A 288358-nucleotide genomic window follows, 5' to 3' on the forward strand; every position below is an offset into this window, starting at 1 on the left:
CAAGAATCACAATGTCGTCTTTATTTACTTTCCTATAAACAAAGAGAAAGAAGTACAAAGAAAAATGATTTCAATCAAAAGTAGCTCACTGTACTCTAATGCAAGTGCATAATTACAATTATTATACAATTATAATTATATAAATGTATTATTAAAAGAATTATAGCCTTTTATATAACAAATATAATCACTGGTGTAAAATGATTCCCAGCAGGACCTGTAACATCACGTTTTGTCTTCATTTTTCTGTAACACGTGGCATTCCAACTTTATATTTGCGCATGAACCTTAAAAATTATTTTCTTGGAATCCATAATGTTAAAAATGTAAATAAGATTAGACATACTTCCTTTCTTTATAACAGAGCTGGTGCTTTTAAGTGCAAAATCAGTTCAAATCAATAATAATAATTAGAAAAAGGAATATTTTGTTCTGGACAAATGCAGTAATTCATAAATCCTCAACTCAATACATCATGATACAACAGCATAAATGTTTTTTTTTTGTTTGTTTTTTTTAAAACATGAATAAATGTTGCACATACAATTATAAGACTTTAGCACATATGATTTAAATTAGATCGTCTTTTTATCATCTTGAACATCCTTATTTGTCATTTGACCATTATCATTCTTATGTTTGAGTTTGACTCTTTTACATCTTTAAATAACAGCAGAGACATTTTAAGAGAAACAATCACCTCTCCACTTCAGCTCTCAGTGCTCCTCTCAGATTCTTCTCTTTCTGTGAATCTGTAGTCAAATATCATTGTTGTTGCAGATAGATTCAGATCAGTTACAACCAGTGTTGGGGTAACGCATTACAAGTAACGCGAGTTACGTAATCAGATTACTTTTTTCAAGTAACTAGTAAAGTAACGCATTACTTTTTAATTTACAAGAGAATATCTGAGTTAATTTTTCAAATAAGTAATGCAAATTACTTTTATTTTCCAATTTATTGATTGACAGCTCTCATGTCCCCATGTTGAGAGAAATCAGATGATGTTACTGTAGTTCTAAAATAAATATGAATATGCATTAATTCATCTCAATTACAAAAACAACAACAAAAAACACAGATTCGGTATTCCTCAAAAATGAATAAATATATTGAAACTAAGAATATGACGCAAACCTGCTATAATAAAATGTTAAACAACACAAATATCCTTTATGTATTTAATCCCATTCAATTAACCAATGTGTTTTCTTCTGACCTTTGATGGCCCAGTTCAAACATACTAATAAGCAAAAATTACTCTAGACAAACATTTGTTGAAATTTCTTCTTCTGCAATTTACTGTACAGACGTAAATTTCCTTTCCCTTCAGCCTGAGGCTTATTAATTTCATTTTTGGTGTGAAAATGCTTTTATATTTGCCAAAAATAGAACTTTTTTTATTTCAAAAACAAACAAGCAAGCCCTGTCCAGATTTTAAAAGTAACGCAAAAGTAACGTAACGCATTACTTTCCATAAAAAGTAACTAAGTAACGTAATTAGTTACTTTTTATGGAGTGATGAAATATTGTAACGCATCACTTGTAAAAGTAACTTTCTCCAACACTGCAATGAACTGGAAGTATACATTTTTTTTTTTTAAATGTAAAATGTAAAAGTTTGACAAACCAGCTTATAATATATACAGGTAAGTAAGACCAACAACCATCTCATCTCAGGCAGGTTTAAGAGCTTTGTTTTTCAATCAGGATAGCTAGCGCACATGTGTAATACTGTGTTTAAACTAGGGACATGTTTCTCAGGAAGATGGATCTAGGCTTCATTATTGTCCTGACACACACTTATATCAGTACATATCTTTAAACCGCGATGCATCATAAACTTCCAGCAGCTTCTTACCTGAATATACAGAGTTCTTGTCAAGCCCTTGATCTTCATCTCCGACTATATGAACCTTTCTTTCTGTATTTTGCGTGAAATATTCTTTCAGTTCATGTGCTCGTCGGGTTTTACCACTGCACGGGTAACCACACATTATTATTAAAGGCATTTTAACACTTCAGTCTGGATGACGGGCGGAGATTCATCCTTTTCTACAGAGCTGCGTGCGAGATTTTCTTCTTCGCGCTCATGTAGTGTGCTGTTTGCTCCGTGCATTGCTGCCCTCTACGGGTCAGTGGTCAGAAGGTAAAATAAACACAGATAAACACAGTTCCCATAATACTTGACTTCTTGTTGTAATTAAACTGTTTTGAGTGGTTTGAGTTTCCAAAGGTGGGTAAAAATCATTTAACAGAGATGGATAAACATATGATCTGCTACTATGTTTTCAGGTTTATTATTGAACATCTAAATGCGTTATTACAGATTGACTGTCTCTCTAAGACAAAATGATGACATTTGCAAAATAAAAAAAGAGCATTTTCTATATCCTACATCAGCTGAAAGGAAAAAAAACTTTCTGAATTGCCTTTTTAGAGATATTTTAATTAATAGCTTTGTTGTTCATTAAAACAGTATATTAAATAAGAATTGTTTTTCAAGTTGCAGTTTGCTTGTATGTCTTATTTATACTGCATGTATGCAGAATGCTGAATGTGCAAGTACCCACAAAACCACCACACACACACATACACACACACACACACACACACACACACACACACACACACACACACACATACACACACACACACACACACACACTTATTTTATTACAGCTATAATCAATAAAAACATACAATTGGACATTATTTACAATTTTAAATAGCCCTTATTTTTAAATCAATTTTATTTGTCAAGACTGTTTTCAAGGATCTCTCCTTACACACACACGCACACACACACACACACACACACACACACACACACACACACACACACATACACATGAGGCTGAATGACAATGTTTTAGTAAGCTAAGTTGCTTTTAATGTATATCCATGTTAATGCAACATTAATATTCCATTTTCTAATTCTAAAAAGTCAAAATCTCGATAATTGTAATACGTAGGCTTATATTAGAAATAATTGTAACAATAATAATATTATAATAAATAAACATTTTGTTCATAGTGTGCAGAGACATTTTAATGGTGCTCTATATTTAACCAAAAAGTGTCCATTGTAACCAATCTCACATAACTATTCAATAACAATTTTAAAGGTAAAAAAAAAAAAAAAAAAAAAAAAAAAAAAAAAATCCTTACCTCAGTGTACAAATGCTCCAAAGCCCTGCATGAATCAGGGAAAGGGAGGATAAGCTGCTCTCAGTGGGAGCTTTTTACCATAATTAGTGTATGATCCTTCCAGTGTTGTTCATTAGTTTCTATGAGATGTCTGCTTAGTCATAGTTGCTCATTTGAAAGAAAAAATAAGTACAATCTTAGGTGCAACTAGCATAATGCTAATTTAATAGAGTAAAATAAGACTGATTTGCAGTTTCATATGCTTTTTTAAAATACAGGTTTTATTTTAATAACTTACCCAATGCATTCATTCATCCATCAATCCATCCACCCATTCATTATATTCTTTCAGATATCCAGCCACGGTTACAGCAGTTGAATAATTAATAAATATTTAGTTGTCTAATAAGCCATTAAAAGCACACACACACACACACACACACACACACACACACGGATTTTCTACACAATTGTAAGGGTTGTCAAAATATCATTTTATTACAATTATATCAACAGCAATGTCACTATAGGTTCCTTTTTTCAATGTAGCTTTTCAAAAGCTTTACCATGAAGTCTGTCTCCTGAAAAAAAAAAAGAATGAATAAAATGTGTAATCACAAAGCATCAATGCACAGTTTTTACTTTTTTAACTTCATACATTTAGTTGACCAATTCTGTAAATAGCTCTAATCACCTGATTATAAACATCTTGTGTCCTCTTTAGATCTTGAAGCTGAGCCTGAAGAGCAGCTCTGAGCACCTCCTGAGTGATCAGCTCCCTCAAATCCTCTGCACTCCCTGATTCTCTCAAAGTATTCCTGGGAGGCTTTGAGGAGAATGGAGAGTCCTGGAACTGGCTGTTTGAGATGCTCTTCTTGCCCATGAAATGACCTGCAAGAAGACCAACAATTATAACGGGAAACTGATTTAGTAGTTTTATTCTAATTGCATGACGATTAAATGAAAACATACCTGTCGCCCAGAGATTCCCACGTGGATGCACTTTTATTTTGGAAACTTTATTTCGCAGCTCAGTTAAATCGAGACTGACCGCGGCGCTTAACGAGACGTTAAAAAGCATAATGAAAGCAAATAGTCTATATCTGCAATGTCCGTCTTCAGAACTCACAGCCATCTTCTCAAGTAACTGTTCAGAAGTGGTCGCGAACGCTCTTCGTTCTTCTACCGGCGTACGGTATTTATATCAACAGAGTGGGGTGGGATGCCAAACGCCTCTGAGGTCACAGTTTTAGTCACTGAACTCACATAACGACAGAGAACGCTTAGTCTGGTTGAATGAAGATGGGAAACGCTATGTGACGTGCGTTGGCTGTGCGCATGCAATTTAATTGAATTCATAGAATGGAAAAACGTTTTGAGGCGTTGCGAATTCATAAAGCTTACATTTCTATAGTTATGAATCGCATTTATGACTATGTAATAAAGACAGGATAGTTCTGAGGAACTATGACTATAATTTTTTAATAGACTATCTAGTTCATATGAATCATAGGATAAAGATGAATTTAAAGATACTAATCTGTACTTACATGAAGTGCTTGAATAAAACAAGCTGCACATTTTCAAAGCATACTTGTAGGAAATATATTATGCGTTTTTTAATACATTTGATATACATCTGGCTGCAGTATGAAGACTATATACACTGTAAAACATGATTTTTTTCGGTAGTTGTAAATAAAACAAAGCCTGTGTAATCTGTTAGCAATAAAATACTATTTCAGTTTTCCTACTTAAAAATGTCATATTTAATTCATTGTTTTACCTGCCTTTTCTTCGTAATCACTGGCGGAATTTTTTTTTTACACCATTGTGTGACTCCTAATATAATTAAATTCAAGTTTATTTGTATAGCGCTTTTTACGATACTTATCGTTGCAAAGCAGCTTTACAGAAAATGTTACGTTTCTACATTATATTTAGGAGTTGGTTATTACTGGTTATGATGGCAGAAATCTACAGTAAGAGTCATGCAGTTAGTTACAAACTACACATAATCAAACAGATGGTGAACACTATTATTAGCAATGATTATATGTTGCGATTAAGCAAAATTTGGTAGTTTATACAAACATTTTACATAAGAAATTAAGAGAAAAAACAAGAATGAATTAATTTATAAAGCAACACACCTTTAAATTTGGCTCAACATTTTTATTCAATACAAAATTTAGCCTTTAAGAAAGTTAAATCTTGACATATGGTGCAGCTGTTAAGTCAGATCAACCAAAAACTGAATTTGGTATGACATGGAAAATGAACAAATACAAATTCTTCCTGTAGTTCTTGTGTATGCACGGTCATTAAACAGAGAAAATGAAATATGACATGTCTCTAAGAGCAAGTGCAGGATGTTCACAAAAAAACCACCATAAAAACTGGTCACAAGAGGGACGCGTGTTCCCTGACGGCGTTACTCTTGAAATTCTTCATTCTCTGTGTACCAAAACAAACAGCCCGAGCAAACACAGTACAGCATACTGTCAGGAAACAAAGAACAAGTGTTAGGACAAGTGCAGTTTAACAACAACTCATCAATTAAACGTGATACATTACATACCTTAAATTTGGGGTAGTCATTCATCAAAATTGTGACAATTCCGATGTAAGGCACAAACCTGTCATAGAGGAAGCGTGATTAGAAATACGGTGATTTCCAAAGCAATGTATGACACGCATTAACTTGCCCAGCCCTACTTATTTTTAATAGTGAAATTCTTAATGAAAGACTACATTGCCCATGATGCTGTGCAGAAAATCCCACCAATCAGAGAGTTGTGGGGAACTGCCACTTCCATAAAGCACCATGAATGACCTCCCTACACTCCCAAAACTCTCAAGTTAAACTATATCTTATTTATAGATATAATCAACAAATTTAAGTGAATAGTTTAATATTTCACCATCGTTTTTAAATCGATTGTCATTATTAGCCCTCACTATAGCTTGCTTTTTATCCAATTTTCAAATACATTTTTGCTAGTTGGTAATGTTGTGTTTTTTTTTAAATCTCTATGGGAAATATTTAAGAAAAAAAAAAAATTCCAGAACCAACACTGGCGACTAGGGATTCTTACCCTCTTGCTCTTCCCACCACGTCTTTCTTCTCCAACCAGTGCTGTCCCTGCTTGTAAAGGCCTCTGTCATCCACAGAATTATTGTCACCTTTCGTCAAGAACTTGATATCACCGTTTTCTCTGAAATTAGTAGGGATCAATGTTATTGGAAGGAACAAAGACAGACAGTATAATCAGAAAAATCACAAACGGCGCTTTATACTAATACACACTGCTCTAACCTCGTTAAAAACAAGCACGCCGTCTTAATTACTGGTGCAGTAGGCAACTGATATTGATATATTGATTGAAACACTGCTTATATTTGAAATCAGCAAAACAAACATGCTCCTACCCAACAGTATTACACTTCTGTCTTGATAGCTCCGCCCCACAAATTCATAAACATGCTATGCAGCACAGGCAACTCCCCTATCATGATTGGACACACCCCTTACTGGTGACTGGCTAGAAGTGTGTTTCGATGCTCAGTCCGATCCACTTTCAACAGTGTCTCTCAGAAATTGCTTACTGTACCTTTAATATTTTCAGCCCAAGCTACGGTAAAAAAGAATTGCATGAACACTCTCTTTAGGAAAACGTGCATTGTAAGCATACTGTACTTACTTTTCATGGATTTTTAGGACTCTGTGTACAATGGGAATTTCTCTTCCCTCAATCCTGAACACAACAATCTCTCCCACTCTGATTGGATCTTCAACACGATTTGTGAGAAAGAGAAGGTCTCCTCTGTGAAATGCAGGCTCCATGCTTCCACTACAATAATAATGACATTAATATCAGTGCTGGGCAACAATTAACTGCGATTAATCACATCCAAATTAAAAGTTTTTGTTATGTGTCTACTGTATATGTATATATATTATGTATACACACGCATACAGTATATATTTTGAAAATACTTACATGTACATATATTTATATTCATATAATTTATATTATATATAAATATTATTATTATATAAACATAACATATTTTTATTAAATATATACATGCATGCATGTGTATTTATATATATACACATAATAAATATACACAGTACACAATTCTTTTATTTTGGATGTGAAATTTGCATTGTCTTGTGCAGTATTTAAATTATATCCGTCTTTGATTATATGCCTCAGTTAACTTTCAAATATCCCAGAGGGTTTTATATTTGGCTTCCTAACAAAAAGCTGGTTTTAAGAAATATTTTTTAAAAAGAAGATTCATAAACCAATTCCAAAATCAAAAGTCACTCAAACATTTTAAGGACGTCTATGAAAATAGGGCCCATTGTTAAAATGATAGAATTATTCAAAGGTGTTTAACCTGTATTTTGAATTAATTATGCATGGCATTTATCTTGTATTTAAATTTAAGGAAATATCTACAAATTTAACAGATAATGTCCTGGAAGAAACCAGTACTTTTTCTGCATTTTTTTTTTCTCACAGTGAGTGCACCAATCCATATAACATCTTTAGGGTTTCCATACATTTGCATTCACGTTTCAAGTTTGTTTTGTGATTACTGGATAAGAAGTGAGTGACTTCTACATTCTGACATGCCCAGTTCCTACAGTTAAAAATGAGCTTTAATGGTTCTGTAAATAAAAGTACAGTGCACTACAACAGTCCAGGAAATCACTCATATTTTAACAATTTATTTCATCAACGGGAACAAAGCATCCTGTAAAAGATAACAAAGCATGCTGCAAAAATATGACCATATTACCTGAGAACAACCACAATCGGACTTTCACTCCCAGTTACAACCATCAAGCCTTTCCAGATCATCAAAGCCGAAGATACAATCATGCCAAAATTCAGCACCTGATAGTAAAGCTGAAAAACACGAGGTGCAAAACATCAGATGGCTTTTTCTTTGGCTCCCAGTTTGATTAAATTTCCTGGCCAAAGTATGTTGCTAGTAAAGATAATGATGACTGATGGAGATTTAAGGTCTCTTGTAGTGCAACGGCTTAAAGTAAAAGACGTGTTACTGTAACATATAAATTAAGAGCAGCCTTCATTTTACACACCTACTTAACAACAAAGTATGTAACCATTTAAAGCATATTTCATCTCTAACGTTACTCAAGCCACTGCCATTCAAGCTGACGTGTAGTAAGCAGAGGAAGCGCCGAGCTAACTGGCTAAATAAATACACACCTGCCGCTTATTCATTCGCCGGACATCGTCGAGGAAGTCAAACGATAGCATTTTGTCTGTAGATCAAATCTGTATGACAAAAGTCAATTAAAATAATTGCAAAATTGAGATTTTGTTGCAAATGTTTCGCCGCCACTGCTGTTAGCGGATACGCGGCGACTCTTCTGGTTTTGTTACTTCCGGTAAGAAGAGGAAGAAAAACCCTATGAAAGGTGATAGGTTGTCGTTTATTTTTAAAAATGTTAAGAGCTGCGTGTATGGAATAGATGGCTCTTGAATTATAATAATTTCGATAATCCTGTTCAACAAACTAAAATTACAAAATTTCTTACCTTTAGGTGAACACAATAAAACATTCCCTGGCTGCTAGTGAGGCATGCTGTCACAAAAGGTCAGTCAGTGTGTGTTAAATGAACTGTATCTTTCCTAGGCAATAGCAGCCTATTGTAGACAAGACTTTAAGGTATGTACCTTACAGCACAAAATAAAAATAATAACCTATCCAGAGAAAGATTCGATTAAGTAAATAAGTGTGAGGAGTTTTTCCACACTAAGAAAATCGTCTCATTGCAGATTTAAACTTATCAGACATAAAGGTTTAATCTGAAACATTACCGGTGAAATAACGAAGAAATGACAAAAACAATAGTAATCTTTGTATTTTAGATTTTTAAAGGCCCCCAAAACATAAAACCTCTGCTGATAGCACACACTGTAAAGTTGAGACTCTGATGTCTTTAATATGTAAATTTTCCATACAAGCATTTACAAAAGTGCTAAATTTGATTGTAAGAATGGCTCATTGAATATAAATGTAATTGAAACTAATAATCTACATGGAATGAATATGAAAATATATTTTCTCTGAGTGCAGATACCTGGGTTTAAGGGAATACCTTTTAGAATAATGTAATCTCCATAGTAGCAATACAGTTACAGATGTTTAGCTTTGTAATACAAGCACGCTACCTAATAAATATAAACTTAACATCAGACATGCCCTTCCTTCAAGACCAGCACAGCGTAAGCACCACCAAAGATTGACCATCAAAGGTACTAAATTCTTCAGCATTTTTGGTGACCCTGAAAACAGCCAAAATATTACATGACTGTCTCACTTATGGCTACATTAAGTAACATACACAAAATTTTCCTGCGTTGTAATGTACTCAAGACAGGTTTGACATGGTACATGAACAAAAACATACACTTGTTCTGAAGCAAAACATTGTAACACTGACATGATGCTTTTGCAATTACACAAAAATAAATTATGATTATCCACATACATAGGATGGACAAGTAAGCAGTAAAAAAAGTGACAATTAATTGCATGAATTAACAGTTATGTTAATCCAAATAATGCAATAAAACTCTGAATGAGTGTCTGTTTTAAACATTATTTCATATATGTGATAAATGACATGAGATATTGTATTTCACTGTAAGGCAACATGTTTGCAGTACCACATTTATCAGCTGCATATTCAGCAACCTTTTGCTTGCAATTAACTTGATTAGCAGCTTTCCATTAGGAGTCCTTTCTTCTGTTCAGGCCTTTTCTTCCTCAAATCCGCTTGTTTCTGACGCCTGTGTGTCTGTGAGCTCACTGTGGAGTTTGCTTTGCACCTCGTCTGTGGACAGGCCAGTCTTTTTTGCTGAAAGAGGTGTGGTTTCATCGCTCAAGTCTGTTGAGTGTTCTTGTCCTTTCCCTGTGTCCTCATCGATAAAGTCGTCACGCTTCTCCGGTTCTTTGACCTTATGTACAATAATGAGGTGTCTGCTGAGTGCTAACTGAGAGGTGAAACAAAGGCCGCAGTGCTGGCACTGGGGTGCGTCACTGTCGGTTCTGTGTTGAGGTATGTGCTCCTGAAACTGGGCCTGCTCTTCAGAGGTAAAGCCACATTTGGCACAGTGATAAAGTGGCTTAAGTCGCTTGCCAGGTACGCTGCAAGATGTTTCCCCATTTCCTGCTGCTCCATGAGCCCCCTCTGCTCTTCTTTTCCGTTTCTGAAAGAGAAAAATTCAGTTGCATATGCTGTACTTGAAGAACAAAATAAATAAAATAAGCATTTGTGATTACCTCGCTTGTGGGTTTGACCACCTCCTGAGATGCTAGCTTTGTCATCTGGTTGAAATCTGGGTTCTTGATTCCATGCATTAAGCTGATGTGGTTCTTTAGCATAGAGTGTTTAGTGAATGACATCCTCTCAGTTGTGCAGTACCTTCAGGAGTTTTAAAGAAACAGCACAAAGTTGATGGAACTTCTTTGAATATCAAATTTATTTTTTAATTATATAGTATAGTGATTTTACCAGCAGGTGTACACTTTCTTTCTCCCATCATGATCACTGCGAAGGTGTCGTTTAAGACTCAAGGGTGAATTAAAGGACATTTCACATAGTCGACATGGATGCCTTTTTACCAACTGCAAAACACAGGCATGTTCAAATGTGAAGATTTTGGATCATAGATTCAAAATCCTACATGCACTGCAAAGGATCTCACCTTGCCATGGCTGGTCTTCATGTGATTGACGTAGGTCTCTCTGTCAGGGACCCACAGGAGGCACTCTCCACAGGTCCAACCAGATTTCTTCATACTAACTCCAGCACTTGACTTCTGTGCAGCAGATCTCTCTCTTCCCTTCATGCAGGCCTCATCAACTGGTTTGGGTCAACCTTGGTTGGAGGTTTTGGGGTGACATTATGTCAGACTGATGTGTCCGTCTTTTTCTGCTTCACCTCTGAAAAACCCAATGACCAGTCCACAGAAATGTCACTCTCCACACTTTGTTCAAACATGATTTTTTCATACAACTGCCACATGCCGTTTAAATGTGAAATTTTGGATCATAGTCAAAATCCTACATGCACTTTTCACCTTTTCATGTGATTGACGTAGGTCTCTCTGTCAGGGACCCACAGGAGGCACTCTCCACAGGTCCAACCAGATTTCTTCATACTAACTCCAGCACCTGACTTCTGTGCAGCAGATCTCTCTCTTCCCTTCATGCAGGCCTCATCAACTGGTTTGGTCAACCTTGGTTGGAGGTTTTGGGGTGACATTATGTCAGACAAAGTTGATGTGTCCGTCTTTTTGGGGCTTTTTTCTGCTTCACCTCTGAAAACTCCACCATGAACAGTCTGCAGATGAAAAAGACGATTTATTTCACTTTTTAAATATGAATAATTTTTTTCAATATCCGAGTAATACAATACAACACTTGTTTTTTAGGTCAGCACTGATGAGATGAGACATCTCTATTGCTGTGGTAGTACAATGGCATAGCTAATAGCGATGGCAGATTCAAAAATAAATGACCTGCTCTTTGTTTCCAGAATGCAACCACAAGAAGATAACAAAAATCTCTTCTAGCACTTTCATTGTGCCACAGTATTATACTACAAAATTCCTTTTCAATTTATTTTGTGTTTACCCTGCTATCTAAACAGACCACATCCAATGTTAATGGACAGTTTTGTATGCTTTTGTTAAAAGTTATTGTAATTACAAATCAAACACGTCTGCCCCCCCCCCCCCCCCCCCAAAAAAAAACCTAAGAACCTTGGTGTCACACTGAACAACCATCTGTCATTTGCAAGCACCTCACCACAAGTGACACTCTCATCTTTACTACGTGCCTCCCAGCATGCTATCAAACTCACGCAGCTCATGCAGAAAACATATTTGGGTTAACTTAAAAAAGAATCTTGCATGGGCTTGTTTATTTCTACTAGGTTTTGCTGTAGTGTTTTCCAGAAAAAAAGTAACTTCTGACAATGTCGCAACAGGTCAAATTTGAAAATTCAATGAAATGAAATAAAAATTAATGAAAAATGTAAGTATAAAACATTATAGTGGCATTTCAATATAAGCACGATTTTATTATAAATTTATTTAAAGTGAAACTAAAACTACCAGCATGTGGGAAATGTGCTATACAAAAGCATTTGGGCTACAAATATGTGCTTTGTACGTTTTGCATATTTGACGCTAATTGCATTATATAAGATGCTTTGAAATAAACGTTGCAGCACATTTCAGATGATGAAAAAAACATGACATATTCTGGAAAATACAGTATATTATGTACATTATTAGATTTATCCAGACAGCACTTACTTGCTTACGTACAGGAAGTACCTAATTTAATAATCTCATATGAAGCATTTTTTGTAAGCTGGTAAGAAGCATCTGCTAAATGTCTTAAATGTAAATGACTTCTAGTGCCAGACAGAAGCATTATGTATAAAATATGTATGGAGTGATCTCACACCTAAACATACTAAATACATTATTCAATGAAGTTTTCCTTTAATAAATTTACATGAACAGTTACAATCCAGCCAGAAAGTTTTTGCAGGTCTTTAGGCGCGTTTCCATTACCCTTCAAATTGCGCAAATTGAAAATGCGTCAATTTCGCAAAAACTCCCAAATATTGCAAAAAGTTTTTACGCTCACATGAGAAGCTTTTTCAGGCAATGCGAAAAAGGAATAATTCACAAAACTGCAATGGAAACGTTTTTTTCACATTTACAGGTCACATGGCATATGTAAAAACTCATATGATCATTCTTCAATGTACTATAACCTCCAAGAAACACTTCATATGTGGCCGCTCTCCAGTATAAGGATGTCATTAATACCATTAATGCTTAGATAATTTACACTGCACACGTCTGTGGTGCAGTGTGGCTCTGATACGGTCACTGAAGCTGATCGTGGCCACTTTAGTCAATGCTTGTGTTTATTCCAGCCGTGCCACGCATGTTTCTGAAGCGGCTTTCTGTGCTGCTTCTGTAAAGATACACACATACGCCTCCTTTGAATAAATATAGCCAAAATCCGTTGCCATGACTTATCGCGAGAGGCGAAATATTACGTTTTAGTCGCATAACATTGGTTAATGCAAATGCCGTCATTTCGCATACTTTTTTAAATCGACATATCGCAAAAGTTTTGGGCGAATTTGTAATGGAAAAGCACCTGAAGTATACATGACGACAATGCATAATTAAATATATAATATCACACATTACACACCACCTCTGACTTTTGGAGTAAGTGCACAATGCCAAGGCCAGCTGTAGTCTGATTAACATGTAAACAAGCTGGACAAAGGCGAGCTACAATAGCATTCTGTTAGAATTTAGGTCTGTTCATCTGACTTCACAGAAATCAGGCTAACAAAATCATTTACATGACATCTTAAAAAAAGGACTAGATTTTTGCTTTAGCCCGATTGAAATCAGGTTTTTAAAGTGCATGTAAACATTTTATTAGTCTAAACTAAACTTAAGCTAAAGGCAGTTTGATAAGACAATATATGTGCAATCATTTTCCCAGTTACACTAGATGACAGAAACTGTGTCAGTTACACACTGCAATGACCAACAGCACTACAAGCAGTTACAAACCTTGAAATGTTGCACCAAAAGTAGCTTCTCTGGGAAGAATGAAGTGCATTCTGGACACTTGAACACACATATACGATGATGAAAATGTTGATACAACAACTGCTTCCTCTTAAAGACTGTTTCACAGGAACACTTGTAGATCACCCTGCACAGAATGAACCAGAAGTAACTCCTCAGCACAGTTCTAGGAACATTTTTTAAGACTGAAATTACGGCGTAACAGATCAATAGATGCACTTACTGATGGTTGGATTCACTGCCACCATGCTTGTTTTTTACATGCATCAGACAGCCATCAGAAGATCTGAAGGCTACAGGACAGATAGTGCACTTATAGAAGACCTCACAATGCTTCTCCTCAATGTGACTCTTCAAGAGGGACAGGGACATGAAAAGCATTTCACAATGCAGACACCTGAAAGAAATTTGAGCACATTAGAAAGAGGGCGAGGGAGTGGAAAAGAGCGAAAACAACACAAAAGACATTCGTGGTCTCAGAGAGGACATTCATTTGTCTAGAGGTCACAGTTCAAGGTACTTACGAGTACCCAATTTTACGGGCATAGTGGAGACAATTCTCTTTCACATGCTTCTGGATGTCCACTGAGCGACTGAGTGCCCCACATTCAGGACAGCAATAAGGAGATTTGTGTGAGTGAATGCGCTGGTGGGCCCTGTAGCTGCACTTGTTGGGTAGAAGCACTGAGCAAACCTTGCACATCTGCATTTCAAGAAAGCAAACACAAGAAATATATTTCTTCATCAAAGGAAAACATGTGTCACATGTTCATATAGAACACGTGCCAAGTTTTTAGAAATGTACTCTTTGTATTCACATCGATTTCATAGGTTTTTGAAAAACACTTTTTTTCTCTATTCAGTAGAATGACCCATCAACTAAAAGATAGTAACATTTCTTTCTGACACCTTCAAAATAGGTTTACTGTACCATTACCATTATTTTAAAACACACACACACACACACACACACATACTCTTTTTTTAAGGTTTATAGTATTTTTATTTATTCACACACACACACACACACACATACTCTTTTTTTAAGGTTTATAGTATTTTTATTTATTCTTTTTATATAAAATATTTTATTATATTTCAGAAAGTATTATGTTTCTACAAAGTTTTTAAAATAATACTGAATTCAGAATGTTTGATACTTATAATCAAAATAACACATACCCCATCGGAACTAATCTTGCCTTGTATAAAAATGAAAAATGTCTGATATTTTCATAGACCTATTTACCTTATCAATCATGGGGGTCCTTTCTGTGCTTTTTTCTGCATAAAATTTGTTGCACAGAGGTTTTTCGAATAATATGACAGTGAAGCAGTTAATTAAAACACACATACACACACACATCAACAAAAGAATTGGTAATAAAAGATTTTGCCAAAATACAAAAAGTGTTTTTCGCTTTATGTATCCACAAAAAAAATCTTAATTTAATACAAAAATTGAAAGTATCACAAGTGGCATAGTCATTGTACGTGTGAATTGCATTTTTAATGTACTCAAAAAGAACATGTCACTGACTTGACTTCTATAAAAACAATAATTTGTTGCTTTTGTAATAATTTTACATGACACGTTATGCTTTGTGATTCCAGCAGTTCATTGATCGGACTCACCAGACCTTCAGCCTCCGTTGATCTCTGATAGTGACCCGCAAGTGCTGTGTAGTCTGACATTTGTTTATTACAGTCCAGACATTTGAATCCATGTTTAATAACTTTGTCAGGATAAAGTGGCAAGACCACTTGGCTTTTGGCTGACTCTGAGGTGGTGCTCCCGCAATGTATCTGATTTACAGACTGCTTAGGCTTGGTGGGCGCCAACATCTGGTCAACAGCAATGGGCTTCATAAACAACTGAGTGCACTGCATCACCATGCCTTTGTTCTTGTGATCTCGAGCGTGTGCCAGGAGAGCACATTTGTTGAAAAACACCAATGTTTTGGAGCAGTGGGTGCACGCGACTTCAATATGCACACTCCTACGGCTGTAATGGTAACTAAGACTCTTTTCCAGCCCGAACGAATCTCCGCATTCTAGGCAGCAATAGCCTTGCGGTGGGAGCTTGATATTGGTGCCTGGTGGTGGATTCAGGTCAGGAACATATGTTGGCACTGGGTTTGAGTAATTCAACAGTCTGTTTAAGGTTCCAGCTGCTGTATTTGGAACAACAGCTCGTGTGTTTGGAGACACTTTTTTAACTTGATGCACCAATGGTACAGAACTGCAAACCATTGACGATGATAACTGAGAGGGCTCCTGTCTATTAGTGGAAGACCTTGCTGTAACCGAGGCAGCTACGCTATGTGGCACAAGATTTAAGCTTGCCAAGTGTAATGCCTTCGGTAGGTAGTTTGTATTCGCAAAAGAACCAGTCTGAGCAGAAGCAGCCTTCTTTTGCTTGTTGCCACCATGTGTTGTCTTTAGAGCATGACCATTATTTTGAGTTTGAAGTTTCTTTGAGTTCCTCACTGATTTCATGCTGGATTTGCTCCCCAGTAAAGGTGTCTTTGAGGCTTCCTGCTTTCCATCTTCAAAAATGACCTCTGAAATAGTATTATTTGAATGATACAAAGGCAATGTTTTCGAGAAGGCATCTTCAACTGAGGACTGTGATGGCGATGACCCAAACGGTGATGTAAGATCTTCTGTTTCAGAGTCTGGCAATATGCTTGTGACGGTGCGTTTGATTTCTCCAGATGAGGTTTTGATTGTCTTTATTCTGACTCGTGGGATGGCTGGAGGGGAGCCAGTAGCGACAGCTGGAGATGCTTTACCACTGCTGTCACTGCATATACTCATTGGGCTGTCAGGCTGTTTCGCGAAACGTTTCACCACCTCCAGAGGACTTCTTGGGCTCCTTGGCGATATTGGTATTTTTGGACTAATTTTCATGCTCTCTTTTGGGGTAACTGGGAAGTCCTTTGAATTAGTTTGCCCACCTGGATCCTTTTTTGCATTCAGGGCTGCTAATGCATCAAGGCAAGATGACAATCTGGAGCTGTGAGCTTTGACGCATGGACGGGAAGAAGAAATGTTTGTCTCGGGAGTTGGATACACATTTGTTCCACAATCTTGGATGCGGTCACTTTTAGTCTCAGAAATTTGTTCAACTGTATCATCTTTGAAAGATGAGCCATCACACCCAAGATCATCCAAACCTTTTGAACCAGGATGTCTTTCATTGCATGTCAAGCTGGATGCATTTGGCTTTCCATGATTGTCTAAAACAGGAAAAGGCGAAGATGTAAAGAGTGAATCAGATGGGAAGTATGAGGCCTCTGCAGATTTTGGATGGTCATCGATTCCATTGCTATGAATGTCTTCAGATTCTGGGCTGGATATAGGGCTGAACTGAGGCATAGGTGCTGACAGAGAGGGAACTTTTTCACTCTTGTAGAGGACAGGAATCTTTTCCATGGAACGTCTTGAGCAGTCTCCATTGACAGAAGAGCTATCCAGTCTTGGATAGCTGGATGGTTGCATCTCCAGTGAGCCCGCTGAACTCTTGAACCCATTTTGTAAAAGGTGCCCCAAATGAGAACCCTCCTTCTCCACAAGATTTTCATAGGAGTTCTGGCGGCTAGTGTTCTTTACTATAACACTGACAACAGGGGCATCGGTTGTAGGCACTGGGTCAGGGATCAAAACCGTGGCATCCATACACATATCCGGGTGCTTAAGGTGTCCCTCTCCCTCATCTTGATTCCCGTGAATGGCCTCTTTAGCATCCAGACTGGTCGCATCAGGGATGTCAAAGGCAGCCAAGAGATCATCAAAATCAGGGGTCTTCATATCACCCATGATTGGAGGCTTTCAAAACCTGAAGCCAAAATATGTAAAGAGAAATAAATGTAAATATATGCAGGCCACATATATGTAAATACAAAAAATACTAGAATTAACAGGCATAAAACCATATCACAGCGTAAGTTAACATTTAGGATCTACAATATATATTAATTTAACTGTAATCACCATTTGATTCCTGGTTAATTCATCTCAGCAGTTTTTTGTATCCATCAGTTTGTATCCGGCTGTTGTGCTCGTTCATCTGTATTGCACTGACATTTCCAGGAACTTCCATAGTACTGGTCCAGCCAGCTCAAAGACTCATGTAAACCTTGACTCCATTCTAAGTATTTTAACATTACAACACTGTATATGGCAACTACACTCCTGTTTATTTTTTAGCCAGTCAAATTTACCATAGTATATTAAGATAGCCTGTCACCCTCGTCTAAATTAGTTTAACATGAAAATTTTTGGAGAATTAGTTTAAGACCGATAGAACACATTTTTACAGGCGTTACGTAAATAAAAAATAACATTTATCAAAAGTTACGAGCCTTTTCGTACGACGTTAAAGAGCTAGCGTTAGCTCAAATGCTAACTGAGAAAACAAACCTTCGCCGAACTAACAAACCCCTTTAAAAACATCGCTCACGGTCAAATTAGTACTACTTCACCCCGTTACACATGACCTGTCATTTTATATATGTTTTATAATGTTAATACAGATGAGAGAGCATTTATGAAGAGAGTAAAGCGGTTCGTACTGACAGAAGCGTTAGCTGTACAGTCGGGTGCGCGCTTCTCTAGCTGCTTGCATCTCAGCTCTGTAAATAACGCAAACCTGCGGTAATAATAGAACAGTCTGCGGGTATACAGCCAAACACGGTTTTAAAGCAACCTTTCAAAAGCCATGCAAATGGACGAGCAAGTCAGCGTAAGGTATAATTGATTTGTGAGGGTTATAAAAGTGAGTTGTTTACAGTTGCCCGCTGTCTGCTAGCTAACAGCTCTCTCCCCTTCCTGTGTGCGCGAGGACCCCGATCAACGCCACACACGGGCCGTGGCTCAAATCCCGAGAAGCTGCCTACATAGACAGCATTTTGGACGGCATCCATATACATTTAGAAGACGCAAAAGCACCCACGATGCGCACGAATGCTGTATAGGCTCAACCACAGACAAATAGCGATGTCTCTACAAAACAACAAGAGCAACTAGCCTATTTCATAAAGCGTGTTTAAGGGAGTTTATTTTTATGGATGGGACGATTACATACTGGAAAATTTTTTTTTTTTTTTTTTTTTTTTGTCCTTTGCACATTACAAAGTAATTCGTCACGGCCATCGTCTTTTTGTATTAGGCTCTTTTTTTTTTTTTTTTAAAGGATTGTTATAAACCTTAACCTTACATTTGAATTTTTTCAAAATTTATAATTTTTGGATAACGCTGGTGGTCTTATTTCAAATTCGCTATAGATTAGATAGAAGGTTAAACTGGTGTAGACTTTGACAGAGTGGAAACGCATTCTATCCACTGAAAACATATCTTTCTGAAGAAACTGCCAAGATAAAGGTATGTGGGTCCTTCCTATTCGGTATTTGAACTTGGAATATAGCCTACATGTTTTTCAAGTACATGTGATTAAACTTATAAATACCCACATCAATAGACACATCAAACCAACAACAACAACAAAAAAAAACAAACAAACAAATAAATAAAAAAACCCTCAGGCATTAAAGACCTTAATTTTTTTAACCTCAGTTTTTTTTTCAGCTTTAAACTGTTTTTTTTTTTTTTTTTGTTCTCAGCCCCATATCGGAAAAAATGGGATTGGTTTTTAAAAGGATTTTACACAGAAATTGTTATGAAACAAACATGTCCCTACTGCTCATGTGTTCTTGATAACAATTTAATGATATCAAATGTAACATTTATCATAATTGTGACATTTTTATAGGACTGAAGCTAAAAATATACAAATTGTGTGTCTATCTCTTTATTTTTGTAAAAAATATTTTTAGTTTAAAATTTTAACTAAAACCACAATTTTACAGTTTTAACATTTAACATGTCAGATAATAATCAGCAAGAAATACTTTTGTTCTTAATTGTCTTCCCTGTATTTTTCTAAAGATATTAACGTGACAACGGGTGAAGGGGTTGAAGGCTGTAACACATTTGAAGGGATATATTGCCTTAAATTTACATTTTTGGTTTTGTTTCTGATATTGTCCCCTTGTTTCTGGGTCAAAATATCTGCATTGCCAACATTATCTTTCTGCTGCAGAATTCAATGGGTGCAATATTTTGATGTATGATGCTTGTCAATGTTTAAGTGGACATATTACATAAACTTTTTTTTTTTTAAAGAGTTGTCATGATTTTGGAGTATATATATATTTACTGAAACCATGACTATTTTATGTTTTTTTTCATTAGATTTATTAATAAATAAAGCAAATAAATCAACCCTGTCACAAGTTTACAACCCTGTAACAATGAGAAATACATATATTTGTGACAGGGTTGTGGTTTTACACTCTAAATGGCCACTGTTCCTCATGTAGTGTAGGAGAGTAGATCATATATGGCAGCAATAAAATAAGTACATTGTATATACTTATGGATTAAAATAAAATGTTGAGAAAGTATTAATTTTCCATCTTAATTTTATGTGACAAGTTGTTAACCTTGAAAGTACCCTCCCTGACTATAACATGCCTCAAAAATATGAATAAAAAGTATGATACTACTAACCATCTTCTGCAACAGTATTAAAGAGACCTGAATGATGTCCTTTCTGGGAAATTATGTCACATATGAGTGGAGTCAAAATTATTATGGGCATAGAATGGTTAGTGTGACAGGGTTGAGTTCAGACTGAGGGACATAACTTCAAAGTCTGTTTTTATCAAATATTTAGCATTAATTTATTTTTTTAAATATATTTTTAGAAGAAATGAACACACATATGCTTACATTGTTGCCAAAAATTACAGACTCTATGCACATTTTGTTAATAATTTTTCTAAGTACGAAATCAGTGAAGTGCCTCAGGGACATGACAAAATGCTTGGTATAAGATTGATATAAGACATTGGGGTTAACTTGTGCTGATTACGTGTGTATTTATTTTCCTATATAATCACTGGAATTATCAAAAACAGGAATTCCTTTGAGAATACGTAGCCTAATTGACGATGAAAGCTTGAACAGTCAAATTCAGCAATTAATTGATTTCAGAAATAGTTTCAAGTTATCAATTTATATAAATGTCCAAATACAGTTGGACTCTTCTAGTTCATCAAATACTTCTTGATTCTTCATGACTGTTCCACTGTTAAATATAGTCTCCACAAAATGTAAATAAACTCCTAACACTGACCTTAACTTTTCACATACTATTTCTTATAAAACATTTTCATAAAACAGTCTTTTCAACCTGATCAAATAGGCCTACATATTGTGCAATTACATGCATAGAGAGAGAGAGAGAGAGAACTAGCTGAATTCCCTTGCCTTTGAGAAAGTAGAAACAGAGGAGAAATTTCAAATACACTAACTTCGTATTATAACTATAAGATAATAAACATTTTGATACAAGTATACAATATACTTTTTTATGTTTGGGTTTTTTTTTTTTATGTGTATTATGTTTTGTGGAAATTTAAATTTAATTGACATAGATGGCAAAAAAGGAAAAAAAAAAATTTTTTACTTTGACGATATGTCCAGGAATGATTATGCACAAAGTTAAATAACAACATTCAGGTTGTGAAGTGGACACATAAAATGTTCAGGAAAAGGCTTGGTTTATATTAGTAAATTATGACTGTTTGCTCTAACAAAGCACATAAAATGTCTTAATGAATATCTGTTAATGTGTTTTGTACACACTAGACCTTCAATAAAATGCAGTGATGCACACTGCGGTCTATTAAGTTGCGAGTCTGCGTCATCTTGTGTTAACTAAAAGGTATTAGGCACCATTTAATTTTATGAGTCATCAGTCATAGATTCCACATACTGTGGAGATACCATCATAAAACTACAGTTTAGGGTCAGACAGGCTCAACATTTTACATCATTTTGAAAATGAAATCAAATCAGATTTATCTAAAGCTGGATATTGTGCATTGTCATATAGAAGCCTGTACAAGGACAAGACCATAACTTACAGTAAAATCATGCATTCAAGTATACTAGTAAGTTCTGAAAAAAAAGGTTATATAGGATTAATAGATTAAGTGGAGATTGATAATTCTCCATATATTAATAAGAGTAGCATATTCTCAGATTGCTGCCAGTGTTTTATTAGTGATGTGTTCTGAATTCAGATATAAAACTGAATCAATCTCTACAATGTGCAACAGTGTCATCTAGTGTCTTATTTTTGTAAGGCACTGCTGCTAACTCTGAGACAAATAAGCAACCTGCAGCTTCAAAAACAAGCCCAAAATAAGCCCAATATTTTCTGATAATTTATTATCATCAATATAATTTATTATCAATTATTTATTATCAATAAATCAGCCTGCAACATATTAAACTGAAACTACCCTTTTATCGGTAAAGCAAAACATAAGTTATTTTACAAAAATCAATAAACTGCAACAAAGCAGGAACAAAACTCATCTCTAATCAACCGTGCGCAGAATAGTTCTGGAGAGATGGAAAAGGAGAAAAACACAAGAGCTTCAAAGGGGAGCTGCCACATATTTATAGCCTACTAAAATTCGAACCAAATATACTCTTAGTATTAGTAGGCTATAGGCCAACTTTTTTTATTACAGCCCGTGATAGTTAATACATTGCAAAAACATTGTAAAAATTAAAAATTAGGCTACCTTATAAAGGAAAAAAGAATCCCACTCCTCTACGTCTTCTAGTATCATTGGTTAGCATCACGCATGACAGCCAGGGCCAGTTTTACCTCTTTTCGTGACATAGGCAAAACAAATATTCGGGTCCCCCTTCCCTATTAATATAATAGGCCTAATATTACCACCCAAGAAAACCAAAATATTTCTTAATCAGTGGAAACGCAGAAAGACCATTCTATTAAAATGCACAGCCTACCACTTTTTGTGTTAATTTGTATAGTAATTTTACTTTGGGAGTTATTTCTCTAATAATTTTAATGGCCAGGAGTCACAACCTTTCAAGAACTCTGACATCTTTCCGTCCTGAAATGTGTTGAACCATTTTTTACGCACCTCATCCCATTGCAAATTCCAAAACGTCATTTTAGAGCTAATAACAGAGACTAGAGCCATTGATGTGCAGGATAATGCAGTTATTGCAGAGAGAGAGAGAGAAAGAGAGAGAGAGAGAGAGAGAGAGATTAAAGGGATACTCCAACCCAAAATAAAAATTTTGTCATTAATCACTTACCCCAATGTCGTTCCAAACCCGTAAAAGCTTAGTTCGTCTTCAGAACACACTGTAAGAAATTTTGGATGAAAACCAGGAGGCTTGTGACTGTCCCATTGACTGCCAAGTAAATTACACTGTCAGGGTCCAGAAAATTATGAAAGACATCGTCAGAATAGTCCATCTGCCATCCGTGGTTCAACCGTAATGTTATGAAGCAACGAGAATAGTTTTTGTACACAAAGAAAACAAAAAGAATGACTTATTCAACAATTTGTCTCCTCTGTGTCTCTCCCCATCACAGTAGCGCCATTTTGGAGAATATCCGCTGAACACAAGCAGCGTATGCTCTTCTGTGCCAGCCGGTGTGTCAGGGGTGTGCGATACAGCATCGTCTGTGGTAATATGTTAAGTGTTGTTGTAATGATGTGCGATCTAACATTATCAAGTATCACCAAATCACACAGAGTGCATGCATGTGTGATTTATTAATCCATTAAAACTCTAAATTCCAGGCATTCTAAATTGTAGACGACAAAAATTCTTCTGTATGCTTTTTTATGTTTATATAATTTAATATAGTTAACTTAATCTATATCACACAAAAAGTACAGTTTTTCTGCAAATATCAGAATGAGCACATTTAATAATAATTTTATACAAGGTCAGTTAAGCAATTTGACTTACGTTTTCGACATAATATTGCTTGTTTTTGCTCAATTTTACCAACGAAAATAGTTCCAAACAAAGATCACAGCACTGTTTTGCGTCTCTAAGCAATGGACTGTGTTACTTATTGAATGAATCATCTTTTTGAAGGAATCGGTTGAATAAATGATTCAGTGATTCACTCATTAACACAGTTTCTGTTTCTGTTTCTTTGTTTCTGAATAAATCAGTTTTTTTGATTAGTTTGTTTATTATTGATTAATTACTGTAGTATGTTGTTGCCTACTGGCGGTTTTAATTTCACATTTTGACTATTTTTTTTTCATGTTTTAAATTATTTCAAATGTCAGTATTCAACGTTTTATGTTAAAAACAAAACATTTTTTATCCAGCTGTAATTGCAGGTTAAATGCATCCATGTCCCCTCTGAGAAGAAGATTTACAGTTGACAACCGCCTCGTATGGGAATGAACAAGGTGTGGACAATCCAGCATTTGTGAAGGTAGGCTTGAGGAAGAACTCTATAAAATGTTAACAAGTTTAAAATCTTGTTTTTTTTTTCTGTTCTTAGGAGGATAAATTAACAGTTGACCTGAGTGACCGTGACAAAGAGGAGTCAGAGAAGGAGTCAAAATCATGCCTAAGGTGTGGTTGGAGATTTCATTGTCACATTATTTGGAAATGAGATTCCTTTGAAATGACAATATCGTCCTAATTAAGAAATATAGACAAAAATGTAAATGTTTCGATTCTGTTAATCATAATTCTGTCAATCATGCTGTAGGACTTCACACGTGCAAGATCTTTAGCTATGTATTCATTGTTCACCATAGCAAAGCATGCATACCCATCATGGCCACAGAGACCTTCTGCAAGACACACTCCAAAATAATCAAATACATTGCTTTGGGAATACTTGCTGTAGGTAACATATCTTCCCAGTTTTATATCTATAATTGTATTTTATTTAATGTGTTGGTATGGTGAGTCGCTTCTCAAGTAAACAATGTTCAGTATGTTTTTGTGTTTTAAACTGTAGGTTATTTGCCATTGCTGCATGTTATTTAAACTTCCAGAGGGCAATTGCTTTGGTTGTCCTCACTTGTCTGTGCATGTTTATCATTGTGTGTGAATTGATAAATGTTCACTTGTTTTTGTGTTTTTTTCTTTTTGTGTGTGAATTGATAAATAAGTTCAAGGGTGACAGGACATATGGTGTTCAGTAATAACAATGCAATGCAGATAGGTATACAAAACGACTGTAGTACACTAATAAATATGGATACATACTATTTGTAATAAATAAATGTATACATACGTAGATGTGTAACCTACTAGCTATTTACATATTTATTATTTAATATTTTTTCCTTACATAGAACCTTTTTGGCATAAAAGGTCCTTTAAAAGTGAGTAAAGAACCCCTGGGTGTATAGAATCCACTGTACTTTTTTAATTATTTTATATTTTGTATTTTTATTGAATGTTTTTTGCCTTTGTTTTAATGGTGTCTTTTTGTTGATGATATAAAGTAAAGCCTATAAAGCCATTCTAATAACTATATATTAAATCCTTGCAAGACAACATTTTTTTAATTGAGTTTTGTTTCAGTATTTAGGTGATTGTTAAGGTTTTGAAGTTGTTTAAGTATTTTTTAATTTCAGAATAACACTGGTAAAGATAAGATCAGAACACGTAAATGTAGTACAATCAAAGTAACCGTGGAGCAGGATGACTGCATGAGATCTCACAGGTATTTAGCACAAACATAACCCAGTGTGGTTAAACAGTCTGCATCGTTCCAACGGTTATCTATGGGGTTAAAAAATTAAATATGTAATTCTCATCATTATTGTCATGTTAGAATTAAAAAACAATAGAATGTTTAAGGCATTGAAAAAATGGTTTGACAAATGAACCATTTCATGTTACTGGTTGATGTGAAATTATACTATTGCAAATAATTGTAAATAAAAAAACACAATGCATTCTTACTCTGGAAGTTGAACTCCCCACAGTTCTCAATCTGCAGACCGTCAGGTTGTCCAGGGGCCCAGTGGGTGTAGTCAAACGGAGTTCCATCAGTCCACAACCACTCTCCTTCCTAAAGAGCAAAGACAGTTATTATAAGAGTGCTCTACTGGACTTAGACTCCATTTAGAAGGTCATTTAGTTTGGCTTTGAAGAAGTCAAACCACCCATCATTCATATACAAACTTTGAGATTTTCAGTCATAAACAAACAAACTAGACAAAGCAAAACAAAAAATGCCACACAACTTTACTTACTTGTTCACCATCATGAAGACCAAACCAACAACGTGCGGCAGAAGAAGGCAACAGACTCAGGAGAAAATCGTGTTCTATTTTACTATGTACAGATGCGAGATTTGCATCCAGACTTTGGCATTTCCTCTAAAGACAGATTTTTTATTGTCAACAGTCTTTTTTTAGCATAAAGCATTTTTTAAACAACATTTTTAGCCATTTTTAAACAAAATAAGGTCTGACTGATTATTTGCTCAGTATTCGTTTTCTGTCAAATTTATTTACAAAAAGGAAGTTTTATTTTAAAAATAATAAAAATCACCTTGCAACTAACACTTTACCTCTGCTGTGACCCAGTTGACCTCCTGAGAGAACAACTTGAAGCATCGAACTCCAAAATTTGTCCATCCATAAGGGCATTTTTTAACTAAATTAACTATCCAGAAAATAAACATAAGAAATATTATAATAATATTATGATAAATTTTAGTTGGTTGAATATCATATATTTCCTGCTATCCTTCTCCATAAAGCTACAAAACATCAAAGGTTTGGCAGAAAAGCTTTTAAAATTAATTAATGAGGAGTTTTTACAAATAAATATATTTGTTACCTTCTGCGTTCCCCATGGAGAACACAATGAAAAAAAGCAAAAGACTTCTCAGCATTGCCATGATGAAACTGAAAAATAAAAGGTAAGCATTTAAAATTAAAAGTATGTATTATACTGCACATTGTGGATTGTCAGTGTATTTTAAAGACAAAGATACGTTTAAGTCAAAAGGTTATTCAGTAGGTCTCTGTGCCAAAACTCACCTTGGTTTTCAGATTGCTGTCTTTAGAATCTCAGAGGAAGATTTTGTGATGTTCCGGAAAGAGCCTTGCTTTTATACTTTACTTGAAGTCAAGGCTGTATAAGTAGGAAGGATTTGTGGGCTAAGTTTTCTTTGAATAGTGTTTTTAGAAGATTACAAAAGACAAAATAACACAAAATGTGATCTTTGAATAGAGCTTCCAAAAGACAACACAACATAAAATGTGACCTTAATTCACACTTGATATATATATATATATATATATATATATATATATACACACACACACACACACACATAAGATACATAAATAATCATGAAAAATAATACTGTAAATATCAAAAAGATATCATCTAAAAGCATCTCTCTCTTCGGAGGTGTGGTCTGTTTGAACAATAGAAAGAAACAGATCTGAAAATGTGTTCACAGGAAAACCAGCAAGACCAACAAAACTTTATTTATGCTAGCAGTGATCAATGACAATCATTGATAATGGAGATAATATTATTTGTTCAAGTCAACATTTAAAGACTATTTTAATTATTTAAATAATTATTTAAATATTTGCAAAACAAATGCAAAAAAAAAGGAAAAAAATGGGTTAATTTCTGCAGAGCTGATTTTGACAAGGTAAAAAGGGTCTTTTTTACACTACCATTGAGAAACTTTAACCAAAGTATGTTATAGACTTTTCATTACGACCCAAAAGAATCACATCAACTTGTGGAAAATGGGTATCCGTTGACCACTTTAAACTAAGGATTAACACTTTCATTCATTTAAAACACTAAACCACATAGAAAAAAACAGAAATACTAGCTAGTTACTGACCTGATGCAGACACATATAGCTGAATCTGACTGAAAACGTCCTGGTTTGGAGCGAGACAATGTAACGTGAAGATAAGCAGGGCAGTCTCAAAACTGGCCAAATGGCTCCCAATTAGAGCCTGCTGCAGTTCCACTTTTTACCACAGATTTACATTGTAAAATGTTTGTGGCGCTGTTGAGTTCAGGAGGGCACAGGCGTGACTCCCCAACTTATTATCATTTTACGTGCCTGCAGAAGCTTGTGATGAATTTTAATATATCCTGCGCATTTTATGACTTAAATTTACCAAGAAAACCCCAAAAATATTTGTTGCACAATGCTGAACATATTTAGAGTTTCTTATTTATTCAGTTTATATAGAGATCTATGTTTTGGGTGAATATTTTGCCCTTACAGTCGAGCCGCGCCTGGTAAAGACACATGGAAGGTGGGATCCATTTTTAGTGATGTAGACAAGAACAATGGTTGGTAACTGGATTTACTTTCCTTGAAATATGGAAAGGACTGAAGAAACGTTGAGTTAGCTTTGAGTTACCAATTAACTCCACATGTAGGCAGATTCTTAGTAGAGAGCAACGATGAGAGCGATGATAATTGGTCTGGCATTGATAATGCTGAGAGGCCTGCAGAAGCTTGAGCCTAGTCTTCCTCTAGTTTAGGCGGCAGCATCGAACAATGTGTAGAGCTGATGGAACCCCAACCTCTGCCTCTTGGTCAGGGAACAATGGGGGTTTAAACCCAAACTGGCACTCAAAGGGAGACATGCTGATTGCTGAGGAATGCAAAGTGTTATGAGCATACTCTGCCAAATTACAAAAGATGCCCCGGATATCAGGTTGTTAGCTGTCATGAACCTCAGAGTGGTTTCTAGGTCTTGGTCAAGTCTTTCATTTTATCCATTAGACTCTGGGTGGAAACTGGAGGACGGACTCGCCGTTGTCCCCAGCAGTCAACGGAAGCGAGATGAAAATTGTGGTCCTCCATCAGTGACGATGTCCTGTGGAAATTCCGAAGACCCGAAACACATGCTCAATGACAATTTCAGCAGTTTCCTTGGCAGAAGGGATAAATGTGCATGCCTTTGATAATCAGTCGATTATTACTAGAATAGTGATTTTACCTTGGGAAGGTGTAGTCCAGTAATGAAGTCCATTGAGAGGTGCAAACAGGGCTGTTGGGGAATGGGGAGGGGCTGTAGCAATCATTAAGGGGATTGATGGAGTACTTTCCCCTGGTTGCAAGCTGGGCATGCAGCCACAATTGCCTGAGCATCTTCTTTAATTGTAGACCACCACTTTCTTAGAAGGAAATCAAGGGTTCGAGTAGCACCGGGATGGCAGGTAAGGCGAGAGCTGTGACCCCACTGGAGAGCCTGGGAATGGAAAGTGCTCGGGACAAACAGACAATTAGCTGGCCCCCCTCCAGGGTCAGGTTCTTGAACTTGTGCCCTCCTTACTGTGGCTTTAATTTCCCATCTAACTGGAGCCACCACCTTGTTTGCTTGTTTGTGTTTAACACCAGTCCAGCTTCTGTGGCTGTTTTCATGGCGAGAAATATGGCTTAATTTTCATGGCTTAATTTTGTTCAAAATAAATTTCAAAAGGGTTAACTGAATAAAGTATTAAAAACTTGTGTGGAGCCACCACCTTAGAGCTAGGAATGATAAGACCTACTGGCTCCTCTTGACCAGTGGGTGAGAAAACTCGAGACAGGGAGTCTGCTTTCAAATTCTTGGATCCTGGATGATAGGACAAAGTGAAATAAACAGTTGAAAAACTGAGGTGCTTAGCCTGTTGGATGTATTCCAAATTCTTGTGATCTGTGAGGACTAAGAACTGGTGTTGTGACCCTTCAAGCCAGTGCCTCTACACTTCTAGTGCTAGTTTGACCGCCAACAGTTCTCAATCCCCCACATCATAATTTCCTTCAGCAGGTGTTAATCGATGTGACAGGAAGGCACAAGGGTGAAGCTTGTTGTCCACTCCTCACTGTGAGAGAATGGCTCCCACTCCTACATGCGAGGCATCAACCTCAACTACAAACGGCTTTTCAGGATCAGGGAGAGTCAGAATAGGAACAGTGGTCAAATGGCGCTTTAGTTCCTTGAAGACCTCCTTGGGCTCAGAGCTCCACAGGAATTTAGAGGTTTTCCCTTTGAAGAGGGCTGAGAGAGGAGCTGCTACTTTTGAATATGGTTTGTGTGTTCTTGCAAGGATCCCAAGAAAATCAGAATGTCATCTAGATAGACGATCACAAACTGGCTTAACATGTCATGAAGGACATCAATGATTAGGGCCTGAAAAACAGCTGGAGAATTAGTGAGTCCAAAGGGCATAACTTGATACTCAGGGGTGTTCAATTTTCCACTCATCCCCTTGCCTTATGTGCACCAGATGATATGCGTTGCACAGGTCAAGTTTGGTAAAACTTGAGGCTAGGGGTGGGCGATATGAGCTAAAATTCATATTCATATATTATATTGTGATATGAAAAGAAAAAAATTACAGGCAAAATATTTTTACCTTATATAACTAGAAAAAGTGAGGGATTGGACAAAGACCTGCAAAGTATTTTTTTTATTGTGCAATTGTTTTTCTCAAAAATTACAAACGTGCAACAGGAGGTAGGCCTGTATGAATGAAATTAAAATAAATATTGTGTGTTTGAGTAGGCCAGTGGTTCCCAAAAATTTTTTGCCAGGCCCCCCTTTTGTAGAGAAATATATTTTGAAGGCCACCTCCCCACTCTTTTTTTTTTTTTTTTTTTTGGAAAGTCTCTTATGCTCACCAAGGCTACATTTATTTATAAAAAATACATTAAACACAATAATATTGTGAAATATTGTCAATTTAAATTATCTGTTTGAATGTTTTAATATATAGGCTACTGTATTCCTGTGATCATGAATTTTCAGCATCATTACTCCAGTCTTCAGTGTCACATGATCCTTCAGAAATCATTCTAATATGCTGATTTGCTGCTCAGTAACCATTTCTGATTATTGTCAATGTTGTTAACATTTGTGCTGCTTAATATTTTTGAGGAATCTATTTTTTCACGATTCTCTTATGAATATTTGAAGTGGTCCTTTGTGTCAGAGCATTGGAGTTCGTCAGAAATAGAACGAGGCATCAGTTTAATGTCATGGATTTGTCGTATTGCGTCGCACCGCATCAACAGCAGAGAACATCACTGGGTTCTGTTTGCTTTTGTCAAATTGCGCCGCTCGGGTCAGGTGTAGACACCTTGTTTTGGTATTTGCGAATCATAAGTATATTCATAATCTGCTTTACATTTACCTGGCACTGGAAGTCCTTTCTCAAACTTGTAACTTTCATGCTTAGAGCAGAACCATGCATCATTCATTTATATTTCTACATGGCTACCTGCAATACAACTCTGATTCTTCAATTCGCGCCATCTACTGGTCTGTTGCTGATACAACCACAACTTCTACAACTGATAATGAAGCACACAAGTGGGTACTGCGAGTCATGTTGAGGTCATTAAAATATGTAAAATTAATATTTTGTGCTCAATTATTTACTTATCATGCAAGTGGCAGCATGATAAGCGGGAAAATTACGCAGTGTAGTCTTTATCACCCTGCAGAGGTTTCTTTTGCAAAATAATCTGCTGACTGTACACTATCCCTCAGCATTGCCGCGCCCCCCTTGTTATAGCTCAGCGCCCCACAGTTTGGGAACCACTGGAGTAGGCGATTTGTGCCTCTATTAACTTGGTGTGGTGTCACCAACTGTGGGTGGCATTAGTGGGATGTTTTAGTAATCTAAAGCCCGGGACACACCAAGCCGACGATCAATGTTACTGATATTCAAAATAGTTAACAAGCGCTGATTGTTTACATTTCATATATCTGCGTTTATCTCGTATATCTTTGTTTCGGTTTCTCCGTTTGAATGATGAATATATACAGTACTATTAATAGCTGCTGATATGAACAGCTCGTTCCTCTCACGCATGCACAGAATGCACGTGTTAGTTTGCCGTCAGCTGTAGTCTGTGCGGTGTGTTTAAGCGCAGATTTTTGGTCCGACGCTGCTGAGGCGAGGCGACATCACAGTCGGCTTTCGTCGACGCTAGTTCTTTGAAGTCGGCTTGGTGAGTCCCGGCCTTAAGGGCTGACAAGAAGTAGAACAGTTTTGGAAGTAAAGAGGATGTGTTCATAAGTTACCCGTGTTTTGCGTTTGTCTATACTAAAACATAACATATTGGCGACGAGGATGCCATGGAATTTAACTCAACTGAGAGCCACTGATGCTATTTAAGGCATGGATTCGTGTTTTTGAAAATTATGTCTTGGCCACGGTCGAAGAGCTCTCAGATGCCGAAAACGTGCTCTGCTATCCATTTTTCGAGCCAAAAGGGAATGTGGTAGCTGAACAGATTTCACCAGCGAGGACAATGTCATGGTGAAACTACTGATCAATATGTTGTGACGCTTAAGGAGCTAGCGGCTACATTTGAAATCGGGACCATAGAGGAAGAAATTACCCGTGATCAACTCCCTGAAAAACTAATTCAACCCACATACGGAAACATTTACTACTAGAACCTTACTTTAAAAAAGGCTGTCACAATCACAGGCCAAATAGAAAAACTGCAGTGGCCAAGGCCAAAGTGATGAGCAAACCAGCAGACGACACATAGTACTAGTTATCCAACAATCGCTATATCAGCACAGCAAACTCAGCCACGAAACAGGGCGGAATCAGAATCAGATCCAGAATCAGAATCAGAAAGAGCTTTAATGCCAAGTAAGCTTGTGCATACAAGGAATTTGTTTTAGTGACATAAGCTTCCAGTACACAGAGACAACAACACACACAGACAAAAAAAAGACAAATATTACACAATAAATCAAAAAATAAATAAATTGTATTAACAGTTGTTCTATAGATGATAATGGAATAGAATAGAGTGAGATGCAGGGATGTACTAGTATGGAGGGGTATCAAATAAATATAAGGATATTGCACATTTTTATTGCATAAGTGAGGAACATTTAACTGTTCATGAGGTAGATTGCCTGGGGGAAGAAACTGTTCTTGCGCCTGGCTGTCCTGGTATTTGCAGCTCTGAAGCACCGGCCAGATGGCAAAAGTTCAGAAAGGGGGTAACTTGGATGTGAGGGATCCAGAGTGATTTTCTGAGCCCTTTTCCTTACTCTGGATGTATACAGTTCTTAAAGGGTGGGCAGGGGAGCATCAATAATCCTTTCAGCAGTCCGAATCATTCTCTGTAGTCTTCTGCTGTCTGATTTTGTAGCTGAACCAAACCAGAGAGTTAAGAAGAACACAGGACAGACTCAATGACGGCTGAGTAGAACTGTTTCAGCAGCTCCTGTGGCAGGTTAAACTTCCTCAGCTGGCAAAGGAAGTACAACCTTTGTTGGGCCATTTTTAACAATGAAGTCAATGCGATTGACCCACTTCAGGTCCTGAGAGATGGTGGTTCCCAGGAATCTGAATGACTCCACTGCAGTGCTGTCTATGATGGTGAGTGGGGGGAGTGCAGGGGGGTTTCTCCTGGAGTCCACGATCATCTCCACTGTTTTGAGCATGTTCAGCTCCAGGTTGTTAAGACTGCACCAGACAGCCAGCTGCTCAACCTCTTGTCTGTAAGCAGACTCGTCGCCATCGTGGATGAGGCCTGGATTTTGTCCAGATGTTGCAGGATGAAGTGCAATCCCATGTTGATTGCATCATCCATGGACCTGTTTGCTTGGTAAGCAAACTGCAGGGGGTCCAGTAAGGGTCCAGTGATGTCCTTCAGATGAGCCAGAACCAGTTTTTCAAACAACTTTATGATGACAGACATTAGAGCCACAGGTCTGTAGTCATTAAGTCCTTTTATCTTGGGTTTCTTTGGAACGGGGATGATGGTGGAGTGTTTGAAGCAGGAGGGCACTTCACACAACTCCAGAGATCTGTTGAAGATCTGTGAAAAGATGGGGGCCAGCTGGTCAGCACAGGTTTTCAGACAGGCTGGTGTAACGCCATCTGGACCTGGTGCCTTTCTTCTCTGTGCACCGCCGCAAGCACCCACATCACAAGGGAAAACATGCTACAGGTTTGGTTCCAAACAGCATACTGCTAACTTCCAAAAATGCCCTGCTAAAGAAGCTATCTGTAATGCATGTAAGAAGAGAGGGCATTTCATTAAAGTGTGCTGTGGACACAAACACGTAAGTGAGATTTCAATTCCTGACGTGACTGTGCTAACTGTAGAAGGTCCTCCTTGCGACGCAAGCAAGATAATGTGTATGGTTCAAATCAGCGCATGTGGAATCACACAGAATGTAAATTTAATGCTGGATACAGGCTCAGCAATTATTCCAATGCCATTGTGCGTTCAGTATTTTCCTACTGTTACTCTCACGGAAGCAAAGCTGAATTTAGTGAGTTATGGTGGACATACCATACCAGTAACAGGCTGCTTTGAAGCTGAGCTCATGTACAATGATCGGCATGCTAAAGCAGAACTGTTCGTTGTAAAACACTGGCACTGCGGTGTTAGGATGAGACTTGTTCGCGGCCTTAGAACTGCAGCTGTAGACAGCCATATTGTTACATCGCCATATTGCACCATAAATTGAGCTGACACTAATAGGAAACCTGAGAAACTGGGTTGCGCACAAGGATTCACTCATCTAGTCAGAGTCTCTGCTGATGTGAAACCAGTACAGCAGAAATTGTGCTGGCTTCCATTTGCAATCCGGAAGGCTGTATCACAGGAATTTAAGCATCTCATTCAGCAGGATGTGACTGAACCCATCGAATCATCAGAATGGGTCTCGCCACTCGTGGCAACTAGAAAAAAAGATGGGAAAATCTGACTTTGTGTGGATTTGCGAGAACCAAATAGAGCCATAGTGGTGGACAGTTTTCCACTTCCTCACATGGAGGTAATGTTTGTGGAACTGAGGGATCAACTGTCTTTTCAACATTGGTTCTGCAGAGTGCTTATCACCAAGTCCTACTCCATGAGGATAGCCGTGTCCTCACTTCATTCATTACACATGAAGGCTTATTTTACTACAAGAGAGCACCATATGGACTGGCATCAGGGCTAAACTGTTTTCAGAGACTGATGTCGACTGTACTAAAGGGACTTGCAGGTGTTCAGTGCTATCTGGATGACTTTATTGTTTCGGGAAAGACCTCTGAGGAACACGACAGGAACTTGGATGCAACACTTCAGGATCTGGAAGTAGCTGGACTTTAGTTGAATTTTGACAAATGCCAGATCAGACAGATGGAGCTGCCATTCTCAGGACACACAATATCAGCTAAAGGACTCCAGCCAGATGTATCTCATGTCCAGGCAGTTTCACATGCACCACCACCAGTCAAGTCAAGTCAAGTCACCTTTATTTATATAGCGCTTTAAACAAAAAAGATTGCGTCAAAGCAACTGAACAACATTAATTAGGAAAACAGTGTGTCAATAATGCAAAATGACAGTTTAAAGGCAGTTCATCATTGAATTCAGTGATGTCATCATGCAGCTCAGTTCAGTTTAAATAGTATCTGTGCAATAATTTGCAATCAAGTCAAATATATCGTTGTAAATGAAGTGTCCCCAACTAACCAAGCCAGAGGTGACAGCAGCAAGGAACCAAAACTCCATCGGGGACAGAATGGAGAAAAAACCTTGGGAGAAACCAGGCTCAGTTGGGGGGCCAGTTCTCCTCTGACCAGACGAAACCAGCAGTTCAATTCCAGGCTGCAGCAAAGTCAGATTGTGCAGAAGAATCATCTGTTTCTGTGGTCTTGTCCCGGTGGTCGTCTGAGACAAGTTCTTTACAGGGGATCTGTCTCTGGGGCTCTAGTTGTCCTGGTCTCCACTGTCTTTCAGGGCTGTAGAGGTCCTTTCTAGGTGCTGATCCACCATCTGAGCTGGATACGTACTGGATCCAGGTGACTGCAGTGACCCTCTGACTTGGATACAGACTGGATCTGGTGGCTACAGTGACCTCGGAATAAGAGAGAAACAGACTAATATTAGCGTAGATGCCATTCTTCTAATGATGTAGCAAGTACATCAGGTGTTATGGGAAGTGTTCCCGGTTTCGGTTTACCTAATTAATGCAGCCTAAAAATCCTTTAATGGATTTGGATATTAGAAGCATATTAGTGTGTTATGTGTAAGTCAGTTTAAAGAGATAGGTCTTTAATCTAGATTTAAACTGCAAGAGTGTGTCTGCCTCCCGAACAATGTTAGGTAGGTTATTCCAGAGTTTAGGCGCTAAATATGAAAATGATCTGCCGCCCGCAGTTGACTTTGATATTCTAGGTATTATCAAATTGCCAGAGTTTTGAGAACACAGTGGACATGGAGGACTATAATGTAACAAGAGCTCGTTCAAATACTGAGGTGCTAAACCATTCAGGGCTTTATAAGTAATAAGCAAGATATTAAAATCTATACGATATTTGATAGGGTGCCAGTGCAGTGTTGACAGGACCGGGCTAATATGGTCATACTTCCTGGTTCTAGTAAGAACTCTAGCTGCTGCATTTTGCACTAACTGGAGTTTGTTTACTAAGTGTGCAGAACAACCACCCAATAAAGCATTACAATAATCTAACCTTGAGGTCATAAACGCATGGATTAACATTTCTGCATTTGACATTGAGAGCATAGGCCGTAATTTAGATATATTTTTGAGATGGAAAAATGCAGTTTTACAAATGCTAGAAACGTGGCTTTCTAAGGAAAGGATGCTATCAAATAGCACACCTAAGTTCCTAACTGATGATGAAGAATTGACAGAGCAGCCTTCAAGTCTTAGACAGCGTTCTAGGTTATAACATGCAGAGCTTTTAGGTCCTATAATTAACACCTCTGTTTTTTCAGAATTTAGCAGTAAGAAATTACTCGTCATCCAGTTTTTTATATCGACTATGCATTCCGTTAGTTTTTAAAATTGGTATGTTTCGCCAGGCTGCAAAGAAATATAGAGCTGAGTATCATCAGCATAACAGTGAAAGCTAACACCGTGTTTCCTGATGATATTTTCCCAAGGGTAACATGTAAAGTGTGAAGAGTAATGGCCCTAGTACTGAACCTTGAGGTACTCCATACTGCACTTGTGATCGATATGATACCTCTTCATTCACTGCTACAAATTGATGGCGGTCATATAAGTATGATTTAAACCATGCTAATGCACTTCCATTAATGCCAACAAAGTGTTCTAGTCTATGCAAAGTGTTCTAGTCTATGTATCACCAGCTTACATTCTTTCCTTGGGATCACAGCTTGGTATTCAAAGTTCATACCTTATTACTCCGCAGTGGTTGAGCCCCTCAGAGTGCTGAGTCATGGGTCTTCTTTGTTCACTTGGACACCTGAAGCGCAGACAAGTTTTGAACAGGTAAAAGATTTCATAATTAATAGCCCTGCACTGGCACTCTTTGACCCTGAGGTACACACTATTGTCACTACGGATTCTTCTTATCATGGCCTGGGTGCCGTTCTAACCCAAATACACCCTGATGGGTCTGAAAAGACTGTTGCTTTTGTGTCGCGTACATTGACACAAGCAGAACGCACGTACTCCACAATAGAGAAGGAAGCATTAGGATGTGTGTGGGCAATGGAAAAACAGAGAACTTACTTGTGGGGGTGACGTTTTACGTTACGCACAGACAACAGTCCACTTACAACACTGCTCACCTCGAAGGGACATGGACAAGCAGGACTTCGGATTGCTCGGTGGTCAGCTAGATTGGTGGTCAACCTGGACGTAAGAATGTTGCAGCTGATTGCTTGTCTCACTTGCGGTTACAGAGCAGTGGTCCTGTGCTGGAAGATGATGTGAAAGTGGTTGCGCTTACTTCAACCCTTACGGCCATATCAGCTGATGAATTCAGGGCGCCTGGAGGTGCCTGTGCAATATATTGTGAACTTCGTGACCTACTGATGACAAAATGGCCAAAATCCCTAAAGACCTAGGCCCTGACCTTTTGCCATATTAAAGAATCCTATATGAACTTTCTCTCCAAGACGATTGTGTAGTAAGAAGGAACACACATAGACTTGTAATACCAGAGATCCTACATGCGCAGTTCATTGCCTTGGCTCACGATACTCACCAAGGTATAGTGCGAACCAAGCAAAGACTCAGAGAACTGTACTGGTGGCTGGGTATGGATGCCCAAGTTAAGATGGCTATCAAATCGTGCATTACATGTCAATCTCATGACAAGACAGCAGTTGTTCGCACACCGCCACTCAAGCCTGTACCCCTTCCTGATGGTGCGTGGGAGAAACTTGCTATCGATATTGTGGGGCCTTTTGACATGGCTCCAGCAGATTGCCGTTTTGCTGTGACTTTAGTGGACTAGTTTAGTAAGTGGCCAGAGATCGATTTCATGCCTCAGGTAACGTCTTCAGCGGTCATTCATTTTCTGTCGACGGTTTTCAGCTAATATCTGTCTACAGTTTTCAGTCACTCGGACCATGGCCCACAATTCATGTCATGTGAGTTTGAGATGTTTCTGCGAAACCGAGGGATTGAGCATCGAACTTCTTCAGTGTACTATCCTCATGCCAATGGAGAAGTTGAACATTTTAACCGTACTCTGAAGCACACATTGCTAACTGCTTTCCTGGAGGGCAAGGGATGGAAAGAATTCACCAGGGAATTCTTACAAGAATACCGCTCTACACCTCATTCTACCACTCAACGTGCACCTGCTAAACTGCTACATGCAAAACAAATGCATACTAAACTTCACATCTCAGGATTACAGATACCACAACATCTTCATCCACCAAGAATGCAGAAAATTGTGGATCGATTGAAACATGTGCAGCAAAGATCCCAAACTTACACTGATTGCAAATGTGGAGCAAAGGAAGTGTCATTCCAGCAAGGAACTTTTGTTAGAGTGAAGTGGCCAGGTATCCTTCTTAAGCTGAAATCTGCATTTTCCAAACCATTGAAAGTTCTGGGAAAAACAGGCCCTTACACTTACAAACTGTCTGATAGACAAACTTGGAATGCTTTGCATCTCATGCCTGTCTCTTGTGGAAAAGAGGAGAGTGGAATGCAGGAGCTGGCCAACTTTGAATATGACTATACAATGCAATCAGGGCATCTGTCTAGAGCATTTTAAATGGGAGGGCCAGTCTGGGGTACTGGCTCAAAAGAGGGTGGCCAGGGGTGAGGGTTTACGACTGTATACACTCACTAAACAACAAAAAATGACAGCTTTTTAATGGTTATGAGCACTATTTGCAAGCTTTCTAGTCTATAATCCATTTAAAATGTAGAACTTTCGGCCACACACGTTGCAAAATTTCGGGAATGACATCTGCATATTTATGCAGGATTTGCTCTCGAAGTAGCAGTGACTGACACAGTAATAACCATAGCGATAGACGGGACAAAATATGTGAAAATGTGCATTAAGACTAGAGCACCCTCACTAATTTCAGAAGCACCCTCAGTGATTATTTCTGGAACATGGCTGATATGCTTTTATTTCATAAGTATATACAAAAACAACTAAATACAAATGCACTAAATAAAATAATTGAATAAATGCATATTTACAATTTAAGCACTTAATAAAAATAAGTAGGCTATTAAAAAATAAATAATTAGAGAAGGCTTACTATAATCAGCTTGCTTTCATTTAGTGAGATAAGCCTACTCCTCACCTGAATTAGAAAAAAAAGCTCTTCTGGTCTTAGACAACGTTTGAGTGTGTACACACAATATCTGAGTGAGAGCAGAGCCGATTCATAAAAGAACAATGTATATTTAAAAGCACAAGTCCAGTTTTGTGTGAGTGAAGGAAATCCGCTCGCGAGTGGAGAGACTTGTCCTCACGCATTAGGCTACATGGATCACGTAACATTATGTGCTCTCAATATTTGTCATATATCAAGCTATAGAAACCGCCTAAAATGAAGTATAAAGAGGAGAAGAAAGTGGCCCTAGGCAGCTGCCTACACATGCCAGGATCCGCCACTGCCAGATGCAGTTAGAAATTTACTAAAAACTAGCCTATAGCAAGACATCTGGTGGAGGGGCACCTGGGGTGGCCAGGCAAATTTTAGGGTGGGGGGAGATGGTGCCACCCCTGACCACCGCGTAGACGCCCCTGAAGGCAACCTGTGTCAGTGGCTCAGCTTGAAAGACAGTTTAGGGTGAGACCAGCGTGGACTTGGGACTATGTGATGAACTAAACATTGTTCATTGATTTCACGTGAATAGTATTTTATGTGGGCGAGTTATAAAGTAACAAAGATGTATAGTGTAAAGTGATGTTCTATAATAAATGTTATGCATTTGTTGAATTGAGGGGAGACGTTAAGTCAAGTTTGACATGTTGGTACTATTCTGTTGAAACATTGGTACTATTATGCAATGTGTTGTGTTCCCTGGAAAATGTTGTTGTACAGAACATAAGGGGAAGTATAATTGTTTAAAAGAGAGCGAGATGTGGTGTCGCCAACTGTCCTGTGGGTGGCACTAGTGGGATGTTTTAGTAATCTAAGGGGTGACAAGAAGTAAAGCAGTTTTGGAAGTAAAGAGGATGTGTTCATAAGTTACCTGTGACTTGCGTTTGTCTATAATAAGACTTAACACTTGGTCTGTTACGATGCTCTGTGTGTTTGATTACTAATGCCTGTGTAGTACGGCATTGCACTCAGAGGACAAAAATGTTAAGCCCAAAACTTTATCATCATTTGTGTTAAAATTTGCAAAGTGTACCAAAATGAACAAAACAATATAAATGCAAAATTTGAATTCATGAATATATAACGGTGTCCACGGTATAGCAAAATCCATATCATGGAACAACATAATACCAGTAGTCACGTTCATACTGGTGTAGCGCCCACCCCTAATTGAGGCTCCTTGAAGCAACTCAAAGGCAGAGGAAGTGAGGGGTAGAGGGTAGTGGTTTTGAACCTTGATTTTGTTTAGGCCTCTGCAATAAATGCATGGGCGAAGGCCACCATCTTTTTTTGCCCACAAAGAAAACCCCCGCCCCAGCAGGGGATGTTGAGAGCCGGATGAACCCTGTAGCGAGGGCTTTCTCAATATAACTGTCCGTAGCTGCCCGCTCTGGAGGAGACAATGAAAAAATACGGCCTCTTGGGGGAATAGTGCCTGGAAGAAGATCAATGACACAATTGTATGGCCAATGAGGTGGTAATGTGGTGGCCTTGTGCTTGCTGCAGACCTCCTGGTAAGGATGATACACGGGGGGCACTCGAGAGAGGCCGAGGAGAAGCCATGGGAAGCCCAAGATTACAGGGAATGCAGGAGACTGGATGAGATGGAAAGATATCTCCTCTTTGTGCTGAATAATGGAGAGACGTAGTGGAAGATTTTGGTGAATGATTTCTCCATGGCCCAAAGGTCTCATGTTGGGTTAAGGTGGCCTCCTGATAAGCAACTACCCCACGAAGGTCTTGGGCATGGGATGAATCTGCTAGGTCTATGTCTGGCTCAGTGTTTCTGTCAGAAATGTGTGGACAGGACTAGTGTGAAAAACAATAGAAATGTGTGGACTAGTGTGAAAACTTGAAGTCAAAAAAGGTGAACCCAAATGCAGATAACCAGATCACAGTTCTGAGGGGATGTCTTTAAATTTATCCAGAAAGTCAGCTCAAAAATGTTCCAATAGTGCAAAAGGTTTAACAACATTTTCTAAAAGTAAATCTCAAGAGTCTACAAAGTCAATCCAGAAGGCATACAAAAAGTTCTCAGAAGTCAATTCAAAATCCAAAGAAAATGTAAATACTTCCAAAAAGTAATTCCTGTAGGTCCACAAAGTAAATCCATAAGGCATTTAAAAAGTTCACAAAGAAAAGCTGTGAGTGACTCCAAACAGTTTCAAAGAGCACAAAAAAAAAAAAAAAAAAAAAAATTCCAGAAACTATACCAGATGCACAAAGTGGTTTAAGAATAAATCCATTACACAGGGCATGAGTCTGACCTAGACTTGGTCATGGTACAGGAAACACTGAGCAAAGTACTCAGGAGAAGTATGGCTTAAATACACAACCAGAAACAAGGCACAGGTGACAACTATTAGACATAATACTAACAGAGACTGAAACCCAACAAAAAGGCAGTGGGGGCCTTAAATGGCCAGAAGTAAGTCCACAACCCTGACAATGTATCTCTGTATATTGCAGGGTGTTCATAGTAGTTGTGGTGGGACTGCTAGTGGCATGGCTGGCAATCGACACACGCAAGCGCCCAGAGCAGCTCATCTCTTTCGGTGGTGTCTGTCTGTTCATTATTTCCATATTGCTCTTCTCTGCACTCAGAACCGCAGTGGGTAATAAAACACACATTCTTGCACACATGCTTTATTGAACATGCTTATCTCAAAAAGTATTTTTTAGACTTTGGATTTCATACAAACCTTATCAGATTGTTGAGGATACACCTATCATTTCCCAGTAATGAGACAGTGGTAGGAACATTGTTTAAATTAGTGTGGTTGTTAACGAAAATGTTGTTTGCATTGAATTCTGATTAGGTGAGGGCAGTCTTCTGGGGACTCGGTTTACAGTTTGCCATTGGTCTGTTTGTCATTAGGACAGAGCCTGGTCTTGTAGAATTCAAATGGCTTGGAAAGCAAGTTCAGGTATAATATAAAACATTATTATGATTTTTATTAAATTAGAAAAAATGCAAAACAGGACCATTTTCACAGACATTTGAACATTCCTGTATTATGTAAACTTAATATAATGTCCATCATACTTGAAAGATATCTCTCTAAATTAAGTTAAAGGGATAGTTCACCCAAAAATAAAAATTCTGTCATTAACTACTCACCCTCATGTCATTCCAAACCAGTAAGACCTCCATTCATCTTCAGAACACAAATTAAGATATTTTTGATGGAATCTGACAGCTCTCAGACCCTCCCATAGACAGCAATGTAATCACCACGATCAATGTCCATAATCGTAGCAGGGGGATCGGTAAAATAATCCATGTGACATCAGGGATTCAACTGTAATATTATGAAGCTACGATAATAATTTTTGTGCCGAAAAAAAACCAAACGACTTTATTCAACAATTCATCTTCTCCGCGTCACCCTAGTGCCATTTTGGAGAGTATCCACTGAACGCAAACAGCGTACGCTATTCTGTGTCAGCTGCGTCAAACGGATATGTTGTTTTCGTTCAAATCAAAGCACAAACAACGTAGAAAACGTATCCGTGTGACATACGCTGTTTGCATTCAGTGGATTCTCTCCAAAATGGCACCAGGGTGATGGGGAGGAGACGAATGGTTGAATAAAGTCATTATTTTTTTTTCCCTTTTGTTTTAAAAGAGTTGTTACCTTCAACTCCTCAGTTGATCTGCTCCTACGTGTTTATGCCGGTGGCCTTCATCATGGGAATTCCATATGAGTAGTCTTTTACAGTGGCTTAATTTATTGGCACTAAACTCTTCCTCAGTGAGTTTATAGCTTATGAGAAGCTGTCATTGCTCAAAAACAACAGACTTAATGGCATTTTAGATGGCAAGATGATGTAGATAAAAATAAAAATAAAAATTAGCTCTCAGTAAGTATTTATGTAATGTCTCATTAAATTGTGTATAAATACAATTTCACTAATTATTGTTTTATTTTTTTTTCAGATTTTTTTAATTATTAAAATCCGTTTTAACTTTTTATCAACACAAGCATTTATAAATAATCAATAATTTAGCAGACATTTTTATTCAAAGCAGCTTACATTACACATTAAATGGATAGTCTCTATGAAGCCTTGCTCAGAAACAGAACAGTTATGGGTTATGAATTGCCCCTTACCAGGTTCAAACCTTTAACCTAATATGAGTAACCAGCACAGATTAACTACTATGCCACAGCCCCCCATCTGGTGGTTTTGATTAAGTACAATCTGATATTGAGTTAAGTTTAGCATACAGCGCATACAGCAATGCAGAAAACACTTCTGAACTAAATATAATGACATTATTAAATTCACACATTTTGAAATGTATGTTAAGTTAATATATGAATGTGCAGAGTATGTTTGATTTTATTTGGTCATGTAGCTATTCATACATAATTTTTTATAGATGTAACAGTGCGTTAGCACAATGAATGTTCAAGTATTTTTATGTTCTGTAAATGCTGTAAATTTAATTCAGTTGGTGTTGTTCCGTCTTATGTAAATGTTCTAATCATTTTTGTAATTTACATCCAGTGATGTGATTGATATCAAGACATTGTGCTCTGCAGTGTTTCATTCTGACAGTTATGCTGGAAGTGCTGTTAAAATATTGCATTACAGGAGTAAAGCTTAACCAATAAGGACCAAAGGGCTGTTCGGTAAGGCAAGCAGTTTTTAAAGGGGTCATATGATGCTGCTAAAAAGAACATTATTTTGTGTATTTGGTGTAATGAAATGTGTTTATGCGGTTAAAGGTTAAAAAACACATTATTTTCCATATAATATACATTATTGTTTCTCCTCTATGTCCCGCCTTTCTGAAACGCGTCGATTTTTACAAAGCTCATCGGACTGAAAAGCGAGGTGTGGTCTGATTGGGCAGCTATCCAGTGTGTTGTGATTGGCCGAATGCCTCAAGCGTGTGACGGAAATTTTACACCTCTTAACATACTATTATGCCATTTCCCAGGCCAGCAGCATGAGACTCAGTCCAGCTGCTCTGCTCGTGCTCATCCCATCATCGGTTCTCTTTTAGCAGTTCAGTCAATGTACTATTAGGAGTAACTGAATAACTCGGGATATTGGTTTATTTCGTGTCAGAGGGAGTGTAAAGCACATTTATAAACCAAATAACTTAAGTATTTTTGTGGATTAGTGGGTACTGGAGACGCAAACCATTTCAAACGATTCAGTTCTATTTGATGAACTGGTTCGACTGATTCACTAAGAAGATCCGGTTAAATAGAAGGATTTGTTTGTGATCCGGACATCACTTGACAAGTCAAAACCAATAAAAAATAAAAATAAAAACCAATAAAAACCCATTACAAACAAGGCATTTGTTGCATCCAGTGGGGACATAATTACTAATTATAATGACTTATACTGTCTTTTTAGAGGTTGGTTTGTGTATAGCTCTTCTGCATTTGTGATCTGTGAAACAACAAACAACAAGCCTACTCTACTGCTCAAAACTCGCATTTGAATCATCAGTGGCAAATTATTCAAATATAAAAAAACGTACTTACAGGCTGTGAGTTAGAAGCACCAGACTGTCCTTGCAAAGTTTGAACTACCCAACTTTATGGAGACAGCCATTGTGCCACAGACGCATTGCAGGCTACTGATTCAGGAAACAGTCCTCATTCTCCATTAAATGCGCAGCACACATCTGAATATTTTGGTTGAACTGTTCTGGACGGGTGTTGAAATACAACTTAACCAATGATTTCTAGTCGTGTCCTCTTTTGGAAGACCAAACAAAGTAGTTTCGCTTTCACAACGAAACACACAGCGTCTCCACAACATGGCGGCGGAGGCAACAGAGAGAATAAAAGTTACGCCTTCTTTCTTGGTATGAACATTTGGGTGGCGTTATGCAAATCTTCCCACATAGTGATGTAGAGATGTGGGGGCGTGTTAGAACAAGCCGTTTTAGTGGTGTGTGGTTGACTCTTAAATTTTATAAAGAATATCTCTTTGGATTTGAGACTTGTAACACTCCAAAGAGAAAGGAAAAATTTAAATTGCATCATATGATCCCTTTAAGATATGAAGCAATGGACTCTAGTTTTGGATGGTAAAATGAGTCAAAGAAGTTGCTGCTATTTACACATTTATTTTAGAAAAAAAAGTAACATAACAACAAAAACACCTAAAATGCTCATCCCTACAAACATACTGTATACCACTAATCTTCTCTTTCTAATCTACACTACAATCCATATAGTTTTTTATAATATAAACCACTACACAGGCCATAGTATGCCCTGTCTTATCATGTCTGACCATTATCTGTGGTAACCTTTCATATACATCTAAACAAGTACTCCATGTATATTTTTATCAGTTAGTTTAGCATGAGCCTTTTTTTTTTGCTAAATAATGGTTTCTAAATCTTGTGAATGGGGTAAAAGGTTTAGATAGCTACATTTATTTATTTATTTTGGTTATTTTCAATAAACATAAATTTCAAAATATCAAAACCTGTAAACACTAAGCATTCAAACGTTTGGGGTAAGTCAGATTTCTGAATGTTTTGAAAGTAGTCTCATATGCTCACAAAGGCGTTATTTCATCAAAAATACAGTAAAAACAGTAATATGGTGAAAAAAATTAGCTGTTTTTGATATTTTTAAATGTTTTAATGTGTTTTCATGTGTTGGTTATCTTTTTGTGTTGCTTAATATTTTTGTGTAAACTGTGGTAGTTTTTATCAGAATTCTTTGATAAATTGAAATGTGCTGCTTAATATTTTTGTGTAAACTGTGGTAGTTTTAACAGAGTTTTTTGTTTAATTGATAAATAAAACTATAAATATCTGACTCCAAACTTTTGGATGTTAGTATAATATATATATATATATATATATATATATATATATATATATATATATATATATATATATATATATATATATATATATATATATATATATATATATATATATAGTCCATTTTGTGCGAAGTTGGAGGGTTCCAGAGATGACGCATGAACAGTCTGAAAGGTCAGTAGTAAATGGCTTTACTGTGACAATAAAGCACATGATTTTCCCTCTTCTAGGAGACACATTTAAGATAAAAACACATCTGCATTGATTATGACACTAATACTTTGCCCATATACAACCAGTATCGGTGTGCTGGTGTTGCAGATTAACGGCCATTTCCTTAAAAGCAGAACAATCCACTATAAAAAGCACCTCAGCGACAGCTACGAAAAAAGCTGCATTTCTGCACAGCTGAGACACATACATCATAGATGTTTGAGGAATCCTTGAATTCCTCAGTCATATAAACTTGACATAGAAACATTTGAATAAATTTTGACTCTAAACTTCCAGAGTCTATCAGAAAACATTGTTCATCTGTCTACAGGCAGCCAGGTTTAGTATTTTCCTTCAGTCTTAAAAAGGGGATTGCCTCAATTCAGCTCTTAAAAATAAAACGAAGGTTCTCTCAGGAGGTATTGATGGTGACTTATAGCTGCAAAGCAGTTCACAGTAATATTAAAATGGCCAAACACCCTTTTACTATCCTTGTTTCTAAATAGCCATTTCTTCCTTATTTGTTGCATTTTAGACATTATGTGCAAAGACAATTGACAGAATCCATTTACAGGAAGCCATTTGTCCTGTACAAAAGTAGCTATAGATAATTACACAGGCTCCAAACTAAAGTTTGGTAAGAAAATCAAAAAAGTATGCCGTAGTTGCTTTGCATGTTTTTTTTCCAAGAGCTCTAGTCATTCTTTCTACCTCATCCTGACAGTTTTTGGGACCTCCACAGCATTGTGTTTGGTGGTGGAATTGTTCTCCCCAGCTTCACCTGTCTTTTTAACCACTTTGGGGCTAGACGTGCCTTTCCTGGTGGACTGTGGGCTTGTTCCTTTCTTCTGAAGCTGAGGGCTGGATGAGCCTGTTACGCCCCTCTTGGCCAGTAGAGGGCTCCTGGAGGTCTTTATTTTAGGCTGTTGTAGCGATTCCATTGGCTTTAATGGTCTTAGGCTCAAAAGTCCACAGTAGTAATTACATTGATGTTGAGTAATGAACTGCTCGATTATCTTTGGAGATCCTTTATCTGTGAGGCCTTGATACCTGCAGCAGACATAAAAATATTAGTCTCTCCAAGAAAAAAAAAACAACTGAAGAAGAAGTGGAAATATCAGAAAAATGGGTAAACAATATAATCTTGTAGTAAAATGTACTAACCCTTTAGACTTAGTAACAATTTCAATGCTTGTAATCTTTGTATCGACACCTGAAACACACAAGAGTTTATTTTATACTATTATATTTATACATATTTAGGAATATTTTAAAATATAGTAATTAGCAACTTACTCAAAAGTACAAGTGAAGTAAAATATCTCTTTACCTTCTAACCGGGTAACTAGGAGGTTTCCATTGGTCCATTGATGGATCCAGTGCTGGAAAGTGCAACACTTCTGCTCCACCTCAGAGGAGGCTCTGGCGATCAGTCTTCCTGTGCTGTCCATCAGACAGTATTTCACATACACACCATTCAGATCAGTCTCTACTGTAGCATATGGAATTGTATTGGCAGGTCGATACATCAGGTGAAGGGGGATGACTCTGAATTTATTTAGAGAAGCAAAGAAGTCTGAAATTAGATCATTTTGACATAATCTCTTATTTGTAGCCACATGCATTGCATAGAAATGTCTTTTAGTCAATATTACTTCATAGACCTACTCTAATGAGGATCCGAAGTTCTCAATCACTCTGGCCTCGGCTGCAAATATTTTGCAGTACTCCCGAACAGTATTTTGGATTTTACAGTCCTGAGGATAAGAAGAAGAAGAAGAAGAAAAAAACTTGAAACATATGGTCCTTTTTTGAGCTTAGCAATATAAATAACCACTTTCGCCAATGTTTTGTTTTTATAGTTTTTGCTGTGTCAGTATAAATTGTAAATTGTTATCCACTAAGACTCTAACCTGTTTGGCGATCTCTAGATTTCTCTCGGCCAGGTTGCTCTCCTCCTTGGCCCCATATGCAATGGGATTTCTTACTTTAGTGATGCATGTGCTGCCTGACTCAAAGACAGGGTCCAAACCATAGATGACCTTTGCCCTGCAGGTCTTGTGTACACATCCCTCTCCAATCTGAACCTCTGCTGTCATGATGCGACCAAAGAATCTATCACCCCAGTAACCCGAGTCTGCCAGGCCTTTGGTGAACATCATTGGTGTCATCTCAATCTCTTCTCCAACTGAGAAGACAGAAATACAGCACAGAAAATTCAATGTAGGTAAACAACAAAAATCTTGTGTAATTTGTAAAGTGTAATTTGTAGCAATAAACACACTATATTTACACCAGAAGTCTTACCTTCTAAATCTTCCCTTAAGAAAAATTCTGCCAGGACTGCCCAAAAAAGAAACAATGTCAAAGTGAACATAATAAATAATACATTAGCAGATTTCTGTTTATTAATGGACCAATGAGTTATAAATTACTGTCTGCGCTGAGTAAGTAATCTGTGATATCAGTCCCATATTCATTCTTGATAGAGCAGCCATATACTCCACAGTCTCTGCTGGAAGCCTGGACTATGGCCAGGGCCACTGGACTCTCATCCCCAGCACTGAGAGAGAGAGAGAGAGAGAGAGAGGAAGAGGTGTAAATTAAATGTAATCAAAGGCACTTTACAATAAAATCATAGAGTAAAAGCATAGTAAATGAACCAAGCCTAAAAGGTTGAAGAAGTTATTAGTCTTATATACATATACACATACGTACATACATATATACATACTGTACGGTTTTGACTTTTCTGACTTATGCTCTATTTATGGAAAGTGGCAAAAACTTACAGCCACTTGAGGGCAGTGTGTTACAAACACAAGCACAGATGACGCATTTCAGGGTGTATGCGTGCGAGTAAGGCGTCATTGTGCTGATACAGCACTGTGAGAAACAAATTTAGATTTTAATATCCCCTGATGGTGCAATTGAGCAGTGTTGGGTTACAGTACATACTCTCTGACTAGAGCCTCACCAGTAACAGCTGTGGTGTTCATGGTCAAATACAAAAAAGTGAATGACAAGTCCACAAAGCAGTTAACCATATTGCTAATAACATTTCAGGTTTACAGCATTAAACGCCTCTTAGGGTATAATAAGCAGTAAAATATGCACACTGTCATAGCGAAATATTTGTTATATGTCAGCATTTCAGGCATTTGTTAAAATATGTAGAAAAATGCAGGTAAGGTACTGTATCAATAAACTTTTCCAAGTTGTGTTGGTCTTTTTATGTTTTCCCATATATTTACTGCATTAGAATTTTTCTATCAACAGTAACTTTTAACCTGAAGTCTTTTTTACCCTGTTGTTTTAAGCTTGGTTTAGGTTTTTTGGCTGTGTTGAAAGATTACAGGGGAATTTACCATCTTTCCATCTCCAAAATTTCCTCTTCGTCTCTGTACCACTTGATGATGGAGTCACTAAGAATGTTAAAAAACTGGCACCACAGCTTCAAGTGGCCCGAGGCATCTGAAAAGGGCTCTCCCCTAATCTTGCGGATAACCTGAGGAGCTGAATGGAAAGAGGATCGGGGTAACATGACAGAGGCAACAAGGTAAAGATATGTAGTGTTTACTCTTCCCTCATATCAAACGTCCCCCTATGTCTTGGTGTCACCATGATAATGTCTGAACAGTGCAAAATTAGAATACTTGCTTAGAAAGAAGGAGAATAACTATAATATTTTAATGGCTTATGTTAGTGCCAAACTTTAGTGCTATCAGAAATTGGGGGTTTGTCCGGGATCTGAACCTGTCACCTCTCATTTTCTACGTTTTGATATTATCAGTATTGTTCAATACAGATTGACCAGCTAACAGAATTGTTATTTAATTCTTGTGCAGTTTTGACAACCATTTTTTAATAGATATGAAAGATTTCAATAGGTTCCTGCTGGAAAAACTGCAATTTACAGCAATCAACCAGTATAAAAATACATGTGTTACCTTTGAAGGGGTCCAGCTTCTCCTTTTCTGCTGGTTTGCTTTCTGTCTTTGTACTGTCTGTCACCTCTGCCATCTCCTCCTTAGGTTTCGGCACGTCGAGCGTGGCCTTGCGTCGGGCCATCAGTGGCGAACGTCTTTCTGTGGGTGGTGTTTGCTGCCCACTTTGAAGTTGCAGGAAAGCCGCCCTGCGAGCCTGACTGGGCGACATATACGGACTATCCCTCTTACCCTGCGTGTCAGATCCCTCATCCTCAGACTTGGTTTTGGCAAGGTAGATTTTGCGGCGAGCACCAGAAGCCAGCTCCTCAGGGGTGGCTGAGGGTATTAGGGTGAGACTGTCTCGTCGCTTCATCTTTGGGCTACTCTCACAGGACAGAGTGGATGTGGGTGTACTTCCTCCACTCTCTTCCCCTTTCTTCTCACTTCCATCCACTGATGCAGCTGAGATGGACCCCTGATTCTCTAAGTTTGGGTTATTCTTTGCCATTAGCCTTCGCAAACTGGCAGGACTTAGTGGAGGGAGTGTAGGTCCCACAGGGGTTGTTAGGCTAAGTTTCTCTATGGAAGGCTTGTCTTTTTGAAGCCTGTCAGATTCAGGTTCTACCTTTGTGTCTTTCAGCTGGGGAAACTTATCTGGGTCTTGGTTAGTAATACTAGGCAGAGTTTTTGTAGACATATCAGGCATGAGCTGCTCTTTTGGTTTCTCAGAAATAGCAACTGGACCATGTTGATTGCTTTCACTTTTTAGCATAGTAACTGAAGTCTCAGAGTCATCTTTTTTGTTATCGGTGTGCCTTTCTGCATTTGTGACAGAAATGGGAGGAATATCTTGAGGGATATCTTGTGAAATTACTATGCCAGGAAGTGAGGGGTGGCTTTGAACAAGAGTTTGCTCTTGTTCAAGAGTGGTTGTGTCGTCATCAGCACATGCTATGTTGATTATAGGGATATTACTGTCATCTTCCCTGCCCCGCCCAGTATTGATGCTTCCTTGTTCTACTCCACCTTTCACTCTTGCTTCTAGATTTTGTGGTTTAATTTCCTGTGTTCTCTCCACAGAAGGTGATGATTGAGTGTTCCTGGCCACACCCAAAAGATCTGGAATAACTAAGGCGCTGTTGGAGGTTGATGCACTTGATGCACTAGTGGCATCATCCATTTGTCTTTTCTTTTCTCGAAATATCTGTGCCACCTCTTGTCTTAAAGGTTGCATAACTCTCTCAGGCTCTAATTTCAGAATTTCACTTCTAGGTGCAATAACAGGTTCTTCATGTTTGACTCTTTCTGGCAATGTGACCTTGATTTCTGGGATGAGTGGCGTAGATCTCTTTTTTGCCACATTCTTGATGACGGTTTCTCTTGTATCAGGGAGTATTATGATTGGTTGGACTGCTGGTTGGTCCTTCTCGGTCAAACGTCTCTCTGCTTGTGCTTTTGTAAGTAGTTTTGGTTTGTCTACTTTGTATGGCCTCGGTTGAGTTTCTATAACCTCAGTTTCACCTTGTCTTGGACTTTTGGGGATCTCCATCTCCGGAATTACAACAGATGCTTCTGTCTCTGGAACAACATTATTGTTTCTCTTAACAGCATCTTTCTTCGGTTGACTGGAGTCATCCTTTAGTTTTTCAGCATTAGCATTGTCTTTTCCCTCAGTGCTTTCCTCAATCTTTTCTTCATCTCTATCTTTTCCCTTTTCTTCAGCACTCCTACCCTGACTTGGAATGCTTTTATTATGCTCCATATTAAAATCATTCACTTTAGTAGAGTCAGCTGCAACTTCTTTATTCTCTGTGAAACTAAAATTTATTGCCTGCATTGATTTCTCATCTGGTTTAAAATCAATTTCCATTGCACTCTCAGACACAAGAGTGACGGAATCCCCTTCTTGACTTAGCCCCAATGCTGGCGACAATGAATTCTGATCATTCATTTCATATTCTCTGTCATTCACTACAACTACAGGAAGGACTGACTCTTTTATGACAAAGTCACTCACCGACTCATTTTCCCCTGCAGTGTAAGATTTCCCTTCTATTGCATCATTCATCTCCTCTTCATTTTTCCCTGTCAGGGAACCTCCCTCTAGCGTTTTCATAACACCTTCCTCCTCCATATCAGGAATTACTTTCTCGTTTGGCTCTTTGCTCACTTCTACTCTCAGCTCCGCTGACTGGGACTCAGTGTGCACTTCGATAGGGACAAAGTCGGCAAGTGGTGAAAGCTGAGACTCCGGCTGGCTCTCACAACACTGCATGCTTTCCAGGTCTGCCATGATGAGGTCTGTCAGGGGGGCAGCTGAGCCCCTCTGTTCCTCTAAAATATGCATTTCCTCAGCACCTCGCATGACCTCATCTACAGGATAGGTAAATTCCAGCCTTTCAGTCTCGAATGGAGGATTGGCCAAGCCCACAGAGCCAGGAACATCAGTGTCACTAGGTTTAGTATGGTTACCTGTAGCTAAGACATAAACAGTTGCTTGTTAAATAGGTAACTTGTGGCTTCACAACACTGAATTCACTGCACAGATTGTACAGTTTTAAATTGCCCTCTTGGCATGCACTGGATCTTAATGTTTACAGAATAAGATATTAATTACGGGATGTTAATAATAAAGTAAAAAAGCGTAATTAATCACTTTTATGCTTGGATTGATTTGCACCTAAGATCATAAAATCAATAACTGAGGCTGAATTTTTTTTTTTTTTTTTTTTTTTTTATAAAAGCTTACAACGATCACTGATGTGTAGTATGTCATGTTTTTGATATAAAATGTATTTATTGAATAAGCGTACATTAACTTTTTTTTTGGTCATTTGGTTTGTTTACTTGTTTTTTAAGCTGTTATATTTGAAACTATATACAAATTTGTACATTCAGACTACCAATCTTGCGCAACTTTCCATGTACATAGAAGGAAAACAACATAATATTTATGAGCTGTCAGTTCAACTTGACAACACCCCTGTATGACTAGTTACATATGATATAACTCACACCACAGAAATCACATTAGTGAAACACTTAATATTACTGAAGTTTAAGTTAATGATCAGTGTACACCTAATGCCAAAGTTTTTAATTTTCTAATAAAATGGGTAACATTGTAGCTTAGGAAAAAATTTTGCCTCAATTCTTTGTTTCATTGTGGAAGGTGATATGTACTATAGTGACGTGAATTGTTTACAATATTTTGAAAACAGGGTGAATTTTCATTTCATGAACTACATATATATAGTTGTAACTATGTAAATAACTTTAAACTATATATATATATATATATATGTATATATATATATATATATATAACTATATATATATATATATATATATATATATATATATATATATATATATATATATATATATATATATATATAATGTATTTAGTCCCTTTCACTTCGCTTTTGTAATCATATTACATTGTATATTACATATTTCAGCATAATCAGTTCACAGTGTTATCATGTTACGATTATTGAAACATCTAATTGTAAAAAAAAAAAAAAAAAAAAAAAAAAAAAAAAAAACACTGCAAATGGAGTGGCATTTCAATAGTGACAGAAGTAGCTTGTCACATTTATAGACCGTTCCTACAAGAGTTTTCTGTTAACAGACGTTCCTCTGTTGTGATTCAACACGCAGAGTTCAGAAGAATGTGCAGGGTTCCTCTAACTGACACACCACAACAACTAACATTAACTTCCCACGAGACGCTATGGGTGGTTGCACTTCCACATTACATAGGAAATAAAACAGCTGAATATGTTACATGCCAGGTGCAACCCTATCACATGTTTGTTCTGTCTGAGACTGTAGAGCACATGTGAATCAATTAAAGGTGACATTCACCCTGTTGGCTAACAAACGTGAATTCATTACTAGCATTTAGCCGTGTCTGGTTTTAAGCGATGATGCAATCACTGTGTTTCCACATGCCTTTCTAACAGCCTCATTTCTCTCTAATCTTCAGCCATGGCATTTTAAAAATCATGTGAGTGCTAACAGAGCCTCTGCCATGTGCACATTCTTGCCAAGAAAGAAGCTCAACTACTGTCTACAGTTGCATACACAGTAAGTAAACATGTTTGTAATAAAATCTAAAACCAAAATGAATATTAGGGCATCTTGGGCACATAGTCATCCATTATACATAGAGAGACAAAGGTTTTACATGCAAGTGGAAATTTTATGTAACAGTGAATTGTCAGCTGACTTTGGTTTCTCTGACATAACGTATACAAGTTTAGCAGTCAGTAAACTCTCTTTGTATGGTATGGCTTCTCTCAGCACAGATTAGAAACAGGTTTATTTTAAGACACGGGGAACCAAAGAATCTGGAAAATGTGAAGAGGTTTTGTCTTCTTGTCTTAGTGTCCAGCAACTGTACTTCATCATGTCCTGACCTGCACTATCATTAAAACACGTCCATTTAAAGTCAACACGATTTTGACAATGGATGGAAAATCCAATTTCAGTTTGAATACTAGTTGATCCCAATGAGTAAATACAATTTCTTGAAAGTGAATTTGTCATGTTTCCTTATGGCATTCTGTTGTTCTTAAGGTCTGCTGATGCATTAAAACACATTCTCTAACTATTCTAGATAAGCTAAAAATCCAGCTAGTCTGACTCAAGCTCACTCTGCACATTATTGATTGCCTTTTTAAAGGGCCAGTGGCCCTTATCCAAGGTCCTGGGAGAGAGCCGTAAATAAGACAAAAGCAGCGCACAGAAGATGTGGTGTTGTGAGAAGCAGAAAAGTTAGGTCAGTCATTTTTTAAAAAATTTTTTTAAAGAAATTAATACTTTTAATAAGCAGGGTTTAATAAGCATGTCACACTGAAGAATGAGTAATTAATTCAGATTTGCCACGTCAGGAATAAATATATATAATAAATATAATAAAAAATGTAATACTGTAATAATATTTCACAATATTACTGTTTTATTGTATTTTTATCAAATAAATGCAGCACTGGTGAGCATGAGAAACTTCTTTCAAAAACATGTAGAATTTAAGATGTGTAAAAAAAAAACATCATGGTACACACACACACACACACAAAGATTTTTCTTAAACTGTTATGCTTATAATATTGCGCAATATTGTAACTAAAATTGTATTTGATTAGAAAAAAAAATACAGAATAGAAACATTTGAACTAGTGCTCACAGACTTTATACCCTGCTTTATTTGTGTCCTGTGTCCCAAACACTGTAATTGCAGTTTTGTCAAGAAAATAGTCCATAAGGACAATGCTGACACTTTCAATCCTTACATGAGAAGTCAAAGAGCAAATAATCTCAAAGCTGCCTACTGTGTTCTCTTGGGTATAGTTAGTGTCATCATCTTGGCTATGGACTGGTGTAATTAAACTCAAGTCTTGTCACACAAATGTACTCTATAAATAACTGCCATGTGCTGTGGTGCAGGAAGCCCTGCGCTACAGATGGACAAAACCGGCAGGTTGTAAAGTGAGAGGTGTTATGAACTCACCTTGAGAAGCAGAGATTGATCAATCTGCTGGACTTCCTCTGGACTACTCTCGTACTTTGGGATTTCATTCTCCCCTACGGAAAGTCTAAGTGTTGCTCCAATGCTCTCAACATGCTCTCTTTCAAGGGTGGGAGACACATCCTCAGGTTTGTTTGTATGAATTTCAGAAATATTTTCAGCTGAACTGGAGTTTATGATATCATTAAGGATGATTGAGTCTTGTGTTTGTGGTAAAGGCTTTGGTTTTACTTCCAAATCCACCATTTGAGATGATTCCTGGGCCAGCTTTGGTGCCTCATGCTCAGAGGCCTTACTATAGACCAAAGACTCTTGAGGAGGTGTTTGTGGAAATTCTTTTTCTATGATAACTTCACTAGTTCTCTTTGTGGTTTCTGTTGTCTCCGACTTCTTGCTTTTACCAAAGAATATGTCCTTCAGGGAGTGAAAAACTGAGGTTAGAGCTGACTTGTGTTGAGGTTCTGGCTCTTTGTGTGATGCAGCTTTGGTTGAAGGCTCAGATGTAGCTCTTTGTTCTTGTTCTGTGTGCCTAATTTTCTCTCGTTCTCTCTCTTTGGATCTCTCTCGTTCTTTCTCCCGCTCAATTTCTCGTGATCTGTTCCTCTCCTCTTCTTTTAATCTTTCTCTTTCCATCTCCAGCTCTCTTTTTTTTCCTTGGACAGGTCTAACATCGACCTCCATGATCTCCTGTGACTTTGCAGAACTCTGATGTTCCTGAGCAGCTTGTGACTGCACAGACTCAGCTAAGTATTTTGCCAGGCTCATTCCTTCATTAGCATCCTCTTGTTCTCTGTTACTCTGGGTGGGTTTAATAACACCAACCTCATCAAATCCATTGGTAATACGCATCTTCTTTTCACCCAGTTTCTCTTTGGCAGACTGCTTTGTGGCGACCACCTCCATTGGATCGCAGATACGGTTGAGTTTCTCATTACCATTCTCTGTTTTCATCTCCGTTATTCCTACAGAAGCCTGTACCGTGATATTATCAGATTTATCGTCTATGATTGCAGGCTGCTCTTCATCTGTTCCTTGGGAGGTCGAGTTCTCCTCTCCATCCTGGCTTGTGGGAGAAGAGCTCAGGGTGTAGTTCCCAGCAGGAATCCTACGCTTCCTTAGTAAGCGTTCCTGGTTAATCACATTTAATTGTTCTCTCTGCATGTTCTCCTTACCCCGACGTCGACTCTCTTCCAGCTCTCGTCGCTTGTTCTCAGCCTTCTGTTTCAGTTTGGCGAAGAACCTTTGGTGGATCAGGTACTCACTCATGGTGCCCACCTCCAGCACCCCAGAACAAGAGACGATGCCCTTACTGTTCCTCGCTGAGGCCTGATAAATGGCTGCATCATCTTCTGTACAGCTGCCAAATGAAGAAATGTAGTTAATAGTCATTGTGGAAACAATAAAAGCATTGATTTGGATGTAAATGTATGAAATGTATTTCTTTAGAATAAGCAGTCAGGTCATACTTGTAGATGTGGAGTGTGTGAATTTTTCCATTGCGAAATATTTCATATTTGGGAAGACCACAATATCGATCTAACTCCATGTCATCTTTGTACCAGGTCAGCTCAGGAGCCGGGTAACCTGGTGAAAATGTGAGTAAAATGAAGGAAGTTTGCTCTTATTAAATGGAAAATGTTTTACATGGGAAAATGTTTTACACTTGCATTCGGTATTTTCATTTATTTTCATAAACATAAAGCAACTTACCTGTGACCACGCAAGAGAACTTGACATTGCATGATTCTGACACTGCCTTCGATTTTATGGTGGTCTCAAAACATGGCTGGGTCTCTTCAGTCAATTGAGCCATGACTGTACATAATGTACTCCTGGAAATGGCCAATACAAATTTGTCAACTCATTAATCCCCATTTCAGGAAAGCTAGTATATATTCTATAAAATTAATCCAAACATTATTATATAAATCAATAGTTTGCATAGACACGAAAGTGTATTATTAATATCAGTAGTAAAACGTTAAATTAGCCTATAATTATCGGTGTAATGGGGAGGAAAGGCTGCAAGGTATTAACAGGGTGAGAGGATATTATTTTAGCCTTATAATATTAACAAGTTTGTTTTGGTATCATTTATAGTGTACTTTTTCATGTACAGTATACAGTGGTTATTTGGGTGGGTCACAGTATTGATCACATTGCAATCAAATGCAATTGGCTTTCATTTGGTATTTCTGAAATTGTAAAACAAACCAATGCAGAAAGGCATTTTGGGGAATAGAAATTGTTATTTGAAGTGTAGTTAGTTTGGGATTGACCTTTTGAGAAGCTTTTATTACCTCGACGGCCTGTAGTTTGAAAACCTGTGAGTTGAAAAGCTATTTAGAAAAGAGGCAAATCAAAGGGGCACTCATCAGACAAGAACATCTAAACTAGGGACTAGTCACTCTGTGACCCTGATTTTCATCACAGCCAGGAGCATCTGTAATACATCATACAGTAAACGCTGTTGCTAACGGGGAGATTATTGTGGTCTCTCTAGGCATAACCGTAGTTGAGCCAACACAATACAACCAATATGGAAACCACAATTAGTTCAATATTTCAGCAGCAACAAAAAACATTAAACTGACTTTTGTGACTGTATTTAAGTTGATGTGTGCTAAAATGGGATCTTATTTGATAAAATAAAGTGTCAGAATAGGTTAATAGGGGATTTTTTCCACATAAAAACCAATGATCATGTTCTAACCAAAGACCATTAATTATACCATTAATATGCCATATAATTTATATACATTTTTGATAATATTTATTTCACAAATATCAGTGATTAGTAAATTACTGTAGTTATGTATTTCCAAAATATTTATTAAAAACAAAATAAATTTCTAGACCTAAAAACCATCATAAATCTCAAAATCAACATCCAAACTGGAGGTTTGGATAACTCTGACACAAACAGACAGGCTTTTCACAATCAAACAAGGCAGAAAAAAACCCTCAATCAAATTTTTTTTACACTTTTACCTGTTTTCGGGCCTAACGTTGGAGAGGTAGTTGCGGCTCTCTGACCTTCCGCTTGCCGATGAAACATCCTCTCCATTTTGGCTTCCCGATCTTCCATTTCCAGAGTAAGAGCGGGTTATGGGCCTCCTGGATGTCATTGTCCAAAAGAAATAACTTCAACAGTCCAAAAAACCCACCAGTCTCTTTAAGTGGGGTCTCAGTGTTTTTTTGCAGAATAAAATTCAGTTCTGTCTCCGGGCGATTAGAACCAAAATGTAAAGTTCCACTTTGTAGCTATTTGGAGATCTACTGAAAAGCAAAAAATACAAATCAATCAAACTAAGAAATACAAACACTGAAAGCAATAACAATATTAATAATATGTAACAGAACAATTCTGTTTTGATGGCAGCTAGTCTCAACAAGCAAACCATTAGAACAGAGAAGTTATAAATAGGAACTGCTGTCTGCTAATTTCAATTTGGTTAAATGCACTAATTCGTATTTGATTTCAAACCAACACATATAGTTTGAACTTTGAATTACTTGACAAAACAGCATAACACTTAGAGAACTCACCATTAGTATGTTTCTTTGCCTGTTCTTTGGAGCCTGCTGTCCCAGTAGCACTAGAATTGTCAATCACAGCAGAGCATGTGAGTTGCCAGCAGGACCCTATTTATAGCAGGCCCACAAATAGGCGCAAGAGCACATCACATTTTCCACAACTAGCCATTGCTTTGAAGCCACTTAAAAGAAGCGTCCAAAAGCGCAGGTTAAAATAAAAAATATATCTCCTGTTTAATCATTCCTTATCTGCCAGCCTCATAAAGTCCTGTCATTCTTTCTCTGATTGTCTGATTGTCTGATATAATGGCCCACTGTGTGTAGAAATTTAGCCAAATGCATCTAGTATGTGGTGTGGTGAAAGTGATCTGATGCAAGCTCTCCGGACAAGCTCAAAGCATGGCCCAAGTTTAATTAGGACAGCCCCCTCTATGTCACTCTGTCTTTACACCCTCCCCATAACAATCAACAACCTTTCCCACCGGTCATGTGTCATTGCATCATTTTCCAATCATAAATGGGCTCTGATTACATGCTGTCAAGCAACCACTCTCACAAACATACCGTGCATCATTCAAACAAGAGATGAAACACATGCTTACAAATAATAATAACAGAGATGTAAACTTGAGTGTAACACTCAGACTCAAGTCACACGTAAGTAACAAGTCATTCAATTAAAAATTAATATAGAATTATTATTGTTTAACAAGATTTAAGAATTGCAGAATACGATTTTAAATGCAACGATAAAGTGCAGAGAACACATAGAAACAGAAAATAAAGCAAATATTTTAAAACTGTAAGTGTATCTGTGATGTTGTAAAGGGTAAAACCAGTCTAAGTTTTTGAAATATAGCGTCATAATATTTTTTTTTGTTCATTGCTGACAGTAAGGCATTACAAAAACAAAAAGGGGATCCAAAGAACAGAGCACAACTACAAACAAACAAACAAGCAAACAAAAAAATAAATAAAATAAAATAGTGTGCCATTCAGTCTCAAGTCACACTTAATTTACCAAAAAAAAAATTACTTGGAAATCGACTTTAATTGTCTTGAGTTGGATGCCAAATTAGAAGTAGTATTAATAATAATAATTTTTATTATTATAATATTGTTTAATAAGATTGCATTGCAAACCATTTATATGGCATTTGTATTTTTATAGCACTTTTAAAAGCAATGATAAAGTGCTGAAAGCACGGAGACGAGAAATAAAATAAATAAATAAATACTGAATAGAATACATTATTTATTGAAAAACAACTTTGAGGCACTTTTTACTTATGAATAAAATACATTTATGAATATAACATTTACCTAACATAGAAATATTATTTAATATAAACTGGTTATGTTGTTTCTAGTAAACTTATATAGGCTACCTACCAATAATCAATCATCTTTCCAGCTCAGGATTGTTAGTAGCTTTCAATATGACGTCAGCCTGTCATTAACCTGACGAAGAAAGAAAACCTTCTTTTCAGTCTACTGTACCTGCTGCAGTGTGCAGATGTCGAGGGCGCATCTACACTGAGCACAGCGGTAGTGGGAGGGCCAGTCTGTCATTATTACGGGAAACCATTCATTTTTCAGCCAAACTCCATCGCAGCATGTTGAATATCCAGACGTCGATACAGCTGACGCTCTGTGTTTATTTGCATGACGGGGTTTAGGAAGGCAGTGTGATATAAGTCGCAGTCAGCCGGCATTCACAGCACACAGCAATGAGCACGAGGACAGGTGAGTGTAACACCCCTCTACATAAATCTACTGTATACTGCAAGCGAACGACGCCACAAACTAGATGCTGTTGTTGACACACAGGGAAGTTGTTTAAAAGCGTTATGCCTAAGTAACTATAAGGTTTTGAGCCAAAAATCCAAACTCCTATTAAATTAGAGTAATTTTGTAAATTCTTTCCTCCAAACTAAAATGTTCATTTCATATTTTTTTTTTCTGAAGCTGCTATGTAAACAAGTGAACGCCATAAAATCACACTGACGTACATTCAGACCAAAACGTTTAAACTTGTGGTTACATAGTTATAAAAATATAACTTGGGCCAAGTTGTTATACGTGCTAATTACGGTATCTGTTTGCCAAATAATAGGTGCAATTGTATTTTTTTTATTTTTACAAAAGGTCAAAAAGTCATGTGTTTTTAGAGCCGTATTTTTTTTGTAGGCAAAATGGTTCAGTATTTTTAGCCAATAACGCACGTGCCTACAGTATGCAGAAATTTAATTTCCAAAACAAACTTATACTTAGTAAAACCTGACAACTTTCCCCTCTCTCATTATAGTTTACTTATAGGATAATTGATTTTTAATCAGTAAAACTCATAAGCTTAATACATCTGCTAATGCATTATGGTATTTTATTTTATTGAAGTGGTGTGACATTTTAAAGAATGGGATTTTTAAGTCCTCAGACTGAGAAATTTTTGAAATGACAATTAAAGCATGAATAGGAATATATAAATAAACCTATAATTCTGAAAGAGCCTTCTCATTTCCCTGCAGAGTGTTGTAAAAATGTAAGGATAAACAAGATATTATGAACCCAGTCATTTCAAATTTTGTTGTCACTTTCTGTTGTCATGAGTTCTACTTTGGCATGAAATGACTGTACAAACACTGTTGAAATCGTGATAGATTTGCTTCTTTAATAATTAATCATTGGGCACTATCTGTGCTTACTGTTCCAAACTCTGGATTGCTTAACTTTTCTCCATGTATCATTGTTTTGATCCTGAATGCCACTTTTGTTGTTATGTTATGCCACTATTCATTAATATTCTTTTTACACAGGTGGTAAAATTCTGAAATGACTGACTACCTTAACAGTGAAGCACTATTGCGGTCTAGGCCCTTACACACTTAAGAGTAGCGCCCACAGTCATGAGAACTGGTATAATATACCTATCATTATGCGTTTTTCCCCTTTAGAAATTTCTACTTCTATATATGAAGAGTTTATTTGCAAAAACAGAGACTCCGTTTTTATTCATTTTCATAAATCATGTTTTATTATTATTATTATTATTGTAATCATGTTTTTAATGATTTTAATTGTTAGTTAGTTGTATTTTTTTTTAGTTGTTGTTATTTAATCAAAACAACCCAACTGCAGCTTGATTGATATTAGTTGCAATGCAGGATGAAAAACATGATTTTTGAATATTTTTGAGTTATTTGTGTTTGCAAATGAACTCTTCATATGTATAGTTATTTTTTACTGTATATAAAACGATATATTGTTTTTTTTTTTTTTGGGTAGAAGTTGTTATTCTGCAGCAGCCGATGTCTGTGTGTGTACCACCAAACCATGAGGTGACCTTAAGAGTTCAAGCAATAGGGACTGGTGCATTGAAGTATCAGTGGTTTGATAAACAACAGACTGAGGTTTGTAGACTTCATATATTATACACTTTGCATCTCTGATAGATTTTTTCTAAAGTTAATATTAATACTCTGAGGAATAAATACCCAAATGTATCAAATAGCATAATGTTTAATCTTTTCAGGTGGCAGGTGGGACGGAACCCGAGCTCACCGTCTCTCTGCAGAGATCTGGAAAATATATTTGCAGAGTGAGCGACCTGTACTGTAACTATCAGTTCACAGAATGGGTAAAAGTGAGAATCCTAGATGAACCAGGTACTTTCCGTTATCTTGTATTGTCATTACATTTGTATTATCAGCTGCATTAATCATCTGGCCTAAGAGACCATATTAAGACTGACATTTACTTATCAGTGATTTATTTTGCAAGGTTTTTTCTCAGTGTACCATACAGTTTTAAGATTGTGGTATCTGTAAGATAACGTGATGCTTTGTGTTTAGGTGTTTCTCGCACGTGGAGAGGGGAACCCCATATAGTCATTCACCCAATAAGCCAAACAGTAAAACCAGGGGAGACTTTCACTCTTAAATGCACAGCTTTAGGCAAACCTGCTCCTGCCTACCAGTGGTACAGAAACGGTCGCATCCTTCTGAAACAGACCACAGAAACACTTAGGGTAAGGCTGTTTTGTTGTTGTATTGACTCATCTTTATGTGCAAGTTGGGTCCGGGTCATTGTTTTTAAGTGTGAGCAATATGCTTTGACTGTAAAGACTGACTCAGTGGTACACATTGAAGTTGGAAGCTGCCTCAAATAATGATGTTTTGCATGTGGTCTTCTTTAGATAGAAAATGCCAATGCAGACACTGTGGGCTCATACCTTTGTGCTGTGTCAAATAATCTGGAGGAGAGCTGGTCAGAAGCAGCTGAGATAGAGATTGGTAAGAACCACCAACGGCTGTTTATGTCAAGCTTTTCAAGCCTATCATTGGCCTTCAGTACACAGCTTCCATTTTGGAGTTGTGTTTTTTGTTTTGTTTTAATTGTTCTTAATCAGCATCTCTGCCACGTTTTTTACTATTTTAAAATAGTTAAAGAAATAGGTCAGTCTTAAATGAAAATTTGCTAAAAAATTACCCTCGGGCCATCCAAGATGTAGATGAGTTTGTTTCTTCATCGGAACAGATTTGGAGAAATTCAGCATTACATTACTTGCATACCAATGGATCTTGCATTAAATTTGACCGTCCTTTCTCACTTTGCTTGCCATCGTAATTCAATTTAACTTGCACATTAACATTGTCAGATCTTCTTAGCAGCTTGATTTGAGATATAAAGCAATATGATGAAAAATTTAATAAAGGAAACCGTCCAGTCTTTAGCTCTGGGACATGAATTCTTTGTGCTCTGTGTAGTTCCAGTCTGGTTTCAAATTACTGGTACTTTCCACAATTTGTAGGAGTTTAGAACAATCAGGAACTGAATTGTATTTTGAGTCTAAACAGATCCTTAGATACACGAGTAAAACTAAAGTTAGACTGAAACCAGCTCAATGAGAACTTCCCTTTTTACTTGAACGCAAATAATGTTAACGTTCTTTTAATTTTTTTCCATAGTGAAACTAGTGGAAGAACACAAGCTATAGGCTTTGTGGGTAGCATCCAGCAGCATGCTAACATTTCTCATTCTCTGTCAACTTTCACCAAAACTTTTTTCCTCTGGTTCCCCCACAGCACCTCCAGATCAACAACCAACGCCCACGCTTATGGGTAGGTCACTGACAAAAACTTTTTCAGTTCATGTCAGGTTAAAAATATACTTAGTACCTACCCGTGTTTTACAATACTCCCACCTTGAATATTTCCCCTACAAATCAATCGCTGTCATTCATGTAGGATTGTCACAGTTGTGGAAAAAGCTTGAAATATCAGGGATTTTTTATATATTAACAATGCATTTAAAATTCTGCATAAAAATAACACTTTATTTTTTCTTTACAAAGTCTGTTTGTAAATTACCCATGCAATCAATATAACGTGTATATTTTAAAATTATAATAAAATAAAATATAATATGATAAAAAAACCTTTATAAACAAATATAATGAAGGAAAACATTCTTTCCCAGCAACCGACAAAGTGGCATTATTGATTGGCAACCTGAACTACAATCACCATCCTGGTCTGATGGCCCCCACCATGGATGTTCATGAGCTGGCCAATCTTCTACAACAGCTAGGCTTCAGAGTGGTCTCTCTGCTTGATCTCACCCTTCAGGAAATGCAAGCTGCCATCGACAAGTTCTTGCAGCTCTTGGACCGTGGGGTGTATGGTGAGTCACATGTTGTGGGTTTGCTGGAGGAGCCGGTAGGAAATGCCTGGTGTGTTTCACAATACTGATTTAACTCAAATTAATTCTCTCACAGGATGTAGAGTTTGCACTGCAGTGCAAGCAATGGCTTGTTTGAGTTGAAAGTTTCAGGTTCCTGACTGCAAAAAACAGTCAGGAAATTATGTGCAGAAATAAAAAAATTGCAGTGTGCAATAACATGCTCGTTTGAAATGATCCGGATTTCTCAGATTGAAGTTGTGGCTATCAGTACTATCCACTGTGTCTCTATAGTGTATGTTTTGTGCTGGAAAGTGTTGTGATGGACGTTTTTTTGCAGTGCAGTCCATTTGAAATTCTCCTAAAAAGATTGAATTTTAGTGTTGCTTAATAAACATCACTGTAAAGTCTCAGTGATGAGTCAGAGGAAGTTCCATCTGAGTGGAAAAAAGGCTTTATTTTCCGGTGATACAGTATCAGTGCATGTCATGGGTCAAAAAACCACAGCACTTTCAACCAAAGGGCTTTTTTTTAGAGTAACATTGAGATGCTGTAGTCTGTTGATTGGCTGATAAGAGATGTGTGGGCTTGCTGCTTTTATCTCCACCTATAATGCTTCTAACCAACAATTTATACTGGTTGCTTAGCCCACATTGGACTTTCCTTTTTTTTTAAACTTGTATTGTAAACTGCCTCATAATGAAGGTAATTTTGGCACATAGTGTATTCAATAGAAAGGGAAAAATGGAAAGTGTTTAGTCATTACTTTGCGTCTGTACTGTTGTCAATATGGGTTACATGTTGCTGATGTCACAGCAATAGCCAGTCACAGCATCCTCAAAATACGAAATATTGTGTAGTTTTCATGTGTTTTACCCAAAAATTAAGCTTCATCATCATTTGTTCACCCTAATGTCTTGCCAACTGTCTTCTATTCTTTCTGTGGAACACAAATTGTACATTTTTGGCCAGTTTAAGCTGTCAAGCTTCAAGAAGTACACAAAAGCACTGTAAAACTATCTTATAATGGCTCATGTGCTGTATTCCAAAGCCATACAATTGCTTTGTGTTGTAAACAAGCTGACATTTTAAGTTGTTGACTGATGAACCCAATGCAACCAGATCAAAATTTCTTCTTTTGTGTTCCTTTGAAAGAAAGAATGTCATACGGGTTTTGGAATGTCATGGGATGAGTAGATGATGACAAAAATGTTCTACCCCTTGAAAGTAGTGAAAGATTCGACAGTTACAACACCAGTTTTCTCTGTTTCCTAAGATTTGAATCTCGCTTCCTGTAAACTTTTTTTGAACTTATTTTAACAATCAAATTATTTGTTGATTTCTCTGTAATTAATTAAAATTAAAAGGCAATGTTGTGTATAAAAGGTATTTAACCAGAGACCTAAAACAGACACATATTGAATATTGTAGACCATTATTAAACACACCTTCTCTTTTCCCTATTTCAGCTGTTTTTTACTACGCTGGCCATGGCTACGAGCACTCTGGCAGAAATTACCTGGTGGCCATTGATGCTCCACGACCCTACCGTACGGAAAACTGTGTGTGTGTACAGAGAGTGATGCACAGTATGCAGGAGAGAAAAGCCCAGCTCAATGTCATTCTCCTGGATACCTGTAGGAAATGGTAGGCTTGTGGGAACATGATGATCTTGTGTAACATATTGTTTGTTAAAAAATATCTATTTAGAATTCCAGATTCTTGAAATTGTTTTGGAAATGCAACACGCTTCTACACTGTTCAATGTTTTTGCTATTTTATATCCTTCAGGTACAAACAAAAAGGTCCTTTCTCTGAAATTAAGCCTTTGGCTCCTCTGGGCAACACTGTATATGGATACGCCACGTAAGTACTGACGATTGTTCTAAGCCTCCAACAAAACTCCTTAAACAACAGTGAATGTATTATCATATATTTTTGTATTATCATGACGTTTGCTCCCACAGGATTGAAGATGCAGAGGCTTTCGAGGTCCAGGATGGTGGCAAGAGCACAGGGATCTTCACCAAGTATCTGAACAAACATGTCTTAAAGCCAGAGAGGGTGACCCGTGTCTTGGAGCAGGTTTCTGAGGGTGAGTGCTGCTACCAATACTCTTCCGCTCCAAAACTTAGAGAGCTGCCTCACTAGTACTGCCTACAGCTTCCTGCTAAAGGCGCCGTGCAATCACATTTTTGTGGGCGAAATACAGTCATTTCAAACAGAAGATTTCCCCATGCAGATTTGCTGTGTTTATCAATGGAAAGTGTTTAGTTTGACAGTGACTTCTGTGTGAGCTTTTCTTCATACACTGCTACAATATTGACAAAAGACTGGCCTTTTTGCCCCTTAAAATTTCATTGCAACTCTCATTTTCAAAGGTCTTAAATGTTATGACTTCTGTGATGTGGGAAATGTGGATGTAATCACAGAATCCAGTCATAACAATGAAATTTACTGTATAACATCACAGAATTTGGCAAAATTTGGATGGGTTGTCCACTTAAATTATTTTAATATTAAACTGCAAAACGTGGTGCAGTTTTGTCTACTATACAAACTCAAGCACATATGTTTTTAGTCTATTGTCTCACTACTTGTGGACATGAACACATGAATTTCATCTCCAGAGCTACTCTAAAACTTTACTTTATGAGCATTGTACAATTTCATTTGATAAAACCATTAGTAAAAAAAAAAAAAAATTGTTAGAATGTACTTTTCAAAGAAATAAAAACAATTCAATAATCTAATTTATTAAAACATTACTTTTTAAGGAATGTTTTAACTGCAACCCTCTGTTGTGCAGCACTTTATTTGCTGGTTGTTCAAAATTAATTTGATTTATATTTTAAAAGATTAGTTGCATTTATTAGATTACCCCCATATTTGATAATAAACAGCTATTAGCTATAATAGCTAATACAAGCTATTAATAATAGTTAATAAAATAAAGTATTTTTGTTAAAATATGAATAAACAATTAAACACAAAGTTTTATTAGACAAACTTTTTGAATATTAAAATTGAATAAACCATTAAAACACCATTAAAAGTTTAAACATAAATTACGGAATTTTGGAAAAGTAAAAATAAATTTGGGAAAAATACAAAGATTTCACAGGGCCCTAAAACAGGAATCACAACACAGCCTAATGTGATTATTAAAGGTGCACAAAGTGATTTTTGCCAAATGATGTTGATATTTGAAAGCACCAAAACAAACGCCCATTCCCCAACAGGACCTCGCCCTTATTTTGAAATCTCCACCCCACACGGGTGTCCAAAACCATGGCAACGACGATTGCGGAAACAAGTATATTCAAACAAAAGCCAACACAGATAAGTTGTGTGAAACTAAGTAAAATCAACGTTACTCATCTATCAAGAAGAAAACACAACCTCAGCATCCATTTCGAGCCCTTCCCACTACTTGAGTTTTCGCCAACGTTGGAAAGCTGCTACCTCTTGCCTGATCATAACCCTTCTTTTTAATGTTTTGTTTCTCTAATATTTTTCCTCTTATTTTATCTACCATCTCTCTCTATCTATAGTCGATCTGCTAATATCCGTCCTGTGCACTCAAACTGAGCGCTCTCTTCTCTCTTCTATCATTACAAGACACGCCCCCTTACTGCTGATTGGCTACAAGTGTGTTTTAAGACTCTGTTCGAAGCTCTAGTAAAAAAAGCACCTTTAAAGGTGATTCATTAATTAAAGCTGATTGTGCACAGTTGAAATGTCTCCAAAGTCAATATTAGATGTTCATATCAAAGCCTAACCAGGACGTTTGAGCAGTTTCAGAACAGTGCTGCCTTGCAAGCACAGTAATAACAAGATATTGTTATATTACATCATACTTCACACATGTAGTGAACAAGGTCACAGTGTCTTTCAGAGCCTTTGATCATTAGCGGATTTATACTTGGAGCACTTGTGAGTGCAACAACTGGTTGACATCCACTGTATGTCAGACATTGGTTTTCTGTATTGTCCACGGCTTGATGTGAGCATGGATTTGTTTTTTAATGGTTGAGCAAATCCCCCCTCTCCCTGCAGAGAGCTTATTTGTTGTTTGATTGGTCTCTTTGGTAACAGCACTTGGCTTTTTATATTGTAGCTGCCAAAGCATGTGACCTCATTCTCTGACTGCTGTGCTCAGGTGGGGAAATTTGAGAGTGTTTAACCTAGGGACGGCTGCAGGGTGCCCCACTTACACCCCACCTCCTCCTGTCTCGTATGCACCCTGTCCCACTGCCATTATCACTGTGTTTGTCATGCCCACAAGCACTATACTCCTTCCTGTCTCAATAACTGTCTTTGATCATAAATCAATGTTTAACACTGGTTACTGCTGAAGCACAACTCACAACTCAACACTAGGATGTAAATCATTTAAGTGTGGATTTATTCTGTATTTATGGCTAGCAATTTCTTTTTGGAACATGTTGTTCAAATTATTAGTAAATATATTTACACTAATATTCAAGTTTGGAAACAGTATTTTTTTGTTTTGTTCACCAAGGCTGCATTTATTTGGTCAAAAATAAAGTAAAAACAGTAACACTGTTTAATATAATTACAATTTAAAATAACTGTATTTTAAAATGTAATTTATTCCTGTTTATTTATTCCAGCATCTGTTACTCCAGTCTTCAGTGTCACATGATCCTTCAGAAATCAATATAATATGCTAATCTGGTGCTTAAGACAAGAAGCATTTCTTATTATTTTCAATGTTTTATTAAATCTTTTAATATTTAATATTTTAATCATATTTTTGTGTGGAAAACTGTAATACGATATTTTTCAGGATTTTTTGATGAATAGAAAGTTTAAAGAAGAGCATTTATTTCAAGCAAATCTTTTGCAGCATTATACAGTACATCTTTTTATGTTTACTTTTGATCAATTTAATTCACTATTATCTAATAATGTTTTATAATAAATATTATTCATTTAGCAATAAATTGTACAACTTGTTCTGGAAGTAAATACTGTATATGGTGAATTTAGAGGAAACATTGAAATACTTTTTCTTTTTTTTTTCAGTGTTCTGTTGTGCTTCTACAGAAAATGACTCAACTTGCATTGCTTTCGTAATACAATTTATATTAAAATTGTAAAATCCTGTAATTTTTTCAACATGCTGCACTAAAAAAGCAGCACGTCTCAAGTCGGTTTTTCTTATTTGAGAGAGCAGAACTTATTATGTGTTAATTGCTATTTTACTTTCTTTTGCAATTGGGGAAGGAACCTTATAGCATGTTCCTCAAAGGTTTTAACTTCCCAATTATATGGACAACTTGCTGAGTCATGTTTCAGTGTCTGATCATCATGATGAACACCAATCACGTTTCAACAGAACAGTAATGCTAAAGTGTGTCAAGAATGTATTTTGTCATAGGAAAAATATTGTGTGGTTTGTAATGAACCCTGTCATTCTCCTTTAGATCTGGGTAAGGACCCACTGGTGCATGGCAGGCAGGTAGTAGAGATCAGACACACTCTGACAGAGCCACGGGCTTTGACCGATCTTGTGCGAACATCTGGACACACCATGGAGCTCCGCCGGCGGGATGCTTGTTGGAAACAGGCTAATGGTATTTACATATTCCTTAACCAAATGTGACCCTGGACCACAAAACCAGTCATAAGGGTCAATTTTTCTGAAATTCTGAATAAATAAGCCTTCCATGGATGCTTAGGATAGTTTTAGAGATACAGCTTTTTGAAAATCTGGAATCTGAGGGTACAAAGAATTCAAAATATTAAGAAAATTGCCTTTAATGTTGTCCAGATGCATATTACTAATCAAAAATTAAGTTTAGATATATTGACGGTAGGACAAATATCTTCATGTTTGTTTATAATATAAAAAATATCTTCATGGAACATAATCTTTACTTAATATAGTAATGATTTTTGGCATAAAAGAAAAATTGATAATTTTGACCCATGCAGTGCATTTTTGGCTATTGCTACAAATATACCCGTGCTACTTATTGACTGGTTTTGTGGTCCAGGGTCACATATTATGTCATCAGAGCTTCCTTTCTCAAATGCATCCTGTGTAAACAAACAAAAATACCTTCATTAATGGGGTTACTGTATGCCCTATATATTCTACAGTATGTATTTTTTCCACCTGAATTCCACTTTTTGGAATAATTAAGATGCTTCTGGAAAAAGTCTCTTATGCTCTTATACAGGGCTCAGGGCTTCAATTATTTGAATACAGTCAACTGCAAGAAGAAGTGTTTTCTATTTTTCATGAGTAAAGGTCTCTTGTACCAAAAAAAATAGTACTTAACCAGTTTCATAACCAGTTTCCGCACTTTTTGACTTTGAGTTTTTACTGCTGTATTTTTAAGATCTTTATTTAATTGACCTCTTTAAATGTCCTTAACATGAGAAATAATCAGTTTGACATTATACATTATTCTTACATAGCACATTGAACTCTTTCAAAAGATCAAGGAGATTTTTTGATTCATGATGTTTCACCCTTTAAAATGCTAGATTCACCATCAGTAATAAAGATGCAGGCTTGAATACAGTGAAACAGAAGTCAGTGTCAGTGCCTACAGTCAAAAGTGCTCTATCACCCGTAACCATCTCACAGTTTGTGACTTCCGTTTTGGTTTCATTTGTGGGTTAGATTGTGATACATGACTCATGGTAAGAGCACTGCTAAAGGATCATTCATAAACCATGTGTCTGTTTTAAAAGGAAATGGATTTCCTCCCAAAAAGAGCCAAATTGTCACCAGTACTCTGATTCAAACTGATTCCATTATTCAGTTTAGACTGTGACAGGTTTTATTTGTCAAGTGGAAAACTTTAACAGCTGCCATTTAAATATAAGAACAGTTTCATTTTGTTGATTTGAGCAAACCATGTATTGTGACACCCTTAAACATGCTTGCATGTACCAGTTATCTCCAGTTATCTTACTTTTGCACAACATCAGTAACAAATATAATAGTTATACTTATCAGAATCTCATACTTTATGGTTTCTGTTATGTGTGTTTCCTTTTTTGCCCATTAAGTGAATTAATATTTTTACATTGCTGTGTATTTATGTGTTTGATCATGTTTTTCTCAGTTCTTCCTGGCCGAAGGTCTCTGGACTTTCCTTACTGTGGTGTTAAGGTGGACCTGAGTTTCTCTGCCTTGTTCTCCAATGTCCTGGTTGTGTTTGGTACAGTGAGGAACACAAGCGCTAAGGCCCAGGACTGCACTCTGATTCTTGAGAGTGAACCAGTAAGTCACAGCTTTTCATGTCCTCTTTTGCTGTCATAAACACATACACACGGATACACAAGGGGGATATGAAAGTCAGGACGGTAGGGCCCAGAAAAGGAAAGAGGGTTGTGTTTCATAGTGTTTTGTACTTAAATGTGCTTCTTAAATTTTTCCAAACTTAATAATGTAATATGCAGGAGGTTTACGCAGTGGCATTGAACATTAAAGCAAATAATAAAACATAACAATTTTCACTCCCTTCGTGAGTCTTTATCTAGACAAAATAGGTCTTATATTTGGAATCAAGCATTGCTCACCAACTGTCTGTAACAGATTTTGGTAGCATATTTCGATCACAACTTATAACCAGTGTTTGGTTCAGGATTATTTATATAATATACTGTATGACCCTGGACCACAAAACCAGTTATAAGGGTCATTTTTTTAAAATTTGGATTTACATATCACCTGAAAGTTGAATAAATAAGCTTTCCATTGATGTATGGTTTGTTAGGATAGGAGAATATTTGGCCGAGATGCAATTATTTGAACATGTGGAATCTGAGGGCGCAAAAAAATAAAAAAACTGAGAAAATCGCCTTTAAAGTTGTCCAAATTAAGTTCTTAGCAATGCATATTGCTAATTAAAAATTAAGTTTTGATATATTTACGGTAGGAAGTTTACAAAAGATCTTCATGGAACACAATCTTTACTTAATATCCTAATGATGTTTGGCATAAAAGAAAAATTAAAAATTTTGACCCATACAATGTTTTTTGGCTATTGTTAGAAATACACCCCTAGCAACTTAAGACTGGTTTTGTGGTCCAGGGTCACATATTATAATATTTATAATTTTTTTTTATATGAATTCTTTCAGTTTTAATTTTAATTTTAGTTTGTTTTTAGTAATTTTATGTGCTTTTTGTCTTTTTTTATTTTATTTTTTTGTTTCTTTATATTCTTGTTTTGTTTTCATCTTTTTAGTAATTTTAGTCCTTTTATATAAACTGAATAAATAATTTAAAAATATTTAGATTTTAGTAAATTGTTCCTCTGATATATTTTATTTTCATATTAGTGTAAACAGTAATGATTTAACATAAGAAAAATTCTGCTATACTGCAAATGTGAAGTTTAAAAAGTTGAGCAGAAAGAAATAGGATGAAAACCAAACTGTGGGTCTACTGACCTCCAGGGGTGAAAACATGTAATACGTCATTGGGTATGCATACAGTTTGACATTCACTTTACCTGTATGTTTGATTACAGTTAAAGTGTTGATATGTTTTTGTTTTTAGCAAATGCAGGACATTTTCTCAGGTTCTGGTAGATCAGAAGAAATGGACAGTCTGCTTGTGAACAGTGGTGAAACTCCTGACTGCACCCTCAGATTATGTTGCCTTCAAAGACTCCAGGTACAAGCACTTTTTGTTTTTGAAATGAAAAATAGAGGTATAGATCTTACATTTTAAAACATTGATACTTATACACTTTCAAATTTAAAACACTTGATTATCAACTGGTCACAGATAATAGTAGGGTTTTTCGAGCATGTAATATGCAAATGATAAAATTCAACTTACTAAAAATGAAAAGGGCTGTGAACTTGGAAAATTAAATAAATAATATTATATTATATATATATTTTTTTTATTATAATATATACCACTGAACCACTGATGTAGAATAATGCACTATATCTGGAGGTCAAAAATACTGTTTAAAGACATTAAATAATTGCAGTGTATTCATACTTCCTAGGGATCTCTGGTGATCAAAGTGACACTGCACTACACCCACACACAAACTAAAGAGCGTCTCACTGAGAGCAAGGAGCTGGACATAGGCAGGCCTCTCATTGCGTCCTGCAAGCTGAATCAGACGAGACCAGTGGACAGGAGACAAGAGAGTCGTGTCCATACTGTGGACCACATGTCCAATATAAGATATCCTCATCATCAGAACCATCCTCGACCTGGTCTGCCCTACACACGCAAGGCTGAGAACCGATTACAGAGTTCAGCCAAATCCATCTCCATGAGCAGCAATGAACCAGAGGAGAATGATGAAAATGACTCTAATGAATTCACTATGTGACGTTCCTTCCATTTACAAACACACAGGAAGGCATTGTTTTGATGCAACAAAGGATTTTTCATACATTAATTGTTTACTTTTTGCTTACTAATTACCAGTAAATGCGATACAGTAAATGTGTTTGTGTGTGTGAAAGAGAGAGAGAGAGAGCAATGAAAGGAAGAAGTTCTCATGCAAATGTAGAAATATTTATACAGATTATTTGTAAATCAAATTAAGTTTAATATTCTTATGTAACCAATAAAGTACTACTTCTGGAGTTTTCCTGTGTGATGAAATTTCATATTCAAACGCAGTCTTGATATGTAAAGATATTGATACTAAAGTCATTAAATATTAATGCATTTGTAGAACTTACACAAATATGGAAATAATAAGGTTAAAAGATGAAAAATGTGGAAAATCAGAAGGTGTTTTGGATTAGGTCATAAATTCATTTTTATTTTAATTCGTATTTACAGGTATTATAAATTTAAGCCGTATCACATTTACATATAATTAAAATTAATGTTGCATGAAGCGAAAAAAAAAAGACTATAGATTGTTTATGCAAAAAATGTCTTATTTATTAAAAAATATTTTTTTTTATTCAATACAAGAACAGACAAAATATATACATTAAACAACATTAAAATTATATATAGTCACATATAGTGTCACAGTGCGCTTTCAGTATTTTTTTGTTTTTATTTATGTGAAAAAATAATTTATATTCGTTTACTAAAATTTATGAAATTAAAAAAGACAAAATGTAATTTAAAAAAAGAAAGAAATAACCTGCACATACCAATTTTCTCCCAATAATTTTAAAAGAATCTTGAATAAATATTTAATAAAATAAGTAAATGTTTCATTATCTTGAATACATCTTTTCATGTAGCCAGACAAATCTTATGCAATATTTTGTAAGATACTACTTTGATGTTGTTATTGATACCAAAGACTTGATCCTACTGCCGAATGAAGAAAAAGAAGGGGAAATTAATCAGAGTACAGAATATTCCTTACAACCTTACTACTACCTTTGTCCAGCATCTTATTGGACAACAGTGACCTCCAAATACGCAGCAGCACCCCAATCTTTCATTGTCCGTTTCAAACGCGTCCTTATTTGGAGATCTTAACCATTGGCTAGAAGGGCTGTCAATCAGCTTCTGTGGTCCCGCCTCCTAGCTCAAATATCAAGCGGTGAATGGTCAGCAGTCGGCTGCTACTGTCTGCTCGTAACCACAGCGACTTAATCTGGAGCTGGATGCGTTCTGGAGGAGCCTGTTCGCGATAACACAAAATAAAACACTCAGCCGAACATCTGCAGCGTTCATGTCATCGGATAAAGATGCCGCCGGCTTCGGTTAGCTCGTTTCACCTGGGCGACCGGAGAGTTTGGTCGATGTGACATTGCTTGAGCTTTTTGTTCTGGTCCCGGACGCAGAGCAGCGGTCGTGCTTTGAGAAGATGATGTTGAGTCGGCTGATGAGTGGCAGCGTCAGAAACCTGGAGCGAGAATTCATGTGCACGGTCAGGCTGCTGGATGATACGGAGTATACCTGCTCCATTCAGGTCAGTCTCACCAGCGAAAAACAGCCATCAGCAGAGCTTTTGTTGCGGGCTGGGAGAAGCGTGCGCAGTGGGTTTTAATAGCAGGTGCCAGCAGCATCCCCCCTAAAACCAGCTCCTTAGAAAATCCTGCAACGCTCGTTTGATGCGGAAGAGTCTTAGCTTGTAAAGGCAGTTCAGATTATGTTTGGTCTCAGATACAGTGTGCTTGTTTTGCTCTCATCATGACTATTGTTGATGTGCTGGATTCCCATCTCTCAGAACACAACACTGAAGTGCTGCTGCTGCTATTGCCTTCTGGAATGTAAATGTTGTAGTCAGCATCTGGTTTGTTTATTTAAATAGGTTTGCGTAGAAATTTCTTCTTTGTAAGCTCCTTAAGAGCAACCTCAGTTTTTTTTATTTTGGACACATGGGTGAGTTTGATTGAACCTGTATTATTGTCTTCTTTTCTGTGGAACACAAGAGTGAGGCTGTCAGTCACATCTCCTTTTGTGCATCAAGGATGACATATTTTTTATTTTTTGGGTGAATTATCAACTTTTGCATGGACATCATGTGTAGCACTTTTGGATTGGTCTGAAGTAAACATGCAAGCACCGACTTGAGAGATTTAATTTATTCAATGCACGTGTCGCCCTTTACAGTTTATTATCATAGTATTGGAAATGCTCCATAAGCAGGAAAGTGTTGTATGGATTCTGGCATGATGTCAACACTACACATCCATTAATAATGTATGCTTTGGTCTCCAAAACTGCCCCTTGGGCACTTGTAAATCAAGCAGTTTAGCAGAGCAGCATGGATGGCTGGCTGCTAAGCACTGGCTGTACAGGAGTGTGTGAAATCCGGCAGATTATGGGAGGTCTGTTACTCCGCGATGAACATCATAAACACTGGGGATAGAGAAACTACAACCAAACCTAACTATTTCGCTCTTTTCAACTGTCTCTTTCAACTGAAAGTTATTTTCCCATTTTATTTTATTTTTTATTTAAACATTAGCCTACTCACATTTGTAAAGGTCATTTTATTAATTAATTTTTTTTTTTTATCATCCACATATAATATTTTAGGAGAAGGCTTAGTTTATTACCCTGCTTTCCCTGAGGGAAACACTAATTTTTTTTCACAGTTTAAGTTCTTTTTCTTTCTCCGATGAAGATTTTTGCACTTTTTACAGGGACTTTAAACAGCTGACATTCTGATTTGATGTGTTCTGCCATATTTGGTGGGAATATTGATTTATTCTATGTAAAATTATGTTGTATAATATCATTATGCATATAAGAGTTAGTCCAAAAACTAGCTTATATGCCACACTGTTGATACTGTTTAATACAGACAAATTATTTTATTAATTTTATTAAGTTTTTAATTGGTTAATTTCTAAATTATTACATTTAGGTTCGCACTATACTGAATATATGGTTAAGCAGTTCACAGGTTTTCACCTCAGGACACACAAATGATGTGTAATACCATGCATAGATGAATTTGCCCCCAAATTTACCTGATTGTCTCGTTGCTACTGTATAATAAAGGCTAATTATTCTATTAACTTATGCAGTATTCATAATAATCATCAACCGGTACAAGTTTTTCAGTCGCTGTTAACATTTAGCTCCTCACAATCCTGAATATCTCTTTAAATAATTTCTAGGTTTTCACCTTAAAATTTTAACTAACTGTTGTTGCCTCAAACAGAGCAAAAATAATATACATAGTAATAGAAAATTAACAAAGACACATGTGATTTATTTTAACAGGAGACACAGACATTCAGCCGAGTGCAGGTTGGCATTTTTTCCTGTATTCGGCTGTTTGTCTTTCTTTGAGGATACCTTTGTTTCATGTGTAGCTTGAAATGAAACGGGAGCCCACAGATCGCTTTCCATTACAGTCAATCTGAGAGCATCCTATTTCTCAGCCCTCAGAAGTCTGAGAGGACTGTGGCTCCTAGATGACACGCACTCCCTCAGGGCTTTCATACACATCAAGACAATCATTGCGTGTTAGAGAGGATTAGAAGAAGGAAAAAAGGAAAGGAATTTTTCAGGAGCCACCTGAGTGAAGACTTTAAACTGTCTTTATGAGGAAGGAGTGTTTGTTTTATTGCCACAATTCCACACCGTGTTGACCTGTTGATATTTAAAGGCCTGTTGGAATGATTTTACAGTGAAAGCAAAAGAGTACAATGGAAGTATATAGAAGAGATTAGGTTTGAATGTTTTTTTTTTTCAGTCCTTGTGATGATAATGCTGAGTAATCTTACTCTGACAGTACAGCACTTCTAAGTGTCTAAAGACATTTTCTTGGCTTACAGTGAAATATCTGAAGACATTCGGTGTCAAAGACTTTATATGGATGATCAATTGGCCGATTACGATTTGATCAAAATGTCCACATATTGACAGAATAACTACACTTGATATATAGATCTGTCATTCATGACTTTAAAGCTAATATTATACTTTTGTGCTACAGAATATTTTAATAAAAACAGCACAAAATCACAGGGACCCACTGTAAAAACTGGCACATGTACAGTAGTTTACAGTAATTTACTGTAAACTACAGTGACAATTATAACAGTGTATTTCATTAAGAAATATTATGTTAATAAACCAATCAGCCTGAATTACCGTAATCAAATTTAATGCAATGCTAAATCATTCACCTTTTTTTGTACTGTATAGCGTAAGGTAACCAATTAACAGGTTTTTGCTTTAACATATAATATTTTCTTTTAAAAAATAGCAGTTTTTGTTTTTACATAAAAAATATTATTTTAATGATTTTTTTTTGTTAAAATATTTTTTTTTTCTCAATTGTCCATTTAACAAATTACAATTTACATGTATCTGCCTTGCCAAAAGAAAAAGTGCACTGTTTTCAGCTATTTGAAATAAATATTGGGCAATATATATATATTAGGGCTGTCAAATGATTAATCACGTTTAATCACATCCAAAATAAAAGTTTTGTTTATTTACACGTATGTATACCTGTGTATATTTATTATGTATATATAAATACACACACATGCATGTATATTTAAGAAGAATATGAAAAAACATTATAAGAGTTGGTTATATATATATATATATAAATATAAAATATAAGAATAAAATATATAAAAATATTATATGTAAATATTTTCTAAATATATAATTTATGGTGTGTGTACTTTATATACATAATAAATAACCTGGTACACATAAAATGCTTTATTTTGGATGTGATTAACGTGTATCATCATATTTGACAGCCCTAATATATATATATATATATATATATATATATTGTAACTTAAAAACCAACAGTTTATAAAAACCAACATGTTGAATTAACATGCATACACGCATCGTACATCATATTTGCTCTCATTAAATTATATAATAAATATGTAACTTATCAGTAGTGACTATGTCAAAGTGAGAAAATCATCCAGTTAGTTAATGACATATATTCTTACAGCGATGTATTAACAGCAATGACTAAATGTTGTGATTAAACTTTGGTTGTTTTGTGTGTCTTTTGTATGTTGGTTTAATGTTTTATCATATGTTCGGTCATCTCATATCTTCATAAGGGCTGGATCCAGGCTGAAGTGAAACAGAGAAGCAAAATAGAAATGGCAGTTCATTATTGTGCTTTCTAGAAATTATTATGAGCATGAGCGCTACTCTGAAGTACATAATAAAAGTGATTCTGTGGTAATTGTAGCCGGGCTGTGCGTGTCTGTAGAGAGTGCCAGGCAGGGAGGTGAGCAGCAGGGCTGATATGGAGCTGGAGTCGGTCCAGTGCAGCCAGCAGCAGGTGTGCCGTGTGCAGCAGTGCTGTGTGACGTAATGGAGGAGAGACTGTGACAGAGCAGCCTGCCAGCTTCTCTCTCTCTCTCTCTCTCTCTCTCTTAAAGGAGAGACTGTGACAGAGCAGCCTGCCAGCTTCTCTCTCTCTCTCTCTCTCTCTCTCTGGCCAGGGAGAGGTTGAGAGTGCACAGTCATTGTTTAGCGTCCTTTCTGCCCTCCGCTGGTCCTTATATACTGGTTTCAGGCCTGCCAGCTCGGCCTCAGGTTCCAGGACACCTAGTCCGGGGAAGGAGCACGTGAAAGGCGGAACTAGGTCACCCTTTTATTCTCTCCCTCACTCCCTCCCTCTTCACCCCAAATATCTTGTTTCCACTATGCTGAGATTCAGTCCCTCCAGGAAGTGCTTTCATCACCAGCAGATAGTTTCCTTTAAAGCTCCCCAGTGGCTTTAGACCTGCTTGTGAATTGGCCTAGCTTGTGTGTTTCGCTTGATAATCAGAAAACGCACTGTTCGTGGTTTGTCGGAGCTTGATGGAAAATTGGTTCACTTAACATGTCGCTAATGTGCTTTTCAAAACGCAACTCGTGTTTTGATGCCGTGATGATTGTGAAACTGAAGGTGTGATGTGTGGAAATCTGTATGACACAGTTAAATGTGTTGAGTGTAGCACGTTGCAGCTAATGTGAAACTTCAGAAATGCTGACTATACAAACTTTGTAATGTGTTTATTTACGTTACACATTCGCTTAACTCGGGCTTTTAAAGGGATAGTTCACCTGAAAATGAATGAAATTTGTTTTCTGTTTTCTGTCTTCTGTCAATTCAGAATGTTTCCATACAGTGAAAGTGAACGGTGATTAGGGGTTGTCAGATTTCAAAAAAGCACCATAAAATATACCATAACAATAATCCATATGATTCTTGCACTATGTTCCGTGTAAGAGAATCATTTTGGGGGGAAAACTGAAATTGCATATTTTTCTGTGATATATACAGCATTTGAAAAATAAAGAATTTTTCACCAGATGACTAGCTATAGTTAGAATGAATAGCTATAGTTAGAAATAATTATTATCAGAAAAAAAAAAAAAATTAAATTAACAGGAAGTGTACAGAGGTTTAAATTCCATTTGAATTTTCATATGCCTCATTTCCACTATTTTTGACTTTTGATAAAATCGTAATGAGTTTTATTGTGATTTTTATTAAATAGATAGATAAAAATATTTGCTTTTTATTTCATAGTATAGCTGCAAAAAGTTTACTACTAATATTTACGTTTAGTTTCTTTATTTTTTAAACATTAAACTTTTAGCTGGATTACATCAGAACTTGACATTAAAAAATGGGATTTATTCAGGGCTGATACCATATTTAATTTTTTCACAAATGATAAGGATGTGAGGGGTTAATTTTGAATTTTGTTAGTTGGTTTTTTTTTTTTTTAATTTTCGTTTTTTTTATCCAGCTGTGGCAAAACTGAAAATAAAAAAAAGTAAAAAAACTGACATTTAAAAGAATTGACAAAAAATTACAAAAAGTGCACTAATTGTGAAAATTAGACATATATAAATGACTTTGTCCTTTGTTTTCATTTGTGAAGAAATAAGTATTATGTCTACCATGAATAAAGTCCATTGATACTTTTATCAATCATGTTCTAAGATTAATCGTGATATGAGATTTGCTATACTGTAAATCCCTTAAATCTTCAGATCTTCTCAATGGAATAAAAATGAACGCAGATCTGCATCAGTCTTTTACTTAAAGTTTGTGATGACTAGCATGACCCTAGAAGTTCAGCTGGTATGAATTATGTATGGTCTCTCTATATCTGAGGGAAGAGTGAGCACTCATCATAAGATGCCCTTGCAGAGGCAATTTGAATTTTACTGAGGCTGCAGCACTTTGCGTCCCTCTCCCTTGCTGTTGTTCTCAGTGATTGCAGGCAATTTACAAGCTTCTCACATCTACAGGTCACAGTGAAAAAGCACACAGACAACTGCGGCTAGGCTGCTGTTAACAGTGAGAACATGAGAGTGTGTTTGTATGAGTGGGCTGAGAGGGAACGAGAGAGAAAGAGAATTGCAAATTAGCACACACATCACACACATGTAATTGTGCTCTAAACACAAACACAAATAATGGAGTATTTGTGCTTTTAAGGCTGCGATGAAGAAGAATATATGCTCTTCTGGGTGTTATTCAATTGCTTCCTTGGTGGACTTTCCAGCTTCATATTCCTGTGAGGACATGCGGGCATCTCTGCTTATCACTTCTTGTGTTTAGTACCCCAGAACTCTTATTAGCACTAATTGTAAGTGCACTCAACCATGCTGAAGATGCATCTCTGAAACCCATTGCCATATTGCTCTTTCTAAGCATGAAATGTGTTAAGGAAATGTTTTCGAGATGCATTCTTGCTTTTTAAAGGGGAAAAGAATTGTGTGTCAGCCAATTGCGGCAGAACATGCTGTGTTATTTCTAGGTGAATGATCCCACGGTGTAAAACATGAGTGTGTTTGTGATGCAAACAGCAAGTACTCTCCTCTAGAATCACTCAAGCACGATTAAAGATATTTTACAGGGTCTGTGAAGAAAATCAAGGCACCATCTCTGGTCCCAAATACAATTCTAATGCATGTATGGAGGTTTTTTTTATTCTTTATTGTTTTGTTCACAAGTGAATGTTTTTTTAGTTTCCTGACATTATATTATATTATATTATATTATATTATATTATATTATATTATATTATATTATATTATATTATATTATATTATATTATATTATATTATATTATATTATATTATATTATATTATATTATTTTTTTTTTTTTTTTTATTTTATTTTATTTTTTTATAATATATATATATAAAATTTTTTTTTTTTTTTTGTTATGTGTTTTTATGAGCTTTTTTTTTGGAAATTTTTAAAGGTGATTTTTTTCAATATTTAGATTTTTTTGCACCCTCAGATTCCCGATATTCAAATAGTTGTATCTCGGCCAAATATTGTCCGATCCTAACAAATCATACATCAATGGAAAGCTTATTTATTAAGCTTTCAGATGATATATAAATCTCAATTTCAAAAAATTGACACTTGAAGGGATACTCCACCACAAAATGAAAATTTTGTCATTAATCATTTACCCCCATGTCGGTCCAAACCTGTAAAAGTTCTGTAGAATGAGATATGGCTATATATCGTCACGGCTGTGATTGGGCTGCAGGCACAAGGCCACAAGGATATTGCTCATATATTATATTATATTAACACTGAATATGTTACGTATTTACTCTATGTATTTTAACTTTTATGTAATTATAATATAATACATGAAACAATTATCAGAAAATAATAAAAAGAAAGTTTAGTTTTTATAATAAAAATAATAAAATAAGCCTCGTTGCTCATGTAACTTTTCCTTTTGGTCACAAAAGCATTTTCTGCTCTATTTCATACAGCAAAAATGCATAATGATCACTGACTATCAGGTTCACTTGACTTTTTTGTATTAATTTTTTTTTTTGCCATGTTATGTTTGGTAGCCCTGTCCATATGAAATCAGTTTTGGTCCAAAATCCCGCTTCCTATAACACAGCATCAAATATGTTTTGAAAGCTGTTATTGTGTTGCAAGACATCTAAACATTCACAAAGACAAATGATGGGGAAACTTATTTCAACACACCTTATTAGGACACCAGGAGTAAAGTTTAACTAGCCCAAATTATGCAATAAGACAGGTCAACAAATCACACTCTCTGATAAAACATCTCTTTAAACGCAACAATTTGTTCTGCCTTAGAGTAAATAAGCAGACATCGCAGAGCCCTTTATCAGCAATTCATGGCATATTTTTTGTGCTTTCAAGCAGCAACTGCCACTGATGATTGTGATCATGTTTCTAAAATGGGTTTGAGCCCTGATTTACCGCGGCTGGTTCTGCTCGCTTTGGCCTCCTCCTCCTCCACGTCGGAAATCATCTTATGAGAGGATGATGAATGAAATTAATGGCTCTATAATCTCTTGGTGTTTGTGAGTATGTGTGTCAGCTGGTTTAATGATTCGAGCCTGCCATGGCTATAGCATGTGTGTGTGAAGCGTATATATATCTACGCATGTGGGAGGTTGAAGAGGACTTGAGTAAAGAAATCTCACTCATAATAATCCCTGGCCCTTTAAGGAGCTTTATTTTGAACAGATCAGGCTAAAACTGGGATGTGTCTTCCTCATCATGACTTTCTGCCTATCAGCCCCAGCAGCGAAGCCCTTGCATTGGTGAAAGACGTCTCCTTATAATTATGTTGCTACTTATATAAAAAAGTTCAAGTTGATGTAATCCTCAAAGTGAAGATGTCCGATTTGAACCCTAAGACTGCTGTCATGGATTTAAAATGAGTTTGAAAAGCTTGAGGATGAGTCAAAATAACACAGACCTCACACATGGCCTTCTTATTTTCATATGAACACTATTTTACACTACATTAACACATTTTTCTTTTTGAAATGTACAGTGAGGTCCAAGCGACTTGCACTTAATTGTGTTCTTTTTTTTAACTAAAAAGAAATATTTGTGATTTTAAGAAATGAAGAGTTAATTTGCAAAAACAGATAACTCCATTTTAAACAATTTTCAAAAATCATGTTTTTTTTTTATTGTGCATTCCAATCAAACTGCAGTTGGGTTATTTTGATTAGGTTAAAAATAACTTAAAAATACAGCTAAATGTTAAAATAAATTACTATAAAAACATGATAACATAATAAAAAACATGATTTAAAAAAAAAAAAAAAAAAAAAAAAAAAAACGGAGACACAAAAGGGGGAAGTACTGAATACTAAGAAAATTTGACAAACTTTTTATATTTTTCACTTTTTTTATGCTGATATAATTTGTAATGGCAAATACAGTATTAGACTCCTCTGTATATATTTTTGCATAAATATTTTATAAATATCTAACAGAACTTTCTATTCATCATAGAATCCAGAGAAAATGTATCATGGTTACCACAAAAATATAAAGCAAAAAAAAAAAAAAAAAAAAAAAAAAAAAAACTTTTACATTTTGATAATAAGAAGAACAATTAATAAATATTTTAGCATCAAATTAGCATATTTGATTTTTTTCTAAGGATCATGTGAAGTAATGTCTGCTGAAAATTCAGCTTTGCATCACAGATTACATTTTAGAACATATTCAATTAAATTTTAAATTGTAATAATATTTCACAATATAACTTTTTATTTCACCACTTTAGTTTTATCAAAATTAATTATTCCAAACATTTGACTGACAGCATGTGTACATTTAGATTATTGTTATTAAATTCTTATACATTTAGATTACCTTTGTTATCATCTAACATATTTAAAATGCATATTTATACACAGTAATATTATTAAAAATTGTACAATTATTTTGATTAAATCTCAAAATGAATATCCATTTTTTATACTGTATTTACAATCTTGTGATGCCTAAACTCACTTGTTGGGAATGATTTTAGTGTGTTATTGTTCATTTATTGGTATTTAGCAAGTTATAAGATCAGTAGCCTATGTCACAAATGGAGAGCATTTAGTGCAGCATGTAAGTATATTTGTAAGTTTGCTAACAGAAGGAGTAATTGGAATTCAGTAAGTAGGGGGAGGAAACGCTTCCTAAAGTTAATTCAACAGCGCTCAAATACGCATGGTATTAGGGGTCTTCACAGTTGCTAGGGAGACTCCCCCTGGACTAATGTGTTAGCTAATAGTGTGGATGGCCCTTTGCACACACTGTAAAAATAGACAAATGTTCCTTACACTGCAAATAAATAGATGGAATCTTGTTGTTCTCACACTGACCTTTCCCAACAGTGGCTTGTAATGGACACATGCCAATAATGTGGATGAAAGTGGACGTCTTCCCCCTGTACCTGACCTCATTCTCTCTTTCCCACGCCGGCTGATGCTTCTGTTACACCCCTCTGAGAATTTGTATCGAAACTGTTTGGTTTGTGACTGTTTACAGTATTTAGGTGCAGTATACTGTCTAGTGTCTTGTTCTTTTTCAGTTTCTTTCTAATGTTGTTTGAAAGGAAACTATGACCTGAAATTCTTTTAATTAAATGCTGGTGATTTCATTGGTCGGCTTGTTCTATTGGGGAATGCTGGACTCGTTTCATTGGCTGGCTTTCAGAGCAGACCATATACAGTCTTTAATTGTATTGGTTAATGTGCTCCTTTAGTGCTTTTTCTGTAAAGTCTTATTTCATTTCGTCATGAGCTCTTGTATAATAGCTGTCTTTCAGCATCAGTTTAGTGCTTTTTTCCAAACTTTACTTGTCACCAACAAGGGGTCAGTGTCTGGATTCTGACTAACCCTGCAGTCTTATGTGATACCGTATACTAATCTTGAATAAAATGCTGTGCAGCTTGTTCATAAATGCCAGTTAGTGAAGGATTGAATTTCTGGTTTGTTCATCGGAATCTGTGTAACAAGTGCAGCCATTACATGAACCATAAATAGATGAGTTAAATTTCATTGTTTCATGTAATGACATCAAGTTCAGGGCTCAACAAAAAGTTTTGGTCCCTAAAACTTTTTTATTTTTCTATTGTTGATCATGAACGTGATTTCATGCATTTTTATGTATTCCAAAATCTATAAATGTTTTAAAATGTTTTCAAAAGGCTTATGCTCAACAAGGCTGCATTTGTGTGTTAAAAAATACAGTAAAACAGTAATATAATACCAATGAAACATTCTAATAACCTAATGGAATCTTTTTTTTCCTGCTTAACATTTTTGTGAAAACAGTGATACAATACCTTTCAAATGGTTTGTGGTAGAATTTTTTTTTAATTAAAAAAAAAAGAAAAGAAATTAATACGTTTATTCAGCAAGGACACATTGAATTGATTTAAAATGGCAGTAAAGACATTTATGATGTTAAAAAATATTTCTTTTTCAAATAAATACAGTTAATTAAAATTTCTATTCATCAAAGAATCTTGAAAAACACTTCAGCATTGATAATAACAAGAACCATTATTAATAATTGAGCACCAATAACTGGTCATATTTGATCAGCATATTATAATGATTTCTAAAGGATCCTGTGACACTGAAGACTGGAGTAATGGATGCTAATACATTTTAAAATAGTTTCAAATAGGAAAAAGGTTATTTTAAATTGTAACATTTCACAATATTGCTGCTTTTCTGTATTATATATATGTATATATATATATATATATATTCTTAATTATATATATATTCTTATATATATTCTGTATTATATAGTATTTAAACTGATCAATGTAACCTTTTATATGTTTGGTTGACTATTTTATTTTGATAATGAACTGTGATCTAAGTTTGAATTGCTAGTATACGTGTGCGTGAGGCTCCAGCGCGATCGAAACAGCTGAGACATTATAAAAAAAAAAAAAATATTAGTTTTCGAGGTTGAGTTTTATATAATCCGCAAATCCGTGATTACTTGTGCACACTCACAATAAAAACAGAAGATTTGTGCTCTTGTAAAATAAAGCAAACAAACAGAATGCGCGTTTCATCCTTTTCTTTCCGTAAACTTATGGAGCGCCGCCACACTTCTGGTTTAAATCCGTTACCTTGATTATTTAAATCAGATATATTTCACTTTTTTTTTTTTAGGAAAACAAATTGTTATTTTAATGTTAGGCCTATTACCATCCCATCCTATTAATATCCCATTTTGTCCCAGGGCTTGAGAACCTGTGCCATAGCTAGTTAGGTCCATGCAGAAACTTGCTTGTATGTGAACAATGCTTGTATGTGGCGTCACCGTTTAGTAACATCACTGAATGCTCCGGGAAAACGTATTGTCTGTGTCGGTCACAGCGACTATTAATTGCTGTTTTGAATCCAGCAATTATTTATTTACAAATTATAAGCTCTGATTATGACAAGTGTAGTATAAAAGCTTTGTTTATTTTAGGAATAATAGTTTAACTGGAAAATGTCAGATCGTGACCATGCCTCTGAATGCAGTTTAAGCCTATAGCCTTCATTTATGCGGCTTTGTTCTGATTCAATAACATTTAGGCATTGTTTCTTTTCCTAAATCCTCACAGTCTAACCCTCTAATTTTGCAGGTTTATTTTATTGTCTTTCACTTTTAATCACTGTTTTCGCATCTGTTTTTGTTTGCATAATATATGTGTGTATTCTGTGTACACACATGCATGTATGTATTTAAGAAAAATATGTTATGTTTATATATTAAATATATTTTTATATAATATAAAATATAAGAATATAAATATATAAATGTATATACATGTAAATATTTTCAAAATATATACAGTATGTGTGTGTGTTTATATATACTTAATAACTATACACTGTTCACATACATATATTATGTAAACAAAAACTTTTATTTTGGATGTGATTAATTATGATTAATCATGATTAATCGTTTGACAGCACTATGTATTTTTATTATGTCAGAACTACTTGCACTACTGACAAAGCATAAAATTGTTTATTGTTGAGCTCTAAAATTCAGTCCACCAGTAAGTAAATTGTAGTTAAGATACATGGCTTGGAAATAACAGACAGTCTGTCCCAGAAGCACAGCAGTGCAGTTTGTTCCCAGGCACAGCATTGCGCTGTCATCACTGCACCAGTGCAGCTAAAGACACACCGGGCATATGCTTCACGGACGGAGCGGTTCTTTCTCTACTCATGTATTAGTACCACTGTAAAAGCTGCACAGCATGGAATTCAAGCATGTGAGTGAGTGTGTGCTGTCATGCATGTGCGTTTGTTTGTGGATGTGTATGCGAGACTGGCTGCTGTCACAGTGTGTGCTCACAGATCATTCCACACTGTTGCTACGGTCGGGATATTAAAGATTAAAATGTGTGCTAGGCCTGAATGTTTCATGAAGAGTAACCTCACTAGAGCGTGGCTGGTGTTTACCCATGTCATGGTGCAGGGAAGATGCTATTGGCTGGAGTAGGGAAGACGTCAGGACTGAACTAGAGGATTACATCAGCGGGATACAGTGAGAGAGAGAGAGAGAGAGAGTGAGTGGGACTGAATGGTGATATAAATGTTTATTCCTATATCAAGAAATTTTTCTATGCTTCTGCCTGACTTGTTTTGGAAATGAATTGTCTGGCAGTTGTGAGTAGATGCATTTTAACTGAGAAACAAAGTGACAAAGGCGGCACAGAAGCTACTTCTGAAGTGATATACATTTATATAAGAAGTGGTGCACACTGTTTTATTGCTGCACAGAGGCAGAAATATGTTGTGAAATGTTTTAAATATGAAATTATGTAATTAGATTAATTAATAATGAGAGCTGAATGGAACGGATCTCATGGGCCTCGAGACCTGACTTGACTGCTTCTTAAAAAGATGGTGCTCATGGAGCGAGATGCTTAAAGGGGTGCTATTATACTTTTTCACTTTTTCAACTTTAGTAAGTCAGTAATGTTGCTGTTTGAGCATAAAAAAGATCTGTAAAGTTACAAAGCTCAAAGTCCACTTCAAAAGGAGATATTTTATTTAACAGAATTCACTTTTCAAAAATTACAACAAACGAATTGTTTGGACTACAATGCATATTTTCCGGGATTTGTGATATCACAAAGATCGATGAATAGGACGAGACCTGGTCGAGCTGCACTAGAGAAGGCAACGAGTGTTATCATTATGTCAGAGACATGCTAGCTTTCCCAAGGCAGACGGACTTAGAGTGGTTACAATCATTCGGGTTTAAATCGCAGTCAAATTGATTTGATTTTGACACAATATTTACACTGAAGCTCACAGCAGACGGCTATGTTAAGGAGCGTGACATTTTCCGACCAGGCACCGAGTGCTGCCAATCACAACATACACTGGCCCAGCTAACCAATCACAACACAGACTGGCGCAGCAGATCTTGTAAAAGAGCATAATAGGACGTAATTTATTCCTGTGATGTCAAAGCTGATTGTTTAGCAGTATTACTCCAGTCATTCTAATATGCTGATTTGGTGCTAAAAAATAATTTATTAATATTAATTTTGTATACTTTTATTTTTTTTGTGGTCCAGGAATTTTTTTTAATTATTTATTTATTTTTGTCTAGAATTCTTTGTTTACTAGACAATTCAAAAGAAAAGTAATTTTAGTTAAAATAGAAACAGTTTGTAAAAATGGTAAATATAATGCATCCTTTCTGAATAGATGCATTAAAAGAAAATAAAAAAATACTGGCCCAAAACCTTTGAACAGTAGTGTAGACCACCAGTTTAAAAATATTGACAGGTTGACAGGATAAGCCAGTCTGGGTTTAAAATATAATAATATATAATATAATAATATAATAAGTCACTTTGGATAAATCATCTGCTAAATTACTAAATGTAAATGTTATATATATATAACAGTATATTCTGTGAATAAATGAAATAATATTAAATGGTTTTACTTACATGTAAAGTGTGTAGTGACTGCATCACCAAATGCAATTGCAAAATTAATAGTTCCTGAATATTCCCCTGTCTTCCATGGGTCAGAAAACAGACAGCCCTGAGAGCATATCAACAATGTTGTATGCAGTCTTTAATGGGAAAATGTACTTTTTCCTCTAAGGCTAAGATGACATATTTGATTAGCAGCAATAATGCTGTTCAATTAAAACACAGTTGCATGGCTATACCATTCTGCTGTAATATCAGCGGATTGTTTTTATCGCTGGTCTCCATGGGGAGAGTTGTGTTTCAGGCTTGTTTGTGTTCAAGTGCGATTGTGCGTTGTTGCACTATTGGTAACCGTTTGTATTCTGAGCTTGCATCGTGCTGTGTAGGCAGTGTAGCTGTGTAAGAAAAATCAGTATGAATGGTGGAGGGAAATAGGCTCTACTGAAGTAAACAATTTGACATGGTTTGTTGGATGTATTTATGTGCTTGAGTGGCATCTTTAACACCTCACAAGATGCTTGGAGACCCGGAGGGGGCAGCTCAAAGCGGACGTGAGCCTCTCCTGTGGGGGGTGAAATTAGCTGGTGCTGATTGGGCATGCAAAAAGCATGGTGAGCGGAACTCGCTGTTTCAAGTCAACAAAGGTAGATGATTATCTCCAGCTGCTTTGCTGAAGTAGCACACACCCTACCTCCCTGCTTCAGATTCTTCAGGATGTCTATATATAACTTACCTCTATATTGAGGTATAATCTACAGTATATTGCTTTTACAGTAAATATCAGCTTCATCTCAGATGATTTTTCTAAAATTCCTTATGAGAAATAAAAATAGAAACAAACAAGACGGTACAATACAGGTAAGTGTGTAGAGCTAAAGTTAATGTGGTTAGATTAGCTTGGATGATTTGGTGTTCATATTGTAGTGTCTGACTTCTGATTGCAGGTATTGTAGGGCAATGTGATTTCCATGATGTGGAAAATGTGGAAGGAATCATGGAATTTAACATGCAATGTCACAGTTTGGCAAAAGTAGTGCTGTACAATGTCTGTTTTTTTTCAGCATCTTCCATCGCACTATATGATGACACACTTAATCTCCAAAGCTGTCTTGAGAATTTAAATAGTGAGCTTTTCACAATTTAATTTGATAAAAACTGTTGTCAAATCAGAAACTATCCTCACGCATAAACTCAAAGTTTTCCTCTACAACCCAAAACAAAAGTTGCTTGAAGCTTTGCTTGAAGAAATTATGACAGAAATATGTTACTTTTGAACATTAGAATGTGCTTGTTTTATTGATTGCATTTTAAAAGATTCGTTAAATTGTTAAATGTTTTGCATTCATTTGATTACCACCATTTTTGACAAGAAATTTGCATTCAATAAAAAAAAAACATTTTAGAAAATTTAAAAAAATAACAGAACTTCTATAAAGATAAAATGCATGTCATAAGGCCATTTATTAATAAATTAATACAGTTTACAAATGTATGAATTCACTTGCTTATGAAGACATGCTTTTTCATTTTTAAATTAAAAAACTAAACTTTATTAAACAATCTAGAAAAAATTAAATAGAAAACACAGAATTTGGAAAAATGTAAAACTGTTTTTATAGGGCATTAGATCATTTCTGAAACTCTAGAAGGAGATGAGTAAGATGTTAACCCAGCTGTTCAGATTGTAACTTGAATAAGCTCTTACCATTTTTGTGTGCAGTAAGCATCAGCCGGTCAGTGAACGGGTGGTGGGCGTTCTGTTTGAGGCTGATGAAGTCATCTGTGTCCTCCTCTCCCTCTTCTTTCTCATTCAATCAGATCAAGGCTTGATTTGTCCTCAGATCACTCTGGCAGTTTAGCTTTGCTCTTCTGCAAACTGTCTCATTCACATGTACCCATCAGCCTGTGAGTGTGTTCTCACTCTCTGTAGCTAGGCTGGATATTTCCCTGTCTTATAAACCTGCCCAAGTAAAGATCTTTTTCTTCTGCTGCTTTTAGTGGTTTGAAATGATCCAGAGAGGTTTGCCTGTGTGCTTTTTCATCACTGCAGTGCTGTCTGCAGAAGTCTTGTGAGTGCTTATCTGTTGCATTTGGATGCCTTGGACGCCAAACCACATTAAAAATATGGGATTTTTGTTTAACAAATAATTGAAAAAATAAATAGTTATAATGGAGAATAAAGATTTCAGGTTCTGCGCTATTTCTCAAAAAGATATATTTGTGATATTGATCATATGACTCTTTGTACAGCTTATCAGACGCTCTTTAGTTGATGCTATTTGGATCATCCCAAATCATTTCGGACAACATGATCACATGACTGACACATGCTTTAGTTCACGCAGCTTGAGTCCTGCTGTCATTAAATCAAAAGAGAGACAAACCAAATACATTCTGAACTTGTGTCAAAAAAACATATAGTGTGGTACAATGTACTTATTGTTTATGCTACATTCCATTTTTCCATTGCCAATACATAAAAAAAATTTCATGCAATATTTATATTTTCTTTTATTGAAGCTTTATAATTCTCAAAAGCAAATTTGACTAGTTTTAGTTAACAGTAGAGATTTCTGTTGCATGAGGTTAAGCAGCTTTGTTCACCTGAGAGCAGAGCTGCGCTCACACTATACTGTGCTGCAGAGACCCGTTGCGTCTCCTGAGGCACCGCCCAGATGTCTCACGGTCCCCAGTGTGTCTCTCTCTCTTTCTGTCTGTGTGTTTTTCCTCTCTCTTTCATTCTCCCTCTTGCAGTGCTCTTCTAGAGGTTCGTGCCTGTCTCTGCAAGACTCTTCAGTCAATGATTGGCCCTAAGCTCCTGTGTTGCATTGGCTCTCTCATTTATCTCAGCGTTCACGTTCTCTTTACTCCTAAGAATCCTTTTATACTTCAGCTTTTTTTCCCCCACTTAAGTCGAATCTCAGCTAGTGTGCAAAAATAAAACCCCATTAAATCTAAAAACTGTAGAACCGGTGGAATTCTCTGGTGGAAGTGTCCTGTGGTGCGCTGCTGATAGAAGTGGAAATCTTATTTTTTTGGTACTGACAGATTCCTCAATCGATCGACCATCAGCAAATGGATTTGGAGTTTAAGTCGCATGGTTAATGAGTTGGTACATTCAATTTTCTAGTTGTTTGGTTTTTATAATGAGATATTTTTTTTTTTACTTGTCCCTTACTGTTCTCTAAATGTAAAGTAGAATAAAAATATAGACCTTGCTGAACATGTGCTAACAACCTCTAAGCACTAATGCTTTCTTTTCATTTCCTTTCTCACATTATTTTATGTATAGATTTATATTCTAACCTGTGAAGTGAGTGTATGAAAATATGAAAAAAAAAGAAGAAAAAAGTTATTTTGTCATATTCACTTGTCGGTGGTGTGTCCTTAAGAGGACATTGTTCTTCTGTGCACTTGTGAAATATTATGTTTCAGGTGAGGGTAAATATGCTGATATGTGAAGGTGAATAGACGGAATAGCGGATGTACAGTACTCCACCTTTGTGATTAGTGTGGCTAAGTTTCATCCATGGGGAAAATTATACAAGATTCTGCTGTCACACAATGGAAGCCCTTTTTGCTGCAAAAATTGTGTATAAATTTGTATTTTTTTTTTTTTTTTCCTCTTTCTTTTTCTTTCTTTCTTTTACACTCTTTCTGTCACGGTAGGAAATCCATTGTTTAATCCGTTTTTTTGTTTTGTGTTTTTTTTGTGCTCACGTAGTCTCCATGTGCTCGTTTGGGTTGATTGTTGTCACCCTGTGTGTTTGATTGTCTCGCTCCACTGATCCTCATCTCCATTCAGCTACATATATACTCACTCATCTCTTCTGTCTGTTGTCAGATCCTCATTCATGTCTCCATGCACTAGTTGGTTTACCGTCTTCCGTGTTCGTGTGCTGGATTGTATTCGTGTTGTCGTCTTCGTGTCAGTGTTCCGGTCTGTTCCTGGTTTCATCCATTGACCGTCTTCACCTTCACCTGCGACGTGTTTCACCATCCAGCTCTTCTCACGCCACCGTAGACCTTCGTTGCTCATTGCCTAGACATTCTGGACTCTGATTTCATAAACTTCTTCTGATTGCCTGCAATTGCTTCCTCCTCTTTTACCAGCCGTCACAGTAGTATCTGACCATCATGGAAGCAGCAGGCGATCGCTCCCCATCTCATCTAGAGGAGTTTTTTTTGCAGAGAGCCGTTGATCGCATGGATCGCCAAGACAAGGCGATAGATGAGATGGGTCGAGCTTTCCAAGCAATGGTGACGAAGGTGTCCGAGCTCGCTCTCCAGGCTCAACGACAACAACAACCGCCACCCGCTGCGCCTCCCACGCCACCCACACCGCCGATCGTCTCCGGAGGGATTTCCCAGTCCGAACCACGCCTCCCCATCCCTGAGAAAATATGCGGGTGAGCCAAAGTTTTGTCGATCATTTCTGTCTCATTGTTCTCTGCACTTCGCCCTGCAGCCCCGCACGTTTCACACCGAGGAAATGAAGGTGGCATTCGTCTTGTCACTACTGACGGGGAAGGGCTGCCCTCTGGGGGGACGGCGGTGTGGGAGAACCAAGACAGCTGCTGTGCCTCGTTCCACGCCCTTTCGGAGGAGATGAGACGGGGTCTTCGACCGCTCCGTCGCCGGGAGGGAGGCGGCTAGACTTCTCACGGACCTACGTCAGGAAGACAGGTCCGTAGCCGACTATTCTATTGAGTTCCGCACCCTGGCGGCGGAGTGTAAGTGGAACGAAGAGGCGCAGTGGGATCACTTCCTGCATGGGTTGGCTGACCGCATCCAACAGGAGATCCGCGCCGTCGAGCTCCCCACTTCTCTAAATGGCCTGATCGACCTCACCATCAGAGTAGACAACCGACTCGACCAAGCCGCCAGACGGAGGGGGAGAGCAGTTCTCGCGACCAGACCGGAGGCTCAGCGTCAGCGCTCAGAGGTTGCGGTCAGCCCACCGGGAGATCTTGAACCCATGCAGGTGGGGCGAGCTCGGCTCTCCCGGGAGGAGAGGATCAGGCGGAGATCCCTTGGGACTACTAGTTTATACTGCGGCAGCCAAGAACATCACATCCAGCGCTGTCCGGTAAAAGACCAAGCCCGATATTAAACGGAGGCTACTATCGGGTGGGATCTCTGCCAGGAAGACCTCATCTACATCGACACTCCTTCCGGTGAGTCTACGGTGGTCCACCCACGCACTCGATCATCACGCTTTTTTTGATTCTGGGGCAGAGGGTAGTTTTATGGACTGTAAGTTGGCTACTAAACTCAACATTCCTCTCACCTCCCTCAAACACCCCATTGCACCTTTTGCACTCAACGGACACAGACTGCCAGTCATCACACAGACCACTGTTACCGGTTTCTCTCATCACATCTGGCAACCATACGGAGGAGATTTCATTTTACATCACGGACTCACCTCAATCCCCCATTGTTCTAGGTCACACCTGGCTCCAGAAACACAACCCCAGGATCAATTGGCGCCTCGGATCTGTGGTTAGCTGGAGCGAGGAGTGTCATTTGTCTTGTCTTTTGTCTGCTGGTGTTAATGTTTCTGAGTCTGTGTTTCAGGGGGAAGCAGTGGATTTGGCTAACGTGACCGCGGAGTACCACGACCTGAAGGAGGTGTTCAGTAAGTCTCGGGCTGATTCTCTTCCTCCTCATCGTCCCTATGACTGTGCGATAGAGTTATTGCCAGGAACTTCTCCGCCTAAGGGCAAGTTATATTCTTTGTCTATTCCAGAGACGGCGGCCATGGAGAAATATATATCCAGTTCTCTAGCAACCGGGGTTCATCCGCCCTTCTTCTTCTCCAGCGGGGGCGGGGTTCTTTTTTGTGGGAAAGAAGGACGGATCCTTGCGACCTTGCATTGACTACCGAGGGCTGAACAACATAACGGTAAAGAATACCTATCCTTTGCCGCTTATGTCTTCAGCTTTTGAGAGGTTGCAGGGAGCGTCCGTTTTCACTAAATTGGACTTACGTAATGCTTATCATTTGGTCCGCATCAGGGAGGGGGATGAGTGGAAGACTGCCTTTAACACCCCTAGAGGCCATTTTGAGTACTGCGTGATGCCTTCGGGCTAACAAACTCGCCGGCAGTCTTCCAAGCACTCGTTAATGACGTGTTGCGAGACATGGTCGATCTGTTCATATATGTTTACCTGGATGACATATTGGTTTTTTCTTCGTCTCTCCAGGAACACGTGCAACACGTACGACGAGTGCTTCTGCGGTTGCTAGAGAATGGATTGTTTTGTCAAGGCGGAGAAATGCGTTTTTCATGCACAGTCTGTTTCTTTTCTAGGACACATCATTTCGACTGAGGGTGTTCGCATGGATCCTGAGAAGGTTAAGGCTGTGGTAAATTGGCCATCCCCAGAGTCTCGCAAGGCCCTGCAGAGATTTCTGGGGTTCGCCAATTTTTACCGGCGTTTCATTCGCAATTTCAGCCAACTAGCCGCTCCTCTGACCGCCTTGACCTCCCCTAGTTTGACGTTCAGGTGGTCAAACGCAGCCGAGGCTGCGTTTTGCCAACTGAAAAGCTGCTTTGTTTCAGCTCCCATTCTCGTCACCCCTGATCGCTCACGTCAAAATTCATAGTGGAGGTCGACGCGTCAGAGGTGGGGGTAGGAGCAGTGTTGTCCCAACGCGCATCCTCAGACGGGAACTACACTTAAATGGAGACCGTATTCTCACCGTTTATCTCCTGCAGAGGTTAATTATGACATTTGGCAATCGAGAGTTGTTGGCAGTCAAACTTGCAACTGGAAGAATGGCGTCACTGGCTTGAAGGGTCGGGTGTACCTTTCATTGTATGGACGGACCATAAGAATCTCGAATACATTAGAAGCGCCAAAAGACTTAACTCCAGGCAGGCTCGGTGGGCATTGTTTTTCGGTCGTTTCGATTTTACACTTTCTTACCCGGCCGGGTTACAAGAACATCAAACCCGATGCTTTATCCCGTCTTTTTGAGCGTTCCGATCGTACTGCTACTCCCGAGCCCATTTTTACCGGGGACCATCATTATCTCCGCGCTCAGATGGGAGGTCGAATCGAAGGTGTTGACTGCCTTAGAAGGGGTAACGCCCCCGGCTCGTTGCCCACCGAACCGATTGTTTGTGCCGGAGGGGTTACGGTCAGACGTTCTCCAGTGGGGTCATTGTTCCAGTGTTGCTTGTCACCCAGGGGTTAGTAGAACTAGGTTTCTAGTCAAGCAACGATTTTGGTGGCCTGGTATGGCTCGTGACGTCCACGACTTCGTCTTGGCTTGTTCAGTTTGCGCTATTGGTAAGACTTCCAATCGCCCTCCAGATGGGTTACTCTTTCCGCTGTCTGTCCCTTCGAGACCCTGGTCCACATTTTTCGCTAGATTTCATTACCGCCCTCCCGCCCTCTAAGGGCAATACGGTGATTTTAACCGTAGTGGACCGGTTCTCGAAGGCGACTCATTTTATTCCCTTGCCCAAAATTACCATCAGCCAAGGAAACAGCGGTAGCTGTCATTGACCAGGTCTTCCGTATACATGGCCTTCCGACAGACGTGGTTTCTCTGACAGGGGTCCCCAATTTGTGTCCAAATTTTGGCGAGAATTTTGTAAATTGGTTAGGAGCGACTGTTAGTCTTTCTTCCGGGTTCCATCCCCAGAGCAATGGTCAAACGAGCGAGCCAATCAGGATGTCGAAAGGTGTTTGCGATGTTTGTCTTCCAATAATCCTTCGTCCTGGTGTCAGCAACTCTCAATTGTGGAGTACGCACACACATTCTTTACCAGTGTCAATCTACGGGCATGTCTCCATTTAGGTGTAGTTTAGGGTACCAACCACCTAATTTTGTCAGTACGGAATCCGAGGTTTCGGTTCCCCTCCGCACACGCACTAGTCCAGAGGTGTCACCGCACCTGGACCAGAGCTCGCAGAGCTCTGCTCCAGGCTAGGTCGCGCACCAAGGCTAAGGCCGATCGCCACCGGTCGAAGCCTCCCCGTTACGTCGTCGGTCAAAGAGTGTGGCTTTCTACCCAGAAGAATTCAGATGCGTTCCGTTTCGAATAAGCTTGCTCCCAGATTTATTGGCCCGTTTTCTGTTACCAAAATCATTAATCCGGTAAACAGTGCGTCTTAGCCTTCCTCCGGCGTACAGGAGGGTTCATCCCGTGTTCCATGTGTCCAAAATTAAAACCGGTGATTTTTTCCCGTCTTAACCCGCCTGCCCCGGTTTCCCCCCCCGCCTCGTATCGTTAATGGGGGAAACCACATATTTGGTTAATCGTATTCTGGACTCTAGACGGAGGGGACGCGGATTTCAGTACTTGGTGGATTGGGAAGGTTACGGTCCAGAGGAGAGAAGGTGGGTTCCTGCTCGGGGACATACTGGATCACCGCCTTATTGATAATACAATCTACAGGTAAAGCAGGCTGGGAACGTCAGGTGACGTCCTAGGGGAGGGGGTACTGTCACGGTAGGTAATTCCATTTTTTACTCCGTGTCATGTTTTGTGTTTGTTGTTGTACTCACGTAGTCTCCATGTGCTCGTTTGGTTGATTGTTGTCACCTGTGTGTTGATTGTCTCGCTCCAGCTGATCCTCATCTCCACTCAGCTACATATACTCCCTCATCTCTCTGTCTGTTGTCAGATCCTCATTCATGTCTCCACTGCCTAGTTGGTTTACGTCTTCCGTGTTCGTGTGCTGGATTGGATTCGTGTTGTCGTCTTATTCGTGTCAGTGTTCGGTCTGTTCCTGGTTTCATCCATTGACCGTCTTCACCTTCACCTGCGACTTCACCATCCAGGCTCTTCTCACGCCACCGTAGACCTTCGTTTCCATTGCCTACATTCTGGACTCTGATTTCAATAAACTTCTTCTGATTGCCTGCAATTGCTTCCTCCTCTTTTACCAGCCGTCACACTTTCTGTACTTTCTTCTGAACATGCACATTTTTCTGTGGGACTTTTTATATCCCAGCAAATGAATGCAGTGAAGGCGTCTTCCATTATGGATGTTTATCAGTAGTGAGGGAGAGATAGAGCTGGGTCTCCTGCAGTGTTCACAGGATGAGTGCAGCACGAGTGAGAGAGGAAAAATAGAGGAAGAGTTCTTCTGTGCTGTTGAGGGTATCGTGTTTGTTCTCTTGATAGTGCATCTTTTCATCTTTCATCCACTGAAAGTAGTGACAGAGCTGTATGTTTCTCAGCTGTATCTGATGAGAGCTTTAGAGAGATGATCAGAACAAGATCAGCTCATGTAAATAAAATGTTGTCAAAGATCTCCACAAGTTTCCACAGTTGTTTTCTGAGGGAGTTCTCTGCTTGAGGTCTGAATATGTATTTGTTGAATATATTAAGTTTGGGGTTAGATTTATTGGCGTTGAAATCGCTACATGAACGAACAAGGAGCAAGGACATTCATAGAGCACTTAGTGAAGCATGCAAAGACATGAACATACCGGCATCCTCAGTTGTCTCCAACACTACTGACGGTGTGCCCTCAGTGATGGGAAAACACAAGGGTCTCGTTGCTGAAATGCGAAAATCTCCCCTGACTTGTTGGCATTTCACTGTATTCTGCAGCGGAAATCACTATGCAGCAAGTTAGTTGATGGATACTACGTGGAGGTTATGGGCACTGTGGTCAAGGTGGTCAACTTCATTTGAGTGCGGCCTCTAATGCACCGCCGTTTTATTGCGTTGTTGGACGAACTGGAGTGGACCTTTCCTACGGAGACCTCATTCTGCACAGTGAGATGGCTAAGTGGTGGAAAAGTCTTGCATTGCTTTCTGGCTGTACTCCCCGAGATAGTTCACGTTATACTCTCTAATAACAATAATAAATCTAATGTAATCATTTAGATGCATTAATATCTGGTTAGTTTGCATTTGTGACGTCATATGTAAATGATATGTGGCCTGTGAGACTTGAACTTGGACATAGTGCAGCCCACTATAAAAAATGATTGAGAACCACTGCTCTAGTCTCTTGAAAAAGACATGGGGGAAAAAAGTGTGTTCTGAATGCATGTTAGAGAAGAGAAGGTGGTATTAAAGGTCCAGTAAGTGACTTCTTTAAAATACCACACATAAATTGTGCCTAATCCCTGACAGATATCACTGAAATAGGAGCCCTGAGAAATTACACCTGTCCCTGTGACAGCCATAGTCTCTGTAAGCAGTAAAAAAAAGAGTCGTATGAGAAGAAAACTAGCAAATTGGAGAACAGGCTGTGTCTTTCTGCTTTTATATGTTTGCGTTGGTGACATCAGGTTGATATGTTTTTGGAGAAGTGTTATTATCCTGGGCACTGTGATGGGCAGCTCTCTGAAGTCATATAGCCAGGTATAGCCTATGTTCACACTGCAAGACTTGGTGCTTAAATCTGATTTATTGCTCAGATCTGATTTGAAGTAACTTATTTAATGTGATATTTGGATAAACCCTGCAAAGCCAGGCCCTGAAAGGTAGGCTCCTGGAAGGTAGGATCACATGCATGCGTCATGGTACTCTTGTGAATGTGTGGCAAAAATTGACAAGGAAGAGAAGAAATTGTTAAATAAAGTCTTTATTTTTGTTTTCTTTGTGCACAAAAAGTATTCTCGTTGCTTCATAAAATTACGGTTGAATCACTGATGTCACATGGACTATTTTAATGATGTCCTTACTACCTTTCAGGGCCTTGAACGTGTGAGTTGCATTGCTGTCTATTTAGGGTCAGCAAGCTCTCGGATTTCACCAAAAAGATCTTAATTTCTGTTCCGAAGATGAACGAAGGTCTTGCGGGTTTGGAATGACATGAGGATGAGTAATTAGTGACAGAATTTTACGATGAACTATGCCTTTAACAGCTGCCAAAAACAAGGATGAAATGAAAACAATGATGGTAATACTATTAATAATTTATTTTTATTAATGATATTTACATATAAAAACACACAAATATATTGTTGTAGATCATTTCATTTTTCTATAATGCAGAAATAATAACAAAAAAACTTCAGTATATTGCGTCTCATACACTTAAACATTAAGATAATTTTGTTTAATTTTTAGTGATTTGTGGTATTAGATATGTGAGGGTGGTCGAATTAAGTAAATCTAGTGGAAGTTAGCAAAAATCGCTTACAACATCGCTAAAACCCCCTGCACACGCCGATTCAGCCCAAATTCACCAATAAGCCCCTTCCGTCCCCTCTAGTTCATTTGGACTCTCTGTCTGGGTTGCACCGCTGAGCAGCTCAGAGAAGAGAACTAAAGGGCTCTGCAAAAAAAAAGCAAAATGCACTGATTACATTTCTTCGTTAATTTCATTCGCTGCACTGCCTTCCCTAATGATGATGAGATAATGTGCCGGAGAACACACTGAGCTGTCACAGTGGGCACCGCATGTACAAAACACCCCAACCGAATGAACTGCTAAAAACTGAGAGCAAGAACAGTTGAATGGTAAAGCAGTGCTTTAACAGAATAAACTTATCAGAAAAATGCACAAGGAGTCATGAGGAAGAAAGAACGAACAGCTAGTGTGCCTTTTTGGTTCAGCGGGGCCATGTGTGTGTGGTAGTTCCGCTGTGGCAGAGTCAGGCCTAAAGGTGGTAGATGATGTGTTGTGAAAATGTTAATTTGTGTAATGCATCTAATACGTGGCTCCCTTGAGGTGTTGAGGTGCATTAAGTCCAGGGTCTTTGATACTGTGGCTGCAGCCAAAAAACAATTTCTTTTTTATAAAATATTCATAAGCTCATAATTGTTTCTCTCATGTTTAGCATTCTTTGCTGACATATACTTTATTACAGTGCCTCTAATATTAGGCTTAGTCTACATCCATCTAAAGGAACTTCGTCCTGTATTTATTCAAGAATTGTTTGCGCACATATATGCTGTAAGAAAATAATTCTGTAAAAAATGGATTATGTCCTGGCAGAAAATGACCAGTGCATGTTATGTTTACAGATTCCTGCAACCCTAAAACACAACATCAATGCAATGCATAATTCAAAATACAAATAAAACACTTGTTAGAATCAATAAGGAAAATTTCTTCATATTGACATGGTACATCAGGCTGTATTTTTACAGACTTTTCCTAGAGTGCAGTGGAGAACATATCTTGAAACTTGTGGAGTTTGAGCATTTCATATTAGTTTTTAATTAACATTAATTGAAATATCAGATAATTTGATTTATTTTTAATGACAAAGGAGGGTCAGTTTATGTTACGAAATATTATGTAGTGCAACTACCTAAAATGTAAGCATATTTATGAATGAATCACAGTAACAGTTTTTCAAGAAAATATTAAACAGCAAAACCGTTTTCAACATTTATAATATGAAATGTCTCTTAAGCAACAGATCAGCATATGAGAATGATTTCTGAAAGAATGTGACACTGAGGACTGGAGTAATGGCTAAAATCAGTTTTATCATACATACATAAATATATTTAAATAGAAAGCAGTTATTTTAAATTGTAATAATATTTCACAATTTGTACTGTATTTTTTAGGGAAATACAGCTGTGATATACGGAGAAAAAATGACATGCAAGAAAAAATAAATAAATCATGTGCACGATTTACTATTTAGTTCCCTCGATTTATAAATTGTGCGTACGATTTACTAATTCGTTCCCTCGATGTACTAAAATGTGCACACAATTTAGGGCTGCACAATAAATCGAATTTCTAATCACGATTACAATTATGGATGCCACTATTACGTAATCGTTCAAAGCGCCAATTAATCGTTCATAAGTCCACTTATGTTATTCTGCATGCTTAAGATATGTTTTTTTTTCTTTCTACATGTTATTTTAGGGTTTTTTCCATTGTTTTAGTTTTAGTATAACATACCATTCATATTTTTTCTTTTTATATAATTTGAAGAAACCAATCCGATGTATAGTTGACATTTGAGGCTTAATACTATAGAAAAGCACTTTTTCAGTTAGTGTTTTCAACTCGTTTATTTTCATAAAAAAATATGGCATGCCATTGCATCAAACAATGGTATAAACATCAATCAATGTAAATTGTGATAATCGTAATTAATAATCGCAGTTACAGTTTCAAGGGAATAATCGACAATTATGATTTTTTCATAATCGTGCAGCCCTAACAAGGTTATTATTTTGTTTTATGGTTTTTTTTTATTGTTGAAGCAATTTAGTAATTTGTTATTTAGATTTATAATTATTGTTGTAGATTTACTATTTCGTTCCCTTGATGTACTAAAACGTGCACACGATTATTATTTCATTCCCTCGATTTGCTAAATTGTGCAAACAATTTACTAATTCGTTCTCTCGGTTTATAAATTGTGTGCACGATTAAGCAAATTGAGGGAACGAATAAGTAAATTGTGCACACAATTTATAAATCGAGGGAACGAAATAGTAAATCGTGCACACGATTTAGCATACTATTTTTTTCCTGTATGCCATGTGCGGGGCTCCGTAGTGATAAGTATAAAAGACTTATTTCAACAACATTAAAAAAAATCTTACTGACCCAACACTTTTGAACCTTAGTGTACAAAACTTGACGGTTACACCACAGGATATGTAGAATGTATGTAGAGTCATTAAACTGAAACTTTATTACAAATGGTTGAAATGTTTTTCAAAAGCATATGAAGCCAACTTGAATACAAAGAATGTGTTGTTAAGATCTTGGCACATGTGTTTTAATCTTTTATTTTTTATTTTTTTCTGTGGAATTGGCAAACCTGTCATTTGTAAAATTCTACTCCTCCCCACACTTGTATATTTTCTGGCTAATTTGATAATGCTTTCAGCTGCCAAATAGATAATATATTTACATAATTCATTCTGAACAATTTCACAGATTAATCCTTTAAAATCAGCATACAAAATGTGAAAAAAACAAAACAATATAAAGAAACCTGCAGATTGAATCTGGGCTTAAAGCTGTGGTGTGTCTCTTCTACTGTTCACAGAATCCCTTCTGAAATCCACAGCAGGTTTTCACTAAAGTAGCATCCTGATGAGTGGGGTAGAATGCTCCGGGCTTCCAGTGAATGAAGTGAATGAAGCCAGTCACATGTCTTTCCTGAGTTGGTAGTGCTTGTGAAATGTGCATTTGTGTGTTAAGCAGAAGCAGAGGTGTGCCATATGGCTGGAGAATGGCAGTCTGCAGGGGATTGTTTCAACAGTGGCTAAAATGCTATTGCCCCGGCATGGCACTCTCAATAATGCTCCCCAGGGCTGTAGAGCACCGCTGGGGAGAAGAAAAGTTTCCACAGCCAGACACACCGCCAATCTCTTCTGCCTCTTCATGTAGGGCAGAAAAAGAATGATGGACAACCTCAGGCTTTCTGTTCAAGCTTCATAAAACACAAAAGGTTATTCAGCAGAGAGATGGAATCAGATGGAAATGCACCTTTCCTGCTTTCAGAAAGTTTGAAACAGTGACCATTTTGTTTCCACAGTTCTTTTTTTCATTCAGAAAACAATTTCACCCTCATTTTGCTTTTTTAGGTCTGCAGGGAATGAGTCATAGAATCCAGACTGTGGATTTTCATTTCATAATTTCACCTGGTTAGACGACAACATTTCCATACCTCAGCATAGTTTTCGATGCTCACCAATCTTCCTCTTGTTTTAAATCATGTCTAACGTGGAGGCGGCAGCACAAAGCACATTACGTTCCCCACAAGGCACAGCATGCCAGACAAGCTCTTTCTGTTCATGAACAGTGTTAAACAATGATCCACAAGGTGGTGCTGAATTGAAATTCAATAACAGTAGATCATTCTGTTTAGGATTGTGGGTCGATACCTATTGTTAATGTGATGTCAGGCCTTAATGCCAGTCCTGGTCTATTTTTAGACCTTCTGCATACATTTCCCACAATGCAGATGTACGGAGTGGATGTGCATCAGAGACCCCAGTCCTATGCTTCTTGGAGTTTATTTCTTCACCGTCAGACTCTTTCCTCCACTGTTATTATTAACATTATTTACATTTCATTTATTTAAACTCTTTTTAACATCCAAAAACATGCAGGGTCTTATATTCCAAAGGTTTATATATAATGCAGTTAATAACATTTAAAAAAAAAAATTGCAGAATGTGAGAAGTACATGAACTTAAGTTTATTTGTATAGAATTTATTTTTTATTTCATGGTAAATGTTGTTTATAATAAATTCCACTGTAATTTATGTTGTGTTATACTAATTTATGTTTTCATTTCTGTTCTATTCTAAATAGAATGGAAGCCTGTTTCAACCATGGAATAAAAAATTTATACTTTTTTATCTCTTAATTATGTCTTTCTTTCTCCTAATTCCTGTCTCTAAAAGTCTAAAAACTAAAGAAATTCTAAAGAAATGGAGGAAAAATGGTTTGTTGTTTTTTTTTATGTAGTAATAAGAAAGAGTCGTAATTGTTGGGTGTTGTAAAAGGGTTAGTTCACCCAAAAATTTTAATTCTGTCATTAATTTCTCACCCTCATGTCATTCCAAACCCGTAAAACCTTCGTTCATCTTCGGAACACAAATTAAGATATTTTTGATGAAATCTGAGAGCTTTCTGAGCATAGACAGCAATGAAACTGAAATGTTCCCAGACCCAGAAACTTAGTAAGGACATCAATAAAACAGTTCATAGCCCCTTTCACACTGCACGTTGGTCCCGGAAAACTGACGGAAAATTGATGGATTGCCTTCTGTGTGATTCCAGGATCGATCCCAGGTTAGGGACCTAGTAACATTGCCGGGTTCAGTCCCAGAATGAGCTCTGTGTGAACAAAAGCCAGAACCAATGGCGTAAAGGGTGTGTCGTAGTGATGATGCATGTAATCATACGACTCTTTTACCGGGTGTTTTGAAGGCACATCAACGTTCGCGATGAAAAAATATGTGCAAACTGTAATGAAGCAGAGATCAGTTAGCTCCTCACTATACGCGCTGAGGCTGAGATCGTTCACCAGCTTAAGTGAAAGTTAACATGCCTAGCGTTATCGACTCGTACATTACACGTCACATCCTGACGTCACGTGTCATTATGGGATCTTTACTGGTTGTGTGTGAACGCACGCACTGATTCCGGGAAATCACTGGCAGCGTGAATGACCCAAAATCTAACGACCCGGGAACAATTGGCGGGACACATTACCTGTGTATTATCCGGAATCTCAGTGTGAAAGGTGCTCATGTGACATCAGTGGCTCAACTTCAGTTTTGCAAAGCTACAAGAATACTGTTTGTGCCCAAAGAAAACAAAAATAACATAATTTATTCAACAATTCTTCTTCTGGAGTTTTTGGAGAGTACCACGACGCATGCGCGCGGTTTTCCCAGAATGTTAACAATGTAATCAGCATTGTTTGTGTTCAGGAGAAAGCGCACATGCTGAATGTAAACAATTCTGTTTACGTTAATTTTTTTTTCCCGCACAAAATGTATTCTCGTAGTTTCTTAAAATTGAAGTTGAACCACTGATTTCACATGGACTGTTTTATTGATGTACTTACTACAGTTTCTGCTGGGAACATTTCAGTTGTGTTGCTGTCTATGGGAGGGTCAGAGAGCTCTCAGATTTCATCAGAATATCTTTATTTGTTTTCCAAAGATGCATGAAGGTCTTATGGGTTTGGAAAGAAATGAGGGTGAGTAATTAATGACAAAATGTAATTTTTTTGGGTGAACTAACCCTTTAACTCACATTTGCAACATAAAAAAGTTTGAATTCTGACAGTTACACTTACCTTTCTTATTTTTTTATTATGTGACAAAAAAAAAAACAGAACTGTGAAATGTAAACTCAGAAAAAGAGTCAGAATTGTGATTTTATATCTTACAGTTTTGGCATTTTTTTTCTCAGAATTTTAGACCAGAATTTTCAGATAAAATAGTCAGAATGGTGGAAATGGTCTTCCATGGAAAACTGTTAAATTTAAATAATTTAGTATTTAATGATTGTAAATGTTTTGTTTTAATTAGTATTTTACATTATTTCTGAATGTAATAAAAAATGTGACTTATACATTGATATAATGTTTATTTATTTATTGGACCTGAAATATGTTAACTTTTTTTTAACTTTTTTTCTTTGACACATTATGGTGTCTGTCATATAATCTTCACTTCATCTACCCACTGAAACCAGTACTCTCAGCAGCTCTTCTTTTGGTCTACTTGTGGTGGCTAAGCTGCTGTTTTTGGTCTGGATGCCCGAGGGCAGGACAGACAGGTGAGGTGCAGACTGGCTGTTGTCTTCTGACAAATACCGCAAGAGGATATGGCGGGGATCAGGGGGTTATGGCAGTTAAACCACAGAGAGAGATTGGCAGTGAAAGTATGACTCACAAGCACCTGTTTCTCTCTTAGTCACTGACTCACACTCCTTTTTATTGAAGGAATACTAGCACAGATCGATCTGTTCTTACTCATTTATCAAAGTGTTTTTGCTGTATTTTACACATGATATTGAGACAGAGGCAGATTCTGTCTAAGCTTTGTTGGTTTAAAGGTGAAGTGTGCAATTTCGGCATCACATCAGACTGCAATGCAAATAAATCAGTTTAGAAGAGATTAGGGATATTTGATGTAATTTGATTTGATACAAGTTGTCATCTTGTTTTTTCTCTCCTCTTATTCAGTAATAGAAAGATGCTGCTAATTGTAAATTAGTCCTGATTTTACTAATTTACTGTGAATAGCACTATTATATCTGAAATGTTTGAACTAAATAGATATATATATATATATATATATATATATATATATATATATATATATATATATATATATATATATATATATATATAATATATTTTTTTTTAATAAGGCTGCATTTATTTGATCAAAAATAAAGTAAAAGTAATATTGTGAAAAATTACTCGTTTGAAAAAACTTTTCTTAAAATGTAATTTTGACATTGTGATGGCAAAGCTTAATTTTCATCTGCCATTACTCCAGTCATCAGTGTCACATGATTTTTCAGAAATCATTGTGATTTGTTGATCAAGAAACTTTTTATTATTATTTTTATCATCAGTGAATAAAACGGTTGTGCTGCTTAATATTTTTGTGGTAACCACTTTACATTTTTTTCAAGATTCTGTGATGAATTGAAAATTCAAATGAATAGCATTAATGTAAAATAAATATTTTGGAAGAACGAATACAAAATCTTTATTGTAATTTTTGATGAATTTCATTTCTTATAAAAGACCCTTTCTTTAGCCTATATAATTTCAACATTGCGGAAGATATTATTGTCTAAAATGTTATTATATTAAGTAGGGAGCATATATACAGTATTTACATATGTGTATGTATGCGTGTACATAACAGTTTTAATGTTTATTTAATTTTCAAAAGTTCTCTGTTCTATAGTGAATAAACTATTTAGGTCACCACCCATTTCATACCCCGATAATATCACTATCAGCTTCTCAATGGCAGTATGTCATAGCACTTCACCCTGATATATAAGTCATGCACAACTTAATATTTTACTGGGTTGTGCCGTTCTGCATGATTGTGCTGCACTTTTCTCCTTGACCACCAGTTTCCTCTCCGGCTCCCAGGGGCTCCACCCATAGAGTGCTCCTTCACTCCAGGCATTAACTGCCCTCCATTATTAATGAGCATGTCATACTGTACCATGGTGCTTCTGCTCTGATCTGAGCACAGTCCATGGGACTCTTGTCAACAGGTTAATGAGTATGTCCTGTTCCACCTTCAGAGGTCTCATAACAGATTTAATGACTCGCTCATTATGTAATTGTGTGGATGAACTAGTTTCAATAAGGTAATTTTGTAAAAATAGAGTTTTATGCTAAAAAGAGAGAATAAGATGGCTTTCCAGACCACCTTAGACATGGAGGTAATGTGCAGGTCTGTATACTAATTCTGTCATGACATATGTATTCTCTCATATAGTGCCATATCACTTTCTTATGAATAAGTTATAGATGAAAACATCATGAATTGTTTATGGAATCTGACATGAATGAGATATTCTCACAGTGATGTATATTGTTGCTCCTCAAAACTACAATCATCATTTTACTGAAAATCTCCTGTGATGTGTGTAACTTCATGCTGTTTGTAGAATAAGAGGGTTATCTTCTGTAACCAAAAACCAGCGGGAGATCCTCAATATTAAAGAATATCCAAACCAGCTCTCATCTCTGTTTTCTCTGAAGGATTTCAAGAAGACTTTTTTTTAAAGTTCAATATTTGCACTAATATTTGAAAGGGTAAAACTTTTGTCTGAAGTACAGTCATCAGTTTGCAATAGTGAAAATCATATAGAGGGTCGTGATGGTGTACTTTTTTTTTTTTCTGCAACAGTCAGGAGGTGGAACAAATATATTGCATATGTAACCAATATCCCTTGTGTAAGCTGATTTGTATTCTTGATTTATTTCTGCAATAACCCTAAAAGCTGTAATTGCTCTTGGAAGGGTGTAATAGAGCGATCCAAGAAGTCAATTAGCAGCAACCCAGCAGCATTACCTGTCTGTTAACCTACGTGTGTGAGTGATGCTGAATGAATGCGATCCTGAGCTCTGTGTGATGGAGCAATGTTGTTATGGCCTGTGGCATTCAGATGGAGATTTTCCTTATTCCTCTTTTCCAGGTCACGGAGTGAAAGCAATTGTACAATTGGTACAATTGTGCATTGTACAAATTGGGGTTCTTGTAATGCTGGAGGTAACATACAATGGGATGTGGTAAAATATATTAGATGGGCCATTAAATTGTATTAAGATGTGAATGAGCCATTAATGGCTATTTTTACTGCCACATAAGAACCATTATACATCTGAGGTTTTGCTTTACTAATGTATCTACTGTAAGGGATTCATCTTGACAAACATGGTGAAACTTGATATAATATAGAAAATAAGAAAACATAAAAGAGTTCAATTTAGGACAGTTTAGGCTCCTTGCAATACATCCGTTGCAATATAATGCATTACAGTAATGAACTCCAGTGGCATTTGGAATCATTGTAGAGCAAAATCTTGAGGAATTTTGAGGTTTTAGATTGTAAATGTTGATGTTGATTGTCCTTGGACTGTTACAGTGAGGACAGGAATCATTCAGCTAATGGAGAGGAAGCTGATGTATCCAATTGAGCAAGCTTTGTTTAGGTCTTTCATTCATGAAGGTCACTGCAGGTGTGCATGGTACAACGGTCTGTTCGCCTGGCTGTGAGAGTGAGCTGAAGAGGTTTTGTTGTCTCTTTGCTGAGGAAGCTGTTGGGAGCTTTTCCAGAATGCTGATAGGCATGAAATAGAGATTTGCAGTTATCTGCAGATGCTTATATCTGTGAAGCTAGTCCGTGAAATGCTGTTATTTAGGGTATCTGTTTTTACAGCAAGATGTTAGTACCTGTATTTGGTGATGCCAACTCTGATCCAGCATTCTTTGTGTCTTCCCAATAAAAAAGCAGCTGTTATGTTGTGAAGAAAATTGAAAAAATGAACAAAGGTTCATTTAATTGTAAATTTCATCTGTCATTAGTTCTCAGATTTTTAGAGGCTTCAAATTTCTAGTAAAAAGGTCATCTTATATATATAGTCTCACCCACTATTTGTGTGGGTCATCTTTTCCATTAGAATTCTTTGAAAAGGTTAATAAACTTTATTTACAGTCCCTCACCCCTCACAAACACACACGCATTCTTGTGTGAGATTGATTTAGGTACATCTGATAACATTTTTCCGGCCTTGAATGTCTGTGATTCTGGCTACACAGTCTCCATGGCAACGGGGCTCGTCATCATCATCGCCCAGCTGTGCAGTGTCATGCATGCCCAGACTCTCAAACCCTCGTACTGCTTCAGTGACGCTCCTGAGCAGTGCAATCCTCCTCCAGTTCATGTTGTTCATCAGAGTCGGCCTCTGCCTTATTTAGTGTGGGCGTAATATAAAAAAATAACCATAAAGTGTAAAACTCTTTGATTGTAAAATGCTTCAGTTACTAAATGCTTCATAGATTTGAGCGTTTCTGCTCTACTGACTGTGAACTCCATTAAAGAATGTCTTATTATGAGACATTTATCAGATTACCATGTGGTGTGAAGCCATCAAAGCCTTCAGGCTCTCACAAACAGCAGCAAGTCTCTTCTCCTCTCCTCTGTTTTGCCATATGATGAGTCTGTTTACCATCAACTACTGGCTTTGTCATAACTTAAGTATCAAAAACTAGAAATGGTAATATGCGGCTTTAAATTAACTCCTTGTATCCTGAGTTTGCTTTTGCATCAGAGAGTTGAATCAAGGCTCTTCATATCTTTTTTAAGGTGCCTGGCATGGATGAGTCATTTCCTGCTGCAGAGAGGAAAGATAATAAATCACAGGTACATGTATATGCTCACTAGAAGATATCACAATAAGTGGGCATTAGCCAGACAAAGATATATACAGGGTTTTTTTTCATATGCTGGAAGGGTCCAGCGGTTTGCATAATTTATTTACTGTTAGAAGGTCCATGAGCACTATAGCTGTGAGCAAACAAACAAAATGCAATCAAAGTGCAATCATAATTTTTTTGACGATTGCATCCCCCCCACCACAATAAATAGTTTTTATTTAATAACTAATTCATTTATGAATGAATAACTGAATTGCAATACTTTGATACTTTAAAACTATATCCATTATTTCATATAAGTTCATAGAGGAAAACAGTTCATTAGCTGATTAGTATATTTTATTTAAATGGATTTAAATCATTACAAATAATTAATGCAATACTTGAAATAAAAAATAGCCGTATGAATAAAGGACATGTAAAGGAGAAATATAGCAAGTAAAAAAAAGTGCTGTTTGTATTATTAGATGTCTGCTCATATTTGACACAACAATATTTAATATTTAGTTATAAAAAAATTATATTCATATTTTTTTCTAATAGTACTAAATAAAGTCACCATTACTGTAAACGGGTGATTGTGTTTCTTAGACTAAGTGATGGTAGGCAGATTTGCAGAAGTTTTAAACTTGTTTAAAGTTAAGAGTTATAAAGTTGCTTTGGATAAAATCTGCTAAATGAATAAATGTAGATATAAAGGAAAATGAAAAATGTTACACTGCCCTTGATCTCAGATTTCTGTTTCTGTAAACCCTTAAAAAGAGCTGAAAAATGTATGAACGGTGTATGTGTCAGCCTGAGAGATCTATATCTTCTTCTGAATTGTAGTGTTTTTGAAGAAGAAATGCCTGAAATATTAACTTCGCTGTTAGCTTTCAGTATGTTCTGTATCAAACCAAATCTGGGTTGCAATTATACTTCCACCAAAGATTTTTGAGTGAAACAAATGCTAACATTGTTGTATAATCAATGAAGTTCCAGTAATTCTACAACAAAGATGTTCAATTAAACTCCTATTCCACTTTTCCTATAAAATGAAATGTCATGGGAAATATAGTTTTGTTTTCAGATGCTATTTAATGGAAACGGCAACTTCATTTTTTTTTTTCACTATTCCACTGTTGTGTGAAAAGTACACGACTCTAAATGTAGATGCATTTAGCCTAGTTTGACTTGCACCCTGGGGGAAAGTTAGGCCTGTAACGATCAGCCGTTTAATCAATGTCTCTGTGATTCTTGGTCTTCCTCCTTGTGGACTAGACTGTTATGTCAAGGTTCTTTGAGGTTTGCATGTGTGCGTATTTTGTTAATATCTGTACATGTTGACTGGAATGTTCCTTGTAATCGTGTTTTGCAATTTGGTTGCAATTTGTTTGTAGTGCCTCCAATCACTGCAGTAGTCCTTGTAAATAAAGCAATATCACTCAAACCTAAAACACACGATCCTAAAATCCAATAAAAAATGAGTTCATATCGATTGACTTGCTCATTAGAGACACTGTTCTCAGTAAATTGGTCTCTTTTGGCCTGTCAATGAAAATACAGTAGTTCCAAACAAAGACACAGCAGATTTATACAGCACACAGCAGAATAGTTCACCTAAAAATGAAAATTAGCTGGAAATTGTTTCTTCATCAGAGTGGACTCATCTGAGGAATTAACATTACATCACTTGGTCACCAATAAATCCTCTTCAGTGAATGGGTACCGTCAGAATGGAAGTTCAAACAGCTATAAACATCACAATAATTAGTGATCGACTTGACTCTAGTCAATCAATCAACATTCTTGTGTATGTTAACTTTAAACATAGTAGAGGTGTTTCATTCCTGAATGAACAAATCTATTAAATGAGTAATTCATAGAGACATTCATTTGATTAGTTCATGAATTAAATCAGCATTTTGGATGAATCTATTAAATGAATGGTTGTCCCTGTGTAATTTATGTACTCTCTACCCTAAATCCAGCCTAAATTCAAGATTAATTATCTCAAATGATGACATTTAATTTAATTTGTTTCTGATTAAAAAATCAGTTGAATGGATCTTTTGATGAATGCTTCAGTCACTTACTCATAAAGACAACCACTTGATTGGTTTCAGCATTTTTGAACCAATTGGTTGAATGAATGATTCAGTGACTCACTCAAAGACAGTCACTTGTCGCCACCTATTGGCGTCATGATGTAATATCCAGAGTCATTAAAAACCTCAGTGCAGACAAGCAGAATGATCCTAAAGTTTAAAACTCCCAGTCAGATTTGAGAACTGACTATTGTATAGCAATAGTGCTTGTGAAATAGCATTGTTTTTCTTTTGTAGTTTCTTCTTAGCATGAGAAATAAGCCCAGAAAGGTTGATAATGTTGAACTCACTTGTAAGAATAATTCATAAAAATCTCCCTGATCCTCAATTGACCCCAGAGCAGAGATTAAGACTCAAGCATGAGTGTTTGTCAATTAATGTTATAATGGAGAACTTAAATGGAATCATGAGGCTCATTTGGATGTATTTAATCAGATTTAATAGCTGTAAGTACACATTGTGTTTCTGTAGGGAAATGGAGGCCCAAGGTTCCCTCTGATTGGCTGAAAGACAACAGTGTCAGTCCCTCATTGGATTGCTTGCCTGTCATGTTTTTTCTTGTTGCTATGTTTAGTAGGGGAATAAGGGTGGTGCAAAGGACAAGGCTGGTCACATTCTCATCACTTTGAGGTGGTCGAATGGCTTTGCTGATGTCGTCTGTCATTTGTGTCATGATGTCGTTACTCCACATTGTGGGAGGACGTTAGGGAACTCTAAAGGAAATGAAAAGAAGGAGACAATGAGCAACACAGATAAGACCTCACAGGCACTGATGCTGGTCTAAGAGATAGTGACAGAGTCCGGATGCCCCGGGAGATCGGACCGGTTTTCCCCACCCCCCACTTGTGTAAGTCCAAATCTGTTGCCTTTGCAGAAGCTAAAATAGCATCAGCCATGTCAGCAGGCAAGGGTGCTTACGGCAGTGAAAGGTATGAAAATTAAAAATTTAGAAATCGACAGAGCAATGAGGCTGACTTCAGGCTTCTTTCTCACCTCGTCCTCTCTTCGTCCGTTTCTGGCTTGTACATTCTGTTTTTTGGGCTACAGTGGAGATGCTCAGGAAGGAAACACACCTCAGAGGTTTGATTTGATAGGAAGAGTTGTTTATGTTTATATTGTGACAGATGTTACATTCCCTACTGATTTATTACTGTCAGACCGAGCGGAAGGAATTTATGGGGAAAAAATTGTTTATCTCTCAAAAACAGAATGAAAGAGTCTCTAAAGTATGTCCTCATTTAAATGTAGGCCCACTGGGATACCGAAGCCAGCATTTGTGCCTGATATGTCTACAGACTTCTAAACACAGATTCTACTAAATAGATTGAGTTTGTATCATGTTTCTGTGTAATGTATGGGATATTTACCCAAAGTGGATTAAAGTCAGCATTAATTATGTTCGCAACTCATTTTATTTCTATTATGTGACATGCTTCTGAGTTTAACAGGATATTCAAAAATGTAGAGCAGGAGATGGAATGGAATCAGACTAAAAGAAAATTTGCTGAAACAATGGCTATTACTGTAGCTATTTGGCCATTTATTAATGTAGTCAGAATCAGGTTATTATAGATAAAACTAAAATCGTAAAAAAAATTTTTTATTTGAAATCAGTGTTAACTGAAATACATATAAAATAACATTAAAAAATGTAATGTTAAATTCAAAATTTCTTATTTTCATTTAGTTTGACCTGATGTACTGAAATAACTAAAGTTAAAACTAAAAAAAATAAAAAATAAAGTAAAATAATAATGAAAACTGGGCATAAATAAATAATAAAAATTACAAAAACACAAAATTACTAAAACTTTAATGATTTTTTTTTATAAAAACAAAATATAAAAATGTTTTGAAAATGTTTATACAAATTATAATAGTATCTCAATATGAAAATAACACTGGTCAGCAAACAAGGAAAGTAATTTCAGATAAAAAGGTTACATAACATATACAATATTACAGTTTGATTAAGATTATAATGCATTTTTTCTTTAGAATAACATACAAAGTCATTCTCAATAATACCAGAAATGTGCATTAATTATCCAAATAGAAAAAAAAAACATAGCAAGTAAAAATAACATGGCACCTTTTTTTAATTAAAAAATTAAATGAATACATAAACCTAACTGTCCTTTCCTCATGTGACAGAAAGACTTGTCATTTACACCGTTTTGACGTTCACCTTCTCCAGTGCCACACTGACTGGACTAAGCTCTGACTTGTTTAGCAGGCAGCAGAGTCTCTGACAGGAATGAGAAAGACTCGGGAACGGTCCAGGGATTTACTGAGTGTCAGCCAGCCCATTCAAATTGTCTTGTTTCCACGGCACTCAAAGGCATCACTCACTCTGTACCTTTCGCAGGGTTAGCTATTAATAGAACAGAGTATGGGTAAAATCGCTCTGTCTCATGCACCCGGTCTCAAAGCTCCAGAGAAGCCAGAGTTGGCCTGTGGTGTGCGCAGATAAGGTGCTTGAAAGAACATTCTCAACAGCAAGTAATTGCTTTTCATTGTAAGGCTGTATCTGATATAGTGTACGCAAATGAATCAGCTTCTTAGTCCTTTATGTTGAACATTTTTACATGTAGAAACGCCATTTATAACTCTGCGATGGGTACCTTGCATTTTAATGATATGGTTTTAAGGAGGTTCATCAAAATTCTATTTGCATCTCCTGAAAATTCCACTTGCAGAGTAGCAAAAGAATCGGGGGGAAGCTCAGTTGATCTTTAAATGTGTTAAAATCTCCATTAACATCTCATCAACTCAGCAGTGATGGCAAAGCTGATCTCAGTGATCACAGAACGTAAACACACCCATGATGCAGCATCACTGCAGCACAGTATTTAAGCGGGCCAAATCTCTGTTTCTATGTCTGTGCAGCAGAGAAGGGTAAATTCAGATTGGAGTTGTTCACTCCCCACAAGATGTGCAGTTGAATATACACTACCTTTCAAAAGTTTGAAGTTGATTAGATTAAGATGTATCTTATGCTAATACAATACAAAGTCAGTGTTTTAATACATTTTATTTCTGTGAGTGCAAAGTTTTTTTTTTTTCAGTGTCACATGATCCTTCAGCAAGTCTAATATGTTGATTGGTTTTATGATTTTCAATGTTGAAAATAGTTCTTGCAGCTTAATATATTTACAAAAAGAGGTGAGTTCATGCTTTAAAATTTTTTTAAGAAAAATAAATGTAATTTTAAAGAAAAACAAGTTTATTTTTTTTAACCCACTGGGAGACATGTTTCATATTTTGAGCATGAACTCACTTAATTTTGATAAATTATTCAGAAAACAAGATCTAATATCTTATGTCATTTTGCTTCTCATCTTGATTTAAGAATGTTTAGATATTTGTACATTATGTCCCATTTTAATTGTTTGAATTAACAGTTTGGATTCAAGAATTGAATTGAAATACACATTCTGAAATGTTTAATGCAATTCTGAAGGGTGATGCGGACCAAAACACTGTAGCAGCACAAATACACACACACTCACTGGTCCAGTGCTTTCCCAGTCCGGCCACACACAGCTCTGGTGTTCTTCTTGACCTGCCCAACTCCCTCACGTAAGCTCCTCTTTTTCAGCCCACTCCATACACTGAGCACAGACATCTGTTCCTCTAGGGTGATTCTTTGTGAAGTCACCTGTCGGCTCAGATGTGTGCCACCATACAGCTGCACCCTACAATAGTCAACCAGATGCACTGATGTCTTCTCCTTGATTACTTGAAGTGAGCACTAGGCAAACTATTAATGCAACAGCGGTGTCTGTCCAGTGCTATGAAAGGCTATGACTCATGTGCTGTATTCATGTGGTCCACATAAACCTACACCAATCAGAAGTTGTTGTTTTTTTCTCACTACAAATCTGTAGAGCACCTATGTAACCTTCAGCATCTTGCTTAATGTCAGTCAGCACCTATCATGCAGTATTTCTTCTTATCTCAGCTTGACTCCAGTGACCTGATTCAATCATTGCTCACTCCACATGATTTGTGATTCTTAGATTCACAGTCACATTTCAACTTCATCCTACAATAATCCACCTATATTCATAGTGTAATCTATTTGAATGTAAATATCTTGTGCTTGGGATATAAATCATGACTTATTAGGATCCTGAATGAGTCCTGACTTTACAGTATGTACAGTAATTATAATTGTATTGAGTGAATTCACATGTTCATTTGAAATGTCATTCTGATGCATTGACTGCTTAGTCAGGATGTGATCAGTGGGCTTTATGAAACAGGGAGAAAAACCTTTATTTTGTGGGAAACATTACAACTAAAATTGAGAAGGGTTACAGCTGTCAGAAATTAGTATAAGTGTAGACGCCCTTGCTTTGAATGACTTCAGCATATTTTTGCAGGCTGATTGGGAGATGTTTGTAGGAAAGGAACCTTATGTTGCTGAAGGAGTTTCTGATAATATTTGCATTCACTCTGCCATGTAGCTTTATGAGAGGCCCAACTCCTGCTGCAGAAAACATCCCAACCATGACACTTCCTCCTCCACCTTTCACTGACTTCTTTAGGCACTTGGGATTCAGTCTTTTCTCAGTTTGAAGCTGAACAAAATACTTCCCATCAGACCCAAATAAATTAAACTTGCTCTCATCACTAAAGTGAACTCTGGACCAGTTTTCCTCTCTCCACACAACATGCTCCTCAGCAAAGGTGAGCATAGCCTTTTGATTCTTTCTGTTGACAAGAGGCTTCATCACTGCAGAGTGTGTTTTCTGTCCAACGTCTCTTAAACATGCCAAGACAGATCCTTACCCTGTTCAACACTGAACTGCATTTCTTATGTAGACGACCAGTCTTTTTGGGTGACTTGAATGAATTACTGTCACTGTAAATCTGCAGAATTTGAGAAATCCCAGATTAGGAGTGACCAGCTTCTCTTGCAGTGGCTGAAATGTCATGGCCTTCATCTGGACAACCTCCTGTCCCAGGGTTTCAGTCACATTAGAGCGGCCTGCCATCTTGCAGTCTCACTGAAAATGTAAAGAATGTTGTCAGTTAAATAGGGTTTGTCATATATTTAAGGAAATTAGCATCAAGTGCCAGATTAACACCAATATCTTTGTTCTTAGAATATCTGTGTTCTCTAATTTTGATGAGTTCTTTTTCAAATATCTAATTTATGAAATATGCTTAAAAAAACTGCCCTTCTACTGCTGTTAGGATAGCTTCAAATAGGATTAATTTAGAAAATTACAGGTTATATGTTCTCTAATTAAGATACACACTGTATGGTTTACATAACCACTCTATATATTTATCATGAAATTCTGTTTAATCAAATTTTACTTCTGAAATACTGAAATGCAAAAAGTGAGTTTGTTTTGTTTTCTTGTATACTGAACATTCATAAATTAAGATGAAGCAAAATGGTGACTTTGTGCTTAAAATGAAAAAAAAAATATCTCCCAGTGTGGTAAGAAAAATAAACTTAATTTAAAAGAAAAACAAGTTTATTTTTCTTTCCCCATTTGCAGGCATTTTTGCTCGTTTTAAACATAAATGTTGATACATTTAACAGAAAACATGACTTGATATCTTATGTCATTTTGATTCTCAAGGAAATGTATCTTGATTTAAGACTGTTTAGATATTTGTACTGGAAAACAAGACAAAATACTGAGTGACAAATTAAAATGTGGGTGTTTTTCATGTTGACTTGTCCCTTAAACATTTCATTGAATATTAAATTACAAACCTGACAGGTTGCGTATCTAGTCGAATAAATACAGCAAGCAAGATGAAGGTTGTGCATTATAAGTCTTGTGGGTTGTGTCTGTTTATTGCATGACATTCTGAGCTCCTTCCTTAATGTTTGTTGCTGTGGTGGCACCTTGAAAATATCATCATTCAATTTATTTATCTCTTTCCTCTACCTCCGTAGAGGAACATCGAAGAGTTGACACTCTGTGACTCAATTTTAGGTTTCATTAAGGACTGTTGTTTGAGGTGCTCTTGAAGATAAATAAGCTAATCGAAAGAGTATTTTTGTGTTCAGAGAAGGTGTTGCACTGTCAGACACCAAGGATATAGAGCCACTCCAGCTGTGTGAGGAATGCTAAAGCTAGTGCACTGAATGCTTTTGAGAGTGTGCATATGTATAAAGAGGTTTTGCTTACGAACCTGGGTAGAAACTGAATTATGCTGCTTTTAATGCCTTGCTCTGTAAATACTTTATTGATTTCATCTTTAATGCAATATGTCTGCATGCCTGTTTTTGAATCTGAGAGATGGATCTGAAAGGATACTGTTCAATCATGAGTAATGAAAGGGAAGGGAAGTGATTGTTTAAGTGCATCCATGCAAATATGAGCCAATCAATTACGACAAAACTTCATTAATATATGCGCCTTCCACAAAGCTTTAAAACCACTTTTAAATCACTGCTAATAGTCTTTACGATGAAGACATCTCATTCAGCTCAAATCTTATTTTACTATGCATTACAGTTTTATGTTTTTAAGCCTATTTAGAGGATGAATAAACAGCTGTGGTTTGGGATGTGGTTAATGTAAATTATGTGTCTCATTACTGATTTGTATCTCCTTGCAGATAGGTGTTATAGGAATAATTTTATATTCTCTTGCTGTCATTCTTATTTTAAAATGGGCTGTGTTTATCCCCTACCAAATAACAAATATATGACTTAATATGAGAGTCAATCTGTTCAGTTCTTTAGATATATAGGAAGGCTCCATTTTTTTTCAGAATAAATGGATCAGTGGAAGTGCTGTTTTCACATATTTTGAACTATAAATAAAGAAAAAAGGTTCAGAGGCTAAGGTGGTAAATCAATGCATTATGTAAGCAAGATGTAAGATGTTGTGTAGTGCTCGAGCTTATATGCTTAGCTTGAGTGCTGAATACTGGATTGATTCCTTCAGTCGAAGCAAAGTTTTGCTAAATAGACAGCATGAGATCTATTTAATTGAAATGTATTGTGAGACTTGGTTTTATCCATTGAGATCCATTGTCACGTATGCATGACTGGGAAAAGTCTTATAGTCTTATAAAAACAGACTTCATTAATAAATATGCTGTAAGACCAAGGACATTCGTTAGGAAAGTGAAGAGGGTAAATTTGGACTTGTCTTTTAAAAAGTTCAAAGATGCCTTTGGGTTTTGTACCTGGATGATAAAGTGCTTCAGCTGATTTGAAATATTGTTTGTAGAGGAACAGTGGTAGAAATGACTGAAAGACTGAGGTTGTGTAAGAATATTATTCAGTAAGAATTGATAGATGAGGACGTGATCAAGCTAAACACAGTGAGTCAGCATTTGGTGTGTCCTCTCTCCACCTGCTCTGTGCCCTCACATCACATTCCACTGGTTTTTACTGCAACCTTACTACTGCAGACAAATAAACAGCTTTGATGCATTGAGGCATGGACTGCACAAGACCTCTAAACATGTCCTGTGGTTCCTGGCACCAAGACATTAGCAGCAGAAGTTGTAAGGTGGGGTCTTCATGATTTGGATTTGTTGTCCAGTACATTGGCGGCCAAGGCAATACTCTGCACTCTTTAGGCGCTTTCGCACTGGAGGAACCTTTTAATAGTTCCCATAGAACTATTAGCGGAAGTTCCCGCTTTTTGATGTTTTTACACCACAGGAACGTATTTAGTTCTAGGAACTCCTTTTGGGGGGAACTAATTTAGCTCCTACTTCAAAGGTGGGTCTAAAACAGTTCTATAGGAACTGCCAGTTACGTAAGTGTACACTGATTGGACAAACGCATACGAAACACCGGCTACTGTTTTAGCATTTTAGCCATGTAAAAATATTTACTCCACAAACATGGAAAACGGCAATAAAGGCATTTACCTGTTGTCTGCAGCATTATGTTCTTTTCTCAGCCTTGATGATAACACTACAGGTTGTCATAGGAGATTTAGTCAAATTTTCATAGTCTTTCAATCATGTAAACTATGCGTTTAAATAACATCTCTTTTATCACGAAACCAGAAAAACGGCCTGAGGGAGAAATTGGATCTCTAGGAACGACCCTGCTGGCTAGTTCCTAGAACTAAGTTTCTAGAACTACATGGTGCAGAAGTGCTTTTGTGATGTTCCTCAAACCATTCCTGAACAATTAAAGGGATAATTCACCCCAAAAATTCTGTCATTAATTACTCACCCTCATGTTGTTTGTAGCAACATTATTATGAAGTGATTATCAGAGATAAACTTCTCCACTATAGGTGTATGGAGGCTTTTACACAGTTGAAGCATTTTTACATATTTTCAACATTTACCGGCCATAAAATATTGACTGTTGGTTCATACTTGCCATTATAGTTCCTCAAAGGCATAGTTCACCTAAAAATGAAAATTCTGTCATTAATTACTCACCCCCATGTTGTTCCAAACCCGTAAGACCTTCGTTCATCTTTGGAATTCAAATTAAGATATTTTTGATGAAATCCAAGAGCTTTCTGGCCCTCTATAGACAGCAACACAACTACCACGTTCAATGATTCAAAATGTAGTAAGGACATATTTAAAAAATTCCATGTGACATGGTTCAACCATATTTTTATGAAGCTATAAGAATACTTTTTGTGTGCAAATAAAACTAAAATAATGACTTTATTCAACAATTCCTCTCTTCTGTGTCAGTCTCCACTGCCATTCATGACAGTATCACGACACGTGTGTGCAGTCCTCTACTTGTAAACAAGCCACAGCGCATCCAGGTTCTATGTCAGAACGCCGGCTCCTATGTCAGCAGCATCACATACGTGTGTCTGACACCTTTCTGTAATGGCCAATATTAAGTATTAAGTTTTTCAGCAGTTTGAGTTACAGTAGTTCTTCTGTGTGATCAGAGCGGGTGTGTGTGTTATGCTAATGTAGGAACACAAGGTTAAACTATTTGTGTTCATCCAGATTATTCTAAATTTTTTCATTGCTTGTGTCCTTGCTACAGAAGCAAACCACTTCAATGCTGAGAAAATTTTTCCTCACGGGAACCAGATTCATCTTCTCTGCTCTCCTGAGGAGTCAGATTGTTCCAGAAATAAATTAAAAAGCTCAGAGATTCATTTTCAGAAAAAAAGACCTTAACAAAGACCTATTTTTACTGACCTTTTTGGTTCTATTTTAAGAGGTTTAATAAGTTATTAGGTTTTATACCAGATGCGGTTTTGGATTACAGACAGGCCAATTAAGCAGCAGTCTTCAGAAACTGTTCATTCCTGCAAGAGCAGGGAAAATAGAATCACACCGGCAATTCTTTAGTCCATGCAGATATTTATCAGATGTATCCTGTTCCATCATGGGTATTATGCTCGGCCAGTTGTAGCAATGGGAATTAAGGCGTGAAAATTAATTTTATATTGAGTTATATAAAGCAAAATTGCCAAAGGCTAGCTACATTATTATGAAGTGATTATCAGAGATAAACTTCCCCACTATAGGTGTATGGAGAGTTGAAGCATTTTCATATATTTTCAACATTTATCGGCCATAAAAAAGTGACTGTAGGTTCATACTGGCCATTATAGTTAATTAAAGGGATATGTTTTCTACAGTGTTTATGCTTTGATCTGAATGAAAACACAGTATCTGCGTACAGTGCTGCTGACACAGAACAGTATACGGTGTTTACGTTCAGTGGATACTCTTCAAAATGTCACCAGGGTGACGCGGAGGAGACGATTTGTTAATTTAAGTCGTTATTTCTGTTTTCTTTGCATACAAAAAGTATTCTCGTAGCTTCATAAAATTACACTGAAAAAAAATGTTTAATTCATCCAATTAAAAAAATTTAGGGTAATGATTCACATCTGTATTTTTTAACTTGAGCCAATGAAAAATAAATAACTTGCCCTTAGGGTTGAACCCCTGATGTCACATGGATTATTTTACCGATCTCCTTGCTATGTTTCTGGACGTTGATCGTGGTAATTACATTGCTGTCTATGGGAGGGTCAGAGAGCTCTCAGATTTCATCAAAAACATCTTAATTTGTGTTCTGAAGATGAACGGAGGTCTTATGGGTTTGGAACGACATGAGGATGAGTAATTAATGACAGAATTTTCATTTTTGGGTGAACTAACCCTTTAAGAATCAAAACCTATTACTGAACTGGAGTCAAAAATAATCTTTAAATCATAATTTTCTTGCAGAAACTAGCAATACTTTCATTGCACACCCTCTAATACAATGCACAGGTACATATACAAGGACAGCACAGAATGTTTTGCAGCATTAAATTTGCATATGTTTTGCAGACATGATGGATTTTGAAGTGCCACTGCTTGTGTAAGAGGTGTCTGTTCCTCTCCTGACCAGCATTTTCTCTTTGGACATGAATTAAAAACAGAGCCTGAATATTCAAGTATAGCATTGATTTTTGAATTTCAAATGAAGGAAAGTTTGGATAATTTAAGTAATTTGGATTTGAATTTGTAATTCCTTTGAATAATGGAGTATCTTTGTCTTGTTTTCAACCAGTGACACATTCAGTGTAGATTTACTTCAGATATTCAAAATGAGAGAGAGAGAGAAAAAAAATGGATTAAAATTTATTTATTTATTTATTTATTTTAAGATTTGCTTGACCTGTGACAAGAAAGCCATGTGAGTAGTATTCAGGCGCAGGTTCCTCCCATTGTAGACCAGAATGCCAAGTTTTGAAAATGATTCATTGTGGATTCTTAATTGAGAACAGAAACAGTCATCCATTACCTCAACTGCTCATAGCATGTGAGATGTGAACGCAGTTAATAACTCCATTGAGTCTGCTAACTAGCACTTAGACTATAAATATATGCTTTTAACCAAATTTCTTGCTGTTATTGAGCTCCAGAAAACTATCAGTCTTGATTTCATGTTCTAATTTTATAAAACTATGTGTCTGAAACTGATGATTAATCTAAGATGGAGACTACTGTATATTTAGAGGAAAATTATACAATAATATTACAATAGCAAAAATATCAAATATATTAAAGTATATTAAAAATACAATTATACAATAATAGCAATCAATATTCTTTTTTTGTTCTTATAAGTTACATTCCTCTATCTCTAGTAATAATAATTATGATTGCTATTATTATTTTCCCACAGTGAGAGAGATGTTAGTGACAGCTCAAAAGTCCAACAGCAAATCTCTCAAACAGCCTGTCACTCGATTTTACAGCACAGCAAATGAACTCAGTGATTTGATAACAGACCAGTGTAGAGGATCTTTGCCAGTGAAGAATATTTGCAGCTCTGCCTCTTTCTCTTTACTTAATGTGTTTTTCCACAGCCACATTTCATCAAGAGACCCATTAATCGGGAGATTACAGAATTTTTCTTATCATGGATCATATTCATGTTATGTTGGATTAACAAAAGCATTCAAAAACTGTTGAGATTTGAGTTGCAGTGAACTGCTGCCAGAGCATGTCCATAATTTCGATTCATGCCAGATGGAAAAAAGCCTGAGATAATTTTTTATGCTGGTTTTTCATGTAGTTCACATCACAGAATTTCTTGGTCATCATTAATTGACCTTTTTTTTTTGCATGGATATGCCATGTTCTACAAATGCAGACTAAAGCAACAAAAGATTTCCTGGCCATTCCACCAGTCTGTCATTGGTCGGACAAACAAATAGTCCCTCTCGCCTAAACTAACACCATTAGTTGAGTCAAAGTTATCTCAGGACTCTCATTCACTAACCATGCATACACACAAATGTGTGTAAAATCTGTATGCAAATGTTTTCACTAACAAATCATGATGTTCCTATAACTTTAATGCCAAAATGTATTCTAAATGTATTTAAAACTGAATACGCAAAAATCACATACTCTGGGTGGCCTTATAAATGTATTTAGATTAAATGTTATACATGGATATTTCATCTTTATTCAATATATTTCATCATATACAATAAAAGAGTAAGCTTAAGCCTTATAGCTCGAGCTGTGATGTTCCTCTTCATAAAAATGCAAATACTTATCTGTAGCTACTGCTTCCGAATGAGAGGTCTGTATAAAAAGCATTTTTTTTATGTCTGATCTGGTTTAGACAATGACACACTTGGCATTGCTCGAGCATCTTGCCGCACATGCTTTTAGAGAGCGGCATATGTTTGCTGAGAGTGACGAAAGGGTGTAAAGGAAAGTTTGAGCATATTGAGCCCATATATGGAGTTGTTCATGCATGTTTTATGCAAATGACTAACCTCAGGCATGTAGTCGCTTATTTAGAATACTCCAAATTCATTAACATTAGAATGAGGTTAAGAACAAATTCAAGTGCGTATGCATTTGTTGGGAATCAGGTTCGCCTGTGTGTATAACTACAAATAATCCACACAGTTATTAGCGAATGAGATCCAAAGTTTTTATAAAGCTGGAGTGTTTTTATACTCCTCAAAGAAACCAGTTATTGAACGAGGATAAGAAAGACTGTTTTAACATACAAACTGCACAATTCAGCTTTAAGAAAAAACTCTTCCTGAAGCTAAAACCTTTTGATAAATGATTTTTATATATAGTTTCAGCATTCACTCTCAACTTTCTCTGATGTTTTATGTTGGTTCGCTCCAGCAGGCCTGTTAGTGTACTCTTTGGCTGTTATCTGCAGCAGTCACATTGTATGTTAAGCTGACCAGACTGGTGATTCGGTGAGGCCTAATGTTATGAAGCAGATGACAAATCGTGTTGCATTTTCACTGGGCCATCCTGTCTCTTATGATTTAATGACTCTTTACAATGTCCCTTGGTAGTTATCATTTAAGCGGACACTGTTTTAGAGGACACTGGAAGAAAGGGGGGGGGTGAAGCCAGAGAAACACCCTTTTGTGTTGCAAAGCCAAATCGCTTTGCATGTGACGAATACGATTATTTTTCAATGACCTTCTTTAGTAGAGACGAACAACCATGAAAATCAAATGTGAATTCTCAAGGGAGTAGTTTTGCACTAAAAGGGCACCTTGATTTTAAATGTAGGGCGATTCTGGTTTGACAGCATGGCCAACAAGCTTTAGAAGTCAGTATGATATTACTGTGTGTTTTCAGGTTGTCTTAGATTAGGTTTCCTAACTTGAAAATCACACTCTTATGTTTATTTCTCCTCTGATGGGACACCGTTGCGACCTCAAGTCTGAGATGTAATTAGATTGGGAGGCGGTTTGTTGTGCGGTTGTGTGTTGACAGACACAGCTAGAATGCCCTTTACACTGATGCCTCTCTGGCCCTGCGAGTACGAGCCAGCCCACTAATCAAATGCTTGGCTAGATTAACCACACACAAACTGTGTTTGTGCCCTCATTTTGCCTTCCTTTTCCTCACTTATTTCACCCATTCTACACTTTTTTGACTTTTACACTTTTTTTCATATTTAGTGATAATAATAAATCACCATTTATAAAAGCAACTGTATTCCCTTTACTGGGATTTTAGTCACATTTGTAGATTTTAACAGGGATTTCACATTTGTAAAAAATCTAAAATATTTAAGATCTGAATAAAAAATTAAAAAAAAACTTTTTTTTAATGAAAATCATTACAAACCCATACGACTTTTGTTTATCTTCGAAAGATATTCAAATATTTTTATTATATTTATATTTTTATAATATCTTCATTTTTTGTCTGTCCATTGAAAGTCTATGCATTAAATAAGGTACAAAAAAAAGAAAGAAAGTAATTCAAATGAATTGAGTGGTTTAATCTACTGTAAGTCTTCTGAAGAGACACAGTCACTTTTATATGAACTGATTTAATGTAGGCTTTGGTTAATACTTCATATATAAACATTAGGGATGTAACGATTCACTCAACTCACGATTCGATTCGTTCACAAATATTCATAAACAAAATTATATTTAAAACAAATTGTGAAATAAATGTGTCCTTTTATTATTGGACAAAATGCTGTACATTTCTTTGTGAAATTATAATATAACTGTAATAATATACTAATATACTGTAGCACTTGCATATTATTGCTCTTTTGTTGGTTTTGATTGCTTCTATTGTCCTCATTTGTAAGTAGCTTTGGATAAAATTGCAAGTCCAACACTCTGACCGTTAGACCACGACTTCCCCCAAAGGGATACATACGTTGCCTTATACCTTACATGTGCAGTGACAATAAAGTTGAATCTAATCTAATCTAATCTAATAAAAGCGTCTGCTAAATGACAAAATTTAAATAGAATGAAAATGTAAATAACAAAACTAAATTGAAATTTTAAAACAAGCCCCAAATCAAATAAATAACACAGATAAAATAAATCTCTTCATATCTCTTCAAAATTAGGCTTTGTCTGTGCTCTTTCCATTTTAAATTAGAGGCAACCACTGCATTTTAATCATGATCCAAACAAAGAAGCTGCCTACATGCAACATAAGCAGTTTTTAATTTAAATTAGATTGTATAATTTAGAAATTTTGAAGCAAAAACAGAATGGTCTGACTTCAGTTTTGTGAAACTATACATAAAAAAATATCTGCATGAAACCGAAACAGCAGACGACCTGAACGAGATGCAGATTCACTCTCTGCCAGCAGGTGGCACTTAAAGCATTTCCTTGGTTTCCGAGGTAAACGAAGCAGCGCTGCATTTATGAACTTTAATATGCATTATACAGAGGCAAGATGAAAATAAAAAATACCATCTAAACTTTTCTAAAGATAGAAAGTTCCCCTCAGACATACATTCATATAAACTCCTACACCTACAGTAAATGAATTGCGATTTGTTTAGCACCTCAATGGATTTGAATCGACACATATTTGAATCAATTTTCAACCGGCCCACGGTTAATTGTTACATCCTTAATAAACATTTATTAACTCAGATACATACAGTAGTGCACATCAAATATGCTAAACTCTTTGTTTAAAGGTGCCATAGAATGCAAAAATCACTTTTATAATGTGAGGTGAGGTGTGGCCGCAGTGTGTGAAAACAACCAGCCTATAATGGTAAAAATCCATTCACTCATTGTTTTATAATCCCAAAATATCATAAACTGTCTCTCCACACAAGCAGTTCCAGACTATGACGTCATACTCTGTGAAAGTCCCACCCATTTGTGACGCTCTCTGCCCTATTAGTATATACACAGCTCTGAGTGAGAAGCAGCGATCCGCCATTTATGTTTTCTTGCTGTAGCTGCTGGAGATACAATGTCAGCACCAAAGAGCCATTAAAACTGTTGTGTGTTGGGATGCACCAACTATCATAGGAGTCTCCATAGACCGCTGAGGACACGGTGGTTACATTTCATTTTCAAAGGAAATGTCCCAGAAAAAAAACAGAAAAGTCTTATACGTTTGTGCTAATATTTTACGCCGGACTGCCATACAAACGAGAGTCAGTTCAGCGCTGAAGTTGTGCAAAGATTGCTTCTGAAAGAGGGATCGATACCATAGCTTTGTGCGCAAACGTCAAGACTCCAGATAAAGTAAGCATCACGCATCATATTTTGCTTTCCAAAAGAGCTTCTTGGCTCTCTGTAAGGCTACTGTTTCTAAAGCTACCATTGTCTCTGCCTGTTTTCACTGATACTGCCTTCACGTGCTACCAGAATGATCATAAATAGGAATGTGGTAGTTAAAAATTGCGTTTGGAAACAATGTGAGGACTAGTAACACGGTTACCACCAGTTAAACCATAACACCGGTCTGCCCGCGAGCATGAGCTCTTGAAGTTTCGCACTCTTCTGAGAAGGGAGGCGGGAGCATCAGCTCATTTTCATTTAAAGGGGACATACACATAACAGCGTGTTTTGGCTCATACCCTAAAAGTGGCAATTTCAAAAAACACTTGAATGAAAATAGGAATGCTGCTTTAGCAACTACAATAAATTAAAGATAAATATATATAAGTATAAACATTAACAAACATTAAATATAAACTAAAATGAAAACAAAATATAAAAATGATAGCTAATTAAAAATTATTACTAAATAAATACTAATAGTATTTAACTAATAGGTAATAACACTACAACATAACTGTCAACCCTCCTCAGAAAGCTCTGTAAAAAAATTTATAATTCCTCATCTTCACATTTTTGGAAAAAATTTCAAATGCTTGGTTTAAAGGTGTGGGGACCTTGATTTGAGTTTAATTAATGCAGCCTGGCTATAATCACTGGCAGAGCTTTGTGTGTGTTTCAGAGCAGACACCTGCTTCATCATGACCCTTAAGCATTTTGTAACGCTTCTTTAACCTAACACATTTACACCAATCCCGTTCGTCACCTCTGTCTCCTGCTTCATTCTTTGCCTATGACTGGTAGGAAAGGTGAAATGAGTGTTGCTATGACATCCTCTTTAGGCCTGATAGGCAAATCCTTTTAATGAGAGGACATTCTGTCAGGGTGGTTGGCTTTTTTTCTGGATGAGTGCTGTGCTGGAGGAGTTTAGACATGAGAGCTGCTCTCATCCTCAGCGCAGGATAAACAGCGGTGGATGGGATGTGCGGCTCTGGCTGGGCCGTAAGCCAAGCTCCACTTGCTGGACCACACAAACTGCTGTGTCTCTCCTCTCTTGCTGTTTCTTTCTTTCTCTCTCTCTCTCTCTCTCTCTCTCTCTCTCTCTCTTAATTTCAGTAATCCATGAGGTTTAAATCTGTCAGGGTTTACTGGTTTTCATTTTAAAAAGTGCACAGTTATGATAGGGAAACTTTGTGGTAAAGGCATACAAATGAGATTAAATTATAGGAATATTTTGGCATGAGGATTCGGGTAAAATGGCACCATTAGTAATATGAAAAATTGCATTTGTTTAAAACAGTAGGAAGTAAAAGTAGGAATCACACCAGAGCAATATGTAAAATGTTATTCACTTTGAGATTTGTTTTTCTAAGATTTAATTTAACAGTGTTATTCAATTATTTATTTATTTGTGTAGTTCACACATAAATGACAATTTACTAAAAATGTACTGAGGCCACCCAAGATGTGCTTCTTCGCTGAAACAGATTTGAAGAAATTTAGCATTACCTCACTTGCTCCCCATTGGATCCTCTGCAGTGAATGGGTGCCGTCAGAATGAGAGTTCAAACATCTGATAAAAACATTATAATAATCTGCAGGTAATCCACATGTCTCCAGACTCATATTTCTCTCCTTAATCAGATGAAAAAACTTTTCCACTGAAGAACGCAATATGGAAAGATGATTTATATTTTTGCTGGAAGCAATGGTTTGAAGTTGAAAAACATCTTAATGATGGATTTGTTTAATACAATTTTTGGCAACACATGTTAATTGATAGGCAGTCGTGTCGATTACTTACGGATTATTGTGATGTTTTTATCAACTGTTCCTTCTCTTATTCTGACGGCACCCATTCATTGCAGAGGATTAATTGATGAGCAAGTGATGTAATGCAAAATTTCTCCAAATCTGTTCTGATGAAGAAACAACCTTTACAGTAAGTGTTAGATGACACCAAACAATATTAAGTGTAAAAACAGTGGAACTAAATGTGTGCAAATAAAAATTCCCATAATGTTTTCCACATGGGTTTTGTTCAGTATGCTTTTTTCTACACGAACGTGACTCAGGAGTATTGGAATACAATTGTGATTATTCTGCCACCAGTACTGTAATAACTTCCCTACCTATCTCTGGGCAAAGCATTGTGGGAAGGAGCAGACAATGGTTAATAGATTATAAAAGCTGGCATTGTGAGAGCTGCTGGCAAAAAGGAACCAATTTCTGTGCAAAAATACCTACATCATCATTTTAGTCGTTCCTACAGCACGCAAAATCTTCCTTAGTATGCAGGTCATGGCTGCTGTCTGCAGGTGTTGAATGTATATCCCAAATAATCAACTTGTCAGTTAGTTTATTTCAGCAATTACCCAACCAGATCAATGAAATGCACAACCTATCATTATTGCATGCATTCAGATTTTTTGGGAGAATATTGTCACTTGTCATAGTCAGTGACAGCCTGGCAGCCTGTTTTTTGCAGCGCTCATTTGCTTGCAGTGCTGAGCACAGTCAGTTTGATTCAAAGCCTTGAAGGCTCGTCTTTCACAGCTTGTCAAGCTGGCTCTCTCTTAACACCACTGGCAGTAAAGTGAACAGCAGTGCGCATGCTGCGTGTCTCATGCGTGGGCTGTTTTGAATGAAATGTTTGTTTTATGTATTCATGGAGAGATAGCTATTTTTTGTTGTGCACTGTAATTTGTCTATTGTGTATCAATGACTCCCTAATAAACTAATATTGTATCCCACAATACTTGAAGTTGTTCATTAAATGCATGAACATCTTAAATAAGCATGCAAACAAACGAACAAATAAATAAAATCATGAATACATACAAATAAAAATATTTAAATGAATGAATGAATGCATGAATGAATGCATGAATGAATGAATGAATGAATGCATGAATGAATGAATGAATGAATGAATGAATGAATGAACGATCAACTTGGGGAATTGTTCATGAAAGAATTGTCCTCCCCCTCAGGCCTGTCTGTTGTAAATGCTTTCTTAAATTAGTTGTGTGGGTATCAGTGGCTAATGAAGCATCTGTTATAAATAACTGAAAAAGCCCTTCCATCAGCATTCATGCACGCTGCTCACCATCAGTGAGGACATGCTGCGTAATATTGCTGCTCTTCATGTTTAATGAAATGGAGTTATATTAATCATCTTAAGTTGCATTGCATGTTGCATCATTTGTGTTGTGCTTGCACCTGGCATTTACATGTATAAAGATATAGTGATGCAGATATAGTGATATATCTATATAAGGTATAATCACAGCTATCTGTGAAAGTAATAAAATGGAAAATACCACTTACATATTGACATTCACACCTTAACCAAATGTGTTAAAAATCTGTCCCTGACTATATCCAAATGTTTGATATGTTAGTTTTTAAGGGTGTTTTATACATGCTAAGGTATGTGTTTAAAAGACAAATACAGGTACACCAGAATGACTCTGGAAGATTAAAGTGATGACTTATACTAGTTCTATGAGTAATGTGCAGTATGTTTGCTGCTTAAATGTAGTACCCAGTAAAGCTGACTGTTATAGCAGTGCTAGTAGCAGTTCATGATGCTGTCTATGGGAAGAATCATCCAGTTCTCTGTCTCCATAGAGAGGTCTTGGGCAGCTGTTGTCTGTGAGGGAAATGTGGGTCTTTGTCCCACTCACTCTGCGATGCATTTGTTTGGGTCTTTGCTACGCCATGGCATTGTAAGTTTTGCAAATGCCTCAGAACAGAATGCAGACCACACAATAGAGCACACTGAAGCTTTGCATATTGACAATGTGTAATGTGGGGTGTCTGCTTACTGCAGATGCATCAGTGTGAGCTCACACTGTCAAACTCCTCAGTGATGACTCGGAGAAAAGATCGCCCTCGCTGACCTCAGGCCCGAACATTTAGCGTAATATTAGACCATGATATTATTTGTTTACCTCTTGCACTGTCACTATAGTGAAAATGCTTTTTGCAATGGTTTTGCTAGTTTAAAGAATTTGGTTAAAACTGACAACTTGATACAAATTTTCTTATTATTTGATATAATCTGATATTTTAGAATTTGGCAAAAATTTAACTCAAAGGTTTTTTTTTTTTGGGGGGGGGGGGGGTTTGCTATTCTTGGTCTCAGACTATATACAAACATTTATTTTATTTTTGTATTTATATTTAATTTGAAACGCATTCAATTGATATAAGTGACAGTAAACATATTTGTAATGTTTAAAAAAAAAAAAAAAAAAAAACGATGTTAAATAATTGCATCATTATTTTCTTAAAAGGACAGCTCGTCCCAAAATTGAAATTCTGTCATCATTTAGCCTCAAGTTGATCCAAACCTGTATGAATTTCTTTGTTCTTCTGAACACAGAAGAAGATATTTTGAAGAACGTGGATAACCAAACAGTTGACGGTAGCCATTGACTTGGAAAAAAATACTATGGCAGTCAATGGCTGCCGTCAACTGTTTGGTTACCCACTTTCTTCAAAATATCTACTCTTATGTTAAGCAGAAAAAAGAAATTCATAAAGGTTTGGAACAACTTGAGGGTGAGTAAATGATAACAGAATTTTCATTTTTGGGTGAACTATCCCTTTAAATAATTAAAGAGTCCTGTATTACTGTTTCCACAAAAAATATCAAACTGTTTTTAACATTGTTAATAATAATAAGAAATGTTTCTAAAGACCAAATTAGCATAATGGAATGATTTCTGAACGATCATGTAATGACTGCTAAATTACATTTACTTTTTTTTTTTTTTTATATTACTTAAAGGCTAATGGAAGCGAGTTTGCACTTGCAAGCTGTGGTCTGTGGTCTGGGCTTATGTAAACAATAGCTAAAGCATGGTACAGTCATTAGTCAACCCCCCCCCCCCCAGTTCAGCTGCTGCCCACTCACTGGAGAGAGATCCTCTTTTTCGGCCCTTAGACTGTGGCCTTTTATTTGTAATATATGCACAGACACCCACTGAGCCTAATTGTCCTGGTTCCATTCCAGCTCATATTTGCATAATTGCCACTCATAAGGAGCGGATAACGTGATAACCTCCATTCTCGCCTTGTCCCACCCAGACTTTTCTGTTTCACTTTCCCCCTCTGTCCATTGTGCAGAGACCCGCTTAGCTGCATTCGGTGGATTGTTATTGGCTTCTTTCACACTGCAGTAACCAAGTTTATACTCTTGATTCAGTCTGTTAAAACTGTCAGTTGTGGTGGAACTTCTAAAAACATGCTGCAAATGTAACAGATGGTGAAAGGCAAGTCTCTTTCAATAAACCTGAGCAGTCGTATCCAAAAATAGAAGAGATATTTCGAACACAGCAAAGAAAAGAGTTTTCCCTCAAAGAAAAAATAGGCACTCGGTGTACTAATGGTTTCCTTTTCAATTGTCAAGGAAAATCACCACATACTGTATGTGGAAGGTCACTCTCTCAGAAGAGAAAGAATGCATTTTATATTAAGGTGCATTTTTCATCACATATCAACATCACAAGTAATTTCTGGATTCTCATTGGTCAATCACAGATATTTAGTGGTCTAGTATTTTTGTATAAAGACCACCAAACTGTATATCTTTTGCTTGCTTCATTTCCCTCCTGGAGCTCTTTAATCTCACACAATAAAATAATTTAAAATGATTTCATTGTACTTACTTAATAACTAGTTAATATCTTGTTATCGCAAAAAAAGAAAAAAAAGATTTTCATTTTTGCAATAACAACCAGTTGATTGCATACTTATATAACAGGTCATTTCTTTGCCAGTGTTTTTCTTTTCTTTTCTGCAGCAGCTCTCAATCTGATTGTAGTTATGAGGTTGTGTCTCCACACAATTTGCTTAAATCTATTCCATCTTTAGTGTTTTTTTATTATGGAGAGAGAAATTACACATTACACCTTTAAGTCTATGATATGGCTCTGTGACACCTTTTTGCAAGTCTATGGAATTTGAAACTATTATATCATCAGCCAGTTGATTTTACATGTAAGAAATTTGAGAAATCAATCATGTCTGTAGCACAAATGATAAACAAAGAGTTACGCACTGAATTTGAATGCTTAGGATTGGAAAAAGAGTTTTGAAAAATTTTAGTGATACTCAGTACTGCTTTCCTAGCCAACATCACTGATAAGTTTGGAAGAAACATGGCATTAAAAATGTATAGTGCTTGTCGGCATTTTCCTCGGCATTATGAAGAAGATCAAGAAGGGACTTCTGCATTCTGACAGCTATGGACTTGTTTAGATCAGCTTTATAAAGCCCTTTTCACACTGCACGTTGGTCCAGGAAAATTGCCGCATCACCTTCTGTGTGAATGCAAACACGTCCCGTTTTGAGGACCTAATAACATTGCCGGGTTCAGTTCCAGAACGAGCTCTGTGTGAACAAAAGCCAGAACCAGTGCTGTAAAGGGTGTGTCGTAGTGATGACGCACCTAATCGTGCGACTCTTTTACCGGGTGTTTTGAAGGCAGATCAACGTTTGCGACGAGAAAATATGTGCAAACTGTAATGAAGCAGAGATCAGTTAGCTCCTCACTATCTGCGCTGAAGCTGAGATCGTTCACCAGCTTAAGTGAAAGTTAATGTGCCTAGCGTTATCGACTCGTACATTACACGTCACATCCTGACGTCACGTGTCATTACGGGACCTTTACGGGTTGTGTGTGAGCACACGCACCGATTCCGGGAAATCACTGGCAGTGTGAATGAACCAAAATCTAACGATCTGGGAACAATTGCTAACAATGCTGTTAAAACAATCTTCATACAGGAATTTTACAGTTTTACAATTTTACAGGAAGCGCTTCTATTGGATGGAAATGGTTTCCTCTAATCTAGAGATCGAATTTTCTATAGATATACTGTGCTGCTTTGTGGTGCCATTGTTGAAGAGCTGTTTTATTTATTTATTTATTTATTTTATACATTTTAAGTTCTCATTTCAATAATTTAACAACACTTGTTCAGTGGTTGTCTGATGTTGGTTAAATGTAACATGATAAGTAACCAGATAAAATTAATAATCATTTTAGAAAGTGTTTTGATTTTTTTTAATTTAAATATATGTCCCAGCAATAGAAATATGAGACATACACTATTCATATGACATAATTTTTTGAAATTATTCATAAAATTTGTGCAGCCCCGTCACAAGGAACACAGACTTTACTTATTAAGTTTCTATACAAATACAATCTTCAATTTCAAAACTTCAAACCCTTCAGCTTTTGACATGTCAGATCCTACTTTGGTAGTATATTTGTTTTGTCCACAAAAACGCCATTCATGGAATTGTGAATTTAAATTAAGTGTACATTGCATTAAAGAACAGAATGTGTAAATGAGTACAGTGATACTCTTCAACATGTAGGGCAACAGACTATATACTTCTTTGATTGCATCAAAGCTTATTGTGATTTGATAAGGTATATCATTAGTTCAGTTTTATTTAGATGAATTGTGCAGTCCCAAAATGTTTAATGTTACAGTACATCCTATTAAAACAATTCTTTGATTTTCATCAGTTAACAAACCCCTGCAGTTCCCCATTTAAGAAACCCTCTGGAATATCAGAAAGCTTTGATCAAACTTCAGTGCTGATGTGTATATGACAGCATGTCTGAGAGAGTGAATATATAGAAGAGGAACACAGAGAAAGACTGCATATTACTTCTTGTGTGTTTGCACATAGTGCTGTGCTGGTAAGTAAGGCCGGTCGATAAAGCCATCAGCTAGAGTTTGGTTTTCTGTGATAGACGTGCCCTTGGGTCCTTCCTGGATTGTGTTCTCAGGGAACCCTGACTCTCCCCTGTCATCCAGAGTTACTTAACGCAGTCTTAACATGTGGCCACCTCATCCAAAATAGAGCTGCCCTGAACCAAGGCCCAGCGCAAGGGAGGGAAGTGATGATGGCGGCATTTGACAAAAAGCTTCAGCCAAGCGTGACAGACAAGAGAAATACCAAAAGTTGCAATTTTGGCATGTACAGTTCTAAAATGAAGCTTTTTTGAGACATTTTCGTTCTAATATTTCATTGCTGATTTTACATTTCATTCTGTGATTTCCTTCATGGAACATCTTACAGTAAATGCATTGTTTTTACTATTTACAAATGCAGAAAAATTGCAGTCCAAAGGCACATTGCTTTCTAAAGAGGAAAGCAAGCAGAAAAACCTCTCTGTCAATTATTTAGCCGTCCTTTCTGAAGTCAGTGCGGCTGTTTCACGCTTTTATTTTAGAGTGATGAAGATCTTTAAAGTCCATTTGCGAGTTTCCAGGATGACGGCAGATGAAGCTACTTCACTATAGTTCGTTTTGGTCAAACAGTCTGGCTGTTGGGCTTTGCGTGCATCTGTGTGTGTGTGTTAGATCAATGCAGTGAGCGTGGGCATTCCTAATGGGAGCTGTCGCTATGTGATGGATGAGAAGTCGTGTCACCAGTCTCTGTTGCCCGCTGTGACTCAAGCAGGAGGCCCACTCTTCCTTCTGCATAATTAAGAGCTCTTGAACAGCCATGGCTATTTTAATACCCTTGTTCCTGCTAAGCCAGAGCCAGCTATGATGTGCAGAATTTCAATATTCATTCATATGCAGTAGGTTACAAAAAATGGAAATGGAAATGGAATCACTGTAATCATTTATATTCAGACAGCAAGTACAAGCATCTTATGCAATAAACCAGGGAAGTTCAAACTGGGTTTGCAATGAAAAAAAAAAAGAGAAAATAATAAAGTTAAAATGTACTTAATCTGACTGAATTTCATGAATTACAGTTATTTGATTTTATTAACAGTCATATTCTCTGGAAAAGAACAAATACAGGATCAACTTGAATTTACAACTTACAAAAATTAGTTAAAAATTTTATTTACATTTAATATAAAATATCAGAATAAGATTATTATTATTATTATTTTTTTTTTACAATAGACCATATTTTATAGGCGAGCGTGATTTCACCAAGTACAACATGTTCCTGGATCAACATCCTTGTTGATCCTGGAACAACATTCCAATCAACCAATCAGAATTGAGATATAACTTTTAAGGAAATATCTGTTTTAGGCTTACAATCAGGGTTAGGTGCTTCTATACCCTTGTTAATCAGCTATCATTTCACACTGATTTTAGGAATAATTTATGGGTAGGGTTAGGTTTAGGGGTAAGGATTGGGTTAAGTCTATATATTTTTTTGACAATAATGTTCATCCAGGATCATCAGAAGATGTTGATCCAGGAACATGTCTTACTTGGCAAAATCACGGCGACCTTTGAAGAATGCTGGTTGATGGTACCCATTGACTTCCATAGTATTTATTTCTCTACTCTGGAAGTCATTGGGGACCAACAACTCTTTGGTTCTTCAAAATTCTTCAAAATATCTTATTTCTTGTTCAACATAAGAATGAAACTTATACAGTCACGACAAATTTTTGATGACAAATGATGACAAATTTTTCATTTTTGGGTGAGCTGTTGCTTTAATTCTAATCTAAATACTAATACTAAAAACTATTATCATATTTGTGGACCTTCAGCATCAAAAAACTTTGAAAATCCCTTTAATAAACAATGCCTCATTTCAACAGTTGACTCATCCTGTGAGGAAATGCAGGAAATGTGTTCTATCTATCTAGTATCCATCTACAGTTCTTATCTTCACAAACACACAATAAGGAGCTCTCCTTCCCACGCATTATAACCTTCCCAAAGCTTTATAACACCCACTGAAACATCCTCATTTACTTGGCACTCTTGAGCAAAATACTATAGCCTAGAATTGAAAAAGAGTATGTATTGTCAAATGATTTAGCTCAACAAACTCGATGAATGCAAAGCATTTTGACTTAGACTAGAAACCGAAATAGGACTGTCCTTTAAGAAATGAAATGTAAACTGCCTTGATAACATAAGTTGAGTCTTTGCATATTTAATATTATACATGTGACATGATTTGTGTAAACATGCTATAACTTTCTAAAGGTTTGATATGAGAGAAACCAAACAATGAAGACTGAAATATAGTAACTGAAAGAAGTCAACCACAAATGTATAAATCGCCATGCTTTAAGTGCTCTTATAAATGTGTAACAAAAGGCCTTGTGCAGTGTCTCCAGTATGCGGTAAGGTTACTGTTTATGCAAGCAAAGGAAAAGTGCAGTGAGCTCCGTGTCCATCTGTGGAGCCAGCAGCAGCGTTTCTGAAGTGAGTGGGCAGAATTGTGTGATTTCTCTGTGCTCTGAGTGAAGTCACTTCCACTCAGCAGGAGCCCCTCAGCCCTTGTGCTCTCCTTTATGTTAATGAGCAGTCAGGTCAGTGGGAGGGAACAGACAGAAATAGCCCATTACCTTCAATATGTCGCTGTGGGAGCAATGCTAGGTGTCACCTGGACATGTCGTGTGGTGTTTCTTTGAAAGATGTTATGGGGGATATCGACTGCTTGTAGTTGAAGGCTTTTGTTGTTGCTGACGTGGCTTTGGGTTTTCATTCTGTGGCCTTAAACTGAAGGTGATAACCTCTTATTGATTTTTTAAGTGTTCTATGAATCTGCCATGCGTCAAGGCCTTTATCTGCTATCTGAACGTGAAGTGTCCTTCTCTGAACTTCGCTGTAATAAGTTTACTAATCTTCTCCTCATCTACTTTCCCTCATTTTAGTTGAATAATTTCTTACCTTAATTGAACCCATTATGAAATCTGCATGGAGAAATCTCATGGATTCCTAGTGAAATTATTAGATTTGCCTGCGAAACTTTGCCGAACAATGGTAAATGTGACTACACCTTCAGTTAAATTGTGGCCACGTCTTTCCCAGTCTTGATTTAGTTAAATCATGGCCATGATTTGCCATGTGTGGGGCTTTGTAGTTTTCTTTAAGACAAAAAAAAAAGGCAAAAATTGAGGTTACAGAGAAGCACTTATAATAGAAAGTAGAAGGGGACCATTTGTGATGGATTTGGGATTTCAATGCAGAAAAGCTTTTGATTTTATAAAATAAGATATTTTTCTTCTGTTAAAACTTGCAATTATTTAATCTGTACAGCTGTCCTTGACAAGTTTATGTTGCTATGGTAACAAAGTTGTAAAATCAGATGTAACTGTACCCAGAAAAGATTAGTAAGTGGCTTCTTTCCACAGAAGCATCCAGAGCATCGCTTCAGGACAGCAGCAAACCTAGAACTTGACACTGACACAACCTAAGTGACACTCTAACCTTATTCAGGATGATTCATGAAGGGGTGTAAAATACCACAGTGAGGCTGTACTATACCCCTGCCATTGTGTTTCCCAGCCGTAGGGGAGATCACTTACCACTAGTGAATTCAGCCATAAAAATGCAGAGAGCTATTTGGCCCCTGAGACTGGCTCCCTGCGCAGGCAGGCGTAAAAGGAGTAGTACCGTGCAGAGTTTCAGAGCTTTAATGGATGCCCCAGGGATCCACAATCTAGTCCATAAATGATTCACAGAGTCATGGAAAGCAGGCTTTCATAGACCTTAATGCCATTTCACTGGCGAAATACATAATATCTGGACTTTTGAAGAAATCTTTTCTCTCTGCCCACAAGATTGAGCGAGAAGAAACCTGAAATGTTCTTTGAACGTTGTTGAAGCCTGGACAATAAAAATTGCTTTATAATGCGATCTTTTTATAATTATGGATAAATGAAATTTGATTTTTGAGGTTTTGAAAGAAGAAATACAATATAACTGTATTTTTGATCAGAAATACAGTAATATTGTGAAATGTTATTACAATTCAAAATACTGTAACTGTTGTTTATTTTGTGTACTTTAAAATTTTAATGTTTAAATTTTTCAGCAGTTTTACCACAATATATATATATATATATATATATATATATATATATATATATATATATATATATATATATATATATATATATATATATATATGCATGCTTATGGCAATTACTTTTTTTACTGTAAATTTTTTTTTTTTTTATATATATATATAGAAATTTGGATTTTAAATAAATTAGGATCTTCTGAACCTTCTGTTGATCAAAAAAAAAAAAAAAAAAACCTGGAAAAAATATCACAGTTTCCACAAAAATATTAAGCAGCACAACTGTTTCATAATTGGTAGTAATGAGAAATGTTTTCTGAGCATTAAATTAGCATTTTAGAATGATTTCTGAATGATTTTTTCATGTCACATCAAAAACTAGAGTAAAGACTGCTGAAATCTCAGCTTGGCCATCACAGGAATAAACAACAGTTTAATATTTATTAAAATAGAAATGTCAATGATATTTTAATGATATATTTTAGTGATATTTTAAAAATTTCTTTTGGAGATATTGCTTGATTTATAATTGCATCATGCATTATGAATCAGAAACACCAGTTAAGTTATTTACAGTGTGTTTATTTCATGTGGTTAAACAAGTGTCATGATTAGTCACTCCTTTAAGCTGATGACATAACATGTAAGTGTGTGTTACAGGATCTTTTTGATGAGTTAAGCACAGTCCTGGTTCCCTCTCTGTTGTTATGTCTGTATCTCAGAATCTCTTTTCTTGTGTTTTCTTCTAGGGCAAATTCATACTCTTTCCCCCTGCTTGCCTCTCCCACCCGCCCCACTGTGTTTTGATGGCCCAGTTTGGGTATGCTTAGTCTTAGCTGCTTTCTTTCACACCATGACAGTGGGAATCCTCCCCGCTGCTTTTGGGAGTTGTAGCACTGAGTGTGAAATGAGAAACCTCTGTCAGTGCAGTTTAGTGACTCAGTATTGCAACTTAGGCTGATGATATGCGGGGCAACTTTTTGAGCAATTTTGCTGGCCAACTTTTTTTAAACAATGTTGCTTAGGCACTTTCACATTGAGAATGGGCAACGAATTTCTATCTGGATAATTTAGACTGGTCCCTGGGCCCTGTGTCACACCTGGTTGCCCTTTGATGGTAACCTTGCCTAAACTTTCCCAGCAACATTGCTCAAAAAGTTGCCTAGTGTATCATCAGCCTTAGGGAAGCTGGAGAAGGTGTTATGGTTTGCAGTATAAATGTTAAACCGGTCCCAGTTTAAAGTGAATTAGACTGCCCTATATTGCTTATGTTTGTGTCTTGTTTGATATGGAGCTGTGAGGAAGTAGTCTATGGTCTGATTAGCCCTGAATCGTACTGTGCTTGGGGCCGTGTGGGCCCTCGGGTGTATACAGATGGTCGTCTGGCTGTCTATCACAGGATCGGTGCACTTGAGGAACTGAAGTTTTGCATATCGGCAATTCGAGATCTCACCGGGGTTGTGGCTTTTTCTCTCAGCTGCCCTGCTCTTACTGAGCTCTAATGAAAGCCGCATCTCTCCTCAGAAGTCCATATTGCATTAGCGTGTTGCAGGAACCGCAGTCTATAGAGGTTTTGTGTTTATTGTTTTCAGCGGTTTGTGTTATTGGCACTATACTGTGAGATTGAGGAGGTGTTTTGTACCTGCTTTTACTAAGTTATAACACTCCAGTGTGGTTCACTGTGTTCATTTTATGATATATCTTAAAAACACTTTACAGTACTCTATCTGTTTATTAGTAATATCACCTCTAACATTCTGCTTAACCTGTGTGGGTGTGGCTGCACTTTCATAAATTGTGGCATTGTAAAACAGTCATCAATGTAAGCAGAGCTTCTTTTACTTAACTAATTTTTGAGAATTTTATGCTTAAATTGAGCTTGTGCTATCTTTCCTTCAAAATACAGTATGCCAGTTGGATTGATGTTTTATTATCTAATTAGGGGTCGACCGATATATGTTTTTCAGGGCCCATGCCGATACAGATTATTACAGCTCAAGTAGACGGAAAACCAATATTTTGAACTGATATATATGTCTAGTGTAAAAATGAAAATTAATTTCAAAATTAAGAATAACAAGGGCTCAGACACAAATTTTCTTTAAATGCTTTTAAATTATTTTATCGGTAAATGAGTTTTGAAAATGGCCGATACCGATAATCATAAAAATGCTTAATATCGGCTTCGATAAATGGCCAGGTCAATAATTGGTTGACCCCTATATCTAATGCAATGAAACTTTTATGAAATGTAGTAGTTTTTAAGGGTCCAGAGAACTTTGGGGCCACAGTACACACGCAAATACATACTTTAAAAAATAAAGGCTTTTTATTGCCATCTGTGGTACCATGAAGAACCTTTTCCATTGCACAAAAGGTTTTTTTATAGTGGAAAATTGATCTTCAAAATTAATGTTCTTTACACTAAGGAAAAATTGTTTTTTAAAAACTGTTTTTTGGGGAACCCAAAGCGGTTCTTTCATGACATCGCTGCAAATTGCTACTTTGGAACCTTATTTTTTTATGAGGAGCAGTTATCCACTGACTGAGGTTTATACCTTGACCCAATGTCTTAAAGGCCCAGGGCAACTGCTTAAATTGTAAGGAACCCTCAACTGTGGTCAACAAACTTACAGAGAGAAAGGGGGAATGAATCACTGGTAATGTATTTAGCTTGAAATGGCTAATCTGAAGCTTTGATTTGCCATTGTTATGCTAAGCTAGTGCCCCGGAGACCTTAAATCAATCAATACATACTATGCTAACTCCTAGATAAATGTGCTGACTGCTTAACTCTGTATTTATCAACAAATAATGACTTTTCATACTCTGTACCTTTTTATTATTGACTAACTCTGACAAGATTTAAGCCTTTTTTCCTTTCTTTTTTTCACTATAAAAACTAACCTATGGAATCTACTTAAAAAATTGAGGTAACAATTTACACTCAGTTTGTTTAGGAACATTAAATCCCTTGTTTTAAATAAAGACTACCTAAATTTAACAGCCATGACACACTAAAATAAATAATATTTAAATTATATTAAGGTAAATTATATTTAAAATTTGTCCATTTTTAAAAAGGGAGTAATATGTTTGACATTTAAATGAGTTATTGCAGTACATAACTGAACAGTTAACACTAACAGGTCTATCCCCTTTATTAGAAATACATGAAATTACACTTTCTGATCCAGCCCTATGCAAAGCAAGTTAGGAACTAAAATTATTGAAAAAGAAAGAAGGTAAAGTTCAGTTTTACATATGTAAGTAGATTGGGTATGATTGAATTAAGTAGAAACAAAATGTTCAGCAATTGTATTTTAAAGTTAACAAGCAGCAAACTTGTTTCTCAAATCTTTTTCTTTCTTTCTTTCTTTCTTTCTTTCTTTCTTTCTTTCTTTCTTTCTTTCTTTCTTTCTTTCTTTCTTTCTTTTCAGTTCATTAATTTATCTGTTATACCTTCTGGTTGTTGCTCAAGGCTGTGAAACTGGAAATTATAGTTCAGTCTGGTACATTACCCACTGCCATCATTTAAACCCCAGCAACCAATCTTCTAATGAAACTCCAAACAAAAAACCTCTGGCCTGCAGCCACACCGGCTTTTCTTAGTGATCCATGCACATAAGCATACAATATTTTAGCAGCTTTTATAGCATGCCACCATGCTATAAAACAACATTTTTTTCTTCAAAGAGATCAACTGAAAGATTACTGGAATCTGGAGTGCTAACCAGCGAGAGGGAAAACAGTGATATTAAACTGTACTGTATCATGCCATTGATTTCAGATGAGCTTTTTTCAAAATTTCATTAAACATGATATAACTATATCTAGATATTGATATCTAATTAATTTCCTGAAAGTTGCACTGAGCTGGACTTTTCTTGCTAATGATGTCATGTACGGTATGCAGAGAAATAAAAAGGATTATAGCTGTCAGTAAAGAGAAAGTTTTATGGTGTTATGATTATATGGGAAATGGAAACAGCCAGTGGATGCTGAAGAGATAGAAAAGGTTCATGAAGAGACACTGCTGAAGGAATAAACTTGTAGTAGCATAAACAATACACACAAACACTATTATATATATTTCTGAACTTAAAGGGTGATTTGAAAGGTTTATTTTCAAATGTAGGTTCATCACTATCTTCTCAGTTGTAGGCAATTATCAATTAACGTTTGTTAAAAGATTGTTTAATTTTCCAATGAAAGAGAGGTTTTAACATGATTTGTTACTTTTAATTACCCCTGAGAAGATTTTGACTCTTTAAATGGTTTTGGAAGAAGTCTCTTATGAGTAACCATGGCCAAATTGCTATTTTTAAATCACATTTAAATTTCAGATGGTCCTGCACCAGTTGAGCAACTGCCATTGATATAAAAATGAATGCTTGAATTTAAATTGAAATTAAAATGCTTTGATTTAATGCTTTTAATTGTTATGCGGTCTACACTGATGGCGAACATGAAATCGCCTCCCTCATCTGTTCTTTGTAGGGGTGAAGGTGTAATGTTTTATTGACAAAGAGCACTGTTATTTCCAATACAGTCTTCTCATTAACCAAGATAAATGATTTTGCCTTTGTGTTATCTCTGGCTAAGTGGCTGCTTACACATTCAGCCTGATGAACAATGAATGTTGTCCAGCCATCTCCGTTAGATGATGAATGGGGTCCACAAATATTTTTGCTCTGCTCTCTCCTCCATGTAAAAACATGGGCTGGGATGGTGTGCATTTGAGTGTGCTCTATTATTTGTGTGCTGGGGAAGTGGAATTTTTTCAAAGCGTCTTTAGTGGCTAAACTGGGAGGCAGTGTAAGTGAAAAGGAGAACATAAATCTCTCATAACAATTGATGAATTATACTCAATCATAGCTTTACACATTCAGTTCGAAAGAAGCGTGTATGTGTGTTACAAGCTTGAGTGTCTTTGCCTGTTTTAGCCTTAGTCCAGTAAGCAGGCATGCCATAATGGATTATAGGCCTTCAGTTGGGAACCTGCTTAGAAGTGACAGGGGCTAGCGCTCTCCCATAATCCTTAGGGCCTTTGTCTGACTGCTGACAAGTAACTAACCCTGAGCTATGTGAACGTTACTGTCCATAATATATATATATATATATATATATATATATATATATATATATATATATATATATATATATATATATATATATATATAGATATAATATATATATATATATATATATATATATATATATTTGCCAAAGACTTAGTCCAGGCCCTTTTGTCAGGCCTTTACCACTTCACCACCTAATGCTGTGTCTGATTAACCCTTTGCAAAGACCTGCCCCCGTTCGTTACTGTTGCTATAGTCTCGCATAACCAGACCTTCAGACTGATGGCTGAAGGTCTGGAATTCATTGCAGCTTTCATTGGCCCGCCCATGAGGCCGTTTGACCGATAAGTCAAACAACCAATCACAGTTCGTTTCATTCATCATCACGTTTCAGGGTGTGGAAATGTTGCCACAATAACAGACTGGTGTGTAAAACTCTCGGATGTATTTTAAAGATTCTATGCCATGAACTTTAAATATTTCACATACTTTTGAAAATCCAGTGTTTAGTTGATCCTGATAAGCACTCGTCGTCACAGTTGTAAACACAACGCTTTCTTCTTTCGTGAGGGGGTTTTGCATCACGACATCTTTGTTTCCAGGCGGAACGTTAAAGAACGCGACAAGCACGTCTACCGGAAATCCTGTATAAATCAACCAATCCGACGACGAAACTCCTGAAGTGTTTCCACTTTTGTGTGCAATATGCATCAGACGTTTAGCCAACGGTCCGTGGCTGAGACTACTATGGACAAGCCATGTCGCTCTCACAACACACATTATGTTTGCACACAGTGAAAAATCCATCGCGGAGCAAACAGAAAACTGTCTCAACAATCAGGTTACTTTAGGTATGAAACAAAGTCTCAGCTGTCAAATTTTGTCATTTTTTTTAAAGAAATTCAAACAGTAAATACCATTTTGTGACTCTTTAACGTGTTGTGACAGATCACTGTATGGCACGTGATCCGATAATCTCTTACTCTTTACTATAGCATGAAATAAACATGAATGAACATCAGAAGGTATCTTGTTTCAACTAAGGAAGGACGTTAATACACACTACTTTCCCTGTTCAAGTCCACCAAAGGTAATCTACTCACCCGCCTTTTTTTGACGAGTTTGTTTGATGGGCAAAAATGGCAGATTCGGTGTTATAATTGGTCAGATTGTAGAAAATATCAGTGCACCTTTGGAGAACCTAGGCATACAACATAAAAATAAAGAAGATTTTAATGTGTGGATCATGATAATAATAATAAATATAATAATAATAATGTTTAATAAGTGACCCTGGACCACAAAACCAGTCATAAGTCGCACAGGTATATTTGTAGCAATAGCAAACAATACATTGTATTGGTCAAAATTATCAAATTTTCTTTTATGGCAAAAATCATTAGGATATTAAGTAAAGATCATGTTCCATGAAGATATTTTGTAAATTTCCTACCGTAAAATATATCAAAAAGTATTTTTTGATTAGTAATGTGCATTGCTAAGAATTTCATTTGGACAACCTTAAAGGCGATTTTCTCAATATTTGTTTTTTTTTTTTGCACCCTCAGATTCCAGATTTTCAAATAGTTGTATCTCGGCCAAGTATTGTCCTATCATAACAAACCATACATCAATGAAAACATCTTTCCCAAAATATATTTATGATGTATAAATACCATTTTTGTGGTCCAGGTCACATATGTTTTATTATTATTAACAATAATTTAATAATAATTTAATTGGATTTCTTAAATATAATAATAGTAATACTACTACTTATAATAATACATATAATAGTTGTAATAGTAGTAATATTTATTATATATGTATTATTATTTCTTTATTTTTTATGAATGTGTTTTATTATATAGTACTATAGATTATTATTATTATTACTCACATTAATGATAATAATAAATATTCACCTCATCTGCTTGCTGAGATTTGTACATCTCTGCATCTCTGCGGGGGTGGTCTGACCTGTTCGCAAATAGGGGCACCTCTTTCTCCCGTTTTGTCCCCTTTGGCAGTCTTACTGGGTTCCAGCAGTCCTGTGTAAAGGCTGTGTGTTATACAGCTATCCAGCCGTCTCTAGACACCCACAGAATGTTCTATTTGGCATCAGGCAGACGCATGCGCTCATGGTCCACTGCCCTCCATCTGCTCATTTACCCGAAATAGAACCATAAAAGTTTTCTACTGAAAGATTTTCATAATTGTTACACAGAGAACTTGAGATGAGAACTGGAATGTGTCTTTTGACAATTTTTGTGAGATGCAGAATATGATATCAGGCTCCATATCTCTATGTGTATGTCTATGTATATGTGTGTGTGTGTGTGTGTGTGTGAGACACTCTTAAGTGCTGGGTTGTCTCACAGTGCACACAGCCAGATGGTCACTCCACTCAGGCATCGCTACAGAATGACTCTTCCCATGTCTGTTGCTCCTTCTTAAACACTAAAAATGATTTCCAAGAGTAAACATACCAGCGTGAGTCTCTTCTGCCCTTCTAGTTGCCTTACATTAGTAAGTTCAGATGTTTATTGTCAAAAATGGCTCCTCCATAACAGCATTTATGAACTAGAAATGGCTTTCAAAGCTGTTTGGACTGATGAAAATGCTGTATTTTGTGTTTGACCTTTATATTTTTCCCTTTTCATACTCCACACAAGGGCTTGAAAAAAATTGACTGAATGTGTTGCTTGTCTGCTGGCTGATCTCATTATGTAAGCATCTTTAAAGGCTTTCCAGAGGTTTTGTGATTGAGAGGTACATCACACATCATGCTTGCTGGAGAAGCTGCAGAGTAACTGTTCACCTCAGTTCTTTATGTAGATCGGGTTAGAAGCCATATTGAAATTTATGCTGATGAAAACGAGGCTGCGAGGGGTAAATGTACAGTCTTAAGAATGGCCTGCGCTGTATAAGGTCTAGAATCATGTAATTTTCACAAAACACAACTTTCAAAACTGGTTTGTGTAGTTTGTGTCTACTGAAAGTTATTTTGGGAAAGATGTTTTGTCAGATGAATAATGCATTGAATGCACTGTACTTCTATCCCTCACAGCTATGTTTTCATTCCTGTCAGAAATTAAATATGGTGCTACACTGACTAAGCTCTATTACTGAATGTGCTTATCTACAGATTCTCATCCACCTGAATAAACTTATTATTTTAAAGGGACAGTTCACCCAAAAATGAAAATTCTGTCTTTACTCACCCCCATGTCATTCCAAACCTGTAAGACCTTTGTTCATCTTCGAAACACAAATCAAGATATTTTTGATGAAATCCGAGCTTTCTGACCCTCCATAGACAGTAACACAACTACTATGTTCAAGGTCCAGAAACAGTAAGGACATCGTTAAAATGTGACATCAGTGGTTCAACCGTAATGTTACGAAACTATACGAGAATACTTTTTGTGTGCAAAGAAAAGAAAAATAATGACTTTTTTCAACAACTCTTTTGGGTGAACTATCCCTTTAATAGATTCTGTAAGATCTACACCATTATTCGGATCCATATCATTCAAATTAAGCTAGCAGTCAAATTATTAACAGATTATTAGGTAGCATGTAAACAGTGATTCACAGGGGCAACTATTCAGTTAAAAGAGCAACCTGAAATTTCAAAGAAATGCAAATTTGACTTTTGATTCTAAAGTAGTTTAATTCTTGTGATTCTCATTGATCAGCTGTAATACCTTCGACTGAACATTTACTTTACTCATACTGACCCAAGCTCAGTGTAACAAAATGAGTTGTCTTGGATGCATATGACTTGCCAAGTCCTTACAGTAAGTCTTAAACCAGAATAAATAACTCATGCCTGAAGACTTGCTACTGAGGGTGAATTGTTTTGGTTTGCAATTCAAACTCTGATCACATACAGTTCCAGAAAAAAAAAAAAAAAAAAAAAAAATACTGCAAAAGCGAAAGGCTGTGATATTGTTAGTTTGAGGGAAAATGGATTCCAAATGCAAATGAGTGTGGTATTAGAGGTGGGCTGAGAAAGAAAAAGTGACTTCAGGTTTATGGAATCTTATTTCTTTCTCCCAACTCATTTTCTGTTATGGAGTAGTTTAGAGTGCAGCCTAGACTTACACAGTTAGACTATGAAAGACCTAAGAACACTGTATAGAATTTGTGTCCCTTTGCAAACTACCTATTAAGTACAGTAACAAAATAGTGACGAAATAGTACTGTACATGGAGACTCTTTTTTTTTTTCATCTGTTTCTCCTTCTTGTGCAGTTATTTGGACAGACTCTCAGGTTTCTATAGTCACGTGTGATTTCCAGGGTTGGAAAAATCTACAAAATGAGTGATACATTTAAAAATTCATGGAAACTTCTATAGGGAATTGAAATGTTTTTAGTTCTGCTCTGCTTTAAAATATTTAATTGGCTAGATGATGGTTTTTGTAGAGTATAACATGCTGAACTTCACCTTGATAAAATTAGTCTGATTTTGGAGAAATGTACACTAAACACTAATATCGACTTGATACCTGGCACAAGTAGAAATGGAAGTACATCCCAATAGTCTCTGGAATTACTTAAAGAAATCTAATGATATGACTAGAAAAGGTCATGAGAAAGAAATGGAAATTGCAGGACTCTCTTTGCTTTAATATTGGATGTTTGTCTGGTCTTCTTCAGTTCTTCCACATTTTTCTTTGGTCCAAAAATAAACCAGTACCCAGACAAATAATAAACTTCTGCTCTATTGATCATTTGTTCTTCTCTTTGTTTTTCAGAGGGATGCCAAAGGCCAGTATTTGTTCGACCTCATCTGCCACCATCTAAACCTGCTGGAGAAGGACTATTTTGGCATTAGATATGTCGATCCGGATAAGCAACGGGTGAGTGTCCCACCATGTGGCTTGCGTCAAACAGTCCAAGGTCAACAGTAATGCAGAGCACCAATTCATCATCTCAGCATTCGTGTCCACAGCCTTTTTATTAGGAGAAAGCTGCATCTGTCAGGATCCTCAAAGAGCCTTTCATTTCTTAGAGCGTATTGGTTGTGAATTGTGATGGCTAATAAGTGATGAATTCATGCATGTTATGGGTGGGCTGTGTTTGTATTGATCCTGCACCAGTCAGACTGACTTTGAGGGTCATTCTGGAGTAAACAGGGAGTGTCACTGAAAGAGACAGAACTGATGACTGATGGAATGAACCTTCTAGAAGGACAGGTTTGAAAACTGTAAATCATTTGAGGGCAGGCCCTCAGACCTTTATGTGGCTCAGATTAATAGTTTTTGCTTTAAAGGGCCAGTTCACACAAAAATAAGTGCATGTTTTCCATGTTAATTTCAGTGCAGTGAAATTAATATAAACTACGTTTTCTGATGGAAGAGACTAATCTTCCAGTAGCCCTATACTATGTTTCATGCATATAATCAATATATCAGTATTTGTAAACATACAGAATTGCCACTTTGCTTCCAAAATGTAAATATCAAATGAATCTAAGTTTAGAAATACTGTTAGCGGTACTAGAATAGTTCTTAAGGTTTCTATACTGTTGCTGATCACAAAATACTGTATTAATATAGACAGTGATTGTATTTTTGTGTGAAAAGACTAGCTAAAACATCTGTATTTAAATATATTTTAAATATTTTAGTATTGTTATATACTATCTTTGTTTATTTCTATTTTGAATGTACTTATTTTTATATTTTTAGTTTTTATTTAAAATTTATTTCGCTATTTTTATGCACTTTTGTCATTTTTAAACATTTTAATATTTCTGTTTAGCTTTAAATTATTTGTATTTCAGTTTTAGGTTTTCTAGTACTTCATCTTCAACTTATTTTACATCAGTTGCATCAAGCAACATTTCTGATTTCTACATACATTTTTAATCTAATATTTCTTATTTCATTTAATATTTGTATTATCTAATATTCTATTTTAATTCCACTTTTTTTCAATGAACAGAATATTAGATTTTAGATTTTAGTTGTTTTAGTTAACAATAACAACACTGCTTCAAATGTTAAAACAAGACATTTTATATTAACAAAAAATTCAATGTTTAAATACTTGGAATTTCTTTTTAGCCTAATATTTTTATTTTAGTTTTAGTTACAGCAATTTTAGTACTTCAACTTATTTTATATCAGTTAGGTGCCAAGACAAACTTTCTAATTTCTACTATTCTAATGTAGGTTTACATTTTTCATCTAATATTTGTTCATTTCATCAATAGTTATATAATCTAATATTTTATTTCAGCTTTATTTCAGTTATTTATAGCTTTAGTTAATGATAGTAACACTGTTTCAAATGTTAAAAATACATTTTATACTAACAAATTATTAAATGTAAATATGAAATATATATTTTAAATTTTCATTAAAAAAGATTCAAATTATATATATATAAAAATGTAAAATTCTAGATGAACATTCTGTATAGCTCCTGTAACACTGTCTATCTCTAGAATTACAGATCTGTGCTGATCTGTGTTCACTAAGTGTAAACCTGACAGTGCACATACTCTAGAGTCTTTTTGACTGACCCCGTTTGGGAGCTTTTCACATTGAGTGACATAAATAATAATGAGGGCATCTAACTGATGCTGTAGACGACACACTGGGACAACCTTAGCATCTACTGAGTGCCCACAATTCCCTTTAGTATATTCCTAGTTGGCCAAATATGGCACAGATTAGCTGACAGTCCAGAATACGGTAATGTCTCAGGAAGAATTTTGACCAAAAAGCTTTCAGATCACTGTAATCTGAAATCGAATCTAGCCTGATGCTATTTCTAGACATTAGCCTACTGGCACTAAGACCCAAATATACTTTTTCCTCAAATCCAATGGCTCAGTTTGGCTGATTTGGCTTATCTGAGACTGCACACAATAGCAGTGATAGAATCTCAGCATGACGTCAAAGATGTGCTAATGTTTCGCTCCGGAGAAGAAAGAAATGAGATGAAATGATTAATATATCTCCCCTGCCCCCATCTCACACTCATACTGATATAAAATCTCTGTAAATCTACCCACACTGACCACCTGCTCCTGTGTAATTATGTGTTAGATGAAATATAGATGTAATATGTGTGTACATGTGCTCTGTCAGTATACGTTTGTGCGTGTGTGTGTGTGTGTGTGTGTGTGTGTGAGCGTGGAAATAAAACTCTCTCCTCTGTTGTTTTAGCACTGGTTGGAGTTCACCAAGTCAATTTCTAAGCAGATGAAATGTAAGTATCATCAGTCAGATCTTATTTATAGTGTGCTAGCTGCCATAATGGAGCAATTATGAACAACAGCACTATGGTGACTGTAATGAAGCATGCTAATGGGATTCATGGGTACTATACATTTAGAAATGCTGCAATCTCAAATAGGAGCTGTCATTTGATAAAGTGATGATGTTGTTCTGACACGCAGTGGGTCTGGAAACCTTGTGTTAAACCTTTATATTAGCATCCAGACTAACACACAGTTTTATAGTTATGATTATAGTTATCGTCTTTGTTATGAACAGGCCTTTACTCAACACTCACTTTGTATGGTTCTGATCTCAAACAAACTACTGCAAAAACAACTTTTTTAAGGATTGTTTTTTCCATCCTTGAAGCAAGATACATCTACCTGTGAAGCAAAACTGCGTAAGATAAGGTTTGTTTTCACATAATTGTAGAATGTACAGAAAAATTTAAAAAGCAAAAAAAAAATTTCTTATTTGTTTGATTTTGCTTGTTGATTAAAAGTTTAATTGATGATTAATTTTTTTGAATTAGAAATACATTTATTTGAATTTGTGATAGAATGATAAGATTGTTTAATTTTGTTATGAAGCACTCTGTTTAATCATAATTTTCCTGACTTCACAAGATGTGAAACTGTAATCTGTTGAAAGTTGTTGAATGTTAAATTCAGCAGCAGCTGATTTTATAATCGTTTGACCTGCATGATTTGTACTTTGGGGTCCAATTGAAACTATAAGGTATAAATAGTGAGAATTCAGTTTTAGTATTAATTCTCCAAAATAATATTTTATTATAGTATATTGAAACACAGTTACAAATTACTGTATACAAAGTCCGATATATCTTAAATTTTTTTTTTTTTTTATCCCGCTAGCAGATTGTATATGTAGATTGTAGAAATATAAACTTAATTCAGGAAATATTATCTGAAAACAAGTATATTCATATATTGCAAAATAGCGTGATGCAATCTTGCTTCTCAAGTAAACTTGTTTTTAAAGATGTTTTGATTAAGGCATTACAGTACACATTGTGTATATGTATTACGTTAAGGCAGCAAGTTCTCAACCATGTTCATTTTCTCCACACAGCACAACCTCCATTCACCATGTGTCTGCGGGTAAAGTTCTACCCACCAGATCCTGCTGCTCTAAAGGAGGAGATCACCAGGTATGAGCTGCCACAATGAAAGGATTCTGCTTTTTGCATTCAGTACCTAAATCACATGATTAAATGGCACCTGATTACAGAGCTGGCTTAGTTTCTCGCATAAAAGGATAGGATTCCTTTAAGCGTAGGCCTAAAGCTCTGCTTTGATTAAGCATTACAAACCAAACGACATCAGATGTTTGGCAGCACCAAAAAGCCATGCAACTTTGCTTTATACTGGCTTTGAAACATTGTGATTCTTTTTGCCCAATATGGCCAGTTTGCAATAGAGTGCTGCATTGATAATGTACTTTTGTTGGCCAACCCATTAATTAACGTCACACTAATTGCCTTGCCCAAAAATTCAAAAGGAGTTTTCCATTGGCTTTTGGATTATTGCAGAAAATAAGCTGTGATTGTTAGATCTGAGTCTCTAAGACAGAAATATTAGATCCAGCCCCAGACACCAGATCCTGTCAGAAAATAGTCGTTTTGTCTGATATCCTAACAACTAGTCAGGACATACTAAGTGCTTGTTGTCTGAGGTCCACTTGTAATGTTATCAAGATTTTTACATAAACAAAACAAAACAAAAAAACAGAAGTAATAGGCTATTTTTCATCTTGTTTTGACCCTCATTGAAATGCTCTGTTTGAATAGGCATGGCAGATTGTAGATTCGTAAGTAAACGCTCACTGCTATGATTGGCTAATAGTTGTGTGTGTTTGACAGCCAACGTCCTTCACAGATGGATACTGCTGTGATTTCAGTTAAAAACACATAAATGTTTATACATATCAGTTCAAATGATCTGTTATAACAGACAAAGCAATAGTGATCATGTAGTGGTGCACCATTACTTTCGGATCCAATATAATGTAGTTGGCACAACATCGTCTTTCAGTTTCAATTTTTTTTTTTAATTCCGCATCGAATTGTGCCTTGTTTGTAAACGAATCTGCGAATAAATGAAGTGAAGAAAGGACCAAATTTTTACTAATATGGTCTGGATCTTGATTAAAAATAATTCATCCACTCTTTCCTAATGTTGGGATCAGAAGATAGACAATGCAAAGAGTGTTTTTTTCACAACTTGGCACTAAGGATGTAACGATTAACCGCAAGCTGGTTAAAAATCTATTCAAATATGTGACGATTCAAATCGGTTGAGATGCTAAACAAATCACAATTCAATTAGGGGTAGGAGTTTATATGAATGCATGTCTGAGGGAAACTTTCTATCTTTAGAAAAGTTTAGATCGTATTTTTTTTTTCATCTTGCCTCTGTAATGCATATTAAAATTCATAAGTGCAGCGCTGCTTTGTTTACAGCGGAAACCAAGAAAACGCTTTAAGCGCCACCTGCTGACAGAGAGTGAATCTGCGTCTCGTTCAGCTCATCTGGTGTTTCTGTTTCATGCAGATATTTTTTTATGTATAGTTTCACAAAAAGAAAAAAGTCAAACCATTCTGTTTTTGCTTCAAATTTCGAAAAACATACGATCTAATTTAGATTAAAAACTGCTCATGTTGCATGTATGCAGCATCTTTGCTTGGATCATGATTAAATGCAGTGGTTGCCTTTCATTTTAAATGAAAAGAGCACAGACAAAGCCAATTTTTATTTATATGAAGAGATTTCTTTTATTTGTGTTATTTATTTGATTTGGGGCTTGTATTAAATTTTTGTTATTTACATTTACATTATATTTAAATTTTGTCATTTAGCAGACGCTTTTATCCAAAGCGACTTACAAATGAGGACAATAGAAGCAATCAAAACCAACAAAAGAGCAATAATATGCAAGTGCTATATTAGTATATTACAGTCTTATATTTCAATTTCACACAAAAAAAAAAAAACGTGCAGCATTTTGCCCAAGCAATAATAAAAGGACACATTTCATTTATAATTTGTCTTATTTGTCTTTTTTTTAATTTTGTAAAAAAATAATATTTGTGGATTGGGTTGTTGAATTAAAAATTGTTAATCGAATCGTGAGTTGAGTGAATCGTTACATCCCTACTTGGCACTGTAAAGCATCTTGTTGTCTTCAGAGCCATCTTTATCGTTTAGTTCCTGCATTGACCAGCGTTTCCTTCTCTCATTATTTATACTACATGCACAAATCGGTGGGTGGAGCTAAACAGGCAGAGATGTGGAAGCAGGCATTGATCATTTTCTTCGGGGGCGGTGCTTATCCACACTATTGCATCATAGAGTTGTACATTTCACAAGCTGTCGTTTTGGCAGATTGGCTTCAATATAAGCTGTTTTTAGAATAATGAGAAAATTTTGAGTTCTGAAACTTACTTTTATAGTAAAACAACCTCTTAAATATCACAAGATCAAGGGAATTTTGATTTCTCAGTTCATGACCCCTTTAAAAAACTAAACATTTACAAGTGCCTATGTGACTCTCATCTTGCTGTTACTCTCAAGATTCAAAGCTGTTTCTCACTCACCGCTAAGGAAAGATGTATGGTCAGTGACTCCTAACAGATTCCTCTGAATGATACATGATTAGCCTCTAGCAAGCAAAGTCTTGGCCAGCATCACAGTGTCTCTCTCCACCTCTTTCATCCCTTCTCGATCAGTCTGCAATGAGGTCACCCAGAAATTCACACACTCGACCTGAAACAAGATCTTTTGATACTGTGCTTCTTATAACCTAATGAGGGGCCGCATTAATGACAGTGTGTGCATATAAGTAGCAGACATTAAATACTTTGACATATGGGCACTTCGCATTGTGTTCAAGTATAGATTGATGTGTGGAGTAAGGGGAGATGCTAGTGTTTACTGTACTATGAAATGAAATGCTTGTGGGGAACGCAAAGTAATAACTCACGCTGAAATGAGAGGAGAAGCTGAAAAGAGACGTGAAACAAGAGGATGAACATAGAGTTGAAGACAGGAAATTAGATGAGAAAGAGGCAGGTAGACAGAAGGAGCAGGAAGACTAATGAGGGAGATGGCTGAGAAACAGAGGGATTGTCTGAAAGAAAAGGACATCATTTGGAGTGAATGGAAGAATTAGCATAGTCCCTGTAAGAGAAAGAAATGTATCCACCTCAAGGCAAGGGTGTCACAGCTGAAAAAAGTGATTCTGTCTCTCTGCGCTTTCTTCTGCCACTCATTAATTCCACAGTAAATCCATGCTGAGTTTTTCCAGGTTTGGAAATTCTTAGGTCCTAAAACGAGATTATTGCTCAACACCATGCACACATTTGTCATTAGCTCAATTTCCATGGCAAACAAGTCACTCATACCCAAAATGCATATTTGCAACGTAGCAAAGCAGCACATGATCCATTTATTCTTTAACATCACATCATGCATTGTAAGTTTCCATGTTATATCTAAATGATGGCTAAAAATATATTTTAATGATATAATGCTATATTTTTGACATATCAACTTCTTTCAGCATACTGCATAAAAGTTCATGTTAAACTTATTTTCATAAATATGTCTTAGTGAAGTCTTATAAAATAAAGTTGTTGGTAATTAATACCTTTAAGAATTTCATGCAGCAACAGATAAACCTGTCTGAAATTTTATGAAATTCAACTTTTTGAAGTGTTTATTTAAATCTTTAGTTTAAAATGTAAAAAATTTAAAATTTTTAAAATTTAAAAATTTAATTTAATTTAATTTAAATTAATTTAAATTAATTTAAATTAATTTATACTTTTATGTACTGTACTGATATTTAATATAATTTATATCATATTTTACCCTTTTATTTACATTTTAAACTTACAAGCATAAAAATGACACTTAATAATAACATCTCCCTATAATGAGATGATTTAGTATTATTATGTTCATGTTAGTAATATGTATCCAGTTTCTGGGATTGTTGGATTATTGGAAAATAACTTGAGTAGAGTGCATATTACACAGAGCAAAAACAAGCATCTCAGCCCAATACTTTGCCATTTAGCTGTTCCTATATTTGGCCTGCCCTTCTCCAGAACCAAATGACACTGACACGTAGAGTGTGTTTCCATAAATGGCAGGTTACAGATAAGAAGGAAGCCGATATGTAGGCCAGAAATTGACTGGTGGCTATAGAAATTGCCATTTAGCTGCTGTCACCTAGAGAGTATTCAGGGAACATAATTGCATTTTTAGCTCCTATGGCCTCTTAAGTGAAAAGCTATTAGCTCTAGCTGGGCTGGCCTACTTTGAGAAGTTAAAGACAAGCATGTCGCTCTTTACTCATGGGACATCTGTTGCACTGAAGGTGAAAAGAGCCAAGTACCAGATTGGGACTGGATTGATTTATGAATAGAAAATGTGACACTGGTGCACAAGGAAGCTCTTGTCTTTATGTAACAGTGCCAAAAAGAAGTTTTTCATCACATAAAGCAAACAGTACAATGTCCTCTTTACATTCCATTAAAATATAATCTATGAGCTCTAAATCCATAATTATAAAAAGTAGCATCTGGGTTTATAACATTATACCGCAGTGAGACAGATGTTAGGTCCAGGGACAAAGACCGTCTGGGTTTTGCAGTGTTTTTGACTGCTGAAGTTTTTGACGCAGCAGTCTGCTTTAGGGCATCTTTTCCCAAAACAAAAATCCTGTTCTCAATTCATTCCGAGAGCTCATTTTAACCAAATCAAAGAGAAATATTCAGCATGCTTCGAGATCGAGTTGAATCCGCATACATTTTTTTTTCTCCTACTGTGAAATTTCACATTGCACCTCTGTGTCCGTCATTAATAGTTACAGACAAATAGCTTAACATTTAACATTTATTTACATACTCCAACAAAAATGTGAAGGATAATGGAATGCATGAGGTATTTTCTCCTGGTTGCAGGTATCTCGTCTTCCTGCAGATCAAAAGAGATCTGTACCACGGTCGTCTCCTCTGCAAAACGTCTGACGCTGCCATGTTGGCAGCTTACATCTTACAAGGTAACGTAGAATGAACTGTGACCCTAGAATATCTAATAGAAAATCTGCGTGATGACTACCGTTCAGAAGTTTGGGATTATTTTATTCAACAAGGATGCAACTTCAATTCTTCAAGGAGTCCTGATGAATAGAAATGTGTCATCGTTTTCACAAAAATATTAAGCAACCCAGCTGTTTTCAACATTGATATTAATAAGAAACGTTTGTAGAGCCATAAATCAGCATATTAGATGTTTTCTGAAGGGTCATGTGACACTGAAGACTGGAATAAAGGCAGCTGAAAATGCAACTTTGGCCCCTAACTGTACTTCTAAGGACACAAAATTATAATTTAATTTTAATTATTGCATAATTTAAAAATATTCATTTATTATTCAATCTTTTAAAAAAAAAATTGCACACTTTTCCCTTAGAAATTCCAACATATTTTCATACCTAGAATAAATAAATGGATGAACTTTTATAGTCTACAGAGATGTTTGAGGTTCAGTCAGATGAGAAGGGAATATAGCGGCTCTGAGGGCAGGATGCACAGTGATGTTCTTTGACAGGTTGGTCAGGGGCATGTTTTGGACGACACTTTTGAATTAAAGATGCACTGTTCAATCACTTCAGTGCACAGAGCAATGGTCAGGACTTAAGGATACCAAGTGCAGAAGCAAACGACATATTGAAAATGCTATTATTGTATGCTAATCCACAAAACCCTACATCCTGCCTACTAAGAGAACATATGGCTCCCAACACTTCTACTCACAGAGGATGTTCATTAAGACAACACATCAACATGCCCACATGTCATCTAAAATGCATCTGAGTAACATGGTTGCATGATGAAAGATTGATTTATGTGTCTGCTTTAATGCTGAGGTTGGACTCTATGAATGGTAGCATGATGAAAGATTGATTTTTATGACTACTTTGCAGCTGAGATTGGAGACTACGACCCAGGAAAGCATCCAGAGGGCTACAGCTCAAAGTTCCAGTTCTTCCCCAAGCACTCGGAGAAGCTGGAAAGAAGGATTGCAGAGATTCACAAGACCGAGTTAATGTATGTGTAACCTTTCCCCTCCTTTCTCTGTATGGAAATGTCTCTCAAGAATTCCCTTATCTCTGCTTTTTGTGTATTTCTGTTATCTGCTATCAGATATTCTTAGTGTGCATGTCCTAATTTAAATAATTGAGTTATTTCTTTTAACATTTTTTCTTGTCTTTATTCTGACATTTGATGTTTTCAGTGACACTTAGGTTAATTTTGGTAACATTAGTTCCATTAGGGTGTCATGAACTACAATGAACAACTTTTTTACATTCTATAAACATGCTATTGTTTATTATTAATTGATGTTCATATTTAATACATTACTGTTAATTTATACAACTTAAAATGTTGAAAATTTATTAAGATGCACTACCAATCAAGAGTTCGGGACCTATTAGATTTTTCTGAAAGGTTTTTCATGTTCTCTAAAACGGCTTTCATTACAAAACTGTGGTAAAACGGTAATATTTAAAATATTATTATAATTTAAAATAACTAATTTTGAATTTGAATATGTATTTTAGAAAGAAATGTATTCCTGTGATGGCAAAGCTGAAGTTTCAGCATCATTACTCCAATCTTAAGTGTCACATGATCCTTCAGAAATCATTCTAATATGCTGATTTGCTGCTCAAGAAACATTTCTTATTATTGTCCTTGTTAAAAACAGCCATTCTGCTTTGTTTTTGTGGAAACCATTATATTTATTGATATTTATTTAAAACTCCAAACTTTTGAATGGGATTGCATGTAGAAATTAACATATTTAACCTTATATAACCTTAAATGTTAAACATATTTTACCACAAAGTTAGATTTTTTGCACAAGATTTTGTTTTTAATGCCTTCATCCCATTGTTAGCCTGTATGTACAAGTTAACTAGACATAAAGACTTTTTTGAGATGCTGAAATTATATTTTTATCTTTTTGTTTATTTATCTCTCAAAGATGCATTCACACACTCGATCACACAATGTGTCATTAGTGTGAAGTCTTGGCCCTCAGCATTGTAGGTCAGATCTGATGTCATTTTAATATGGCACAAATCTGTAGGCCATCACTGACAAAGCAGTACTTTCTTTCCAAATTTACATGAGCAAGTGCAACTATAATAGCCCAACGAATGATAAACTGTAAGCGGCCACACAATCATGGGTTTAGTGATGGATTTAGTCTATTAATTACTTGCAGGATTGTAATTTGTCTTTAGAAGCAGTTGACTGTTCTTATATGGATGGCACATGAAAATAAGGCGTTGTGACATCTACACTTTGGAATTTATGGTCACACCAAACTAGATGATCCCCCAAACAGGAGCATGATTACTGCTGCCCTCTTGTGTTTTGACTGTTCTATGACCAGAGGTGGCCCATCGGTCTTATTATGGAAACTATGTTGGAAATGTAGAGCGATGCTCCAAAATGATCCAGTAAATCAGTCCTCGAGTCTCACAGTGTTAAGGGTTGCTTTTCTTCTTTGATTTGCATTGAAATACAAGCCAGGCTGTCTTGTTACATTAAGGTCTTGAATGTTAAATGGCCAGTGCTGAATAAAACATGAATTGGTAAGAGGTTTCCTGGAGTGACGATACTTGAACCGTCTGGTTGGTTTGAAACCGTCTTTTTTATTTAGTGGCCGCTAATCAATGTCGTTCAAGTGTAAAGGGGCAAAATAGATGCATTTTTTCATATTCAAATTAGCATTATGTTTCGGATGCCTTTCTTTTTAAGTTATAGCAATTTTCCACTTTGCAGGATATGATGACTACAAAACCACTGGAATGTGGATTCAGTCCAATACCAATGGCACCAGTGTATCAGTTCTGAAATGTAATTGGTGACTCTGCTGTGCTGTTGCTGTGGTTGTTCCACCATTGAATGACACAGATGGTGTTTTAATGTGTTGTTTTGCAGAGGTCAAACTCCAGAAACAGCTGAACTGAAGTTCCTGCAGAAAGCACAAATGCTTGAAACATACGGCGTGGATCCTCATCCGTGCAAGGTTAGATGACTCTATTTGACGCATTTACAGCTTGCATCCAAAAGCTATTGTGTATTGTGTAAAAGTTTCTCAAAGTTTTATAATGTCAGAATGTTCAGGAAACACAGAAAAGATTCCCATTTAGATGGCTGCAAGTCTGCATGTCAGTGTTATTTTATGACTTCATATTAAAAAAAAAGTTTAATTACTTAGTTCATGGTGAGAGATCAAATGATCAAAAGTGACAATTAAGACAATAATTATGTCAAAGGATTTGTATTTCAAATAAATGCTGTTCTTTTGCTGTTCATTATCAGAGTGTCCATAAAATTTAAAGCAGCACAACTGTTTCCACCACTGATTTTGAAATTAAATATTTGAGCAGCAAATCAGCTTATTAGAATGATTTCTGAAAGATGATGTGATCTTGAAGGCTGAATATTCAGCTTTGCCATCACAGGAATAAATTACATTTTAATATATATTAAAACAGAAACTGTTATTTTCAAAATGTAATAATATAGTGCAATATTTCAGGGTCTTTGTTGTAATAAATGCAGCCTTATTGAGCATAAGAGACTTCTTTCAGAAGCATTAAAATTCATACCACTGCAAACTTTTGATATGAATGCTTATAGCAACAAACTTACTTTAGTTCATAAATTTATAGTCAGTAATTTTATATATTGTCATGTATAAAACCATTGATTCATGTTTTGCTGTTGTTGATTTCATAACATCTTTGTATATATTCTGTAGATTTATAGAAAATGAATGGGGAAATTGCAACTTGAAACAAGGCCATTAAAATAGCGTACTAAGAAACTTACTCCCTACAGTGAGGTTTTTTTTTATTTTTTGTCTCCAGTTTGTGAAACGTCTGTTGCCAGTAATCTCAACAGTAAAAGCCCCAAACTGCTTATTTTGCTGCTGAACATTAGATTAAGCAACCCTGAAAACAAAAGTATGAAGGTTCGATTGTAATGATGACTTCTATATTGTGCTGTATTGAGTCTTCCTGCTCAATGTCTGCTTGTTGAGAAATGAAGATGATGTGGTCCTCCTCTGTTGTTATTCATCACAGGATGTATCTGGTAACCCGGCTTTCCTCGCCTTCACCCCGTTCGGTTTTGTCGTGCTTCAGGGGAACAAAAGAGTCCATTTCCTCAAGTGGTGAGTGACTAATACGTGCCTCTTTTCCCTACTGAACTTCTATTGACGTCTTCGGGGCTGAGTAAACACAGACATGCATACACGCATGCATCATGAAGCTGAAAATGATGAGTCATGCTTGCCTAGCGACGGGCTCTGGGTATACAAGTCACAGCTGGTTTTATTATATTGTATTATACATTCCCAGCCAAAAGGGCCCGACCATCTGCCTCTTTCTGAGCCGTTAGAGCAGACAGGTGTCCAATTATCCTTCACCAGCTCTCCATCCAGAGGGCATGTTTAAAGTCATCTGGACACAACAAGTCTGTGAGGTCTGGCCATACAAAGAGAAAAGAAACGCATACAATACTGAACCATTGTGCTGCCTGTCCTTTGTTTCAGTGTCTCAGGGTTTTGTTATATGTGGTTTAATCTGTAGTGCATTCACACTTAAAGTAAGAGTGAAGAAAGAGTGCAAAGTAAGAGTGAAGAAAGAGTGCAAAGTAAGAGTGAAGAAAGAGTGCAAAGTAAGAGTGAAGAAAGAGTGCAATTGTGCAATCTATGTGTTTATTTGTGAAACAGAATATGGCCATTTCTAGTTTTTCATGACACAATGGCTTGTTTATTGTAATTAATTAAAATGAGCTCATGTAATTCAGTTTGTAAACATTTTATCAACTAATTTGTTTGATTTAATGCATTTGTAATGAGACTTCATGAATAATACATGATAATTATGGATGTTCTACTGTGACATCATCGTCTCTGTGTGTGTGTGTGTGTGTGTGTATGTATATATATATATATATATATATATATATATATATATATATATATACTATATATATTATATATATTATATATATTTGTGCATATATGTATTATTGAGTGTATGTGTGTGCGTGTGTGTGTGTATATATATATATATATATATATATATATACATATATATATACACACATAATTTTCATGTATTATTCATGTAGACTCTCTCTATTCATAGATAATCATTTATTTCTTTTATTTATTTACAATTATACATAATACTACATATGTATAAACTACATATATTTACTTTTTATAACATTTGTGTGTGTGAATTCTACATTATAATATCTTAATATATGCATTCTTCTTCCAATTGAACAGGGATGAGGTGACCAAACTGAAGTTTGAGGGAAAGACATTCCATATATATGCAAATCAGAAGGAGGTGAGAACACTAAATATGCCAACATTGGTGAAGTCAAAGATAATTACAATATACCAAATTGCCTTATGATTATGACACAATCTGTGAAACTTGAATAATTTCCTTTAACGACAGTGCCGCATTTGTGCACCTTTAACGGCTTATTGTTATGCACAGGACAAAAAGATCATCTTGACATACTTTGCACCAACTCCAGAGGCCTGCAAGCACCTTTGGAAATGCGGTGTTGAAAACCAAGCCTTCTACAAGTGAGTTTTTGCACTGCTCCTTCCTTCAAGATGAATATATTTGTTTGGTTAGACAGGTGTGATGCTTCTGAAAGGGCAACTGCACAATAAACAAGTTCCAGAAATAATTTGTCCCTTTTTGGCTCTTCCTAATTGCAAACACTGTCATTTCGTCTCTCCAGAGCATGATATTTAAGACTGGTAAATAAGCTGACTAATAACTAATAATGCAAAGTGTCTGGACACCTACAGTACGTCTAGATGCTGTCACTGTTTTTACCTCGCGGGGGTCATCTAAAACAGCCACGTGTTGAGAATGACCTTTACTGCATGAGCAATGAGAGATGTGTTCTGCTAGCTCCTCTGGAGGGATGTCCGTGCGCATTTCAGTCACGGTTGATTGTACGTGTCCTTGGCCACACCATGGGAAGTGTTTAAAGCAACGTGCAGCTTGAGGCAGACCGCAGTGTTTCAGGTTTCTTAATATGGTGAGCCACCGCTGGTTTCTGTTTCTGTTTTATGATGAACAATTTTGGCTGACTAAGGTGACATCTTTGGAACGAGAGTCTGTTTCAGCGCTCATCATGAAGTGTGGGAAAGCTCAGTTTAGGTGAAGGGAATGGTGTAATCACTGATTTGGCAAGGTGCCTTATCAAAACTGAATCTACATGGTATTCCAAGCATGACTGAATTCATTCCACTGGGCCAAAGAGAAATTTGTAGCTGTAGTTAAAGTCCCCTACAGAAGGGGAATTTGTGGCAGGTGAAGGCAGATGATAATTGAAAAGTGGGTTTTATGATTCACATAAAGGCCGTCTATGGGGAAGGAGATCCCACACCTGGTGATGAAAAGCCTGAATCAAATGTTCACCAGGGACCGTCTGAGCCAGAACACTCAAGCTCAGCCTGAGGTTTCAGTCACTAGGGGGGTTAGACGGAAAATATGTACTAGCTTTAGAAACCAAACATTTTGAGCATGTCAGTAGGGAAGGTGACATGACAAAATCTGACTTATAAAAAGTTAATTTTATTTAACTGTAATGTGATATAATGTTGTTTTGCTTGGAGTTCAACAAACGTATTTCTATCATGACAACTCTCGGAGGGATTGGCATGGTAAAGTACATGACAATGTTAATGTGTTTGGTCTTGGCGGAATAGATCTGCTACTGCTGCTGCTGCGGCAGAACAAGTACCAAGACTTGCTACTGCCAATACATCCACAACATGCTGCTGTGAGCATGTAAGAAATACTGCTGCTGCACATAACATATTTGAAATAACCCCCATATGTAGCATATATGAATCACCCCATAGCAGATCTATACAGGTGGAGCTGGGGAGGGTGGAGGCTTTCTGAAGCATGCTGCAGCTGCTACAGCAAGCACTAGCCAAGTATTTGAATGTTGAGCAGTGAGCTCATTGGCTGCTGTTATATAAAGAACCAATCAGCTGCACCATGTGAAAATTATGTCATATTGAGTTAAACCTATTGTACTGCGCCATCTAGAGTTTCATGACAGAACTTTGGATAATTATTTATTAAATAGTTTTTAAATAATTTTATTTAAATAATGTATCAAATACTTCTGAATTAAATACAACTGAAAAGAAGTTAATCTCATTTAGGTAAGGTTTCATTTTTTATTTTGGAAGTTTATGAATGCAAGCTAAAATATACGATTATTTATAATGATTGATGAATGTAAAGCAGTTTTTGTACAAATGCCAGACAAATTCATGTAATTTTTAATTGTAAAATTTATAGTGGAAATTTAAAAGAAATTCTGAATTATGATTGGATAAATGGTATTTCAAAGTCTTACATTGTAGCTAATATACACAAACCTGTGTCCACACATCAATTAAATGTTAATTTAATTTTCCAACATTTGTAAATATTAAATAAATAACATAACTCATATAGAAAATACTGTAATATTCTACCATAGTATAGAAGTATAGATCCAAGTATAGAAACATATGTATTTCACAGATTTCTACAGTTGCAGGTTAGTTTATGCTATCATATAACCAGTGGTGGATTTTTACTTTACTTGTATTTTTTGTATTTAATTTTTCTGTCTGTATCTGTATTGAGTATCTATCTATCTTTATATATATATATATATATATATATATATATATATATATATATATATATATATATATATATATATATATATTTTTTTAAACCTTTTCAGTAAGCCTGTTGAATTGGTCCAGTACTTTAATTACCAAGTACTTTTGTTATTTTTACTAAAATCATAAAGGGTTATGTATACTTCTACCAGAGTGATTTTTTTAGGGTATCTGTACTTGTATATGTACAGTATGTATGTGTCATCTACCACTGCATAGAACCTTAGATACAGATTTATAAAATGAATCTTAAAAAAAAAAGAAATACTAAAAATTCTTAGAAAGTTTGAACATATTTAATTTTTTAACAGCAATGTCATATTAGTGCTTAAAAGAGTTCAAAGAGAAATTATTCTTAATTTAGATTGTGTAGTTTTGAAATACTGAGTTGTGTTATCCTTTTTATTTGAACAGGCTGGAGAAGTCGAGCCAGGTTCGTACGGTGTCCAGCAGTAACCTGTTCTTCAAGGGGAGTCGTTTCCGCTACAGGTAAGTGTGGACAGACAGACAGACACAGCACGGGTCACTGCCGACGGACCGCCACAGCCTCAGGGGTCCCTGCTCCAAAAACAGCCTGCTGTCCTCATCATGGTCACATAGAGGTGACTGCTTTGGAGCCAATCCACCACAACCTGCTGCAGATGGAGCTTTTCACACAGGCCACCTTTTAGACACAGATGTTTACTTAATAACTGCAATTGTAACAGATGAATAGAGCCATCGGGGCAATTAAACAAACAGCACGATCAATTATTATAGTGGGCTCTCAGGCTCAAACACCTCATTAGGAAATTGATAACAGTTATTTTCTCACTCCTATGTAAGGAGACAGGCAGGATTTTAAGGCATTAAAGGACTCCGCTGAGAGGTTTTGTTTAAAGAGAAGTAGTTCAGTCACAGCCGGAGAGGCAGAGATTGAGTTAAGAGAGGGGACTCAATAAGGTTAATCTAATTCCTGAGCTTCATGGACTCTAGTAGCAGCGGTCACCATTCCTCACAGTCACAGGAATCACAATTCCCACCAAAATGCCAGCGGTTTGAACGTGGCTGAAAAGCGCAGCTATTTTATCTTCAGTGGTCGAGCTGTTTTCTTTTGGCTGGTATTGATAGATGTAGCTGGTCAAAACACCTTCAACCAGGGTGTGAAATTAACACCTGCCACCAGCCATAGATACAGTGTGCAGGTATTTTATAATATAATTAGGGCTGTCAGTCAATTAAAATGTTTAATCTAAATAATTGCATGATGTTTCGATTAATTAATTGCAAAATAAATTTGCCTGTGAAAATACCCAGAAAAGATTATTTAAAGCTATTTTTGTGTTAAACAAGAAAGTATCAAGTAGACATTACAAATTATAGCTTTAGAAATAAATATTTTATTAGATTCAACATAAACTGTATTATACATTAGGCCATAACAGCCTAACGTAAACAATAGTAAATAAAAGAAGATAATTCGAGAAAAATCTCAGTATATTTTTTGTTCATACAATGAAAGTCATTGGTAACCAAAACAGCTTTGTTACCAGCAGTCATCAAAATACCTTCTTTTATGTTCTTTTATTATGGGCATTTTTTGCACTAACATCTTGAAATTTAGGGCATGACTGCATTTATGGAGTTGTTGTCCTGCATCATATTTGTCAACAGTCACTGTATGAAATGTAAGATGACGTACAGGTCTGGGGGCGGGGCCAGTGCGTTAACTGCGTTAAATTATGTTAATCGCGTTATTTTTCATAACTAATTAAGTTAAACTGACAGGCCTTAATAGAATACAATAGAATATATTTTAGTTTTTGGTTACAGTATGAATGCAAGGACCATTTTAGATACTTGTAATAGATATATTTGAGATATTTCTGAAATAATAAAATAAAATATAATATTATCATTTTTGGTTAGTTAAAATGCAAGGAGAATTTTAGATATTTGTTTTAGATATATTTGAGATATTTCTGATATATATATAATACATACATTTTAGTTTTTGGTTGCAGATAAAGAACAAGGTTTGCTTTGGACCACTTAAAGGGGCCTTTATGTATCTTTTTAGTTACATATCTATGGGTATTTAATTTGATAAGGGAAATTATGGCAAAATATTTCACTCTAGCAGGGGGAACTGGGCACGTCAGTTGTTTTTTGTTTAATTTCAGTGGAAGTAGCCAAAGAGGTAATGGAGCAGAGTGCAAAAATTAAACGGGAACCTCCAGAAATACACAGGTATGCATGAGTGCGGATCTGTTAACTTTATAATTGTTCACACTGGGTCACATTCTTTTGGTTCTGTCTTTGTATGCATGCATGCATGTCCAGTAAGACTGATGTCAGTAGTCATAGGATGTACAGTAATGTGATAAATGGGTGTGTTGATACAGTCCTGAGTGTGTATGTGGTCACAGGGCTGGCTTGGTGCCCAGCAGAAGTTGTCCATCCATCACGCATGGGCCACGGCTGAGCAGTGTCCCACGGACCCGCCGGAGAGCCGTACACATATCCATCATGGAAGGTGAGAGTCCAGTTCAACCCATTAACCTGAGTTCATCTCTACGCTGAAACCTTGAAACCACAGGCAGAGCATTAAATGTCAAAGCACTGAATGGTTTGTAATATCATCAAAATGCTGTAGAAAACAGCCAACTTATAATACAGCAACATATAATTTATAAAAATAGGGCAATTTATGCCAGTATAAAGGCACTCAAAAACTAAACTATAACACTTCCAATGCAAGTTATTGTAGGCAATATTTTAGCATGTTTTTGTAGCTTATGTTTTAGATATTTGTGTTGCAACCAGTATGTTTTTTTTACTATGCATATATGTATGTGTGAGTGTATTGTTGTGTAGTAACATTTATAATATATTTAATAAAATATTTATTTTTGGTTTATTTTAAATAATAGTTTCACTCTAATTACTATTTATTGTTATTTAAAAATAATGAATTATGCATTTTTGCCTTTTGTGTGTTTTTTAAAAGTACACAGTGAGTGCATAATTACTATTGTTAAGTTGATAATTCTGATCATATTTTGTTTCCCAAGCACATTTTCCAATTCCAAATGACATCAATCTTTAATTTACTACTAATAATTTTGTATTTAATAAAAATGATATATAATTGTCCATGAAGGCTGGAAGTGGAAAAACTCCTTATATTCAGGTGTGCATAATTATCAAGCAGGTTCTCTTTATAGACAAAATGAGCCAAAAAGAGATTAACCTCAGATTGAAAAGTCAAATATTATTAAATGCCCATGAGGAATTGGTAAAATGTGCTTGGAAAAAAATATGATCAGAATATCAACTTGCATAATAATTATGCACACACTGTATATTCTATGTAAAATGTATAATATATTAAGTAAAAAAGTATTTATAATTAGTTTTATGTTTTTTAATATTTATATAATTTTAAAAAGAAATTAATATAATTATTTCATACAAATATTTTACTCATACATATATATAATAATTGATAATATACTGTTTATATATATATATATATATATATATATATTTAGAGAGAGAGAGAGAGAGAGAGAGAGAGAGAGATTTTTCTTTATTTATTTTTTTACACACACACGCCCTCACCAAAGTTCACAAGTTGACCACATGCAGTAATATGAGGCTGAACCTGCCGTCACTTAGAGAGGAGTGGAGATGCAGGTGCTCCTGTCAGTCACACCACTCTATTTCTGTGCCAGCTGTGTACAGTTAGTACTAACACTTCCCTGTGGCACCAGCTGTGCCATCTTGTCCCACCCATCCAAGGCTTACCGTTGTCCTCTGCCCACCCCTTCATACTGGGTCTCATCTAATGAGCCTGACTGTTAGACTAGCATCACAACAGAGCACTGCCCTCTCTCAACATGAGTACACTCTACATAGACAGCATAGTTAAATCTCTGGTCACTATATTCTCTCTGTGATTCAACACAGAAAAGACCATCTTAAGATGTTGTGAAGAGCTCTTGTCTGTAGTGCGATCGGCTCAGAGAGCTGGGGAGGATAAAGTCAACTACCCTGCATGTGCTGACTGTGAGTCTTCCAGGAGTATTAATACCCTCCTCTGAAAATAGACAGGACCTTCCTGGCCATTTAAGTCACTGGCTGTAGAAGGGAGGAGGAGGTGAGAGGCCTGGGTGGGGCAGGATTGGCCACCGCCGTCTTGGGTGCCTACACTGCCGTTTACCAGCACAGCCAAGCCTTTACCCAGCAGCCCACGGTGGAAATAGGGCACCGGTAACAGCTAAAGAAGTCCGGCAGCTGCAGACGTTCACTTTTCAGAGATAAACATGGTGAAGTGCCTAATCCGCATCACCACCCGGGTGAACGTCCACCTGCGCATGATCAACCACTGCTATCGGGATGTAAAGGTTCGGGTGCTGAGTTTGGGGCCTCGTATGCTTGGAAAGGCCCTGGGCGTGCTGCCCCTTTACCCAGCCCTCACGGGGCAGCAGGACCAGCTGCGGGCATCACCTTTGCCCATGACTTCACCAGCTTATGCAATGCCCACCACAGCTTTAGGTAAAGTCTAATGTGTGTGTGCTTGATTAGATTTTACTGAAGGTCTTTTTCATTAAGATGTATTTTATTTCTGCTGTTTTGATGAAATCGGATTAGGTGGGTTAGAATAGAAGGCAGGTAATGGAATTTCTGTTGGTGTTGCTGTGATGGTGTTTGTTGTCAGTTATCAAAGCTCTTTGAGGTGTGGAGTGCTTTAATTCTAAAGAACGTGAATTGCTGCTCAAACGTTTGGGGTCAGTAAGATTTTTTTTTTTGAAAGAAATTGATGCTTTTATTGAGCAAGGATGCATTAAACTGATCAAAAGTGACAGTGAAGACTTTTGAGCTTTCTGTACATAAAATAAAATGATTAAAAATACTAAGTAGCAAAAGTGTTTTCTACAGTGATAATTAGAAATAAATTACAAGTACTAAATCAGCATATTAGAATGATTTTTGAAGAATCATGTTATACTGAAGACAGCTTTGCCCTCGTAAGACTAAATTACATTTTGAACCCCTAAAGTGTGCCGTGATTTGGTGGGGGGTAATTGAGAATGAATGGGAGAAAGTCACATGAGAGGAGGTAATGCCTCCTGCCTTATTTTGGAATAAATGCAAAATGCTAACTTTTTGAGATTCTTACTTGGCTTTAAAAAATAGAATATGGATTTCATATTATAATGTAAAATTATAAAATAGAATTGTTTTTTATTCTTCTGATAGCATAAGTAATGTTTGTTTCACCAAGAAAATGTGATTGGGACATGAATTTACATTTGATTAATAAAAAAAAAGAAGAAGAAGAAAAGAGTTTTTGTCTCAATTTTTTAGAACACATGTTTTTTATGTGTTTTTTTTTATACAATCTGCAAGTGTAAGACATACAGTGCTCTTACTAATCTTTCAAGGAGTTGCCATCTTGCAAACATCACAACAAGACAGTGTGAAATGCAGCTGAAAAAAGAACTGCAGGAGTTGCAGAAATGCGCAGCATAATGTTTGAAGGACTGCAGCCTGAAACTAAAACCTGACTCCAGCTGTGAAGCATGGTGAGAGGAGGATGATAATATCAGGGTAGCTGTTCATCACCTGAAGCTCGGTGATACAAGAAGACGTAGATACAAGAAGTAATTCACCACTGGAACTGCTTTCACAGAAGAAATTGTGCTCTCATCCAGACATCAATTCTATGGATGCACTATCGTGACATGAGCTGAAGAGAGCATCTAACACAAAGAACCCCAGATATATGAACTGAAGAGTGAAAGAAACAGTTTAAAAAGTTTAAAAAGGGATTTCCAAACTACAGTACTAATAGATGGAAGCTATTACTGCCAAAGAAGATTTAACAGTCATTGAGTGTTCACATTTTACTGTCTGGTCTGTAAATGTTTAAACAGTGTTATCAGTATTGGCGAATGCAAGTAAAGCAGATTACTTTATTTTAACATGGTTGTCACATTTTTATGAATTATTAATGCAGAAATACAGGTAAATACAAAGGCTTCGCAAGCTTTTTCTTATAACCGTATGCTCATGTTTTAAGTTAAACCTGAGCTGTTAAATTCCAGGGTTCTTTAAAATCAGATTAATGAGAGCTGAGTTCAGCTTTATGCACTAAAGCAGATGTGTTCATGTGTGACTATTTTTCTCTTTGGCAGGATGTTTAATATTGTGAATGAGAGGCCTTTGGTTGAGCAGTAAAATGTCACATCGTCAAAAGATGAAATCCTAATCCCTTCACATCAGAATAGAGATATAACATGTCTGCGATGACACGCTCAAGAATCTAATGCTCAGCAAAACTCGTATGCTTCTCTACCCGGGGTTCCTTGAGGAAAAGAGTATGCGAGAAGTGAAGCATGAGGATTTATGGGAGATTTGCAGCATCCTCACTTTGTGGCCTATATGGTCACTTACTGTGACGAATCCTCTTAACATCATGGTGTTAAAGTTATTATGTTTAAGAACAGAAATATACATCCCCTCTCAAATGGATTCTGTATATCATGTAACTTCTGTACTGCATTATAATAGACTGGTATCACAAAACCTATTTAAAGCCTTTCTAAGTTAGTAGCTATTTAAGATTGTGTGCTATATATACATGTGCATGTTGTATGGTGAGGTCTAGTCCTCTGGATTGACCATGTGCAGCTAATTGTTACAACACCTCAGCAAGTTGGCTGTTTGCCTGTCAATATGTGTGATTCCCAGGCCTGTGGGGGCTTGAAGTACAGTGTCTATTGGAGCAAACAAGCTGGGAAGTGTCTTTTCACATTAGCGCTCAGGTCTGCTTTGCTCCGAGCACATTACTGAACTCCAGGCCTGTGATTCAGTATTTAGGGCTGTCACCTTTATGAGACCCTTCTAATATTGTCCCTCAAACACAGTGCACACCTTGTCGTATTTTTCTGTACTTTGTGATTGCTACCTGTCAGGTTGTATGAAATGAACCCTTTGAGGCCGGAATAAGATGCTGTGACTGGACACGATTGACCTGATTTTCCTATGCATTTTTGACAAGAAAAATAAAAAAAGTAATTGCTAATGGCTGACATTTTGTTAATCTTCATCCATATTTAAATGAAACACTCACATTTTAAAATCATATTAACAACCTGGTGCATATAATCAAGTTTCTGCTCTACATTTTTTTCTTTTTCAAAAATTCTTTGCACTCGAATATACGTCAGAATACAGAAAAGATCTGCCATTTGGTCAACTCAAACACGCAGACACCTGTCAAGGAAAGGTCAAACGCTGCCCCTCCTGCTGAGAGAAGCATTTAGATGAATATGTAAATAGCAAAATAAACACCAAAAGTGGCAGTGGTGAGAAGACAGTCAAGGCACATCATATTTATTTAGCGCTTTATACAATAGATTGCTTTAAAGCAAGCAGATTTGCTGTATCGCAGTTTTACTCAGATGTCAGACCTTGATGGACTGAATGGAGGAAATGAACCAGAGAAGATTTCCACATCAAAGGAGGAGGAGCACCAGAGCACACCAATCTAACACAATCACCATGGATCAATGGTAGTTCAAAGGACTGAACTTTTCCAGCTTCGGCGAACTGTTTAGGATTGTTGAAACAAACCTGATTGTTCAAAATGACGTCACACCAGTTGGATGTGCCGCTTAATTTTCACTCAGATAATGCGAAAATGAAAAGCCGAAGTTCTAGAGTGTCTAGACTAGATCGTAATTTATTCTCTTTTTTTCACATTATCGTGTAATATTTTGTAACTGTTGCATGTTTGGACTACTCATTTGATGTACTGCTTTTCACATACAAGGTAGCCTATGAATTTTGTCTGGACCTTCTATATTAAAGGGGACATCACATGGTATGATTCTTAAGGGTCTTCATGAAATGTCTGCAAAATACTTTGGTTAAAATTCCTCAATGGTCATGTACTGTAAAACAACACCCTTATTATCTTGTCAAAAATGGCTCTGTTCACAGTGAGCCGTTTCGGTTCATGTCTCTTTAAATGATAATGAGCTGCTGCTCACCCCGCCCCTCTCTTCCGTTTTTTTTGTGTGTGTGTGTGTGTGTGTGTGTGTGTGTGTATGTAACCAAATGCATGTGAGAAGTGATAAAGAAATAACGCAAGATACGAGTTCTCACACGAGACTGGAAATGTTATTAAAATGGTAGCCCCTTAAGAAGTTTGCAATACAAATGGTCTGTGTGCTGATTCATAACAAAAGGGCAAAAAATAAAAAGATTATGGAGGAAATTGTTGGGGAGACGTGGGGAGCAAGGATTGTTGATTTAGTGGTCTATGACTCCTCCCGCAACTCTGTATCTTGCTCTCTCATTGGCTCTCAAAATAGTGCAGTGTGAACTTGGTATTAGACACAATGGTAACCTAGAAAAGTCAGCCTTGATTTAACTTAAGCAAAGAGTAAAATGTTTTATAATCTTTATAGTCTTTTTATCTTTCTCTTATCTTTCGTCTTCCATCCATCCAGGTCTGGAATCCTTGCGGGACAGTGCCCACTCCACTCCTGTGCGCTCCGTGTCCCACAGCGAATCCTTCATCCCACGTTCGAGGAGCCAGGTGACGGACTCTGGCGACAGGACAGCCGTCATCTCCGATGAGACCTACAGTCCCTCCGACAGCGTGCTGCCCACACCGGTGGCCGAGCACAGCCTGGAGCTGGCGGTCTCGCGCCAGATCAACGGCGCCCCCTGCAGCATCGAGGAGGAGAAAGAATCTGAGGCAGGCACGCCCACTGTGGGCGATGTGGGCGAGTTAGGAGTGGACAGTAGGGCGGCGGGCCCTGTGCAGAGCGCAGGCGGGGAGGCTGCACTCAGCGAGACGGAACAGGTGAATAAGTTTGTTTTAAGTGTACTCCGTCTGCTCCTTGTGACCATTGGACTCCTCTTTGTCTTGCTCCTCCTCCTCATCATCCTCACTGAGTCCGACCTTGACATTGCATTTTTACGTGATATCCGCCAGACCCCCGAGTTTGAGCAGTTCCATTACGAATACTTTTGTCCCCTCAGACGGTGGTTTGCCTGCAAGCTCCGCTGGGTGGGCGGGCTGCTCATTAACAAGTGAAAATGAGGCACTAAAGCTCGTAAAGCCTCCCTTGTTGGGGTCGAGAAGACGCTAAACACGTGGAGAGAGAGAGAGAGACGGAGGGCATCGACCTGTCCCATGAACTTCTTTCATGACACTCCTGCTGACACATGGTGGACCACCAGGCCCACAGCTCCTCTTCTCTTCCACTTTTAGTTCTTTCTCCCCCGTCCATTTTTACACCTTTATTTTTGTTATCTTTTTTTCTTTTTTACAAAGACATTTTTTTTTTTTTTTTTGGTTTCCTTGTTTTGGATTTCAGGTCATTTCAGGTATTTTATTTTTACAAAAAAATGAGAAAAAAAAAACAAAATTCAAAGACTTGAGAAGAATATATCGTTCCTTAAATAGGGAATATGAAATATTTTGTTGCAACGAGAATGTTGCATTCATTTATATTTATTTTAAAATAATAATTATTAAAGTCTTATTAAAGAATGTGGTGCGTTAAGTCAAGTTGGTACGGTAGAGTGGGTTTGGAAAGCACGAGAAAGTTGAAAACCAATGCTTTTCTGAGTTTATGCATAATTCATCCGTCATGTAACTCTTAGTAAATTCTGAAGGCTGCTATAATTTACCACATCAACGATCAGATCAGCAGAGGGTTATATGTAAGGTAAGATTGTGCAAGTTATTTTGGATGTGAGAGATAAGGAAAGACTGAAAATGATGTTATTGATAAAAATTGATTGGTACATGAGTTGTGTATTTGGTGGCTTGAGTTTTAGGGTGTCAAATACGTTTTAGGAATATAATTGTGTTTAGGCGGTAGCAAGCTGTGAAGTACAATTCTTTTAAAAAAAAGTTTTTTCTAATGGATACAGAAAAATTAATTGGTATAAATTGTGTTCTGTCATGTGACCCAATCGTGTCAGTATCTCTTAAAGTTATCATGATTGATTTAAAAGCAACTAGCACCCATAGATCCAATCTAGCTACAGTAGATGTGCAATACTGTAAGGGTTTAATTTTTAAGTAATAAGTGCATAATTTTTTTGAGTATGTGTATTTGCTTTATTATAATTATTTTTTATTTTCCATTCTTAATTTTCTATTCTCAATAGAAAAAAAATCCCACTGTATAAAATAATCTTTCTTTTTTTTTTTTTTTATTCCATATCGACCTTGGTTTTATGTTTGTATTCTGTGGAAATCATGCTATGATTATTCTTAATTACAATAACAATGCTGTACTTTTTGTACAAAAAGTAGTTAGTTTCCTAATATATCAACAGTTTTTCCATGTATATTTTAACAGAAACTGAAATGTTATTTTGTTATTGAAAATTAAATTATACCTTTTTTAGCTCTGTGTTCCAGATGAGGTCTAGAATCTATGGCCTTTCTGTCAAGTGAGACATGGGAAAGATTTTAATCCAGATCTACAATCCATTTCCAATTCACTCACTTAATCAGTAATGAGAAAACCATCCCTGTCCTTTGTATATTGGCCTTGCATTCGAACAATACTGATGACTTTATACACAGTTTAGCCAAAATACTGTGTGTATGTTTGTGTGTGTATGCTCAGACATATCTGAATTAATTGTTGTTTTGGGCAATATGTACTAGAAGGCCAGGTTTAGTCTTCAGTACACCAAGTCCTGATTAGTCTTTATGATTTATTTGAAGACAGAAGATTCTTCCAGTGGCATGCAAGTTGGATAGGGGTTTTATTTTACCATACATAATCTATTTTATGCCTGCCCCTTTGAAACTGCTATTGATGTACTTGTTTTTGTATTTGAGAAAGTGAAAAATAGAGGAAGTGAATGCAAAATGCAGAAGGAGTGGAATTATTTTTGTGTACAGTGAAAAAGAGACCAGGGTTGAGAAACAAGCTATTGGTAATTAGGGGATGTTTGAGATCTTACACTGGTACTCACAATAATTGCAGCTTTTAGCATTAGTTTGTGTTAGCTAACAAGCTTGGCTTTACTAGTACAGTTATTTTAAATGAACAGGCTTCAATCCACCAATCATAATCTGACGTTGTGCCAGAATCACTATGGTGCTAGTGAATAAATGACGGCTGAGATGTTTTAGGAAGCAGCTGACTGTAACAGTAATAGGTTTTACTAGCTGAATTGTGCAGTCATGTCACATGCCTTTATAACCATTTGGAAGAACGGCTGTCTTCCATAGACCACCGGAGCTGAAACTGTTTTTTGCTACGATGAACAAATATGAGGCGCATGGAAAACCGTAGCAGAAACTGCTGAAACACATGAAAAAGAGAGAGGGCCATTGGAGTTATGCATGTCTCTTACCTTGACAAGTATTCATGCATGTATTTATAACATCTCTGATGTGCCAAATTATAACAGCGTTGTGGTGGCACAAGTCCATTTATATTTTTGTAGAATCTGATCAAACAGTTGTTTTTACAGTACAATAATGCAACGGTGTTGCTCTGATGAGTACTTGCATGCCATTGATGATGGGGTTTGATTCAGAATATCAATAAATGGATTTTGAGCTGAGGAAAAAAAAAAAAAAAAAACCTTGGAAGACCAGTTAAAGCTTTAGTTCACCCCAAAATGAAAATTAGGTTTTACCTCCCCAAGGCATCCTAGGTGTATATGACTTTCTTCTTTTCGACGAATCCAGTCGGAGTTATATTAAAAATTGTCTTTGATCTTTCAAGCTGTTTCATGGCACTCAACGGGTGTTGCATTCCTTCAGTCGATGCGTTTTTGTAAGAAAAATATCCATATTCAAAATGTAATAATCACTTGAATCTAGCTTGTGGTCACTGTTGTACACTGGAAGCAGTTCTGGGAGCATGACGTATGAGGTCAGCTTTGCGCATGCGCTGCTCAGAAGTGACGCACACGGAAACGCAGCGGAGAGATCAAAACAAAACAATGGTCACTAATTAGAAGTACAAAACGAGGATTTGTAAAGAAGAATGTCAGAGGATTTCGATATGAGCCAAGAGGAGACTGGTTTTCTTTTGCTAAATTAAAGGAAACTTTGCTACTTTTGATCCTGTAAACAAACGTTGGTTTTCACAAGACTCATCGGCACATGCGCAACGCAACAGTGAGCGCAAACTAGTTTATAGTGATTATTACATTTTGATTATGGATATTTTTCTCACAAAAATGCATCGATTCGCTACAGCAGGCCTTTGTTCACCCCCCGGAGCCGTGTGAGACACTTTTTTTTTTTAACGGAAGGAATGCAACACCCGTTGAGTGCCATGAAAGCACTTGAAAGATCAAAGACCATTTTTAATATAACTCTGACTGAATTTGTCTGAAAGAAGAAAGTCATATACACCTAGGATGCCTCGGGGGTGAGTAAAATGCAGCCTAATTTTCATTTTTGGATGAACTAACCCTTTAAGGTTTTGAAAAATAACCGAAGTGGATCGAATTTTACTCATTGACAGCATTATGTAGCCTCAGTGGTCAGTCCTGCATGGCAGCGCCATTCAATAAGCAATAAACTGAATTATAGAATCATACAGATTAATCATTTTGATGGTTTTTGTGCTGTTGTGTAGCAAGTCAGACTACCTGTTGTTTTCTAAGGAGTTCAGAATGAATCCATTTCCTTTTAAGTTAGACGCAAAATTGCATTTTAACTAAAAGGCTCATTTTATATGACGATTATTGCCAAAATTTGCTACATTTTATACTCATTGTGAGCACTTATCTTGTTTGGATCCTGAAATGTCAGTGTCCTGTTTTTCTGAAGTTTAACGCTTCTCTTCATCCTTGAAATCCTATTGCACAAGTTTCAACTGGTGTCCTGCTTCCTAGACTAGTAGATCAAGGGCAATTGCTACTACTGTCCTTGTGCGCTTCTACTTCATACTTTTGTCTCTAGACAGTTTTCTTGTACTGTATGGAATGGCCAGGTTTGACTGTGATGAATGCAAGGGTCCAGTAAAGGACAATTGTCAGCTAAACTGGATCATTTCTGTAATTATCTAACTGGGTTATTTCACAAGGTCCCTCTGTGAACTTTGTACAGAAGTATTTTTATGCTTCTTGGTATACAAGTGTAAGTATAATGGAAGTTGAACACTTGCCATGACACTATAAAAAGTAGACTTTCAGGAGTATTACTGTACACTGCAGAGTGCAGATAAAGCACTTCACTGGCTTCAAATATACCTTGACAGCATGAACAAAATGTTACAGCTTCAAGCTAAACTATTAAAGATGGTGATTCAAGATCTGGTATGGGTGGCTACAGCTGTTAGATTCTGTTGTGAATTCGTATAAAATGCCTGCTGATATTTAAAGATTTGGACCGCATTCCAAGTAAGGTCAGGATGTCCTCCATGTTTATAAAAGAGATTCCTAGAGTTAATTCACTGAACCACTCGCATTAGAAAGCAGCTGCGTGACGTCTCAGATCGACTTTGTGAGGTTCTGATAAATATTCTACCAGGGGCTTTAAATTTCATCATCATTAGAATGAACTGCTCCTTACATGCTTGCATACAAATTCCCAAATTATTTGGTAAAATCTGACTTCACCTGAACCGTAGCTTTAAGATTTACTATGGCACTGAGATCCTGTAAAGATCAGTGGTGGCAACACATTTCATTTACTGTACTGTGCTTCTGTCACTTTGCCAGCCCCCACAGTCCCCTCAACAGATATGCATATACATGCACATTTGTATATGCATAGATGTCTGTCTGTGGGCATGTTTTTCTGTAATCTGCATCTTTTCTGTTTGGGACTGAAGGTTGCTCTTTAGTTCCTTAATATATGAATACTGAACTATATACAACATTTATGTGCCAAATGCAGTTCCTGTTAAGTCAGATTCATTCCAAAATCATCTTTGTACTGTAGGAAACCTTCCATGAAAATGGTATAAAGAAAATGTTTCACTGATAGTCCCTTGTAACTGGTGCCATGGAAATATTCAAACTTGAAATAAAAATTCAAAAGAGTTTGAGATATCTTGTGGTTTATAGTTCACAGTGCAAACATTCTGTATGTATGAATTAATCAGATGGTTCTCTAATTTGCTAATCCAAGAAATTAATTTCCTTTCCCTCACTGCTTCACTGTGGCATTTCCCCCCAAAATATTTTTTGAAAACTTACTGCAAACTATACTGGCCTCTTAAAGATGATATAGCAACCTGTAAGAAATGGGGTGATAGCACAATTTTTTTTTTAATTTTCTTTTCTTTTCAAAGAAATTTTTTTTAGCAAAAATATATTTGAAACCCACAAAATTTGTTTTGAAATATATACCCTTGCGCTTCAATGTTGAAAATGTAAATCAAAAATGTAAACTAATTTATTTATTCAATATCAGTGTATAAAAACTCTTTACAAATTACAAATATTTACAAAATCACATTAAATGACATTACCAGTAGAAGTATTCTGATTCTAGAGGTGAGAGAATGTTGGTTTGAGGAATGGACGAGCAGCAGTCTGTGGGGTGGGCAAAGCCATGAAGCCTGGCCTCTTCACTGCTGGGACTGATGGAGCCGGCCTGGAACCTCTGCCTGCACTTCGATTACCACCCCTGTATCCCCCTCTTCCTCCTCTTGATGAGGACCAGTTATTGCTGTATCCACTACAATAGGGGTTGAGAGGGACAGTTAATTTTGGTTCATATAGCCGATATGAAAGTCCGCACAATCCATCAATACTTCTGCTGTAACATACTGACCCTTTAGAGGAGGAGTTTTGGCTGCTGGCACCTTTTCTTCTTTTGGGTTTTCTGGAGTAAGACCCTTGCTTTCTCTTTGCTCCTCGTCCAGAGGTGCTTCTGAAATAGGTTGATGTGGTGTCCCCTTCATCATCGTCATCTTCCTCGTTTTGATGGCCTCTTGTTGTGTCAATCCACCCTGAACTCTCTGTCTGTGCCTCAGCTGCAGAGGAAGTGTGAGAACATTATATCTCTTAAAGGTGCCATGTGTAAAAATTGAGGTAAAAATATCCAAAAAATGACCTACACGCATCAAAAGAATGAGAAGAAATAAGGGCGATGATGTCATTAAAAAAATGTCAAGTTATAGTGCTGCAGAGATATCAACCTTAATTAGCATTAGCATTACTAGCCACGGCCCGACAGGTGTCGTAATATGTCGTAATAGTTCGGCCATGGGAGGCGGTATGCGGGCAACATAACCACCAGCCAACCTGCAATACACGAATAACTCGCACGGCTTGTGGGCGTACTTGAAGCTGATGTCAAGCAACCGCGCTCGGAATCACAAATCAAATCCAATAAGAAAAGGAGCCGAAACTGAGTAAACATCGGCACTGCTTTCCATCGCTGGAGACAACTGATGGACTTGAAAGAAATGAGCTTCGACTCCGAACTTGCACCATTTCTTTTGGATTGGTAAGTAAGATGCTGTTAGTATTTCGCTAGAAGTTTGTTTTATACGTTTGCGTATTTTTTTCGGTAAGTTATAACATAGAAATGTATCGAAGGCTGTTCGATAAACGTGCTAATGTTAGCGATGGCTAACCGTAGCTGCGTTTGATAGTAAGCTAGCTATAACTTACCCACAGATCCGATCCGGTTTTCACCTGTTATCTACCAAAGCCCGTCTCTACCAAGCTGATGCTAAAATGTAACATTACCTAAGAAGCTTGAAATGTCTTCGATGATAATGAACCCGAGAGAGAGAGAGAGAGAGAGAGAGAGAGAGAGAGAGAGAGAGAGAGAGCGCGCCACGGGCCGCGCGCGCACTCTCTCACTATATTCAGAGCGGTCAAGTTTTTGAAAGCGTGTGAAAAGAGTCAATTGCGTGTGTCTCACGGTGAATGCTTGAGAGTTGGCAGCTCTGGTTACGTTGGTTGGCGCTAGCTTGGTCAACATCAGCTGTCTGATGTTGACCAATGATGTTGACAGAATGCTGTCTGTCAAATTAATTTAATTCAAATAATGTGTATATACAATTCAAAATGTAATATGAACAAAACGAATATGAACATATTCACTGGTAAAGGTGAAGGGGAGTAGCTTGAAGATGTCATGTTTCAAAATCACTTGAAATCACCCAACGTTCCTCTGGAGGCAAAAACGTCCTTTAGGCTTCGGCTATGGCTCTAGGGTTGTTGTGAAGGTAGGGGCGGAGCATTAGAGACTATGCCGTTTCTCGTTTGTTACTCTAGAGTAGACCAATTCACTTTATTGAGGCATACTGCCCCCATCTGGTATGGAATGTGGAGTATGACTTGATTTTTTTGCCAGACATTACACATGGCTCCTTTAAGCTAGGAGTATGACTTGATTTTTTAGGTTGGCTGTTTTGAGCTAGATGAAATACGATCTGTTTTAAAGTTTATAGGTAGAGCAAGCCAAATCACAACTGTAGTATGGCTTCTTATTATATTAAGTATTTTGAACTTATCTTAGACTAAGCGAAATTACATTGACGAAATAAATATGTATGAGGCAGCTTTAAACTAATAGTAATATCAGCTAGTAAAATTAGAGGATCCATATAGTATTTTTTATATATATATATATATATATATATATATATATATATATATATATATATATATATATATATTGTAACTTTATACACCCTAAACTTGCAATCACATTAGCGATATTTCATTGCCAATAATATAGCAGTGTATGAAGCATTCTGTTGGTCAAAGTACTGAATTTGCATGACCAACTGGATTTTGTCTGTGGTAAATGTGACCAAATCTTATAGATGCGTATTTAAATTTCTAGACCTGGGGACTGCCTCAATTTAGAATGCTAGTCTCTAAAACAAGGTTGAAGCTAGAAAGGTTTACTGTAATGTAGGATTATTTATTGTGTCATGGAAAGCGTTTATCTTGAGGACATAATCTATATAGTGTGCTGTCAGACCCTCACCAGGCAGCTGCCACTCTGAGTACTTCTGCAGCAATTCAATAACCTCAGCTCCATACTTCTCCAGCTTGTCTTCGGTCACACCATCAATCTGCAGCAGAACCTCCGGATCAGACGAGAGAGTTTCTGCACAGAAATGCATCACAATACATTTAACACCAAGCACATGGGGATGTGAAAAAGAGGAAGGGAATTAATTGCTTTAATTTAATGAGGTGTTTCATCCTCGTGACACATTATGTAAAGCTGCTTGAAAAAAAAAAAAAAAAAAAAACTTAAGTAACTTCTGTTAAATCAGCACATTTCAGATAATAAATTACAGCATAATGTAGCCTTAATTAAATTATTAATTTACTCCTTCCCTCCCCAATTTATTTATTTATAACATAAACAAAGGCTTTCAGAAACATTTACAAGTGATAGAATATTATATGTAATTTGTGTAGATTATATGTAATGAAAATTTGCTAACCAGCTATCTTTTTGAGTGTGGCTGTGGAGAAAATGTTGTAGTAATGAATGCCAAAGACTTTGCCCAACTTCTTGCACAGATCATTGAGTTCCTGTAGACATTTTTTAACCATCTCCTCTCTCTTAGAAACATTCTCAATCACAGAGGCTTTGTGCTTCCTGATGCTGGACGCAGTCTCAGTCTCAACAAACTCAACCTGCAATGGGGTATGGTCATTAATAGAGCATACAACATCGGTATTGGCCATAAAGATCAGTGTCACAGGTGAGAATAACAATATTAATAGTCTAACCTGCATGCAACCACTCAGTACACTCATGGCTTTAGGCCCAGCAGAGATATAGGCCACTGCCTGCCCCTTGTTAGTGATGTAGAGGTCCTCCATCAGAACACTATCCAGCACCAGTTTCTTAAAAAGCCTCTCAGCATTGTGTTTGGAATATGCTGCTCCTACTCCGAACATTCCGGACTGGATCCGAGCACTCTTGGAGCCTGCCGCACAGAGATATTCTTATTGAGGCCTCGAGCAGCCATCCTGACAGGCATTAAATCTCAAGCACTGGATGAGGCAAAGGATATTCATAGTAATATTCACACTATCATTTATGACGGTCAAATCCTGCTAGGCTTCTTACCCAGAAATATGTCGACCAGCATGTTGAGAGTGAGCCTGTTCTGCTGGGCGGATTTGCCATATCTGTTTCCAACCTTCTCACAGTTCTCCTGCACAAACCTCACAATCTTCTTCACATCATCGGTGACATTTCTTGATTTATATTTCTGGAGACAAGCATTAAGATGTATGAATTTGTATTTGTATCTGTAACTAACATAAAATGGCACTATATTCAAAATACCAGTAAACAATTAGTCAAAGCAAGTATCAATGAAATTGTTTGGCAAGCAAACGTTATCCAATTCCAAGGAATGGCTGTGAACAATTATACAGTTTATTGTTATGCATGACATTTGCATAATGCACGCTATAAAGAATGAAATTATTCTATGATGGTCTTACATGTGGTCTGGCACAATTGTCACAGATGACTTCAGGATGCTCTTTACAGAAGCTTGTATTGAATGTGTGCTCGCCGAAGTAAGCCAGCAACTGGATTCTCCTGCACTCGGCCACATTCTCACAGAAGTGCACCATGCTGTGCAGGTTGTTGATGTGGGTGGCTTTGGATTGCTGGTTGCCATCTTTATCCACTGCAATTATATTAACCGTTATGTAGGCCACACTCACACAGACAGGTTAACTATGACTGTACAATAGTGTCTGGATTTTAGATGACAAATGCATGTTTCTGTAGATCACCTTAAAACATGTAATTTAACTGAATAACAAATGCAACATTTAAAGTGCTCTGTTATATTTCTATGTATTGCTCAGTTTTGTTAAAGGTGCAGTAGGAGATTTAGCCTGGTAGCACTGAAAGCGAACGTCCAACCCACCCTGCGATAGCCGTCCATGCCACGCCCCCTGAAGGCATTTACACACACAGATTAGATGACCAGAGGCAACATTACTACAGTTTGCCTGCCATTCTCGCTCTGTCTGCAAAGCGTACAGGATGACGTATCCTGTCTGTGCAAACAGGGTGCGCAGAGGTACATGTGTTGACAGGCAGGTAGGAAAGTCAATCAAAATGCTTGGAACGAGCATTCTGATTGGACAAACATTTCTTGGTCCTATGCCTTCCACAGAATATATAAATACAGATAAATACATTTAGACCACTTAACTCGTCAGCAGCCATATCACCCCGCAGCCCAAGACTGGTTGCCCACTGAAGCTAAGCAGGGTTGAGCCTGGTCAGTACTTGGATGGGAGACCTCCTGGGAAAACTAGGTTGCTGCTGGAAGAGGTGTTAGTGAGGCCAGCAGGGGGTGCTCTCCCTGTGGTCTGTGTCAAATGTAGTAACGGGGACACTATACTGAAATAAAGCACTGACTTTCGGATGAGACATTAAACCGAGGTCCTGACTCTCTGTGGTCATTAAAAATCCCAAACTTAATGTTTGCTCTCAGGATGTGAAGAGACTTTCAACCAGCATAACAAAAAAATGCTTCTAAAGACAATCGCCTATTGCACCTTTAAGGGATTGTTTACAGTGAGTTAACACACCAATACAGGTCCTTCTCAAAAAATTAGCATATTGTGAAAAAGTTCATTATTTTCCATAATGTAATGATAAAAATTAAACTTTCATATATTTTAGATTAATTGCACACCAACTGAAATATTTCAGGTCTTTTATTGTTTTTAATACTGATGATTTTGGCATACAGCTCATGAAAACCCAAAATTCCTATCTCAAAAAATTAGCATATCATGAAAAGGTTCTCTAAAGGAGCTATTAACCTAATCATCTGAATCAACTAATTAACTCTAAACACCTGCAAAAGATTCCTGAGGCTTTTAAAAACTCCCAGCCTGGTTCATTACTCAAAACCGCAATCATGGGTAAGACTGCCGACCTGACTGCTGTCCAGAAGGCCATCATTGACACCCTCAAGCGAGAGGGTAAGACACAGAAAGAAATTTCTGAACGAATAGGCTGTTCCCAGAGTGCTGTTTCAAGGCACCTCAGTGGGAAGTCTGTGGGAAGGAAAAAGTGTGGCAAAAAAACGCTGCACAACGAGAAGAGGTGACGGACCCTGAGGAAGATTGTGGAGAAGGACCGATTCCAGACCTTGGGGGACCTGCGGAAGCAGTGGACTGAGTCTGGAGTAGAAACATCTAGAGCCACCGTGCACAGGCGTGTGCTTTTGAACCAGAAACAGCGGCAGAAGCGCCTGACCTGGGCTACAGAGAAGCAGCACTGGACTGTTGCTCAGTGGTCCAAAGTACTTTTTTCAGATGAAAGCAAATTTTGCATGTCATTCGGAAATCAAGGTGCCAGAGTCTGGAGGAAGACTGGGGAGAAGGAAATGCCAAAATGCCTGAAGTCCAGTGTCAAGTACCCACAGTCAGTGATGGTCTGGGGTGCCATGTGAGCTGCTGGTGTTGGTCCACTGTGTTTTTATCAAGGGCAGGGTCAATGCAGCTAGCTATCAGGAGATTTTAGAGCACTTCATGCTTCCATCTGCTGAAAAGCTTTATGGAGATGAAGATTTCGTTTTTCAGCACGGACCTGGCACCTGCTCACAGTGCCAAAACCACTGGTAAATGGTTTACTGACCATGGTATTACTGTGCTCAATTGGCCTGCCAACTCTCCTGACCTGAACCCCATAGAGAATCTGTGGGATGTTGTGAAGAGAAAGTTGAGAGATGCAAGACCCAACACTCTGGATGAGCTTAAGGCCGCTATCGAAGCATCCTGGGCCTCCATAGCACCTCAGCAGTGCCACAGGCTGATTGCCTCCATGCCACGCCGCATTGAAGCAGTCATTTCTGCAAAAGGATTCCCGACCAAGTATTGAGTGCATAACTGAACATAATTATTTGAAGGTTGACTTTTTTTTGTATTAAAAACACTTTTCTTTTATTGGTCGGATGAAATATGCTAATTTTTTAAGATAGGAATTTTGGGTTTTCATGAGCTGTATGCCAAAATCATCAGTATTAAAACAATAAAAGACCTGAAATATTTCAGTTGGTGTGCAATGAATCCAAAATATATGAAAGTTTAATTTTTATCATTACATTATGGAAAATAATGAACTTTTTCACAATATGCTAATTTTTTGAGAAGGACCTGTATATCCTAGCTTCTTTACAAGAATAAATAAAAATCCTGCAGAACATACTAGCAATGAGTCTCTTGATGCGGATAACATCACTGTAGGAATAGAAGAGGATGCAGTGGGAAACCTCTCCATCTCGACCAGCTCTGCCTGACTCCTGGTAATAACCCTCCACTGACTTGGGCAAACTGGCATGGATCACATAACGCACATCTGGCTTATCGATTCCCATGCCAAATGCTATGGTGGCACACATGACCTAAAAATGAAAAATGGAATGGTTAAAAATAAAAGCGGTATTTCTGGGAATCTGGGAAAGTGAAATTGCCCGGTCAAAAGCGCTGGTCCATGTTTTATAATCATTTTAAAAACTGAGTGCCTCACCTGGCAGCCATCCTGGTTAATCCATTTATTCTGGACATATTCCCGGTCGCTGTCACTCAGGCCAGCATGATAAGCCAGCGCTGCGATCCCAGCCCTCTGAAGACTGTCAGCCAGAGTGTCGCAGTCATTACGAGACAAGCAGTACACAATCCCCGAGTCACCCACACACAGTCAACATGATTTATAGGGTCTCCATGCTGTGGTGAGAAATTATAATTGCTAAAGACGGTCTCAATCTGGACAGCACTCACGTGGGTAATATTTCTTGATCCACTGAATGCATTCCTCATCAACCTTCTTGGGCTTTTTTGGCAAAACTGAATATTTGAGATTGTGCCTGTTGAAACTCATAGTGAATCTATAAAAAACACAATTTGAATATGACTAACACATGTATTTGATATCTATAGATTTCATGGCTGACTGAGTATCAAAGAATAAATAACTGGTAAGATTTTTAAACAGCACTTGTGAGTGCCATTAATCAGAATGTCATGCTTTTTACAAAAATGTGAATCAGCAGTTACTTGCAGGAAAACTTACACCTGAGGACGGGTCATTGCCAGCTGGTTAAGAATGTCTTTCTGAACTCTAGGAGTGGCTGTGGCCGTCAGTGCCATTATAGGAACATTGGGAAACATCCGCCTGAGCTCATGTAAACGCTTGTAGTCTGGCCTGAAATCATGACCCCACTGAGGAAGAAATGGATCTATTTCTTTTACAATGTTTTTGCTGCTACTTTTTACAGTGCCAATATTTTCCATTTATGTAAAACACTGTCTTGTCTTCACTACTTAAATCACATATATTTGACTGTTCTTGTTGCACTATACAATTTTCAGTTAAGTTTACCTGACTGACACAATGGGCCTCGTCAATGACTAAGCGAGCCAGCAGACCCCTTTCATACAGATTCTGAAGGGCACTGATCATCCGTCCACTTGCACACACCTGAGAACAAAAACTACAAATATCAATATTGTTATAGATATGCATGCAAACTTGCAATACACTTGTCTGATCTGAATCCCACCTTCTCAGGAGTGGCATAAAGCAGTTTAATGGGGGGATCCTTCCTAGACAGCTGCATATAGATCTTTGCAGCCTCACTATCTTTTTTGTCCCCAGATAAACTAGTTGCACAGATCTGAAACACAAGTCACAGTAAGCAACCGTTTTCATCAGGTTAAGACAATTACTATGCACAAGGAAAAGACGGACTTACATCTAATGTGGTAAGCTTTTGGACCTGGTCAACTATGAGAGACCGTAGAGGAGAAATGACAACAGTCACTCCAGCAGAGACACAAGCAGGAAGCTGATAGCAGAGACTTTTACCACCACCTGTAAAGGGGTTGTGCCGAATTGTAACATTTAGTCATTAGGAAACAATTTTATGCTTATACACTAAAAAAAGTACAATCAAATGATATATTTGCTATTTTAAGATTATGGGCATTGACCAAAGTCTACTTACAGATTTGTGAATAAATAAATTTATTTTCTTACTATTTTCAAATATTGCATAAAATTATTTTTAATTATAAAATAAATTTGCAACTGATTTTCACCACTGGCCATAAATATCTTTATTGTAAAACCCCCGGGAAAAAAAACGACACTGGCTGACCACTAGTTCATGAACACTATATCTATACATGCATATTAAACATGCAAAACATTATGCAGCCAGACATGCTGCAGGTGTAGACAAGACAGTGTGCTGGGATGTCTAGTCTAACATCAAAATAAACAAGAAATATGAGTCATAATGACTCATGTTGCTGTAACATTTTTAACAAACCTGTAGGCATCAGTACAAATGTATCTTCTCCTAACAGTGTGGCATTAATAGCCTCCAGCTGATTGAATCGGAACTGATGCAGCCCAAACTTCTTATGGAAGATCTTCATCATCTCTGGGCTGTGAGGAAAGCTGAAGCCTCTAAAGCGGTCATGAGCTGGGTTTCTGTACACAGGTTCTGCAGATCAAGGCATAAACTGTTACCAGATAACTGCTCATCGTGCCATTTCATGGATTCATTAATTACATGAACTAGACTGTAAGGGATATTACATTACTTAAACCTACCAGTGTTGAATGTTTTGGTAGGTTTTAGTGCTGGTGGTGTTACAGTCTTTCTCTCCAAAGGTTTTGAAGGCCCTCCCTCCCGCACTGATGCCGTTTTTGCATCAAAGCGGTCTCTTGATGCCAAGACACTTGGAGGTTCTTCAAAATAATCTGGAACATCAGTCTCATTAAAATCATCAATATCAAAGTCATCAATAAGGAAGTCATCAAGTGGCTCTGTATCTGCTCGAGAACAGTTGGGTACTTCCATGTTGGTTTCAACACTGCTCTCAGCATTTCTCTTTCCTGAATCTACTCTTTTGGGGGAATAAAACAAGTCAACCTGATCTCCACCCGAAGTCTGATTGTTTGACTCGTTGAAGGACAACCTTGAGTAGCACTTATCCGTTTTTGACACAGATTTGCTTGAAGGGGGACTTGACCTGTTTGAGATGTCCCTATAAGTTGCTGTTTTTGCGGTGCTCTTAGGATTCCAGGAACCACCAGGGGTCTCAACCCCATTGAAGATGCAGTCAGAATCCTCAAACACACTGTCATTTTCCAAAGATATGACGGAGGCAATGGACTTGTGAAATGAAAAGCCTGTTTTGACAGCCTTTTCTGATGTCACTGGGGTCATAGATGATGTTAGACTAGAGGGTGTGACTCCAAACCCTTTTCTATTAAGCAGACTAGAATATGGAGTTGCTGCTGGGCCTAACTGAGATGTTCTAGATGGTGCACCATTAGCAAGAATCCTTTTCCTGTGGTAAAGACAGAGACACAGTATAATGGAGAGTTATATTAGTTATACTGAAACAAGCAGTAATGTCATCAAACACCAATATAGTAATAGAAAACAATACAAATTAATATCACGCTTTCATAACTGGAACATTTCCTCCCTAACGAGAAATAGGGTGAATTTTACAAAAAGGCCACCTGACACAAAAGAATTATGCCACAATGCCAAATCTTTTCAGGGGTTAGAAGAACAGCCTTTATTTTTAAAAGCTGACTTTATACAGAATATTTCATATTTAAAAGCATATTTTATGCCAAAAAAGCAAAAAAAAAAAAAAAAAGTAATAGAAGACTATTCAAAATATATTTTTTTACCCATAGAGAGAGTTCTCCTTTGTTGCTTTACCTGTGAGCTCTCTGCACTAACAGTTCTGTGCCGCAGGTCAATGCTATGAGCTCATGCTCTGGAATAGAGTCCACTAGATGACAAATAGACTCCATAACAGTAAAGAGAGCATCATCAGGTCCTAAAACAAATACATGCACATTAGACACATTACATCATTTCATCTATTTACATCAACCATTGCAAATGGTTGAATACAAAAAAGTTAAATCCTGCATTAATGATACCTTTTAATTCTCTAGCAGGTTCATCAAAGGGTGCTGACAGGTTTGAGGCAGACTCATGACGTGGAGCATTTTTGTCAGCATGTGTAACAGGGTCAGATGAACTATAAAACAGAGTTTTAGAAAATAAACTTAAAACAAAAAGAAACTGTAATTATGCCATTTTTCACGTTACCTTTTCTCCTTTTCTGAGTCAAAGGGACTCGTCTCATCAGGACCAGGGGATGGGGGGATGAAATCCTCATAAAAGTTGTCTGTCTCAGTCTCATCAATGTCTATGTTTGTCTCAGCCCACTGCTCTTCTGCAGCAGCTGCAAGTCAAATGATTGGTATTATTTCGTTGTGAGCTTTATATTAATATCTAAACACACCAATCTTTTCTTTATTAAGTGGTGAATGATGAATTGTTGTGGTAAACACTGTGGAAATTGAGGTGCACTAACTTGTCAAACACTTGATGTCCTTTTCATTTTTATCTGGTGTAATACACTCAATGATCTCCTCATCTTTAGTGTCACTCAGTAACACCTTTTGCTGGACTGATTTCTTATGTCTTTTGGATTTTTTAACGGGCGAGTCCTCTGGCTCTCTCTCAGCAGGCTCTGTGCTGACTCTATTAGCATCTGTCAGGACTTCCTTTGGGGTAATTATGGATTCTGTAACCTGTGAACCTCCCTTTAATGTAGTCTCATCTCTCTTAGCACAAGAGGAATTTGGAGACGTGTTCTGGTCCGATACACTTAGCTTTTTTGTAGAGGTCTCTGTAACTGGGGACACTATTCTTGCCTTGACTGGGGTTTCAAAATCATCCAAATCATCCCATTCATTGAAGGAGAGTTGGGAGATGTCACACTTAGGTTCACCCACAGTTTGATCCTTAGGTAAGGCTGCAGATTTTGGCAAATCCTTAATGGTTGATTGGACAGGAGGTGTTTTGTTCACAGCAAATGGGTTGACTAATGGATTAACAGTATTTGTCTTCGGTCTGCTGGGTGCAGCGAAGAAGTTGACTTTCGGAGCAGCTCTCTCAGGCTTTTGTGAAAACGTCACAGGAGTTTTGGTTACTTCACAGCTGCTGGGAATATTGACACTCCTGTTTGCTAAGACATGTGCACCAGTTACCTTTTGAGGAACTTCCACTTTGGTGATACCTGATGAAGACTTCTTTTTGAAACAAAACCCCCTAAACAGAGAAATTTCAGAGGTTAGGCTACACATATGAAATGTTGACATGGTCAGTTCACTTTAATTTGTCTATCTATCTATCTAGTTAAAGACTGTCTTTGCAGGCGCTATTATTCCTGTGTTTTTATTCTGTACTTAAACATATCTATCTATCCATCTATCTGTTTTGTATCGGACTGTTTTTATTCTGTACTTTAATCTTTATTAACTATCCTGCATCTGACTTTTTTTTTTAATTACTCTGTAGCTAAATCTATCTATATATAATAATGTTCTTACCCAGGCTTTAGTTTCAGCAGTGACAGCTTGTTCTGTGCAGCATTACTGTGTCGTTCCAGTTGCTCCTTTAGGTTGTTTTGAGGAAAACTCGGCATTGTGTGCGAATTTATAGTAAATATGAATCCTCAGTATTCATGTATATGGCGTTTAATCAACCCCACAAACAAATACAAACGCAGAAAAAAACAACAACCATGCTATGTTAGAATTAATGCGAAATTACAACACTTGATTTAACACAAAAACACACCGAACGCGAAAATACAAACGCAGAAAAAAACAACAACCATGTTTGCTATAGTTTTTGTCTTTTTGTGAACAGTTTTGTGAACATTAAAGAGAAAGAAAGAGAAAGTGACTTTAAATGCCTTTACAATTACCGCCACCGAACACAAATATTTTTATATTCAGATATATAATATACGCGCGCCACTCAACATCACCATAGCACCGCTGAAAGCTCACGCTTAACGCGTATTAGTAGCTCGCTCTCTGATTGGACAGCTGCCAGTAACGTCACTTCCGCTAAGCTTGCAACATAAATTTTGTCCCGTTTCAGTTGTACCTCAGCAGCATTTTTATCTTTTCTCCGTTTCTTCATCCTCTTTTTGTTGAGTGGCGTTTTAATCGTGTCTCAACTTAGACTAATAAGTACATAAATTACTGCTTTCTCTCTGGCGCACACTGTTGTAGCTCAAACATTAGATGTGGGTTTATGTTGCCACATACTGGTTTGCTGTGGAATTGCATATTATTTACATATTCTACACACGCACACACACACAAATCCCTGAGAATATATTTATTTCAGTACAATAATTTTGGTTGCAAACATGAATATTACAAATTCTTAATTTTAACAAAGTAGACAACTTCTACATTAAGCATATTAATAGAAATGCAGATTTTTAATTAATCTAAATCATTATTTTAATGTAAAGTTAATTATTTAACTTATTTACTGAAAGCTAGTATAGACTATAACGAGTCATTGTGCATAAAATGATTTTGTTTAAGTGTAATTGTAATAACTTGTCTCCCTTTTCATGGTGTAAGAAAATACTTTTCAGTTTTTTACACCAAAGGTAAAGGATAGGATGAACATGCAGCAAGTCCACACATGTTCTTTCCCCTCTCGATGTAGAAATATCTGTATGGGAAATAACAAGACATCACATTTATTGTTTTTTTATTGGCTTGGTGGTATGGTTTAGTTTATTATATATACTATATTCTTTAACCTTACAGCAGCACAACATTTGAGTAAATCATGCAAACAGACCCATTAATTCCCCAGCTGGTTCCCCAGGAGTTCTTCACTATCCAGTATGGAGTTCCATTCTGCTCAGCATAGCCCACAGCAAGCACTGCATGGTTCACCATGTCTGTAGTGTTGTGACACTCCGTGCTAAAAAAAAATACAGTTATAACATTACAAAAAATCCCATGAACTGTCAGAAATAAATCCAGCAAATGTACATATATTTCATCCTAACCTGGTGTATACTCCATCTCTGTAGTGCATGAAATCAGATGTCACCTCATATGCAAAGCTGACAGGGTTCAACCTGGCCACAGCATCCACCATGCCCATTTCATCATACTAATAACAGGAATTTACAGTTAGACTGAAGACATGAAGTTTTCATAATATCTGACAACAGATCATTACCTTTGTAATGTTTACAACATCCTTCACAAAGGCAGCAGCCAACTCTGGTTTGAATCTACATTCACCTTGCTACAAAAACAAGTAGAGTATGAACAAATGTCAGCACTTTATAAATAAACAATAGTTAAAATGGTAAAATACTTACTATAGCCTTATAGGGGTAATCTTGTTCTGTCATAAGACCTTTGTTGTACATGATGTACTCAAAGGCGTGACTTGGGAGGCCACTAAAAAGCGGTGACGGGATGTAAAATGTTGTTTAGACCGTTTTACAGTTTAGACTTTACTCCTAAAACCATAAAATAAGCCAAGATGAATTTATTCAACATTTTGTCTAACTCACCCATTGCAGCCATGATTGTCGAAAGCACCTGCACAATCAACAAGCTGCTGCTCTGCCTGTAAAACAATGCATGATACGAAGAAGAAGAGGTTAGACAAAATAACCCGATGTTTCATAAATTACAGCTATGTTTTATTACTAATGTGCTGTTTTGGGGTTTGTTTGAACTTGCCAAAGGATGGACAAATTAAATATTTATTACAATGTTGATACTAAATTGAATCAAAATACATTATTAATATTTAATCATCAATGTTCACCATCACTGTTAAATTAAAAGCAACATTTACATACTAGTTGTAGGAGTTTTCCTGTGGAAATAGCAGTGACAGACTCCAGACAGCCTGTGGTGGAAAAAGTCCAGCAGCTACCACAAGCTCCCTGAAATAGTGTCACCGATTAAGCATTAGCACTATTTACTTCGAAACTAATAAATTGTAAGTACAATAGAGGATTATTATAGCAAGATAAGGAAGCTACCTGGTTCTTGACATCAGTTACATAGTGTCCTTTCGTTCTCCAGTCAATCGTATCAGGATAAGGCCCATTACTGCTCACATGGTTCCCTCTAGTGGCGGAGCAGTTCTGTCAGGACATAAAATATTCATGAATTGTGGTATTTTCCCATTTCCTCATTGATCACGAGGCTGTTAAAAATAATACCTGAGGTTCTGTCAGGAGGTAGGACTTTTTAAATTCAGTAAAGGTCATGTCTGAAAACCGATTCAGTCCCACTGTAAAGTGCACAGAAATGTTATGTGATTTTCATCATTTTCAGAACACTGATTTAAAACAAAGACTTCATTAAGTTAGATTAGATCAGTCATACTTGAAAACTTGTGGTTTCCTGCATTATGGTGCTCAATCTTCTTCTTGTTCTCCAGGAATGTCTGTAGCCGCTGGTAGTATTCATTTATCTCATATTTTTTGTTATACTGCAAATTTAAAAAGAATAAATAAAGTTACTTCCTTCCTCTAATCTTTACTTCCTTCCTTTAGTGTCGCCTTAAGTTTCCTTGTGTTGCGACATGACCTTACAATTAACTTAGTCTTACCTGAGACATCCATGATTTGAAAAGATACTCATCTGTAACAAATAAATATTTATTTTTCATTTTTTAATGCACACAACAGTTCTCCAAAGTACATTTATAAAGTTTAAATTAATTAATCATTTGCATTTTAGTGCATAAAATCTATTTTAAATGCTGTATTATATATAGCTATAGCCTATGCTGTATAGCCTATAAGTCTAAGTGGTCATTGTTATGCATTTGTATTGAAGACTGTAAGCGCCAAATAGTCAAAAGCGAAAGTACGACGGAACGGCGCACGTAGCCACGTGAAAGAAAAAAGTCAAAACTTGGTGTAAAAATTTACCTTCCTCAGTGTGCAGTGGCAATGTATGCACCTGATAGAGAACTGCAAACAGAACCGGTAAAATCAGCCTGTTCATCTTCAACCCTGCTAGCAGCTCATAACAACAGCATTACAGTAACATTATGTGAGATCTCATCACATGAGCGCTTTAGCACTCCTCCTACACGAGGGAGGGCTTTCGTTGTACTCTGCTCTTCGGGTTAAAGGTGCACTCAACATTCCTTTGATAATTAAAACGTTATACACAAAGAAATGAGCAGCATTTTTGAGATATATCAGTAAAATGTGCACTCCGATAAAGCCGTTTTATTTTACATGTAGCGGGTCGCCTCCTCAGGAGCTGCAATGTTGACATCACATGACCAGATGTGTGACGCCACTGAGTTACTTATAGAAGTTTAGCTTACAGTAGCCCTACATTCTTTTGGCCAGTCTTTAAGGCAAACAGGGGTTTGGTTTACACCCAATATTTTTTTTCCTGAAAACAACCCTATACTATGAACACAAAAGTGTCATAAATATATGATCAAACTGTTCTTTTACAAAAAAAATAAAAATAAAAAATAAAAAAATTATATAGGCCTAAATGATCCACGTGCAAGCTATTTATAAAGTCTTACAATTATGTAATGGGTGATTTTGTATATAAGGCAGCATAATATCAGAGCAAACAAACACTGTTTGCTTAATTGCATAAATGTAAATACTAAAAACCTGCCGTTTTAAGATAAATGAGGCCTGTATCATTGTACATAATAGCTACACTTATGACCCAATTTTTAAGAGAGCCAACTGAAGTGAGCATGACAAAAAACACATACAAGGAAGCAATATCCCCCTGAGATAGAATAGATTTATTAGCAAGAGGTAATCAGGAAACATACAGTTTATTTAATTTTCTTTTTTTTCTGTTCATTTCTTTTTTCTTTTTTTGTACAAAACTGGAAATATTTCCCGAGCCGTGGAAATAAACTTAAGGGTTGAAAGATAATTCTCATACCACTGGGTATTGCTAACAGCAAAATGTTTGTTTGTATGTTTATATATCATTTATAAGAGTATGTGCACATAGATGTGTATACAGTATGTATATAGATCTATATATATATATATATATATATATATATATATATATATATATATATATATGTAGTCCTTTTTAAAGTTTCTGGCTGATACAGTGTTGCATGCCTGCCACGTGAGAGTTTAGTGTGTTTCCAGACTGTACATAGTAGAAATACATACAAATATTCACAGAATAAGCACTACATTACTATATTCCTGCTAAGAGAATGATTATAGACAGGATTACAGTATATGCAAAAACACTTTAAAGTCCTCTACCTCTAAATCATGGTTTCAAAATCACAAATCATATAGCATTGAGTGTGTAAGCATAGGATACAACGCTTTAAAGAGGTGTGCTTTAAACTAGTATGTTAAGAAATACATAGGGCTGCATGTACAAAATATACAGAATACTTTTCTGTGTGGCGAGTTGACAATGATTGTACAAAAAACGTTTCTACGCTTGTTTGTTTTTTTCTTTTTCTTTCTTTTTAGGTAAGGATGGAGAACCCTATGCCTTTATTCTAGGACTACAAAAATACCTTTTGTATGCTGCAAGCGGGGAGGTCATTCACTTTTGATCATACTCTTAAACGACAATGCATTTTACAAAGTGATATTCAGTCACGTTCCACAATCACTGGAACAGCAAGAAGGACATAGATTGTCTGTAAATGTACAATAGCTGGATACTCTGGTGTAGACGGATAGTGTTGAACCCAGAATAACTTTTTCCCAAAATGCTAAGAAATGTGGCTGTGAGAAACGGGAAACATTGCATGGGTAAACAATCATGAAATGACCAGTTTCAAAAAAATATAATGCAGATCTTGCTTCTTTTAAAGAAGAAATAGTCAATTTTTTTTGAGGTGAGGAAATCATTTAAAAAAAAAAGATTTCTGCAAAATAAACTTTGCATGCAAGAACAGAACAAAATCCTTATTGGCCAATAGGAGACATATTCTAAGTCTTTTTTATGTAATATAATTACCAAGCTATTCACTGTCAGCTTTATTAAGTCATGCCAAAACTCTTAAAAAAATGTCATGGCAGTTTAGGCATTTTCAACCAACCCTTTGAGAAATCAAGGGATGGATGTTAATTATCACAACAAATAGATGTAAAATGCTGGAGTTGGTTCTGCTAAGTACAGTGACATTGATTATAACAGTATAAGTGTTTCTATATGCTTGGTTGTATACAGTAATATATCACCTTTCCACATTGCTACATGGTATGCATATACTGTAAATTAGTTACATGCATCTATTAAAATCTCAAAATGCTCCTGCCGGCTTTTCATATTTCATTAAAGTGATGTGGATGAGCCTAATTAATTAAAGAAACAACCACACCTTGAACTAGGATTATATCCTGTTTTAAGTACTGTCAAAAGCATATTTTGGATTTGGAAAAAAAATATGATTCCCTAAAGAACAAAGGCTGAAATCAGTTCTCGGTGAAAGATCTGAAACAATTAGGCAACATTTGGTTACGACTGAAAAACAAGGAAACACATCCAGGAGTAATAATCATGTTACATAACAGAACATATGGATGTATACTGTAGAGAGCGTGGTGTCTGTACATTGTGTCGACGTCAGCAGAGCCTCTCTCAGTTGGGCACTTTTGGCTCAATTCTGAGAGAGGCTTCATACAGGCCTTCTTCATCCATTACTGAGCTTCTGTCCAGTAAATACAGTGCTGCCTGAAAGACAAATAGGGTGTCAGTTTCATACTGAATATGATTCTTCAATACAACCATGGCTCAATTCTCAGTTTGAGTTTCCTACATTCTAGATTCCAAAGCAATGCTACAGAAGAACAATTCTAGGTTCCACAAATAACCTTTTAGTGAACAAGTTCTTTAAAAAACACTTTTTTAAGTGTGCAAAACATTTTCAAAATCTAAAGAACTTTTTTTTTTTTCACTAGAAAAGAACGTTTTTGTCCAATGGGAAGCTTCTTCATGGAACCGTCAATTCAAATGAATAACAAATTAAATTAAGATTTTAAGAATGTAGAAAGAGAGATTATTCTCATAAATGCAACCAAGTTTGATTTTTACTTTCGAATACCTTTTAGTTTTGCATTAATTTTTCAGTGAATTAATGTTAGTGAAGGTTAGTTTTTATGAAGTCAGATTTTGTGATTAAATGGTTTTGTAGAGCTTCCATAATGTGTTTCTGCATTCTGTTGGACTTAAAGGTCTTTGCACTTTCCAAAATTTTCAAAGCGTTAAAAAATATGTACGACCTCACATTGTGTAAATCATGTTTACACATTGCCTCTGAAACTTTCATCTGTCATAAAAAAATTCGGACCAGGTTCGATTTTCTGTGTTTTTGCATCTGTAGCAAGCATTTTGATAGGAAAGGATGACAAATATGAAAAAAAAAAGGAAAGAAAACATATGGAAATTTCATACTCAGTGTGCAAGGACCTTTACAGTTCAAACTACTTTTAATCTGAATATAATTATGTACAGAACAAAACATAGCAAACTTAGCAACCATAAATTTTACTAGTGCATGTTGATCATGAAACCCCATATTTTGTCAGTACAAACCAACATAATTTCAATACCTTTGGCTGGTAGTCAATCTTGTATGCCGTTTGTTGAAACTGCCTGATTTCTCGGATGATGTGGGAGATCTGTAAAATGAAGAAAATATGATAACGAAATTATATCTTTAACTCTTCCCCACACATGCATTAAAGGTATACTCCACCGCAAAATGAAAATTTTGTCATTAATCACTTACCCCCATGTCGTTCCAAAGCCGTAAAAGCTCTGCTCATCTTCGGAACACAATTTAAGATATTTTGGATGAAAACCGGAAGGATTGTTATTGTCCCATAGACTGCCAAGTAAATAACAGTCTCAAGGTCCATAAAAGGTATGAAAGTCAGAATACTCCATCTGCCATCAGACGTGCAATCTTGGTTACTTGAAGTGACAGGAACAATTTTTGTAAGCGAAGAAAACAAAAATAATGACTTTATTCAACAATTCCTTTGTCAACGGTCTCCTCTGTGTCTCTCATTATCACCTTATGCTGTGTACGCTCTTCTGTATCATCCGCGCCACAAGGATGCGCTGTTTCTACGTGTATTTAGCTTGATTTGAAAGAAAACAGTTGCACGTCTGATGGCAGATGGAGTATTCTGACGATGACTTTCATACCTTTTATGGACCTTGAGACTGTTATTTACTTGGCAGTCAATGGGACAGTCACAGGCCCCCCGGTTTTCATCCAAAATATCTTAAATTCTGTTCAGCTTAAATTCGAAGACGAACTGAGCTTTTACGGGTTTGGAACAACGTGGGGGTAAGTGATTAATGACAAAATTTTCATTTTGGGGTGGAGTATCCCTTTAAAGAAATGCATCTAAAAAAGACCTACCATTCTCATTTTGGAAAAATTGACCAGGTTGTCCTCTGTGTAGTTGGGCGTCCCCTCCTCAATAAAGGCCAAGTCAGTGAGGTACATTCCCAAATATGGCACACAGGGAGGGTCACAACTAGCAGAAGTATTAGAAAAAAATACAGTGTTAGCCATGCTGCACTTACTTGCTGCAGGTGATTTTAAAAAACTTACTTTTTTAAGGCCTCCCTGAGGTTCTTGAATCTTCCTTCAGATGAGACCAACTTCTGCAGCTTGTCAATGACTGTTTTAGTCTTTGATTTAAATGGAATGATAAAGTGTGTCAAATGTTTTCAGTCTGTTTTCAGTTGTCACATACTTTCAGATCTAACAACATCAAATAACAGTTCATCAATATTGAATCAACAGGAGTCCAGTAAATATTCTTTTATTGTCTTAAACTGCACTGGTCCTCCTTTAAGTCTATTCATTTAATTTTGAAGAGTTTTTTTAGGCAGTTCCCCACCTGTTTGGATACTTTGAGCCAGGTCTTCTTCAGACGGAAGATGGAGCTGCGGTTGAGGGATGAGGTGATTTCCAGCACGGCATTGTAGTTATGGAGACAGCGGCAGATATCGGCCACCGCCACCCACTTCTCTATCACTACTACCCGTACATTAACATCCTCACATTGCAGGATCTCTGTAGCAATCAGGTTACTGATCTTTAAAAGAGACAGAGGTATATCGACATTGTGTTCATTATGCTTTTTTTTGGAACACTGCAACAACTTTGAAATTAACTAGGACCAGATGTTTTCACACTGAACACTTACATCATTGAAGTGTTTTGTCGTTTTCATGATGTAAGGTGTCTTCTCATTTTTGTCGTTCTTCATCCATCCTTGACCAAAAAACTCCCTGTTCATGACAATAAACACATTTGTAAGAAAAAAGCACACAGGTAACTTACTGTAGGGATGATGGCATGTTCATAAATAGGTTATAATATCCTTTTATAATACCACATTTCTTCACAAATCTTCAAGTATTAAGTTGAATTTAATCAAACAATGTCATTAAGCTTTTCTTGTAAAATGCATAGCTCACTCAAAATGAAAAATGGTCTACTCACCCTCATATCATTCATGTAAAAACACATTTATAACATAATTTTCATTTTGGAGTGAACTATCAGTTTACGCTCTAGTTACCTAAAGAATGAATAAAATGAAACATAATCACACTCACTCATATGGTATGACTTTGAAAACAAGGTGGTCCAGTAGGGTGAGCTGTTCTGCAATCTCCAGAGCCGAATGATTCTCGAAAGGCTCTGACTTTCCTCCTTCCGCCTATATAACAAAACAATTCGTTGGATAAGATACTGAATTTCAGCAAAGTTTACACACCTTGGTAAATAGTGAAATATACTATACACTATAATACAATTTGACCCAGAAGAGGAGGTCCCTATATGTCGGTCACTACGAGTTATGTCGTGATGATACAGGGGGTTTATGTGAGAGCCTCAATAAATTTTGGCTAGTGGATTTTGCATTCCTGAACCACTCCCCGTGCATACGGGTATAAATAGGTGACAGGTGCATCCACTCATCAGGTTTTACGCTGAGGAGCTGAGGACGTGTCCCTAGCTGCCCTGACATGGGAAACCCGGAGATGTGGGAAGCTGCTCTTTTTCAGGAGATGGTGAGAGCAACACCATTCCTTCCCCCAGAGGAGGGCCAGGCAGAGAATCCTTTGTTCCGTTTTGTTTCTGTTCCGCCGCTGGTCCACATTCTCGAAAAAAGATCACTTTCCTTTTCCTCCAGGTTATAAGGCTCGTGGATTGACAGTGAGCGACGCGCTGCCTCCTCACTCTTGGCCACAATGCCCCTATCGCCAGTAGCCAAGAGATCGCAGTTCGGAGACACGCTGCCTCTCCACGCATCTCTGGCCAGTCGCCCCGGGGACACGGGGAGTCCTGCTGTGATGAGCCAGCTGTGCCATCCAGCATGACTTCCCACCACTGCACCACCGTGGGTGCGTCGATTGTCCCTTTGGTGCCACTAGCACTGAGATTGGAAGCGTGGCTCGCGCTACCCGACCCGCTGGCTCATTCGGACAGTTTGACTCGGCTACGCGATTCAGTTTGCCAGGTGACCCCCCAGGTTTCAGCGGCCTTCTCGAGACTTCAGTCATTTTTTGCGTATCAATACTATGAATTTTTGTTTTTATTTGCCGTACTATTTATACGCATTTTCATGAGACCAGACTCAACAAAACAGTTCTTTTCCCAAACAACAACAACAACAACAAAAACCTATTGATTCTTTCTAGGCATCAAAGAATCATGAAAAAATACCACAGATTACACAAAAACTATTAAGCAACACAACTATTTTTAACATTTATAATAAAAAGAAATGTTTCTGGATCAAATCAGCATATTAGAATAATTTTTGTAAGATCATGTGACACTGAAGACCAGAGTAATGGCTACTGAAAATTCAATGTTGCCATTACAAAATAAATAAAAGAATATTAATGAATATATTAAAATAGAAACCAATTGTAATAAATCACAAGATTGCATTTTGAGAATATCAGTGAGGGAGGTCTTCTTTCCAAAAAAATAAATGATCTTACTGACCCCAAACTTGAAGTTCTGATCGTTTTAGCACTGAAATGTTGAGTAATTTGGAGGATGACCCAGAATCTCCCCACTCACCATCTGTAGCACCTCCTCCAGACAGATCTGATTGTCACCAGGATCCTCCTGTGTCAATGTCCTGTCCAAAAAGAAAGAAAAAACAAGCAAAACCACTGATTTAATTACATGAACAAGCGTTTATCAGATCACAGAAGTCTAAAATATTGCAGGACAGGATACTGTATGTGAGGACATGTGAGGATCGATTCTGTCAGGGTGTAGACAGACTCTACTCACCTTATGATGTTGGCAGCGGCTTTCCTTTCTTGGGTAAGAAGTTCAGGGTCATGCATCACTTCTTCCAGGAAACTAATCACTTTCATTTTGAGCTCAGTGTTGGTTTCAAAGTCCTATAAACATGCACACACAATACACAGGTATGCAAAAATAAATGTTTATTTTAAGAACTGATCAGTGAAAGGTTCTTTGGGAATCCAAAAATTGATCTTCGATGGTGTTGCTACAAAACCCTTTTATTTTTAAAAGTGTATAATATTTACTTCATCTCACCTGCGAGTGTTTGGACACCCAGTGCCTGAGGACATTGAGAACTCTGTTAGTTGCTGCTCGACGAATCACAAACTCCTTATCTCCGTTCCTCTGATCCGTGGGGAACCCTGATAACCAATCGAAATTCACATTAATCCCTCTTCTGCCAGGCGACAAATATCCACAGCCTACGAGAGATTGAAATAGATTGCTGAATCCTACCTGTGCTTGCCAGAGACATGCGGCGGTACTTCTCCTTGGTTGGTGTGCCTTCGTTGGCACCAGCAGTGGCAATGGCGAAGGCAGAAGCGGCAGACAAGGCGCTACGGTTGTTATCCAGCTCCCGACAGGACGACATCACCATGCCATTATTGTATGAGAACAGAGAGAATTCTGCCCAGAGAGAAAGACAAACAGAACACATTATTGTTAAATGCATGTTTGGAGGTTAATACCACGTTAATTTAGCTTTCATTTCAGAATGAGTCAGCTACTCAAAACCAATTATAATCAAATAAATATAATTTTTTGCATACTTCAGTGTGCAATATTAAGATGATTCCATCACTGTCAGTTACATTTTTCTGAACATGTAATTAAATGTAAGCCAAGGCAAAAAACCAATAAAGAGTAATAACTTATTATTGATAATACTACTATTAGATAAAATGATGATAACAACAAAAACATAATATTCATTAAATTTTAAGTAATATTGATCACAGTGTTAGGCTGTTTATGGTTGCAGTTATTTAGTAATTTAATAACTTTATTAACAGTCAGTTTGCAGCACCATTGGACAATCAGAAATCTAAGAGCTATTTTAAAAGAAAGATTTTCAAACAATAATATGAAATATTTTAAGAATACAAAATGTACAAAAAATAAAAAAGTAATATGAGTAAACAGCACAACTAAGCCTTAAATAATAATTTGTACACTAAGATATTCAAGCTGAATTCATAATATAATATTACCGAAATTTTAACAAACAAGTAATATTAATTTTTTTATAAAATTTGTGTTTGTGACTGCAAAATAATGTAGCAATTTTACCAGCACACTTTTTGCAACAGTTTCTGATGTGGCTCATTCAATAGAATTCTAATAAAGAGCATATTGTAATATAGCAATTTTAATAATATTACAATTTTCCTACAATTTTGCAACACAGTAGGACAGTCAGAAATCTAAGAACTATTTTTTTTTTTTTATAAAGACGATTTTCAAACGTCAATATTAAATATTTTAAGAAAGTAAATAAATTAAATAGTAAAAGAAATAAGTAAACAGCACAATTAAGCCTACAATGATCTACAGTACAAAGTTTAAAACTGTACACTAAGAGATCTGAGCTGAATTAAGAAGAATACCATTGTTTAAACTATAAACTGTCAACTGCCGGTAGCCCAAAAACTAAAAGGTCCAGACAAAAATTTGTAAATGTGAATTCACTGTGTTCTTCCTCTTTAAGGGTACAGCAGGTGTAAAACAAGACAAGATGGTCTCATGCAGAAATAATGGAGGCAGTGACATTATCTCCACAATGGATAAGCCTCCGATGATGACATATGAAAATGTCACAAGTATCTACTGCACCCAACAACTGTTAAACAAAAACGACAACCCAGATTGTCTGAGACTGTCAGCAAGACTAAAATAAGCGCATATTTCCATACTGTTAGTTTTGTACATGAAAGCACTTTCCACAGGCTAATGCATTATGTTATCATATGAAAAATGTATTTTTGTAGCATAAGAGTGATGATGCGGCGATGATGTAGAGCATCTATGCATCCAGCAGGTGGCGGTACGAAACATAAAATCACAGACTGCGTCTTCATCAGGACAATAGGCAGGGCTCTGGTTCTCAAGATGGTTGAGACTAAAAATAGCTCATCATTTCACAAAGATCTATGTCTAAAATACACACTCAGAAAAATAACAAGCAGCATTTTAAAGAAAACTAGTTTGTTGTTGCATGCTTCAGTAAAGGTTTAGAAAAAAAAAACCTAAGGGTAACTGAAACATGCTTTATTCTTCTACAGCCTTCTAAAGCTTTATGGCAATACTGCATCACACATATGAAACAACAGGGTCATCACTGACCTTTGAACTCCCATTTAATTTAGTTTCGAAAGCAAGGAGACAGTACTGCTGCAGTGCATCGACTGCACTCAAACAAACCCGGTAACCGGGGTGGCAGAGAGAATACATGCTAATGGTTGCTATGGCACAAGTTTTCCAAACACCTACTCACGCCTCCTTTGGCGTTTCCCTGAGCTTTTTTTTTTTTTTTTTACTTACAGAATTAATGAGATTTTGCATGAATCGTGTCTTGCGAGGCTTCCATCTACGTCCTCAGGATCACTTCAGACGTTTACAGATACAGCATGTATTTTAAAACATGAACGACACGTGGGAACAAAAAACGAGCAGTATACAGCGACATCTCAAATGCTAAGGAACTTGAAGTTTTTACATATAGCTAAATATTCAAACCTTTAAAATAAACTGAATGTTACTGGACATTTGAATTAAACACTCAGCGAGTCTGCCATTTTGAGGCACTGATAAATGCAAAATTTGGCTGGTCTGAAGGGTGCAGGTGGCTTGTCAGCATGAGATGCAGGTGCTCTGGTTTTCATGTCAGTGAGCGATAACAACATGGCAGGGAAGTCTAGGACAGAGTGTCTTCTACCTGAGGAGTTTTTGCATTTGACGTTTTTGGGAGTGGTGGGTGATTTGGTGGGCGACACTTCAGCCTCTGCCTCGTCACTCTGGATCTGGTCGTTGTCGCTTTCCTCCCTCACTGAAATGTCTAGAGAAAATCAGTCATTGGCATTACAGTTATCCATATGCATAACATATCAAACACATGAAATAACATAATCCCACCATATTGTGAGAGTTGGCACTCTGCATTTAAAAAGCACTGGTATGATTAAAAAGGGTTTGTATCCTTAACTCAAAATAAAACTAAAACCATAAAACCTGAAATAAAATAAACATTAACTGAAATAAAATATATTTATAAAAAGTATTTTATTTTAAGCCTGGGATAATTTTTTATTTCGTTTAGTTAGGGTGAAGTATGGTAAAACTAAAAGCTAAAACCAATATTATAATACAAAAAAGACAAAAACTAATAAAAATAATAGGCACAACAAAATTACTCTTAGAATGAAAACAGCAAATCGGAAAAAAAAAAGAAAAAAAAATCAAAATATCAACAAATACTATAATAGTTGGTGCCATTAGCCTCGTGGGCAGTGCGCCAACATATAGTGCTGTTGCCCTTCAAGCGTCCTGAGTTTCAGTCCCGATTCGTAGACCTTTCCCAATCGCCCACCCCACACAGATGTGTGTATTCAAATATTCAGTACTATATATATATATATATATATATATATATATATATATATATATATATATATATATATATATATATATATAAGTATATATATTTATATATATATTTTTTAATTAATTAATAATATTTATTAATAATATAAAATATTTTGGTAACCCTTTACTTAAATCCTTTACATATAATGCATTTTAAAGGGTTATTAAAGGTTATAATGCAGTATAATTATTCATAATGTACATTGTAATACATCATATCTTGTTGTAAATAATTATAACCAAATTTAAAATGCATAGTGTAACATGTATTAGTGTTATAATGTATTAACTGTGGTTACAATTATTCATGAGATTGTACAATGCATTGTAAGGTGCATTACAAGGCATAATTTTTTATAACTACTTTTATAATGCTTTATACATAAAGGCTTTAAGTGTTACCATTTTAAATATTATAAATATAATTTAAAAAAATAAAAGCACTGTGTTATTAGTTCATGCTGTGTTCGAGAAACCATTATGGTCAACTGAAATTTTGGTGAACTAATTTGCAGTATGACCTCACCCTGTTTGCACAGCGAAACCTCATCAGCCTTGTCCGTCTTGCCTTCGCCCTCGTCAGGAATCTTGCTGGTGATGGGGCTGGACACGTAGAGCTTGTTGATGTCCAGCGTGGTCTTGCTGAAAGGGGACATGGAGGAGTACATGCTTGCATAGCCATTGGAGGAACAGCTAAGGGCAGCCAGGTCCAGAGCCTTCCCACCGGTGATGATGGGGATATTGAGGGACAGTTTGCGGCGGCGGTTGGGGGACGAGGTCTTAGTGATGGCCAGCGGGGGTGGGGAGGAGAACTTGCGGCTGGCACGGGGCGACTTCGGTGGCTCTCCGTAAAGGAGCTTGTTGTTCTGGCTGCTCGCGAAAAACAGCTCCAGGGATCTATGTGTTGAAAAGGAGGGTTGATTTAATTCATTTGGAAGTCGCTTTGGAAAAAAGTGTCTGCTTAATGACTAAATGTAAATGATTAAATGACCATGTTGTCTTGATTTAAACCTCCTGAGGCTGTCAAATATGGACATGCAATTTCAGATAACCAATTTAAAATTTTAAAGACTTTCAAATTAAATTGAAATACAGTACCATTTAAAAGTTTTTTATATAAAAAAAATAAGAATAATTTTTTTATATATATAATTATATATATATATATATATATATATATATATATATATATATATATATATATATATATATATATATATATAATTTAAAAACTTAATAATTGTTCACATTATTACTGCTTTTATCATATTTTTGATCAAATAAATACAACCTGATTGACCTTAAGATACTTGTTAGCGAGCATAAGAGATCCTACAGACCCAAACTTCTGAGTGGCACTGTAATTTTTTTTCTCAATGTTTTTCAATACTTTTTGTCATTCCAGCTTAATATGTAGATTAGAGCCTGCAGCCCCGCAGCCAGTCAGCAAAATCCCGATGTCCTGCTGACTGATTTGGCCGCTTCTCCATTACTTTCATTTATTTAACATTTATTTAATTTTGTAATTACTTTATAGGCCTTTTATTGGCTGCCTGATGGATACAAGTTATTTCTGAGTTTGGCTTTCAGTTGTGACCAGTTGATTTGAAAAACAAACATGATAGTTTGATAAAAATTAAATCGATAGCTTTTCATAGCCAATCAAGCATAACTCATGATCATGGCATAATTCATGGCTTCGCTAGTGTTGTCTGCAACCTAATCTACGCCGAAAGGCTTCTGCACACAAAAAAAGAAAAGCCTTGCATGAATACGCAGTGTAATGAAGCCAGTGAATTTTCCTGATGGATCTCTTATCAATAAGACGGATTTCTGTTGGCGAGGTTACAAACGTATGTTCCTTTTCTATGTGCGTTCCACACAACGTGAATGTGCAAGTACACATTTGGGATAGTTTAAAAAGGGTTCCCACACCTTGGTTAACTTCAAATTAAAGGACCTTTCAAGGACTTTCCAGGTCCAATACCCTCAAATTCAAGGATTTGATGTGGAGACACATTTCAAGTGAGAGCAAGGTTACATCATGTTACCTTGTAAGATGCATTGTTACAGTTTTCATGTGTCAAACACAACTACTGTATGCAAAAAAGCATTTTTTTTTTTTGTATTTATTTTTGGCCTTATGACAGAGATCTGATATTCTGTTTGTTAGTTTTGTATATTAGGGTTGTGTGGTACACCTAATGTTCTTAAATGAATGTTTATTGCATTATTTAAGTTTCAAGTGTGTTACCATGATGGTGTTTAGTGTTTGTGTGAATGACACTGTGCACTTCTATATTTCTTAGTATTTAAAAGATGCTTGTGATAGGTTTTGGTTAATCATGTGACTTTCTCATCTCCACCTGCATTTGGTGGTTATCAGTGTATTACAAAGGTACAAAAAAGATTTCAGTACTTCAGTAGGCTGGTATATTAACATTATATTATTTATTATTAGCATTATTTAACTGTCAATTTAAACCTAGAATGTTGCTACCGGTTTTTTTATGGTAAAATTTTCAGAAAGAATCATATTTGTTTTGCTTAACCTATGTACAATTATTCTAAAAATAAAGTTTAATTTCATAAAAAAATGTCATGCATGTTATAAACAAAGCATTGGCCTGAGTAAATTTTATAGAATTGAGACTGCACAAGTGGTGTAGTAATTTTGGAGGTGAATATACTGTGAAATTACATACAACATGGCATAAAATTTGAAATTATAACAACTGAACATCTATGAAACTTTTTTTAAAAACAATGAAATTTACAATTTTGAACTAAAATGTTATTGCAACCATGTAGCCTATGAATTCATGAAAATTAATATTTTTCAATTAAAGAGAACTTGGAGTGTGTGGGCTTTTTTTGGTGCTTGAATGTCATGGCAACATACAACACAAAGTAACACTTAACGTAATGTGTAAATGCACGTAACTAACGTAAATCAAGCAAGCTAGTATGCGTAGGCCACGAAGTGTTGGCGAAATGACACATGAGCGAACCAGAAGGAATAATATGGATTTTTTTTTCCAGAAAACTTCTTGCACAAAATAAATTCAAGTACTTTCAAGGACCTGTATCTATGTATGTTTATTTTCATAACCTTTCCAGGGCCTTGAAATATTTTTTTTTTCAGATTCACAAACAAATAAACATTTAAAAACTATAAAACATTTTTTTTTTCACAGTAAAACACTCATTAAATCATTAAATACAAATGACTTTGTCTCATTTCATGTGATCAGATGATTGGTTAAGCAAAATATAATCATTTTAAATGACCCTGTTTGTTTGAAGATCAATGTGAAGCTAACACTCCGACCAATGGGAGCCTGTCTGAAAAAACACTCATTTTTTACAGTTCAGTGTCACTACAGACACCAAATGACACGCTTCACCTTTAAATGAGTGCAGATTTAGAAAACCACCATCGGCGCATCACTAGCCTACAAAAAGACAACAGTTATGTCTTTGCCTCTCATTGCAGCTCATGATTTAGCCCATAATGGCTTCCCAGCGCTGTGCGGTGTGCTCAGGGTATATGCGCTGACAGAGAGAAGCGCCTCTGTGGAGCATAAACAGCCTACTCTTCACATTTCTCTATAAGATTGGAGAGCCTTGCAGAGAAGCTTTCCCACACATCGAGCCACCCCTACACGTCATGCCTGCACAGAAATAGCCCTTCTTATGACAGTCTGGGTGACCGTTGGAGCTGAAACAGGGCAGCTGAGCGGGGGAGGTCTGGGGAGGCATCAGAGCCGTGCAGTCTGCCCAGGGGAGAGTGGGTGCTACAGGCTGTGGGTGTGTGGGAGGTCCCCGGTTCTTACCGATTTGCCTGGATCTCCGTCTCCGGAGCCAACCGGAGGAGGAGACGCAGAAAGCGAGACATGCGAGAGAGAGATAGTGAGAGAGGCTGCTCTGGCTGCAAAACGTGCACACTTAATATTTCATCTCGCAGATGCGGCACGGGCGGAGGGTGGGGTCCTGCAGCAGAGTGGCCGGTTGCTAAGGTGATGGCGACAGAGCCCCGCTGAGATGCTTCAGTCAGGCAGGCATGCAGGCGATGAAGCAGGGCCCAATTACTGCTGTTTCCAGCAGAACACACACATACATAGAGCAGGGCAACATGCATTAGTGTGACCTCTCGCAAGGCTTTAGCAACTCCAGCACATCTCACTCCCTTCCCCTTTGGCTTTCTCTCTATTTCACTCTCTTTTCTCTCCTTTTATCCCATACGCACACAGACACTCGCTTGTTCTCACTATAGGGTGACAAACACTGGTGTGACCTCTCTCATATCACACTGAATCGCTTTTTCTGCTCATTCTCTCTCACACGAGAACACAACTCCAGCAAAGCAAAAACCTGCTGCTTATGAAGAGCTGCATGTGCATTTATATATGTGTGCCAAAATACAAGTCCATAAAAAAAGCTGAGGATTAGAGATGGATCATGATAGGTCCTCCAACAACCAACTAAACAGGTTGACTACTTTTTTCAAGACTTTTTAAAAATATATATATTTACATTAAAAAGTTTGGGTTTAATAGGATTTTTCTTCTTTTTTTTTCTGGAAATGAATAATTAATTCAACAAGAATGCATTAAACTGATCAAGAGTGACAGTAAATACGTTACAAATTTTTAAAACTTTCTATTCATCAAAGAATTTTGACGAAATGTATCACGGTTTCCGCAAAAATATTGAGCAGCACAACTGTTATTAATTGTGATGATAAGAAATGTTTCTTGAGCAGCAAATCAGCATATTAGAATTATCTCTGAAAGATGATGTGACGTTGAAGACAGTAAAGATTACAGCTGCTGAAAATTCAGCTTTGCCCTCACAGGAATAAACTGGATTTTAAAATCTATTATAGAAAACTAAATTGTAAATAAACGTTAATATATGCACTGCTGTTCAAATTGAAATTCAAGATTTTTAATGTTTTTTAAAGAAGTATCTTTTGCTCATCAAGGCTGCATTTATTTGATCAATAATATTGTGAAATATTATTATATTAATATAAATAAAACTATTTAAAACAACAGTTTTCTATTTTTATTATACTTATATATAATATAATGTATTCCTGTGAAATATATATATGCCTATATATAAGCCTATGCATCCCATGTGATCTCATCTTTTGTATGCCAAAAAAACATCAGTGTGGCTCACCGGGCTGGTATGGCACTGATAGGCTTCTTGTATATGGTGATGAGTTTGTCAAGGACTACGTCTGCGCTGGTGAACACGCGGTAGGAGTGCAGGAAGGTGTTGAGGAAGTCGATGGAGAGGAAGCGCAGGTCGGTCAACCTCTCCAGCAGGCGTTCCACGCTGGCGTAGCGGATCTGCAACACCTTGCAGGAGTTCATCATCTTACTGAAGCGGATATCCACGTCATCACAGTACAAACTGGCATCGGACCTAAACATGTGACACAGATTTTTAGAAGTGATTTGCACATTTATAAAAGCATAATGACTTCCAGTGTCAGAAGAAGTGCTTACTTGATCATCTGGGGCACAGTGACTTTAGAGTTCTCCTCAAAGGCGTTCATCATCAGCCCATTACAACGAATATTATCTATGCACTGTAGTAAAGAGTGAAAGATAGAAAGAGCGTGAGGACAGTATTTGAACCACAGGATGCGAGTAAAAGGCGAAGGTCTTGCCCAGGGCTGCGTGGATCACTCAGTGTTATCTGATGTGAGCAGACGTGCCTGGCTGATGTCACTGGTCCAGGCTGACTTCTCTTGCCGTGAGGAGGCCACCAGGATGATGGTGAAGGACTGACTGTCTTTGGGCTCCACCACAATCTTAAAATCCAGGTGCTCCATGTCCTGACCGCTCTTGTCTGACTTGGCTGAAGAGAAAAAAGAAAACGATCCTCTGGAATAAATCTAGCGGCGGTCTGTTGTGATTAGATTTGTGGTTGGATCTACTTCCATAACATGTCAATTTCAGTGCGGGTAAGTACATAGGTCTCTTATCAGAGTCAAAATGTGAGCCTTCTTTTGTTGTTGCAGATATTTTATGATACGTTTAAGATTAAATCAAGAGTTTTGATACATACACTCGTCATCTGTGCCCTCTGGTTCCTCTATCAGTGTGCAGTCAATGAGCGACACCACTCCATTCTGCCATCCGGAGACAAGCAACAGTCAGACATGCTCTGAGAATCTATCAAATAATCAATAGCAGTCGCACTAAAACAGTGATTACAGGGACGATCTCCTTCTTGAATTTCACCACAGACCAAGAGCAATAGTGGCTTATTGAATGTGGTAAAATTACAGTCGGCTGAAGGTGGTGATCACCCTTTTCTGGGCACAACATAACATTTCACTGGTTTAACAAGGAACCTGATACATTCAAAAATCATCCTCTGAGAAATTAAGGAATGATGTAAATTAAAAACAAACAAACAAGCAAACAAACAGAAAATCAATAAACAGACCCCCCCCCCCAAAAAAAAAAATGTTCTGAAATATATGTCTCAGTAAATAGCTGCAGGCAGATTTCAAGTTTTTTTGTAAAATATATATTACAATGGATAATTCTGCTGTGAAAGCACATTTTTAATATGAGACCACAAAACACTGCACTACATGGTGTATAGATAAATGAAAAGAAAAAAGGTTTAATTAGGTTTAAAAAGGTTTTAAAAATACTATGAAAAAAATGTATAATATGCTGATCATTCACCAAAACATGATTAATATTGTTGCTGTTATTTAATTAGTAGATAATTCTATTCTATTCTATTCTATTCTATTCTATTCTATTCTATTCTATTCTATTCTATTCTATTCTATTATTTATTATTTTATTTCAAAGAAGCAATGCATATTTATCATTATTTATTATTATTATTATTATTATTATTGTTGTTGTCTATTAATTTCAGTTTATATTTATTTTTATTATATTTCCATGTGGCAAAGTGAATTAAAATCTTTTAAAATCATATAAAAGTTACTTATCTCAAAACTGCTTTTAAAAAGGTTGATCATTTGTTGGCCATTCATTAAAAAACAATTATTACTACAAATTATTACTACTACTACTACTATTATTACTACTAAAAGATTATTTAATTTTTTATTTTATTCAATTATTTTTAGATTAATTTAATTATTATTTTATTACATTTTAATGGAATAGCTAATAAATCTAAGAAAAGTTCCTTCATCTCCTAAAAATGAATGAAAACAAAAGAATGAAAAATATGTGCTGAAACAGCTTTAAAACTGACCTACCATATATATCTTCTTCATACCACCCCAGCCTAGTATGTACTTTTTTAAAGACTGTGTAATGAAGTGCGTGAGGCTTGACCTTGGTGAGGTGTAGTTTTCCTCCAGAGCCTCTAGTGCAGATGATCAGATGTTTGGAGAAGAGGAAACACTGCCTCTCTCCCTCCTTCTTCAGAGACAGAGAGCCTAGTCGGCCGCGGGTGATCTTGCCCTTCTCACTCATGGGCACTTGTATCAGAGATCCTGAAAAACATGCATGGAGGCGCAGGATGCGTTAGCCCTGCAGGTAAAGCTTGGAAACGCAGAGCAGACAAATACTATGCCAGCACATGGGGAAATACTGGATTGACATATGTTCTTATCAGACTCTTATCAGTTTCCTTGTGTCTTCGTATCCTGCAGCGCATCAGTGACATTTCCGATCTCAGGCTCAACACCAGGTTTGACTGGTAAAAATGTGATTACACTTGGAAATGAAAGAGTTGGTCTGGTCTTTGAACACACTGTGCTCTATAGAGACTAGCAGGATTAGGGTGCCCAATCCTTTGAGTTATCGCTCTGCTTTGTGCTGGCAAGGAAAAGAGGGCAGCCCAGCAAAGCCTTGGAGTGGGAAGGGGAGAAGAAAGAGGTGGGGGGCTTGACAATAAGAGGTGACAAGAGTGACAGTTTGCAGAAAAGAACAGAAGGAAAGGAGAATCCAAACGTCTTCTTATCAGGGATCTGTGGCCCCTTTCAGCAGAGCGCTCAGGAGGTGTGTGTGTGTGTGTGTTTGTGTTGGGAGTTCACCTTGTCTGACAAAGGTCTGGCTGGTGTCTAGGAGAATCTCACAGCCCTCCACGATCATACGCTCGATAGCGAGGTTCTTCCTAATGTTCTCCGTCTCGCTAACCTCATCGTGCATGATTCTGTGGAGGTACATCATTTTAGCACTCACAGATGTTATTTTTTAATGTTTTTTTTTTAAACATTGATATTACTCTTAACAGAAAAAAATACATATTTTAATAAACATATTCAAACATATTATATTAATATATTTAAAACAACATTTTCATGTTTCTAAAATTAACTAAAATCAAACAAAAATTATTACAATATTGGTTTTAGACTCGTCTTCATTAAACATGAAAATGCCACTAGATAATACTCGCAATAGCACAAGATAGTAAATTTAAGAAAATGTCACTTAAATGATAAGGTTTCATGATAAATTTAAAGGATATCCTTTAAGACACTAAGTTTGGCATTAAAATACTAAAAGACTAAATAAACTGAAGCTATAAAACACAGTGAAAACAAATTATCACAGAATGAAAACTAAAATGACATGGTAAACTAAAAATAAAATAAGTAAAAAAAAAAAAAGAATTCTAAATCCTGTTATTAAATGTGATTCAGATAATTAAAAGCACTTTCTTTGGCATTATCAAACCCTTGGACAAACACATAGTCCTGCCTCAAACTGGCACCATGGTGTTATGTTCAGTCTGTTGGTTGCACAGTCAGACTACAGTTCCATTTGGTTCCAACAGTGGTGAGTAAAATTACACTCTTTATACAATTTAGCAATTGATTTGATTTGATGATATGGTTTCAGGAATGAATTACAGCTTCATTCAGCTTCTTTTTCATGAATAAGGCCCATAACCTGTGAGTAGTGAGAAATGATGTCGCAATGTTGACACTTGGTCATGGATGGGTGTGCTGGAGGCACATTTTGATGTACCTGGAAAGCTCCTCCAGCTTTGACTTGGCATAATCCAAGCTGTTTCTCTCCACATGCTCATGCGGAGTGTGTGCTAACAGCTCATGGAGGGTCAGTATGTAACGAGGAATCTGCCAGACAAGAAGCACATGTCATAATGTTAGACAGGAGGCTAGTTTTCGATTTTTTTTTTTTGCCTTCTGCAACAAACACATTCATCATATCCACACTTAGTCATGTGCATGCATGGAAATCCAAACACAACTTTGCTAACAGTGTGCACTGCATTCTTGCAGAGGAGGCTTAGAGGGGAGCGCTATCACTCATCAGCACATTTATTACCAACGCTGCAAAGCCCAAAGTAGACCTTGCTAGACTAGATCACATGGAAACTGCTTACTCTACAAGAAAAAAGCCATTATGGACCAGAATACACTACAAAATTCTACTTTAAGGAACTAAAAAAGGTCATGAGGACCTGCCATGTACTACTAGCCAGCTTGTGATTCATTGCATGGCAATGAGAGCCTGAATGAAAGATTATGTTCACCTGGAACATGGGGTAAGTAAGGAACGTCTCCAGTGTCCGCTCCTCACAGTCAGGCTTGGCTTCATACTGTTTAAGCAGCTTGTCAAAGTCGCGGTTCTGCTTGCAGTGGGCCAAGATCTGCAAACTGTACTGGTGGTTACGTACAAACTCCTGGTAGATGTTCAGCATGGGCAACAGGATGTCAAATAGGTCGGCTGAAGGACAGGAAGGAAGATCAGAATCAGTGTGAATGGGCCTCAAATCTGTGGCACCTTTTGAAAAAAGCTAGTTTGCAATTTGAAGAGTCTACAGAATGTTCTTTGCTGTTGGTTGCCAAATGCTCTGGCAGTGCACTCACCCAAGACTAATGTTGGCCAGCTTGCTATTCGAGCTTTCAACCCTTGGTAGAATATCTGATGCAGAAACATTATGGTTTCACTGCAGAAACAAACAGCACATTTAAACAACAATGCAATTATTCCTGTAAATTATTATATGATTATACGGTTTTACTGCATGCTCACCCGGGCAGCATTTATATTTACAAACATACAGTAAAAACAGTTATATTGCAAAATATTAATAGAATTTAAAATAACTGTTTTCTATTTGGATATATTTTAAAATGTAATTTATTCCTGTGATGGCAAAACCGTTAGTCCAGTCTTCAGTGTCACATGACCAGTGTTGGTGAATAACTAGTTACATGTAACAGAATTATAGATTTTAATTACAAAATAAATGTAATTGTAATCTGTGAAAAATAAAAGGTGTAATTAAATTACAGTTACTTATGAAAATGTTAAATATTTCAAATGGAATTACATCTGAATATTTTCACACACATACTGTATAAAATTGGGACTTCTTTCTGGTATTGAATTGTTTTATTTTAGTTATTAGACACCAATGTTTCAGGGGCTTAGGACACAGAATAGGACACATGCTTATTTAATAACTGTTTTATTTCCTATTTAGTTTCATGCATATGCTTTATTTTCTAAGATTAAGATTTTTTTTCCAAAGCATTGTTAAATTCCAATGTTTCCTGTCATCTTCTCATTCTAAATCTATATTCTACCCTTTGGAACTAACTCAAAGTAAAAAAAAGGGGCTAATGTCTGATTTTTGGTGCCTGTGTTTTCATATTAAATTATTATGATCGTAATTCAAATGATGAAGGATTTTGAAAGTCTGACAATAATCAGTGTTGAGTCCTACTGTAAGGTTAACCCTGCATGCTTTAAATGTTTAAAAATGATTAACAGTTGAAAACATTCCTTAGCAATTTAGAAAAGTAATCAAAAAATAATCAAATGTAATCAGTTACATTACTTTAATAAAGTAACTGAAATATTCCCACTACTTATTACATTTTAAATAGGGTAACCTATTACATTTCCAAAGTAACCTTTCCAACATTGCACATGACTCTTCAGGAATCATTCTAATATGCTAAATTAGAATTTTTAGGATTTAGAATTTCAGGATTCTTTAATGAATAGAAAGAAAAAACATTTAAAAAATAAAATAAAAGAGAAATCTTTTGTAAAATGTCTTTACTGACAGTTTAATCTGTCCTTATATATCTTAATTGCTTTGAGAAACAATTGAGATTATAAAGTGAACTCATTTGAAATGTTTCTCCTGCTAAGCATACAGATTATTTCTAGCTGAAACTGGTGCTTACCTGTTGAGGAATATGCTGCTGACATCATCATGAGTTATGGGTGGTTTCTTGGAACTGGCAGCCATGCGAAGCGGTCTCAAGAAGTTGTTGACAAGAATGTGGAGCTGTTGGACGTATTCAGCCTCTGCTTCCAACATGCTAAAGACGACTTGGTTCCTCTTCCTCATGCTCTCTGCATGTGGCGAACGGATATAGTCTTGAATGATGGTCTTCCACTTTCGCCGACACATCCAACCCCTCAGGAAGCTTTGCACCTGGAGCAGTAGCATTAACAAGAATCAATCAATAGAATCACATCATACTCATCAAAAAATACCTTGACCAATCATGAAACATAAGAAACTTGCTCTGTTCCAAAACTAAGCTGCATTTCAAGTAATCATAATTGTTTTCAGTGAGCAACTTATTTTAAAACATAGGAAACAATTTTTTTTTTTTTTTTTTGCATTTCAATGAGCTATGTGTATGTAATATGTAATATAGTGTACATATAGTCACATATGAGGTTCAATAACAGTTAGGGTGCTACCTATGTAGCAGCTCACTAGGTTTTGTGCTAGAGCTATGTGATTCAAAGCCAGTCTTACTTTCTTGATTTTCTTGATTTCTGAATCATCATCACTAGGTGCAGTGGTGGGATTCGACTGAATCTTCTCATTGTCTTTGAGCATTGCAGCGATCTGCAACAAAACAGCGATAAAAATGGCAGAGTCAACACTTCTTTTGCAAAAAAGTTCCTTCCCTCAATACTTCCCCGCATGCTGACAAAGTGATTGAGTAAGGCCAAATCAGTGCCAGCACAGTGTGGCACAAACACTCGCCCTATCAAAGCTCTCAGATGCCACTCGGGTGATTTCCGATGCTTAGGGTGCACAAACTTTCAAATTATTACATGGCCCTGCAATTTGAAAGGGAAACGTTGGGGACACAAAAGAGACGGGAGCTGGCTAGCACAGTCTGAGTGCTCCATTTATTGGACACGGACTGAAAGAGTTTATTATGCTGTGGACCAAGGATGCGACGCACACAATACATCTGGGGTCATGCATATTCAGCACACCATTTCATACAGCCAGCTCCATTTGCACTTTAAAGTAAAATGACTATTTGATCTGGCTGATGAAGAATACAGCAGGGATCATAGTTCTCCTGGAGAGCCGTTTTTTTATGAGCAGAGATGCAAAGTGAAGTGCAAAGTAGTCTGGAGAAAGCTCTTGAAAACCAAATGCTTCTCACACCACTTTTCATTCTCTCTACTATTTTCCTTTTCAGAAAAGAAATGAGCATGTAATATGGGTCGCGATGATTGACTAGTCATCCAACAATGGACTAGTGGATAAGAGAGGCAGACTAGTTTTTTTTTTTTTTTTTTGTATATGCCGTGATATTAGTTTTATTAGATCATTTTAAATTATCTATTGGGACAAGCTAAAGTAATCTATGTAACAAGAAAAATAAAAATAAAGCAAAAATAATAACACTGATATTCTTGTGTTTTTTAAATGTATAATTAGAGCTAGAGCACACCTAGAATTTAAATATTATAGATTTATGGATAATGTTGAAGGTTTTGGAGTTTTGGTGGAAAATTTTGTACTGTCATTGGAGAAAGTTTGTCTTTTTCAGAAAAACATTATCATGTGTGTTAAAGTAAAACCTGTTAATTGGTTAACTGTAAGTTACCTTACCTTTCCAAAAATGTAAATGGTTTAACATTGCATTACATGTAATGTTACTGAAAAATAATGTAACATTTATGGTTTTGGAAGCACAAACTATGAATTGCCATATAATTTATGGCAAAAGTAACAGGACATTACCAGAAGTCCCACTATTTAAATAAAATATGATTATATTTTCTTTAAATAGTTTTTTTCCCCTTTGCCATCAGTAATATACATTAGGGTGTTTTCTGTTGCATTTTATGTTATTCAGCTATGCTATTCATGTTTATTGCATTATCAATGGAGTTTTGTCTTTTGTGTATATTTGTTTCTATATAAGTACTGGCCATGTTTTTATATACAGGCCATTTACAATAAACTCTGATTCATCACATGCCACTTGTATTATTATAGTGGTTAGCAGTATATTTTAAAGTAAAAAGCAGATTTTGACAGAGGTAGATTGGTACATTAATATTATATCACTTCATGAAATTTATAGTTTTAAAAATATACAGGTACTTATATGCCAACCTGCAATTCCTAAAATATCTTGTCACAATATATTTTTCAGAGAATTTCTGGCAACCACAGGGTTTTTATTTACAGTGCATGAGAAACCTTTATAATATATTCTGTATCAAAACATAAAAGTAATTTGTGTTATTTAGTTATTTGTAAGTTAAAATGTATTTTAGTTTAAGTTTTTCCAATTATACTAGTTTTTATTTTATTCCATAATAATGCCAGTTATACAATAGTATAAATGTAATATAGTTTAAAAAAAATTATTTTATACTAAGTATAGTTAAAATCTGTTCACATCTTTACTGACATATCACTCAAAACTTCTTGATTTAAAAATTATATTTAAACTTTATTTGGCATTCTACATTTCTTAATATTAAGCCTAAAATGTATTTTAATGTCATTATTGATGAGGAATGTATGATCTTTGAATAATATCGGTCTTTAAATACAAGGTATTTAAAGTGTACTTAAAATATACTTGCAATAAACTTCAGCATATCTTTAGTTGTACTTCAGCACTACTTCTGCACAATTAAAGTGCATTAAGCACAAAATTTGTTATTCTAATTTAGCATACTATATACCCAGTTAAACTGGAGGATACTTTTATTAAGTAGATAAATATGTACATGTATTTGTAGTATACTTAGAATGAAATAAATGTATTTCAAATACATTTAAGTAGGCCTGTTTAGAGTAACCAATGCATTTTTTTTAATTCTGTTGTGCGAACACATCTTATGTAAACCATGTTTGAGTCAGGTGAACCTGAAACCAGCCTTTTCATACCGGGCTTTCTTAAACAATTTGACTAGCTGTTCAGACAAAGCATAGAATATTTAGTTTTGCACTTATTTCCCAGACAACATTTTCACTTCTGAGAGGTAGAATCATCTTGATATGCAGTATAACTGCTGATATATTCGACTGGATTTTGGCATGTTCACTATAGATAAACAATCCCTACTGCACTTTAAATTACAAATTTTACCTCTGATTTTAGACGTTCAATCTCAATCTCCCCATCTTCTATCTGTTGTCGAAGTTGCTTAGCAACTGTTTTCTCGGTCTCCACGATTTGGAGTAGATGGAGGTACTTCTGCATGAGCGTTTCATGCTCGGTGGCCAGGTTTCTGTAGCTGCACACAGAACACACACACACATATGAATACAAACACACACATACACATCCATCCAACAAAGGCATACAGGACACAAATACACACACAGTGCGCACACACACTCTCCGCACAATGAGAAACATCACGTTATACTAGAAATAAAGCTCATTAGCAGAGACACAGTGTTAACACGTAACCCCATAAGCACACACTTTATCAGAACGGTGAATGCTCAAATTCAACAATTAAACAGAATTGTTGGAGCAGCGCTTATCTCAAAACAGCAAGCAAATCCAGACGCCTTCATGTTTATGCACACAGATTTAGAACTGCTGCAGGGCATCCAGAGATAAACAGCCAAAATAGTCCTCCAGTACAGACTGAGACCAGAACGGAGCACCATCCGCCCTCATCACAAACACAGACCCGCTCTACAGAACCACCTCTCCTTAATAAACAAGTCCTTCTGCTTATGAAAGAGTATCTTCTGAGTCTGTAAGATTTAACACCTGCAAAATGTACAAAGTTCAAAAGAAAAGCATTTATTTGAAATAGAAATCTTTTGTGACAGGATATGTCTTTATTGTCACTTTTGATGAAAATAACATGCTTGTTAAATAAAAATATGATTTTCTTTACAAAAAAACCCCAAAACAAAGCAAAACATTGAATGGAAGTGTATAATGTCTTAGTGGTGACTTTAGAAATAAGTGATGTAAATTAGTCAAAGAAGTGACGAAATAAGTCACAAATAATATAGATGTGTTTAGCAATTTCAAATTTCTTTCTCTGTTTTTTAAAAAGACAGCAAGCTTTTTTAGTGCTAGACTGCTAGTGTATCAAAATAAAGAGCAAATAATCATTCTAATTTGTCTTTTTAAAACTGACACAAAGGATGATGGGAAATGCATTTTTATAACAAACATTCAGAACTCAGAAAGTCTTGGTTCAAAGAAAATCCAGACATGGTCATGTCAATTCATACAACAAGGCAAAAAGATATATATATATATATATATATTTAAACTTTTAAAATACTAATCACAGTAATAAACCAGCAAGTCAAAACCATTATTTAATCTGATTATGCTTCATTTTTTATTTCCTTGCAAAAATGCACAGTTCTTTCACATTATAAAACAACTGGATATATTTTTGAAAAAGTATATTGTATAAAGTGCATATTATAAGGTTAACCCTTCATGCCTTAACTCTCACATGAACGTGAACAGACTGAAAACATATCAAAATGCACATTTGTCCTTGACTGCATTACGCCTCTTTGTTATTAAAGGCACAACATGTTGTGCTTTGTTTGTTAGTTCCCAACAGAGAATTCAAATTCGAAGTTCATTACTATAAATAAACAATATTCCCAATAGAACCTCTGCAACATCCAAGACTGCTTAAACAAGCTTCAGGCTAATTATAGATAATGAGACATGGAATCTGTCCACTTCGCAAAATATCCTCCTCTTTATTTATTTTCCCCCTTCATGTGTAAGCTGTGTGAATAGATCAGTATATGGAGCATAAACTAAAGCAGAGAATCATGCCATTATGAGAAGAAAGTCTTATTTTCTCTACAGGCAAGTTCTTGTCTAAATCAACTCATCCTTAGTGGGGAAAAAAAACAACAACAACAAAAAAAAAAAACCTTAGGAATAAGGACTGCACTTACATGAATTTGGTGTAAATGCATATAAATGTATATTTCTGCAAAAAAACAGAGCATACAGTATCAGTGGCGGCTCGTGGGTTTTAAAATAGAGGAGCCACACTAATTGTATTGGTCTGGGATCCCTACCGATTATTATTATTATTTGCTTAACCACTTTAAAATGTAAAGAAAACAACACACATACAACAATATAATACATTGCTAATTGTGTGAAAGTTGGGACTGTGTAGGTTTTGTGAATAAAAACAGAATGCAATGATGTGGAAGTTTCAAATTTCAATATTTTATTCAGAATACAACAGATGACATATCAAAAGTTTAAATTTAGAAAATGTATCATTTTAAGGGAAAAATAAGTTGATTTTAAATTTCATGGCATCAACACATCTCAATAAAAAGTTGGGACAAGGCCATGTTTACCACTGTGTGGCATCCCCTCTTCCTTTTATAACAGTCTGCAAACGTCTGGGGACTTAGGAGACAAGTTGCTCAAGTTTAGGAATAGGAATGTTGTCCCATTCTTGTCTAATACAGGCTTCTAGTTGCTCAGCTGTCTTCTTTGTCGCATCTTCCTCTTTATGATGAACCAAATGTTTTCTATGGGTGAAAGATCTGGACTGCAGGCTGGCCATTTCAGTACCCGGATCCTTCTTCTACGCAGCCATGATGTTGTAATTGATGCAGTATGTGGTCTGGCATTGTCATGTTGGAAAATGCAAGGTCTTCCCTGAAAGAGACGACGTCTGGATGGGAGCATATGTTGTTCTAGAACTTATACCTTTCAGCATTGATGGTGCCTTTCCAGATGTGTAAGCTGCCCATGCCACACACACTCATGAAACCCCATACCATCAGAGATCCAGGCTTCTGAAACTGAGCGCTGATAACAACTTGGGTTGTCCTTGTCCTCTTTAGTCCGGAAGACATGTCCTTCACTTTCTGGAAGTATTCCTGAGCCCATGTTGTGATTTCCATTACAATAGCATTCCTGTATGTGATGCAGTGCCGTCTAAGGGCCAAAGATCACGGGCATCCAGTATGGTTATCCAGCCTTGACCCTTACGCACAGAGATTGTTCCAGATTCTCTGAATCTTTGGATGATATTATGCACTGTAGATGATGATAACTTCAAACTCTTTGCAATTTTTCTCTGAAAAACTCCTTTCTGATATTGCTCCACTATTTTTCGCCGCAGCATTGGGGGGAATTGGTGATCCTCTGCCCATCTTGACTTCTGAGAGACACTGGCACTCTGAGAGGCTCTTTTTATACCCAATCATGTTGCCAATTGACCTAATAAGTTGCAAATTGGTCCTCCAGCTGTTCCTTATATGTAAATTTAACTTTTCTGGTGTCTTATTGCTACCTGTCCCAACTTTTTTGGAATGTTTAGCTCTCATGAAATCCAAAATGAGCCAATATTTGGCATGACATTTCAAAATGTCTCACTTTCAACATTTGATATGTTATCTATATTCTATTGTGAATAAAATATAAGTTTATGAAATTTGTAAATTATTCCATTCCTTTTTTACTCACAATTTGTACAGTGTCCCAACTTTTTTGGAATTGGGTTTGTATAATTTCACTTACCTGGCCTATCACTTGAAGCAAACATGCATCCCTTCTTAAAAGTCTGTGTTAAAAGAGAGCTGCCTGTTAAGCCGACTGCTGTATTCTATATGCAGCTTAGACGTGTTTTCCCTTTTTTAATTTGTATCTATACTGTTTGAATGACAGCTTGGTAAATCTGTTGGCGATCAAATATTCAATATCACTGCTCATCATAAGTACTTGGTGCATTATCAGTGCAGCGTGAGACGTTCAAACTAATATCACGTAATTTATGTCTGTATGATGATTGGTTGATACCAGAAGGGAGGCTTGCCTCCTCTACTAGGTTTCTTTTCTCAACACTTCTCAGCGTTGGAAGTGAACACTCAATGCTGATTGGCAAATTTTTTTTTAACAACAGAGGCACGAGAGCTCAGCTCTCCCCCGGCCTCCCCCTCCCCTTCTCTATCACCTAGCGGTTGTAATTATACAGCAGATTGGCACATTCACGATAGAAATGCAGCGCTTTCAAACTTCATTAACATTTTATGGTATTACAACTGTGAAATTACAAACAAAAAATACACATTCTGAGATATGAACTGAAATTAATTGTGAATTTTATTAACATTAAATAGTCCTCCTCCCAATTTCACCTCAAAATTATGGTTGATTTTTCCCCTGACGAGCCGCCAATGTACAGTATGCATAACCAAAACAGGCTACAGTAGCAACAAATATAGCAATTGAATCCCTTTTTCTTCCTGTCCACTGGAGTAGACAACAGTATATGTGATCTTTTCAAATTTCACTGATTTGTTTACTTACCTGGCATGTGATATTGCTGCCACCCATTCATCACAGTCCTTAACATCTTCTGTACGAAGCTCCAGAGCCTTCTGATTCTCATGGTTGAAGCTGACAGTGAAATAATACTGTAAAACAGACAGAATAAATGCATGTTAACTGCAATGCTACACCAAGAATCTCATTTACTACACTTGTGGATGAAATATGAGCCAGTCAGAGTTTATCTTAATCACCAATAAATAAAAAATACAAAAATAAATAAAAGAAAACAAAAGATAGCATATAAATATATGTTTAATTTCTAATTTAATATATTTTAAAATGTAATTTATTCTTGTGATGGCAAAACTTTTCAGCATCATTACTCCAGTCTTCATTCTTCATTCCAGAAGTCATTCTAATATGCTGATTTTGTGCTCAAGAAATATTTTTCATTATCAGTGTCAAAAATGCTTAACATTTTTATTGAAACCGTGATACATTTTTATTTAGAATTTTTTGATATAGAAAAAAACAGCATTTATTTAAAATTTTATATTTATTAGTTTATATTGTGATAATTATAGCTAATTGTATATTATCCCTTAATAGAGGTAAAAAATAAAAATAAAAACACTAGAAGATCTCTCAAATTCACTGAGAAGACCTGTGAATTTGAACTACTGTACATTTGGGCTGAATTCTCAAAAAAAAAAAAAAAAAAAAAACTGATGACATTTGGCACAAATGAATAAAAACCATGTAGAAATAACAACAAGTCTCTGTGCAATGAACAGCGTTTTTGAATGTGTCATTTTAAAGAATCTTCCAGTAAAAAGATCAGCAGCCCAGCATCTCAGATTGGTACAACATAAAATATGAACAGGAAAACCCTTTGCATATGCTACATGACACAGTATTCCATGCATAACCTCACCAAGAACACTAGAAATAAGGTAACAGAGTAACTGAGTAATAACTACGTTCTTCCACCTCCCTGATTTTTCGGACTGATGACTGAGAGTGCATGAAGAGTTCAGAGAATACAGAAAGGATCTGCTGGGTCTGAGTGAATGTGCTAAGGGAAACTTGTTCTCCAGAGCTTGTAGCTCTTGTTCTCCAGAGGAATACCATAAAACATGTAAACTGGGAGCATGGCGCATTACATAACTGTATGCTACCTGTTACCTAGCAACTCCTCTGTGCACTAGTGGTTATGGCTCTGTATGTGCTACCCGTTTCTCTCCATTTCAGAAAGCCAGACCTTAGCACTGAATCCCCAACAACCTCCATTTCTGCTGCACAGCAGACCTTCAAGACGCCTTAGCACTGCTAAATTTCACCACAGTCATTTGTCTCATACAGTGGAGACCCACTGATATCAGGAAGGGTGCAAACGCACAGATCGCTATATAACATATTTGGCTAACTTATATATTCTATATTAAATAATTATCCAAATAAAAGGCTTAAAGCTTCTCAAAGTGTTGTTTTAACACATTTGACCATACTTCAATCAATTTTTCAGATTTCTGCAGATTTTTCCACAAAGTCATAAAATCTGAAAAATCCTAGAGGGTCTAGAGGTTCTGTTTAAAAACCCCAGTCATAAAATAGCATGTAAGATCTAAATTGTCTTCAAGTAACCATTTTAGCTAAGCTATATAAATACAGTATATCATATTTCAGAGATCATACTGTATATAAATTGTATTTGTCAGTGTAATCCAGTTTTCTTCTACATTGCCATGAACAACAAAACCTCCACAAAGCTTCGCTGTAACAACTTTACTGATCAACTTTACAACTGTTGCTGTCTGCCACAGAAGACAAAACCTGGCTTTATTTGGATAGTTTTAAACAGAATTAGATCAAAATTAGTCCAACATACTGTAAAATGAACATGTAAAACACTAATATGCACAAATTTACTTAAAAGTAAATAAAATAAATAGAATATATATATATATATATATATATATATATATATATATATATATATATATATACAGAGTGTAAAATAAGTATTGAACACATCACCATTATTCCCAGTAAATATATTTCTAAAGGTGCTGTTGACATTTTCACCAGATGTCGGTAACAACCCAAGTAATCCATACATACAAAAAAAAAAAAAAAATACCTTCAGAAATTAAAGGGTTATTTCACCCAAAAATGAAAATTAGCCCATAAATTACTCACCCTTAAGTCATCCTAGGTGTATATGACTTTCTTCTTTCAGACGAATACAGTCTGAGTAATATTAAAAATTGTCTTTGCTATTTCAAGCTGTTTAATGGCAGTCAGCTAGTGTTGTAATGCATCAGTCCAAAAGAAGTGAAATGAAGTGAAAAAAGTGCCCATCCTTAATAAAAAAGTGTCTCACATGGCTCCAGGGTGTGAACGAAGGCCTCCTGTAGCGAATCAATGCATTTTTGTAAGAAAAATATCCATATTCAAAACATAATAATCACTTGAATCTAGCTTGCGCCCACTGTTGTAAATGGAAGCAGTTCTGGGGGAATCACGTATGAGGTCACTCAGAAGTGACGAATGCGGAAGCACAGGGGAGAGATCAAAACAAAACAATGGTCACTAATTAGAAGTACAAAACGAGGATTTGTAAAGAAGAATGTCAGAGGATTTCGATATGAGCCAAGAGGAGACTGGTTTTCCTTTGCTAAAGTAAGGAAACTTTTCTTCCTTTGCTCCTGTTAACAAACGTTGGTTTTCATGAGACCAGCGCATGCGCAACGTTGACCTCATTCGTCATCCTCCCGGAGCTGCTTCCATGTACAACTGTTGGCACAAGCTACATTAAAGTGATTATTAAGTTTTGAATATGAATATTTTTCTTACAAAAACGCAACGATTCGCTACAGGAGGCCTTTGTTCACCCCCCGTAGCCATGTGAGACACTTTTTATTAAGGATGGGCACTTTTTATTTTACTTTGGACTGATGCACTGCAACACCTGCTGAGTGCCATTTAACAGCTTGAATGATCAAAAACTATTTTTAATATAACTCCGACTGTATTCGTCTGAAAGAAGAAAGTCATATACACCTAGGATGCCTTGAGGGTGAGTAATTTATGGGCTAATTTTAATTTTTGGGTGAACTAACCCTTTAAGTTATGTGTAATAAAATAGAATGACCCAGGGAAAAAGTATTGAACTACTGAAATTTATTTAATACTCTGTACAAAAGCCTTTGTTGGTAATGACAGCTTCAAGAAGCCTCCTCTATGGAGAAATTAGTCGTATGCATTGATCATGTGTGATTTTGGCCTATTCTTCCACAGAGTCTTCAAATCTTGAAGGTATGTGGGCTTCTTCTATGAACTCTGATCTTTAGTTTTTATTTTCTATTGGATTCAAGTCAGGTGATTAGCTGGGCCATTCTAGCAGCTTTATTTTCTTTTTCTGAAGCCAACTGAGAGTTTCCTCGGCTGTTGTTGGAATTATTGTCTTGCTGAAATGTCCACCCTTGTTTCATCTTCATAATCCTGGTACTGTATGTGTTGGGACTGAACCATCTTATATTAATTTTCACTGACTAGGGGCAGGATTGCTTTCTAATTACTGATAGATTTCTGCTGGTGTCTTGGCTTTCCATGCCTTTTTGCACCTCCTTTTCTTCATGTGTTCAATACTTTTTCCCTGAGTCATTCCATTTTTCATTCCATTGTCATTCTTTTTCCGAGTGTCATGGCAGATGCGCCAAAACCACTATAATTTTAAAAATAATACTGTTTTGTGTCACAGAATGTCATTTTAAGAGCATTTTAGCCGAGAATGTATTTGTTTGGACTTCAAATATGTGGTTTGTTAATAAAGATAACGTCTATTTGAAGATTTGCTTCGATGCTTTCAGAGACGTAAGCTCCAGGGCGTCAGTGGTCATTCAGCGCTCATGAACCCGTGGAGAGAGCGCCTCACCTTGGGTGTATATTCTTGAAATATGCGGTTTGTTTGTTAGTGGTTTATTTTTGGATATTTTTTTTTTTGTCTTAGTATATAACGGGCAGTCTTTGGTCTCATTAATCTATTATTTATTCCAGAGCAAATCAGCAAAATCTATCATGTTTTTGTAACTTCAGTGCTGTATATCAGAGCGCTCCCTTTGTACTTTTAACTGAATATGCTAGTCTAAACTTAAACTTTTTAAAGTTCAACTTTTATGATGGCTGTTGTTGTTTATTAATAATTATTATTCAATCAATAATATTTTATATAAATAATAGTATTTAGTATTGGTAAACAGTGTGTGTGTGTTCGGAATGGTGATTTTAGTTTCATTGTTCCGCCATTAGACAGTGACAAGAGACTGTTTTACGAGTCAGCAGTAAAGGCTTTTAAATTGAAAAATTACTAAAGCGCAGTTTTTTAAAAAAAAAAGAAAGTTATTTTTTCTTTCAAAACAAGCTTGTACGCAGCCAACATGCATTGAGCATTTTGGAATTAGTAACGGAGGCTTGGGCTCAGCTGCTAAACTGTCAACTTCAGATTTGAATCCATGGCAGAAGGAAAGAAGCTATTCACACAGAAAAGGGCTTTTAAAGACACTACCTATGGCCGAATCACAGCCATGCCGATATACAGCCAAATCTCACGTCTACAAGTGTCATATTGCTCATATATATATATATACTGTACATACATACAACACACTACCAGTCAAACGTTTTTGAACGGTGATATTTTGAATGTTTTTTAAAGAATTCTCTTCTGCTTGCCACGCCTGCATTTATTTAATCCAGAATACAGCAAAATCTGTGAAAATTTTAAATATTTTTACTGAAGGGGTCACCGGATGCAAAATTCACTTTTACATGTTGTTTGAACATAAATGTGTGTTGGCAGTGTGTGTACTACACATCCACCAATGATAAAAAATCCACCCAGGGCTTTTTTTAAATCCCCAATGATAATGATCACTTTCTCAGATCAGGCTGTTCTGAGATTCTTGGCAGAGTGACGTAGTTCTGCACAGGCCCCTCCCATGACTATTGACTGACACTGCCGTTTTAATGTAGATCTGCCCTGAGTGAGCTGGAAACAATCTGCCATTGTTTCAACTCCAGAGCATGGGTAGGCAAGATTGTCTCCTAAGCGAATGAGGTGTATTGTTGTTGGATGTGATCATGAACATAGCAGTTGTCATTTACTCCTGGCATCTGAGCCGCTGAAGACGCAGTGGATTACCTTTGTTTTTGAAGGTAATGCGCCCCCCCCCCCTGATCTGACTAAATGTGTCTATAGCCCTATTCGGACGGGACTAGTTTTACAGGGGGTCGTTAGAGAAATCTGTGTTTCACAGACGTACTTGGTGATTTTAATCCCGTCCGAATCTGCCATGTCTGTGTTTTTCTCACACAACCTCTGTAATAATTCCAGAGCGAATTACCTACTGTTTTTTAGCAAACTCAGTGATCCTCTGAGAAAACTAATCCCGTCCGAATGTGAATGTCTGTGATTGCCGGTGATATTTTATTTCACAATGCGTTTCCTTGTGTGTTTTGGCCAACGTGAATTACCGTAGATGCTCTTACAGCGCGCATGTTTGATATATTTGCTTCCCGGCAAAGAAATAATAATAATAAAAAAATAAAAATAATAAAATCAAGAGCCAGATCACGTACACTGTTAATATTGGCTATTGTAATATCAGCGTCAGGTAAGATTAACGTTACTCGTGTTCATTTCTGCACTCAATTACATAATGTTTTAATTACATATGTACCTTTTATGAAAATTATAAATGGGTTTACTACAAAATAAAAGTTAAACTAAAGTAACCACACATTAACGTGGTTTTGCTATACTAGCCATTCAGTTTTTAGTATTTATTGTGTAATAATACTAATGGTAATCGATCCGAATGACTAACGTTATATGCAATGAACGCGTACAGAGCGTGTGATCTCTGTGACGCGCCCAGATGCACAAAACAGACCCTCCCACCTCTGTAATAAACACGAAGATGGTTAGTCCCGTCCGAATTGGTACATGAAAATTGCAGACGTCAGGTGGTAAGAATCGAAACTCAAACGTAGTTTAGAAAACTAGTCCCGTCCGAATAGTGCTTATGTTCGCGTGAATCATTCGTGATCAGTGTTGGGTAAGTTACTCTAAAAAAGTAATTAATTACCAGTTACTAATGTAATTAGATTTCTGTACAAATTACTCTCTTCAAAAAGTGTTTAATTACTTATTACTAATTACTTTCTAAATCCTATATCAACCTCGACAAGCTAATGATACAAGGATAGACATGAAACGGTTCTTTTAATTCTTTCAAATAAATAATAGATAACTACATAAATTATTCTGGTCACACTTTAGATTAGAGTCCAATTCTCACTATTAACTTACTTAACTATGACTTCTGCCTCAATATACTCCTAATTACTGCTTATTTATACTTAGTAAAGCAGTTGTAAAGTTTAAGAATTGGGTAGGATTAAGGATTTAGAATAAGGTCTTGCAGAATAAGACATTAATATGTGCTTATTTGTAATAATAAACAAACAATATCCCAGTAATATCCATGACCAACTAGTTAATAGTGAGATTTGGACACTAAAGTGTTACCAATATTCTTATTAACTCACCAAAGTATTTAAAGAGAGAAGAGTACATAAAAGTAACTGTAATTAAATTTCAGAAAAAATAAGATTAATCCCTTACTTTACTTTTTCGAGGGAAAAGGGAAAAGTAATTAAATTACAGTAACTAATTACTTGTTCGTGATCCAGCTTCACCAATCAGAAGAAGAGAGTATAAGGTTTTTTATGAATCTTTGCAAATCGCCTTTCCTAATAATGAGCTAGTTAGCAAGTTCCGCTACTAAATGCGGCTAAAGTTTACAGTCTCATGAGAAAGGCTCTCACCCCACAGAAGAGAGGGGCGGGGTGAGCAGAGCTCATTAGCATTTAAACGGACATGCACCAAAACAGGTCACTGTGAACAGAGCTTATTTTGACAAGGTAAAAAGGGTTTTACACTACCACTGAGAAATTTTAACCAAAGTATGTTATAGAGTGTTCATTAAGACTCTAAAGAATCATATCAGCTTATGGAAAATGAGCATCCGGTGACCCCTTTAAAATAACTGCTTTCTGTTTGAATATATATTAAAATGTAGCTTATTCCTGTGATCAAAGCTACATTTTCAGCATCATTACTCCAGTCTTTAGTTTCCTTCAGAAATCATATGCTGATTTGCTGTTCAAGAAACATTTTTATTTAATTATTAGAAATCAATACTTTTATTTAGCAAGGATGCTGTAAATTAATCAAAAGTGAAAATAAAGACATTTAGAATTTTTACAAAAGATTTTTATTTCAGATAAATGCTGTTCTTCTGAACTTGCTTTTCATTGAAGAAACTACTCAGCTGTTTTCAACCTAATAATAATAAATGTTTTTTGAGCAGGAAATCAGAATATTAGAATGATTTCTGAAGGATCATGTACCTGGAGTACTGATGCTAAAAATTCAGCTTTGAAATCACAGGAATAAATAACATTTTAAAAATATTCATATAGAAAACAGTTATTTTAAATAGTAAAAATATTTTTGTTTTCGCTGTATTTTGGATCAAATAAATGCAGGCTTGGTGGGCAGAAGAGACTTCTTTAAAAAACATTAAAAATCTTACTGTTCAAAAACTGGTAGTGTGTGTGTGTGTGTGTGTGTGTGTGTGTGTGTGTGTGTGTGTGTGTGTGTGTGTGTATAAATATATATATACATATATATAGAGAGAGAGAGAGAATTTATATTTATTTTATTTACCTTTAAGTAAATGTATGTGTGTGTGTGTGTGTGTGTGTGTGTGTGTGTGTGTGTGTGTGTGTGTGTGTGTGTGTGTGTGTGTGTTGTTAAAAAATCCAAATTTCACAGTTCTCACATTCATTCATGTGTAACATTCTATAAAGCTTGACTGAGAGTGAGAGTAACTAAAGTAGGCGGGGCTTAACAAACAGTCAATTGTTGATGATCTCAGGTGCATTTAGGGATTGATCTCATTGACATAACAGTTTCCTGCACAATGCAGTGAATAATTGGAATGAATTCTAAAAGTCTGTGGTTGAACCCATTATCAAGATGTTCACGGTTTGGCACCTTGTTTTGATTGTAGACATTTTATTAAGGGCAGTACTGTATACTTGTTCAATAACTCTAATTCAATAACTTGTTGAATAACTAAGTCTAATTCACAGATCTGACTGCTAAACCAAAACTGCCTTCATTCTTTCAACTTACAGCTGGATCATGTATATTCACACACCTAACTGACTCATATATGTTTTTTAGTGTATATACACATGCACTCACACACACAATAAACATCAATGTGTGATCAATCAAGTGTTTTATAGTCACAATATGAAGAACAATGTTAAAAATGTTTGCATAAAATGTTCACAAAACCCATTAATTACAAGATAAACCAAACCAAATGTGCTTCAAGCCTACAAATTAGAAAACTATAACACAATCAGATAATGGAGCATAAGTTGCTTCAAATAATGTATATGACATTCAAAAATGATTGCGCTTATTTTTAAGCACAGTCTGCATAAACTAAACAAAGGAACTGTAAATAACACATTATGAAAGTTGCTGTATAATGAATGAGTTCAGACAGGTCCTTTCACATTCTTTCATCAGACACCCATATATCCCTATTCTGCAACCTGTTACCTGTCACATCAGCCTTGGAAATGGCCTATGAAGGAATAAAAGTGCACCATCATGACTGTTACAAGTCAAATCTATAATGCCCTTAGCAAGATGCATACTCTATTTCTTGCATCGTTCTTCATGTTCCCACACCTCTGTAAAGGACAAATTTATTATGTCAGTCTTGAGCACTAATACAAGTGCAATCTGCAAGCAGACCAAAATAGCAAGCATCATTAAGTCTACATGCACAGGCTCATTCTTTTGAGCTGCAAAAATGCAGCTGTTCCCAAAAGAGAGATGAGTGTTTTGCTATAAATGGGCCCTGACCCCTCAGAGGTACTGAACAGAACAAATTTAGCCCAAACAGCGTTAGCAATAATGAAGGAGGCGCAACGCACTGCTACATGCTCCCGCAACACACATACACACACACCATCCCTCCAACCACTCTTTTTCTCATGCAAATAGGAGTTGCCATAGGAACCATGGGCTAAAATGCAGATATATTAAAGTAGGGCCAATAAATGAATGGTAGAGCAGAGTGATTGGTATGTAAATACAATGACAATGAAAGGAAAGGTAGCTGGACGGTTTTCAATAAAACACAAATTTGTGTTGAATATGCCAATACTTACATTGCCCAAAAGCACCTTTGTGCTGAGTAAGTGCTTTTTTAGATTAGTGAATAACATCTAGGAACACTGCAATCCAAAAAAAAAAAAAAAAAAAAAGAAAGAAAAGAAAAAAAGAAAAAACTAAATTTAAAATTAAAATGGATGTGGGGACCGGTTGAATTGTGCATCTCACACTGAATTGGGCTGATTTTTTTCCTAAAAAAGGAAGTAAATATACACCTGCACACCTGTGTAGCACCAGACTCTAGATTAAATAGAGTGTCCCACTTTTTCGCTCCTGTTTCTGTGAGTTGGCACACCTGGAGAAAGCGAAGAACTATATAATGCTAAATATGAATATGGAACAAACACTACATTAAGATCATACAAGTTTACAAGAACCTTGTTAGGTCCACATACCAGGTAAGATCTAATGAAGGCTCTGGAATAAACAGGGAAAAAATGTAGGGATGTAGGGATTTAACATGCTTTAATCCATGACCATGGATCTTTTTTCTTGAAATAAAAAAGTACAGCTCTTTATTTGACAAATGCAGCTCCAAAGACTAAAGTACAATAAACTAAAATAAATAAATAAATAAATGTATAACTAAGGCATTTCTCTTTCAGATCAGTTCAAAAGACCAAAAAAAAAACAAAAAAGCCCCTTGTTCAAATGATCATTGTGTGTTTTCAGTAATGTAAAGGAAGTAGCAACAGATATTTTATTCTGTATTATGACATATATCTGAGTGAAAAAGATTATCGAAAAAGGAAAGAAATGTGGAGCAGGACTAAAATAATAACTCACAATAAGATCAATGACATTGATTTAGACAATAGATTATATATATATATAAAGATTAAAGGTCTTTATTTTTGGGTAACCCTTTCCCTTTAAGACACTGACATTTTTTAAACTATGAAGTTAATGAAATCATCAAATCACATGAAAAAAAAGATGTGTGCTTACTCAAGTCGCATGAATTGCAATAGACTTTACTATGTAATTCGCTATCTGCACCATTAAATATATAAATAAGTGGAAGTGGAAGACCGATGAAAGCATCTCGGCTGCTCTGCTCAAGGCAAGTAGTAAAGCAGGCATCTTACATTATTTCCATTTCGGTGAAAACCCAAAGCTTGGCACTGTAAAATTATTTATGCAAATGAGTTACACTGAATGAGGTTACAGTGTGCATGCCTAATATAAAGGATGAAGTGTGCGTGACTCTGTCAAACACTGAGTTGTTGATTGTTAGGTAACGTCGCTCTAACTACGCTCTGTTCTTTAGAGGATGACAGACATGCACAGCATCAAACTCCATGCCGCATCCTGCTTTGTCAGCATAGGGACAGCTGTTCACAGGAAGGTCTTAGACTCATGTTGAATTGCGGTCCTTACACACAGAGATGGGCACTGCAGGCTAAAGACACAGCCAGGCAGGTTTAACCAAGGTGAAACATCTTCAGCTATGTCTGTTTCCATCACTGGCTAGTAGTCAAAAGTCATGCTTGTATAACAAAGAAGAACTGATGCAGCTTTTCTGATATTTTCTTTCAGGATCACCTGATAAACCGTCCTAACTTCTGTATACTTTAGATTTGCATGTAGTTGCAATGATTAAGTGGCTGCTGCTGAAAATTAAAGGTGCATTTAGTAAGTTTTTGTTTACATTTTACTGGATTTTATACTGACACCAATAGGTTCACAGTGTTTTTGCTTATTTTTGTCAATATTTATTTATTTCCATACACACATCTATAAAATCCACATTCTTGGACTCCATCCCAACAAATTTTGTGTGTTGTTAAGGGTTTGTGCTGGTGCGCAGTATGTCGCGAGTTCTCTCCCTCTATAATGCAGTGCTGCTGTCTTAGACTGAGACATTTGGTGGTGTGCTGGCCATGGCCACCACTTGACGTCCTGCCGTTTGTCCTCACTCTGTGTACAGTAGCTGTGGGTCATTACTCTAACATGGACCACTTGAGTGGACATTTTATTTTTCCACTCGTACTGATTATTTTTGGACTGTCTAGTGGATCACGGACATGCTTATCACCATGAACTTAAATGTTTATAGTTTCGAAACACAAAAGTGTTTTAAAAAAAAAAAGATTAATATTAATACGGTTGTTATTGTTATTATTGTTTTATTAGTAACCAGGTCCAATAGAGTTCAACAGTTGTGTTCCTGAAGCAAAACAACACATTCAATTTCTCCACTGTGGAACTGATTTAATGAAAACTTATAAACCTTTGAAGACAGATTGACTGTGAGTTACGAGGCTGTTGATTATTTTTGTTTAAGCTATTAACCCACATATAACTACATTACCTATGATTTAGCAAAAATAAATAAAAAAAATTAAAAGATCAATCAGAGAAACACAACAAGCAGGACATCACTGAGTCTTCTCTCCACACTCTCAAATGACTTAAATATTTGTAATATTATCAACATTTTTAAATTTTATATTTATCTATTGTTTTGATATATGCCACTTGCGCTGCTTCATGGGACTGTAGCCTACTTCTACTACAATAATAATTTTTGTGTGCAAAAAAAAAAAAAAAAAAAGCTGTTACAAGCTGTTAGATAACATCCCTAAAGTTGCAAAGACTAAAGTCTCAAACCCAAAGAGATATTCTTAATAAAAGTTTAGACTCATCCACGCCCTCCTAAAACACCTTGTTTAAACACGCCTCCACATGTTTACATCACTATGTGGGAAGATTTGCATAACGCCACCAAAATGTTCATGCAAAGAAACAAGGCGTAACTTTTATTCTCGCTGTTGCTGCCGGCACCATGTTGTGAAGACGCTGTTTCATTGTGAAAGCGAAAATACTTTGTTTGGCCTTCCAAAAGAAAACACAACTAGAAATCAGTGGTTAAGTTGTATTTGCAACACTGTTCCAAAACAGTTCAACCCAAATATTCAGATGTGTGCTGCGCATTTTATGGAGGACTGTTTCCTAATACTGGGAGAGTAGACTACAATGCCGGCTGTTCTGACTCACAGTCTGTAAGTACGTTTACATATTTAAAGAATTTGTCACTGACGATTCAAACGAGAGTTTTGAGCAGTGTAGAGTAGCGCTTGTTGTTTGTCGTTTCTCTGATCACAAATGCAGACATGGTTTCATGTTTATGCGGCGAGATGCAACGTGATGAGTTGGTTTGACAGTATAAGTCATTATAATCCATAATTATGTCACTGGATGCAACAAAAAAGACTTATTTGTAATGGGTTTTATTGTTTTTGTCTGGTCACGCTGGTGTTCTGACCGGGACATGCATCACATTATGTTAAGGGGCGTAACATTTCCATTACACGCTTGAGGCATTCAGCCAATCACAACGCACTGGATAGCTGGCCAATCAGAGCACACCTCGCTTTTCAGACCGCTGAGCTTTGTAAAAATCGATGCGTTTCAGAAAAGTGGGGCATATAGGAGAAATATTAATGTACAGTATGTGGAAAATAATGTGTTTTTTAACCTTAAACCACATAAACACATTTCATTACAACAAATACACAAAATAATGTTCTTTTTAGGAAGATCATATGATCCCTTTAAATTGTGTTCCGAAGAGGAATGAAGGTCTTACGGGTTTGAAACGACTTGAGGGAGAGTAATTAATGAGAGAATTTTCATTTTTGGGTGAACTCTCCCTTAAAGTTCACAGTTTTGTAAATTTGTCTTTTGCTTCAAATTCTTGCTTTTGTGAGCTGGCTGGTCAGGTTTAAGGTTTTTAACAAATAGCCTACTTTTTTCAACAACAAAAAAAAAGGGTGGGCTCTGTGCATTCTATTGCATGACACTGCTGGTCATGTGATCTCAACATGGTGGCCTCCATTAGAAGACCATCCGATCCATGTACAATAAATCAACTTTTCTTATATAAGTGAGGACAAATAACCTTTTAATCATATTTTTCAGAAACTTGTTTTTTTCTCTCTAACACATTTTAAGAAGTAAAAAAACAAGACAAAACTGAATGCACCTTTAATTTTGGCTACGTCATCTACGTCGTTATAGGAGCATAAAGCTATTTTCTGCCTGGTCAAAATAATAATTCACTCTGAATTCAAACAAGGTGGGCACAAACCACATACCATTGTTGTTATATCTATGTTTTAGTAACAATAAACAGACAAACTACTGAGAAATGTCTGAAAAGGATAATATGACATCTTTGAAGGAGTCACAAGGTTTAGCCTAATCAGCAGCATCTCTGTGTTGGATCTCAATAACACGAATAAAGAACATTAAATGCTGCACAACACCTTTTCAGACGCTCAAACAGTGTCTTGTGAACATAAAGTTCACTTTTGGGAACGATTTGTTATTAAACACGTTGTGTAGACGCAGTTGCCAAGGTAGGATGCTATTAATATCAACGCGGGAATTAAATCAATACGTCAAACAGACTGCGATTCTACGCCAGTTTTCCGCATGATGGCGACTCTGAGGCTTATAAAGTGCTTCTCTAGCGTCATTTTCTCTCTAGTGTGAGGCAGCGAGCGGAACAGCCAAAACTTAAATGTCTCTAAGGAGAAACGCTGATAAATAACATCCCCTTTCCTAGAAATCTAAACGGATAACAAACGATCAAAGACACTGAACTTAAATCGGTAAACTGTTGACTGCCGTTAGCGTGAGACTGACAAGTTTCTGCATAAACCGCTGTAGTAGGCTACTGAAATAATTATGTCATCCCTCTCCTTCATGTTGTTATATATTCTGTGATAGACAAAGGGAGATGCTTGGCGTAATGTATAGGTGACTCGCAGCATCAGTCTACATTCACTTTCTTTGCATATTGTTTCATAAAATGAAAGTGAATGGTGGCTGAAGATGCCTTTTTGAGTTGCACAGATGATAAAGTCATACAGGTTTGAAACAATGAGGTTGAGTAGCCTACATGACAGCATTTTTATTGTTTAGATGAACTATACTTTAATGACAAAGAAAATAAACATATATTTAATATTTGTAGTGAATGTCTATTTTATGTAACCACAAGGAAACCGTCTATTAATAAGTATACGCATATTATGTAACCTATCCGATGGTTTTAAACACAGTAATGTCATCTCGCAGAAAAAAAAGGTGCTCATTTCCAAATAAAAAAGTAGACGTGACAGATAAACCCTATTAAACAAACACAAGGAATATCAGGTGCAAAAATCTCCGAGCACTGAGCAAAGCAGCAGATTGCTGGAGGTAAAAGTGTTGGTTGTGTCGGCGAGCGCATGCTCATGATCTTTACGCATAAAACAAACCCCGGTCGCTGCTGGCTTGAAACAGAATGGCCGTTTTTAGTTGCTTTACCCCAAAAGTAACTATATCTAAGGCTCTACATCAGCATTACAGAAGCATGAAGCAAAGTTGTCGTTCCGTTTGTTTCGTACCTGTTTTTCTAAGCACTCCTTGGCTGACAGTGAAGGTTTGGGTGAGGGCGACCTGTCACACACGCATCCCTCCAACAGGTATAATCCCGAGGGTCGCGAACTGGACTCGCTCTCAAAATAAAAAAGCATATTTTGCAACAGAGCAAACCACTTGGTGTGCCATTTTGTGTTGTCGGAGCTCTTTTTGCTTAAGCAGCCTCGCCTCGTGCCGTCTTTCTTTGCCAAAAGACCCAGGTAGGTGACATGACCATCATTAAGTCGAATTCCCTTCTGCATTTTTGTGAAGAAGATGCTGGTTTTGGGAGGAAAGGCTTGTTTCGGTCCTTACATCTTCTTAGCACTAGATCCCCGAGCAGACGGGCACTTTCTGGATTAGAAACGAAGCCTGGCACGTTCTGCCCATCCACTGCAATCACCGCCTTGGCGTGAAGTGGGGAAGAAGCGCAGAGAAAATCGAAGAATGCCAAACTCTACCATCGTAATGTTGTCGAATGCGTTCAGGCTTTGGAAAAAGACACCGAAATGCCTCCCGTTACCTCTTCTGTGACGCAGTGAGCGGGGAGAATTAGGCTACAGTGTATGCGAGTGATGGTTTGTCGCGTTCTCACGTGAAATTCTCTATAAACCAGTGCGCGCGCTCACTGCTGAATGAGGCAGTGGCGTCATGTGACCAGCTTTCAGAACCTTGGACAGAGAAACAAACGTACTTTTGCAGTCACCTGAGTTCATTCGGTTGCACAGATGATGACAGATTGCTTCATGCGAGGAAAAACCCTCTTGAACCTGTATTGCATTTCAATTTGTTACCAGTTACACTAAACGTAACACATAGCTAATCTGCATCTGAAGTGGCACATATACCATAAATGTGCTTTTCAGTGCTACATAGAAGTGCATAATATAGGCTATTTAAAATCGCAGAAATTTTAAAGGCAGAAATAATGCTACGAAAAGTAATGTTAGGAAAGAATGTGCTAAATTTGCGATAATATAGTCACTGTTATGATCTTCTTTAGGGACCGCAGAAAAATTCTTAACCATACATTCGCAATAAAGTAGCCTGAGTGCCGTATTTTTAGTTTATATAAAACCCCTACACAATAAAAATATTCAGGATTTTGCATTAAAAATTAATTTTAAATAAGCAAAAAGTGGGACACTTTGGCTAGAATGGTCGACCCCCAACTAACCCAACCCCAACCCCCTCAAGAAACAAAAACAAAAACTTACTACTCAACAAATAACAATTTATTGCTGACAGGTGTTTTACGTCAATTATTACCACCGCTGTACTGACTAATCAGAAGCAAGCACCAGAACTTGTTGAAACTATAACACACACACACACACACACACACACACACACTGGGTGAATTAAGGGTGATTGGGACAGTTTTTGAATTTCAATTTGAGCAAGATTTCTTGCCATAAATTAAAACATCAGCCCAACACATGATGTATTTCTGTAATACTGAAAATGTTAACTACATACTTGAGGAGGAAACAATGTTATATTATGATGAAAGGATGCGTAAACTGAACAAAAAAACATTTTATCAACATTTTGATAACATTTGGGTAATTGGGACACAACATTTGGGTGAGTGGGACATCACACCTTTTCATTGATTTAGGGTAGTGTAAGAATATTTACTGTATTGCACAAGTTAGTTCGTACTTTAATATAACTGTATATGCAATATTTCATTTTCTGTTCATCATTATTAAGAGCCCATGTTTATTTCTCTTCAATTTTATTTCTCACTTCATAAATCCATCCAAATTTTATACAATACAACACATGTAACTGAGGTAAAAGAAGGCTTGAAGTCCAAAAGTCATTGAAAACATTTAAAAATCAATTATTAATTAAATATAATAAGTAAAAAGAAAAAAAAAAGCTTCAGAAAATAAATAAAAATTGTTGGGTGGCCCCATTACCAATTAACTTTTTGAAAAAGAGATTTAACCTGCACAAACATTTAACAGGAACATGAAAATAGTTTATTACTGCAAAAAAAAAAAAAAAAAAAAAAAAAGTTTATCTATAATGCTTCTATTTTCTAAATGCTACTTTTTTAGAATTTTTATTTTAGCAAAAATCTAGCTAGTTCATGAATATTTTTGTGGTTGATTAGGGCCTGCATAAATAAAAAGGTTGGAAATCATTGATTTAGGGCTACAGATCATATAGTTCTCTATTACAAGGTAAATAATTTTCTTAATTAGCAAAGCCTTTAAGCACATGTCCCAATCAACCAAAATTATGCTGTTCCATCCACCCAAACTGTGCTTGGGTGGATTGGACAAAATAAAAACAACCTAATTCAGAAAGTAGAAACTTTATATTAACACCTTTTTACTGATTTTATAGGAGTAGTGCATCATATTTATGTTTCCATCAAAAGTTTATATAACATATAAGCTATGACAATTTTAGGACCTTATGTCCTATTTAAAAGCTTATGTCATTTTCAGCAGTTCATGCATTTCATAGTCAACTTCCTGTTTGATGCATGCCCCGCCCACCTTCATGATGTCACACCGATGAGGGCATCAGATTTTAATTATGTGGTCTTACGCCTAAGACTCTACAAAAAACTTTTTTATTTTCACTCATTAGGTGAGAAAATTAATTCTGTATAGTTATACTGTCCAATTTTACCTTATGTCCCAATCACCCTTAATTAAAAAAAAATTATATATATATATATATATATGTATACCTTTATATATATATTTGTTATGTCTGTTGATTGATTAATATTGATCACATCCAAAATAAAAGTTTTGTTTACATAATATAATGTATGTGTACAGGGTATATTTATTATGTATATATAAATACACACACATAAATTATATATTTAGAAAATATTTACATGTATATACATTTATATATTTATATTCTTATATTTTATATTATATATAAATATAGTTAATATATAAACATAACATATTCTTCTTAAATATATACATGCATGTGTGTGTATTTATATATACATAATAAATATACACAGTATACACACATATATTTATGTAAACAAAACTTTTATTTTGGATGTGATTAATCGTGATTAATCATTTGACAGCCCTAATATATATATATATATATATATATATATATATATATACAAAAAATACATAATTATGTAAGCACATTTAAAGGGATAGGCTGCACTGATGCTGCATTTTATTTAAAAAATGCCTTATGATTATGAATATGCTCCTCAAGAGTCTTTTTCAGAAGGAAGGCTTACGTTTCAATAAAATCAATTGCCATTGGCATTACGCTCACTAAACATGCTTATCACACCTTTAGCGGTATTATTGTTCCTTAAGGTAGCTCTAAATTATTTCATGGCTAGTCCGACCAATGCATTTATCTGTAATCAATTGTGTGAATGATCATAAGTGGTCGACTGGCAGTAAATCATGGGCTATGCATTTGCTCTGTTAATCAAAGGAGCATTTGCAATGAGCGGTACACTCCTGCTGCCCTGCAGGAAAGCTTGTTTTGCATCTCTAAGGGTTGTTGCACTTTCAGTGCTCCCTACGAAGATCTCTAAGAAAAACATTTGTCTTTGACGATTCTTGTAAAATACTAATTTTGTATCAACAGTTTACGGAAGGGCTTAAACCAGCATTTAGTGTCCACACTCAAACCTCACAATAGATGACGGCTGTAATCAGCCATTTGTGCTCAAACATAGCAGCTCCTTGAACATCTCTGGCATTTCCTCTTCTTTATCACCTGTGATTGTTGACACCATGTCTGTGATTCACCATAAGCAGAAAAAAAAAATCTACCAAGGACATGTTCGTAATGCATCCATTCAGCCCTTTCCTGTAGAGATATATAACTCCTGACTTCCTTATATATTAAAGATGTCAGCAAATACCATGCATAAATGGTCTGGTGAGAGGTGAGAGAATTACTTTCTGCACACTTTTTGTGTGGTGTCTTAAGTCTAGTTTCCAAATGCATCTTATTGTGAACAATTTATCCATGCATTTGTTTATTATGAGCCTGTAATTTTTGATCAAAATGTAATAAATCTATCTTCCAGTGAAATGAGAAGTACTATGCCTGATTTGTCCAGTCATTTCATCTGCTTGAACCTGATCCTTCCTTAAAATTTTCCTTCATGATCTAATCAACAATGGATAGAACCAAGTATCAATACTACATTTTGTTTCTTTTTCGTTAATCTATTTCACAATAAAGTGCTCCACGGATGACATATTTTTGCAGGCCAACATCAATAATCAATCATTAGTACATCCAAACCTGTGGTTCTCCGTCTGCATGCTTTATCTTGTGTAGAATGATTCATTCTCCATTCTAAAAAAAGATCTGAAATATTAGGTTAAGATGATCATGCAGATACATCCAGAGTTAATGGGGTAATTTAATTACAATCATAAAGTTTCTAATTGTAATTAACAGGAATTTTCTCGCTGTTTGTCTGCAGAACTGGGTTGTGTGTTGGATGAAGAAAGTAAAGGTCAATGCACACCGGATCGAATTCAGGAGAATACTATAGGCATCAGACACACTAATGGTCCAAGTCATCCTTACCATCCACCAATGGCTCACTGAATTAAACAGCTCGCCGTTTTCATTGGCAATCAATTGGGAAACCAATTATCTGGGCTCGTCAGGACCTGTGACGTGACATTGTGTGACGCTCCTCTTTGTCTCAGTGCTAATGTGACTAAACAATAAAACATGTTCTAGCACAGGCTATATGCTCCTTTAAGCACCCAATTTGTTTAAAAGGAACAGGCTTTAATCTGGCCCTGTCAGTCTGCTGGCTACTTCACGGTTGAGATTCATTTATGACTTTATCCTTGTTGTTATCTGCTCTCCCTCAGAACTACACACTCATAAATCCTCACAGTCCGCCGTGACAGCTATTTGAATACATAAAGACTTGTCCCTCGATAAGATATTTAATGTGGAATTAACATTAACATGGATTACTTACCTGGTTACAGATAAAAAAAAATGATGGATGATGTTGTTGAGTCATATTATATATATATATATCTGTGTGTGTTTTTTTATAGTTTTGTCTGTGTTTTTTGTTTTTTGTTTTCTTCTCTCATCTTTTGAATGCATTTGCATAGATGACCATGCAAGGAAAGAGATAACACTGAGTACCTGGAACACATTCAGTACTTGTGTGTGGATTGGAGGGTCCTTGAGTTCTGAAAGCTTTGCTCTTTTCATGCACACATTTATGTGAATGTGTTTCATAAGGCTTTTCTCTTTTAGACATCGATGAAGAGAGTAAAAGCAACAGTTTTGTCTGCGGCAATCTGAATCAGCATTCTCTGGCAGCAACAGCAACCGCTGCCAGTGTTGCTCAGAGACTTTTGCATTAAATTGCATTAAAACTCCTTGTCTCCTCTGCTCACCTGTTTTCTCCAGCACTTTTTCTGTGTCCCCACCACAGCACCTTTCAACGAGGAAAGGCACGTATGTAAGAGGTAGAGGTAAGACTGAAATGCAACATTACTAACTAGACATTTTGAAAAAAAAAAAATCTTATGCTCAATGTTAAGAAACAATTCACCCAAAAATGAAAATTTGCTTAAAATTTAATCACTCTAAGGCCATCTAAGAGGTAAGCATGTTCATTGTTTGTTCATTGGAACAAATTTGGAGAAATTTAGCATTGTTAGCATACCAATGGATCCTCTGCAGTGAATGGGTGCCATCAGAATGAGAATGCAAACAGCTGATAAAAACTTCACAATAATACAAGTCATCAACATGAACCTAATCCATAAATTAACGTCTTATGAAGTGAAAAGTTGCATGTTTTGTAATAAACAAATCGATGATTAAGATGTTTTTAACTTCTAACTGTTGCTTCTGGCTAAAAACATGTTCTCTATCAATAATTCTGCTTACTCCACTGAAAAAGTCATCTTGTCTGAACAAGGAAAGTTGCACTGCACTTGTTAAAAACATTTCTAAACAAATATGTTGATGGATTTTGATATGAGATGACAACAGAGGATGGACTTCTTCATTGGATGTACTGACGGCACCCATTCACTGCAGAGGATCCATTGGTGAGCAAGTGATTTACTGCAAAATTTCTCAAAATCTGTTCAGATGAAGAAACAAATTGTATACATTTTGGATGGCCTGAGGGTGAGTAAGTTTTCAGCAAATTAATCTTTGGGTTAACGATTCCTTTAAAGAAGTGTGCCATTTCTACGTCACTATCAGTAAAAATAATAGTAAAATATTGATTGTTGTCAGACTGGTTTTCTGAACACTCTCGTTAACTGTCATTTGCAAATTAAACAGTTAGTCCCAACCCCAAGCAAACAATCAAACAGAACTTGCAAGTTTCTTAAACTGGTTTATGTTTTCAAAGTGCATATAAACCTTCACCTTAGTATAGGCTACTGAAAGATTCCTAATGATCATCAAAATGAACGGCTGAAGATATAGTGTCCCCTCCACCCTGTGCGCTGTGTTGGAGACTGGTCTACCCCTAATTACATGATCCACTAGGCCTCTAATTCACCGTGCTCCTCTTAGACGACATTTACTAATTACGCCCTCCTTTTTTTAGCAGCAGCTTCCTCGATCTTATCAAGCCTTCCCTTGTTTCTCATTGTCTGCTCCCTGTGCATGCTCCACCTATCAGAGATGAAGGAGCATGTGGGCTGTTCCGTCAAAGCTATTAGAAATACGTCACACTTGTACCTTAGCTGTTGATCATTGTGTACTAGTGAAATTAAAATCTTTCTCTATATGCTGCATGTTAAGTCAGTGTTAAGGGTTTTTTAATCACAATTGAAAAGAAAATAAAGAAATGAAAAAAATGAAATGATTGAAAAAAAAAAAAAATTCTGCAATCATTTATTCACACTCATATCATTCCAAACCTGTAAGACTTTTTCCTTCTGTGGAACACATAATAAGTTATTTTGAGTCTATGGTCATTAAAATGGTTTGTTTACCAACATTGTTCAAAATATTCCACTAAGTCACACAGGTTTGGAAGGATGATTATATCTCAGATGTGTTCAGGCCATTAAACATATGGCTTTATTGCATACAAAACTTCTTAACCCAGCAAATACCAATTCAACAAAGTGTCTGGTTCACACACAACCCTAAATGCTGTTCAATTTTATGAGTCAAAATGCCTTTTGATGACTGTCATAGAGTGGCAAATCTTTGTTGCAAGAATAAAAACATGTAACCAATATTAGGCCTGCTTTAAAAACAGGGATCAAACCATGGAAAATGATGTATTGTCTGCCAGTTAAAATCCTTAGTCCCAAGGTGTTTACTCTTACTTGAAAGAGGAGAACATGACTGTTTATTATCAAAGATGAACATTAGTGATATGACGCATGCAGTTATGGATAATTTCATTATGTGTTACAATAACTGAGTGAAAGTCAGCAACCTAAGCAGGGTTGTAACCACATAGACACTGAGGACAAGTCAAGCAAATATTACATATTTACACTGTAAAAAGTGATCAGTTGACTTAAAAAAAAAAATTGAGGAAACCCATTGCCTTAAAATTATTACGAAAATAAACTTCATGCATAATGAATTAAATAAGTGAACTTGACAATTCTGAGTTACACTGACAAATAAAAGTTTGAAAATGTGTTGTGTTCACCTTTTATTTTAAGTTGGACTAACTTAAGGAAACCCGTTGCCTTGGAAAAATTAAGAAACCACAACTTAATATGTTTAATTACGATTCACTTGTGACTGATTTGATCTTATTTTATTAATTTCTTTAAACTTGAAAATTGTAGGCTTAAAGAAAGTGCTCAACGATGTCAAAATAGCTGAGATGGCCAATCAAATGAAAGAAAGTGGGTTCAAATAATTCCAGTGTGACACTTAATTTTTAATAAGAAAAGGAAAATAAGAACATTTTTAAATGACTAATATATCTGGTTATGCAAAATACTCTTTTTTTTTTTTGGTTAAATTTAGCTGCATCATTCCTAATTGTACGGAGCCCCGCACATGACATGCAAGAAAAAATAAATTTACTAATTCGTTCTCTGAGTGTACTAAAACGTGCACACGATTACTATTGCGTTCCCTCGATTTGCTAATTCGTTCCCTCGATTTGCTAAATCGTGAGCACGATTTACTATTTCGTTCTCTCGATTTATAAATCATGTGCACGATTTAGCAAATTAAGGGGAATCGAATTAGTAAATCGTGCGCACAATTTATAAATCGAGTGAATGAAATAGTAAATCGAGGGAACGCAATAGTAATCATGTGCACGTTTTAGTAGGTACACTTAGGGAACGAATTAGTAAATCGTGCGCACGATTTAGCCTACTATTTTTTCCATGCCATGTGAGGGGCTCCGTATAATTGAACTTGACAAGACAAGAACAAGTCATTTTCAACAAAAGATTAAGAAAAAATACTGTAAGTGCACATTGTGATTGAATTTAATTAACTTTAAATAAAATAAAAATATTATTTGCAAATAGTTAAAATGCTTACAAAGAATTCCAGTTATTATAAATGCATTCTAATAATAATAATAATCCTTTAAAATCTTTAATTCTTTTAAATCAGGGGTCGGCAACATACGGCACGCAGAGGGGAACGCGAGCAATAGGGAAAACTGCGTACTGACGTACAATTTGAGGTAATAACTTCTCATAGTCAAGGAGCTATAAATACTATTAAAGTGTGAGACTTAACTTGCTGTTGACACAGTGGTTAACCAGAAGAAAAAGAAAAAAAATGGCACGTCATGCCAAGAGGGTTGCCGAACCCTCTTTTAAATAAAAATAACAATGTCACTGATGAAAACTCACCCCAATAGGTTTGTTCCCCCCAGTGTTTAGTGGTTACGGTCTTGAATCTATTATACACTAACACAAAAGATATCAGATGTATAGGACAAAATGAGAACACAGGACTAAATAGAGAACAACATGGACAAAATGATCAACTCATGTTCCAGCTCACACAGACACAGTCAAATTATGTAAAGATGCTCATTTTTGGCATCGTTGCATCAGCCAGCTTCAGAACTCCAGCTTTGAGTGGGTTTATTGACTGAAAGTGGAGGCTTTTCAGGTTAATGAAAGTTTAACCTGAAAAGGAGATATTTAATCTCAATAGTGTCCTGTCATTAATGCTTGATAAAATGGTTTGTGGGTTTTGCTATCAGCTTTAGTCGGTTAAAAATAGTAATACTGAGGAGGAAAATACACATTATTTATTCATCAGGTGGTGAAGGCCGGTGGGATACAGCTTGAACGAGACAATCATTTTAACATACTACTGCCGTCACTAATGAAGCTCTTTCTTTAATGACTACATTTATAGATTATTTGTGACGGGTGGTGAGTGACCAGCCTGCAGGAAGTATTCAACCTCATATTGTGGTCTACTGAATAGGTTGAGGATGCTCTTGAATTCTTCCTTGAATAACACTTGGCACCTCTTTCTTCTGGCCTATGGCAGGACTTGCTGCTTCCTCTTAACAGAGGCTGATTTTCCTCAGTCAGGACCCATTAGTTGGCCTGCCAGTCAAGGGGTCCGGAGGGGGGAGTTTGCATGGATCCCAGAGAGGCTGGCCTGATGTTTCCCCTACACATGCCTATTATCATTGGGCATGGATAATAAAGTGGCTCTGCAGTAACCTTTGTATTTCCCCCCACACTGTCAACCTCATTACCAGCTTTTCCAGGACAGTTTGACTGACGCACCAGTCATGTCCAATAGATGACCAGCTTCTGTGGCATGTCAGCTTGTGTTGTCAAGGTTTGCGTCTTTCAAAGACAACACCCATTATTAGTTGCACAACATACAATGATCTTTTGTGAGTAAAGGATGCAAAACAATAAGAAAGGTTGCGGAACAGATCTTTGATGCCAGATAAAGCTTGCGTACTCCAATCGGAGTGGAAATACAGAGTGTGGTTAGATTATGGCTATGAATTCCCAACTAGGTGAACTATGTATGAGAAATAGTTTTGCACTTTAAATTCACTTGAATTTTATTGACATAAATGTCAAATAAATTAAATTTGAAAAAAAATAAAAACAAATAAAAAATGCATTTGTACAGGAAGAATTAATTGTAAAGAATTAAACCAATAATAATAATGACTGAAAGAAAAATTAATAAATATTAATAGTAATAATAAACATGAATATTACTATTATTATTATTAATGATATTATATTAATAATATAATAACAACAAAAATAATAAAGACATCTATTTTTCTTCTTCTTCTTCTTAGTATTAATAATCAACTAAAATTTTAATTAATACTCAAGTAAAAATTTTATGAATTAATACTAGCTAATTAATGATGACATTTATTTCTTCTTCTACTTAACAACAAATTAAAACTGGTTTTAAATAACATTATAACTGAATAATAATAATGATGATGTAATTATTAAAATTATTTATTTATTTACCACAGTTTAAAAATGGTCACTTTTAAGTATTATTATTAACTAAATATAATAATAATAATAATAATAACTGTTTTTGATACTACTACTACTACTACTACTACTACTACTACTAATAAATTATGAACAAAAAGTAGAATAACAATAACAACATAAATAATTTACATATTACTGATAGGTTGAGAGATAATATTAAAATAAAACGATAATAATAATAATAATAATAATAATAATAATAATAATAATAATAATAATAATAATAATAATAATAATAATAATAATAATAATGTGATAATAAAGTACACAGATGTTGACCCAAAAGATAAATCATTTCAGGCTGTAAGCAAGTTAACTAAAGAAGGAAATTCATTTTGTTGATTGCAATAATATTTACGACAATTAATGGTCAGCCAAAATTTCATGATTGTGACACATCTAGTGAGAACCTTTCAAATTCACACCAGTCATTTTATGTGAACAAAACCATGACTGATCCGATGCTACATTACATTGTGTGACACACTCACACAGTCACACTCTTGACCTGTACCTGGGGGTCGATATGTGTAGTTTTACGCTCAAGCAAAGTCCAATTCCAAATGGTGCTTTCTATTCAGCCTGTGTTCAGGATCTAAGCGCATGCATTGATTCTATTTCAGTGAGCTTGTGGAACACTGAGTACTGTCGGAAGGGTGCTATTTTAAGAACTTAGTATGAATTATGGAGCAATGTGCATCTTTGTGGCAGCGACCCTGAGAGCTCAGGCGTCTGTGGAAATGGCGGTGGTCGTCAGCGTGGACTGTGCCCTGCTCCCAGTGTGTCTGGATCGTGAGACTGTGTTGTGTGTTGTGATGTATGAAGATGGCAGTGGTCCATCTTATGGTCTTGGCCCAGGGCAGTGTGCTCAGTGCTGGGTACTGCCTGCAGGGTCGCCACCTGGCCGGTGCTTTCACCAGTTAGGAAGTGTTGCTCAGAGAGGCTGGACAGCATGACCATAATTGAATTTCACACATGCCACAGTGTACAGGACTAAACAGTACTGTGTGCATTTTACTCTGTAACATTTGAACCAAATCTTCATGTCTGGTTTTGTGGGGAAATTTGATTGTGTAAGAAACTTTAAAGGAATTGTTCACCCCAAAGTAAAAAAATAAAATAAATAAGTAAAAAAATGCTGAAAATTTACTCACCCTCAGGCCATCCAAAATGAAGATGAGTTTGTTTCCTCATCAGACAGATTTGGAGAATCTATTATTACATCAGTTGCTCACCAACGGATCCTTTACAGTGAATGGGTGCCGTCAGAATAAGAGCCCAAACAGCAGATAAATACATCACAATAATCCACACAACTCCAGTCCATCAATTAACACATTGTGAAGTGAAACTCCTTATGTTTTAAACAAATCCATCAAGGCATTATAACTTTATAACCCATAACAATGGTTCACCAGTGAAAAAAATCCATTGTCTGTTGTCCTATCACATCAAAATCCACCAACATATTTGTTTAGAATCGTTTTAGATGGTTTTCACTTATACATTTCACTAATTTCACTTAATCTGTGCACATTTCTCTCCTGATTCAAACAAGACAATTTTTTCATTGGAGAAAGCAATATTATGGTTGAGAACTATTATTATGATTGAGTATTTTATCCAGAAACAAAATTTTGAACAAGTAGCTTTTCATTTCACAAGATGTTAATAGATGAACAAGAGTCATGGATTACTTGTGTATTATGATGTTTTTTTTAGCTCTCATTCTGATGGCACCCATTCACTACAGAGGATTCATTGGTGAGCAAGTGGTGCTAAATTTGTCCAAATCTATTATGATGAACAAACAAATCTCATTTTGTCTGAACTGATTTATTTTGAAAGAAATGAATAAGAAAGAGGACCTTTGCCAGCAAGGAAGGGGGAGAAACAGCCAGAAATAAAAGCCTGCCATTTTTGTGAGTATTATTATATAAATATTAGCATAGAGATCTAAGGTTTTAAGCTTATTCAAACCAAATTTGCAGATTTGAAAATGAAACAACGTCACAGTTTCAACTTTAAACAAAGGCAGAAGTATTGTACTGTACTATGACTATTTTTACAATTACATTTTTTTATAGATAGATAGATAGATAGATAGATAGATAGATAGATAGATAGATAGATAGATAGATAGATAGATAGATAGATAGTGCTATGGTGTTGGTTTGAGCTATGGATGGAAAACATCCTGATGCATGAAATAATTTACCCTCCAGCATCAGTTTAACTCAGACATTTTCATTCTTTGTTCTTCATTATAAATAGAAATAATGTATCTTCTGAATTGTTGGGTTGGATGTATTATGTCTCTTCCTTGCATGCCATTGTGTTGTTGTTGTTCATATCTCTGTTGCCATAAAGCCCAATGTCAGTGTGAAAAAAGACAAACATAAAAACACAAACTGGGCCAATTATCAGTGACTATGAAATCAAACGCTAATGCAAAGTGGCAGAGCCTAGGAAGAGATATGCAGGGTGTCTTCAAGCTCTGCTCCCTCCGTCAGGGCTGTAAATGTGAACCCAGAGAGGACACACACAAGGTCTCCAGTTACATAACCAAGTCCGTCTTCCTGTATCTCTGCTGTTACTGCTCCTCTAGATGTGCCATGAAGAGGAGGTGGCTGTCCCTCTTCATATTTTGCCCCAGGATAAATAAGTCCTCTGACCATGTGACATATCATGTTGCACGTGTTGCAATCCACACAGCCACATCTAAACGTATTGGCAGTGCAAGGGATTTGAAATTGTGCTTAGGTGCAAAAGTAAATTACACACACAACCTATTGACAAAAAGGCACTAACTAAACTAACTACCTAAACTCCAAGCATATTTATATTCACAGTGACTATAAATGATGGTTTACAGTTGTTAGCTTTGTGATTATGTTTGTCATTGTATGTTTTCTGCAGGTTTCTTTGCAATTTCAGTATACTGACTACTGCAACAAAATTTTAAGTGGGAATAATTCAATTCAACAATTCAAACCAATTTATATATATATATATATATATATATATATATATATATATATATATATATATATATATATATAAAAGCTGTTTTAAACATTTATTGTTTTGATGCTTGAAAACCACTTTTCACAAACACCATTTAGTCAGTGTTTAGGGGTGTCAATGCTAATAATTGTGCAATGCCACAAATATATAGGGTCTTTAAAGCCTAAGACAGAGATTACATATAAAATAAAAATTGTTATAAAAATGTTGATTGATATTTAATGACCACAAAAAGTGGAGATGACTTCAAAGACACTGATCTATACAAATTAAAATAGTGACACTTCCATGATCTGTAATAATGAAAGCAAGTGCTTAATTTATGGCATCAGATGACCACATAAATTGCAGGTTTTCCCAAAGATATGAATAGAAAAAGTAAAGAAAACCCTCCAAATGATTCAAGATCAAATTGTGCTATGTTTGGCTCTATTAGACTGCTATGCTGGCAGGATATTTTGCAAGTTCTCTCTGAGAAGGCTTTAGGAAGTCACAGAGTCATGCATGGTGCCCTGGGGAAAAGACCAAAATCTGTTTGTAGAATGTCAATCTCAGGCCTGATATCTCTATTTCCCACTTTCCTTTGCACATGCAGCACTCTAATTCTGTATGCAAGAGAACAAAACACATATGGTGGAAACAGAAAAAAAAATATGCTTCAGTAAATTTCAAAGGTGATGAAACTCCTGAGGGTTTAACTGTGTTTCTACAGTATATTGGGAGACTTTGTAGATATCAAAATGTCTGATGCACTTTGTTGCATATGACTCTCGAATAAAGCTCTCTTTTCAAATGAAAGTGAGATAATGGGATGAATGTACACATCTGCAATCTGCCTTTTATCCATACAATGTGATATAATAAGAGGGTGGGGGGATTTATATTTTCCAGAATCGGGCTTCATCTGTTATGAGGTTTTTGTGTGTCCCCATTCAAGTTAGTGTCAACAGAGTCACGTTCTCCACCTTAACAAAAATACATAAACAGTAACAGCTTGAATATAAAGCCTCATACAAATATGGCACATGGAAACTGACACAACAAAAAATAATGAAGTGGGTTGAAGTTCAACAACACAATTATGCTAATGAACGTGATAACGTAAGGTCAGCATAAAATATTATTCACAATCCTAAATTACAATACAAGTCTTATATCCACAATATTGCTTTCTCCAGTGAAAAAGGTGTCTTGTCTGAATCAGGAAACAAATATCAAGCTCTATTTACAAATAAAAACTATTTTAAACAAATATTTTGATGTTGCCTTTTTCACTTGAGGAAACATTATTATGGATTACAGACTGGTATTTTGTCAGTAAGCAATTCACATAAACATGTGAATGTTGCTTTCTCGACAGACATTCTTTGATGGTCTGGAGTTGCATGGATTACTTATGGACTATTGTGATGTTTTTATCAGCTGTTTGAACTCTCATTCTGATGGCACCCATTCACTGCAGAGGATCTATTGGTTGAGCAAGGGATACTTAATTCCTCCATATCTGTTGTGATGAAGAAATCTACATCTTGGATGGCCTGATGGTGAGTACATTTTCATCAGATTTTAATTTTTGGGTGGACAATTCCTTTAAGAAAGTTAAGAGGATGATTTTTTTTTTCATTCTACATTCTACATTTCCTTTCAATTCAACATTTGTGAAACAAAAAAACAAAACAAAACAGCTGTTCCTGCTTCTCTGCTGTCAGTCAAAAATTACTTTTAACAAGTTTATCTTGCCAAAAGTGGGACAAAAAATGACTCTTAACCAACCTCTCTTAATAACAGTGGGGATAATTAGGAGTTAAGCTTAATTTTATTGAGTCATGTGAAGCGGTGTGATTAATATTCCAAAGGCTGTTGGCACACACAGACACAAACACACACACACACAAAGCACAAAGCACATAATCTCACAGAAGAGGGACAGAACATTCCAGTCACATCTAATCAACACATTCCTCATATACTCTGAATTACATCCCTGAAACAGAGTCAATCTCCTTTGCTAGACATGAACCTTTGGGAGCAAGGAGAGAGCATAGTCCAAGCAAATGCGCCTGTGTAGCATTAAGCGGGTCAATGACTGTCCAACTGGGCCAGGACAAAGATGCAATGCATTTGAGAAGAAAACAGCAAGAGAGAGAGAGAGAGAGAGAGAAAGAGAGAGAGAAAGAGAGACAGGGATGTGGTTATTATCTCCCTGTCCTCTACACCACCCTATCTCAGCTAAATTAAATGTAAAGATGACAGATGCTACCCATCAGCGGCAGGTTAGAGAGGTCAAATCAAGATCCATACGCTGACCTTTCCCTCTATCACTTCCTTCTGCACTACCCATCAGCCCTATCAGTGGGAACTAATGAGAGGTAATAGGCTCTACTCCAAGCAACTGCGATCATTTAACAGATCCAGGCCTGATTTAGGCCCGCTTACGCCATCGTTGATGAGCGCTTTCATTAAAACGCTATAATCTGTGCATGTGCGCAATATCAGTGCTCTAATTCACGTTCTACAGCGTCGACTATGTCCTCTCCCAGAAGCCCTCCCATCTGAGCCATTGCTCTGTCATTTGTCTGCCTGACATTTAGATAGTCGGTAGGGCAGATTTTTCAAGGTTTGATTTGTACAGCATTTTTTTTTTTCACAGTGTTGCGATGCCATAAATTGTTCAGCCAAGGGTGTTTGTATCTGAGCTGCTTGCTGTGGTATGAATGTAAACCACTGATCTTACAAATATCAACATTTCATTTTCGCCAGTCAGCACATGATAATCTGCATGACTGAGTTGGGTTGGTTTTTTATTTAATCTGTTGTGATGCATTTGAGAGCAGGAGAAATCACATGAAAAGTCCAATTATGTTTAAAAGGAAGGCTGTTAAAGGGATAGTTCACCCAGAAATGAAAATTGTGTCATTAATTACTCACCCTCATTTCTTTCCAAACCTTTAAGATCTTCGTTCATCTTAGGAAGACAAATTAAGATATTTTTGATGAAATCTGAGCGCTTTCTGACCCTCCATAGACAGCAACACAACTACCATGTTCAAGGCCCAGAAAGGTAGTAAGGACATCATTAAAATAGTCCATGTGAGAACAGTGGAACAACCTTAATTTGATGAAAATACAAGAATTCTTTTTTTGTGTGAGAAGAAAACTAAAATAACGACTTCAACAATTTCATCTCTTCTGGGTCAGTCTTCGATGCGTGTTCACAACAGTACCACGACATGTGTGTGCATTCCTCTACTTGTAAACAAGGCACAGCTCATCCCTGTTCTACATCAGAATGTTGGCTCCTGCATCACAAGCATGCATCGTGAACTGACACAGAAGAGAAGAAATTGTTGAATAAAGTTGTTATTTTAGTTTTCTTTGCTCACAAAATATATTCTCATAGCTTCTTAACATTATGGTTGAACCACTGATGTCACATGGACTATTTTAACAATGTCCTTACTAGGGTTGGGTACCGAAAACCGGTGCCAATATGACACCGGTACCTATGTAACCGGTATAAACCGAACTGAATCAGAACGCAGATTTCGGTGCCTCATATTGTTGCCTCTTAAATGCCTGAGTGATCGACTGAAAAATTGGTCCTGGTTCTCTGAAATATACGCAGGAATCATGGGCGTCACTAGGCTTTTTTAGTGGGGCTATAGCATTTAGCTCCATAAACTGCACACAAATTCTCGATCGCCTCAGAGTCAGTCCCCTAAATTTCATATGAAAATGGCGGCAGACCTGTCTCCTCCCCATCTTTCAGCGCACTCTTCAATCCGCAGACCGTGGCGGAGCAGTGTGAGTGGACTCGAACAGAAACAGAGGACACATGGTGTGTTTATCAATAGATTGTTAGAATATCTGTATCTGTGCAGTTCTTTGTCATAAATACAGTTTACAAAAGGTCACGAGGGAGCATTCGGTTTCCTGTCTACTGTTAGTTTTCGCTCTGTTCACCCCTCATCACACCACAGCTGTTTGTTAAGGCTAAAATATATAAGTTTACAGGTATGATTTTATGCTTTAATTATACTTAATTATACTTACTTTACAGGTGCTGGTCATATAATTAGAATATCATCAAAAAGTTTATTTATTTCACTAATTCCATTCAAAAAGTGAAACTTGTATATTATATTCATTCATTACACACAGACTGATATATTTCAAATGTTTATTTCTTTTAATTTTGATGATTATAACTGACAACTAAGGAAAATCCCAAAGAACATTACTTAAGACCAATACAAAGAAATGATTTTTAGAAATCTTGGCCAACTGAAAAGTATGAACATGAAGAGTATGAGCATGTACAGCGCCCAATATTTAGTTGGGGCTCCTTTTGCCTGAATAACTGCAGCAATGTGGCGTGGCATGGAGTCGATCAGTCTGTGGCACTGCTCAGGTGTTATGAGAGCCCAGGTTGCTCTGATAGTGGCCTTCAGCTCTTCTGCATTCTTGGGTCTGGCATATCGCATCTTTCTCTTCACAAGGGTTAAGGTCAGGCGAGTTTGCTGGCAGAATAAGAATAAGAACAGGCCGAATAAGAACAGGGATACCATGGTCCTTAAACCAGGTACTGGTCCTGTTGGAAAATGAAATCTGCATCTCCATAAAGTTGGTCAGCAAACTTCCTGGTATACGGCTGCGTTGACCTTGGACCTCAGAAAACACAGTGGACCAACACCAGCAGATGACATGGCACCCCAAACCATCACTGACTGTGGAAACTTTACATTGGACCTCAAGCAACGTGGATTGTGTGCCTCTCCTCTCTTCCTCCAGACTCTGGGACCCTGATTTCCAAAGGAAATGCAAAATTTACTTTCATCAGAGAACATAACTTTGGACCACTTAGCAGCAGTCCAGTCCTTTTTGAAGCAAGACGCTTCTGACGCTGTCTGTTGTTCAAGAGTGGCTTGACACAAGGAATGCGACAGCTGAAACCCATGTCTTGCATACAGTACGTCTGTGCGTAGTGGTTCTTGAAGCACTGACTCCAGCTGCAGTCCACTCTTTGTGAATCTCCCCCACATTTTTGAATGGGTTTTGTTTTTACAATCCTCTCCAGGGTGCGGTTATCCCTATTGCTTGTACACTTTTTTTCTACTACATCTTTTCCTTCCCTTCGCCTCTCTATTAATGTGCTTGGACACAGAGCTCTGTGAACAGCCAGCCTCTTTTGCAATGAAATTTTGTGTCTTGTCCTCCTTGTGCAAGGTGTCAGTGGTCATCTTTTGGACAACTGTCAAGTCAGAAGTCTTCCCCATGATTGTGTAGCCTACAGAACTAGACTAAGAGACCATTTAAAGGCCTTTGCAGGTGTTTTGAGTTAATTAGCTGATTAGAGTGTGGCACCAGGTGTCTTCAATATTGAACCTTTTCACAATATTCAAATTTTCTGAGATACTTAATTTGGGATTTTCCTTAGTTGTCAGTTATAATCATCAAAATTAAAAGAAATAAACATTTGAAATATATCAGTCTGTGTGTAATGAATGAATATAATATACAAGTTTCACTTTTTTGAATGGAATTAGTGAAATAAATCAACTTTTTGATGATATTCTAATTATATGACCAGCACCTGTATACATACACTACTGTGCAAAAGTCTTAGGCACGTTAGTATTTTCACCCCAAAAAATTGGTGTTCGGCCAGTTTTTTATATCTTTTGCTGTAGTGTGTCTGTTTGCTGTAGAGACATTTAGTTTGTCTCAGTTTCATCTGTTTCTTCATGTAGTCACAGACAGATTCGATGATGGTGAGATCAGATCTCCTTGTGGAGCACCGGCTGTTGTCAGACTGCTTGTGCATTCACAAATCTCACTAGATTATTAGTAAGTTAATGGCAAAATGAATGTTTAGAAATGTAAACTGATATTTTCCACTGACACAATACAGCAAAAGATATAAATTAAAGCTGCAAGCAGCGATGAACGGGCCCTCGCACCCGGGCTTACCACCAGCGGGTGGCTTTTGTAAAACAGCGAACGGCGAGAAATATGCGTTTAATGTGGTAAATATAAGAGGAATATGCCAAAGTCATTTATATTTGCCAATCTTCCTGCTGCCCGCTGGTGGCGCTATGACTATAACTGGATTTTGTTATGTAGATTTCTTCAGTCCAGCACTTTTATCAAGCATATGAAATTTAGGGCAGATTGAACATGGAATGTTTGAGTTAGTATAAAGTATGTTGTGTCCTATTGCCAACAGGTGGCGCTATGATTATAACTGAACATTGGCCTTTAGATATCTTCAGGCCATGACTCTTATCAAATATTTGAAGTTTGGTGCAGATTGGACATTGCATGTTTAAGTTAGTGTAAAATAAGCCATTTTCTGTTGTCAGCAGGTGGCGCTATGATTTATAGTGGAATAATGACTTTCAGATGTGTTCAGGCCAAGACTCTTTTCAAACATGTGAAGTTTGGGGAAGATCGGACACTCTTATGCCTGAGTTACAACAACTTCTATTCCCATGGCGAGACATCGAACTTTGTCACGGCGCCATGGCCACACCCTTCAATGAAACCTCAAGATGTTCACAATTTAACATCGCAAAGGCCTTTAGATTAGACTGACCAAAAAAAATTATAAAATGTCATAAAATATCTAGGAGTAGTTTGTTACGGTGTAAAACATGTCACTTCCTGTTGCCAGCAGGTGGTGCTATGACTATAACTGAATATTGGCATGTAGATATATTCAGGTCAGGAGTCTTCTAAAACATGTGAAGTTTGGGGCAGATTGGACATTGTATGTCTGAGTTATAGCAACTTCCTTTCTCATGGCGAAACATCGAAATTTATAAGGCCGCCACAGACACGCCCTTAAACGAAACCTCAAGATCTTCGCAATTTAAGATCGCAAAGGCCTTTAGATTACACTGACAAAGTTAGGTGTTGATCTGAATAAATCTCTGGGAGGAGTTCGTTGAAGTACAACCCCTAAAAATGGCAAAAACGACAAATTTTGCAGAGAAAATTCAAAATGGCTGACTTCCTGTTGGGATTCGAATTTCGTACCAAGAGACTTTTTTGTAGGTATTGGTGTGTTACATGTGTGTACCGATTTTTGTACATGTATGTGAAACGTAGCTCGAGGCGCACTCCGTTGAAAATGTATAGGTGGCGCTATCGAGGCATTTTGCCACACCCAATGGAATATTGGCCTTCAGATGTGTTCAGGCCAGGACTCTTATCGAACATGTGAAGTTTGGGCAAGATCGGACATTTTATGCCTGGGTTACAATAACTTTTATTCCCATGGCGAGACATCGAACTTTGTGACGGCGCCATGGAAACGCCCTTTAACGAAAACTCAAGATCTTCACAATTTAACATCGCACAGGCCTTTAGAATAGAGTGACTGAAAAAAAAAATTTATGTCATAAAATTTCTCGGGGTACTTTGTTACAGTGTAAAATATGTCACTTCCTGTTGCCAGTAGGTGGCGCTATGACTATAACTGAATATGGGCATATCAATCTGTTCAGGTCAGGAGTCTTATCAAACATGTGAAGTTTGTGGCAGATTGGATATTGTATGTCTGAGTTATAGCAACTTAATTTTCCATGGCGAATCATCGAAATTCGTCAGGCCGCCACGGACACGCCCTTCAACGAAAACTCAAGATCTTCGCAATTTAACATCGCAAAGGCCTTTAGATTAGGCATAACAAATTTGGTGTTGATCTGAATAAATCTCTAGGAGGAGTTCGTTAAAATACAAGGCATGCAAATGACAAAAATGATGCAAAATTTGCTCATAAAATTAAAAATAACCGACTTCCTGTTGGGTTTCGGATATTGCTCAAAGAGTCTTTTTTGTAGGTACTGATGCTTTACATATGTGTGCCAATTTTCGTGCATGTACGTGAAACACAGCTCGAGGGCTGTTGATTTTTTTACGGTAGGTGGCGCTGTCGAGCCATTTTGCCACACCCTCTTCTGAAACCTATATCAGACGTAAATTTTCACCAGGTCTGACGCGTGTGCAAAGTTTCAGGACTTTTCGAGCACGTTTAGGCCCTCAAAAATGCGATTCATTTTGGAGAAGAAGAAGAAGAAGAAGAATAATAATAGTTTTAGTAAATTAAAGCTGAAAGCAGCGATGAACGGGCCCTCGCACCCGGGCTCACCGCCAGTGGGCAGCTTTAGTAAAACAGCGAACAGCGAGAAATATGCATTTAAAGTGGTAAATATAGGAGGAATATGACAAAGCCATTTATACATGCCAATCTTCCTGTTGCCAGCAGGTGGCGCTATCATTATAATGGAATATTGGCCTTCAGATGTGTTCAGGCCAGGACTCTTATCGAACATGTGAAGTTTGGGGAAGATCGAACATTTTATGCCTGAGTTATAACAACTTCTCTTCCTATGGTGAGACATCAAATTTTGTCACCACGCTATGGACACGCCCTTTAACAAAAACTCAAAATCTCCACAATTTAACGTTGCGAAGGCCTGTAGATTAGACTGACAAAAATAAAATGTTGATGTCATTAAATTTCTTGGAGTAGTTCGTTACAGCGTAAAACATAACACTTCCTGTTGCCAGCAGGTGGCGCTATGACAATGACTGAATATGGGCATGTAGATCTGTTCAGGTCCGGAGTCTTATCCAACATGTTAAGTTTGGGGCAGATTGGACATTGTATGTCTGAGTTATAGCAACTTCCTTTTTCATGGGGAAACATCGAAATTTGTCAGGTCACCATGGACACGCCCTTTAACAAAAACTCAATATCTTCGCAATTTAACATCGCAAAGGCCTTAACATTACACAGACCAACTTTGGTGTTGATCTGAATAAATCTCTAGGAGGAGTTCGTTAAAGTACAACCCCTGAAAATGGCAAAAATGACACAAATTTTGCAGAGAAAATTCAAAATAACTCACTTCCTGTTGGGATTGGAATTTCATACTAATAGACTTTTTTGTAGATATTGATGTGTTACATGTGTGTACCGACTTTTGTACATGTACGTGAAACGTAGCTCGAAACGCACTCCGTTGAAAGTGTATAGGTGGCGCTGTCGAGCCATTTTCCCACAACCAATGGAATATTGGCCTTCGGCTGTGTTCAGGCCAGGACTCTTATTAAACATATGAAGTTTAAGGAAGATCAGAGATTTTATGACTGAGTTACAACAACTTTTATTCCCATGGCGAGACATCAAACTTTTAACGGCGCCATGGACACGCCCTTTAGCGAAAACTCAAGATCTTCACAATTTACCATCTCAAAGGCCTTTAGATTAGATTGACTGAAATAAAATGTTGATGTCATAAAATTTCTAGGAGTTGTTTGTTACAGCGTAAAACATGACACTTCCTGTTGCCAGCAGGTGGCGCTATGACAATGACTGAATATGGGCATGTAGATCTGTTCAGGTCCGGAGTCTTATCCAACATGTTAAGTTTGGGGCAGATTGGACACTGAATGTCTGAGTTATAGCAACTTCCTTTTTCATGGCGAATCATCGAAATTTCTCAGGCCGCCACGGACACACCCTTTAACGAAAACTCAAGATCTTCACAATTTAACATCCCACAGGCCTTTAGATTAGACTGACTGAAAAAAACTATTTGTTGTCATCCAATTTCTTAGAGTAGTTCGTCACAGCGTAAAATATGTCACTTCCTGTTGCCAATAGGTGGCGCTATGACAATGACTGAATATGGGCATGCAGATCTGTTCAGGTCCGGAGTCTTATCCAACATGTGAAGTTTGGGGCAGATTGGACATTGTATGTCTGAGTTATAGCAACTTCCTTCCTTTTTCATGGCGAATCATCGAAATTCGTCAGGCCGCCACGGACACGCCCTTCAACGAAAACTCAAGATCTTCGCAATTTAACATCGCAAAGGCCTTTAGATTAGGCATACCAAGTTTGGTGTTGATCTGAATAAATCTCTAGGAGGAGTTCGTTAAAGTACAAGGGATGAAAATGGCAAAAAATTTAATAATTTTGTCGAGAAAATTAAAAATAACCGACTTCCTGTTGGTTTTCGGATTTTGTACCAGGAGACTTTTTTGTAGGTATTGATGTGTTACATGTGTGTACCAATTTTCGTACATGTACGTGAAACACAGCTCGAGGCGCACTACGCTGAAAATGTATAGGTGGCGCTATCGAGCCATTTTGCCACACCCACTTCTGAAACCCATATCAGATGTAAATTTTCGCCAGTTCTGATGCGTGTGCAAAGTTTCGTGACTTTTCGAGCATGTTTATGCCCTCAAAAATGTGATTCATTTTGGAGAAGAAGAATAATAATAATAATAATAATAAACAAAGCAATTCCAATAGGGTCCTCACACCATCGGTGCTCGGGCCCTAATAAACGAAGCAGATACAAGAGGGTCCTCACACCATCGGTGCTCGGGCCCTAATAACTGGCTTAAAACCCTTTTTAGGGTGAAAATACTAATGTGCCTAAGACTTTTGCACAGTACTGTACTGGACAATGACAATGTTGCTACTTCATAAAGAATGACCATACGGTCATTCACAGAACTGATTAAAGACAGTGACAGACACCACTAATTTTAACTAAATATCAGAGTGATTGACAGAGATACAGTAGAAACATTATGTGTGGTTTTGTATTAAATAATGATCCAGATCGTGAAATACATTTATTAGCCTTAAAATAAGAGAAGCACAACTTGGGAAATGAGAGCACCCAAGGAGCGTGTAAATGCTATGGATTTATTTGAAATATTTTAAATGTTCTTTAATGTTATCCATAGTTTTTTGTGCATTTTTTTTTTTTTTTTTTGAAGTATAGGTTCAGGCACCGTTTAGGCACTCGTACCATTTTAAAAGTATCGATATGGCACCGGTATCGTAAAAAACCCAATCGATACCCAACACCTAGTCCTTACTATGTTTCTGGACCTTGTCAGTTGTCTTGCTGCTATGGAGGGTCAGAAAGATCTCAGATTTCATCAAAAATACCTTAATTTGTGTTCTGAAGATGAATGAACATCTTATGGGTTTGGAGTGACATAAGGGTGAGTAATTAATAACAGAATTTTCATGTTTGCGTGAACTATCCCTTTAAATAACCAAATTCTCATTACTGGATTGTGTCCAGAGTCAGACTACATATATATTTACTATTCTTTATTAATACTGATAAAAAAAATAAATAAAAACATTTTTATTTACATTTATGCATTTAGCAATCACTTTTATCCAAAGCGACTTTCATTCAGGCTATATATATTTTTTCTTCTTTTTTTTTTTTTTTTTTTCAATATGTATGTTCCCTGGGAATTGAACCCACAACCTTTTGAGCTGCTAACACAATGCTCTACACTGAGCCACAAGAACACCAGAATTTAATAATGAACAAAATTTCAACATTTATAAGAAAAAAAAAAAAATTATAAGCAACAAATCAGCATATTTGAATGATTCCTAAAGGATCATGTGTCACAAAGAAGTAATAGCTAAATTACATTTTAAGATATATTCAAATTATTTATTCTGATTTTTTGTTGTTTTGACAAGTTATTTAGCATTGTGATGTTTCATAATATTATTTTATGAATGATCAAATATATGCAGCCTTGTTACATAAGAGATTCCTTTCAAAATCATTTTGAAATTCTTACCAACACAAAATTTTGAACAGAAGTGTATTTTTGCTCTTGTTGTCTTTCAAATATAATTTTCTGTATTTAAACAGTTTTAATAATCATTAAATATTCTCAGTGGTGATTCTTATTAGATTCTCAGCACAGTACATTTTTATAGTTTAAGTTGTAAACAAAACAAACATTATTGGAGAATGTTTTACAAGAAAATATTTCAGTCTTTCTACTTCAAAATGTCATATTCTATTTAACATGTTACTTGCTGTTTCTTTTTCCTAATTTACTAGCAATTTCTGAGTGAAAGTTGTTTAACCATGAATTTATTTTTTTCAGTTTAGAATACATTTTTCATTACAATAATTAGAGAAAAGCACTTTATAACCCTGAAAATTATTTGCTAAAACTACTTTTCTTTAAGCAAAACTACTTATGAAATATGTTTCAGATGTGTTCTTGACATTTTTTTGTGAGATTTGCCCACGAGTATAAATTAAGACAAGAGACTTGCACAGCCACTGCCCACATCCAGACAGAGGGCAGATGCCTCCACAACAGACATGATCTCAGGTGCAAGCCTACACCCATCTTCCCAAACCGACTGCAAACAGCAACAAAGTCAGTCTCTGTTAGACTTTGTACAGGATGAATCCCCTCACAGTCTGCACTTCATGTATTTGGATAATCTACATTTGGAGATCTATTTGTGGCTGGATGTCTGTGCTGCACTATGTCATGGCCTGAAGAGAGCATGTGCAGTGGTAAGATTAATAAGCCTCTTTCAGTCCGCTTCGGTTAGGCTCAACTCCACAGGAGAGCCGAACAGCGGCCGCCTGCAGTGCACAACACTGCGCTCCAAAACTGATAGAATTAGACAAGTCAGCGCTAGAGAGCAAGGTTTCTGGAGGAGAGGCAGGAAAAATAATTCTATTGCATCTAGTGTGTGGTAGGTTTCTTGTTACTTCAAGGGAATTTTGAAGGCTTAAATTAGCTTGACCTGCATATGAAACCAAAATGATAAGAAAGGATGCATACACTGATTGTGTGTGTAGCTATATAAACAAAGACAAACAACTATATTAATAGAGAAGCTTAGCAAAAAAAAACAACAAATGGTCATGTGACGTTCACTGAAGAGAGAGCGCAGTAGCGAAAATGCCACAGGAATCTTTTGACACTGGCAGATACAGTAAAGTGAAAGGGTGAGGCTAACAACATATATGAAATGACAGAAATGCTATGTTGCACTTAAATAGTTTACCTGAAGATGACAATAAAACATCATTCGTTACTCACTCTCTTGCTGTTATACTTACAGGCTAGTTTTTATCTTTACAGCATAGATTTTTAAAAACTGATGATAAATGATGTGTAGTTCAGTCTTTTCTTTTCATGACATAGTCCAAGGTTTTTTTTTTTTTGTTTTGTTTTGTTTTTAATGACATGAAGGTAATGTAAATAATAACAACACTACCATTCAAAAGTTTTTGGGTCAATAAGATTTTTATTATTATTTGTAATGAAATTAATACTTTTATTCAGCAAGAATGCATTATTGCTCAAAAGTGGCATTAAAGACATGATTTGTTTGTTTGTTTGTTTGTTTATTTATTTATTTAACAAAAATGTATGTCAGATAAGTTATTTTAAATTCAGTTGTTCCTGAATCCTGAAAAAATATCAGTTTCCATAAAATGAAGGATCATGTGACACTGAAGATTTGAGTAATGGCTGTTGAAAATTCTGCTTTGCAATCACAGGAATAAATGATTTTTTAAAACAGAAAATATAATTTAAAATATAATAAATATATTTTAAAAACAAATATGATCATTGATTGATTTTACAGTTTTTACTACTGCTGTCAAATGATTAATCTTAAAAAGTTTAAGTTTCGCTAAAGGTTTTTGTGTATATGTGTGTGTACTGTGTACATTTATTATGTATCTAAATACACACCCATGCATGTGTATATCTAAGAAAAATATGTTACGTTTATATATTAAATATATTTATATATAATATATAAATACATGTACATATTTTCAAAATATATACTGTATGTGTGTGTATTTATATATACATAATAAATATACACAGTACACACAGATATATTGTGTAAATAAAAAAGTTTATTTTGGATGTAATTAATCATGATTAATCGTTTGACAACTCTAGTTTTTACTTTATTTTGATCAAATAAATCCAGCATTGGTGAGCATAAGTTACTATATTAACATTAAAACATTAAAGATATCTTAGCAACTCCAAACGTTTAATGAGTAGTATATAAAGATACTTTTCTGGCCCATGTTTTGTTGTATATTGTTTTTAACAAAATAGAAGAGACGTGACTGAACACATAAAGACTTGAAAATAATAATAATAATAAATATTTTGTGCAGAGACATTTTAATGCTACTGTAGGTGACGTCATGTGGACCAGTTCATTGGTCTTTACCTGAAAATGCATCTGTGACCGTTGTGATTGTACATAAAATAAAGTCATTTTAAACTGTAATAGCATTTTACAATATTAATGCTTTACTGTATTTTGATCAAACTGCAAAAGCAGATAACTCCGTTTTTATTAATTTTCATAAATTGTTTTTTTTTTATTGTGTTACCATGTTTTATTGTTGCGTTAGTTAGTTGTATATTTCTTTTTAGTTATTATTATTTAATCAAAACAACCCAAGTGCAGTTTGATATATATATATATATATATATATATATAAAAACCATGATTTTTAATGATTTTTAGAGTTGTCTGTTTTTGCAAATGAACTATATATATATATATATATATATATGTATATATATATATATATATATATATATATATATATATATATATATATATATATATATATGCACTATTGGAAATAGAAGTAACAGACTGGATAAGGGCAATGACAATAATGCTCATTGCTGGGTTTGATCTGCAGCTCTTCAGCTTGGATCTCCACAAAAGCCAAAGATGGTAAAGAAAAGGCTTCCCAGCTCATTTATTTCAGTCTGGCTCTGTGTGTATTTTACACACCGCCTGTGAGCTAATTCTATTGCACAGCCAACGTCACTGAAGCATCAGCCAGAGGTTGTCTGGTCAGCAAGACAACTCGTGTTGCAATCGTTCAACGCAACAATGGCTAGTTACACCGGTGACTAATTGCAGCACAGATGTGAAGGTATTTACGGTTTATGCTGACTGTTGAGCTACGAGATCCGGTTCTATCGACCGAGAGGAAAAATGCAGTTTCACATCTACGATTACAGATAGAGACAGAAAAGAGAGCGAGGGACGATGAGAGAGTAAAGAGAGAGATCAAAAGCAGCATAGCGTGAGGAGAGGGAAGGAGAAAACACAGTTGACTTCCTCTGTCGTTACTTACACCTGCAGTAGGATGCGATCTCCATAGCAACAAGACTTGCCAACAGCGTGCAGAGCTGATTTTGAGGTGGTGATCTTAAACACCCCCTTTCTCTCCTTTTTACTGCAGTGTTACCGTAGAAGGCATCCATTGCTCTCCCTTCGCAGTGTTGCTGTGTCATTATTAAACGCCAACACTAAAACCTCACAGATTAAAGATGTTAGTATGAATACAAAGTGCTGCTTAATGAATCATTACAAAGATTTTGAAGTGTAATACCTCAACGGCATTAGTAACAGCAGCTTTATTTGATACCGAAGTTGCAATTAAAACCTGGAATGAAATGGGAGCACAACACTCAAGTTCACATCTGAACTTTTTTAAACGCAAACTTTCTCATTTAAAGGACTAAGATTGGTCCACTTTAGATGGTTTGTAGTAAGTAAACCTACTTTAGGTACAAGGATAAAACCATCTGCATGCATGCAGCTTTAGCTGATGTCAAAGCGTTATATGGTGAATACTGAGAGTATGGCTTTATGTTTTGCATAAATTCACATTCAAAGCATCACATCACCTGCTGCTAACTAAAAAACCCAATCAGTAGTTAATCTGTAACAACCAATGCAAAAGGCTCTAATTAACACATGCCCCAGATTTACAGATTCAAGTACTGCAGGGTTCATATTGAGTGAAAATGGCCAGCTTTGAGTTCAGCGTCGTCCTCTGGACCTGCTCCTTATCCCCAGCTTACTCAGCTGCGAGGTTTGCAGGCGAAGTGCAGCCTCATCATCCGCTTTGATAATGAGTCTGATGACCATGCACGGTCTATTACCTGCATGTGACCGCCATCTGCTGGATGGAGACAGAAATCAAGGTGCAGGAGAACTGTGTGCGGATACAACTGAATGTAGGACTGGTTAGTTTGAATTTCTCTTATTTTTATTGTTTTCATTTTCACATAAACTGCAGCCTAACATGGTTTGCTAGTACTAGCTGGTTAGGCTAGTCTAGTTGTTTAGGGTAGGAGGCCCCCAACCTCAGTGGTTTCTTAATTTTAAATCTCCTGTTAATTTGTTAAGTGGTTATGCTCTTCATTTTGTCATTTTATCCAAATATGTTATATATTATGTTGAACATCAAATGTTTTTGTGTCTATTTGCTAATGATGTATTTGTGGACATTTGTGTGTGTGTGTGTGTGTGTGTCTGTGTGTCTGTCTGTGTGTGAGCGTGTTTATGTGGTTTATGAGGACACAAATTTGTATAATGACATGGTTATGACATAGGTATTACAATGAGGAGGTGATTTATGAGGACATTTCCAGTGTCCCCGTAATTCAAAAGGCTTATAAATAATTCAGAATGATTTTTTTTTAAAAGCCAAAAATGCACAAAGTTTCCTGTGAGGGGTAGGGTTAGGTGTAGGGTTGGGGTAGGGCAATAGAAAATACAGTTTGTACAGAATAAAAACCATTACGCCTATGGAGAGTCCCCATAAACCACATATACCAACATGTTGTGTGTGTGTGTGTGTGTGTGTGAAATATCTAAATATACAATATTTTATATACATACATTATATATTATTCTTTGTGTGTATATATATAAATAAAGAAACAGCAAGTAACACATTGAATTAAGCATGAAACTTTGAAGTAGAAAGACTGAAATAGTGTTTTCTTGTAAAACATACTCAAATAATTTTTATCAACAATTTCAAGAAAATCTTTTTTTTTTTTTTTTACATTAAATATTTTGTAGGTAAAATGGCACAGCAAGACTGAAAGGCATATTGTTACAATTGTTATTATTTTTAAATTTGTAATTCATGCGGTTTTATTCAGTAATTTCAGGAGTAAGATTTACATTCATACATTTACACTATTCATTAAGATATATAAGCTAATTGAGTGTAATCATTCAATTTGAATTTATACGATTATATCGTTGCAATTTATGACATATCCTCGATTAAAATTTGGGCAATTAAATATATGCATGTATTTGTATGTCTGTACTGCAGTCATAGAATAAATGTACTTTTCTGAAATATCTCTTTCACTGTGACATTATTGACACTAATACAGTAATATTTATATAACAATTATATTGAATATCAAATATTACATTATCTAAAAACGTACCCAGGGGCTTTCTTGCTTCCTGACATGGCCGATGCATCTTCATCCTGTACATGCTAAATTATAACTTAATATATTACAATTTAGAAGCAAATCTGTTCTTAAAGTGACAGCAGCACAATTCTGTCATACTTCTGTCATCACCCTCAAGGTACTCTCATTTTCTTCTTCTTCTGCTGAACACAAAAGAAGCTATTCTATTGTATAAGAAGATATACAGTTTCTGGTCCCCATTTATAGTATTTTTTCCCCCAGTGGAAGTCATCTGTGAAGAACCTTTTAAGCACCTTTATTTTTAAGAGTCTAAATCACCATTGGTCCACAGATGTGCAAATCAGATTCAATATATTTCCACTGGAATATACAATCATAAATTCTTACCATGACATTGGCTTTCTCTTCTGAGCATGCTGTATTTTTATGTCCAGACAATTAAACTTTAAAGCACAAATTGTTTTAAAATCACAAATAAATTGGAATCATCTCACACTGAGGACCGAGCACAAGCACAAAGGTTAAAGGGAACAATCATTTCAGGACATTCAGTATGTTTCATGTAATATCAGCTAGCATTTCCTCTCCTTACTCAATGGAGAATAATAGCTATTGAGATGCATATGAATTCAGCCTCTCCATGCCATTCATCATTAGTATATAGCCTCTTCATTTTATACCACATGCAAGACACAATTAGTGTCAGCGGAAAACACTGGAGCAGCATTCCTCATGCTCCACTGCACTGTTAGCACACAGTTTGAACAAACAAACTCAGTGTCTGTTGCTAGTGTACAGAGTTAAGGCTGATAGGCTAATAATTCATATCAATTGTTAAATAAAAAGACAGCCTATCCAACAACACATTTAGCAGTCATATTATGTGATTTTTGAACAAATTCTTCAGTTTACCACCATAGTGACAGACACACAACTTTGTAGTACACAAATATAGTATATACTTTCTGTATGTAAATGTGATGTGAAACAATAGTCTTTATTGCACGTGCAACCTCTTCTAAAGTGAACTGTGGCCCCTTTCTGTAATAGCTGGTTTGTTGTCATGGACACAGATAAAAATAAAATAAAATAAAAAAAAAACTATGATCTGTGTCCATAGCAACTGAGTGAATTTCAGTACAGCCAAAAAATGGTTTTGGGGGGAAAAGTCTTTAAGGCAGTGGGGTCCTTCCTTCACATCTCAAAAGCCACAACAACATATAAATGTTATGAAACAGCCTCAGCATCACCACATAAAGCTCCAAATTCAGTCTTTGGAAAGAAGTGACTGATTTACCCTTTTGAAATACAGTGGCACATCTCAGTTTAATATTTGAACTTATATGATATATGACCAGACTATTCATGTGCACATATGGACTGTGCCATTAAACAGCTAGCTGCTTGTTTACCGTGCACAATATATTCAGCTCAAGGATATTCTGTACAATGTGTAGTCTCTGTTATAGAGCAGATGAGTGCTTTGTTTAGAAATAGAAGAAGACATTCTAGAAAAGCCTCTGTATCCCTTGAGAAATAAAGTTGATGACTATTTTTAGAAACTCAGTCTACAGTCCCCTGCTGGCAAAGGCGCTGTGCTGCACTGCTGTGCTATAAAAAAGGAGGATGTGTTGCTGAGCGAGTAACAGGATTATATCACCACATTATGAGCACCAGATCAGCCAATAAACTGCTGTTCGTGAGTAAACATTGATGTACAGAAAATATGCACATTTAGATGATGCTTTGCAATGCCATTGCTGTGGGTTTGATTATATGCACATTAAAAAAAATGTGTGCCAAATTAATAAATATAATGTAAAAATCTGGAATGTTCAATTAAATATTAAACATAAATTAAATACAGTTTGCCTTAAAGGAATAATTTGCCAAAAAAAAAAAAAAAAAAAAAAAAAAACACTTTGTTTCTTCATCGGAAGAGATTTGGAGAAATGTACCATTACATAACTTACTCACCAGTGGATCCTCTGCAGTGAATGGTTGCCGTCAGAATAAGAGTATTTAATACCCAAGTACTGTAGTAATTCACAAGCTGAATATTAGTAAGATACAAATCCATAAAGATGTTTTTTAACTTCAAAACATTGCTTTCAGCTAAAAAGAGTCCTCTATTCATAATATTGCTTTCTCCGGTTGTCTCATTTGAAACAGGAGAGAAATATGCAGAGATCAAGGCAAGCACCATTTACAATTGAAAACAGTACAAAACAGTTCTAAACAAATATGTTGGTGGATTTTGATGTGAGAGGACAACAGGGGTTGGATTTCACTGGAGGAAGTGTTAAAATAGACTACAGAATGTTGGCCAGCAGTGACAGTTTAAAGTTAAAATGCCTTAATGGCAGATTTGTTTCTACAAACATGCAGATTTGTTAACTAACGGACTGGAGTTGTGATGATGACTTGTGATGCGTTTTGAGTCTCATTCTGACGGCACCCATTCAATGCAGAGGATCCGTTAAGTGAGGGAATTATATAATGCTATTTTTTTTAGGTGAACTGTTCCTTTAAAATGCAACTGATGCTGAATTATAAGATCAAGTCATGTTTATTTAAGAATAAACTCCTGCAGTCACACGAAAATAATGAAGTGAAATATTTGTAAACATGTCCTGGTTGTGTTATATGGTACAATAAAGCCAAAAATATTTTATGTATCATCTGCATCCCCCTCATCTGCCATCAAGCAGCCCCGCAAAGGCATAATTAGAAAGAATTACCTGATGTCTGTAAGAAGGCTCAATCAAGGCTCTTCACCATTGACCAACTCTTGTCTTTACAAGATGATAGAGTGTGTAAATCTGCTTCCACCCATCGTACAATCCTCTCTCACCATGACACTATTAGCCCTTGGACCTTAGTGGCTATTTCTAGGGCTTTCTTTCAATTAGAGCTGGCTCTCAGGAGATTGTGGTGTGTCTGTCTGTGTGTTGGTTGAATCCAGAACATTATGTACAGATAAGTGTGTTTTATCTGCCGGAGAGCATGATGGCCAATTGGGAAATTGTAAAATTGCACATGAAGTGAAAGCAATGGATGTTTAGATCACACACTAGTTATCAAAAATGACATGGAAAGTGGACTTTTTTTATATATATAAATGGTAGAGGGCATCAATCACAACACTGTGAAGAAAAAAGCTGTCACTGGGGCGGCACACTGAGGTACAAAAGCTAAAGTGTGCATATTTGTACCTATTAATCCCTAAATGGTACATGTGTGTACTTAATTAGTTGGCCTACTTTAAAAGTGCATATTAGTACCTTTTAAAGGGTAACGTCCCAGTGACAATTTTGTACCCTTATTTTTTTGTTTTCCTTTCATCGTGGGTTATCCACAAACAATGATTGACAAAACTTCTTGCTTATAATAAAATGTTTTCAAGTGTTGGGAAATAACAAACTAAAAATAGCATCACTGATATCAACTAAACTGTCAGTAGAATGAAAGAAATTTAGCATTAAAATAAATAAATAAATAAAATCAGTAAAAAACTACTTTCTAGTAGTACAAAGAGGTGTGAAAAGTGAAAAGTAAAATGTTTATTTGCTGCCTTTCTCCACGCACATCATCTTCCTCTTCTGCCTTTACAGGAACACTGACACTGAGTTCCAGCTGATTAATATGCCCATTCCACCAAGACCGCACATCTTCACACCTCATTCTCTCATTGCTATGTCACACACACCACCCCCGCCTTCTGTGGCGCTGCCTGCGCGCTGAAGACTCCAGCAATATGACAGTGGGAATGCAGAGCCGAGCTAATCCCAGGAGAGAGCGCCGCAATGCAGTGGAGATGCTTTAGCAGATCTCCCCTCATCCGTGTGAGTGCCACTGGCAGCTGGTGTGGAGAAGAAAGCCGGAACTGGATCAAGAGCGGGCTCGCCCTGTTTTCTTTAGCTCGACACTTTCACACCGGGCTGAGAGGAACTGGACTAATATAACCAGTGTGTGCAATGCACACAGACACAGAGCGAGGGGACGCCCTCCCCGTCCTTCTGACTTTACTGTGCAGACGCGTCACTATGGATCAGGATCCCGAGGGGCGGCCACGCAGAAAAGCTGCACAGAGCTGGTCTTTGCCGTGTTAAGGGCAAATTAACTTCAACTCAGCTAATTTCCAAAGTCCCTGAGATGTGCGTGACTCCAAAACGTTTCTGCACTGACTACATTATATGAAAGGTTTTTCACTGATTTTTAAAAGTAAAAGCATGTACATTCAATCAGCTAAATAATGCAGTTTTAAATGAACACAGCAATAATAATATTATTATTAATATTACTGATATATATTTGGACATATTGTAATTATGCAGAATTATTTGATAGATTTATATAACATTCCAAGCTGATACTTTTACAAAATTAATTTTTGCTCCCAGAATTATAGTAACAATGATATATAAAGACTGTGCCCTACAAACATACAAGACAAGTTATTGTAACAACTACCTTTTTTAAAAATATGATTAACGCACATGAACAGAACTACAAGACTTCTTAATAACTCATTTTGTCAACTAAAATATTAATTAAAAATATTAAAAGAGAGTGCAAGAGAGAGAGACAACATGTTTGATAAAACAAAAATGAAAACACATGTTTGAGTTTAGAAAAGGTTCATTTGCTATTTATACATTTTTAAAATGCATTTTCTGCATTTGGAAACGAGAGACAGTTTATGACAGAGACTATTTTACCAAACCACTGTTCTGTTCAACAGAAAATATAATTTTAATAAGACAGTATTACAGTTTCCTAATTTACAAGCTAATTAGAGTGACTGATAACTAGAGAAAACACCAGGGGTGTTATTGTTAACTAAAACTATCAATAACTATTTTGTTATTGAAGTTGAAATAAATACAATATAAATTTTAGATGAAAAATTAAAAACTAAAAGACTTGGCCTTGGCAACATTTTATTTTTATTTTATTATTATTTTTAATTTCTTTTTTATTTTATTAACTTATTTGTTACCTTAACACAGGTATAAGTTGGCATCAGCTATTCACTGTTTAAGTTTTTTTTTTTTTTACACACTGTAAATATATACGAGGGTCATAAATGAGTCACATTTTGTGGTTTATATTCTATTCTGTGCAATTAAAAAACTATCTCTACTCATTGGATTGCAACCATACTTGTGGATTATTTATACTGTAGTGTCAGAAGTCTCAGTATAACCTATATTTAACATTCCACCACCAGCTGGGTCTTTAGGTTTGGCTTATTTCCTGGAAGCCTGTGAACAAACAGGGCAAAACAAGCACACAGACACAGACAGAAACTGGCAGCCTGCTCACAACAGCAGCAAGTGCAAGTGACGGGCATTACAAGGAAAAGGGAAGAGACGGGCCAGAAACACTCATTAATACTGTATGGGAAACATCTGTATCACAGACATACTTAGATAACCTCACAGTACCACATAATATTCAAATGTCTTGTGAAAATGGCAAGGGAACATAAAACCTTCAAGCTTTTTTGGCCAACATGGCTGACTATCTTCATTATGTTGTGGTAAAACCCCACTGTTGTGATGCTCAGATAAATGTCCTAGTTCAGCGAATGCATCCTGTGCCAGACATCTTGATTCTGTAAAGTTGCATTATCTCTGTTGGTGCTTACGTTCTCCTTATTACATTAGCTTCAAGCATGCAAACAAAACAAAACAAAACAAAACAAAACAAAACAAAACAAAGACATGGCATCTAAACACATTAACCTCCTGACTACCAGGAATTTTTTTTTTGTGAATTTAGTATTTTTTTCATGTCATTACATGCTATGTCCTCTGTAAAGGACATCGGCACTTTAAAAAGTCCTGTTTAAAAAAAAAAAAAAAAAAAAAAAAACATGAATAGACATGAAAAGGCAAAAACAGTGGGATTTTTGTTTTAAACACAAATCAGTTTTATTTTTTATACCAAACTTTATATAAAAATGATTCTCAACTATGTTATGAAAGATATAACAGAATGAATTGATATACCATTTTTTCTTTATGCACAATTTATGTAAAATGGCCATAAATGATTTTCCCATTATATACAATGTATCTATAAACTGTATCTACTTAGCATATTAATGTGTTTTTAGGGCAATATAGAATGAAAAAATAAGTGCAATAATGGGAGTAATAACTGGCAAGATTTTCATAATAATAACTACAATAAATGAAAATAAATAATTCTATAAATGAAAATACACAAACGCTATAGCTCAATTACAAAAAAAACCCTAAAACAAACAAACAAAAAAAAAAAACTAAATAAAACAAAACAAAACAAAAAAACCCTGTAATTACCCTACAGTATATTCCATTACTCTATTACATTTAATGCATGTCTACATAATAAAAATAGATATGAAGATCCCACATTTCTGCTAAAGCCAGTGCTGTTTCATCTGCCTTTAAACTGTTTTAAATCATGGAGTCATTTGTGTTTTTCAGTGAATTTAAGCGCTGTTTAGTGCTTGTGTGACTGAGACTTGTCAGTGCGTAAAAGCATCTACTCTAGTAAGCTTGCACTGCGCTGCCGTGTGAACTTTGAGTTCAGATAAACTTTTGTTATCGTTTTATCAAATTATTGTTGTCGATTTATTGCCAAGCCCTACATATAGGCCTACCTTAACTTAGCAACTACCTACTAAATATTAATGAGCAGCAAATTAGGAGTTTATTGAGACAAAAGTTGTGCCTCTAGTTAACAGTTAGTTAATAGTGAAAACTGGACCTGGAAAATTGGAGTCTACATGAACTTCCCAAGTTTGTCAGATGTTTGTGTTCTCCAGAATGATCCAAAGAGCATCTTGTGCTTCAATGGAAAAAAATAACATTTGAGCTTTTGTACAAAGTTCAATGTTAAAACTGTACTTTTGATCTAATTGTTTCAGCATGCAAACACAAAGCCCACTAGGGTTCAAATGTTGTGCTTATTTAATTCTTTTGACATTAGATTCTCAGTGTGATGTCAGACCACTGACACACTATTTTCCTATTTGATACTGTAAAGCTGCTTTGACATAATCTGTATTGTTAAAAGTGCTATATAATAATGGTGACTTGACTTGACCATTGGACCCTACTGAATCTCATTAAACCTGAACTTTGTGCCACTTTGCATTTTGGTTGAGATGTATATTTTTATTACATGCAAGCCAAAATAATTAAAGGGAAGATTGTGGTTTTGAAAGATCTTAAATAGTGCTCTTATTGGGAGACACCCCGTCTCTTCAGGGCATGGAGATGAAGACTAAGCTGACAGGTATGTGTGTGCTGGAATGCACAGCTGAGCCACACCTGTGTGAATAGCACCTTTTCCAATCCGGCTGCCTGTGCACTCCTCTCCTACCCCATTGGCTGGCGTTCTGATGAGCGACTGAAATCCGAATCTCAGTTGTGGACCAATGAGAGCTTAGAAAAAGTGGAATAGGGTTGGGCTAAGGTGACATAAAACTCATCAGTGAGGAGTGTCTAAACAACTTTCTCTGTGAGTATTTTCAGGATACTCCCATAGTCAGCAGGTCGGAGGTTTTGTTTCTAATGGGAGTTGAGGATATCAAGATGAGCTCTTCGGACATTTTTGACATTCTACTGCCGTGAATATATTGGATGGGGAGTTGGAGGTACAGAGTATACAGGGGACTCTTCCATCATGGTGAGACTAGGAATTCAGTCGACCACATCTCCTTATCACTTTTCCAGCCCAGCTATCCATTTAGTATCCGTTGGACGGAGAACTGATAAGGGCATGTGCCCGATACTCCCTCCTGGTCCATCTTAGACTTAGTCATATCTACTGTTATTTGATAACTTTATTCATTTTGTCCAATTGTATGAGTGTGAACACCTTGGCTGATGGCTTGTATCTCTTTGTTCTTTTCATGTATATACATCTCCAAGCTTACAAAATACAAAACTGGCTTTGGATATATGTGGGTACAATATATCCTGGAATATACTTAAATGAATATAATATGTTTTTGTTTTTTTTGGTGGGAGGGTGGGTGGTGGGGGGTATGGAAAGACTGGACCAAAATGGATTTGAGAGATATGAGTGCTGTTTCGTACACCTGAAAGTTTCCTGAAAGTGTAGTAACATGTATAATGCCATTAAAACTGAGCGGCCGGAATATCAGGTTTTGTATCTGTTGCAGCCTCGGGGTATGTCTAAGAGTTTTCTTTGAACGCTGTTGGTTTATGCTTTTTCTGCTTGTACAGAGTAATTCAAGCATGGATAATACATATAAATAAACTCATGAATAAAATATATGTATGTGTGTGACTGACATAACTGTATGATATGCAGAATTGGAACATGTTGTACAAATAAAAACCTCTTTTTTTCTCTCTCTCTCTCTTTTTTTGTTTTGCTTTTGATTTATTTAGACTGTGTTTGTTGAGTGATTTAACTGTAAACATTGTTAACAGACAAATACTGTTTGTTAGTTATAGTATACTTTTTATTAAAAAAAAATAGCATTCTTTTTCCCCACATCACTGATGTTACTTAATCTAAAATAATTTCTTTCTTTATATAGTTTTATTTATACAGTAAAAATATACTAAAAAGCACAATCCTCAAGTGTATCACAATGTTAACTATCAATTCACAGAGCTAAGCTCCATCGGTACCACCAGAGGGTATTGTCCCTCCATTTTCAAACTTCCCCGGCTCTCAGTTTTCATCACAACAACAGAAATTATGGCTTGATGAGTGCATGAAATCAAAATAAGTATAGGTTTGCAGAGAGGGAAAGCCGTTACATTGTATTTTCAACAACACAAAATGATTATGTTTGAAAACATTACAAGAGGCCTGTGATTGACATTGTTAGCATGTGTAGAGCAGAGGAAGATTACTGGCCATTTTGGAAGCTTAAAGGTAAATATGCTTTTTGACCTTGTGTTATCCATAACCTCTTCACCCAGCCTCATTGTTTTTTTTAACCCCTTTTTTGTCACTATTTAACCCATATAGTAAACAGGCATTCTGGCAGATAAATTGGTACAGATAGATAGATAGATAGATAGATAGATAGATAGATAGATAGATAGATAGATAGATAGATAGATAGATAGATAGATAGATAGATAGATAGATAGATAGATAGATAGATAGATGGTCATTGTTTGGACATCACAGAAATCATCTTATTATTTAAAAGCCTGTTATAGCATTTATTTCCAAAAAAAAAAAAGAGAGAGAGAAAAAGATAGGCCTACTGCATTTATATGTCTCCATGCGAAAACAAGCTTATAAATCAAACTGAATGATCTTTTTTGAAAATCTAAAATAGCAGATAGTTTTATGTGAGGGGTAGGTTTGGGGTAAGGAGAACAGTTTGTACAGTATAAAAACCATTATGGAATTGTCATAAAAAATGGAAACATGTGAGTGTGTGGACATAATGCTTAAGTCAGTTCTGTGGGTTCAAAGCTAATATTTGTTTTCTGTCTGCCATTGCAGACATAGAATTACATGTTTAACATGTAGCTGGAATAACTCCCAAACTGTTGGACATTAAACAATTTTTGCCTTTCTTTACTGTAACCATAGAAACAGCATTACTCATGGTGTCCTCATCATTTTAAGTTTGTTTAGTCTAACACACTTCATCTCCTAACCTATAAACAAATGCTGCACCACTCAACAACAAGCAAGAAAGTAATCGAGGGGAGACACTGTGCGCTAAAGCAATTGGACACCTACAGTAATCTCAGGCACTGTGAATAGCCTAATCTTAATTTTCCTACTGTATGTTGAACCCCCATTTCATTTTTAATTAGACAGCTTGGTGAGACCTAATGACAGACGTTTTGAATCCAAATAGCTAGTAGGCTTTAGTTTACATAACAGTTAGATGATTTGCAACTTGGTAGTTGGTTTGAGTTAAACTTTAAACTGAAATGTTCGTTGTACAAAAAAATCAGTCTCATTATGTTACAGAACCTCATAAAATGTAAAGCTCTCTCAGTTGATTGTTTAATTAATCTGTAATATATATATACATACACACACACACACACACACACACACACACAAACACACACACACACACACACATATATATATATATATATATATATATATTTAGAAAAACAACAACAACTTAAAACAGAACTTCTGGGGAATTACAGTTAAGTGAGTGGAATCCACTGTTGTAAATATATCATTGTTGTGACAGCTGTACACGTGCGTTTGTTGCTGCCTGTAAAGCAATCCACTCTTTTAATAGAATTTCGTACTCGCTCATCCAAACAGATATTTTTAGGGAAAGCGTGGGAAAGAAACATGCCAGTATCAGAATTAATATAATAATAAATAAGATAATAATTATGTTTCTGTGGTTCAGTGGTAGACCATTGTGTTAGCAGCGCAAAAGGTTGTGGGTTCAATTCCCAGGGAACACTTTTTTTAAATAATTTGTTATTTTTAATGTGGTTTTAATCTGTTTTGTTTTTTGTTACTTATTAATGAATATATTTTTTGTGTTTTTATCTTTAAGTATATAAGGCATGTTTACAAATGCTCCTTTTGGCTCCTTCAACTTCAATTGAAAGCTGCTTTCAATAAAAGCTCCAAAATAATAGGCTACTTTTAACTTCAGGTTGAATTTACCTGTCAAGAAAAACTCCCATTTTCGATTTATCCCATTAAATTCCTCCATCTTATAAAAACAGGACCAAGCTTTACTTTTATACACCGTTTTCCTTCTTTGTGTATTTTGGCAAGTCTTTGAATTTTGGCTCTCACTTCTGTAAAGAAAACTTAACGTCTTTACTTGCACCAGCTTACACCCTGTGGCTACAGCAGCCACTCCACAGACTGGCTATTGGCTAAGTATGCAAATACATGTTGACAAGCAGGTAGGAGATCCTATGCAATAATTGAAACATATATATCAAGGTTTTTGGAGATGTTTCTAGCAAATAATATTAATAATAATAATATTATATTTAATAATAATAATAATAATAATAATAATAATAATAATAATAATAATAATAATAATAATAATAATAATAATAATAAATAATAATTGCCTACCCTTTTAAGGGCTTTAAAGACTTTCTCCGGTGGCTATTGGCTAAGTATGCTAGTGTTAGTATGCTACTGGCTATTGGCTAAGTATGCAAATACATGTTGACAAGCCGGTATTAGATCCTATATGCATTAATTGAAACATATATATTATACATTGGTATCAAGATTTTTGGAGATGTTTCTAGCAAAAAAAAAAAAAAAAAAATTGCCTACGTTTTTAAGGGCTTTAAAGACATTCTCCGGTGCCAAAACAGTCATCAATAGGTTGATTAGCGACCTCTTGTGGTGATAGTGGGATAAGACTCTAGTGACCAAGACAGTAATTCACTGTCTTAATTATAGATGCAAGCATAGAGACCTGTCACCATGACAACGAAAAGCTAAGAAAAATCTAGGATGTGGTAATCAACTCCAAAAAAGTGTTGAGGGGTGGGGTAACACTATTATATACATGGGTTGAGAGAGATTATGAAAAGAATGAATTAAAGATGGCTAAGAGTCATTTGGTGGAATAAATCTGTCAGGTGTGGCTGTTCATATGAAAAAACACAGCACACAGAAGAAATACACAGCAGCATATTCAATTTCACCTCAAATTATGCAGAAGAAATTAAAACAAACTGCATGTTCTTATTATGAATACATCTAAGCCCTTTTAATTGCTATAAATGATAAGTCTAGGATCAGTAGAATCTCAGAATTATCTATACACAATAAAGTCTATAGTCTAAACCTTTTATGCAACCGGTCCCTGTTCATTTCTGCGAGAATGTTACTATCTAATACTACCCATACTGCCTTGAGGTTGTGTTAGCATTTAATTTCTCACCCAGAATACATCAAAAAGGTAAATATACAGTATAAACCTTTTCCAGAAACTCCCCACTCCAGTCTGCTCCATAACAGGTAAATTTCGCAGGTCAAACAAGTTCACAATCGTAAGCCAGCAATTTGCTCTCCTGCTCTTCTATTCACATTGATCACGGAGCCACAGAACACGTGCAAGTAAATCTATCAGCTCATGGCCTGGGGGTGTGATTAACATCAGCGTAGAACTGAATTACTTTCATTAGTATAAACTAAGTAATTTAGGCTTTAACAGCTGTGGGAGAAAGAGTCTGTTCACAGAGAATACTATTACACTATTATATTTCAACTTCAGGCTGTTTCAGAAACACAGTATAGTTCAGACTCTAAATTCAGATTGGATGAGTCATGTCTGAAGCTGTAAAATTACTACAAACACATCTCTGTCACTGTACATTATATATTAATGTACAAAGTTGCTTTGATTTGCCTCTACAACGTTTTTTTGTGTGTTGGTAAAATGTTTTAATCAATTAAAAAAAAAGTCTCTTATGCTCATCAAGCCTGCATTTATTTAATCAAACACCTTAAAACAGTATTATTGTGAAATATTAGTACAATTTATCATAACTATTTTCTATTTTAATATATCTTAAAGTGTAATTTATTGCTGCATGTCAAAGATAAAATTTCCACAGCCATACACCAGTCTACAGTGTCACATGATCTTTCAGAAATCATTCTTATATGATGATTTGGTGCTCAAGAAACATTATTATTATTATCAATGTTGAACACAGTTATGCTCCTTAATACTTTGTGAAAAACAGGACTTTTTTGATGAATAGTAGCCTAAGTTTAAGCAACAGCATTCATTTGAAATTTTTTGTAACAATGTAAAAGTGACTTTCACTTTAATTTTACATTAAATTGTCACTTTCAATCAATTTAATGGGTTCTTGCTGAATAAAAGTATTAATATATATATATATTACTTATTCCAAACTTTTGATTGGTAGTGTACAGTTTGGAACAGTTATTTAAGCATTGTATTAAGCATTGGTCTCTTTGTTGTACCACTGTTTTTAAAAAAAAAATCAAATATTTTGCAATATAATATTTTTTCTTGCTATTATTGTAAATTCAAAATAATGTGTTAGTCAGCTGAATAATATCATCTTATCTCAAATCAGCAGAATTTACAATACACCACAGAAAAATAAAACAAAAATTTAAACTTTTAAGGCATAAAAAAAGATGTACAAGATCAGTGAACCTACGTTTTTCAAATGGCAATGCAGTACTGACCTGTAAAGTGTGTTAATAGCCCTAAGAACATAACTAACCTTCACTAACAGCATGGCCTCTTGTGTCTTATTACTTTATTTTCACTTTGACAATCACCAAACTCCACATGCTCTTACATTTTACTTTAGAAAGGCTCCTAAAATCTGATCTAGGTCTGCTCATTTCATAATTCACAATAGTTCCTGAGTTATCGTACCAGCGGGCACAGATATTAAAACCAGTGAACCAAATCAAGCTTTGAATGAGCCTTATTAAAATGAAAAAAAATCAACAAGCAGCAAGAGTTGCTTACATTTGTGCACAAACTCAGCTCAACAGGCCTGGTGTCATCCCCATACTAATGAGTCACGCTCTGCCATGCTGCTTTTTCTTACTAAACTTCCTAGCTCCTTCTGTCCTGAATCAGATCAGCTTAATGGAGAAACAGGGGGAGGTTTATCTGAACCACAGGATGTGACACGGCCCACTTTTTCCTCTCTGCCCCCTTCCCATTTGCTCAGTGAATGTTGAAAAGGGGGAGCACAGTGCTCCTCTAAAGACCGTTATTAGCTTGTTTAGGCGATTGATTGGTACAGAGTATGAGTGGCTGCTCGGCCCAAGACAGACTGCAGAGTGTTGGCGGCAAAAACGACAACTACGCAGTGACTTTAGAGTGAAGTTGATTGGGAATGGAAAGTCCTCGAGCCTCGGTTCGATCTTCAATCAATCGCATCCTTCTGAGTCCTAACCATGACCATTAAGAGAAACGCGTAACTGGAGCAGTGGCTTCTACCTGCAACACCACAGACAGAGCAACACAAGATTATTTCCTCTCAACAGCAGACACAAAGACACAGCTGTTTCTGACCTTTTACAAGCCCCAAGCACCAATCAATTGACCTTTAGCAGCGCACTAGACATACACAAGATACATGCAAAGCGCTAAAATTCCTATGGAGACGGTAAGTATAGAACAGAGTTATCAGTTTCAATTGTCAATCTGTCTTCGCTTCAGCACTTATAATTATGTCTACATACCATTTATGCCCTATATACTACTGTGATAATCAGAAATGGACCCATCAGATAATATGCACTTATAGATTGTCACCAGTTTTCAAATAGGTTGAGATAAAAGCCGAGACAGTAATATTGTAACAGACAAAAGCATATCATGTGAATGTCAAAGACTATTCCCTCACTGTTCGGGATCAGTGAGCCACAGAGAGCAAAGATCAATATGAGTATTGAGAGGACTCATCATCATTTTATAGTGTCCAGACATGAAAAAAAAATCAATGTCAAAGCTTTTATTTGGACATGTTGTTTCTTATTCTGTGGACAATCAAAATATCTCTTAGTGTGTTTTTCATTGTCTATGACATTCAGTGTGGTGATGATCAAATCCATTTAAAATAATAATAATAATAATAATAATAAAATCTTTGTTTTATTTTTTTTTTTTTTAATAGCAAATCCCAAATAAAGTTCTCTATGAAATGAGTATGACATATTTTCTGCTACGATAGCTCTAGAGAAAATAAACGGATGAAGGTTACTACATTCAGTACTTCCAATGACTTTTTGTTCTAGCAGTTCTTTTGAATGTTCTGTTCTTCAAAGAATAAAAATATATCAAGATTACAAAAAAATTATAATATACACTACCAGTCAAACATTTTTTAACATTAATAATGATTTGTAATGATTTTAAAGAAACCTCTTCTGCTCACCAAGCCTGCATTTTTTTAATCCAAAGTACATCAAAAGCAGTACAATTTTGAAATATTTTTATTATTTAAAATAACTGTTTTCTATTTGAATATATTTTAAAATGTAATTTATTCTTGTGATTTCAAAGCTGAATTTTTAGCATCATTACTCCAGTCTTCAGTGTCACATGATCCTTCAGAAATCATTCTAATATTCTGATTTGCTGCTCAAAAATAAATAAATAAATAAATAAATAAATAAATAAATAAATAAATAAATAAATTATTATTATGTTGAAAACAGCTGAGTAGAATTGTTTGAGGTTTCTTTGATTAATAGAAAGTTTGAGAGAACAGCATTTATCTGAAATAAAAATCTTTTGTAACATTATAAATGTCTTTATCATCACATTTGATCAATTTAAAGCATTCTTGCTAAAAAGTATTAATTTACATTTTACAGACTGGAGTAACAGCTGCTGAAAATACAGTTTGGTCATCACAGGAATAATTAAAATAGAAACAGTTAATAATATTACACAATATTAGTTTTAACAATATTTTAGATCAAATAAATGCAGCCCTTGTGAGCATGACAGACTTCTTAAAAATATATATATTTTAATTGTAATTAAATAATTAAGTAATTTTAATTCTATAATTCTACATTCTACAATACATACCATAAAACACAACATAATGCAATATAATTTAAAATACAGGTAAAACGCCTGTGTGGAAAAAAAAATCACTATAGAGTATTCCTTCTTATCAAAACAAACTTTTCTAAGATGATGTCATGTGAACCAGTTAACCTGACTTTACCTCAAAAGACACAGGAGAGTGTTGAGAAGGCTCAAGATCACATCATTTTGCTCTGGTCATGTGGCTGTGCAGACAAAATGCATTAAAAGGATGGCCTGAAAATGGACTTTGATGTGTGACAAAATGAGTCTTTTCATGTCTCTTACTGATGTACTTCTTGATACTTTTTCTGCCTTGAGAAAGGACACATGCTGTTTGAGGGATGACAACATTTGATTAGAACACAGTGGGCTAGACATGGAAAAATGTCACTTGAGTAGCTGGGAAGATGCTAGGGTGGGCAGACTTGTTAGAAGACAGTCCTGTGTAGATGAAATTTGTGGCACAGTAGATCTTTTGATGTTTGTGACATTTGTGATCCCTTCCAAACCTTTCAACAATCATTGGTCAAGAATCCCCAGGCCTTTCTTTTCTGCTACATTTGGACATCTTTCTGAGGACATCACCTTCTCCACTCTCACTGGCCATCTCTGTATGAGAGCAAAGGTCCTAAAAAAGAACAAAAGGCTTATAATTTTAAAAGTCAGAATGAAATGGTTGGGATAAAGCATCTCTCTTTTAAGGCTAAGAGAAAGAAGGTTGCTCTAACTTGCATCCAGATGACAAAGCACCACATTCAAAGGGAAGGGGATTCTTGGTGTCAAAAAGAGGAAAGAGGACCCTCATTGCATAGGAAACCAAACTGTCTGTCAATCTCACTGACTT

General features: G+C 36.4%; 11 protein-coding genes and 1 long non-coding RNA gene across 19 annotated transcripts in view; 2 read left to right on the plus strand and 10 right to left on the minus strand.

The window, feature by feature from the left end:
• The window catches only part of LOC109086617 (protein KTI12 homolog), a 6722-nt gene extending 4614 nt beyond the window's left edge, over positions 1 to 2108 (minus strand). Inside the window, exons 1-3 of the mRNA XM_042743947.1 lie at positions 1862 to 2108; positions 701 to 752; positions 1 to 32 (exon numbers count right to left, since the gene is read on the minus strand). The exon at positions 1 to 32 is cut by the window's left edge and continues 21 nt beyond it. Of these exons, the coding sequence (XP_042599881.1) occupies positions 1 to 32; positions 701 to 752; positions 1862 to 2012 (235 nt within the window). The 5' untranslated portion in view covers positions 2013 to 2108. The remainder of the gene's footprint in view (positions 33 to 700; positions 753 to 1861) is intronic.
• A 1494-nt stretch (positions 2109 to 3602) lies between these two features.
• Positions 3603 to 5153, minus strand: nmba (neuromedin Ba). 2 transcript variants are annotated; one of them, XM_042743949.1, is made up of 3 exons: positions 4123 to 5153; positions 3845 to 4041; positions 3633 to 3731 (listed from the first exon to the last, which is right to left on the minus strand). In XM_042743949.1, exons 1-3 carry the CDS (start codon positions 4283 to 4285, stop codon positions 3675 to 3677), a joined length of 417 nt encoding a protein of 138 aa, XP_042599883.1. In that variant the 5' UTR covers positions 4286 to 5153; the 3' UTR covers positions 3633 to 3674. The 2 variants fall into 2 exon arrangements, with proteins under 2 accessions (XP_042599882.1, XP_042599883.1); XM_042743948.1 differs by having other exon boundaries at positions 3603 to 3731; positions 3845 to 5153.
• A 151-nt stretch (positions 5154 to 5304) lies between these two features.
• On the minus strand, positions 5305 to 8605 carry sec11a (SEC11 homolog A, signal peptidase complex subunit). Its single transcript, XM_019072205.2, has 6 exons — positions 8403 to 8605; positions 7966 to 8075; positions 6855 to 7004; positions 6249 to 6368; positions 5732 to 5789; positions 5305 to 5651 (listed from the first exon to the last, which is right to left on the minus strand). The coding sequence occupies exons 1-6, from the start codon at positions 8451 to 8453 to the stop codon at positions 5601 to 5603; spliced, it is 540 nt and encodes a 179-aa protein (XP_018927750.1). The 5' UTR covers positions 8454 to 8605; the 3' UTR covers positions 5305 to 5600.
• A 371-nt stretch (positions 8606 to 8976) lies between these two features.
• znf592 (zinc finger protein 592) lies at positions 8977 to 18853 on the minus strand. Its single transcript, XM_042743950.1, has 10 exons — positions 17838 to 18853; positions 15477 to 17682; positions 14366 to 14544; positions 14065 to 14238; positions 13824 to 13968; positions 11423 to 11548; positions 10911 to 11060; positions 10718 to 10830; positions 10486 to 10627; positions 8977 to 10412 (listed from the first exon to the last, which is right to left on the minus strand). The coding sequence occupies exons 2-10, from the start codon at positions 17661 to 17663 to the stop codon at positions 9954 to 9956; spliced, it is 3675 nt and encodes a 1224-aa protein (XP_042599884.1). The 5' UTR covers positions 17664 to 17682; positions 17838 to 18853; the 3' UTR covers positions 8977 to 9953.
• Positions 18854 to 25358: 6505 nt separating this feature from the next.
• On the minus strand, positions 25359 to 26875 carry LOC109055031 (galactose-specific lectin nattectin-like). Its single transcript, XM_042743743.1, has 6 exons — positions 26783 to 26875; positions 26580 to 26647; positions 26308 to 26402; positions 25988 to 26113; positions 25695 to 25803; positions 25359 to 25511 (listed from the first exon to the last, which is right to left on the minus strand). The coding sequence occupies exons 2-6, from the start codon at positions 26638 to 26640 to the stop codon at positions 25447 to 25449; spliced, it is 456 nt and encodes a 151-aa protein (XP_042599677.1). The 5' UTR covers positions 26641 to 26647; positions 26783 to 26875; the 3' UTR covers positions 25359 to 25446.
• A 19450-nt stretch (positions 26876 to 46325) lies between these two features.
• LOC109108917 (alpha-protein kinase 3-like) lies at positions 46326 to 59786 on the minus strand. 4 transcript variants are annotated; one of them, XM_042743952.1, is made up of 15 exons: positions 59378 to 59786; positions 58820 to 59104; positions 58129 to 58167; positions 57539 to 57660; positions 57295 to 57412; positions 55811 to 57185; positions 50314 to 52771; positions 49732 to 49879; positions 48799 to 48926; positions 48671 to 48706; positions 48277 to 48551; positions 48032 to 48120; positions 47694 to 47911; positions 47528 to 47576; positions 46326 to 47413 (listed from the first exon to the last, which is right to left on the minus strand). In XM_042743952.1, exons 2-15 carry the CDS (start codon positions 58954 to 58956, stop codon positions 47071 to 47073), a joined length of 5535 nt encoding a protein of 1844 aa, XP_042599886.1. In that variant the 5' UTR covers positions 58957 to 59104; positions 59378 to 59786; the 3' UTR covers positions 46326 to 47070. The 4 variants fall into 4 exon arrangements, with proteins under 4 accessions (XP_042599886.1, XP_042599887.1, XP_042599885.1 ...); XM_042743953.1 differs by having other exon boundaries at positions 58129 to 58152; positions 58820 to 59107; positions 59378 to 59785; XM_042743951.1 differs by having other exon boundaries at positions 58820 to 59107; positions 59378 to 59785.
• A 1133-nt stretch (positions 59787 to 60919) lies between these two features.
• On the plus strand, positions 60920 to 74653 carry malt3 (MALT paracaspase 3). 2 transcript variants are annotated; one of them, XM_019122030.2, is made up of 15 exons: positions 60925 to 61111; positions 62182 to 62281; positions 62651 to 62775; positions 62898 to 63030; positions 63217 to 63392; positions 63561 to 63657; positions 64450 to 64485; positions 64844 to 65047; positions 66514 to 66691; positions 66836 to 66910; positions 67012 to 67139; positions 70498 to 70647; positions 72154 to 72311; positions 73596 to 73712; positions 74059 to 74653. In XM_019122030.2, exons 2-15 carry the CDS (start codon positions 62272 to 62274, stop codon positions 74392 to 74394), a joined length of 1923 nt encoding a protein of 640 aa, XP_018977575.1. In that variant the 5' UTR covers positions 60925 to 61111; positions 62182 to 62271; the 3' UTR covers positions 74395 to 74653. The 2 variants fall into 2 exon arrangements, with proteins under 2 accessions (XP_018977574.1, XP_018977575.1); XM_019122029.2 differs by lacking the exon at positions 62182 to 62281 and having other exon boundaries at positions 60920 to 61111.
• An 864-nt stretch (positions 74654 to 75517) lies between these two features.
• LOC109112782 (FERM domain-containing protein 5) lies at positions 75518 to 178779 on the plus strand. The gene is made up of 15 exons (XM_042743958.1): positions 75518 to 75954; positions 150856 to 150960; positions 153280 to 153322; positions 154426 to 154504; positions 159323 to 159420; positions 160348 to 160471; positions 162377 to 162464; positions 163528 to 163616; positions 164745 to 164808; positions 164965 to 165056; positions 167592 to 167666; positions 167724 to 167731; positions 169346 to 169406; positions 169586 to 169692; positions 175682 to 178779. The coding sequence occupies exons 1-15, from the start codon at positions 75850 to 75852 to the stop codon at positions 176272 to 176274; spliced, it is 1731 nt and encodes a 576-aa protein (XP_042599892.1). The 5' UTR covers positions 75518 to 75849; the 3' UTR covers positions 176275 to 178779.
• Positions 169604 to 193838, minus strand: LOC109071908 (Bloom syndrome protein homolog). Of its 3 annotated transcripts, none has more exons than XM_042743956.1 (22): positions 193585 to 193838; positions 192564 to 193303; positions 192296 to 192431; positions 192124 to 192224; positions 191897 to 192017; positions 190768 to 191510; positions 190481 to 190657; positions 189902 to 190020; positions 189710 to 189823; positions 189529 to 189627; positions 189220 to 189368; positions 188928 to 189034; positions 188677 to 188837; positions 188356 to 188551; positions 185619 to 185809; positions 185236 to 185380; positions 184893 to 185092; positions 184601 to 184796; positions 184132 to 184254; positions 181954 to 182155; positions 181649 to 181857; positions 169604 to 169742 (listed from the first exon to the last, which is right to left on the minus strand). In XM_042743956.1, the coding sequence occupies exons 1-21, from the start codon at positions 193677 to 193679 to the stop codon at positions 181668 to 181670; spliced, it is 4305 nt and encodes a 1434-aa protein (XP_042599890.1). In that variant the 5' UTR covers positions 193680 to 193838; the 3' UTR covers positions 169604 to 169742; positions 181649 to 181667. The 3 variants fall into 3 exon arrangements, with proteins under 3 accessions (XP_042599890.1, XP_042599891.1, XP_042599889.1); XM_042743957.1 differs by lacking the exon at positions 169604 to 169742 and having other exon boundaries at positions 181557 to 181857; positions 192564 to 193152; positions 193243 to 193303; XM_042743955.1 differs by lacking the exon at positions 169604 to 169742 and having other exon boundaries at positions 181557 to 181857.
• Positions 193839 to 194371: 533 nt separating this feature from the next.
• On the minus strand, positions 194372 to 197205 carry LOC109076347 (pro-cathepsin H-like). The gene is made up of 12 exons (XM_019092075.2): positions 196980 to 197205; positions 196655 to 196686; positions 196429 to 196534; positions 196263 to 196333; positions 196080 to 196184; positions 195894 to 195980; positions 195600 to 195655; positions 195402 to 195483; positions 195257 to 195325; positions 195081 to 195187; positions 194867 to 194992; positions 194372 to 194734 (listed from the first exon to the last, which is right to left on the minus strand). The coding sequence occupies exons 1-12, from the start codon at positions 197053 to 197055 to the stop codon at positions 194659 to 194661; spliced, it is 993 nt and encodes a 330-aa protein (XP_018947620.1). The 5' UTR covers positions 197056 to 197205; the 3' UTR covers positions 194372 to 194658.
• A 607-nt stretch (positions 197206 to 197812) lies between these two features.
• Positions 197813 to 241935, minus strand: LOC109076273 (ras-specific guanine nucleotide-releasing factor 1). The gene is made up of 27 exons (XM_042743959.1): positions 241290 to 241935; positions 226599 to 226705; positions 222405 to 222552; positions 219806 to 219898; positions 219219 to 219472; positions 217887 to 217966; positions 217550 to 217743; positions 217021 to 217130; positions 216081 to 216199; positions 215377 to 215537; positions 214112 to 214175; positions 213759 to 213901; positions 213547 to 213629; positions 213215 to 213463; positions 208551 to 208921; positions 207318 to 207437; positions 204839 to 205009; positions 204638 to 204744; positions 204365 to 204477; positions 204146 to 204206; positions 202666 to 202769; positions 202251 to 202335; positions 201942 to 202139; positions 201650 to 201729; positions 201455 to 201572; positions 200634 to 200702; positions 197813 to 199755 (listed from the first exon to the last, which is right to left on the minus strand). The coding sequence occupies exons 1-27, from the start codon at positions 241563 to 241565 to the stop codon at positions 199663 to 199665; spliced, it is 3771 nt and encodes a 1256-aa protein (XP_042599893.1). The 5' UTR covers positions 241566 to 241935; the 3' UTR covers positions 197813 to 199662.
• Positions 241936 to 287598: 45663 nt separating this feature from the next.
• The window catches only part of LOC109063949, a 5680-nt gene continuing 4920 nt past the window's right edge, over positions 287599 to 288358 (minus strand). The window contains exon 4 of the long non-coding RNA XR_002013322.2: positions 287599 to 288142. This is a non-coding gene — a long non-coding RNA (uncharacterized LOC109063949). The remainder of the gene's footprint in view (positions 288143 to 288358) is intronic.

Source organism: Cyprinus carpio, chromosome B18, assembly GCF_018340385.1.
Source record: "Cyprinus carpio isolate SPL01 chromosome B18, ASM1834038v1, whole genome shotgun sequence".
Classification (NCBI taxonomy): Eukaryota; Metazoa; Chordata; class Actinopteri; order Cypriniformes; family Cyprinidae; genus Cyprinus; species Cyprinus carpio.

Excerpts from the sequence above, each read along its gene's own strand:
- malt3 (XM_019122029.2), top strand. Across the intron at positions 64,486-64,843 it reads ACCAACGCCCACGCTTATGG|CAACCGACAAAGTGGCATTA; the intron begins GTAGGTCACTGA and ends ATTCTTTCCCAG. Across the intron at positions 70,648-72,153 it reads TTGTTGGAAACAGGCTAATG|TTCTTCCTGGCCGAAGGTCT; the intron begins GTATTTACATAT and ends TGTTTTTCTCAG.
- LOC109108917 (XM_042743952.1), bottom strand. The coding sequence starts at position 58,956 with ATGACATCCAGGAGGCCCATAACCCGCTCTTACTCTGGAAATGGAAGA. Across the intron at positions 58,168-58,819 it reads AACGTTAGGCCCGAAAACAG|CTTTTCAACTCACAGGTTTT; the intron begins GTAAAAGTGTAA and ends TTTTCTAAATAG. Across the intron at positions 57,186-57,294 it reads CACACACTCCACATCTACAA|CTGTACAGAAGATGATGCAG; the intron begins GTATGACCTGAC and ends TTCATTTGGCAG.
- znf592 (XM_042743950.1), bottom strand. The coding sequence starts at position 17,663 with ATGGGTGATATGAAGACCCCTGATTTTGATGATCTCTTGGCTGCCTTT. Across the intron at positions 13,969-14,064 it reads GGCAGTGAATCCAACCATCA|GGTGATCTACAAGTGTTCCT; the intron begins GTAAGTGCATCT and ends CATTCTGTGCAG. Across the intron at positions 11,549-13,823 it reads TTTTGGTGCAACATTTCAAG|ACTGTTCATGGTGGAGTTTT; the intron begins GTTTGTAACTGC and ends TTTCATCTGCAG.
- LOC109076273 (XM_042743959.1), bottom strand. The coding sequence starts at position 241,565 with ATGCAGAAGGGAATTCGACTTAATGATGGTCATGTCACCTACCTGGGT. Across the intron at positions 204,745-204,838 it reads CATGTCTCTGGCAAGCACAG|GGTTCCCCACGGATCAGAGG; the intron begins GTAGGATTCAGC and ends ATTGGTTATCAG. Across the intron at positions 204,478-204,637 it reads GGGTGTCCAAACACTCGCAG|GACTTTGAAACCAACACTGA; the intron begins GTGAGATGAAGT and ends GCATGTTTATAG.
- nmba (XM_042743948.1), bottom strand. The coding sequence starts at position 4,285 with ATGGCTGTGAGTTCTGAAGACGGACATTGCAGATATAGACTATTTGCT. Across the intron at positions 3,732-3,844 it reads CACAAGATGTTTATAATCAG|GAGACAGACTTCATGGTAAA; the intron begins GTGATTAGAGCT and ends TTTTTTTTTCAG.
- LOC109076347 (XM_019092075.2), bottom strand. The coding sequence starts at position 197,055 with ATGAACAGGCTGATTTTACCGGTTCTGTTTGCAGTTCTCTATCAGGTG. Across the intron at positions 196,185-196,262 it reads ACCTCCTGACAGAACCTCAG|AACTGCTCCGCCACTAGAGG; the intron begins GTATTATTTTTA and ends ATGTCCTGACAG. Across the intron at positions 194,993-195,080 it reads AGAGATGGAGTATACACCAG|CACGGAGTGTCACAACACTA; the intron begins GTTAGGATGAAA and ends ATTTTTTTTTAG.
- sec11a (XM_019072205.2), bottom strand. The coding sequence starts at position 8,453 with ATGCTATCGTTTGACTTCCTCGACGATGTCCGGCGAATGAATAAGCGG. Across the intron at positions 6,369-6,854 it reads GTCCTAAAAATCCATGAAAA|AGAAAACGGTGATATCAAGT; the intron begins GTAAGTACAGTA and ends TACTAATTTCAG. Across the intron at positions 5,790-6,248 it reads GTGGTGGGAAGAGCAAGAGG|GTTTGTGCCTTACATCGGAA; the intron begins GTAAGAATCCCT and ends CCTCTATGACAG.
- LOC109071908 (XM_042743956.1), bottom strand. The coding sequence starts at position 193,679 with ATGCCGAGTTTTCCTCAAAACAACCTAAAGGAGCAACTGGAACGACAC. Across the intron at positions 189,628-189,709 it reads TTTATGCCACTCCTGAGAAG|GTGTGTGCAAGTGGACGGAT; the intron begins GTGGGATTCAGA and ends TTTTGTTCTCAG. Across the intron at positions 189,369-189,528 it reads AGGCCCATTGTGTCAGTCAG|TGGGGTCATGATTTCAGGCC; the intron begins GTAAACTTAACT and ends TTTCTTCCTCAG.
- LOC109112782 (XM_042743958.1), top strand. The coding sequence starts at position 75,850 with ATGATGTTGAGTCGGCTGATGAGTGGCAGCGTCAGAAACCTGGAGCGA. Across the intron at positions 163,617-164,744 it reads AGAGTCCATTTCCTCAAGTG|GGATGAGGTGACCAAACTGA; the intron begins GTGAGTGACTAA and ends CCAATTGAACAG. Across the intron at positions 164,809-164,964 it reads TATATGCAAATCAGAAGGAG|GACAAAAAGATCATCTTGAC; the intron begins GTGAGAACACTA and ends TGTTATGCACAG.
- LOC109055031 (XM_042743743.1), bottom strand. The coding sequence starts at position 26,640 with ATGGCAATGCTGAGAAGTCTTTTGCTTTTTTTCATTGTGTTCTCCATG. Across the intron at positions 26,403-26,579 it reads CTCCATGGGGAACGCAGAAG|TTAATTTAGTTAAAAAATGC; the intron begins GTAACAAATATA and ends TTTTCTGGATAG. Across the intron at positions 25,512-25,694 it reads TGGGGAGTTCAACTTCCAGA|ATAACCGTTGGAACGATGCA; the intron begins GTAAGAATGCAT and ends TTAACCCCATAG.